Source organism: Lemur catta, chromosome 7, assembly GCF_020740605.2.
Source record: "Lemur catta isolate mLemCat1 chromosome 7, mLemCat1.pri, whole genome shotgun sequence".
Classification (NCBI taxonomy): Eukaryota; Metazoa; Chordata; class Mammalia; order Primates; family Lemuridae; genus Lemur; species Lemur catta.
The window spans coordinates 39,777,355-40,005,104 of NC_059134.1; the positions used below are offsets into that span (position 1 = coordinate 39,777,355).

The 227,750-nt window shown below is 40.2% G+C and overlaps 1 protein-coding gene across 1 annotated transcript; it reads left to right on the plus strand.

Annotated features, from left to right (window-relative positions):
* The first annotated feature begins 76,415 nt into the window (after positions 1-76,415).
* Positions 76,416-210,141, plus strand: MAML2 (mastermind like transcriptional coactivator 2). Its single transcript, XM_045556929.1, has 6 exons — positions 76,416-76,572; positions 99,674-99,855; positions 104,918-106,516; positions 199,352-199,555; positions 205,014-205,125; positions 207,634-210,141. Exons 1-6 carry the CDS (start codon positions 76,416-76,418, stop codon positions 208,647-208,649), a joined length of 3,270 nt encoding a protein of 1,089 aa, XP_045412885.1. The 3' UTR covers positions 208,650-210,141.
* Positions 210,142-227,750: the final 17,609 nt, after the last annotated feature.

Here is a 227,750-nt window from a genome sequence, read left to right on the forward strand (position 1 = left end):
CCATTATCTTTAACATGAGTTTCTCAGCTTAACCTCCAGATCCACATGCCTCTTGGACATACCTGCCAGTGTCCTACAGGCACATCAAACATATCGTATCCACAGATGAGCTTACCTGTGCCCCTTCCTTAAAGCCACACACACACTCACACTGTTTTCCTCCTTCAGGCTAAGTAATCAGGCATTCTCAGCGCCTTGCCCAAGCTCCACGTCCATCCAGTTTTCAAATCATTTTCATTTTACCTTGAAATGTCTCTTGCATCTGGCATCCCTTTCCTACTACTGATGGAGTTGCCTTAATTCAACACTCATCTTGTTTCCTCCTGTATATTGTAACATTCCTAATTTTTCTCTGTGACCTCTCCATTCTTTCTAATCTGCTGTCTGTATTCTGCCACAGATAATTTTCAAACCAGAATTTTATCTTTGTTAATGTTCTGTTAGAAAAATGTTGTTAGATCCTCAACTGGTGCCTGTAGAACACTCCAAACTACTGTTCTTCATTAGCAAAGTGTCCAGGATTAGAGGTCCAAGTTCTTTTCACCTTTTCCACTAGGTACCAGGTAGACCATTGGGTTCCATTTACAATAAACTTGCCACCTTTCCCCAAGTACTTGCCTGACATGAGGTATGTGACTTCCTCTTCTAAGGTCCTGCCCATACCTCTTATTTTCCCTTCTCCTACAACTCTTCTTGGGCCCCTGCAAGTCAGCACTTCATTCTTAATTTTATATTATGGGATCTTTTTACATCTGTCCCTCCCCAACAAGACTTATCAAATTAGATAACAGGATTATTGTTGTTGTTGTTTTTAAATCTCAAAGACCCCATCACAGTGGACAATGCTTTACACAGAGAAGAAATTCAATAAATATTTGTTAAAGGAATGCTCTTATGGGAGTTATTAAGACCAGAGGATTATTGTTTATCATTCTATTTTCATAGTTAAATATTTGATTTTTGATAATAACTTACTAAATAATTCACCCAATGTGCCATAAACTAATTAACAAAATGTGTCTTCATAAATGGCCTTGATATCACACTAGGATGCTACAAGTTTAGAGTTAGGATTTTAAAGAGATTTGTGTACCCTTATGGCTTTTGATGACTTTCAGGTTTCTCTAAAGTTTATTTAACTTTAATTCACTTAAATTGCTTTAGAAAGACAACCATTATACTTAAGCTGCTATGACCCCAAATTTCTGATTATTATATAAGATCCAAAGGTAGGATAAGGATGTAAATCTAAATGTATTCCAATAAACAGAAAGAAGACAGCTTCACATATAGTGTAAGCAAATAGTGCATATGTTAAGCAATAGAAAAGGAAGAGACAAAAGAATTTCAAATTTTGGAATTTATAATTAAACCAATTATATTTACATATGCTGTAATATAAAATAGTGTTAGAAATTGAACAATGTAGCCATACGTTAGTTTTATAAAAGTATGCAGTTGATTGTTTAACACAGTGCCTCGAGATAAGAAAACAACAATAATAATCATAATAACTAACATTTATTGGGCTCTTACTCTATGCTAGGTGCTGTGCTAAGTACTCTATATGCATCATTTAATCCTCCCAAAATCTCTGATACAGTTCCTATTATTGCTCCTGTTTTACAGATGAGTAAATGAGTCTTAGAAGGTTGAATGACTTGTCAGAGGATGCATCTGACAAGTTTCAGAGCTATTTGAACACAGGTCTGACTGGTTGTTCTGTATTAAATGAGCGAATGGCTTTTAATCATCTCAATGCTATACTAATTAGTAAGTAATTGATAAGTCATTTGATAAATTTGTATAAACTGTGTTTTGGGCACATCTAAAATGATAAGGCATACACTGTAGTCATTACTGAGAACAAAAAAAATTCATTGAGAATCATCAAAGTTAGGTATTGTTAATTATTGGTTGTCTTAATCTACCCTTTTAGTTTGTTTTAAAGTCTACTTTCCTATCAAAATCTTAAACAATACCATATCTTAAAGTATACCAGTTTATGTTTTCTGGATCTAGAATTCTTTCTTGGGTAGAAAGGTAAGAAAAACTATTTCTTTAAAAACTGGACAATTACTAGGAATGACCACTAATATATTATTAAACTATTCTTAACTATTCTCTGCAGAGTGGAAGATTTTGGGGTCTGTTGCTTGATATGAGAAATACAGTTTCCTGTTGGAGGGTAATTTTAAAAAAATAATTGATAGTGAGTTTTGTGGCACTGTACAAGAGTAAATGTACTCAAAATAATCACAATTAAAAGAGTCTGCACATTTTATAATGCCTTTTTTCATGTTAATTATCTTCAGGATAATCCGCATGTTACAGTATGTGACAAGATACCAATAAAGAATGCAATATTTTTTTCCCCCGATACTTGATCCCCAGAGTTCAATTCGTAAGGAGCAGATGAAGATGGAACTGCCTTCATTATAAAATTTGAGGGACATGGAAAAAGTCCCTTTGCCCCAAAAGATTTTGCCCCTTAAAAAAAAAAAAGGTTACAAATTTCAAAGGTTTTCAAGTCTTTGGTTGGCCTCTGTTAAGTAAATATCCCTGGAAGCAGGAACTCCTTTTGTCTTTACCATACTCTTAAGTAATCAAACTGGGCAGCTGCCAAAAGTGCAGATTCTCGGGGCTCATGGATTCTGATTTGCTTGGTTCGGGAGGGGACCAAGGACTCTGCATTTTAACAAGCACCTGATGATTCTGACATCAGTGGTCTTCTGGACGGCTTTGAAAACCCTTGACTTAATGGATAGTTGACACACCAAGTTGTTAACAAGTTGGTAAGTTACCAAACTCAAAATGCATCTCATTTAAAATATCCTCTAGGACTAGGTCTATAGCCCTGCCTTGATCCTCAAGTTTATCTGAACTTTATGACTTCAGGTATCTCCAAGTGACATAAATGAAACAAGAGCTGTCGATTGACTGTAAAAACTCAGGAAAAGATTTCTGTTTGTTTCCAAATGGTTCTTTTTAATAGTCCCAGAAATCAGTGCTAAAATGTTAGAGAAGAATGTACAAAACATTCTTGAATAATATTTCATTTTTGGGTGCCAGGCACATTGGGTTTGTACCACAAAACACTGAAATAATAAAAAGCAGGTGCCATGTCAAGTTTCTTTCATAATTGAGAAACTAAGAGTTGATATATTTTGCTAAGACTTTTGACAGAATAACCCTAGGGGATTAGTCCAGTGCCCTTACCATACATTGAATTACATAGAGAATGGGAGGGGGGCATAGGACTTAAGAATATAGTAGATGAAAAATTAGACTAATGATAGTTTTTATGACTTATGGAAAATAAATATTTTTTTTTAATCACCGCAATAAAAAATGTGACCAGTCACTAAGAAGAGCTTGTACCATATGATGGAGACTCTGAGTTTGGGAACTTAGAAAAAACCTTGCAAGAGTGTTAGTATGGAGAAAACAGGAAGACAACTTCCTTTCTGAATATACACCATTTCCTGGGGAGGAAGTGAGGGCTTTTTTTTTTTAATGTTTTTTGTTGGCTCTGTAACAGACCTCTATTTAGTGATGACCATATATGTTTATACAAGCCAGGACATCAACCTTTAAAAACAATAAAAACCCGAAAGTACTTTCTATTCGATAATGGCAAGGTGCAGAGCCTTTGGATTAGTTGGTGTGGTATTTGTTATATTTTGTAATCATCATGGCTTTACTACTCACGGCCATGCATATACTACTGCCTGGACAGTTTTTAAGGGACAGCAGTTAAACCCCGTACTGGAAAGAGGATTTCAGCTCTGCTCTTCTTTGTTTTTTATTTCATTTCAGCATATTATGGGGGTACAAATGTTTAGGTTATGTGTATTGCCCTTTCCCCCACCCCTGGTCAGAGCTTCAAGAGTGTCCATCCCCCAGATGGTGCACATCGCGCTCATTATGTATGTATATACACATTCCCTCCTCCCCCCATCTGCCCCACACCTGATTAATGTTAGTCCTCCGTGTGCCCTCAGGTGATGATCAGTGAAACCAATGTGATGGTGAGTACAGGTGGTGCTTATTTTTCCATTCTTGAGATACTTCACTTAGTAGAATGGGTTCCAGCTCTATCCAGGAAAATACAAGAGGTGCTAGATCACCATTGTTTCTTATATCTGCTCTTCTTTTGAACACATTGGCATGTCCGGAGGCAACCACGCTGCCTACTAGACAGAGCAGCAGAGGGCCCGCATATTGCCCAGCATGTCAGAACACATCCCCACCTAAGGTGTGCTTAGGCAAAAAGAGGGCTGCCCCAGGCAGTGGTGTAGATGGGTGTAATCTGTGATTAGTTTGGCTGCTGGCTGCAACTTGTTTATAACCAACTTCATTTTAGGATGAAGCAATATCATTAAAGTGACCACAATTTACCAACCAATTTGGGGAATTGTGAGCATAAACCAAGAACCACTAGAACCGAAAGAGCCTCTCAGTCTAAGATGGTATCGTACCTAGACTTTTTAAATAGTAACTTTGGCATTATATTGAGTGTTTGGACAGAATTTGCTCTGTAACCTTTAAGGGGTTTAAAAGATGGGCCAGTGGATAATTGAAATGACATCCTTTGCAGAACAGTGTTACACAGCAGAAAGAACACACAACAAAAAGCTATGCTCAGAGTACCCCAAAGCCATAGATTTCCAGATTACAATAGAGAAATCTACTTGGTGCAGTTACAAGAAAACAAGTCATTTTAAAGATGGCAGAGTAAATCTCTCTTATGAAAACAAAAAGGGAAGTGGATTTAACCTCTTTCCTTAAGCTACCTTGAAAGAATGTTATGATCTAAATTTGCTGTGTTTTTTTCGGGAGGTTGGATGACATCTTTGCCTCCCTCTCCCCTTTTTTTAATCCTTGAAGCACTTCATGATCTATATAATTTTTGTCTTTTATTTATCAAACTTAGTATTTTTAAAAATAGGTTCTTCTAAAACCATTTGTTTTCCCAGTGTTCCTTTTTATACTCCTATTTTTTCAGAAATTTCCAAAATTTTTGATAAATAATACTATGGAGCTGCAGAGTTGCCCCCAAATCCACTCCCAAGGCAGCTTTTATTTTCTCACATAGTTGACTTTATTTATGTATCGAATTTGCAGAAAAGAATAAAAGAATAAAGCGCCTGCACGCTTTGCTTTAGATTTAAAAAGTGCAAAATGAAATGGGTTACTTGATGACACTTGGCCTTCTGACAGCAGTCTAGCAATTTCAGTATCTCTGAGATAATAAAAACTTATCAGCAGAACTATTAACTTTCTCTTGTATTACTACTAATCAGTCACCACAATTAACTGTTTTGCCTGAAATAAGCTCATTTTTAATGACATATAAGCTAAATATATTTTCCATATTCACAAACCATTTTGAAAAGATTAAGGAACTATTTCTAGATAATAGATAAAATACCTCTATTTCTTACTCTGCCCAATAAAGAAAATTAATTCCAACACAAATTAGGAAGGCATTTAGAACCAGAAAGCTCATATAAGGTATCATTATTGCCAAAGATAATCAATTTTTCTTTAGGCACAAAAGGAAACCTTGTTTCTTCTTAAATGTGTAAAAATTGACATGGACATCATGAACAAAACACCTGAAAGTTTGAAAACAAAATGCAGTCTGTATTCTTTTAAGGAACAAACTTCAATGCTTACCTGTTTTAGCTGTAAGCCAGAAATTGGGAAATGTTTTAAAGGAGTAACAAAGAAGGTAGGGATGGATGGAGGGAAGGCACATCTTTGACCTTTGGGGGGAAAGGAAAGAAAGGAGTTCAGATAGCAAGGCAACCCCCAGCCATCAGCCCCGTCAGTTAGGAGAAGAGCAGAAGGCAGCCCCTCAGAAGCAGTGACATTTGGGCTGTTGCAAGAGTAATTACCCTGCTTGCCAAGTAAATTCAGCCTGTGAGCCACATAGGCTCTAGTCTAAGCAACATGAATCATACAGCTGCACTCATTATCATGTTTGAAGGAGTCCCTTCACCAGCCTGGTGCTTTGGCACATAGTATTGGTCCCCCAAAATTGATTAAATTGAAATAAACTTAGCCTGAGCCTCTTGAAGGGAGCGACCGTGTCTTATTTATACTTGTATCCCAAATGCAGTGCCTGAAATATATTAGACTCTAGACACTAAATGGATGTTGGATAATTAAACAAGTATGATGGATCTGCAATATACTGGGCATCGTGTTAAGAAAGGCCCAAGGATGGTCCCTGAGGGTTGACTCACAGTCTTATAGAAATGATTAAATGGGATATATTGGTAAGTCTGCTGCATTAAAGTACTCTGAATAATGATTACTAACAAAACAATAAATGACAACAATTAGGTCACTACAGTAATTGCTCAAAGAACAATTCACAGATCGGAGCATTCCATTATGTGGCAACCATATGGTTATACATTTCACCATATTGACATCATACTGTAAAATTCACACATTACATGAAAAGAAATTGTACCAGGCTACCACAAATCCAGGCTACCACAAATAGTATAGTGAAAAATGCACTACTGAAGTTTACTGCTAAGCAAAAGATACAGAGATCCAAGCTTCTGATTCTTAAGAATTTCACTGATGCCAATTTCAAGAGGCCGTCTAATCTGTGTAAGAAGAATGAAGGATAAAGAGAAATGAAATGTAGCAGAGCAATGATGAGAGGAAAAAGGTAACTCATTTAATTTAGATGCAGCTAAAATTACTTCTAAAACTTGTAAAACCACTAAGACCCAGCTTGGCAGGAAGGCAAGAGACCTGAGTCCTTGTTCTTTCTCTCTCTGCTACTAAGTGGTTATATGAACTTAAGCAGATTTTCTCATTATAACTTGAAGGCACTGAACTATTTCTGATATGAATTGCTGTTTAAAACAAACAAACATTTGGGGTCTTTGGTGAGACCTTTTAATGCATATGCTTTTATCTGTATAAACATATCAATAGAATTATAGGCCCATAATTCAGTGAGCTCCTTATTATCTTGAATACAATTAAGTTGATATTTACTGGCAAGACTGTGTCAGCAATTCCTGAATAATGTCTCTTTCTGAAGGATAGCTCCTCCTCAATCTTCTTTGTTTTCATAACACTTTTGCTATTTCTGATATAGAACTTGCCTAGGATAATGCATATTACTTAGTCTGTTTGTATGTCTGTCTTCCACACTAGACTTTGAGTTTCTTGAGGGCAGATACCATGACCTACTCAAAGAATCCTTGCACAGTATAGGGATTGGCACATAATGGGTGCTCAATAATATTGAAAGACTAGGGTATTTAATGCACTTGGTTGGCAGCAGCATATTTGATATATGTGGTCTATCTTCCATTTGCCCCTCCAAGTGCATCTCCACCCTATTTTACACCACTCTGGCCAGGAGGTCCTTGCTCCTTTCAAGGCAGCCTGCTACAGCAGCAGTCGCCAACCTTGTTGGCACCAGGGAGCAGTTTCATGAAAGACGATTTTTCCATGCACAGTGGGTAGGATTAGGGGGTGGGGATAGTTTCAGGATGATTCATGTGCATTACAGTTATTGTGCAGTCAAACCTCTCTGCTAATGATAATCTGTATTTGCAGCTGCTCCCCAGCGCTAGCATCACCACCTCAGCTCCACCTCAGATCACGAAGCATTAGATTCATCAGGAGAGCACAACCTAGATCCCTCACAGGTGCAGTTTACAGTAGGGTTTGAGCTCCTATGAGAATCTAATGCTGCTGCTGATCTGACAGGAGGCAGAGCTGATGCGGTGATGGAGCTATGGGGAACAGCTGTAAATACAGATGAAGCTCTGCTTCCTCGCCAGCTGGTCACCTCCTGCTGTGTGGCCCAGTTCTTAACAGGCCACAGACCAATACCAGCCAAGGCCTGGGGGCTGGGGACCACAGTGCTACAGGACTTTCTCCTTCTCGGTTGCAGAAACCTCTCCCTCCCTCAGTCCTTCAGGGCTGGGAATGATGACAGCATCTCTGTTGTTAGCCTCGGGTTCCTGCTCTATCCCTTGGGATTCTGCTACAACCTACTTACACCTGGTTAGTCCTTAACTCCTCCACAAATTATCCTAATTCGAGTGCACCATCTATTTCCTGTCAGAACATTCACTAATATAGTAGATAAGAAAGGAGAAAGATTTTAGTTTAAAATGTGTTTTTGCATTCATCTTATTGAGAATAACTTCACTGAATTTTTTGTAAACATTTCAACAAATAGATCCTTGTGTAGGCTAAGTATTTTTATGGATGGCTGAACCTCACTGTTTCACTCATTCCAAGGTATGATGTTACAGATTCATTTCAGAGTCTATACCACATATGCATTTTGCATTTGAATTAGTAACTATGTTTGCATTTGGTCATTTGTGTTTAAGGGTATTTCTCTGACTTGTGACCTCTTGCATTGGAATATAAGTGTCTCAAGAGAAAGAATGCCGTATTTTTCTTTCTTTCCTTTTTTTTTTTTTTTTTTTAATGTAATGCCATGCTCTCAGCAGTTTGCTGGCTGACCAATATCTAAAAAAAAACTAGATACTTATGAACTATGAATACAGCCTAATAAATGTAGAGCCAGATCTGACAACAAACATTTTGCACATTTTTTATGCGTAATCTGATAGGACTTGTTACATTCTTTTCCAGAGCCAATTAGTATATTCATGGTGAAATCACTTGAAGAATCATTAAAATGCCCATTTAGAGAGTGTTAAACCTATTAATACAGGTAACTGCCCAGATATGCCATGCCTTTTTCACTGAAGTGTAAGCACCATGAAGTCAGAGACTTTTTCTGTGTTGCATACTGCTGAATCCTCAGTGCCTAAAACACAGCCTGACATCTATTATGTGTTCAGTAAGTATTTGTTGATTAAGTGAATAAATTGGGATTTGGTTATATTATTGTTATGTTTAAATTTGAATTGCTGTGCCATCATTCATAAGTGATTAAAAAGGCAATTTAGGTCCATTTTTTCCAACCGATATTTATTGTATTATTTTTCTGTTCAAAACATTGTATTAGATGTTTCCTTTGGGAGTTTACATTCTACAGGTGAAAATATCCTCTGGAACACAGCGTGGTCTGTCAGTGGATCTCTTCTCAATGACTTTTCTTTCATATCACAACACCTTTGCCCAAAGCAAGCCCTGTCTTCATCCTCCCAATCTCTGATTTTTGCATGCTCTGAAGAAATATACTGAAGCAATTAGCGCTTTCCTAAAGCATGCCCGATCCTATCTGGGATTCCATGCCTGGTGACCGTGCTTTTCATGTAGACTTGATTACTCCAATAAAACTGCTGAAAAGCTATCCCTTCTTGCATGATTTTTTTCTACCTGATCCACAATGGTAGAAAAAAGAAACTTCCTAAATTTTCCTCCTGTGTGTGATTAGCACGAGGCTTTCATGGTGCTGTGCTTCTAGAGACTTTTCCAAGTCCTTTTATTAGGTCTTCATGTGACTCCATTTCATCCAAACAAGCTTTTGAAACTTAGAGCATTTTGATATATTCACAAATACTTTGAGTTGTTTGACTACATCTAGGTCCTTGATATAAGTCATTCTTATAGAGTAGCCTTGGTGGTCTTAGAACTTGAAACGTACTGAAGAAAACTCCAAACTTAAGAGTAATTAATTGTACCTTAATCAAAATAGATTTCTAGAGGATCCAGAACTTATGAGGGAATTATACATTGCAAGATGCTGTTATAATTGAGGAGGGAACATTCCGTTTAGTCAATTAAGCATCCTCCTCCTCCTCTTCCCCACTTCCTCTCTCCTACTCTTTCTCCTTTTTTCCTTGAGTACCCAGAGATCCACTTCCCTTTGTAAAGATTTGAGTTTACATGGTGGAGAGAAATGCCTTATAGATTCATCAAGTAGGTTTAAATAATTATGGTAAGTACTTATGTGCAACTAAGTATCTGTTGCTCTGAAGAATTCATCCATGAAAATCCTTTTCAATGTATTTCAGATTTCATGCCATATATGAATGAGACCTTTATTTTCTTTTTTACTAAAAAATAGAAAAGAAGTTAGGCTCAGTGGCTCATGCCTGTAATCCTGGCACTCTGGGAGGCCAAGGCGGGAGGATCACTTGAGGTCAGGAGTTTGAGACCAGCCTGAGCAAGAGCGAGACCCCATCTTTACAAAAAAATAGAAAATCAGCCAGACGTGTTGGCATGGGCCTGTAGTCCCAACTACTCAGGAGGCTGAGGCAGGAGGATCACTGCAGTATGCTATGATGATGCCACTGCACTGTAGACTGGGTGACAGAGCAAGACTTTGTCTCAAAAAAAAAAAAAAAAAAAAACCAACGAAAGAAAGAAAAGAAAAAGAAGTCTTTTCAAAAGAGTTAAAAGTCATTGCAATGTTATGAAATACTGCTTCCAAATCATAAAACCAAAGAAGCTCAGAAGTAAAGCTTATCCTCTTGGTTGTTTTTGTTACGTGGAATTGTTCTTTCTATTTATTTCGCCTCCCTTGCCTCCTCTATTGCCTCTGATTGCTTTGTAGTCTGGTGCTTTCCCTCCTGAAATGGCCATTTTCAGTCAGCCCCTTAAAGCTATTCAACATTTTCCTGTCCATACTCCCCTCCACCACCAAACACTCGCTCTTTGCTCCACTGCAGAGGTTAACTTGTCAGAGTCCAGAAGTTCCTAAGATGTCAGCAGGAAGAAATGGTGGTGTGAGGCATAGCCGTGACCTGAAGGAAATAATTCAACGGCAGGAGTATTGCTGTGAGGAACATGCTAACTTAGGACATCTTTCCCTGATGAAATCTGTCAGGCTCTTAGTTTTCCAAATGTGGGAACTTTTGTACTTGTTTTGCTCTTAGGCACAGGATAAGTCCCAAGAGAGATTCCATTCATTCCTCATAGAGTAACAGAAGAAAAAGAATGAAGTCGCACTAGTAACTTGTTAGAAGGAGGATTGTATTTACTCTGAGATCTGATTCAAGAAAGGGATGTGGAATCTCAGCAAATCCAAGCTACAGATTATATCTATTTTGCAGTTGAGCCATATAGAACTTAGCCATGGAATCTCCCCGCCAAGGGCATGTTACAGTTATCTAGAACATTCAGTGTGTTAATGAGGATATACAGAGAGACTAATTGTGCGCAAAGTCATTACATAGGGCCATGTTTACATTTTTATTGTGACTCATCTTTCATCTGTTTGAACTAAGGTTCTTAACTATCTTCCAGAAGGCAATAATAATATAACTGAATTCCTCAGATACTGAAGTACTCGCACTTTTATTTCTTAATTTACCCAAGTAGATTCCTGGCCACCCTTCCTCTCCTTATCACTCAAGAGATAATTTTCAGTAATGTTTACTTTATGCCAATAAGTAATTCCCTTCTGGTTGGAATTAGAAGGTGAACCCTGCTTAATGAAATGATTGGTCTTCATTTTGGCATTAGTTCAAATTAATAAAATATAGAGGGACTTTTTGCATTCATTATATTATTCATCTTGTGGAGACTGCTGGGTGGGTTTGGCTTTCTGCCGATTAATGTCACCACTGTTTTCCTCTGATGCATATTTACATGAGTCAACAGAATCCTTTTTGACTAAGCAGAGTTAGATTTAGCAGACCGTGAGCATCAGGGTATTGGATGGGGGCTGGGGACCTCAGACAGAAGCACTGACAAATAGGTTCCCAGAACAATGGAGTCACCACAGCCACGTGCCACCTCAGATCTCTCCAAAACAAATCCTACACAGTGGACAAAGAAGTGCTCAGCTTTGTCACCACTTGCTCATAGCCCCACAGCCACAGAAGAATCTGGCACCCGTATCTTAGAGAAGAGTCAGCCTCTTTGAGAAAGGGGCCCCCAGCTTCAGGTCTCACTGCTTCCACCCTCAACACCAGCCCTTCCCAGGAAGATTTTCACCATATCATTGCAGAGAACAGCTTATCGCTTAATAGCAGCTCAAAAGGAAAAGGCTAATTTTTAGGCTGCATGAATAGAAATAAACTATCTGAAAAAGGAAAAATTGTATCAGTCAGACTTATATTTCGCCATGAGTGACAGAAAACACAAAATAAGAGAGGGTTCAACAACAACGTTTATTTCTCTCTCCTGTAAAAGAAGTCTCAAGGCAGGTGATCCAGGAGAGGGAGACACTTGGCAGCATCCATATTCCTTCTCTCTTGCTGTTCTGCCGGCCTTACTGTGGCTTCCATGGCGCGGACAAGGTGGTGCTAGAGGTCCAGGAAGGAAGGAGCAGGGACTGCCCTCTCTGGAAGGACCCTTCCCAGAGGTCACACATAATACTTCCTTGTAAATCTTAAGTAACATGGTCACCTCTAGCTGCAAGAGTGGCTGGAAAATGTAGCCTTTATTCTGGGTAGTGACGTGACCAGCCAAAAATCAGGGATGGTACGACTCATGAGGAAGGGAAGGATGCTATTTGTCTCTCCGTGGGGAGTGACAGACTTTCTCTCTGCTGTGCACAGCACAGCTAGAGTAGGTTTTCAGTTCCGGGAGCCACACTATGAAAGAGATATATATGAACCGATAAATTCAGGGGTAAATTACCAAGATAGTGTGAGGACAAGGACCCTCCATTTACCCCAGTGTTGGTTAAAGGGATTGAATGGACCATGTCATCCTAGAACAAGTGAGGGGACTGGTGATGTTTAGCTGGGAATTTACTCCTTTTCCAGAAAAGACACAATGTCTGACTTACGTAGAATGTTTGAAGAGCTATTCTGTATGTTCCCAGCTGGTAGAATTATAACACATCCCAAATCAATGAGCCTAACTTGGGACATTACACAAAGGAGCATTTTCTGATTCTCAGAGCAGTCCCAAGGTCCGGTAAGCCATCCCTGGATAGAGTGAACTTGCAGTCATCGGAGGGACTGAAGCAGCTGTAGGGTCAGTTGACAATCTTCTAACATGTTTGCCTGGCTCTTGTCTTACCACCCTCTGGTCCATTCTCGACACCTTTGTTGGTGATCTTTCAAAATGCAAAACAGACCACATAACTTCCCAGATTATTGGCTTCCCATTGCCTGTGTACTCCCCAGTCCCTCCTGGCCTGGTGTTTGCTTACTCACTCCAAGTCTCCAGACAAAATTCCCACTTCCTCAAATGTGTCAAATTTCTCTCCCCTCTGGAACTTTGCCCATGTTGTTCCCTCTTCCAGAATGCTCTCCTCCATCTTCACTCTCACACTTCCCCTGGGTAATTCCTACATATCCCGAGTTGTCACTTCCTCTCTGAAGTCTCTGCATCCCTACAGGAGGGATTGCCATAACTTCTGACACTTCCCTTGGCACAGCACTGAGTACAACTGCTGCAGTTGCTTATTTAATGGCCTACCTGTCCATCTAAACCCTGAGCTCCCTTTGGTCAGGGCCTGGTGTCCTCAGACCTTGCACACTGCCTGGCACATGGTAGGTGACAGATAATAGTGCTGAACATTGTAGAATGTATCCAAGCATTAGCTGAGGGAGATACAGGTTAAGGATGAGGGAGAAACAATAGAAGTAAAAGAAATGGAGAGTGGAACGCAAATGAAAGATTATCTTTTGCCCTAGTTCCCTGTATATTTTTTCCAGAGTGGTGGGACTGAAGCATGCAAAAGAATTGCTTCTCTGATTGCTTGGATAGCCTCCCAGCCCCCAAAGAGTCAGAGCAACTGTTACCGTGGAATTTGAAATACTAGCTATGTCAATGGAGGTCAAGATTACTGAGACTGGATTTACAGCTACAAAAATTGACCCAGATTTATTTTCTGTTGTTCAAAATTAGTTATGTTGAAGGAGGAGCAAGGGGCTTCTTGGTCTATAGACTGGTGCTAATGTGTCCTTGGACTTCAGTTTTGTTTGGGTTTTGTTATGTATTCTGGAGAACGTGATGGTGAATGCCAGTGAGCAGGGCGGCACTTCAGGTCTTGACTACTCCAAGAGCAGCATCTGTGTGTGAGCACCTTTGGGACCTCGGCCGGCCACCCATCTGTGCCTTTCCTTGGAGTGATTTTTCTAGGCACTGAGTAGACCCCTGCCCTCTAATACCTACCGCCATTTGCTTCCTGATGCCTAACTTTCCACATTTATAGAAGAGGCTTCAAACACAAGGACCACGAGAATAGCACATGATTTAAGTTCACACAGAGATATATTGGATCCTATTGAAAAAGAGGGGACCATTGGGTTATAGAAGGTGTGGAGGGGTTGAAGGAAAAGGGGAGGGTTTTGAGACAGGAAAGACTAGGATTTCTAAGTAGGCTGAGCAGGCAGAAAATAGCCTGCATTGAATTTATAATTTCATTTAGCCTTATTTTTACCCCAGACATTGCAGACAGGAGTGATTTCTTATTTGGGGCTTAGGGGACAGCCAAGGGGTAATTTAGACCTAGGAGTGGACTTCCTGTTACACAGGGAGACGGGGCATCCTCTGTTATCCACTAGTGCTACTGTGGGCTTCTCCAACCTGGTATCTCCTATGAGTAGGCAAGACACACAGCCCCTTCCGTATTTGCGTGACCACCGGTCGACTTCCACAGTCAATCCCTGCATGCTAGTTTGTTGCACAAGTGTCCTTTTCTTGGTATCCATGGACCATCAGAGAGTCGGCATCCGGGAAAACAGGACAGCATTTCCCCAAGAGGAGAGGTTATATGTTCATGTATCCTGAACAGTGGTCACTCTGAAAAATATTTTAAAGTAAGTCCTTTTCTGAAGCTGACTGAAAGTGATGAAGCTTTTCTAGAATGAAAATCACCCAAGCAACTGAGATGAACTGTTTATTTCCCTGATTGCTGCAAAAAAACCCCACATGAACAATGATCTCATTGTCTCCTCCATTTTTGTTTTAAAAGGCATGCAGTCACTAATAATGTTGTGTGTACAAAGCATTAATGAACAATGGTCACTTTTAACTTACATTTACTCTCTAAAAATGTAATTGTTAATTGATTTTTTAAAAAACTGCTCAATTTGTTCATCTTGGTTGATGTATTATTCTATGCTGTGAAATTATAAATTTTAAAATGTATAGATGATCAGAGAGGTTTAATTCTCTTGACATATACAATGACAGTGTTTCGATTCTATAAACAAAACCCACTGCTACAATTAATCATTAACCTACTTGCTTTAGGGATTAAAGGAGAGAGAGAGAATATTAACTCTTTTGCAATTTATTGTAAATCAGCAAGAGAGGAAAAATGTTAGAACATGTAGTTTTTGCTACATTGACAGCAGTTTGGTAATCAGAGTATCATTTTCAAATAAGCTCTTACTAGCTCATTTTCAAGTATACAGATCTAGCCCTTGCCTTTTGACTGAGTCACTGGGTTTTTTCGATTATTTGTTTGTTTTTTGAGACAGAGTCTTGCTCTGTTGCCTGGTAGAGTGCCGTGGTGTCATCATGGCTCACTGCAACCTCAAACTCCTAGGCTCAAGCAATCCTCCTGCCTCAGCCTCTGGAGTAACCAGGACTACAGGTGTACGCCAGGCTAATTTTTGTATTTTTAGTAGAGACGGGGTCTTATTCTTGCTCAGGCTGGTCTCAAACTGCTGACCTCAAGCAATCTGCCCACCTTGGCCTCCAGAGTGCTAGGAATACAGATGTGAGCCACCGCGCTTGGCCTGAGTCATTTGCAATTGTACACATTGTTGGTCATCCAAACTGCAAGATGTACACATCCTGGTTGGTTTCTTGGTGCAAGTTTTACCTCCCTTCTTTTGGATCATAGTAAATCACGCCTCACTTTTTTACTACTTTCTGCCTATGTGTTTGGTCGCAGAGATTTAGGCAGTATTTTCTTGGTGAAGCAGACACCCAGAAGGCAAAAAGAATTCATATTTAGTTTTCTGAGTTTGTGGGCTGATGAAAGAATCACATTTATCTTCCTTTGCACTTACTACAGGAGGAGATGGAGAACTCCACCATCCTTGGGTGCTTTCTGTAAGCTCTTCCTCTGAGCTGCCCTCCTTTGGCCACCTACACCCTTTGGGTGCTTTTGCAAAAATATTCTTACCCCTGCACTGTCAAGCAGGGAATTGAGGTGTTTCTGTAAACACAGGGAAAATATAAGGGAGCACTGTGGCATAATGTGTAGATTCACAGGGCTTTGCAGAGAGGGACACTGTTTTTTTTGTTTGTTTGTTTGTTTGTTTTTAATTTGAATTCAGAAGGATCAGTAGCATGACTTGTGCTTCTATCAGAGGTCTGGTCAATAGGGAAAAAAGCCTATAATTGAGGGAAAACATGAGGTGGAAAGATTTGGTTTATATAGCTTGGACAGTGTTCGGAATATTTAGGTCTTCTAATTTCATTTGCCCACATAGAAACAGTCAGAAAAAAAAAAAAAAAAAAAAAAACAGACCGATGCCGGGTCTGAATATTTTTTCCAATCATATATATCACAGAATTATATCTATTGTCATTAGGAATTTTTCAGCCCTTTCATTCCAGTTATATAACCTCACCTATTCGACAGTGTTCCTTTAAATGTCAGAGAAACTGGAGGGGTGGAAGGATAGGGAGGGATCAGGAATTGAACCTCAGAAGGATTTTAATGCTTTCCCTTTGGTGGTGTCTTTTCTTCCTGAGAATAAAGGGAGGGAAAGAAGCCAATGGACTCAGCCCTATAGCAACATTTTTCCCGAAGGAATTGTGTATTTAGTTCTTGTGCCTTTGGCTAATAAAGAAGAGACACATTTAGCTCCTGTGAACAAAAGAAAGCAACATTTTAAAATGTGGTTCTTTTACTTGTAGATTTTCTAGATTTTATCTCCTCCAACTCAGGTTGTAAACTAAAGAGAACAAATTATTTAATCTAACAAATTTATTCTCTCCTTGCAGTAAACTGCTTTGCATTAAGGAGGCTTGTTTGTTGCTCAGACAAAACAGAGGAAATTATCTAGCGGATTCAAAAGGGGGAGAGAGCTTAACTACAGAATTTGAGCCCCCAGCTGCTCCCTTTCCCAAATTATCTAGTGAATTTCTTCAACTCACACCTTTACTTTGACTATTCAGAGGTAGCTTCAACTATGTATACGGAGTATTACCAGTTCAAACACTGGGACTGAATTGACCCATTAATAAAATAGCTCAACTGGTCCACTTAATCGCCACCTCCTACTCCCCAGCCTGCCACCCCAGCCTCTAGTTCAATTGACCATTTGTTTGCATAATTTTATTGAACTGATCATCTGGATGCTATTACAGAACCTTGGCCTTTCCTTTATTTCTGCAACTGTCATTTTTTGCTTTTTATTTTGAGGCCAGTTCTAGATTGTTTACTATTTGATGCATGGACTTATGCTTTGTCTCATGGGGTTCCACTTAGATAAACAGCAGGAAGGAGGTAAAAAGGATGCTTGGGTGGGACTTGGATCCTCTCCCCTCTGGGGACTCTCCCCTCTGCAGACACTGCTACAGTGAGAATTAGAAAGGAACAAAGAAAAGGAGGAAAAGACCACATGGTGGAATTTGTCAGCTGCTTTTGTTATGTTTCTTAAAATGCAGGTCAAAGTAGTATACACAGGCATTTAAAATAAGGAGACTGTCTGGTTAAAGGAAATGGATAAGTGAAATATATGTTTCTTGCATTTCATAAGAAAAAGGAGAAAGACGAAAGGAAAATAAAGCATCTTGCTCCTCAAAGAGAAATTTCCATTTCTTTACAAGAGAGAGGGTTTCATTTGAAATTGGTAAATACATTGCTGTTTTGCATATGTTCCAGAAAATACAATTTGTCTTTTTGAACCTCACAGGATTAGCTGTTTTATTACTGTTTCTTCTTATTTCTGGAGCTAAAGATGTTATACAAATAGGATAGCTCACAAAAATCTATCACCATGTCTTTAACATGGTGTTCTGCCAAGTGAATATTGCAGTCTGATCAAAGTGACAGTGCCTTTCTAGCTGGAAAAACACAATGCCACACAATTTCCATTCCCCCAACATCATCTTTTAATCACTGGAAGACGGCAAGAGCCACAGAATGAATAAAATGGTTCCTGAACCACTTACCTGGGTTTTAATGGTGCACCTAAGAGGTGATTCCTGGAGTTCACAGTCTTATAAATTATTTTAAGGCATATGCTCCACCAGAATTTTGATTTCAAAAATAATTCAATTCTGGTGCACACAATGGCAGAGTGCGCCTGAATGGAGCAAGCCAGGTAAATGTCCATGATTCATGGTCACTAAGCAATGTTTAGTTGCAGTTGATCATTGATGCTGATGTATGTCCCAAGGATAGGTCATCCCAGCTATGGATACCTGCCTGCCCTTAATAAGACTGGAGGGTAGTCATCTGCCTCCAGGTAATTTGAGGGCTGAGAGTAGCTAGAGGGATCATTCCAAGAAATGCAAGCTTAGAGACAAAATTCTTCCTGATCTTTTGAAAGCCAGTTATCTTTAAACGGTTTGGCTGTGCTAGCAAGACTTAGGATGGAAGACAGGGATATGATTATAAAATCACAAAATGCCTCATCATAGATAACTTCCATTTTTCTTAGAATCCTAGATTCTTATGATTAGAAGCATACTTAGAAGTCATTGCACCTTTAAGAAATCTGCGTCCCAGTGACATTAACTCCTGATCTAGGGCTCTTTACTTGATGGTCTCCTTCTTCCTTGGACGCAGTGTAGAAATAGGTCTCTCACAATGAGACTCCTTGTTATGAAGGACCATGGAGGAGGATTCTAAGGACCTGGTCTTAGAGAGCTGGAGAGTATTTAATGTACCTTTTCTCAAAAGTCAGAGCAAATCCCATCCTTCCCAGAAACCACATGGTTCCCTAACTGCCCATTTGATCAGCTCCTGTTTTAGTACCCCAGGTTCCCAGCCCTGTTTTCCAGCCAGCCTTGAAACCCTTGGCTTTGCAGAAGGCTCAGCTTCACTTGAATTTAAAGCCTCTACTTTCCTTCTTTAGACTCTGCTTACTCCAGGCATGGGCAACTGCAGATGTCTACCCTTTAAATGGTTAGTGGAATCTGTGGAAAAATACTTTATATATACCACCCAGTTCGATATCATTCCATGCGGAGATTCCTGCCAGAACAGCCCCATCCCATCCGGTGGCCTTCCAGCTGGACTTTAACACTGTCACTGGCAGAACTCACATGCCCCCAAGGCAGTTCATTTCATGAGTCTATTCTCTTAACAACTTCACGTCTTGTCCCAGGCAAGAACTTGGGTCTACACTCAGTTAGTTGAACCTTTTTGTCAATAGTGGAACCTCGACTAATTTAACTCTTATGCATCCCCTAAGGTGACTCTTCAACTGCCTAAATATCCTCAGTCCTTTTAATTTTTCTTATATAATGGTAGTTTAGGCTCTCTCTTCATCTAGCCCATCCTATCCTCTGAAAAGATATCACTTTGGTTTTCCCCTTCTAACAGGGGGTACACAAAACTGAAGTATGAAAAAAACAGAGTAGAGGAAGACTACCTTATAAATGCAACCTCAGATAACATTAGTTGTTTCGACAGTTACATTGACTGTCAACTAAAATTCCCTGTCCCCCACTGTTTCTTTCAGAATTGCCCCTCAGTAAAATTTTGATGACTTGAATTAAATTAAGTCCTTTTACCCATGAGCCCCTGCTAGATTGCTTCTCTCCAATCCTGTTCATTTTGTACAATTGATATTTTATGTCCAAGTATAGGGGTTTACATTTATCCCTGTTAAATGTCTTTTGAGGGCTGGTTCATGGTTCCAGCTTGTTAAGATCAGTTTGATCCTGATTCTATTACCCCCCATTTTTTTCCTGACCCTAATTCCATGTCATCGATGAATTTCCTCAGCATGCTATTACAAATTTCACCAAGTCACCAATATAGATTATTAAATAAGACAAGCTTAAACATTTTTGTGGGATTGATGAGAAAGAAAAGTAATCTTACCACTATGACTACCACTGGGAAGAGGTCAACTCTGAGGTATACTATAAGAGCCTCATGGGTTGATGGGTTATCATTCTTCCATGATTTGGCTCTAGGTATGGATGTGTAACTCATTACAAATCCATCTAAAATAGGTAGGCTGTAAGATCATAGATTGTGTGGTCCAGTGGGTGGACCTTGATTTCAGGGTCCTCAACCCATCCCCTCACTAATGGTGTGGCCTTGGATAAGTTTATTAAACTGTCTCATGAACAGATCCCTTGTCTGCAACAATGCTTCCTTTCTGCCGGGCGGATTAAATGAGGTAATGCCTATGAAGTGTGGAGGAGTACCTGGCACACGTGTCTGCCATGGATCCCTCCCCAGGCTCCTCCCTCACATAACGTGTCCCCCTTTTGTATACAAGGATGTTGCAGGCAGCAGGTTCATCGCTGAAAGTAAAAATTCAGTACTCTATTAAAATAGCTTCATCCATGCTGGCTTTTTTACTTCCTCTTAACAAATTTTCAGTGTGAAATCATTTCCGTGAAAAACAGAGTGAGAAAAATAGGAATTAAAATTTTTTTTCTTTCTTTATGTCAGTTAGTAACACTGCACCCTTAACTCAGTCATATACAGTCCTAAAGTTCAGCTTTGGCTCTGAACTTTAGAAGAAAAATTCTTTTAGTCATCTTTAATATTTTGTGATAATAAATTAAGCCAACTGAATAAAAATATAAATATCCTAGTTCCAGTTTTTAAAGCTGTTTCCTCCTGTGATGGATTCTTTTCTTAATGGAGAATTCACTTCCCATAGATGTTCCTGAATATTTCAACAAAAACACCTACAGTCAGATCTAAACAACCAAACAAAACAAAATGGCCAAGAAACAAGGTGGCAAGTAGATTTGAAGTTCTAACAGCTTACACTGTGTGTCCACAGAATGGATATGATGAAACATGACATGAATTAGTAAATCTGTCAGAAGAAAAACAGGTTTGCTGTCACAAATTAACCAGTTGTGCTGCAATTTCAAAGCTGTAGATTTTCAATTATCTGAAATTAATCATTGTGGTAGGAGACTACTTTTCTTTCTCGCCTATCCCAAAATAATGTTTAAGCTTCTTTCAGATATTTCAAATGGAGAATTTTAAACATTTTTTAAAATGAGTTACTTTTAAAAGTCTGTGTTCTCCCAGGAGTAACTTTTGGTAATTAAAAACTCCAAGTTAAAATGTAATGATTTCTTAGTTGGTAAATTAGAAGCACAAAACTTGTGCTATACAAAATGGCTACTCATTTAAAAAAAAAAAAACCTAGTTCAATAAGAAGTCTAGATTAGGTCCTATTGGCTTTAATCAGATAATGGAAATCCGTTTTGTATGCATTACCAAACTCTCATCAAATCATACCTCAGGGCAGCAAGAGGTAAATCCCCTCTTGTAATAAACTAGATATGGCAGGAGAATAATGGGTGCAGAGGTGGTCATTTCCGTGAGTGGAACCAGATGTAGAAAAAAATCCAGTCCCTAGCACTGAACTGGAATCTTCTCTTTGCTAATAAGATGTGACTGAATTCCAGGAATGCTTGTTCAGTTAAAAGAGTAGTGGTTTCTCATCAGTGGCTCTTTGGGCCTTTGAAATCTTTTGCTTGTTTGTTTAGTAGGATTTTTTTGTTTTAACGTTGAACAAATGCACAGCAGTTTTGATGCTGTTCTGATCTGCCCTGTAGAATGCTGCCTCATAAGTTTTTCCTGTGACACTTCCTTTTCAGGGATGTTTCACATGTGTTTTTTTCCTTCTGCCCACACTCTGTGTTCACCACCAAGTTTCCATTGTCGGTCCCCTCCCACACACAATTTCACTCGCCCAGATACTCTCCGAATCTCAGAGCAGTTCAAACTACTACTCACATTTTCATTACGTTTTCATTTGTGGAGGAACAAAAAATTGACTTCCTTTAAAAGGGCATAAAGTTCACATAAAGGACTTAATATTTTTTAGAACATTTTCTTCTGTGAGGTCTCTCATTCCTGTCTGTTGTGTTTGCCATAATAAGGATATATGTTCTCTCTTTGCTTGTGAGACCCCCAAGCAATTTTTCTCTGTTGACTGGTTTTCCCATCAGAAGTTCTTAATTATGAGTCAATAAAATAATACTCTACAGTCACACCCTCAGGGAAGGGAAGGATTGCTTAAGTATCTAGATTATTCGGGGAAGGATGGGGGTAGGGAGAGATTTGTTGGCTTTTTAGTTTCTATCCAAACAAAAGCAGGTTTAAAATCCGAATTAGGAAGGTTATAGGAACTGCTTAAATCAGACTTTCGTATCTGTGTTATAAGCTTCCAACTTGGGAAAGCTTAAGAAAAAAAACTAAGGTTTCAAACATGTGCTTGTTTCTAAGCACAAACTTGGCAACTTCTCACATTGCTTTCACTAAACCTAAGAGTTCTCATACAAGTGAGGTCTGTTTTCATCACTTTCCAGCAAAGATTAAATAGCAGGGTGCTGCAGTGATGACTCTGGTTACTAAGATTTTATTGCCAAGTCAGAAACATCAGAGGGACAACTCCATTTAACCAGAGGCTGAGGACACCTCTGCCACATGAAGGCCAGGCCAGATGCCAGCCGAGTGAATCAGTATGCACGGTGCTGGAGTCCGGAGCAGACATCTCTTCTGGAGCACTTAGTCCGTAGACTAGAGTGAAAAATATCAGAGCAGAGGAGGACAGTAATAGGTGGGACATTCCTAGGCACAAACACCACCATTTAAAGATTCTAAGTCACTTTGGATAAATGATGCTGGGAATTCAAGCATTTACTTCCGAGGCAACTTGAGATAGCGTCAGCAGTGATTCCCTAAGTGAAGTTCAGTTTATACTCTCATGTTTTTCTTTATTCGTTCATCCATTTAAAATAAAATATTTCGAGGCCGGGCGCAGTGGCTCACACCTGTAATCCTAGCACTCTGGGAGCCCAAGGCGGGTGGATCGCTCGAGGTCGGGAGTTCGAGACCAGCCTGAGCAAGAATGAGACCCCCGTCTCTACTAAAAATAGAAAGAAATTATCTGGCCAACTAAAATATATATAGAAAAAATTAGCCGGGCATGGTGGTGCATGCCTGTAGTCCCAGCTACTCGGGAGGCTGAGGCAGTAAGATCGCTTAAGCCCAGGAGTTTGAGGTTGCTGTGAGCTAGGCTGACGCCACGGCACTCACTCTAGCCAGGGCAACAAAGTGACACTCTGTCTCAAAAAATAAAATAAAATAAAATATTTCTAGGGCACCTATTATAGTAAATGTCAAGAAAGTACCAATATATCTCTTTTGACATAGGTAATGGGTTAATTTGAAAGTCTGAGAAAAATAGAACCCAGAATCTATCTTTGATTAGTAATAACTAAATAAATAACTAAAACTACCAAATAACAGTGGCTTTTATTAACTATCTATTCTGTGCCACACTTTATATATTATCTCATTTAGCATTCACACTTCTAAGAAAGATGTGGAGAAGGCAATCAAATGAATGCACAGGAACAACTTGGTTCACAGAGGTGAGAATGGCCCCTCGGAGGACCACTGGAGATGCTGGTAGTTTGAAAGAAGGTTAAAGGAATATAATTCTGGGCCCCAGGAATGTCCAAGGAATTGACTGCAGTTCAGTAGCAAGGAAGTGTCTAGGCACTATTCACATTTGTTTGTTTGAACCACAATTTCAAAACCAGTGAAACCTTCTTTGAATCCAGTAGCATGTATCAAATCAGTGTGTGCCTGTGATATTTGTGCTTGTGCTAGCCTCTGTAAAAAGCCTCTCTCTATGAGGGACAGTGACCTATAACTGTTAAGGGGTTGGGCTCTGAAGCCAGGCACTATTGGGTTCAAATTGCCACTCTGACACTCACTGACTGTGTAGCTTTGAGCACATGATTTCAAGTTCTCTGCATCAGTTACTCATCTGTAAAATGAGGATAATGATAGTTCCTACAAAGTGGAGTTGTTGTGAAAATATGATGCATGTGAGTTAATTAACATGGTAGCCAACATTCACAAAATAATTATTCCATCAGTCCCTCTTGCCATCCCCTTTCCACATTTAGAGTACACTTTTGTGCATCTATTCTTTCCAGGGACTCCAAAAAGCAGTCTGATTCTCTTGAAATTTGATAGGCAATTTGTAAAAGCTAATATATAATTCATTTAGGAGCAAAACCTAATTATGCTGTATTGCTGTATATTTTCCTCTAGTGTGCAGGTATCTGATGCAGCTTATTAAAGTAAGAAGGTAAACTATGCCACTATGCCATCTATTAGAAAGGAGAAATTTATGGGTTCTATACATCCGGGTTTCTCTAACTGTAATGTGCATATGAATCATAGGTCTTGTTAAAATGCAGATTCCGATCCAGTAGGTCTGGTGGGGGGGGGCCCCCGAGAGTCTGCATCACTCAGGTGCCTGTCATTTCTAAGATGCCTGGGCTGCAGATCTGTGCCTCATGCTTTCGTGCTGTACATATTACTCTTAAACTCTGCCCTATCTGGATTGTAGCACAAGATAAAACAGATGCAAACTATCACAGCTGAGCAAAACATTAAAAAAAAGTCCAGAGGAGTAGACTGCAAGGCCAGAAAGCAGCGAAGCATACACAAGGTTCTCAAGCCCAAGTGCAGCCCGCAGATGCACGTTCAAGTCTGAGGAACACTGAGCACTGCATGAAAATCACCTGAGAATCTTGTTAGATCAGCTGCTCTTCGGCAGGTCCGGAGCAGAGCCTGAGAGTCTGAATTTCTCACAAGCTCCCAGTGCAACCGGGGCTTGGCTGCTGGTCTGCGGCCCACAGGTTGATCTAGACCCCAAACTCGTAGCAGTGACTATATGGACAAGGCTGGGTAACCACGCAAACATTCCTCTGCACAAACATTCCTCCAGTCGTAAGGAATTTCCTTGACAGCAGTTTTTTCTGTGGAAGACTCGGTGCTCAGCCCCCATCAACAGGGTCGAGGCTCCCTGAAAGACACCACCCTCCTGTGCTAGCACCTGTGAAAACATACTGGAAACCGGCTATAACGAGAGAAAAACCTACAGTGTGACACCTGGCCAGCCCACGGCTGTTGGACTGAGAGAAAGCGGCCTGGTTTAACACTTCGCTGCTGCTTTTCTAGAAGGCCAGTTCCTCCAGTGTCCCATTATTTCTGACAACTGCATGTAACCAGAAGGCCCTGGGGTTGCTGGGCCACAGGATGGAGGATTGCAGGCCTCGCCTGAGCGTTGTCACTACAGCGAGGAGTGGCTTCCCCAAGAGCAGCCCAGTCTGTGGGGATCATTTCTCACTCACACACCTCAGAGATTGCTTTAAATTAGAGCACTGAAAGTCTTTATGTAGTCGATTTTGGGTGCCAGTTGGACCAATAAAACATAAAGAGTATCCAGAATGGACTCTTAAGTCTCTGCAGTTCTTCCTATGACAGTTCCTGTGGGGAGGAAAAAAAAAAAATCACAAACCCTCCCCAAGTGATTTAATGCCCAAGATCCTGGAAAAACTTTTTTTTTTTAATTTAATTTTAAAAAATCCTAGAAATGTTGAACAAATATAGAAGTAATGACTATATTCAGAGTCCCTTACAGTCAACTTGGAATTTTTCTTTTCCTTTTTTTTGTCCAAGACAGAGTCTCACTCTGCTACCCATCCCCTTGGCTAGAGTGCAGTGGCATCACGATAGCTCACTGCAGCCGCAAACTCCTGGGCTCAGGTGATCCTCCTGCCTCAGCCTCCCGAGTAGCTGGGACTACAGGCCCGTGCCACCATGTCTGGCTGATTTTTCTATTTTGTTATAAAGACGGGGTCTCAAACTCCTGACCTCAAGTGATCCTCCGATCTCAGAGTGCTAGGATTATAGGGGTGAGCCACTATGCCCAGCCTCCACTTGGAATTTGAGTTTTAACACAGGCTCTGAATTATAAAATGTTTAAATTGTCTCCTTTACCATGGTTCATGCTTTTTTTTTTTCCCTAATGTTACTTCTTAGGGCCTTAGTTGGCTGGGCCTGATGACAAGAGATGTGGTGCTACCCTGCATCATTGTCCAAGGACAGAACTGGGTGCATGATCTCTCCCTCCACAGCAGAGTGCAAATGCAAACCTTTGCCTCCACATATTCAAGTAGCTTTTCCAGAGTTGATCCAAAAAGCAAACCTACAGATTTATTTCTAAGTCCCACATCCAGTTCTAGGAAGTGTACTGGGTATGCTAATTTTAATTAGATAATATAACAGTAAAAGGTATAATAAGAATTCATGAAAAGTATGCTTATTGGGTTATAGAAATAGAGAAAAATAATTCTATAAAAAATACAAAATTGGAGAGAGGAGTATGTGGAACTCTGTAATTTTTGTGCAATTTTACTGTAAACCTAAAACTGCTCTAAAATATAAAGTCTATTAATAAAACAATGCAAAGTTCATGACTTTGAAAACTACAAACAAATATGCTGAATACAAAATATCTTTAGAAAGGATGTTCGAGAAGAAAGAGCTTCCAAACAGTTTCCTGATGCTACACCATAATTAACTGGTATGATTTAAAAAAAAAACCAAAACACAGAAAACTGTTCCCCTGGAGGAAGGTAAGGAGATCTCCACCTCATTTCTTCTCCAACAAGAGAAAACATCCAAAATGGGAGCATGTTAAAATGAAAAGAACAGCTTGCTTAAAGACCTGGGTTTGAATCCCACGCCTGCCCTCTTACTAGCTGTGTGGCTTTGGACAAGCTACTTTGACCTTAAACTTTGTAAATTATAAAATAGTAATAATGACATGTGCATGAAAGTGTTCTTTTCCAAAAAGTTTTACTGTTTCTTTCAGTTTGGGATTTCATCAATGGCCATCAGCATGCATTGCCCAGTGCATGAGGCCACTGTGAATGGGTTTTCGGTTTTAATGACCATTCTTCCATATAGTGTCAGCTCTGCCTTGACATTTAGCTAAAAGCTGTATTTTTTGCATCTTAGGCTTATTCTCAAATAACATGTTGTAAAGACTTGATGGGGGTGGCAGGGCAAGGAGAGATGAAGGTAAAGGAAGGTTTTCCTTCTGATGGACGCTTTTCTTGGTTATCACCATAGTTGCACAAAGTATACCAGCTGGTGTTTGTATAGGGCCAACAGCAATGTGGAAAGTTTATGTTGTTGTAAAGGAAGAAACATAGTCTTTATCTGGAAGGTGGCTGTCTCCCAATTATCCCCTAATAGAAGGGGCATAGGACAACTAGTAGCTAAGCAGCTTCTGCTTTATTAGGGCCCCAGGATTCAACCACTAGACTTGTAGTTTTTCTGGAGGTACATCTGCCCTCTTCTTAGGCAAAATTTAATGTAGACAGTGGAAGCACCAGTTACTATAACCGCATAACAAATTACCCCAAAACTCAGTGGCTTCAAACAATGACAACATTTTACTTGCCCATAATTTGGGCAAGACTCAGCCCAGGTTAGGTCCACTTGGCTTCTGCTAGAGCGATTTGCAGGCTGAGGGGTGAGAGCCATATAAAGGCTCGCTCACTTAAGTTTGGTGGTTGACACTGGCTGTTGACTGAGACCTTAGCTGGAGCTGTCAGCCAGAATACCTGCGTGTGACCTCTCTCTGTGACCTGGGCTTCTTCACAACATAGTGGCTGGGTGCCAGGCATGAGCATCCCAAAAGGGGGAGTCGAGTGGGGGTAGCTGTATAACCTTTTTATAACTTCGCCTTGGAAGTCCCACAGCCTCATTTCCACTCTATTCTGTTGGTCAGAGAAGTCACACATTCTGGCTCTGATTCGAGGTGAGGGAACATAGACCCACCTCTCAGGGGGAGGAGTGTCAAAATCACCTTGTCAGAAGAGCATATAGAATGGACGTATTGCTACAGTCCTTTAGTCCTTTAGAAAAACACCAGCGGTCCGTATGTGCAGCAGCCTTCCTCTTCCTGCTGGAAAGCAGTGCCAGGCTCTTAGCTGGCCAGCGTGGCCACTGACTGAACCATGGGTTGGCACGTGACCCAGCGTGGCTATTCTCTGAGAAAACAGATGAACTGGAGGTGAGGGGAGAACAAGGCAAACACGGCCTGTGAAGCAAAGGTGTCCTGAGAGAGACCGTGAGGCATGGAAGAGAGGGAGATGGAGAAAAAAAAGCAGCATCTCAGATCCTGGTGGCTTCCTCAGTCTCTCCAAGGCCACATGTACTGCGATGGCCTGGGGTAGGGTCGATGGCTGCTGGCTTATTGGTTTAATTTTGTTTTGTTTTGCAACCAAAAAAGTGTGATATCATCTAAGAGAGCTGGAGCCGGAACATGACTTGTCCAGAGTCACAAACTGGTTACTGAAGGAGCCTGGACTTGAGTCCTGGCCATCTGATCCCATTTTCAGACTCTTTCCTGGATGTAGCCTCGAGTATGGCAAGAAGCAGAAATCTTGAGGTTACTAAGAGTTTGGGGGGAGAGGGTTAAAGAAATAAGGAAGGGGACTGGAAGGGAAAGAGCAAAAAAGAGAAGACTGAGGACACTGAAGTCCCGTTTTTCTCTTTCACGCTGAACCGATCCCGGGTATTTTCTCCATTCTCTAACTGCTGTAACATCTATTCATATCCTTCCTTTTGGACATCTGAACTATTTCCCTCTCTTCAGATTGAAGGCTAACAGTTGGCATATCTGGTTATAATGAGCCCTGGTGAACCAGACATTTTGTTTGAAAGGTGTTTGGAAGGTAAGGTCATTGTCACAACATGTAGCACTATGTTGCCGGGCAGAAATCTAATGTCAGGCAGAATAATTCAGACTTGACAGACACTCGCACCGACTTAAGCACTCAGGAACAAAAGCAGATGAACCTTTTCTCGGGATGCTGTCTAATCAAATTCAGGCATGTGCACAGCCCACAGCGCTGCAAGGATGACCATTTCATTGGGCAATGATTATTAAAATTGGATTCCTTTTTCAGAAGAGGGTCAAAATTAGAATTCTGCAGGGCATTATCTTCTTCGCCCAATAGCCATGTCATTTTGTAAGAGATTGTGTTGCCTAGAAATCCTCCCAATCCTTTTGTTCTTCCTCACATCTAATCCGTGTTCAAGTTAACAGCGAAACCAGGGACCAGACATAGCCACAGAAGCACAAGAGACAATTAACACCTACCTCTTGGAACTGTGGTGACGATTAATAAGATATTGTGCTGCAGCTGCGTATGTTTTTATGTTTTCCACAGTCAGGCTTGATTAAAGCTGGCTTTTGTGACATCCTCTGATTCCTTGCGGTGTTGGGAGTTTTAGGCGATTGGTTGCTTAGCTCCCGATTTCCCCTCACAGGGATTCACTCCTGCAGCCATTTCCTGACATACGCCAGGGATGAACTGATGTTTCTCTGTGGCTGGTGACATGTAGCGTAGTAAGGTCATCCCTAAAAGCTGGCTGAGGGAGAATTTAATTCTTCAGATCAAATATATTTGTCCCACCCCTGGCTCTGCCTCCTGATCAAAGTCAGGGGTGATTTCAGAGAGGTGGCCCATCACTCTGTCACAGGCTGTGCGCCTGCTCTCTCGCCACGGGCATTAAAAACAAGGCACTGACGGGAAACCATGTCCTCATCATGGCAGCCGACCTTGGTTTAGCCCAGAATCGAGGCCCACACCTTTGATCCTCCCTATAAAACTGTCTGAGAGAGTTGCACAGCCCTACGGATGCCTTTTATTGTTTTTCTAATCACTTTTAACATGTTTTCCCACAGTTTTTGTGTTGATGGCTCGGGGTGGCCATGTCAGCAAAAAGAAAAAATAGGAAAGAAAAACTCTCATAAAGCAATGCTAGTTTAGTGGCAAAATTTATTATTTTTCAAATTGAGAGAATACAAAAATTATAGATCTCATCAGCATTTAAATTGTGCCCCAGGTGCAGGATCTTGTTTAAACGTATGCCCACAACCAAGGTCTCAGGATATTCCATTTTTCTCACTTCCCTCAAAAATTCCCTCAAAACACCATTGTCTGCGTATTCCAACATGAAGAAATTAATTATTCCCAAGCTATATTTCTTCTCTTCGGTGTTTATTTCTCTCCCATTCTGTCTTTTATGAAGATCCTCTTGATGAAATATAGGCTTGGCGTTGCTCATAATTTCAGGATAAATGTTTAGATCAGATACAAAGGTATTTGAAAATAATGGAAACAGATTCAGTGTCCTTGCAGCTTCCCTAGGAAGAAGGGTGTATTTCTAGGTGTATTTTATGGCCTAGAAAAACTCAGCCCCAAATAAAAACCCATCCCCCCAACATTGTCAGATTTTTAGTATTAAACATCAACATACCTTGTAATTTTGGCAGTGGCCTGTCACTGGGATAGTTGTCTGCAAATGCTACTAATGCTATTTTGGATAAAAACGGCCTCATTACCATGTAAGTTGTGAAAAGAAATGAACGCACATATCACCTGCACGCCTGCCTCTCTCCCGGTGTCATCCCTGTCCTCTTGTGATGCAGTTGAGTTCCCAGGGGACTGTAATGCCCCTGAAAATTGACAGTCACATTCTATTAGAACATATTTTTCCCATTTAATAACATGGTATAGGTAATGATTCATAATCCTCAAAGGGCCTCCTGCCAGTGACAACTGAACTCAAGTAATTGAGAACACTGTGCAATTTGGCGGTGAGTACACTTTTATGGTTCAATCAAGAGTTAAAGCAATAGTATATCTGGAGAGACTTTCAGTCAAATGACATTCTCCTGATACATTTCCATGTCTGTTGTACATGTGTAACTCTGGCTTCTGCAGGCCGCGGTGGCCTGAAATAGGCCCAGGAGTGGTGTATTTATTCCCCATTAGACTCTAAGGCTACAACAAAAGCAGGGATATTTCCTTCTTTTCACTTCTGTATTTTTAGTGCCTAGAATAGTGCTTGGCACTGAGTGCTCAATGGTGATTTCCCCTGCCTGGTGGCGTGCCAATCAGAGAATCAGTCTTTAATTTTGAGCTCACATCCATCAGCATCACTACATCCAAGCTCCCCCAAACGCCTGTAAACCCTGGAAGGATTAAAGTGACTGACATTATTCATCCAGCCCTCAACTACCACCAGAGCTACTTCCTTCCCACTACCTGGTGGCCTTAATTAGGAGCCCTTGATGCCATTTCCATAACTGCCAACATCCATCTTCTTCATCAGGTACAGTTCAATTATAACTAGATAGGGTTTCCAAAAGGTGGCCTTACTTTTTCCATTTTCTCATAGGACCAGAGCAGGGTCAGAAACTTTCTGGGTGTCAAGAAGTGTTTGCCCTACCCAAAAGGATTCTGCCCTACTAACCATCAACAGCACCCCAGAATAGATCCTGGGCACCTTCCCTCCCGCCTACCTCAACATGGGCCCCCCGCTTTAGTCCTGAAGACACTAATTTTTTTCTCATCATCCTTTTAAGATTAAGTGTAATAATATATGTAAATCACATTGTATAATATCCAGCATATTAGAGTAGGCATACAATAATTGATTATTCATTTTTCAGAGGTAAACATTGAAATATATATTTCCATAAATGTGAATTATAACAAATATTAAGTTCTAATATCATCTATATGGAGACAAAATTATGGGGCTAAATAAGTGTGGGTTTGCCAGAGAATTTAACCTTGCTTCAAGTACTGGCTTTGACATTGACTTCTTCCATGGTTTTGAGCTAATGACTCAACACCTCTGAAACTCATCTTTATCTGTAAAATTTAAATCACTACACTTACCTCAAAAGGTAGGTATAAAGATTAAAGAAGGTAATCCCTGTGATTGCATATCCTAAACAATAAAGCACTATACAAATTGAGACATCTTTTTTCTCCTGTGTTCTTATTCTCCTACATATGTTATGTGAATTGGGAGCAGCCTATACTTTGCATTCACAATAGGTGAGTTATAGAACTGAGATGTCAGAGAGCATTGGCACATGCATAAAGAAACAGACTTTCCATTTCCTTGGTGTGTTAAGGATGTTTAGTAAAGCCCAGGTTTTCTCTTGATTCTTTGGAGTGTATGACACCGTCTGTCATACCTCTCTTGGTTTTTGCAGCCAGGGGCTACTACAGTGGTTTGCTTTGCACATCATAAAAAAACCAATGCAACTACAGCCAGGGAAATTTTTGTTGGCTTGCATTTGAGATATGTTTTCAAAATTGCAGAACAAAGTTTAATTTGGCTTCCATTTCCCCTGATGAGGAATAGCATCGCTACTGCAAGAAAACCTGACACTCCTTTATTCTTGCAAGGATGGTAAAATTTTCTGGGTCACAAAACAAGCAGTAGAGGAAGAAATGAAGGTGCATGCAAGGCTTCTAAAATAAATGTTCCTCTGTGGTAATTATTAGAAGGCTTGGATTAAGAAATTGTCAGTCCTAGGAGTTGGGGCCATCCTTCCCTCTAGTTTTTCCCTTATTGCTCTGTTCAATGTTGCTTGTGTAACATGCTAGGAAGGAGCTGCTTTGCACCATGTTTTCCAAAGTGCTTGGAAATGCTGAATAGCAATTATAAAACAACGCCTTAGGGTTTTTGTGCTCCAAGAATATTACTCTAGCCAAAGGCCAAATCAAGGAGGTGTTCCTTAAAACAAATCCACTGTCAGAGGGAAATAGTAGCAAGAGATTTGGGTGCCAGGAGAGGCATTTAATTCAGGTGAACGACTGAATGTGTTTTAGGCTTTGTGGGTATCCTACAGGCATATGACACAGTCCCTCTTCTCAGGGAGATTGCTGTTTCACTTAGGAGATCAGACGTGTAGGGTGCTTAAATAATGAAGTGAAATAGGTAATGTCTAGATGTTGACTATAAAATTTCAGGTTAGGGAAATTACCATTGAAAGGAGTGTCCCAGGGAAGTCTTCATGTAGGATGGGCAAGTGGTATGAGCCTTCCAGGACAGAAAAGGCAGACATCCCCCTACGAGTGCTGTCCATCCATGTAGACATTTAGATTCTACATGGCCTCTTGACAAGTGGGTGAACTCGGCAGGGTTTCCATTCTAGGGAATGAAGGAATGGAAAAGTGAATGTGACCTGCCCACCGCGCTGTGTAGAAGGACTTGGATGGGAGGGCAGGCCTTCTGCTCCTAAGGTCAATGCCTCTGCCTCGACAATCCTGTAGCTGCCTTTCCCTAAGCCATTGCTGTTGATGTGTTTTTATCACCATTTGACACCACTTACTGCTTAGCACATGGGGAATACACCACAAATGTTTCCTTCTGTCCTCTTGTCCTAAAAAGAAGCAAGTGACAAAATGGCCACATTTCTTAAAAAAAAAAAAAAAAAAAAAGCCAAAACCGATAATACACATCTTCTGCCTCTCTCAGGAAAAGCTCTTCTAATCAGAATGTTACTGGGGCGAGGCAGGAGCTGGAGAAGGCGAGGAGCGCACAGTGATGTTGGGGGAGAGGAGAGAAGGAAAGAAGGCAAGGCAGCCCCCATCCTTACCTTCTGACACCTCCGTGGCCTCTGCCACTGTGGATGGTCTGCTGTCTTGCTTCCTGAAACTCTTTCCTGTGGCTTGTGTGGCAATCATACAGCCTGTGCACTTCCTCTTCGTCTTACAAATCCTTCTGCCTGCTTCCCTGAGCTCTTCTTCCTGTCCCCTCGTAGATGTAGATGGCCCATAAAGTCTAGTCTCAGCTCTTAGCCTCCTACCCTTTCCTCCCCCAGAGCTGCCATCTCTCTGTGGATGGCTCAAAAAATCTTACCCTTTCCAGACCAGACCTGATTTTTGTCCTGAACCCCAGTCTTTTATCTCCAGGGCTTCCCAGTCTCCTCAAACACAACCTGTTAGAGATAAAACTCTATCCCACTGGAAATTAGCTCCGCCTTCCAGTTTCTTACATACAAGACCATTTTCTTTAGAATGCTTTTTCTTCTTTCTTGCATTCTGAGTGTCACAGTGGAAAGAGAAAAGTAATTCTTAACGTTTGAGCCGCTTCCTTGGGTGGTGAAACATTTCCTACCTGTTTCATGTGATACGAAAACACATCAGATGTTTGTGGCTGATAGCTGCAGTCTGAGTCCACGTGCTCTGGGACGCATCTCCCCAACACCCCCTGGGTGCCACAGCCCCTCTGCAAAAGGGTTTGCATAAGAGAGAACCTGGCAAAAGATAGCTTGTAAATGCCAAAAGTTATCATGCTGGGGTGAAAGGAGGGGAAGGATGTTAGGAAGGAAATAGAACCTTACTGTGTCCATGGCAGTTGGCAAAGAGGATGCCCATTAGAAAGGCACTTTGGCTGTGATTCACTGGGTGGTGTTCTACACATCGAGAGGCTGGAAAACATATGAGAGGGCACTACTCTTTTTCCATCTGTAACATATCCTCTGCTGGTGTTAAATTCTTGTTGTAAGAGTCTCTCATTCCATAATGTACACACAGAAAAATATTCCCACCAGTTTTTTAAAAAATATATTATTAAAACCAGCTGAGTAAATTCATAAAGTGTTGTAGCAGGACAAGGGAAATGTAAACCCACATTCTCTGGGATTATAAATGCCTTTAACACATACACTACTTTATGTGAAATTTATTTCACTACCAGTATTATGTTTTTTATGTCATTGTTTTCAAGGGTGACATTTCAGGACAAAAAGTGCATGGCTGGAGAGGGTGAACCTTGCTGTAAATTTTGAAATGTTACAACAGATATGGAGCTCTCCTTCTCATATAAGAGGACATGAAACAGAGACCAGTTTGAGGAAAGAAGCTGTCCTCTGGCTCCTATAACATACACATATCTTGAAAAGGGAGCTGGCTTATATTGCTTCAGAAATAAGCAAAGACGTTCTCCGAGTAACAGGTTTTCTGAACACCACCAATCTGACCTCTGATCAGATTCATCAGGTGATAAAGGTGATAAACCTGGATGAAGGTTTATTATACACTTTTGCTTTTCTGATGAGCCACGAGCTACCTTGGTGAGGGTTAATCAAAAACACCACTCAAAGCACTGCTCAACTCTGGCCACAGAGGGAATGGCCTTCTATGAGGTTCCTAACATTCACTTATTCATTCAGCAAATATTTATTGAGCACCAATTATGTGACAAACACGGGTCTAGACTTTGGAACACATTGGTGTACCAAGAAACCAAAAATCCCAGCCCTGTTTATCAGGATATATTTGTGTTTTAGTCAAATCAGCGCTTATTGCCCAAGTGTGTGTCTGTCCGAGGCACTGTGGGAGTAACGTTAGAACATCAGAGACATGGAAAGCCTGGTCCCTGACGTCAAATCGCAATCTAGCTGGAGTTGTCAGATTAAGGGGTTCACATCCCAGTCCTCTTTAGACCTATTTTCTGTTTTATTAGTGCCCTGCCTTCATGGACAACCAGAAGGGACTCTGTCCTTTATATGACATTTATTTACACAAATGTTCATTCATTCATTTTTAAAAACATTTATTGAACACCACTTACGCGGGCACGTTGCTGAGGCACTGGGGATAGAGATGTCCACGTGGATTATAGAGTGGAAGGGTTGGAAAAATGAGCCAATAATTAAATACAGTGACTTAAACACAGAGGAGGAGCACCTACCCTGGACTGGAATTCGGAAGAAAAATCTTCCGCCACATGATAGGGGCAGAGGAGGGAGAAATAACCAAAGGCTGGGATTCCCTTGTCTGTGAAAAGGCTAGAAAACACCGGCCAAGTAGACACGGCAGTGTGGAACCTGGGTGTGGTGCTGGCCACTTGAAACATGGGGGTGAATTAGGCAGGCAAGGCAGCGCAAGCTGGGTCACAGCGGAGATAGAAACACATGCGTGGCAGGGGACATATCACCATGAGACAGATAATCATAGCAGGCAAGGAAGATTGTGTCATCCTCAGCTCGTGCAGTCTGATAGCCCAGTTCACTCTCCCCTCCGGTGGGCTTTCCCTCCATCCTCTTCTGGTCCCACCATCAATTCCCTTGGGGACAGTGGGGGAGGAGGAAGGAAAGAGGTGGAGGTGAGGAGGAGGATAGACTAAGGGGAGCACAGGGCTAAACTAGTAGTTTTAAAAAGTAGAAACTACAGACAGAAGTCACGCTCCTCCCTCATCCTTTCTCTCCACAGCTTTCAGCCCGATCCTTCAGCCAAGAAATCCTTCTGTTCCTCACCGTCTGGTAACCCAGGCATCAGCCATCGACCTAGTCCTTCTTTGCAAGGACAGGGGACCTGTGCTCACCTTGCTTAGCTCCCTGTCAAAATGTAGAGTTCGAGGCATAACAGAGGTTCTTGAGCTAACTTCAGTTTTCCAAAAAGCTTTATCAGAAAGCAAACTGTCTCTGTGATAAGACTGAATAAACTCACTGAGAGGCCAATTTTCTGGGCTTTTCGCTGGAGTGATAAAGACGATTACACTGGCACTCTGGTGCAGATGGGCAGTGTTGATTAGCCGTTATCTGTGTCTTTGATTCATTTTTAAATGGAGAAACATTATTGTTTAATTAATGCAATTTGGAAGAAAAATTTCTCCCATTACATGATATGGGCAGAGGAGGGAGAAATAATCAAAGGCTGGGATTCCCTTGTCCGTGAGAAAGCTGGGAAACACTGGCTTGTAGACGCTGTAGGGAGAACTTGGGCGCAGCGCTGGACAGTGCACTCTGGGACGCGCTGAGCCCTGGCCCGGTGGAAAGGGACTGTGTGATGCTGAAGTTCCTACGCATTCTCTGAAAACCAGCCATGAACTCACTGTTGCTAGCACCTTTCAATCTGCTCCTAAGGGCGTGACTGGGTGATTTCCTACAGGTGGCCTCAGCAAGACCCTTTTAGGAAGGAGTAGCTCAAGCACCCGCCTCCTGGGCTGCCCATCCCCAGGGCCCGGGAGCGGGAAATTGCAGCCTTTGGGGAAAATGCTGGATGGAGCAGGTTTGCTGCAGGCAGGGCAGGAGGGAGGAGAATGGCTCTTTGTTTCAGGTGTGCTTTTTCGTTCCTATTGCAGCTGAGTGCTGGCTCAGGATGCACAGTGGAGCTGGCACTCTCTCTTCGCCTTTAAAAATCCAGGTGTGCTGCTATTGATTGACATTTGGAAACTGACCCTGAGGTTAATGCAGAGTAAACTGCTCTCTCTTAGGAAGGGCATTAACCCTTGCTTTGTTGCCCATTCTGGCAAAATAACCCAAGTAGATTACTCAGGAGTTTTTCAGATCCCCACACCAGCAAGGAGCAAGTTTTTAATGGAGACGTGGTGTTTGGCACCATGAGCATTAGGATGGGGGTTGAAGCCACGGGAGCAGAGGACATCCCTCAGGAAGAGTGTATAAAGGGAGAGGAAAAGACAACTGAGAAATTTTCATAAAATGTGGCTTTTAGGGGATGAGCAGTCAGTAGGGCAGAACAAGATAATGTAGTTTCTAACCATGCTGATCTATTGGGACAGTCACTTGCTTTGATTCAGAAGAATTTTAGGAACGTAAAACTCTTCTTTAAAATTCTAGACAGTTTTCACTGTCTCTCAGGCTGAAACCTAGAGATTCTGTGGGCACCACCTCTCCTTTACCTGTGAAATAGATACGACATCCCCTGCCCCCCCAAGAGAATGCCAAAGACCCAAGAATACAGAATTCTTCACCAGAGTTTTAGCTGTTGACATCCCCCTGTAAGGCTTCTGTGGTGGCAAGTCAGGAAACTTCCAAGTAGAGCAGTTACAGCTCTCTCCTTGGGTCCTTTTTCTTCCAGCTGCCACTGAGCAAGGGGAACCTCTACCAGACTGACTCTGCATACCCCCAGAGCAGAATAGAAAACAGGATGAAAAACTATTCAAGTAAAATAACCACTTTCTTTTAAAATTAACTAAGCAAACGTGATCCCACTTTAAATTCAATGGGCTGTTAGCAGTAAAACTGACTCACTCAATTCAATTGGGAGTTTTTAAGCTGGTGTCTTTTCACAAGCCTTAGAGGGAGTTTCCCTGGAGTTCCCCATGGCCTGAAAGTCCTTCACCATTGAGTGTGTGTGTGTGAGAGAGAGAGGGAGAGAATGGAGAGAGAGAATGAAGAGAGAAATGCTAGCATTCCATGAGAACTGTAGGGAAATGATATCTTACATAGGCTATTCTCTGTGTCCATTGGTCCACCATGAAGATGACCTGTGTCCTTATGGTCTTGTGCTATGCATGATACCTGCACAAATATCCTGCCTAAGGATAAATCATAAATACTAATGCCAAATAAATATATAGGGGAAATGTTCAACCTCAGCTGATATCAGAGACATATAAATAAAAGCAACAATATACTATTTTTCTCCTTTTAAATTGGTAAAGCTTTTTTTAAAATTACACTCTGGGTTGCCCCAGGAAATCAGAAAATGAGACTCTCATACTCTGCTGTGTGAGTAATTATGTACCACCTCAGAGGATAGTTTGTCAATATGTATCAAAAACCTTAAAAATGTTCATAATCTGTGACCAAGAAATTCTTCTTTTCAGAATTTATCCTAAAGAAACAATCAAAGAATTGCACTTAAAATAGGTGTGTTTTTATGGCATAGGGACAGAGTCTCTCTATGTTGCCCAGGCCAGTCTCGAACTCCTGGCCTCAAGCTATCCTCCTGCCTCAGCCTCCCAAAGTGTTGGGATTACAGGAGTGAGCCACCATGCCCAGCCCATAAAGCTCTTTTTAAAAAAGAAACAGATATATGCAAAAATATAAATATTTATTATGGTATTATTTATAAGAGTGAAAAATGGGAAAAAGCCATAATATCTATTGTATGCCACATCTGCTCAATAGAATATAGCCATTGGAAAAAAAGTTATGGTACAACTGTGGTTCTCAATCTGTGTTCCTCAAACCAGCAGCATCAATAATATCTCCTGGAAACTTGTTAGAAATGTAAATTATGGATCTCTACCCTAGAGCTAGTGCATCAGAAACAACCGAGTTTCAACACTTTGTGTTTTAACAACCCTTCCAGGTGATTCTGATGCTGGCTAAATTTTGAGAACCAGAAAAGAAATATTCTGATAAATTGCAATGTGGCAAGGAAGGGCAGAAGCAGACTACAAAACAATATATAATAATGTGAGGTCAAGTTATTTGGAAAGTATCTGTGTATATGCATGCCTAGAAGAAACACTGGTAAGATACATTTGAGAAAATTAACAGAATTTATCTACAGATGGTAGATATATAGATCTGTTTTGTTTCTTTCTGTATAATGTTCTATATTTTCCAAATTTTTCCATAATGTTTATGTATTATTTTTATAATAAAAACGAGTTATTTTTAAAAAGTCTTGTTCTTGAAACTTCTAGGCACTCAGACATTTAGGAAAATACATTACACAAGTTTTGTGAAGAGGAAAATAGGAAGGATGGGTGGGTTTCTCCCCTAATCAGTTCTGTGGGGAGCCTCATTGCCCTTGAAGTAGAACTTGACATTGTTAGTACTTGCTTTAGTTATGAAAGTGACACACTGTCTTAAGCATCATACATCAAACGGTATATCATGAACGGTGGCCATCAGATTTTTGATCCAACTTCTTTTGAGACCTTGATAAGGGGGTTTTCTTCTTGTTTCTGTGTTGTATCCAGAGATCTTGTTATACATTTGGCTTGTGCCTCCTGTTGTAGAAGAGGTCAGTTTGAGGCTTTGTCACAATCTGTATCACTCTAAAAAGAAATCAAGAGCATCTTCCGCTTTCTTGGGAATTTCTTACAAAGAGTTAAATAGCAAGAGTATTGTTGGCAAAATACTGGGATGGAAAGACCACTGGATACATCAGGTGCCATAGGCACACAGGACAGTGTGACAGGGAAACAGACAGGTCCAGGTTCCTTGTAACTAGTTCTATAGCCTTGGGCAAGTCTCTAGTATTCTCTGAGTCTTGCTTTCTTCACCTTTAAACTGAAGGAGTTGACAAGATGATCTCTGAAGTCCCTTTCAGCTCTGAATTTCTATGCTTTCATGACTAGATTCACAGAGATAGAGTGACCCATAACCAGAAGGCAATATAATGCTCTTTGATCTGTTTCATGCAGCTTGGATTTCTGAAAGCCCAATTTTTTTTCAGAAGCTAGAACAGCCTTTAATGAGTTTCTGTCCTGCCCCAGCAATGAAAATCTATTTTACAGATACTACCTGAGCAATATTATCACTGAGAAATAGTGGTTGGTATTCAGGACACTTTTCATAACAGCACCAAAGGGTTGGACAACCCACAGATACAAAATGGTCATTTTTGAAAATGCAGAGAGCGACTGTGGATATACGACACAGGGCACTGAAATAGGAACTGTTTGATTAAAGAGCACACGGTAGCTCTGTAGATCGGTTCCAATCCTGGCTGCAACCTTGTATAAGCACCTTATCTCTCTCAGCTTCAGTTTCCTCATTTGAAATATTTCTTGTCGAACTCCAGGACTGTTTTGTTTCTGAAAAAAATATGAGTTTATGATCGAAAGAATGACATTGTAGGCATAAGACAGTTGTCATACCTAAGGGAGTCTCCCAGGAAGTAGCCATTCTAGACAAATAGAAAATTGGAAGGGTTTGTAGAGTTGGAAGGAGCCTCATCAATCCTTCTGAGGGCCTGAATCATTTCTGTAATATCCAGCTTTTTCTTGACAGGGAAGGGGAGAAGGACACATACCTTGTCTGGGGCTGGCAATTGCCAGTTTTGGCTTGGAGTGAGGGAAATGTATACTTAAACTGCCAAGACAGCCCCAGGTTTGGGGGAGAGATTTCTGTTCATGCCTTTAAACTGCAGAACGTTTATAGTGTGCACTCTACTGTAAAGGAAGCCCGTGAAGTTTGCTTGGCATAGGAGTAATGTGAGTAATGAAGCCTTGGCTCCAGCCAGCATTCTAAAGCTGGGTTTTGAAAAAGTTGCAAATCCCCAGAGGAAATGCTGGAGCACAGAAGGCCTGCATATCATGGATTACGCTAATCCAGGCAGGAAATGATAATGACATAGCTATACAAGCAGTGTTTTTCATGGCTAATTGGGAAGGATGGTCATTTAATTAAACTATGCCAGACTTTGGGCTTTTCATGTCTAGGGCAGCCTAGGAAAGAGCCCTTCCCAGACCTTCTTGCTCAGGGTAGTTAAGCCCAGCTGTAAGTTCTGTGAGGACAAACTCTATCTTTTTATTAACGTCTAATACCTGAAACCTAGTACAGTTCTTCAAACATAGCAGGTGCTAGAACTGGACTGGAAGATCTCTGAGTGTCTTATTAGCCTTTTCATAAACTGTTTTGTTTTGTACCAAGTGGAGGTGCCAGGACTTTTTTTTATGAGCCTCTTGTGGATGCAAAAGGAAAAGTAAGAGGCACATCTGTAATCCCAGCGCTTGGGGGGAGGCTGAGGTGGGAGGATCACTTGGGGCCATGACTTTGAGATCAGGCTGAGCAACATAGTGAGAACTCTGACTCTATAAGAAAAAAAAAATTAGCTGGGTGTGGTGGTGTGCACCTATAGTCCCAGCTACTTGGGAGGCTGAAACAGGAGGATTGCTGGAGCCCAGGAGTTCGAGGTTGCAGTGAGCTATGATTGAGCCACTGCATTCCAGCCTGGGCAACAGAGTGAGACTTTGTCTCAAAAAAAAAAAAAAAAAAAAAAAAGTCAGACCTGATTCTGCATGTAAAGACTAAATACACTGATTTCAAAAAAAGAAAAAAAAAGTTAGTTTGATAAAAACAGTTAAGAGAGTGCTTGTATGTGTGGGGTTGTAGATATACCATTTGACTTTATTTTTCTTCTCTCTAACCAGACAGAAGCTAGAATCTGGCATGTCTTGTCAGCATTTAAATGCTTCTTTAATTAAAAAAATGTTTTAAGAGCTGAAAATATGATGGCTGCATCGTATAGAAGGGAGTAATGTGGTAGGGGTCAGAAGAGCTAGATATCAGCCCTGTGATACTGACACCTCCCTGTTGTAGGATCCAGCTTTCCTCATCTGCAAAACGAGGGTTATATATTACCTTGATTCTATTTCCCAAACTAAAACTCATCATCCAGTTTCTTACGATTTGGGGGACAGAAGGCAAACTGGGAGATATAATTTAGAAGCTAAAATGTGGGAAGTTCCTGGACATGTTGATGCTATGCGAAGTGGAATAGAATATGAACACCATGCTTTTTGAGCAAAATTCAGGGCATATGAATGCTTAACATGAAACAACACAATCTTAAATAAGATATAGAATAGACCCTGCAATCATATTTTTATTGCCTCAAATTCTTCCTTTGGTCTGGAAGTAAACAATTCCAGTAGCTTAAAGGTACCTGGAGGGTCAGCTTCACATCCCCCGTCCTCAGTCTGAACGGACCCGACTGTCGGGCCCCTAACATGCTCTTTTCTCCATACGCTGGATTCTAAGGTTCCTCTGTCCAGTTTACAGAGTAAAAAATGAACCTATTAAGAGACTGAAAAAGATCCGGGCTATTCTGCTCAGGGAATCATACCAGTAGGGAATGAGATTTATGAGATGAGGTAATAGAAATACAAATAGAAAAATACATTCTGAAGGAACTTTTCCCTCAAATGCTTATTTCCTTTGTGATTGATTTGTGTGGGGAGGCTGACGAAGTTTAATTCCCTTGCCTTCCCCACCACACTCCTACTGTTTCAGGGTCTAAATGTTCCCAGTTGCAGTACACAGGCACCTTCGCAGAGACTGGTCCTCAGGGACGCTCCCCACTCTCCTCAGCTCTGCAGTTTCTAGAGGCTTCCTTCAGTGACATTCCTACTTTCTATCTATTGACTCTTGAGAAATTATATTAAAATAGAAGATTTATCCTCCTGGCAGAAATTGGGGTCACTGGTATTCAGGGGAAGGCGCGGTGCCTCTCAGGTTATCCTGCAGCTGTTTGTCAAACCCTGTAGAGTGACTAATAGGCAGGTGTTCACAAGGGTCACTCCTAGGGGGTGTGGACTCTGGGCCAAACCACACTATGTGTTCTTGCCCAAATTTGCATTTATAATAATACTGTAGGAGACCTATGGTGTGGCAAGCACAGGGCTACACAGATTCTGTCCATTATTTTATTAAATCCTCAAAAAAAAAATCTGTAAATTATGGAGTATTAGTCCTTACCTTAGAAATGGGAAAACTGAGACTTAGTTCAACCTACTTGCTAAAGGCCATGGAATTTGTAAGTGTCACAGTTGGGTTCAAATCCAGGGCTTTCTGACTCGGAAGTCCATACTGTCAACCAGCTTCAAGAGACAATTCAGAAGGCCTGTAACAAGAAGAGAAGACTTAGAAGGCAACCTGAAGGGTGCATTGAAGAATAAAGGAACAGGGGCTCTTCCCCTAAGCCTTGATGTAAATAGCTGTGCTGGATGCTATAAACACAAGCACTCCAGGGCTTTTTGGAGACTTAGAAGACAGTCATCCCTTCTGCCTGGTTTCCTGCTGCTTTAACATAGGAGTGCTTATTGATCTCTTTCTATGGGGGAAAAGCACTATGGCAGGCAAGAGAGATACAAAGTTTATTAAAACATATACTCATTTCCTAATTCAAGGCAATAAACACTACAGGGCATGCAACTAACTATAATAAATTCAGAATATGATTTTATCTTAAATAAAGTGGATCTGGTGTACAGAGTAGAGACAGCGGGACAGGGGTTTTTTAATTGTGGTCTTCAGAAAAGCCAAATCTGTGTCACCTCACCTGGGAACTTATTAGCAATGCAAATTTCCAGGCCCTACTCTGGAGATGGAGCTGGTCCAGTGATGTGTGTTTTAACCAGCCCCTCCAGGTGACTCAGGTGCTCCCTGGAGCTTGAGAAACACTGGTTTAGGGGCATGGCTGATAATTGAACTGTGGCTTCAGAGGAAATGGGGAAAGGGACTGACAACATATTAGCCTGGGAAGGTAATTTAGGGCTGATGATTTAAAGGCATTGAACTTATTGCTATAAAGACTTCACCCAACAGTGGATGGCAAGCCATTTGATAAAGTTTACATTTTAGAAAGACCATTGCCTGGCTGTAAGTTTCAAGGGGCCATGCAATCTAAGTAAAACTGACTATAGATTTCTCATCTTTTTCGTGTTTCTGCTGTTCTTTCCACTCAAGTTTCTATGACAACTGTTCTGATACAATTTGTATTTATGAAAATCATATTAATTTCACTAGAGCCTCAGGGATTCCTTACAAATCAATATTTTCCAAATCTGTGGATCATAAGAAACAGCGGCAGCCCTTTACCTCCTAGTTAATAGGAAACAGAAGGCTGAGCCATATTCCGGTGTTAATTAGAAATGCTCAGAGGCATACCTTTGGGGATTTCACACTTTCTCCTCTACCGTTTACCATTTCTTCCAAAGAAGATTTTATTTTCCTCACACAGCAGATCTTATTTCCTTTCCCAAAAGGTAAGGCTGGGAAAATAAAGCCTTATTCACATCCTCTTACCAAACTTTATCTTTACCTAGGCATTTGGATAATGCTTGTTCTAAATAAGAATTTCAGTAAGACCTAGAGAGTTACCAGGCAGCAATGCCCCAGCTAACTCTCCACGTGGTAGTCTCACTCCTGACTATGCTCTCTAGAACCTGGTGACAGCTTCTCTGTGAAATTAAACACAGACTTCATATATAAATTAGGAGCCTTAGGTCAAGCCAAGAAATCTGCTCTGGTTTCAGAAAGAGCCTTATCTCTCCCTTGTCAGAGCTGTCAGAGGCATTAGGAGTGGAGGTCTATGCCACTTCTGGACTCCCCCTTGCAGCTCTTCATTAGCTGACCTTTGAGAGCCACTCTGGACTTCCCCTGTGCCATGCAGGGAAACCTGGACAGATGGTCAACCTGGCCAGCATCTTGCTCGCAGAGCCTATCTCCGTGTGTGGGCCTGGTCACCCCAGGACCAACAAAACAAAGCTAGAGAAGAAAAACTGGGTGGTCCACTGTGTTAGGGAAACCAACATGTATCAACAGACTATGAGAGTTAGGACCTTCCCTCTGTAAATAAACTGTGATTTTTCACCAAATCTTGGAGTATATGGGACCCTGTAGCACCTACTATCCATGTAATTCATTTTGGCAATAATCGTGTTCTTTCAAACACTTTTTCTGGTTAGCCTTCCCTTCCCCACAGGACTTGGAATACCTTGAAAACAGGAAGCATGATTTATATATTTTTTGAATACTAAAACCAGAGCCCTGGAAACACAATAGATAATTCTCCTTGAACTGAATTAAAATGGAATGGGATACAAGAATTAAGGACCACCCCTTGAAACTCAAAATAGGTAATTTTAGGACAAAAATTAAAAGGAAAAAAATCAAAATGTAAATTATCAGGTAGTGAGTGGGTTTATAGAAGTTACTACCCACAGAGGTGATATAAACAGCAAATACATAGTTTCTAACCTTTTTTTTTTTTTTTGGATTCTTTCTGGCCATGGAAATCTTTTGTGACCTACACACACAGCTTTATCTGTATCTATCTATTTATCTAATCTATGTAGAGATTAGATACATCTAATATTGATGTAGAGATGAATGAGTAGATCATAGATACTTATAGGTAGTAAAATACCCTTTTACCTACAGAAGTCAAATCTTATACAACAGGAAGTACTTCATAGTTATTTCTAATGATTTTCATGCCTGTTATTCTTGCTGGTCAGTGGATAAGAACAGTGGTGGAGAAAGGTAACATTTAGGTTATCAGAAGGCTGATGTTATTTTGCAAAGTCCCATGAAAGTTCATGATGAAAATTATTCTCCTACGGTAGCACTCGCTGTTCCTCTTTGGCCTACCAGTGGTTAGACACAGGATGGTAAGCAATGCCTTGTATACTTTGTGTGACTCCACGGGCAAAGCTCAAAGATGTGGTGTCAGGATGTTTGGAGAAGTCCTCAAGTTCTTTGGCCGTTAGAATATCAAGTAGGACAGCCCCTAACTCCTACCTATTGTCACTTCCTGTTAGCAATGAAGTTAGTGCATCATAGATCTGACCCATTCCTACATGCATCTTTACTTCTGAAGGTTTGAAACTTCACTACATTCTCCAAATGCCAGCATCAAGAGACCTACAAAACACAGAATGTTTACCAATCTCTTCTCATAGTGTTTGCTTTTCTGGCACTTTCTTCCTCTGTTGAATCATGACAACACTGCCAGGGAAACAATTTGAACCCTCTCCCCAGCTGACTGCCGAGTCTGCCTTGACTGCCCAATTGAGACATGGCTGGGGACTTTTACAACCACAGTAATTACAGTCAGTCCACCCACCACTGCAAGCACGACACAGGGCCAGAAGAACATCAAGTTTAGGATTCTGTTGTGTTTTGTTTTTATTGCCTCATAATACTAAAGTTCCAGCTCAGACATGAAACATTCCATAAAGAGACCTAGGTTTGCTTTCACTGGTAATTTGCTTTTCAGCGCCAACAAAATAGGTAGAAGTGTTGTTGTTTTTGTTGTTATTTAATCTGAGTACTTCTGGATGAACGGTGACCATTCATTACCTCCGTTGGTTGAACTCTTAAGGTGGTTCTCAGAAATTGGTTAATATGTCCTCGGATCACCCCTGTGAGGAAGTGAAGTATCCTTGTTTTTCTAGTTGGAAAAAATGAAGCATAAAAAGCTTAGGCAATTGCCTTATCCTGTCAGGGGTTGAAGCATGAGTTGTCACTGGGGAGCTGACTTTCTCCTTGGTGTCTCGCAGGGGCCTCTTGCCTCCTAGTTGGAGGGCAGCGCTCGGGGCTCTCCGGGGGCAGCCGTCCAGGCGGCGAGACCTAGGCTCCCCCTCGAGGAGACCATGGCCCTGAAACTACCCCCGGGGATGCCTCTTCCCTGGCTGACAGTTGAAGCAAGTGACCTTCAGCTAAACCATGGAAAGTCCGAGTGACTAATTTCATGAACCTTTGGTGTGTGAGGGGTGGAGGAGGAGGAGGCTGCCCGGGCAAAGGGCCAGTGTTGAGCCATCTCCAATCCATGCAGGGGGCTGAGGGCGAGATGAGAGCAGAAGGGGCCAGAGGAGAACAGGCTCCTCTGTGTGGCGAGGGGAGAGAGCCTGACCATGTGGACAGATGGAAGCCCTGGGTTACGGAGGCGAAGCATGTCAGCAAACCGGGAGCATTTCCTGCCTGCAGACAGGCAGAGGGCCAATTCTTCGAGGAGCTGGAAATAGGAACCGGAGGGGGGCAGTCAGCACAGCCCTTTTCCTCTGTGGGTTTTACGTCGTGAAGTGAAGGAGCTTGTTCTGTCAGTGATCCTGGGAGCTTGTTTATGTGCTGTGTTTTCTTTTATGTTTCCTCTTGTAATACTTGATGGTTCTCAATCCACACAGGCCACATTGCAGTTACATCCCAGACATTCATCAGACAAGAGCCGTTGTTCAGGCTGCAATCATTTTGCCCAGCAGTGTGGCTAGAAAGGTTTAGGCCGTGAGTTAGTCCGCTGGGCCTCTGCTTCTGGAATGTACGCGTTCAGGGAGAGCGGGAGGGGGCGGGGCAGGGACGCTTCTTTCTCTTCCCTTGCTCTGAAGAAGTGACGACGTTTCCAGTAAGCGTTCATCACTGAGCCGCTTAATGTATACAAAGCACTGTCCTTTGCAACATGGAGGATAGCAATGAAGCGTGGAACCGGGGCTTTCTAGTGAGACAGAGATTTTCCTCACATTAATACATTTTGCTTATTGAATTGTTACAGCCCTGTGATGTGGGTGGTATTGTTTAGAGGAAATGAGGCTCAGAGAAATGCATGAGGCCTCGTAATGGAAAACCTGACCCTGCTTTAAAGGACCACTGCAAGAAGTGTGACCAGCACGAAGGCAGGGTGGCACTAGAGATTGCTCTGGGCCTGGCCAGCATCCCCTGGACTGCTTCCTCAGGAGGAATCTGGTCGCCATCTGACTGCCTTCTCTTCCCCCCGTCTGACTCTGCTTGGATACCAGCGTTTGCTGGAGCTTTGAAGGGAGCCTCATATAGAGTGTCTCTCTTTCCCACTAGGATTCCAAACAAATTAAGAAACATCACTGTTATTAATAAAAAGGGACTAAGGTAGAAGATGTAGCCTGGCAACCGAAGTCCCAAATTAGGCAGACGTTATCTCCCCAATCATAGGTATGCAGGAGAGCCTGCTCCGTGAGACTCGCCTCGTGGAGAGGCAGAGAGCTGCTCCCTGCCAGCAGGCCTCCCAGGGGGACAGGGGGGATCAGCACCCAGCACACCTGGCAGAGTGAATCAAGGGACCAAGAGGCCAGAGTGTTACAGCTCTTGGTGGTTCATAGAGCCCTAGATGTCCCTCAGGAGTGGAGAACAGTTGGTTCACCTAATGCTTCCTCCAGGCACCTGCAGAATAGGTTAACGTGCCCTCTCTGCTCCTCCATGGCACTTTCTGCATGGTACTGTATCGTCAAATGTAGTCCTGAATTAGAACTTCGTGTTCATGTGTCTCTCTTCCCAAAAGGACCGTGCACTCTGAGTGGACATCCTGGGTCCTTCCATCTTTTTATCCACTGTGCCTGGCACCTGGAAGGTATTGGTGAGAGTTTGTTGAACTGAAGTGAACTGAGATGCTAAACCTCTTTACCAATGAATACTGAAAACACTTTGTTGTTGGGTGGTCTCAGAAACTTCTGCAATGTTATTCTGAGTATTCATTTACAGAGTCAGGATAAGCACTGATAAGACAGTGCTACAAGTTCTAAAGGAAAAACTATGATATGCAGATAAAAGCTGCAGAGGCCGTTGGCAGCTGATGCTGTTTCTCAGAGTGAACGTGTGCGGTGGAGTCTGCGAGGAGGGCTGTGTGAGGGGCTGTGTTAGAGTTAAGTGTGTGCGCTGGTGATTAATTACCATGTGGTGCTGGTGATGGATCAATCCAAGATTTGATAGGGAGCCCGCCATTCGTGGTGCAGACAACTCAAAGTTTGGTCCCCAGAGCAGCTGCAGCACTTACCAGCTTGTCAGAAATGAAAATTCTCAGACTCTACCCCAGACCTACAGAATCAGGATTTCTGCGGATGGAGTCCAGGAATCTGTTTTTTAGGAAGCCCTTCAGGTGATTCTTAGTTAAAGTTCGAGAAGCTTTGTTCTGGTTTGCCTTTTTCTCTGGTGCAGGAAAAACAGATTTGTAGAGTCAAAGAAAATAATTCTAAGAACTCACATATTTTGTAAGGTGTTGTTCTAAATACCTGTAAGTGTATTATCTCCTTTATGCCTTGTGACAATCCAATGAAGTGGTTACTATTTTTTTTTTTTTTGTGAAACAGAGTCTCACTCTGTCACCCAGGCTAGAGTGCCACAGCATCAGCCTAGCTCACAACAACCTCAAACTCCTGGGCTCAAGTGATCCTCCTGCCTCAGCCTCCCAAGTAGCTGGGACTACAGGCATGCGCCACCAAGCCTGGCTATTTTTTACTATTTTCAGTAGAGACGGGGTGTTGCTTTTGCTTAGGCTGGTCTCAAACTCCTGATCTCAAGTGATCCTCCTGCCTTGGCCTCCCAGAGTGCTAGGATTACCCATGTGAACCACTGTGCTGGGCCTATTTTTAACTCTCTTTTATAAATGAGGAAACTGAGACACAAAGCCAGTATGGTTTCTCACCTTGGCTCAGGTGAGAAATGTGAGAGGGTGCCAAAAAAACTCAGTAATCAAGATTAATATTTTAATTTAATCCCTGTAAAATTCAAAATTAATGCTAACAAATTCATGATGATCAAAATGTCAAAATATGAAGAAAAGGCAAGATCCAACAGGCAGAACAGCTACAATAACTTGCCAGGATGGTACAGTTAGAAAGAGATGGAGGAAGGACTTGAACCCAGTTAGGTTGACCTCAGGGGCCACATACTCAACGACCATGCTGTGTGTGGACTTCCTAACAACTAATACCACCACAAGTCTTGATGGGACAAGGAAAGGTACAGGTCTAGGAGCAAGCATCATTTGGAACTAAGGGATACCCGTTGTTTTGAACGCATTGGGACCGCATGCAAAAAAAAAAAAAACCAAAAAACATTAAAACAATCTAAAAACAGAAGCAGAAAATCCAAATGGGGCCTAAATTTCACAGCTTGGCCATCCATGAACGTAAGTATGAAAAAGGAAGATTTCCAAAGCTCCCTCCCAATTTTTCTTCTGGCTGGCTCCTGCTGGGAGAATCAGTGGGCAAAACCACCCTGCATTCTGGCTGTAGGAATGTGATAATTAGAATCACTTAATATAACTGCAGTGCCCTCCTTGGTTCCTCTACCTTTGCAAAGATAGATGGAGCATTTCCCTTGCTTGCATTCAATCTGTGAGATTCTGGCAGGCAGGCGGGCAGGCAAGCTGCTTGTCTTGAGGGCTTGTCATTGAGAGCTGGTCACCTAGAATGCCCTGACATGTTTGAGCTGCGTTGTTAAACTCCATTGGTATTTTCCCAGCAAAACTCCTGTCTTTCTTTGACCAAATCAGCATTTTGTGAAGACAATATTTCCTTGCCTGAAAACATTGCAAATGTCTGCAGCACCCACCCTGATTCTTCCTTGCGTTATACAAATTAATGCTAAAGAATATTTCTGGTAAATGTGTTTGTGAGTCAGGAGACTGAAAAAAATTTCACATGATACACTGCAGAAAAGGATCAAAAGGTTTCCCCCACATACCCTCCCTTTAATTGGGAGAGAGGAGAGAATGGGTTTTGTACACCTGGAATTCTTGCCAGCCATGTGCTATATGATACTTAAGGTAAGTGGAAACCACAAAGTTTAACACTTAAGACATTTGGACAGAACTTCAACTGGCTGTTTGGTCTTCTCTGTCCATTATATTTCCTGGTAGCTGTAGTCTTTGGGAGTAAGTTGTTTCTCGATTAGTCGTGTAAATCCAGTGCAGGTCATTTCTTGGATGTTACCAAGTGAGTGCTGAATGAATTCACATTTCTTTTGCTATTGATAGCAATATGTGTTTACTCGTTTTCACTTTTTGAGTACAAACTTTTTTCCAATAATTTATCCTATAAATATGTATTGAGCACCTATGAACTAAAATCATAAGGGACAATCGTATGGGTTAGATATCGTCTTTGCCCTTTGGGAGCTTTCAGATTACTAGCAGTCAGGAAGTGTAACTGATAACTGTACTGCAATATATGACAGACCAAGAAGAAATAGTAGAAGTACTTTAGATGTTCAAAGATGGGAGAGACACACCTTGGAGGAATTAAGAAAGAGGCGCATGTTGGCTCAGCCTAGTGGATCAGAAGGCTAAAGAGAGGTGAAAGACTCTCCCAGGCGAGGGCAAAGGCAGGAGGGTCAAGGAAGAGTGGATGGAACCTGTTCTGAAAAAGGAAAATGTCCTGTTAGGCTGGAAAGAAGTGGAATGTAGATGAAGGAGTGTGGACTACCTTCAGCAGGCACCAGTGAGCCACTGAAGGGTTTATGTTTCAGCACTGACAGGAGGTAGGTAGAGCTGTGCTTTAAAGCAGTGTTTTTCCAATTGTAATGCACATTCAGATCACCAAGGGTGTTTGTTAAAGTGTAGATTCAGATTCAGCAGGTCCAGGTAGGGGCCTGAGGCTCTGCATTTCTGAGAAGCTCCAAGCTAATGCCAATGCTGCTGGACTAAAGAACATGCTTTAAGCAGGGAGGCTTTAGAACTATGTTGTCATGGGAGGCAAAATAAATTAGGGGGAGGGGAGGCCTGGAGACTGTGAGACAGGGGTTAGTGCAGAAGCCCAAAAAGTATGAAGCAGGTCTGAACTAGGTAGTGGCCATAGAGACAGAAGAGGAGCATGTGGTGGCAGTCAGATTTTCAGGGCTTGACAGCTGTCTTTTGTAGGGTGAGGGGGAATAGTGTCCATCCTGAATGACTCTAAGACCCCACAGCTGCGGGTGTGGGTGCTGTGAGCATGCCCCTTCCCTAATACTCTGCTCTCATCATCCTGAACTACTTAGAGTTCCTCCAAGCTGCCAGGCTGTCTACATGGGCTGGCGTCCTGACGCTGATTCTGCAAGAAATGCTAACATCTCTCTCCATCCCCTTGTCTCCTACACAACACTTAGGACTCAAGTCAAGTGTTACCTTTTCCCAAGAAGTCTTTCTTGGTGCCTTCATCCACCCCCCCCCCCCCCCCGCCTCCCACCTCCAGGCTGGGTTAGATTTCCCTTCTGTGTGTCCCCCTGACATCTTGTAAGGTCTCACATCAGAGCACTGTGTAGTCCGATTACATACCCATCATTGATGCTGAACTTCTTGAGAACAGGTATTACCTTTTTCACCTTTGTGACCTCATCATCCCCACGGAGTAGAGAATAAATGTTTGATGAATGAACAGATCAATCAGGAAGAAGAGCAAAGCTTTTCTTGCTATGATGGCGATGCTTTTGTTGTCATTGTTGGTGAGATAGTGAAGTAAGTTACATAGACATTGAACTTAATTTGGCTTGGTATATGCTCATTTTGAGGTGCCAAATATCTGGGTGACTATCCAACAAGCAGTTACAAGTTTTGGACAATTTAGGACTGACTACAATGACTTGGAGGTCATATGCATAGAGGTGACAGTTAAGAACATAGCAAAGGATCAAATAAAGAGAGATACAAGGATAGAAAGACAGGCAGAGCCAGGGAGAGACAAACGGAGAGAGGCAGATCAGCAGGGAAATTGAGATGCAAAGAGAATGAGACAGCGGACAGGAACAAACAGAGGCAGATTGAGGACAACAACTTCATCCTTCAATTTTGGAGACCTTCTGTGATGCCAACTACGAGGCACGTCATTGGGTTGCGTGACACAGCGTAAGGGTAGTGTCAGTGACAGAAGGCTACTGGAGCCTTCGAGAGGGAGATGCGCAAGTGAAGATATGCCCAGCACTACAAGTTAGGCCCACGTTTCCAAGCCTTTTTTTTTTTTTTTTTTTTTTTGAGACAGAGTGTCGCTTTGTTGCCCTGGCTAGAGTGAGTGCCATGGCGTCAGCCTGGCTCACAGCAACCTCAAACTCCTGGGCTTCAACAATCCAACTGCCTCAGCCTCCCGAGTAGCTGGGACTACAGGCATGCGCCACCATGCCCGGCTAATTATTATTATTTTTTCTATATATATTTTAGTTGGCCAGATAATTTCTTTCTATTTTTAGTAGAGACGGGGTCTCGCTGTTGCTCAGGCTAGTCTCGAACTCCTGACCTAGAGCGATCCACCGTCCTCGGCCTCCCAGAGTGCTAGGATTACAGGTGTGAGCCACCGCCCCCGGCCTCCAAGCCTTTTTTAATGCTGTTCTAGCTTCCTACCTGGACAGAATCCCATGCATCAAAATGTAGATGGATTTAAAATTTGGTCCCAACTTTTCTGCCTTTGGTTTTCAAACCACTTGATGAGGTCATTTCATCAACATTCACACACATACACACATGCGCACACATTACCACTTTCTGCCTTCTATTAGGTAGCCTGTGTGTGTTTGTGTATTTCTGAATGTTAAGACTTTTCAGGATAGAAGGACATGTCTCCACTGCAAATCTGACCCCCAACATTTCATAAAGCGCAGTTTATTAAACCGAAAGAGATATCCCACTGCAGGCAGGTAGGCACCCCTCAAATCACAGTATGAATCAGCACCTACCAGGCCGGCAGAAAGAATGACCACATCGAGCCTTCTTTTTTTTTCCTTGTTGCCCAAAGCAGCATTTTAACAGACTTCTATTGTGTTTTCTCCATTCATTTCACTTAGAGAGTGACATTTTGCCCTCAAATTCATATGCATAGTTGCTCTTAGAGACTTTCAGAGCTACATTCCTGACAAAATCAGACCTTCTGTTTTATCTGAAACAACCCCCCAAAGAAAATCATCGGATCTGAATGAACAGAACAATTCTTTATGTCCATGGGAGACAGGCAGACAAAACCCAATAAAACTGAAGAAAGAAAGAGACATGGCAATGATTTGTTTTTCATAATTACTTATTCAGAGTAGAAAGGAACAGGGGAAGAAGGTTCCTTTTAACATGTCTGGACGTGACAGATGAGGTGTGCTCATCATGTATATGCAGAAGAGATGAATGCGCTGCAGTCTTGTTAAAGGAGATGCTTCTATCTGGAACGCTGGAGATAAACACCCTGTATTTTACTCCTTATTTTCATTATGCTTAAAGCCCCTCAGTGTTCTTTCAGAGTGGCAGGTGATGTGACTAGCATGCATCAGACTGTTCTTTTCTATGTCCTGTGGCAAAAACAATCCCCCTTTCAAGACACAAGACAGGAGTACCCCAAATGCATGTTTTCCTTTTGAGAATACCCCCAAAATATGTATGTGACAGATTTGGAAATCATACTGGAATGGAAAAACATCATCTCCAAGTTCCTGCTCCTTTCCTTGTAACCAAACAGTTTACTTTGGTGCAAAACTTACTCAAGGATAGTTTGAGCCAGAAATCAAAGGAGAGAAAGAAAAAACGAAAGTTGTAGCTAAATTGGCTTTGTTTCTTCACTTATGTGGAAAGAACAAACAAACTTTTTCTACCTAAAACACAGAGCGTTTGCTCATGAAGAGTTGAAGCCCAAAGATTGTGACTTGAGCTATAGGAGCAATAAATCAGATCTCCGATTAAGAAAACCATAAACTAACAATATAATTTTTCACATATCTGATGAAGGGAGGGTTTAATACATTCACACATCATTTCCTAAGGCTATTATGAATTCAAGGATAAAGGATGAAAAATGGTAAATGCAGGAAATGTAAAAATAAGAGTTATGCCATAAACTTTTATGCCTTCATGTTACAGGCATGTGAGGACCTAGCTTGTATTCAAAGTCATGTAAATATATAAGTTAAAATTTGGCAATTTGAGGATACCTGGGAGATTATAGTCCACATTACTCATTTTATAGGAAAGGAAGTATTGACAAAAAAAGTTGAGCTATATATCATATGTAGTATTATTTCTTCAGTTGTGCATGCAATTAATTATTACAATTTATTTTTGCATCTACAGTGAGCCAGACGCTACACTACACTGCCATGACTTTGGCACTAACTCATAAGTGGGTATTCTTTAAATGGTTTTTGAATAAATAAAGAATGGATAGGACATGATCTTACCCTGGAGTAACTCAAAGGTCGAACTCAAGTCTCATGGCCCCCACGAGACCACATGGCATTTTGTTTTGAGTAAAGTGTATGCCAAATCCAGTTAATCTGGCATCTTTTTTCTTAGAGCTTCTACATTAAAAAGGGCTACCAACTGCTTCTTGTAACCTTTAAAGAATCTTAAGAAAAATAAGTAACCAACAGCATTTTAAACATGGAACCATTTCTCTCTTACAAACCCAAATGAACAATTGTTGATAAATGAGAACCTTCAAGTTTGGATGACACAATCTTACATCATTGCAGAATTTAAAGAGTCCCTGTGGTATGATGAGGTGTGTGTAAAATCCTGATGCTACCATTTACTGAGTACCTACCTCATGACAAGTATTTGTCCAAGGTACTTTACGCATATATCTCATCTAATTCCAGAATAATACTACAATATGCTGTCTGCTCACACACTTGAAGACACTGAGGGTCAAAAAAGGTTAGGTGACAGAATCACTTAGCTGGCAGTTAATACATCTTAGATTTGGGCTCAGACCTATCAGACTCCCAATCCCACAGGTTGTCCCCTGTCCTGCCTCCCAGACCACTCTCAATAGCAATATTCTGTACAATTCTTCAAAGTCATTTTAACTATGGGAAAGTAGTGAGTACATACAGCCAGACTAGCTTTAAGCAACATTTCCCATTGTCTCTCATCAATAGCTACCAGATCCCATAGCCAGGCCAAGGATCCCAACAGATGGAATTCCATGTAAGAAACTGTCTGGCTACCTTCAAATAGTTAAGCTCCTGCTACCAGTGATTTATAAACAGTATATCCTGATGGTGCTTCTGTGTAAGGCAGCTCCCTAGAACAGTGATTTGAACATGCAAACCTTTTCTCTCACCTTGGGGTTATGAGAGTAGATTGAAAGTCATCCATATTTTATATGATCATACTGCATGTCCCCATGTTTATGTGTGGCAAAGTGTTCCAGTTGCAATCCTTCCCATTTATTTATACGTATACAACTTTTAAAAGCCCTTATACATTGTGATTTTATAGACTAGGAGACTGAGTGTTAGAGGGTTTAAAAAAAACAAATGACAGGTTACACAGCTAATAAATGGAGGAGACAGACCAGAACCCGCATGTCTTAACTCCTAGACAAGTATGCCTTCCACTATGCCAGGCAGTTGAAAGTTCCCAGGCTTATCACGTGGTTCTCATCTTTTTCCCTAAAAAATCACGAGGCAGCATGATGTTATTTGGCCTATCACTGTAAATATTTTAGCATTTACATGAGGAGGAAGAGTAAAGAGAAAAATGTTTCTGGAGAGATTTTTGCAGAGATAGAGAGTTCTTGGTCTCCATCCAAAGATCTTGAGCATTTAATGAGACTATTGTCCACAAGTTAGTGCAGGGTTTAGCAATAACATGGTAGCTGTTTGGCTACTCTCTGTCTTTCTCAAGGTCTCCAGGGGGAAAACAGGAAGCAGGGCTTAGTTCTGACAGAAGCCAGATTCTGGTCTTGGCCCTGAGTAAAGCGTGTCACCTCTCTGCGCCTCAGTTTCACCGTCTTTAACATGAGAGTAATGATTCCTGTTTGCCCAACTCACAGATTTGTTTTTGAGGTAATAGATGTGAAATTTCCTTGAAAACGTTCATATGAAATGCCATACAAATGTAAGTGATTATTATTATTATTAATGGATCACAGAGATTCCATAGCACTGAGACAATGATGGAATGAAAAGAATGCAATGCACTGGAAGTTGACTAGGGCAGCCTTCAGTCTAAATTACATCTGACTTTTCCCCTGGCACTCCCTAGAATCAAATAATTCCTATTCCATAGGGCTTGCTTAAGAGTGAAATGAAATGTCTGTGAAGCACCTAGAGTAGTGCTGGGTATGTAGCTGGCCCTTTTTCCAAAACTTCCAGGGATGAAACCCTACCTCTCAGCAGATAGCCTGTCAGATGGTCCCAAAGAGGATAGGAATTATTCTTGTTATTGGTTACTATTTCCGTAATTATCAGTTTATACCATTTCCTATAATTCCACAATAAAAATAGAGCTATTTATCAGATAATAAGGCCAGTGCTCCCTTTCTTCTAAGGTCAGCTACATGGGGGATGTGGCAGAAATATCTGGGGAATTATGTAGTGATTCAGGGCCTTAAATCTGTGGAATGGAGCTGATTAATTCCTCTGCAGACTGTTGAACTGAACCCACTGCCACCACGTACTCTGTTGCTCCCAGCCTCCCTCCTCACCCCCCTGGTTCTGGGCTTACTAGAAGACTTGTGCATAACTAAGCACACTAGCCAGCACTGGATTATAGACACTGATTCTTTTTTTTCTCAATAAGCATTCTTCTTAACCATAATATGAGACTTCCTCTCTAGATGAATATATTTGTTTAAAATCCTTTGAGGCCCTCATAATGTTACTCAGTATCCACCCAGCAGATGATCCCAGTTGCTCATTACTTACCTGGTTAGTAAAGGCTTATCAGTTACACTGCAGAATTGAGACGAGCACTCCTGTCTCTGAATGGAAAGCTCATTGCTCATTTCTTTACGTCATACTTCCAACCGTGAACTGAGACTCTTATAAACCCATCATTTCACTTGCTGTCCTGTTCCTTCATTCTCCACCAGCCCTCCCCAGCAAGAACTCCAGGATGATACTTACTACAATTGTGCTAACTTCTTCAAACACTGCAGTGAGGTGTTTGAAATCAAATGTGTAATTATGGTAGTGGAAAGCTACATCTGATTCCAAACAAACCTCATGTTCCCCCGGCTATAATTAGAGAGCAAGGTTCGCAGCACAGATTTTCCCATGAAATCCAGTTCAAGTGAGGCTTCTGTTCTTTCAGAGGGTCTCCTAGAGGTGGAGATTGTGATTCAATGATTTGACATTGGTCCCCCTTCCCAATTCTAAAGAGATCATCTGTTATCATTCTTGAAGTCTAAAAGCACAAAATATGTGCAAGGAATTAATGTTTAGAGTTTTGGATAATATTCTTCTAATTTATTTGTCTCTGAACAGGGACAAATTAGAACAGGGAAGGAAAGTTACAGATACCCACAGAAACCCATGGACCACAGCAGGCAGAAGTAAAAACAGCCTCTTAAATGTCTTCAGAGAAATTTATAGAAATGGGAAATCCCTGCAGCTTTAGATAAAACTAGACATTGCTTTGAATAATCTCACAGGTCCCTGCAACTTAAAATCCATAATAATAGGAGTAGGAGCGAGATGATCAAGGGCTCAAAGGTTTTCCTGTTTCCTATTTGAGGACTGTCCATCTGAATCTTCTCAAAACCATAGATTTCTTGACTGCCCTTGGAGGGCTTTCATAATTAGGCATATTTAGCTGTACCATGTTATACTGCTACAGGAAGAATCCCATTTGTCAGCAGTTTTAACTTTGCCAAATAAAGGCTTATTGGCAAACGGCAGTGAACACTCTGATAATGACCCAACTTTAGAAAACACACACCCTGCTGTGTTGTATTCAAGCCACAGTTCTATTGAAATAAAAAAGAGAGACAATGCCTGCTTTCAGACACTAGAGATCCTTTGTATTCCAATAAAAGTCTAAATTAATGTTTTAAAAGGTTATTGCTATTTTTTCCCGTTTAGCTGGCATCATTTATAAGTCTTATTTAGACAGAGTCCTACGTTATTTTACTACTTCTTTTTGCACAAAAGCTAGTATTTGATTGTGTTAGATCATCAGCTTCTGGTTTTCATTAGACAAACCTGAAATACCCTATTATTAAGATTAAACAAAAAAAAATAGTTGTTTTCTTATTCTGAAACCTATTATTTTGAGGCTACTCTTGACCAGAGGAAGAGAAATCAGCTTTGCAAAACCTGACAGAGAGATACTTCAAGAGGAGCAGCATAACCTCGTCAATGCTGCATTTAGGTTGCTTTTGTAGATGAGGTCCCTTCCTGGATCTGACAGTAGGAAAGAAGGATAATTTAATTCTTCGACATTTTCAATCCTTTCTTTAGTATGAAAGGGCTTTCAAAGTGCAAAATATATGGCAAAATACACTGTCCACTATGTGTTGTCAGCAGCCTGGTGAGGTGCTCCAGAGAATCTGCGATACAATAGCGCTGGGACCTAAAGGTTATAAGGTCTCAGCTCCCCGGCATTTACAGTTAGACTTTCGTTTTCTCAATGTAAATCTCGGACTGAGCCATTGGCAAGTGGTGGGTATTTCTCCAGCCACACCAGCCTAACAGGGAGTCAAGGCAACATTCACAAACTAGGACTTCTCTAATTCTCCCACCATTCAAATGGGAACTTTAGCCCCCTCTGATTTCTCCCAAATAGATCCGAAATTCTCTAGGGGCATCTCATGGGGATTCTTCCTCCCTAAGTGGGTCCTTTGGACTCTTACTGGTCCTTTGGACCTCAACTTAAAAGTCATCTCTCCAGGAGACCTACCCCAGCGAACCAAAGCAGAGTTAGGTGTGCCTCTCCCATATGCTTACAAATTATTCTAACACTAATCACACCATTTTGTGATTGTCTGGACTTGTTGGTTTCCCACACTAGACTGTGAGCACATGATGTTAGAGACCATAGGTTTCCACTGTAGTATTAGCTGCACCTAGCACACTGTGTACCACGTAGTAGGTGTTTAATACATGTTAATTAAATGGCTATTCCCTCAGACTAGCTTTCTTGATTGCCCCCATCACCTTGGCCAGTTTCCTGTCATCCTGCTGCAGACTGCTGCAGTGATGGCTCCTGTCAGCACCCACAGAGCCAGCGCTATGGTGATGACGACCATAGTACCAGCACTGCTGCTGGTGCCCACTGATGTCAACATCAAGGCTGCCCCTTCTTCATGTTGATGGTTCTTTCCCACTGATGCAGAAACCCCTGAGTCCAATGCTGCATTATTTTGTTTGTATGTTTTATTCCCTGTGTCTTTATGTCACCACCCCCATTTCTAAGACTTGGCATGGTCCTTAAGCATTGGGAAGGCAGGCAGTCTGAGCACCTGAGGTCTGCTGTGCTCAGGATCACCCCTTTCTCTATAATAGTGGCTCAAACTCATGTACCTTGACTTTCATCCTTGAGAATGAGGTTTTTTTCTGAGGACACTCTTGTCTCCTCATTTAAATGGACCTTGGTGGGATTTCCCTTCCCTATCCGATACACCTAAATATGCCCTATTCTGACAGTGAGCTCAGTTGAGCTAGGTGGAGCCTATTCTATGGTATGAAGGTAAAGAACTATTTGTCCATAGACCATCTTTTGATCCCTTGCATTTCAGGAGAGATCCCAAGGGTCCTGAGAGGGTTGCCAGATAAAATACAAGATACTCAGTTACATCTGAATAGCTGGTAAATAACAAATAATGAGTGTGTTTGTTTTTTAGTACATCCCAAGTATTGCACGGGACATACTTGTAGTAAAATAAGTGCTGCACTTCAACCTAAAACTAAGCACCTTGCCAGAAGAATGTCATGTCATCCTTTATCCCCACATACCTGGGCTTATCTTAAGCCTTTGAGAATTGAATTACTGACAATAAAAATAGAAATTGTCAACAGTATGGTGAAATCAGGCCAAATGTTGCATGAGACATATGCTAAAAAATAACTTGTTTTTCTGAAATTCAAATTTAACTGGGCATCCTATATTTTTATTTGCTACAACAGGCCATCCTAGTCCTGAGTCAAAAACAGCACACAGAGCCATTTGAAAGGCAGGGACAGTGATGTTTCCAGTGTGTCCTTAAAATGACAGCCCCAAGGGTGGCCCCTGATGGAGCAGATGGAACCACGCAAGTATATTTCACCTTCTTAGCCCATAGGCTTACCCCAATCAAGACTTGCTTCTGGGGTCTAGAAGGAGGACAAGCCACCTGAACCCCAAGTTCTGGACTCCAGATATGTCCATCATGTATATCTTGAGTGGTTAAAGGCACTTTGGGGCAGTACCAAACCACAGAGAGAGGGAAGCCCTGGGTCTACCTCTGGCAGCACTACTCTAGGCCATACCAGCTGGAGCTGAGAAGTGCCTCTGCATAAGAGCTCTGGTATAAAGTCAGAAAAATTCAAAGAGTAGCTTCTAATGCATTGCTCAAGGAAAATCCAAGATCTTGTCTTCTGCTAGCCATTCTGTCATCAGAACTGGCTTGGATTCATCTCAGCCTGATCATGTTGGACAGAAGTGCTATGCTTTAGCCCAAAACCAACTCCCTCCCCAGAGGTGTCAACAATGTTTTCATGCTATCTTTTATTCCTCATCTACCTGGGCTGATTTTAAGCTTTTTGAGCAGAAAATAACTAAACAAGAAAAATATAATTTGTCAACAGTATAGTGAAGTCAGGCCAAGGCAAGCAGGTGAAAATGAATTGACATTAACAGGGTAGGCTCTTAATTTTCTTCCTTCAGTCCTGGCTCATGTGCTTGCCACGAGTCTAATGGAGTCCCAGATGAGCCATGCCAATGCCTAGGCACTTGTAACAAAACAAGAGGAATAAAGAGGGATGAAATCATCCACGGAGGCAGGAAGCAATTAACCACATAAAGAAAGTGAGACATCATCAATGATGAGCCTCAGCAGCAATTTACTCAGGTTTGAGAATTTTTTGTTCTGATGGTTTTCAGTAAGTTTTCCTAGTTTTCTACAGCTTCCTTAATTCAATAGATTTTTTTTTTAAAGACAGAATTATGCAGTCATTACTGCCCACATATCCACGTCTATATTGCATCACAGAGAGTAGACATGGGCGGAAAGAGTGGGAATAGGCAACAGAGATGGAAATTTCAAAGGTCTTTAATGTTTGCCTTTGCTTGAGCATTTTGTGTTATTTTGGTCTTTGCTATCATCTGGTATTACCCTGAGAAATTGAGCTTCTGTGCTGTCTTTCTGAAAAACATTGAAAAACAACAGTTGCTGCTCACGGAAATGATTCTGAGCAGGTAAAGGGGAGAGGTAGCCCCGGAGGTCAGATTCTGGGCTGTCAAATCATTTTTCCCTAAGAATCAAAAGATTCTTGTGATTCTTGATAAAGAATTTAGCATGGTTGGAGATTTCTTATTCTCTCTTACATATCAAGAAAAAGAAACTACTCTGTATCCAAACTGCTGTGCTTTAACCCAGGTGGTGAGTGATAGGCCTAATATATCTGACCTCTGTACAGAGTTGTGTTAGGAGGGCTGATTTGGTCCATGTTATAGTACAAATATCTATGGAAAAAACTTTTATTAGCACATAGTTCTGGCATATTTTCCTCATAAGGTACTATAAGCATCAAATGACAATCTAGGCAACAAAAGTTGCAGAATAATTAGGTAACTATTTTTGAGAATTCTGGAAGTTACTACATGGAAAAGTGTAACCAATTACTTTTCACATTTTTCAAAGACTAAAGAAAATGAATTTAAATTTTAGAATGGGTTGTGAAATCTCTTTCTTGGCAACATTTTATGGTAGAGGATAGGAATCTGCCCCAAAGTTTTAGACAACAGGTCTGTGTAAAGATAGGGGACTCGGCCAGATCAATCAAGCACCCTAGGACAATAGTTATCAGGAGGATTCACAAGTTCTGGGAGGTCATAGCAACTCACTGGTCTCTCACTGGCAAGTTTCTTGGGGTCTCCTGGACTATATGGTTTGGAGGTTCTTCCAACTCGGGCATTTCCAAGTAAGGGTGCATTATCAAACCCAGCCCCTGCTGGTTTACACAGCAATCATTATTCACCAACTCCCCCATCTTTCTCACCCTCTCCTGATCGTCGGCTGACCACTCCCGGTAAGGAAAACAGGAAGACTGCAATAAGATCGCCCATTAGCAGCCATTAGGAGCTCAGCGTTCATAGCTCAGCAGCCACTGAAATAGATTTTTCATAAATTTCCTGAGCACCCTTGTGGAACACAAGATTAAAAGCAGTCATTTTGCTCCCTCTTTTACAGATGGCATGAATGATTTTCTTTGGCCACAAAACTTGAGTTAGAACAAAGATCTCCTAGGCCGGGAACAGTAACATGAGCTCGGGTGCCTTCCTGAGAATTAGCACTTGAAGAGGGTGAGAAAGGAATAGGTTTTGGTATTCCATGAACAAATATAGGTATCAGCATGGAATACAAGAAAGTATATTTTTCTTCATCCTTTGACATTCCATTTTGCTTCACTGTTTTTGGGTATTCCATCTTTGATTACAAAAAGAGGATCTTCAGTTATACAAAAAGAAGAATTCTGTGTTTTTATTAGCCTAGGTATATTAAGATTTTTTTGGCCCTAATAACTCCAAATGGGGTAACATTTGCCATAGCAATTGCCTAATCATTCGATTCGAAGTAGGAATGACAGAGGCCAAAAAGCCTACCAGCTATAAAGACACTGCTCTTGATGAATATAGGAATAATGTGGGGGAAAGGGTGGAAAGGAGGAATTATTTCATGGAAAGAGACTTCCTTTTGATATGATTAGCACATAAAAAAGATTGTTAAAAAATAATAGTCAAAAAAATAGCAGTCTTAGAAACCAAGTATTAAAGACTAATATATTTAATAATTTTCAGGTTTAACCCAATTCTAATTTTCTAATTTGCTCAGAATAATATTTATTATCTAGGTGATTAATATTAACCAAAAGCATCCACAGTTTCTTCTTTCTCTCTCTCTCTGTCTCTCTCTCCGTCTTTCAGATACATGCACACAGTGTATATGTAGTATATTAAAATGGTAACTCTATGGTCAAAGAGTTTGTGGACAATACAATACTTGTTATTCTTCTTCCATCTGAGAGGCAAGAAACAAAGGAATTCCAAAGCTTAGATCATGTGAGAAAACTCTTTCTGGCTCCCATTAAATGTGTCGGCCAGTTCTCAAAACTGCACAGGCTAAAGTAAACTTAGACTCTTATTCAAAGTCTTTGCTGAGAAGACAAAGGAATTAAGTTTTCCCTAAAGGTTTTCGTACACCAGTCAGATTTGCTCCTTTTGATCCAGGCGTGTAAAAGACAGTAAGAGAAATTTAGTCTTGGGAATTACTATTTTAAACAAAGGCCAAAAACAGTGGTGTCTATTTTTAAAGCCTCCTCATTTCTCTCCAGTAACCAAGTGCAAGGTAATTTGCATTTTGTTTCCAGTGAATACGGCTAACTTGACTTCATTTTACAATTTAGTAGTCTGTCCTTTATGGATTTCTATGATATTAAGCATATACAACATTTCCTTTCCTTTTAACTGGGTTTTCACTTACAATTTTCTCTGTATATGAGATCTGTACGGTAGCCTGCCTGAACTCATGGAAAACTGACAACACTGAAAGAGAATTGTTGTAGTTTAGCTTCCCTGATGGCATTTTTGAAAAACAGCAGTGGAAAAAAATAACAGGGCACTAGTCAGATGTGATTTTTGGCAGATACTTCACTCAAGCTGCTCCAGGCATCCCCAGAAATTATAAACCCTCAAAGGTGTTCAGGGTACAGTAAATAAAGCAAAACACAATTATTTTAATGTTCATCCTATTGATTCAGTTCTCTTCTCTGTAAGTTTTTAGTAACATGGATTTTGATCTAAGTGAAAGGTCAGCTTTGAAGTAAGTGTAAAGTTATTTACAGGAAATGAGGCAGAAAGTGGGCTTTCATGCATTCTGAAATGCCTCTCTTATTCAGGAGAAAATGAACTGTGTCATCAGTCGAAAGAAAAACAGATGCCCACCTTCATATGTTAAAGTTGAATAAATACCTACCATACCAGAAGTATGCTATTAACTCTGAAATTTGAAATTCACTAAGGTCTATTTTCCCCAACTTTGGATGTGAAAGCAGGAAATAAACAACTGTGAATTAAGGCTCTAAGTAAATATAGAGCAGTTGTAGTTTGGGGGGCGGGGGGAAGACTGCCAAGATGAGATAATCATGGTGGGGTTTTCTTTCCAATATGGGATGCTAACTAGACATTTGTGATAACTACATAATCAACAACATCTTTAAATATTTAATTTCTTGTCAGTTGTTATCTAAATTGACTTCAACTCATGTTTATGTATGTGTGTATGTATTACACACATACATATAACTACATCTGTCAGAGGGAAGTGGAAATTGAAGCAATTATGTGGCTCATTCTGGAATGGAAAAAAAAGGAAGAGGAGAAACCTGATGGTAAGGAAAAAAGAGAATTTAGAAAGTTGTGAATTACCATATAGATTTATATTTAGGAATAGCTTGGATGGACTTCATCAAATAATAGATCTACCATAAGTGTTGGACTCCTTCCTATTCTAGGTCAGAACATTGATTCCTAGATGTGTTTAGATGCACATACGAACAGTGAGTTCACTGGCACCTCAGTGCGGGTCTGCTCAGTGCCATGTTGGTTCTCACCTAATGGGTTTAGTTACCGAAGTTTAGATCAACAGCAATTCAGTTCAAAAAAATCTGTTAAGTACCTACTGTGACTCAGGCTCTTAACTAGGTGCAAGGAGGCCACGGTTCCTTTCAGTATAATCTATAAGGTGTTTTATAGTGGTGATTGTAAAAATGATCCTCTGCTCTAATGCCCAAAGAAGTAACAGAAAGGTAAAATGCCATACAAGGCCTCTGGCTTACAAGTTCCATTGCCTGACACCCCCTGGGGCTTCCTGAGATCACGTGAGCATGGCAGGATTAATTTGGCCAAGAGACCAGAGGCAAGTGGTTCTCCAAGGCCCTGTGGCAGAGAAGTCTAGGAAAATGCCACTCCCATTCAAGCATTGGGATCAGACAGGCCTGGGTTACAAGGCATGCATTCTCATCCCTTCTTCCCCCAACCCCAGCACTGGAAAACAGAGAAAAAGAATCATATTGTTCAAAGGATGGGTGCTATGATTCAGAGATACATGTCACTATCAGATATTAAGAGCACAGTCCTGAGATATCACTCTTCCAAAGGTAGGAAAGAACATGCCAATTTCTAGGAAATAAAGCTACACAAATTATAAGAAAAGCTGACCTTTACTATAAGTAAGTATTCAGTTATCTTTCTCCTTTTCAGTTATCTTTCTTTCCCTAGCACAAAAATACCATAAAATCATTACAGCAGTGTAAAAAACCCCAAAAACTTGTGTTAGAGCCTTACTTCAGGCACCTATTAACATCTGTGAGTATCAGTTTCCCCCTCTGTAAAAGCATCTTAATAAGACCTAACTCACAGGCCTGGCATGAGAATGAAATCAGATAGTGTATTGTCTCGGTCCGTTTTGTGTTGCTATAACAGAATAACTGAGACTGGGAAATTTTTAAAGAACAGAGATTTATTTCTTACATTTCTGGAGGCTACGAAGTCCAAGGAGTTGATGACTTGTGAGGGCCTTCATTCTGTGTCATCCCATAGTGGAAGATGGAAGGGCAAGTAAGAATGAGAGAGAGAAAGAGAGAGAGGGGGAAGGAGAGAGAAAGGGTACTAAAGTCATCCTCTCATCAGGAACCCATTCTCATGATAACCAACTCACCCCCATGATGACTAACCCATTCCCTTGATAACCATATGACCCAATCACCTCTTAAAGGTTCCACTTCTCAACACTGTTGCATTGGGAATTAAGTTTCCAACACATGAACTTTAGCATGTTGTTGGCACAATATTTGGCATTGAGTAAAAGGCTCAATAACTGCCCACTGTTATTATCATCCCTATTTCCTTCTTTCCTTCCTCCCTCCCTCCCTCCCTCCTTTCCTTCCTTCCTTCCTTTCTCTCCTTCTTTCTTTCTACTTTTTGGGGCATAGAGTAAGAGTCTCATTATGTTGCCCAGGCTGGTCTTAAACTCCTGGCCTTAAGCAATCCTCCTGCCTTGACCTCCCAAAGTGCTGGCATTGCAGGCATGAGCCACTGTCCCCAGCCTATCATCCCTACTTCTGCTATAGCTGGGCAACCTAATGCAATACAGAAACTCTGGACCTAATGCCATGCACATGCCTGCAACTCAACCTTTAAAAGGAACTCTTGCTGTTTATTCTCCTAATATACATGAGAGAGAGGCAAAGGAGGAAATAGCAGTCCGTGGTATTTACGACTTTCCATGGTAACCATTTCTATTTACCCCTCTTAGCTGGAGGAAATAAAGGCAATACTGGCTGGATTAGTTGGAACATGCCATTTAATTTTTACCACAATGTGGTTAAGTAGAAATTGGGAATATCATTATCCGATTTCTGTGTTATCAAGTAGTTGGACTTGTCAAATAGAATTTAAGGGAAAGAAGTATAGATTAGTTTACAAACAGCAAAACTTCTTGGGCTCATTTTTTATTTCAGTATAATATTTGGACAAGAGTCTGACTGATTTCAAAAATGGGAGAAGCATGATATGCTAAGCAAATAAATAATTCCAGAATCTTAACATACTCACTGATGTTGTATAAGGAAGAAAGTACTAGAATCAGAGACATTTGGTATCTTGCCTTAATTCCTTCAACAAATATGTGTAAAGAATTTATTATGTGCCAAGGACTCTACCAGACATTGGGGTAGAACCAGGAATAAAACAGATGTGTTTTTTGCTCACTTGGAACCTCTAATAGATAAGAAAGATAATAAACAAACAAATAAACAAAGTAGTTTATAATAAGGGTTTTAAAGGAAAAAAATTGGGTTCTATGTTCTGCTGCTTAACAGCTATATGATCTTGAATAAATCATATCCAGAGAATAATAGAATTTGAAAAAGTTTTAGAGATCCATTACAAAGGCTTTATGAGCTATAAAGCACTAAACAAATAAAAAGTATAATTATCAGCAATATCTAATGATAAACTATTCTTATCTGGTATTAATAATATAAGCAGCCTTTAAAGGTTTCTATTATATACTCATATTCCTCATTTGAAGTACAAATATGTTGCTTAAAAACATAAAATTTATTAAATATTCCATATTTTAATATTTTCAATATTTTTAACTGGCTTTTTGCCAAGCAAACTGAAAGTTCAGATAGATCTTTCATAGGGAAAAGAAGGTGTGTAGGCCGGGCGCGGTGGCTCACGCCTGTAATCCTAGCTCTGGGAGGCCGAGGCGGGTGGATCGCTCGAGGTCAGGAGTTCGAGACCAGCCTGAGCAAGAGTGAGACCCCGTCTCTACTAAAAATAGAAAGAAATTATCTGGCCAACTAAAAATATATATACAAAAAAATTAGCCGGGCATGGTGGCTCATGCCTGTAGTCCCAGCTACTCGGGAGGCTGAGGCAGTAGGATCGCTTAAGCCCAGGAGTCTGAGGTTGCTGTGAGCTAGGCTGATGCCACGGCACTCACTCTAGCCCGGGCAACAAAGTGAGACTCTGTCTCAAAAAAAAAAAAAAAAAAAAAAAAAGAAGGTGTGTAATGACTGCATTTGGGCTCCCACTCATATGCATGGAGACATGCAAATGGCTGAAAAATAGCAGGTCTGGGTGCTTGTGAAACCTGAAAATCAACAAGAAAATAATAATGATGACTAATAAAAGATAATAAGAAAATGTGATATATATTTCACTTTGCAAACTCATTTAACTACATTTTTTCTCCCACATGGCATTCAACAAAAATTGAAATCAGAATATAGACTTCCAGAAAACTGAGACAGGAATATATTTATTTTATGTTAATAGAACCATTTCTTTTAATGGTTCTCTTGTAATTTTTTCATATGCTGAATATTGAAATCAAAAGTATTTCCATTTTATAGGAAACATTTCATTAAACACCAAATAAATTCATATCTTTACTCATTTTCATTTAAAATTTTGAATATAATATAGTCACAGAGTTTAATTAATATCTGTGAAATACTTTAAATACCTTAGATTAAAGTTATCGAGAAATGTCTTTTATCCAAGAGAGCCCACTTGAGGATTATTTCTCTTATGTATCCTGTATCTACATACCTCCCAGCAGAGTATCATGAATATAGAAGGCACTCACTATGTGTTGTTGAATGATATGTAACACTTAAGTAGTCATATTTTAATTTTAACTCTAATATTTTGTCCTTAAGCATCATAAAGAGTAGCAGTATTTGGGGCATGGTCATCATCTTCTAGGATTTAATATATATTTTATCAGTCTTTCGGAAATAGCTTACACTACCAAACTCAGAAGAGACTAATATATAAACTCGAATACCAGTTTGGCCCTTTACAATGAGAACTGTAACATATCAACGATCAGAACATCCAAATATGCTGATGAATTCATCCTCTCCTATATGTAGAGAGGACAAATTACAAGGTAAGTTGCTTATGAGATATGGAATCACAGCCATGGTGTTTGGTAGAAACATTGTCATGGCTGTTGTCAGAAAGCTAAGACCATGCCATATGTCACAGTGCCATCTCCATTATGGGTTTATGTTTCCAGAATGGCTAATATCTCTGTCTGTGAACAATGCAAAGACACATTAACAGATTCCTATTCTCTGAGCTCTACTTTTTTTGTTGCTGCTGTTGTCATGCTGACCAGTATGTTATCATTTACAGATTGTTTCTTTGGGGCAGGAAAAATCAAATGATTATGCTATAGCTTTATAAGTGTAAAAATAACTATACTTTCCAGCTTGTACTGGATATCTAAGACTGAAATGTGGTTGGTCCTGAGGTAATTAGACTTACTAGGGCATATACCCTAGTATACTATTGTCTGTCTTGTTCACTGCTGAATCCTTAGCACCTTGCAGAAAGCCTGGCACACAGTAGGTCCTCAATAAATATTTGTTGAAGATATGAATGAAAGGGTAACTCACTATTACAAATGCCTGACCTCATTCTGTATATTTACTTTTTTCCTAATGTCCTGCTCAGAGGCTAACTTTTTGGAGATCTTTTTCTGTACATGATATGAGTGAGAACAAAATATGTATATGCACACACCTTGGACTATGTATTCTATTCCTTTGCAAGGCAAATGTGATCCTTGCCCACCAGGAAACTTTAACCTTTTAAAGTGTACAATTCATTTCTTTAGTATATTTTAAAAATTGTGCAACCATGACCACTATCTAATTTCAGAATATTTTTATCAGCCTATAAAGAAACTTGATGCCCATTAGCAATCAGTTCCCATAGCCCTCTTTTCCTGGATTCTTGTAACCACTATCTCCTTTCTGTATCTGTGAATTTGCCTATTCTGTAAATTTAATGTTAATAGAATCATAAATATGTAGTTTATCTTGGAGAATGTTCCATGTTCACTTGAGAAGAACACGTATTCTGCAGTTGTTGGTATGTTCTATATATGTCAATTAGGTCTACTTGGTTCATAGTGTTGTTGAGGTCTTCTATTCCCTTTTCATCCCTCTAGTTGTTCTGACCATTATTGAAGGTAGGGTACTGAAGTCTCAAACTATTACTGTTGATTGTTTATTTCTCCTTTCAATTCTGTGAATTTTTCTTCATATGTTTTGAGGCTCTGTTTTTAGGTATATTTATGTTTATAATTGTTATATCTCCTACATGAATTAAGGATTTTATCACTGTTTGCCTTCATTTATGCTGCTTTCTTTCCCAGGAATGTCTGGAATATCTTATCTCTAACCTGCTGAAATTTTACCTATTGTCCAAAATAAATTTTAAGTATTGTTTATTCTGAAGTATTTCTCAGCCTTTCTGCTAGTTCTGATTACTCCTACTTTTGTGTATCTATATTTCTGTTATGGAATTTGTGCTTTTGTCTTTCTATCCCTAATTAAAAGGGCTGTTTCACCTTTGTACCTCATTTTGTGCCTAATGTGGTAGGCATTTAGTTAAATATTTCTAACATCAAAAAAGGGTTAGGCTTGTTTTGAGTGATCCTAGATGACTGGTGTAGGACAATGGGTAGAAGTTAAAAGGAAGTGTATTTTATTTCCATGTTTAAAAAGAAAAAAATTAATAATTAAAAAATCAGAAGAAAGAGTTTGGGCAGGTAGAATATTTCCCTCTAGGTAATTAAGGCAAAGGCTGAAGGACCATTTGTAGGAAATAAAGAATCTTTCTATTTAGAATTTAGGAATCTTGATTTTTTCCCCTTGTAGAGAAATCTCCAAGCTTTGACTGTAGGGATGGCAGATGTTCTAACTATAGCAAATCATTCTTAAATGCGACTAAAATCCAACTTATAGATTTTATTTCATCTTTCATGTCCCTGGATTGGATCCTTTCTCCAAGATTAAAACAGCAAGCCATGGTACATATCATGGCTTGGCAAGCTCAGAGCATTTTGGAATCTTCTAACTTATCCTTCTCTAACTTCTTGCCAACTGGAAGATTGTGATGAGACAGGAGGTAGAGAAAGCTGTTGAGTGAGGAAGGAGAAAGAAGTATCAAATATCCTTCTTGGGTTTCTGAACCATGTTATGATTTTACTAGAAAAATGACATTCTTTTGGAAGTCCATTTCAAAGAACTAGACTTAGTGATGCAGGTGGATCCTCCAGTTTAGCCTTCTGCATAAGAAGCCCTACATGAGGGAATTGGCAATCAACATCTTATTTGGAGTTCAAGTGCCCCACACCCACATGCATAGAAAATGCTGGGAAGATAATCTTCAAATGAGGCGATATAGCTGAAATATTCCACAAGCTTATATCTCCATAACTGTGGGACATTTTATCTGCCCCATTATTTTGTTCAGTCATGCTTTCAGGATCATTATAGTATATCTGGGCTAATATGAGCTTTAAGTAATGGTTTTATGCTCAGCTGCAAGAAAGAAACTTTTCCATTACACCTAATAGTTCTTAGCCTTGGTTGAAAATTAGATCCACCTGGGGAATCTTTAAAAATTACCAATAATTGGGTCCCACCCCCAGAGATCTTGATTTACTTTGTCTGGATGGCAACACAGGTGTTGGGTTTTCAAACGTTCTCCTAGATGATTATAATATGCAACTAAGGATGAGAACTAATGATCTAGAACAGTGGTTCTCAAAGTGTGGTCCCTAGACCAGCAGCATCAGCATCACCTGGAATTTGTTAGAAGTTCAAATGCTTAGGGCACACCCCAGACCTACTGAACTAGAGCCTCTGGGGGTGGAGCCCTGTAATCTGTGTTTTAAAAAATTCTAGGTGTTTTTGATCCACTCTGAAGTCTGAGAATCACTGGTCTAGAAGGAAGAGACCTGTTCTTTACTCATTTTAAGAATGTTCTTTTGAAAAAAAATTGTAAGTGGGAATCTGAACAGTTCAGTTTATGCATGTTCATGGTGGTAGTGGGTTCATTTTACAGGCTGGGACAGATTAATGTAAATCTCTAATTTTAATACAGTGCCTGACCTAACACCCTTTTTCCAGACATGATGATTGATAAGTCTTGAGGTTAGATACTATTCAGTAGATTTGTATCATGCAGATGGCTAATCTGGCTAATTTATAGCACATTACCCCCTCACACAGGCACACAAATGCCCAACAATAGATTATCCTCAAAAATAGACTATAACGTATTAATAAAATTTCAGCCTGTTTCCAACTAGAAGGAGACTCCATGTTTTAAATAAATAACAATTTGGGACTTTACACATCCTATATATTTTTTGTCAATGCCACATGTCAGTGGAATTCTAGTTTGCCTTGAGTTGGCTGATTTGATTTGTGCTTTATCCATTGTTAAAGAGCAAAGATCAGTCAAATGCTATTTTGTCCTGGGATAAAACATTTCAGTATCTCCACATTTGAACTCTTTCCTTATTCACTTTTTCTTGAGTTATTTATATGTTTATTTAGTGTGATCATTGTACATCAAAAGCACAGCCCTACAAAAGGTATTGGAGAGCCCGGGGGGCACCATGGCACATGGGCCTGATGAATGGGAAGCTGTGTGATATCTTTTTTTTTTTTTTTTTTTTGAGATACAGTCTCACTCTGTTTGTTGCCTAGGCTAGAGTGCCATGGTGTCAGCCTAGTTCACAGCAACCTCAAACTCCTGGGCTCAAGCGATCCTTCTGCCTCAGCCTCCCGAGTAGCTAGGACTACAGGCATGTGCCACCATGTCCGGCTAATTTTTTCTATATATATTTTTAGTTGTCCAGATAATTTCTTTCTGTTTTTAGTAGAGACGGGGTCTCGCTCTTGCTCAAGCTGGTCTCAAACTCCTGAGCTCAAACGATCCACCCACCTCGGCCTCCCAGAGTGCTAGGATTACAGGTGTGAGCCACCATGCCAGGCCTGTGTAATATCTTAGTGTCGGCAAACTCTGACCCCTCTGTGCGTGGGACAGATCATATGTGTGTCCAGCAAGTTGATGGTGTGGCAGCACTTTAGGGTTGATATGTATATGATGATTCCAATAACCAAATGATGAAACAGACGAGGGCCTTGCTACTCGGGATACAGTCTGTGGACTATATCACAGCACTGTTATCACCCAGGAGCTTTTTAGACATTCAGGCTCCACCCCATACCTGCTGAATCGTAGTCTGCAGGTTAATAAGATCTCCAGGTGACTTGTATGCATGTTAATGGTTGAGAAGCACTGAGCTAATGATTATTTCATGTAATGATGTCTGTTTTCTTCTTCTTGGACTTCTGGAGTGGAACATGCCACTTTTAAAGCAAGCAGCTGGTGCTCTTCTCCATTCTGACATTTCCAATGGAAACAATAGGGTCACTGGGATGGGAAGTCAGCAGGAACAGCTGACCAAGAAAGGAAGTTTAGGTTGAACAAAGGTTTGCTTCATTTTTATAGCCCCTGGAGGAAGAACAATACTGTACAGAAGCTGTTAATGATGGGCTGGATTCGAAGGCAGTAATCTGTGCCAAAATCCAAATGTGTTTTTACTCTAAACTTCTCTCCAGACGTCTAGTTATACTGCAGAATTTCCAGCTGGTAAGAACCCCACAGAAATGGCTGGACACTAAAACATATTTAAAAATAAAATATGTCCATATTAACTTTATTTTCAATTTCTTCTACTCTTTTAATAATTTCATTAACTTCCATTAGGCAGCAAATTATTTGGTGCTAATTGAAAATGTCTAGTTGACCTTGATGGAGAGATGTTAGCGTAGATTGTGCTCTGTTTAACAGCTCACACAGGTAACTATGGCAACTCTCCATTTCAGTTATGAACATGTCATACAAATCCTAAGTGAAAACAGCTTCAGCCTATCAGTCCTCTTTCATAAGTAATCCAACAATAGTGGACCACTGAATCCAGAGAAAAGACTTTGTTCTAACTGAGCAATAATTGAAATGGCACCATGCAGGGAGAGCTATGTTCTTAACATATTGGCCAACCTGTTAGCATGATTTCCTTGTGTGCTGCTCAACAAATCACCCATACACTTTAAACAGAGAGAGAGACCACATGTAATTGCCCAGGTAATTTTGCCCATCAACACTCTGTACCTTTCAGGCTGAACTTTACTAAAGGTTTCAAGAAGCAGTGAGTGTGATTCCCCTAATTTGCAGATGAAAACCCTGAGTCAGCAAGAGACGAGGAGATTGTGTGTTCTATGGTGGCCTGTAGGAACTGGGCCTGAAATGACTGCACCAGCTGGCCGTGCTGTCCAAGCCTTTTTCTTTTATCCCCCATCTTCTCCCCTGTGCCTGTACCCACATGTGCTCTCATCGAGCTTAGTTGTCCTCTCAGAAACACTCAGCAGCTCCACCCGCCCCCACCTACAGTACAAGGTCCACGTGGCATTCGGTGCCTGCCTGCCTCATCCCATAATATAGGAACCACGCACCCTACAGTCCAGTCCCATTGACCCTCAAATGTGCCTGGCACTTTTATTCCTTTGTGACTTTGCTTGAGCCCATTCTTCACCCTAACCTGCTCTTAACCTTGTTTCCCATATTGGAATCCTTCAGGCTCAGCTCAAATGATACCTCTGCTGGGAAGGTCTTCCTCATCACACTACTCAGAATCCAGTGCCTTCCCTGGACTCCAGGAATATTTGGTTTATGCCTCCACTGTAGCAATGCCCGTGAGCTGATTCATGTTGCAGTGAGACCATAAGCTCCTTAAGGACGGGGGCCCTGTCTGTGCTGTGCTGAGCACCGCTCCATCCTCAGGGCCTAGCACAGGGCCTGGCACATGAGAACTGCTCAGCCATATTTGCAGAATGAACACAGGATTGGGTTTACATTGTATTCCAGCCAATCTGAAATGACTGTCTTCCTCTCCACTTTCAAAGTACTTCCTATCTCCAAGGTCCAACTTAAGCACAATGTACTGCCTGAAGCCTTCTTTAATTTTTAAAGTCTAAAGTAACATCTCCCCCATCTGAATCCTGATACAGTACTTGCTTTCTCTGCTATTCCTTTAACTGCTGTCATTTTCTCTCAGGAAATCTTACATCTCTGTTTCTCTAGTTTATCTTTCAACTAGACTCTGAGTTCCAGGCAGCCAGGGACAGCATCCTGTATCCCTCAGAGCCCCCGGTGTAACAACTTGCACACCACAGGTGCTTACTAGGTAGCTACGGCTCATGACTCAGTGTATCACAAAAGGATTACTGCCATGCCAGAAGGAAAACTTTCTCCAGCGTCCCTTGAAAGGCTACCGAAGTCTGAGTGCCTGCTCAGTGTGTGGAGCCGGAAGTCTCTGTAGGCTGGGGACCATCGTGGGCCTCTTTCCCACTCTTGTCCTGCCCGCCGGTGCAGTTACAGCCAGAACCGAGGCCCTCGGTCCCCCAGCAGGTAAGCATCCCTTAAAGAATGCTTTGATCCCTCATTTTCTTCGTCAGCCTCATGGCCAGACTCAGATTATTGCTGGGTCTAACACGGCACAAAAAAAGAAGCCTTTTTGGATTATGACAAGGAAAGGGAAGAGGAGATGATTAAGGGCCTCATTTTATTCTTCTCTCGCTGGAGGAACTTTACTCATTGCCTTTCAGTTCACCATTAGTAACATGTCAAGGGCTGCTGGGGGCCATAAATAACACGAACTGCTCATGACATGGAGAAGAGAGAACGGGCGGACGGGACTGATGCATTTTGAATTTCACGATATGTATGTCAGCCTGGCACACACACACGGCGGAACCTCCCTGTCCCCTCCGCACCCGCAGCCCAGACCCAGGAGACCCTGGGCACACAGATGTCAGGCCCCCTTTTGTAAAATGGACATTGGCCTAATTGGGATCGGGGCCTTCTTCCGGCAGCAGCAACTGTTGTGTTACAGATGTCACCGTGTTCCTCTCCTGCACCTTCCCCTAATACCTCCCAGGAGGCTGAGACGTGGCAATGGGTAGAAGTATTTTTGCACCATCTCTGCACAGTGTGGCTCAGGACCTCACAGCCTGAAGATCACCCTGTACAAGGTGAAGTGCTTCTGCTCGAGTAACCATAAACAGTCTCTGTCCAGTATCTGTCCCTTTTCCTCTCTGTTTATTTGCCTCCCTGTCTTTACCCCCTAAGAATCTGTATAAATAATGAAATTTTCAGGTCATTCAAGGGCAATTCATTAACCCCCTCTTCGGAAAAGCCAGTAATGTCATTTCTTCCAAAGTGGCGGCTTAATGGCCACAAGCAGATAATGCTTTATCTGGAGGTAATAATAAATAAATAAAATAATAAAATGGGGCTCCGGTGATATGTAATAAAGGGTCCAACTTAGGGCACAGATGCCAATTAATGTGGCCACCACCATTCTTAGCAGTAGAGGAAACAGAAAAGCAAAAGAAGCCCAGGATGGAGAATATTTTGAGAAAGCTGCGTCTGAGCTCGATACACAAATCGTGGAAGGTTTAGCATTTGATTTCCGGTTCCACACTGACCCCTGTAAGTATTTCTGTGATCAGTGATCCTCCTTCCCTTTCTGTCTCATGCCCTTTCGCCAAGTGTGTGCACACGTGTGCATGTGCAGTCTCTCTCTCCCTCTCTCTCTGTCCCATGCACAAACATGTTTGACTTCAAATAGACAAAAACGTGATGATGATGATGGGGAGGAGGAGGAGGAGGAAAAGAGGCCTGGTTTCTATAGAATTTTATCCTTTTGAATGTGCTTTCCCATGCATTATCTCAGTAAATATGTAAAACAACCCAACAGTATTTGTTAGGCACAGTAGGTATTATGATCGACATTTTGCAGATAAGGAACCTGGGGGTGACTTGCTAAACAATAATAATAAAGCCAGGATCAGACTCTTTTTCCACCCTCCTTCTGAGATGGTTCCCCTCCCATACCCCACTGGAGTCAAACCACAGAGCAGCCTGTGTCAGTTGCTGGCTAACGCATCACTCCTCCCAGCCTAGCTGTGAGTGCTCGCGGGCAGAGACGGGTTCTCATTCATGCCTGTCTGCCATTCCTAGCGCAGTGCCTGACGCAGAGAACACTGCGTATGGACAGGAGGGAGAGAAGGGTCTGCCTTCTGCGATGTTGGCAGAAGCGGAACCTTGCAGGAATAGGGAGGGAATCAGTGGCCCACAGAATTGCAAGAGTCATTTCTACATCATGACACCTCCCAGCGTTACCCCTCATCCCTGTCTGTGAAGCCTGTGTCATTCTCCCTTCCATGCTCATCTTTGGGCTGTTCCTCAGCTTAGATAGGCCTCGTGTTCATAAAGGCTGCTGTGGCTGCTACTCCCCTTATTTGCCACCCACCACCTGGGGACTCCAAAGAGTACCCTGAATAACTGTTACAAATCTTGTATAGAGAAGGCTCTAAAAATGTCATCATACCTGAATTCAATATGAATTTAACCATCCCTCTATAGCCGTGGTCCCCAACCCCCGGGCCGCAGACCAGTACTGGTCCGTGGCCTGCTAGGAATCAGGCCGCACAGCAGGAGGTGAGCGGCAGGCTAACAAGTGAAGCTTCATCTGTATCCACAGCCGCTCCCCATTGCTCGCATCATCGCATAAGCTCTGCCTCCCGTCAGATCAGCAGTGGCATTAGATTCTCACAGGAGTAAACTGTAAACTGCACATGCGAGGGATCTAGGTTGTGGCTCCTGATGAGAATCTAATGCCTGGTGATCTGAGGTGGAGCTGAGGCAGTGATGCTAGTGCTGGGGAATGGCTGCAAATACAGATTATCATTAGCAGAGAGGTTCAGCTGCACAATAAATGTAATGCTCTTGAATCATCCTGAAACCAGGCACCCACTCCCCCGCCCCCAGTCTGTGGAAAAATTAATCTTCCATGAAACTAGTCCCTGGTGCCAAAAAGATTGGGGACTACTGCTCTACAGAACAGGAGCTCCCTAGCATAGCTGGGGGCACTGCATGTGACCACAAAACCAGATGCGTGTGGACGATTAAACACGTCAGGGGCAAATGATATATTGCCAGCTTCTTTATTCAACAAGCTTTGTTGAGCTTTTACTAGGTGCCAGACACTGGGCGAGGTGCGGAGGACACTGTGAACAACCAGATAAGCTCCCTGACCTGGAGGAGCTCAGTCAAATGCAGGAGACAGGCAGATACATGTGATTACAAGGTGAAAAAAAAGACTTGAAGTGTCTCTCAAGCACACCTAACCCAGGTAAATTCTGATGGCATCCTTCAGAGATCTAGCAATTCTCGTCTTTAGGGGGCTGCTTAGGAGCTGGCTACAACTGCAGTCAGTGATGTGGAGGGAGTGGGAACTGAGAGAGCAGTGGAGGCAGTGAGAGATCATGAGAGAGACAGAGATGAGCATCTCACCATCTTGGATCTCAAATCTTCCTCGATTGTCCTGTGCACAAAGGTATCCAAGAGTACAAGGCTGGACTCTCAGCATTGAATGGTTTTAAATGGATGGATTCAACCAGCCCATGGGCCTGCTCGGGTCTCTGAAATGGAATGACGTCATTCAGAAATTCTTGTTCATCATGCCCGTCAGGCAAGTGGGTATTAGCCCTGCTGTTCCTGCACCAGCACCATAAAGGACATTCGCTCTGCGTAATGCAGGTTTGCAGCTTATGTTTCCTCTGCCCTGGCCATGGTTGTGGCTCACATTTCACTTACACGGGGCTTTCTGAGTACGAGACTGGGCATGTAAAGAATGGGATAATTGATCTTTTCCCTCTTGGCTGGAATCTGTGGTTGCATTGCCTCTAAACCGCACAGAATTCTGATTTGCTGCCTCGGATTTTACAGGGTCCTCTGTGAAAAATAAAAGCCTACAGGTGTGATGGTTTACTGCAGAAATTCTATTAGAGGTAGAATTTCTTATGACCGAGTAGCTTATATTTTCTCTAGGAAAAAACCCCACAAACTCATACTCACACACAGACACACAGACACACACACACACACACACACACTCCAACCTGAAAGATTTGCATTTGTCCTTCCTCCATTTCTTGTGCAACTCCCTTCTTTGCCCGGTTTTCTTTCTCTCCCTTTGTGACTGCTCCCACAGAACCTTGTAGAGTAGGGCACTTAAGTAGACTTAAAGACTTTCGGCAACTTGAGGGGACAATGGAAGTGTTTGGAACATCACCCTAAGGGGGAAAAAGAAACACAGGTTTTCTTCCCCTTTAGTAGGGAATCATGTCTTAGAAATTCAGAGAGATTATCTGTAAGTCAGGAAGCCAAGGCATGGCTGCATCTACAGGCCTAGAGAAACGGCAGGTTGATCTGTGCTGTCGCCCCAGGGCAGGAGTTTGTACACACAGGCCAGTCTGCAGGCCAGGTAAAATCATAGCAGACAGGAATAGGAAGGGGCACAAAGTTAAGGGTACCTTGGTTTCCCATCTCCTCTTTTGCAGTCTTCTCTCCTTTGTTCTTTATGTTGCCAAAAAGAATGCCTCACTGTGATGATGTGAAGGCCACAGGGGCACTAACCCATTAATCACAACTATTACATGTTAATACTGGATGAGTTCATTATAATTAACAAGGAACACGTTGAGAAGCTGAAATTTAGATTTGAAGGAAGGCCAAAAAAGTAACATGATTCTTCTTTGGAGCATGTTTATGGAAAGTTTATGTACACTGCACCAAAGTCCGTGTCTGTTAAACGCTTTTTGCCGTTGGCTAATAATATACACTGGACAAATCCAAGTCTTTCGTTCCCGTTAATGGGGAAGCATGTCTACATGTGTTAATGGCCTCCCCCATAGCAGGCAGTTCAATTCATAATTGAACAAGTATTGAACACCTATATATCAATGGAAACACGCTGTAATGAATATTCCTCATGTCCCTGGAAGTCTGCTTATTTGTGACCAAGATGAAGGATCCCTGGGGTTCCCTTCTGTTCTCAGTAGAGGTAGGTCTCTCATGATCCGGGAGCCTCCTGGGAAGCCAGGCTGGCTGCCCCAGCGCCAAAGAGAAAATTTGGATTCTCTTCGAGGAGGGGGCAGAGGAATAAGATGTCAATAAGGCCCCGCTTGAAACAGAGAGCTGCAGGAGCTGGTCTTGCTCTCTCTGCTTACAGAAATGAGCCTGTGACCTGGATTAGCATCCAAACTATCCCCCACTCCCTCCTGATTCCAGCTGCCTTCAGATTAGTACCAATTCATTAGCGATGAATCCAGCTACTCCCCAGGGGACTTTTTGTGCCATTTCCCCATCTTGAACATTCAAAGATATAGCACTTGCCCTAGAATTACTGAGGAGAGCAAGATACTATCCCTTGAGCCATTTGGAGGCAAGAACTATGCAAATATGGAGATCTTTGTAATTTGTTTGACTTTGTTCTTCCCTGTCTGCTTTAGTCTCAGAAGATCCTGATCCTCTAGGTCAGTGGTTGCCACACCTCACTGATCATCATCATCACCCAGGGACCCTTTTAAAAATACAATTCCTGGTCCCCATTTGGCTGAAATTCTAATTCGGAAGGTTAGAGAAAGGAGGGGAATGAAGACAAAGACGAGGAAGAGAAAGTAGGTGAAAATTGCTTATCTAGGCATCTTGTTCCACAGCCCACCACAAATGTGATTTATTTTTTATTATTCATTACAAAGAGTTAATGATATAATTATCCCAAAGCAATTAGATGCAGGGTGGAAACAAAGTGCTTAAGGGGCTGGGAGACCAGCTTATTGAAGAGGAGCATGGGAGTGAAGTGCCACCACAGTGTGATCTCTCAGGATCTGGCTTCCTGCTTCACCTGAGCACGAGGAGAGGACCTCTGCTGGGGCCCTCAGGGACAGCAACTGGTCGCCCAGTTTTTATCTCAACTTCCCTAAGAAGCAGGTGCATACAGATTACTCCCGATCCTTTGGGTCTGCCATGGACATTGGCCACTATCTCAGCTTCTGTGGCTTTACTCAGCTGTCACGTCCTCTTACCTTGAGGGTATGACTCTTCCAACAGATATGTATTGAGCACTTACTGTTTTCCAGGCGCTATTGTAGGCATTAGGGACCCAAGGGTGAGCAAATTCAGGGCCTTTGTCCTCTCACGGAACTTGCATTCTGATGGGAGGAGAAAGGCAATTAATGTCCAAGTAAATAAAATCATTACACATGATGATAAGTGATCTGAGAGAAATAAACAAGGCACTGTGATAAACAAGAGCGTGTGTGGGAAGAAAAGAATAATTAGAGGAGACATGGTAGCTCCAAGAAAGACAGAGCCAAGTGGCAGCTAGAGCCTGGCCAACCTGGGTTCTAGACTCAGCACTGATTACTGTGGGCTATATGAGAATTTCAGTAAGATCTTAAACCATGCCTGTATTAGTTTCCTATTGCTGCTGTAACAAATTACCAGAAACTTGGTGGCTTAAAATAACATAAATGTGTTACATTATAACTCTGAAGGTCAGAAGTCTGAAATGGGTCTCCATGGGCTAAAATCAACATGTCAGCATGGTGGCGCTTTCTCTGGAGGCTCTAGGGGAGAATTCATTCCCTAGTTTGTCCAACTTCAGAAGGCTGCTGGCATTTCTTGGCTCATGGCTCCCCTCCATCTTCAAAGCCAGCAGTGAGGCATCTTCACATCTGACTGACTTTCCGCCTCCTGCTCTCACTTGCAAGGACACTTGTGATTGCATTGAGTTCACCCAGATTATCCATGGTAAACACTTCAAGATTCTTAACTACATCATACCTGCACAGTCTTTTTTCTTTTTGCTGTGTAAGAGCACAGTTCCTGGGGATTAGGATAGGAACGTCTTTGGGGCCATTATTCTGTCTACCACAATGTGGCCCCTGCCTTTTTTTCTCTCTATAATGAAGATACTATGACTTTTTTGACCCACCTCAAAAACCTCCTCTAGGTGGTAGTTTCCACACCTCACTGATCATCATTCTGAGAAGCAAATATGATAATGGGCATAGAAGTGTTTTTACAAGTTGTAGGAGTCGATAGAGTTATAAGGAGTTCTATAATTCTTTTAGTATGGAGACATTATAGGAGGTTTCAGAGAAAAAGCAAAAACATGGAATGAAACAATAGAAAAAAGGTACTACAAGGAAAGATTAAAGGAGGAGGTTGTGTTTAGCTTGGAGGAAAAAAATCAAAGAAGTAATTTTTTTGTTGTCTTTGTGTGGAAATATTATAGCAAGGATGTTCATCAGATAGACTCACATCCACTACAGAGCAAGCAAGAGGCAGGAGATTTTCTTGCATCACGTCATGACTCAAGTTTCCTTCCCTACCTTCAAGCCCTAAATCAGACCCAGAAGATTGTTCCTAACTTTAGTTCTTGTGAATCCATCTCTCATATTGTTTTCTTTTAGCCTTTTGCATGTCTTTCCCAGCTCAACAAACATTTATTGGGAAATTACTATATGCCAGGGATTGTGCTAGGCTCTTGGAATTTAAGGATGAAAAAGACAGTTATTGCCCTCAAGAAGCTTGTAGCTTTGCATGCTCTCCCAGAGCCCTTATTACTCACTGCCTCGATTTACAGTTATTTGCATACATGCCTGTCTCCTCTACTAGATGATGAACTTTCTGAACACAGCAATACTGTTAACTCAACTTTGCATCTGCCATGACACAAGCCCAGTGTCTTACAATTGTACGTTTAACAGATGTTGGTTGAATTAAACAGAATGACAGGTTCTTGTCCATCAAAATTATTTCTTGCCAAAATGAGGATGGTTGTGGAAGTCTTTGATCTGTATATCTTAATAATTAGGAAGAGAATATAAGTCTTTCTGGGATGGTGTGGAGTCACCTGGCAAAAACCAGGGTCCTTTCCAGACTTCTGATTGTAACTCCTATTGTTCCTTGATTGCAGAGTGTATTCATTGTTGGTTAAATACAATTCTTAAGAATTGGGGTGTGGTGGGCTTTCAGCAAATTATAGACCATCTTTGTTGTAAGACTCTTCTAGTCTAAGTGGAGGATGACGTATTGTCAAGGTAGCAATGGGGTGCATGTTTATGATCGCTTATTTGCCCATTTCCTTCTTGCTGCAGTACTTCACAACTCTTTCTCAGCACAAAAGCTTATTGAGCATGCGTCTGCAGCATGACAGGTACTGTCCAAGGCCATGTGGCTTTGAGAGGTAATCCAGTTATGGAAATCTGCAAGGCTAGTCTTATGCCCATGCCTGATCCAGTTTCATATTTTTTAATTTCCCTTCTGCCTACATTTGGTCTAGAATCACTTCCCTTGGAATGTCCTCCTCTCACATCTCTGCTTGTCCAAATTTTATCTATATTAAATAGTCCCTGTTTAGTCTCATAAAAAGAGGTTGGGCTTTAACCTTCTGGGGTCAATACAGTTCATTCAAATACCTGAATTAACAGCTGTCAGTTCAACTCGTCATTTATTATAATACTCATTAACTGCTTACTGACATCTTTGCCTTTGTTCTTTTTTTTTTATTTTTAATGCTACTTAGCTCTTGTTTTGTTGTCATTTTTGTGTATTCTGTATTGTATTGCTCTGTATTTCTCTTACTAGCTACCATAACACCTTGTACTTAGTAGGCCCCCAATCTGTCTATTATTGAGTGATTCCCTTGATGAACTGAAAATTGAAATCCTCATTATCCTTCCCATACATATGAATCAGCACCATATTCTACTGGGGGGAGCAGGGGAGCACATTCAAGCTGGAGAAATCATTTGTTTAGTAAAAAGCACTTTGGAAACCTGTTTTGTTTTTCCACCTTCTTCCTCCCAATCCTGCAGAGATTCTGAGAGTTCAGCTCCATATGTCCCAGTGGCTGAACACCAGAAAGCTTAGCAGTTGAGCACAAAACCTGTCTCTAAATTACACACACAAGCCAGGACCTCCTACTTGCCATGTTGTCAGACCAGAGTAGAACACAAAAAAGGTACATTGTGCTACAGGCTGAGTCCCACTGCAATACAGGGGAGGCCAAGTGCACCAGAATTCTCAGTGTCACAATATGGCCCTTCTGCAGTTTGGGTTAGAATATCTGAACAGTGTCTTTTCCATCTCTGGCCTGTCCTCCCTAGAGGGTGAAACATACAGTGCTTTGAGTCCACCTTTATGAACCCACCCAGTGAGAAGGGACATGTGTGAATGTTAGTGTACAGTTTGAGTCTGACCAGGAGCCAAAAGGATGTAGAATTTCAGGCAGAAGTACATTATTCACACTGCAGTATAAAGGGTGACAAAAAAGCATTGCCCTGCCTCCAGCTAAGAATGTAGATGTTATTTACTGGAGCTGGGTGCCTCTCTGCTGTCTGTGTTGCTACATTAGAATCCCAGTGGGTACGTAGCTTTCTGCCCTCAGACTTGTCAGGGTGAGAATGAAAGTTTACCAGCCTTTAGACAACCCTTTTAGCCCCAGGGTCTGATTTTCATGGTTGTGCTCAGATAGCTCTTTGGGTTCATCAAAGCTAGTTTCTACAGGGACCTATGAAAACATTCCGCGAATAGACACTAAGTCTCAGGATCAGAACACTTGGTCCATTCCACCTCTCGGTGCCCCAGGTTGAGATCCTGAGATTTATGCTTGTAGGCACTGCCTTCTCATTTAGGCACTTGCTCCAACATCACAGTCAAGGGCAAATCTTTCCCGAGCATCCTATGTTAAACATAACACCCTCCTTTCCTTTACTCTGCTTTATATTTCTTAGAGCATTTATCACTTCCTGACATTTTATATTTATTCATCCATTGTCAGTCTTTCCTATCAGACCCCAGGGACTCCTTGAAGGTAGAGACTACGTTGTGTGCATTTTCACAAAATCTCACGGGCGTAGGACAGAGCCTGACACATGGGTACTCAATGTTTGTCAGCTGCTTATGCTGACCAGACCTTGCAGGAGGTAACAGGTGAAGCATATATTGGCCAATTGAATTATTTTAATTTCCCAGCCAAGATTACTTGGAGGATGAGTGAGATTAAAAAAAAATCCACCTTACACCATCAAACATTTAATATGCGCCCCCCAACCTTGCCACCCCTTCTCTTTGTTTGAAATTTCCACTTGCGACCTATGCCAGCCTGTGAACCTGCGGGTCCTCTCCTGCCTCTGGTTTCCCTGATTCAGAACTTCAGCAGAAACATACCTCTGACAACCTCAGTTTCTAATGATGGTCCACATTTGCTGTGTCTGCCCCACCAGAGATCCTTGTACCAGTGTGTTTAATTCCAACCAGCTGACCTCTTCGCCTCCGCCCTCCCCACTCCTGTACTTCTTAGCCTATTGGGATCAGAGTTATTGGCCCTAATTCACATTCTAGGTATAGTTAATCCTTGCCTGAGCCCTGTCTGCTGACAAGGACATCTGCGTAGGGCCCTCAAATCTGCCATGTAACCAGCTCTCAGGGGAGTTCAGTAAGGAAAGAGGCAGTCAAAACGTTTCAGTATTCACTATTCCCTTTCACGGTGGGAGCCTCTCTGTTTGGTGAAACTTTAGATGCTACTTCTTTATTTCTAAAAATATTTCGGGCTTTCCCATCAACAGAGCCAACAATAAAAGTCAGTAACAGTCTAGGGAGGGTGTGAGTATATGAGATCACAAGCTATAGAAGCCAGAACAGTGAGAGTGAGACTTACAAAAGCAGAGATACTTGGGGTTGATTTGCATGAATTCATTTGAAACTGGGGTTCTCACTGGGGAGGGAAGCAGGAGGGAGAAGGAAAAGGAAACTGAGCAGATTAGGATCAAATGATGACTCTGGGTGAGAGAAGTTAAGACCTGGTCCCCCTACGCTAATTCCTCACCAAGAATCTTGGTACATATCTCAGTCTGGGATATTTCTTGCACTATGGCAAAGTCTGAGCCATCAAGGAATTGCCTGGATTCTCCTCAGAAGGTGTGATTCCTTTATTATTTTTTCAAATCCTCCAACTCTGGAGATGGTATGTCAATTTCCTAGAGCAAAACTTTATCCAATGTTTTATTTTTAATTTTTCCAGTAGGTATTTCCAACCATACCCTCTATAAGTGACTCCAAATACTCTCTTCCGTGAATAAGTGAAGCATTGTGTACATACGCAATTGCCTTCATATGCTTTCTGTGGTTTCAAGGCCTCAGTAGAGCTTAAAAATGTATAGCACTGCATGCCCCTTCAGGGAGCTATAAAGATGAGGAGAAAGAAGAGTCTATGTTCCCTGGGGACCAAACACACTGGATTTAAGCCTCCACTTCTTCTTTTTTCCATCGTTCGTAACCATTTCGTAAACCCATAGAAGAACACGTTTTCTTTCTTCAAACAACAGGGATGGGGAAACATTAGAGCAGTGTAAAAGCTGTTCCATGTGCCTGGATGACTCAGTCTAAAATAGTATTATAGCTTGGCAGCAAATCCACTTCAGGGAAGCTGGTAGGAGACTAAAATAAAAGTTAAATTGAGGGGGTAAATCATTTTATCAGGCTTAGGATTTTTACTTGATGTAATGAGATTCTCAATGTAAAATGAGTTAATATGTCTGCCTATGGGCATAAATATTCAAAGAAAGAATTTGAAAATACAGATTCAAAGTAACTAGTGGTCTGAAATAACACAATGCAGGGCAGTGAAATTCTCATATAAATTTTGGCACAATGTGCTTCCTTTTGAACAGCGTGATTAAATATGAGTATCCCTTGCTTGTCATTAAGGAAAAAAAGAAACTACAAAGTGTTTTTTTTTCCTTTTGAAGATTTTTCTATTGTGTTCTATTTTCTTCCTCTTCTTCCTCCTTCTCATTTATCTTCTAGAAAAACTGTGCTTGTTTTTGTACTGCAAAATGCAAACTGAATTCAAATTGTTCATAAAAGATGAAGCCAAACATATTTCTGCATTCTTGCCTATTGCTCGCTGATTTTCCATGACTCAAATACAGAGTGAGCCCATGGTGCAGAGGGCAGAACTTCTGCTTAGCCCACAAACCCACAGAGGGAAATCACAGTTCTCTTCTCAGCAGTTGACCCAGTGGCCGTCACACTTTCTCTCTCGCCTCCCCTTTTCTGTTTTTTTCAGAGAACACTTTCCATTAGGCCATATATGTTCCTTATATCACAAAAAGTGATGAGTCAGTCAAGCCTTGGGACTGTATTGCCAGTCATTCTCTCAAACTAATAGGATTATGGAAGGAAGGGACAGCTGACACATGGATATCTGACACCTGATCACAGAGAATAAAGTAGGAGCCAGAGCGGGAGGTCAGAAGCTCCCTTCCTGCCCAGGCAGTAGAATCAGAGGGGAGGGAAGTATGTAAGAACAGCCTCCTTTTGGTTCTGTGATGGCTTCCTGTATCCTGTTAACACTTCGTAGCCTGTAATGATCTCCACACAAACTCAAATGGTGACATTTGAGATAAGCCAAAGAGCATACTCAATGGCTTGGGCTTTTCAGTCCAGCTGCCCCCAGGAGAGGGGAGGGGATGTACCCAGGTTCTTCGGCTGAACCATGCCTTCCCTCAGGGCCATTAAGTGGCAGGCCCAAGGCCACTCTCTTGAGATGGACCCCGCTTCAGGTCATGCTGCACACCACCCAACATGGCTACAGAGTTCTGAACAGAAACCAGGGCTTCAGGCTCCCTTTGAAAATGGCCCAAGCCCCATTTCCTCTTTGTTATCTCCTTCAAGGCCCTGTCCAGTCTGATCACAATGTTTGGTTGGCTTCGTGGTAGAGGTAGAGAAATAGCTGTGTTATGTATAGAGTCACACATCCAATGGAAGCATCCATTGATGCTTCTGTTTCCATTTTTTTAAGTTGTTTATTTTCACCATTTTATTAATCTTTGACAATGTTGACATACTGATGTTTCTCTCTGGTCTTCCATGTGGCACAGGGATCTGCTTCTTTAACAAGCAGCATTTATAAGTACTCAAGTAAGAGCCCTGTGATAGGTGGTTGTTACTATGGCAACTGTTTTTTAACAAAAAAAGAAAACTAACCTTGTGAATGGACACATAAGAAATCATAAGAAATGAATTTTTTTTCCCCTTAGAGCAGAATGTAGCTGGAATGCTGAAGTCTCCCTCAGCCTCATAAAAAGATTTGTGTGAACAATTTCCATGCTTTGGATTGGGCATAGCAAGCTGTGGGCTCTGTATTCCCAGAATAATGTTTTAGTGTGAAAATCAAACACTTCTATTCTTTTTCAAAGCCTCTCTTTAATTATGGAGGAGATGGCCAACATGTGGAACAGTGTCACTGTCAAGCACCTAGAGGTTATGCGTATGCAGCATCTTACTTAAAAACCCCACATTCATGTCTTTTAATGTGTTCTGCCAATAAAGATGTGCTATTTCCTTTTCAGAGCTGTGGCCTTAGCAACTTTATGTCAGCTTTTTCAGCTCTCACAGCAGGGAAATTCAGGTGAATTCCAAACTGTGATTAGAGAGATCTGAGTGGAGTTAAAAGAAGTCAAACAATGGGAGAGAAGAACGCTCACACAGACACGCATGCACACAGACCAGCTGCGTGCAAAGATAAATTGCATCTGCGTATGACCATGTTGGTGCTTGTCATAAAGCAATGAATTTGCTAGGAATAGGTACAGGTCAATGGGAGAGGGAAAAAAATCTCTCTTTCTACTGCCAAAAGTAATAAAGAGGAAGAAAAAGGCACCTGTGACACGAGATATCATAGAGAAAAAAGAGTGTTACTTAATGATATTGAAAGTTTAAAAATACTATCAGAAGCAAAAGCAAGAAATGCAATGATGTGTGCTTGCTAGGTGAACACAGATAATGGGGAACGGTCTGAATTGATGCATAATGGATCAAGGGTTACTGGATTGTTCTCTCTTTCTCGCTCCCCCTCCTCGTCCCCATATTTTCTGGCCTCTGGCTATATTATCTTTGATGGGGAAAATGATAGGCTTGATAATACATGATGATAGTCATCCAAAGATCAAACTTCATTAGATCCTTCTTATTCAGGAGCGTGAAAGTGTCTGGTCAAAAGCAATTCCCATATGTGACCTTAATGTAACAAGCAATTAGACCCAATCCTGATGCTTTGAAATATCTTTGGTTATCAAGATCAAGTAGGATACTATTTTAAAGAGGCTTTTAGTATCCTTAGATGTCCTGAAAATATATGCTACTGGAATTTTCATTGAAGCCACTCAATGCCATCCATCTCTTTTTTAAGTCTCTCCTCCATGGGGTAGATTTTTAGTTCCCTAAACAGGATTTTGCCATATACCCATATTTATTTGGAAATAAAACCCAACCAAATGGATACCTGGGTGCCACACCAAAGCTTTCTCCATGATATCTGTGTTTCTTGTGGCCTGGCTTCCTTTCTGTCTTTTCTGCTTCAAAAGTATACAGAAATTCCTATTATAGACAACCTACTTAACTACTACGAAGAAACAGGCAAACTCTACACCTTCCATCTGGTATTTGAACAAGGAAGTACAGCCTTTCTGCATCCCTTCTTGTAATAGAGAAGAGGAAAAAAATATAGAAGCAAATGAATGAGAAAAAGTGAAAGAATCAGGCAAAAGTTTAACTGTGTACCTACAAAATACAAAGAATTGTTCTAGCTGTTGCGAAGGGTATGGCAATGATAAGGCAGTCTTCCACCCTGTATCTCCCTCTAGCTGCTGGCCTCTCTCTCCTTTCTCCAGTCAGGTTTTCAGGAAGAGTAAGATACTCGCCTTGTTTCCCTTTTGTGGTCTCTCATCCTCTCCTCAACACATTGCATTTTGGCATCTGCCCCCAACCACCATCAAATGTCAGATGTGATAGCTACTGCTCTGCCTTGTCACGGGTGACCTCTGCGGCATTTGATGGGGTTGCTCACTTCCTCCTTGAAACTCCCTTCTTCTAGCCTTCGTAATCTTTCAGCTGCTTGTCTCTTCCACTTTATTCTTCCCCTGCTCGCTCCTTCAATCTTGATGTTCCCCAAAGTTCCATTCTCATCCCTTTTCTCTTTTCACTCCTCGCTCTCTGTTTGGACACTTACAACCACATTCATTCCTTCCACTAATGCTTATGTGCATTTCTACCCAATCTGTATCGACAGCCCTAAGCTCTCTTTTGATCTATAAACCTGAATATCTACCGAGCCAGGGGACATCTCCACACACATGCCCCGGGAACATCTCATATTCAACATGCCCAAACTTGAACTCATCCTTTGTCTTCCTGCCACCCCCCACCCACCACGAAACATGGTCCTCTCCCGACATTCCTTTTCTCAGAAAATGACTCCATCATCTAGCCAGTCACTAATCCGGAACCTCCCATAGGGAATTAATTATAAACTTCGTTCAGTTTCTGGATCCTAAGTTCTTTCCTGTTGTCTCCATTTCTACTGCCTTAGCTCAGGTCTGGCTCTTGTTCACTGTGTGCTGACACCTACCTGATCTTTGAGCTTAAGCTATCTATCTCCAGTCCACTCTCAATTATTTGGTTGTTAGAGTTATTTTTCTAAAATACATTACAGATCATGTCACTTCCCTACTTGAAGTCCACTGATACCTCCCCACGGTCTCATAATTAAGCCCATGTTCCTCGGCATGGTGTCTAAGCCAGAGAGGTCGTCTCCTGCAACTCACTGAGCCTCCCTCGCTTCTTCTCACTCCTCACAACCTGCCTCACGCTCAGCCTTGCCTACTATGTGCAATTCCCTGAGGGCCTCTGTGTGACTATAGTGCTTCCTTAGAGTAACCCCTTAGCATGACATGGAAGATTCCTCCAGTGGCTACACTTCATAAAGAGCATGTACTTTTAGTCAGGAAAATTTGGTTCAATTACTGGCTGGACAACCTTTGTCAAGTTGCTTAAACTTTTGTAGCCTCATGTTTTTCTCATTTATAAAATGAAGTTCCTTATATCTACCTCTCAAGGTTGTTGTAAGGATTTAATAGTAGTGATAGCTGGTGTTATCAGGCAGTTTTTTTGTGTCAGGGATTGTTTGAAGCACTCCACATGTATTCACTTAGTCTTTGCATCAACTTTATAATTAGTATGTATATTTTACAGATGAGAAAATTGAGGTGCAGAAGTTAGGTGATTAGCCCAGGGTCACACTGCTAGCTAAGTAGGGAGCTGGGATTCAGAGAGATGCTATCTGGAAAGTGCCTTCTATTGAATAGTCACTCAATAAATGCTGTTTACTCCCTTCTTTCCTGCTGCAAGCTGAACTCTTCCAAGTCCTATGGAAGACCCAAAAGACTAAATAAAAATAATAGCTTACTATTAAAAATAGGGAAAACCAAAATGTTTTTCTTACTCTCACTCACACAGAATACTTTTGACACCAAGATTTTACCCACACACCAACCATGTAATTTTCCAGAGGACACCAACGGGGTGTCCTGTAATGTACCTCAATTCTGACCCTTGCAACCTGGAGATAGCGTCAGAACCCACAGGCCGAGGGCTCAGTTCCACAAGACTGCCCCTCACTTCAGATGCCAGTCACGAGCCGTAGGTTATGCCCTGTGCGTCTGACCGACTGACTATAAATTAGGGTTCCCGCAACCCCTCCTCAGGTTGGATTGATTTGCTAGAGTAGCTCATAGAACTCAGAGAAACATCTACATTTGCCAGTCTATTATAAAGGACATTGCAAAAGATACAGATGAACAGCCAGATGGAAGAGAAGCACGAGGCGAGGCAGGTGGGAAGAAGTGTGGAGCTTCCATGCCCTCTCCGGACGTGCCACCCTCTAGGTACCTCCATGTGTTCAGCAATCTGGAAGCTCTCCAGACCCTTTTCTTTTAGGTTTTTATGGAGGCTTCATTACATAGATATGATAGATGAAATTGCTGGTCTTTGGTGATCAACTAAACCTTAAGCCCTCTCCCTCTCTACCCAGAGCTTCCTACCTCATAGAGGGCAGGGCAGGAACTTCAATCCAGGTCTCTGACGCCAAAGCTTGGGCTCGTAACCACTATAATATACTGCCTCAAAAGACATTAGAAGACACAAGACCGTGTTTATAATCTTACTAGTGGGACCTGAAAAAAAGGCATAATAACAGTTATAAGCCCACAACATTAAATACACAAGGAAAGCAAACCGCGGAAACAGTGGCTGACGAGGGCATAAAATAATAGAGCAGCGATCACAATTAGGCTCTGAGGAGTGATTTTTGAGCTGCGATTTGAGGCTCATGAAGAAAATACTCTGGTCAAAGAGAAAAACTCTCTTTGAGGTAGTAGAGGCAGGGATAGAGACATGACAAATGCAGAGAAGTGGCCATGGGTAAGGAGGCATTTCTTCCTCTAGAAGTGTAACTAGTGGATATAGGGTATCAATGGTGAAGCAGGTATGGTGAAAAAATGTATGTTTTGGGATGGGAGCTAAAGTCCCCATGGCATCAATCCTGCTGACATCCTGGATTAAAAGCAATTTGCAGGGATGCAGTTGGTGAGCTTTCTCAGTTTAATTCTGTCCTGCCTTGTGTCTAAAAAGCAAATGAAATAAACAGCAGCAATATTTGTGAAGATTAGGAGCTTCCTGAGTTAAGACTGTCCTTTTAATATTTTAAACAGACTCGAGCAATGCCATAAACAATTTTCTTTAAGGGATGGTGCAGAATGAGCTCCTTTGGGTGTGTGATGATCTCATGCCCATTCGTAATGGGGTGGACAGCTCTTTCCCACCCGGAGCAGTCAGTTAGCAGATACCCAAAGCCCAGGTTAGTAGGTTCTGCTCTCTCTTTTTTAAAGGGGATGAATGTTGATTCATCATCACACTGATTCATAGAAAGGAACTGTAACATATTCTTGTTTAAAGATAGGTTTCAAGAAAATGATAAGCATCAACAATCCCCAACCTTTTTGGCACCAGGGACCGGTTTCAGGGAAGACAATTTTTCCACAAACCGGCAGTGGGGGGATGGTTTCAGGATGATTAAAGCACATTACAGTTATTGTGCCGTCAAACCTGTCTGCTAATGATAATCTGTATTTGCGGTTGCTCCCAGCGCTCGCATCACGGCCTCAGCTCCACCTCAGATCATCAGGCATCAGAGTCTCATAAGGAGCACAACCTAGATCCCTCGCATGTGCAGGTTTACAGTAGGGTTCGCGCTCCTATGAGAATCTAACGCAGGGGCTGATCTGACGGAGGAGGAGCCTATGTGGTGATGTGAGCTTCGCTTGCACCGCTCACCACCTGCTGTGCAGCCCGGTTCCTAACAGGCCACGGACCAGTGCCAGTCCACAGCCCAGGAGCTGGGGACCACAGAGCGTGTTCTGAGAAACAGTGGTTCTCACCATATGGAGAAGGGCTGTCTTCCCAGCTTACTGCTTTGACACAGAGAATTACCATTGATGCACACTTTTGACCAGTTAAGTTTTATTTTCTAAAATACGTGGGGATTCTTTTTTTTTTTCCTCTTCAAAGGATATGGCCACACATGAAGAATTAGAATCTGTCAGGTAGAGAATTCACCTCAGTCATATAATTACTGGGCTGAGCAAGTTAGATCAAAGCGAAGGCATCGTATTGCTATAGGACATTGCTTCAAAGAATAGTTGAACTGCAAACAATATAAGGGCTTTATTGTCCCCCATTTAACATCATTTAAATAATCAACACACATTTTCCATAAATGGCAGATAGTGGGATTTTAATGCCTGATTGAAAAAGTCTGCCTGAATTCAGTCCTTTGTGGAACGCAAAGGAACTTTCTATCAGCCATTAAAAATTCTCATTTCTGGGCATGAAAAGTCTTAAATTGCCTGGAGTGTAGGTTTTAGTTTTGTTTTTTTTCAATTATAACCAAATATCTTTGTAAACCTCTTCATGTTTCATAGAGCTAGTTAGGCAATTTCCCCCTTAGATGTGTCTTTGATGTGAAAATAAACATGACTGGAGTGAAAGCGGAGGTAGTCTCTAAGAGAGTATCTGCCTAAATGGTTCATAGCTACTCAGACTAACATTAGACCAGAGAAAACACATCAACACTTTATATTGAACCTAGATACAGTTGCTATAAGAAAAATATTTCTTCAAAAGTTTCAAAAGAATGATGACATCAATGCCAGGAACATCAAAGGAGCTGTTTGGTGCTTTCAGGTACTTTGCCAAACTCCCTTCTAAATGCTGCTTAACATTCCTTTGTAATGGAGTTAGAGAGAAGCCTGAAATTGCAGGGACCTCTTAAAAGGTCTGCTCATCCCACCGCTGTCTCCAGGTGATTGCATCCAAACTGTTAAGGTGTTGCAGCCCTGGGTTGTCTAAACACGATTCAGATGGAAGTTTTATTTTCAGAATGTTCTTGTGCATTAAGGGGAGAATTGGTGGAGATGTAATCTCCAGACCTCCCCTGGGGATGCCGTGTAGAGATGGGTAAAGACAATAGAAACCCTGTTGGAATTCTGCTGTCATGGAACAGCAGCTCTCATTCTTCATTCATAATGCTCTTCTTTCATAAAGGCTGTGGAAGAGCTGGGTTAATGACCCCACATGGAAAGTTGAAAGAGAAACGAAAATAAATGTGTTCATTTAGCTTTTCTACAGCTTTTCAATTTTAATCAATCAAGAAAGATATGCATTTATCTTAGGAAAACTTTATTTTGAATGTAATTATTAGCTTTATTATATCTTTGTTTTAGTTGGAAATTTTATTGCAAGTAACAGAAGCCCTCTTAAAGTATCTCAAGCAAAATAGAAGATTGTGAGAGGGGGAGATTTATTGGAAGGTTACGGGATGTTTCAGTTACAGAAAATATAATCGAGTCTCCCAGGAATTGGAAAGCTGTATGAGTATTTCTCTCTCTCCCTTCCCCTTTCACTCCCCCTCTCCCTCTTCCCTTCTCTATCTTTCAATCTAGTTTCTCACTCTGGCTTCTCCCTGGGCACCAGTTTGATACTCCTATCTCTGTAGACTTGCTTTCTCCAACTGTCACTGCCCATGGCTGAGAATGACTCCAAGACACTCCATGTCTCGTATTTCAGGTGCCCGTAGATACTGCTGAAAAGGTCTTGTTTCAATTCTGGATTGAAGAAATGCTAGAAGAGCATTTAAAACGTTCAGGTTGAGTCAAATATCCACCTGGATCCAGTCTGCTGGGGCTGGGGGAAATGGGATGTTCCAGATCAGGTGCCCTCTGCTAGGAAATGTGGGGTCAGATTCTCAGAGAAGTGGGGTTAGCAAGGGCAGACGTATTGGGTAACATGCTCACTTCAGTATTAATTATGTAGCTAATACATGTTCAACACAGAAAAATTAGAAAGCACAGACATATCAGCAAAGCAGAAAAGCAAAATCCTACATCATCTCACCACCAGAAAGTACTTAAGCATCTCGATGTGTTTTCTTCTAGTCATTTTTATTTGCTTTAAACAATATTTTTGATTCTATATTTCCTTGGATTATATTAAGGATGAGATACTGTGGTCACCAAGACAGATGTGGCTCAAGCCTCCCTCCCTAGAGCTTATTTTATAACATGTGGGGAAGACTTAAAAATTGAAAGTGAATTAATAAAAATACTTGGAAATTGTAGTAAGTACTGTAAAGGAAACCATCAAGAGAGTGAGATGGAAAGCAAAAACGAAAATAGACTTTAGGAAGAGTGGTTATGGAAAATCCCTGCTAGGGTGAGACTTAAGGTGAGACTTAAGGAAAAGAAGGAGCAGGAAGACTGAGAGGAGGCAGAGGATGTTCCAGTTAGAGGGAAGAGTATATGCAAAAGACCTGAAAGTGAAATAGTCTTTTATGTTCTTAGAATTAAAAAAAAAAAAAAAAAGGAGTGCAGCTGGAGCTTGGGTTGAGGAGATCCCACCTGGGCAGAGAGAGGCAAGTGGTAGGGTCAGGGGCCCAGAACGTAGTTAGAGGATCCTTGGTCGCTCACTGTGCGTAAAGCAGAGGGGCTTGAAGAGAAATGAAGAACGTGACCTGAGTGAAAGAGACGGGGAAAGACGGGGCCTTTCCTGTGTAAAGTTGGGTAAGCCACTGAAGGTGAAGCGAGAAATGCTGCCATGAAATTAGGGGTGGCTGTGTTTTATATTATTTTACAGAAATATGGGAGCTCATTGATAGCTGTGTTCAAACCCGGAAATAATTAACGGACATCCCTGGAATGGTGTTGGGGCACTCTCCCTACCATATGAGTTTTGCTGGTGTTCCAATTGGCCAACAGTTTAGAATGAGTCCAATTCCCACCACCACAAGAAAAGAGTGGCAACCTCTTGGACTATCCATGCTTTCTCTACCTCTCCAACACCTCTCAGCTCTGCCCAAGTGCCCAGTGGCTCTACAGCTGGACAAAGAGTTGCTAAGAATCAGCCATATGGCTTATAAAGGGGGCGTGGTTCATGGCCAGTGGCAGAGAGATACAGATGTACCATAAACTGACTCATCTGATATTCCCAGACCACCGAATGCCTCATAAGTCAAATCATCAGGCAGTCATTGAGTTACCTCCCTGGGCCGGCGCTGGGCTGGGCTTGTGCGAGTAGAAGAGAAGCACAAGGTGCTGTCTCTGCCATTGACTTCTGTAATCATACTGAAGTGAAAAACGCACAGACCTGAATCAATTACCAACAACAATATAAGACAGAAAGTGCTAAAATATTAAAGCAGACAGAAAGACTATGATGGAAACTAGAATGGACCTTGAGCTAGGCCCTTTAGAGAAAGCTTTCCAGACAGGGCCCTCTAATCAAAGGGGGAGAGAGAAGCCACTTGATTAATGATACTTAATGCATTGTGCATTCTGCTGAGGAGGACATTTAGAGATTTCATGAGAATTGCTAACATTTTAGACATAGCATTTACTTTGGATTCACTTTGATATATTCTGGGCAAAAAGTGAGTAATGGTTGAAGTATTTCATGCACAAAGCAGCTGGGGTTTTCAGGCTTTTATAGAATACAATGTTCATTTCTCTGTTAAATACAGAAAGTCCATATCTGAATGGCTCCTGCAGGTCCTTGCTTTATAACGATTGCAGCAACTAGTCAGGGTGGCTAAAGATATGGTCAGCGGGGTCAGCACACTGGTTATCACTGAATGGATCTGGAATGACATTCTCCACAATAGTAGACTATATGGGAAAATAACTCTACTTAGAATTTTTCAATTTAATTTAAACATTCTCCTGTTGTTGAACAACAAGTTTTGTTTACACTGCAACTGGCAGAATATCATAATATTATGAAACATCATATTCATTTGAATATTTGAGGGGTACTTCATTGTAAGGGAGTGGGGTTCCTTTCCTAACTTTCCCAGGCAGAGTTCCCTCCCCTCGATAACTGTAATGCCCCGGGCACCTATGCAGGGCAATGATCACACTGTATTATTACTCTTAACTTTGTTTCTGGACAGATTGATAAATTCCTTTTTGTTGGTTTTTGTTAGAGCAATGTTTTAGGCTCTTTTTGAGCTTTAACCACTTGGTCCTTGCAACAACCTGCTGTTAAAGGCACCCTTATGGAATATACATTTGGTGCTAAATAAATATCTGTTAAATGAATGAGTGAACAAATTCAGTTTTACACATGGGGAGGGGAGAAGCTGGTTTTGTTATCTTTGCCTTCTTCTAGCACATGCCTGGTGCAGGGGACAGCCAGGATGACAGTGGGAAGTGTCAGACAAGCTAAGGTTCAAGTTCTGCCTCTCTTGCTAAAAAGGAGCTGCCAGTGATGGAGCTCTGCTCTGAGCTTGGAATACTGTTGGTGCTTTACATGCATGTTGCTAATCCCTACTACAACCCCGAGACAGGGATATTACTGTCCCTATCATACAGCTAAGGGAAGTGACTGGCTTAGGTTTGTACAGTAAATAGGAAGAGAATAGCATTTGGAATCCAGGTTTATTAGCACTGAATCTCATGCTCTTTCTAGATCCCTCAGGCTCTATTCACCTAGATGAAATAGGATGTCTCCCTCTCTAAGGTAGAGTCGCCATGGTGCTCTTCCCCTCTCCTCAGTGAATGTTTTGTGGGTTGATGGTAAACTTCCAACATTCTTCAAGGGGAAGTGGAGGAAGTGTTCAAACTGAGAAAATGCTGTCATGAAATGCCCTTTCTTTGCCCTGTAATGATGAGTGTGTTTCTGAGGCAAATCCCAAGTCTTCTAGTTACTCTGCTACAAGCCAGCCATTAAAACTAAAAAAGGGGGAGGGGGGAAAGACATCAAAGAAATGTTGAATATGGGAGAAGTTGGCATTTAGAATCTTTAGAAAGACAATACCGACTGGTTTCTCTACACAGATTTTCAATTTGCAGAGCTCTTACTTCTATATGAAATTTTATCTTGGACTTCATAAAGAATAGCTTTGTTGTTGACTACAGCAGTCGCATTTCCCAGACTCCAAACCTTATGGAACAAAGTTATGGAACAAATTTTCCAGATCTACCATGCCTTCCCTGACCCTTTCTACCAAAAATACCCCAAAACAACAAACAAACAAACCTCATGTTTTCCATTGTTGAGTACAAGTTACTGAAAATCATACAGGAAACATGTCCTGGCTCCACTTCAGCTCCAGTGCTGTCACCCAGGTAGGACATGAAACCGGGATGGGGCTTAGAATTGCATCCCAGCCTTGGTTTCCATCAGCAGCGACAACCCTGCTTTGAGTCCATCACAAAGCTTCACACACTCCTTCAGTTTGGGTTCACAGAGATGATGACAAACTTTCCTCGTGGTTCCAGTTCTCAGGGCTTCACAAATTCCCTTCACTCTAGGGTTTAGAAGAAAATGATCACTCAAACAATACTCTAGTGGAACCATTAACTTGCTCATGAATTAGGTATGAAAAGGTCCCCTACAAGCCACAGCTGCCTTCTTACCACTGTAAGTACTTCCCAAGTACTGAGGTCAACAAACTATTATTTGAACACCTGTATTATGCCCAGCATGGTCGATAGGTACTGAAAGGAATTCAGAGAAGTACAAGACAGGACCCACCCTCAAGGGACTTAACATCTGGTTGGGCAAACCTAATTACTATGTGGACGTAAAACAATATCTAGCAAAACAGGGGAGCTCAGAACTCTACAGGGCCAGATAAGAAGGAGGGGCTTTTTGCCGTCTTCAGCAAAAGCCTGAAAACCCCATCTAGTTTGTTTAGGGGCCAGAAAGCCAGGGAGGAATTGCTCTCACCTCCAAGTGCTGTGATGAGCTAGAATTTACTATTCCAGGATCCCAAACATTTTTTACTTCAAGAACGAAACTGAGTTATATATTATCTTTGGAGTTAATCTCTTTCTAGTGTTGTCTATCCCCAGCCCTCTCTCTCATCAGCCACGAGTGAAACGGCCTGAGGAAAGTTTACACATGGTGGCACCAAGATACTCCCCTGAGTATCTAGGCAGTGGCAAATTTGGTTCTTGTGTTTGGTTCCTGAGAAAGACAGAAATCGACTTGGGGGGAAAAAAAGTGACCTATGGACTGAATTGTTACCTTTGTGTGGCACATTCCTTGTTTCTAGGGCAGCAGGAGACAAAGAATGCATTTATTTTGTGGAAAGGGATAGGGGGCAGGGGAAGAAACTGAAACCAGAGGATTGTGCAATAATGGCATTTTCAAATCCCTCCAGAAAGTTTATGTTTCAAGTCCTTTGGAAGAGTAAAGCATAGCCGTTTAAAAAGGAGTTCGCTGAGGGACCCCAGCCCAATTCTGCCGTGTGCTGGATTCTTCTCCCTGGCTGTTCTAGGTGCCTCCAGCCCCAGCCGTTGGGGCAGACAGACCATTGTGTCTGGACCGTGCCCTGAGCAAGCCTACGCCTTCCCCCAGCGGACACCGCAGGCCTCAGATAGCATCGAGGTGTTCAAATGGAACAATGAGAACCAGGACAAGAGTGGAAAGAAACAGTTCGCTGGACCTCAGCAAAAGAAAGTACAGCGATTCCTGTGTCCTACGCAAGTCACACTGGACTTGTTGTGTTGGAAATCATTCCCGAGAGAAGCCCCTTCCTCAGATGGCTACTGAAAGGGTGATATTAAATGCACAATCTCACAAATTATTAAACATAATTTTGGGGTGCAGATGTATCATGCAAACCAGAAAATGCTTCTGAGTCCATCTGGGGAACGGGCGAAGTGGAGAGTTGAGATGTAGTGCTGACGGGAAGCCTTTACATCCTGCCGCTCGCTTAATCATATGCCTACTTTCCCTCGTGCCAGGGATGATTTGATGCGGTATGGTTCAGAACTCCCTCTGAGTGCTTAGTAAATCTTTTTGACTGGCCAAATGACCCTTTGTCTCTTCCCTTTCCTATATTGGAGCCTTGGGGATGATGTCCTGGGCTTTCACCATCAACCCCCACCAGTGATGTCACTATTCTCTCCCTGCCACCATCCCTCTGCATCCCAAATGCCCTCACCCCTGCCCTGAACATACAATGGATCTTCCTTGTATTGGCCTTTTGTCTTGGCCATCTGGGTCCACTGTATCCAGCTGACTGTCGCCGTGTGCCAAGGTGAAGGCTGAAAGGAAAGCAAGCAGTATGGTGAGTGATTCTGTATCAGGACTTTGGGACCAGACAGACCTGGGCTGGCCTCCTGCCTCCACATCCTTACTGTGTAATCTTCATGTCCGAAGCCTCAGTTTCCTCACTTACGAAATGGGGATAGGAATACATGCCTCAGAGAGCTGTGAGAGAAAATTAAACGAGGCTCTATACCACAGAGTGCACATCTAAAATGAGCATTCAATACATGGTGGGAGCCTCCCACGGGCCTTAGGCACTCTTGCCTTTGAGGGCCCCTTCTTCTTTGAAAAAATATTAAAAATTATGTTTTATGACTGTGTTGGCATAAAGATAAATAAATTAATGTTATATATTAAAACATTTACTGTAAGAGCCCATTTTTCCCTGTTTTAAAATAATATATTAATAATACATTTTTATGGGCCCCTAAGACTGTCATGGGCCCTGGCACTGTGACTGCTGTGCCTAATGGGTAAGTCAGCCCTGGGTGAGAGATCCGTTTTGGGAAGTCCCCCCTCGACCTTCCCCCCCAACCACCAACAGGTCCACAGTGTGGTGCTGTCATCCAGGCCTGCCCCACCCTTTTCCATTTAAACCCCAGTCGTCATTCCCCGTCATTCACGTGATTGAGTCTTGTTCCCATAGGGCTTTATTCTTGTTCTGATAAGTTGAATTTTCTGATAAACTGTTTCTCACTGAGGTAATAATGACTGTGTTCCTCCTCTCCTGTTTCTAGAGTATTTGCATCTTAAGAAACTCTATACTATAATTCAAAACTATATATCAGATGGAAGAATTTTAGTCCAGCAAAGGAAATATTTCAAAGCAGAGAATGAACTTGGAGAATCATTTAGATTGTATTGGGCCAGTAGCATGGGGCCTACTGCATGTGGACATTCAGTGGGCCTTGGTGATATGACTATGATTAGAAGCTTCTAGAAGGCAAGGCACAGCCTATCCCCAGAATTCTCTTGGCTAAGCATCATGCCCAATGCAGTTCTAATGGGATTTCTTTCATCCTAATGGAATCGCACATCACTTCTTCTGTTCCTCATCTTAAGACATCCCTCCAGCTGTGCTTGGTGGGCACCTTACACCAGCACACATAGTGCTTAAAAAGCAAACCTCACTCCCTCAGTGCTTGGTATTTTCTGGGTTCAGGCAGGAAAGTAATCTAAGAAATAATCTTATTTATAAAGAGGGGAAGTATGGCCCAGGGAAGTGGAATATCTTCTGTAAAGTAGCAAAGCAAGTTAATGGCAGAATAATCAGGACTACATCTCAGGCTTCCTCCAGACAGGGGCCTGGGTACCATTCGCCTCCGTCGGGGCTAGAGTGCCGTCTCCTGCAGAGTCCAGGCTCTGCAGTGGGAACGCCTGCTTTGCTGCCTGGCTTCCTTGCTTACTCTTTGTGTGACCTTGAAAAGTCACTCAGTCTCTAAAGCCCAGTTTTCTCATCTGAAAAATGGGGGAGGGAAGAGAAATAGCATTAGCCTTATAGAGCTGTAAAGATTCTCAAAGTTGCTGTGAGAATCCAATGAGATTATCCATACAAAGTGCTTAGCACAATGCCTAGCACACAAACCCTCAATAAATGACTCTCTTGTTGCTGTTGTTGTTGTTATTGTTATTATCACTCCTACTGTAACTATCGCTAATTCTATTACTGCCTCTACAATTCTGGTGGCCTAAAGACAGTGTTAGTGCTGCTTCCCGGAGTGCTTGCAGCACTGCACAGGGAGTGGCCAGAGCAATGGGAGAATCTGGCAGAACAGGTTTTTTCAAAGCAGTGGAAAATAAATCAAAGGTGATACCCAAACCTGGAAAAAGAATGTGCTCCTTTGTGTGTTTACCAGTTGTAAAAGAATCCTATGCCGAAATAAATCAGAAGCAACATGGCTGAATCGCTCTGGTATGTGCTTTTCCTGATCCAGGAGGATAGACAGTGGCAACTTTGAGTTTTTGCTGAATGTGGTGATGGCTGACATTGTTCTATGATGATGACGTTGTCTACACCAGTGAGTAGACAAGATTAGGAGTCAGCGAATCATGCAGAGACAGTAAAGATGGGAGTTGGGAGAAGCTTCATTCCCAGATACAAAGTATGCCCCACCCCTTGTTACAAATTGCTCATCGCTGAATGCGAAGTCTCAGGGGACTTGGTTAGAACTCTTGGTTGAAAGTAACAGAAGCCCAATTCATATTAGCTTAAGCAAAAGGGGAAATTCATTATAAGATTCCGTAGTGTATTAAAGTAAACAAGGAGAAAGGCAGAGCTGACCTGGGATTTGAAACAGGTCTCAAAATGCTATCAAAACATGTGTGTCTCCTTTGCTTCATTCTTCTTTCTTTATTCAGACTTATTAAATACTTCCTCTATGGCTCTGCTTGAGATAATGAAACAACAGCTCACAAGTTTTGTAAAATCACTATACAGCCGTTCAAAGAGAGACTGGTCTCACTTTTTCCAAATCCAGAATTCTCATGGAAAGGAAGGACTGATTGGCCCAATTTGGGTCAGGTTCCTTTCTCTGATTACCAATCAGCAATGGTGAAATGGTAAACCTGATATACCAACATGGCACATCCACCATAACTATATACTCCCTGTGAGTGGGCAAAACCACAGATAGGGGCGAGTGAAACAGGTATTGATGAGCTAGATGACAAGACGCATATTATTCACATTTGGTCCTATGCTGCATCCTGGCCATTCCCAGATTCCTCATCATTTTACCTGAGATCTAGAATGTCTCTGTGCTCACTGCTCCTGGCCTCTTTGTGCTAAGGAGACCCTACCCTAAACAAGCTAATTCCAGCATCATACGATGGAAACAACACAGGCTTTAGAACCAAACAGACCCTTCATTAAAGCCCAGGTCTGCTACAAACTAGCTATATGACCCTGCGCAAGTTACTTAGCTTCTCTGAGTGTTGATTTCCTTATCTATAAAATAAAGGTAATAATGCCTGTCTAATGGGGTTGTTGTGCAGATTAAGGGAAATAAAGTAACCATATTTAAAGCACTTGGCATATAATATATACTCAATTACGTTAATTTCCTTTTCTTAATTAGGCTACCTAGAAATGTTTAGGAGGGTGAGGGAGTGGCAAAAAGAGGAAAGAGAAGAAAGGAGAATTTTCTATCTGGGAAATATCTTTCTGTCCCAGGTATTTTACAATTATCCTGAGCAAACATTAAATAATTTGAGTGAGTCAGAAGCACGGGGAAAGCCACATTTTAAGAGATACAGTCTCTCACTTTAGAGACAAATCAACAAGGACCTGCAGACCAACAATAAATGTTTTATGTTTCTTATTAATTTATTGGTGTTGCTGTATCGCCCTTAAGCCTTACTCTATAAATTTTAAGGTTTGTAAAGTACAATCTGATTGCTGAATTAGTGAATGAAGTACTTTAACATTCATGAAATATTTAAACATGTTGCTTATTTAGAAACATGCTCCCCTTTCAGAATGTAGCAAGGCATACTTTTTCTACCAACTATTGTTTGAGTTGTGACTACAGCAAGCACTTCCTAAACTTCTACATGCACTATCTCGTGTCTTCCTAGGAGTTAAGTGCTATCGTCCCCATTCTCGGGATTAGGAAATTGAGGCTTAGACAAGTGAATTATCAAGGTCACACAGTGCACAAAATTGGAATTTAAGTTTGGCTTAGTCTTCTCCCAGAGCCTGAGCTCTTAACAACTGCGCAGTACCGCCTCTCAACACCTTGGTTTTGGTTACAAAATTTAGAGACAGACAACAGAAGAAATGAATCCCCAGGAAAATCTGTGCGCAGAGTGTCTCATTTGGTAAAGGATAATCTCATGGTTTCGTGCGTCCACATGATGTTGCTATGTGGGCCTAAATGCAAAGCAGTGGAATTATAGGAAGACAAATAGGTGAACAATAAATAGAATATCTTCTTGGACCTGAGAACTATTCTAATTACTTATGTAGAAAATAATAGTGATGAAGGGGTTGAATCCATGAAAGAAGAAAATGGAAATTTTGACCCAACCTCAGACTTGTCAGTGTTTCCTATTTTGGTCAAAATTGTGCACTGTAATCACTTGTAGCTGCATGGAGTTGTGTGTGCATGTGTGTGGAATACTTTGGCCTAGTTCAGAAAACATCAATGCCTTAGTGATCAATCTAGGTATTGTGAATAACCCCTTATGATATTTGAAGTATTCTTTATCCATTAACCTATGTACCAATCATGGGAACTACTGTGATTTCTAAACTAATCGATCTGCTCCTCCAGAAACATTTTATTTTGTTCGTCTTGTCTTACTGTGAGTTTTGTTATATTTCAAACTGTGCTTCATTTGTGCTTTTTTTTTTAATGCATCTTGTGTGTAAATGGAGGAAACATTTAAGTATTATATCACTTTTGATTAGAAGCACAACCAAATTAATATATCATATTTTTCTTTTTTATTCCCCTCTGTCTTTCAGCTCCAGGGTTCCTTGAAAAGAAAACAGGTAGTTAACCTGTCTCCTGCCAACAGCAAGAGGCCCAATGGCTTTGTCGACAATTCGTTCCTGGATATCAAAAGAATTCGTGTCGGGGAAAATCTATCTGCAGGACAAGGTGGCCTCCAAGTAAATAATGGACAAAGTCAGATTATGTCAGGGACCTTGCCTATGAGCCAAGCACCCCTGAGAAAGACTAACATTCTGCCACCCCACACACATTCTCCTGGCAATGGTATATTTAACATGGGCTTAAAGGAGGTGAAGAAGGAGCCAGGAGAGACTGTGTCTTGCAGTAAGCACGTGGATGGCCAAATGACCCAGGAGAGTATGTTTTCTAATAGGTACGGAGATGACTCTGGAGAGCAACTGATGGATCCGGAGCTGCAGGAACTGTTCAATGAACTGACCAACATATCTGTGCCTCCCATGAGTGACCTTGAACTGGAGAACATGATCAATGCCACCATAAAGCAGGATGACCCATTTAGCATTGACCTGGGTCAGCAAAGCCAGAGGAGCACACCCAGGCCCTCCTTGCCCATGGAGAAAATAGCGATCAAAAGTGAATACTCACCAGGCCTGACTCAGGGCCCCTCAGGCTCTCCTCAGTTGAGGCCCCCATCAGCTGGCCCTGCATTCTCCATGGCCAGCTCTGCCCTTTCCACTTCGTCCCCCATCCCTTCAGTCCCTCAGAGCCAGGCTCAGCCTCAGACAGCCTCAGGAGCAAGCCGGGCCCTGCCGAGCTGGCAGGAGGTGTCCCATGCCCAGCAGCTCAAACAGATAGCTGCCAATCGTCAGCAGCATGCCCGGCTGCAGCAGCACCAGCAGCAGCACCAGCCCACCAACTGGTCAGCCTTGCCCTCTTCTGCCGGCCCATCCCCCGGTCCGTTTGGGCAGGAGAAAATCCCCAGCCCTTCTTTTGGTCAGCAGCCATTCAGCCCACAGAGCTCCCCCATGCCTGGGGTAGCTGGCGGCAGCAGCCAGCCGAAAGTCATGTCTAACTACATGTACAAGGCCAGCCCCTCGGCCCAGGGTGGGCACCTGGATGTGCTCATGCAGCAAAAGCCTCAGGATCTCAGTCGAAGTTTTATTAACAACCCGCACCAGGCCATGGAGCCCCGTCATGGCAACACCAAGCCTTTGTTCCACTTTAACTCAGATCAAGCAAACCAGCAGATGCCTTCAGTTTTACCCTCCCAAAACAAGCCTTCTCTCCTGCACTACACCCAACAGCAGCAGCAACAGCAGCAGCAGCAGCAGCAACAACAGCAGCAGCAACAGCAGCAGAGCTCAATTTCAGCTCAACAACAACAGCAGCAGCAGCAACAGCAACAACAGCAGCAGCAGCAGCAGCAGCAGCAACAACAACAGCAGCAGCAGCAACAACTGCAGCAGCAGCAGCAGCAACAGCAGCAGCAGCAGCAACAGCAACAGCCACCATCCCAGCCCACCCAACCTCTATCAAGCCAGTCTTTGCTGAGGTCCCCCTTGCCGCTTCAGCAAAAGATCCTGCTTCAGCAAATGCAGAATCAGCCCATCACAGGACTGGGGTATCAAGTCTCCCAACAACACAGACAGGTAAGGCTATGCTACTCCAAATAGAGTTCCCAGACACCACTTAGCTTGGTCATTATGCTTTGGTTACCATTAGGTTTGTGTTGGGACAGGAGCAAGACCAAGACAGTAGTGATCTTGATGGATTCATATGAAGACTTCATAAAGCCTGGTTCATTTGTGGCAGCTAGAGGCAAGGGCTAGTGTTTCCTTGTAGTATTATTGTCCTTAGGATCTGTAATGATCAAAGGTCCTTGCTTATTAAGAATATTGCATTATAGCTCATGCCTTTAGTGATATATCCAGTTGTCTGGTCATACTCTGATATGCACCATGTTCATGCATCATGAAGTCAACATGCACTTTCTGAAAACCTACCATGTGCAAGATGTTGTGTTAACGCTGAGTATTGGAATAAGGCCGGCAGTGATATTAAGAGTATTAAATGACCAATCTACACCTGTACCACCAACAGGAATGTCTAAGTGGCCAACATATCATACTGTGGGCTGAGTATCACCTTAAATAAGACATGATCCGTGTCTGCAAACAGTCTGGAAAGGGAGACAGGCTTTAAAAACTATCATTTTAATACCAGGTAGAAAGAGGGGTGAGATGAGAGCACAGAAGTTGAGTATCTTACACAGCAAGGGGAAATCAGGGAAGTAATCTCCTCAGGAAAGTAATGCCTGAGTTCAGAGTTAAAGGATAAAATCGTCATGACTACAGACAAAAAAAATCTGTGGTTACCTTCTGTCCTTTGGTTAACATAAAACAGGTTTCTTCTGCCCCAAATATGAACAGTATGAAGAGACAGCTCTGTACCTCCAGAGCACACACTGGTGAGTAAGCCCTGATCCCCAGGGAACTTGAAAGAAGAAACTCTTCCTGGAAGGAAGGAAGTTTGAGTATTGCTCTGTGCATGTAATTTGACAGGCCTGCATTATCTGTCCAAGCACAAAGACAGCACATTACACGTCAAAACAGTATGTCAGGACAGTATGATGGTGCAGAGTGTGATTCCAAAAACATTCCTAGAGTAGTTTTCATGGCTGCTGCCCAGAAAAGAATGCCACAAACACCACAGGCTATGTCCAGTCTAACCTTTGCCCTAAATGTGGGCCAGGAGAAAACTAAACTCAACAACAGCTTACAAGCTGTGCACCAAGGAAAGCTTTCAGCTCTTATCCATTTAAGAAGTATTTTTTTTTTTAAATTGTGGATTATAGAGTAGAGTCATGTATATATTTTACAAAATTCCTTTTTTAAACACAGGCAATTTTGGGATCATTTAAAAACAAATTGTAGAACTACTTTCTAATTCTATATGTAGGCATTTTGATTTGGATGAATGTAGGTTAAATTCTCACGCTGGCAGTTCTAGCTGTGTGACTGCAAGCAACTCACTGAACTTCTCTAAGCCTGTATCTTCACCTATCAGTGGGAGTAATAATGATATCTCTTGGAGTTACATCAAGAATGAAATGAGATAATTCTCAGCCTAGAGTCTAGAATAAGTTGACTATTATTGTGATTATCATGGGAACAGCCATAAATAACCAAAATGTTATTTTTAAACAAGCACTACTCTTATGCAGGAAAGGCATTAGAGTAAGTCCCACATTCTAACATAAACAGTAATGGGGAAATAAAAGAGAATTATCCCTAATTCTTCCACTGTCCGACAGTATGATAAGTGCATAACAATTTACCCTCCCTGGGCCCAGATGTCTCACCATAAAATGGAAATTATAAACAATGAGATAGTAATGAGTTAGAATTTGTTGAGTACTTACTCTATAACTGGCATGACATACTGTCTCCCTCACTTGCAGTATCTCATTTCGCCTATATGAGGGAAATACCACTATTCCCATGTTACAGGTAAAGAGAATTGAGGCATAGACAGGTTCAATACCATTCCCAGGGTCAGACAGATAATAAATAGCAGAGCCCGGATTCTGATGGCCTACTCTGAAGCCCATGCTTTCAGACACTAGGATATACAGCACACAGGTAGGATTTGTTGGGGAATGAATGACTACTTGCAGATCAATGGGGGATTCTCAAAAGGAATATTTCTTCTACTACTGAGTCCTGTTTACATAATCTACATAGTAGTTTAAGTCCTTTGGGGATAAAGAAAATCTTAAATCTCTAACCTTCAGAGCTAATAAAGAAAGAAATTTTAAAAATATAAATCTGTGCAATTGTTGGCCCTCCTGAGTCAACATTACGGAGTTAACCAAAATAAACACTTTGCAACAGGAAATATGTATCTTTGGTGCCCCATCAGCCCTTTTTTGGGAGCCTCCCTACCACCTCCAACATCCTCTGTGCTGTTTCCGGACATACCACTGATATCAGCAACTGTACACCATACTCCTGCCCTCGTAGTCGCCACCGGGATTCCAGGACCAAAGCTCACCAAGGGGTGCTGACGGCCAAATCAACAAACATCTTCCAAGGCCTTAGATAACTTTTTACATTTCCCATTGCACAGGACACATATGATGCCCAGATAATTTTCATCTCTTCAAGCAGGCCCTTAAAAAGTGGTGGTAACAGTGGCAGCATTTCAAGTTCAAGGTCTCTACTAAACAGGCAGTGACTACCCACTTAAAGCTTTACCCCGACTTTGTAGGTTGAACCACATTGTCCCCCCAGCTCAATGATTCTATGATGTATGACTTTAAAGTCAAGTGTCTGAGTTTTAGGCAAATGTGCTAGAGCTCTGTTGTCAAGTAAGTGTTGCCGTCTTGAAAGTATTCACTTTGTGAAGGGGCTTGTACAAATGCTAATCATGGTGCTATTGTTCAATACAGCTATAGAATTTTCTCTGGGGATTGTCTTTAGCGCTTATAGCACATTGGGTAGATTATTACCACTGCAACAGTATTCATCCTGTCAGGATGATCTTTGAAAACAGTCAAGCTGGGTAATGCCGCTTTGGGTCAAAACCAAGCAATAACTGTGATGTGACAAGGCTGCATTTCAAGTGTGGTGTGTGAACTTTCTCTGAAGGCAATAAAAAAAAATGAGTTCCTGCCCAAGATGACAATTTTGAGAAGCAATTTTTTTTTTTTTTTTTTTTGAGATGGGGTCTTGCTTTGTTGCCTGGGCTAGAGTGCCGTGGTGGGATCATAGCTCACTGCAACATTGAGCTCCTGGGCTCAAGTGACCCTCCCGCCTAGGCCTGCCAAAGTCTTAGGATTGTAGGCATTAGCCATCGCACCTGTCCAACTTCTGGTTGATATACATATTTCTTAGGTTTTTATGATTCTTTTTATATCATCCAGTATATTGCCAAGTATTCTCTATTGAGTGAGGGTAGTTTGAAGTCTACCATCTATAGTAGACAGTACAAATATGTATTCTCATGCCAGAACAGCTAAATCTCTGTTACTTATGACCAAAGTCAATGGTGGGGGGAAGGATTAGGAACTAAGCAACTCTTAAATTTATTAACTGAAGCATCCTAAATGAAAACAGGAGTCATGTATTTTTTTTTTTTATGCTTGTCATACTCACTTTGTGTCAAACATAGGAAGATTTACTATGGGATTTGCTAATTGGAGCCCTTTAGCCTTGGAAATGGTAGAAATCTTGGCTCTCTGCTACAAATTGGTAGCTTGAATTTGTTGAGCAGTTGCTTGCAATTTATGCAGTAAATGTGCAAAGGTGACCTTTTTTTTTTTTTACCTTTCAAAACTCTGAACCCAGACAGGTCCACATGTTCAGGCAAAGACTGAAAACTGAAATTGGAAGGCCCTATGTCCCTCTCCCTTTACTGTGTACCCGTCTCTATTTTCCTAGATGTGCATGATGCCTGAGGGATGGCTGTGGGATGGCTGTGGCATAATCAAATTGTTGGATATATCCTTATTGTTCCATGCCTGGGGTGGTTTTAAGTAATCTCTTCTCCAGAGACTGGGAAAAATAGTATTTGGTGTTTCACAAAATGTCTTCAGTGGACTCTTGTCTTGCTAATATCTGGGGCTTGGCAAATGGAGATACCTCCTGGCTATAATTTTCTTCCCTTCCTGATCTGAGGGTTATGGGAGAGAGCAAGAAAGGGATGCAGTGCATGCATTTCTGATTTATTTTCAAGTCACTGAACACTTGTTTAAGATGTGTAAGAGTTATTGGTTGACCAGGGCTCATGAGGGTTTAATCCAAAAGTGCTTACCTCTTGATCCAACAAGTGATCTTTTTCAGAGCTATAATCAATCACTTAAAAGTGTGAATGTTTTTTCTAACATTGGATCCATGCAACTCAAGTGGATTCTATATTTGGTTTAGAACTCTTCCATCTCTAAAACTTCTTGGAGGGAAGGCAGCCAGTGAATGGATGGTTTGTTATGACTGAAACATAAATTTGTACATTTCCTTCTTAGTTTAAGCCAAGCTCCTCAATCATATATTAAGAACTTCACCCCACTCTCTCTTCCCAGCCAAACTTATCCTTCACTACTCCATATCAACCTTTAGTGTAAATCAGGCAAGTCTCCTGATATTCTCCTCCCTGCTTCTTTAAGGTAATTTTGTATATATCTGATCTTAAACATGAACACACAGAAAATTGTCTCCAAATTGTCCTGGATGGTGGTAGAGGAATCAATGTGGCTCTCATGTACTGATAATCTTCTAAATCCTTATAATTGTCTGATGAATTTGCCAGAGAAGAGATAGAAACCTTGTATCAGCTGGAAATCCCTTTTCTAATGGAAAAATTATCATGAATTTCATGTTTTGCAATAATATAATATCCAAGCCACCCCTTTGCTAGAGCCTAGAGGTTGACTGAAGGACGATCCAATTAGGCTAGTGCCAGGGTTTGGGTTTAAAGGCCAGAACCAGGTTAGAGGAAGTCAAGGGCATGAAAGGTCCAAGACAAAACCACACCAAAGTCCTAAAGAAGCTGGAAACAAAATCTGTCAGTATATTCAGGACCCAAGAACGAGACCAAAAGGTGATGACAAACCTGTGGTCAAGGGTGAATATAAATGACATGGTATCTAGAGTGAAGATGGGATAAAGACCCAGGAGATGCTAGGTGATCACTGCAAATAACCCTTGACCATTTGGTGACTTCATTATAACACCTTGGCTGGGACTTGGCAAAAGGGGAAAAGGTTGATACAGACATACTGTGGGTTGTCAATGGCCAGCCAGGAACATGGTATTTACATTTTCAGTTTAGCTTTGATATTTCATCATTTATCTTTTAAGCTATAAAGGAAAGAAAAATTTGTGGTTTTTTTTTTTTTTTTTGAGACAGAGTCTCACTTTGTTGCCCGGGCTAGAGTGCCGTGGCGTCAGCCTAGCTCACAGCAACCTCAGACTCCTGGGCTTAAGCAATCCTACTGCCTCAGCCTCCCAAGTAGCTGGGACTACAGGCATGTGCCACCATGCCCGGATAATTTTTTCTATATATGTTTTTAGTTGTCCAGATAATTTCTTTCTATTTTTAGTAGAGACGGGGTTTTGCTCTTGCTCAGGCTGGTCTCGAACTCCTGACCTTGAGCTATCCACCCACCTCGGCCTCCCAGAGTGCTAGGATTACAGGCGTGAGCCACCGCGCCCGGGTGAAAAATTTGTTTTTAATACTCTATGAAACTAGTGCTTAGACCAGGATGCAGAGTGAATTTCCAGATACATATGTTAATATAATTGATACTGAAGAATCTCGATTGGAAAACTAGTGGGAGGCACTTTGTGTGGTTTGTTTTTGTTGTTGTTTTATTAGTTTGTTTGAACATTAGCACCAACTCTGCACCATATACAAATAACCCAAATGATAGATACTATCAACCTTTTTTACAGGTGAGAACACTGAAGCTCAGAAAGGTCAAATCACTTGCTCAGAGTTATTGTTAGTAATTGGCCTTATTTTAAATCTTGGGCTTATAAATACTATGCTGCCTAAGTTAAGAAAAGAGGTAGAGGTGGTTTGAGTTGTGCTATCAGAGCCTTTTTTGTGATATATGTTTGAAATGTCACTATTCTCTACATTCCCAGGCAAAATCACCACCTCAGTCAATTTTCTTGCAGGGAGGGATCTTCAGTCAAATTCACTGAACTTGCCTTCTCTGAATCCACAGATCTCTAAGTTTTCTGGTGTGCCCTACCAGGAGCCATGAAACAATTGATTATTTGTTCAAAAACATATTTTTTGAATGCCTGCTATTTGCCACACACAGTTCTGGAGACTGATGCTACAACTGAGTGCAAAGATGAAGTCATGGTGCAACCAGGGAAAGCATAAAATTTGTTTAAAGTTTTTAAAAATAAACAGACATGTTTTCAAATTGAGGCCTATTTTCATCATATTGCATGCTTATTCTTGCTTGTATTGCTAGGCTGATATGCTGCTGGGCTACTTGATGCTTCTGATCCCAAATAAAAATGGGAAAAAAACAAGGAAGTGGGTAGGCAATTTAATTTTTAAGGCAAAATTCTGGAGTTTTGTTAGATATTTTACATGACAAAGAAAATTCGTTTATTCTCTTTTTCTTTAACATCATCCATTAAGATTTAAGAATCCATTTAGGGTCACTGTGAGAGTTTCCCAAGAGGACAAAACCATAATTCTTGCATTCATTCATTCATTCATTCAAACAATGAAAATGTATTGAGCACCTACAGCGTGCCTGGAACTGGGGATTGAGAGATTAAATGATCCCCTTTCTACCCACTTAATCTAAAAGATCAGTAAGGCATGGTTCCTTCCCTCAGTGAGCTTTTGATCTGAAGGAAGTATCTGTCCCTACTACTTCTTGGATTCTCATTCGGTGCACGTATTACATTGTCCTGATCCTTAGCAATCCACTCTATGTAGTAACTGAGCAAAAATTATGTGGGTATTTCCCCTAAGTCAGTAAGTTCAATTTTAAACATGTTACTTTACCCTTTTACAGACTAGAACTCTGTATGCTGGATATTCCACTTTCTTTTCTGTTTTATTTTGTTATCCTCATATGTAATAGCTCAGAGCACAATGAAATGAATTAGTGTAAAGCAACAGTTAACTCCTGTATCCCTCAATAAAGAAATAAACACAATAACAAGAAGAACGTGTTAGCCTTGAGATCATAATACATAGGGTTCAACTCCGCAGTTAGGGGAATGGCTTCTATTATTCTCACTCCAAGCTCTTTGTCTGTGTGTCACATCCATCAATAAGAGCTGTGCATTTAAAGCATTAGTGGGTAAGTTAGCCTGTTGAATACCAAGTTTCCAACTAAGGAAAAAAAGGGTATAGGGTTAAGAAATAGATTTGAACCTGGAGATGGAAATGCAAGAGGGTTAATGGAAAATCTGACAGATATTTTACTGTAATGTGCATTAATGTAGGTGACTCAAACAATCCCCTTTGCACCCATTCTAATTAGTTTTGCCTTTTCTAATCAGATGTCAGTTGTTATCAGTTTGGTAGAAGGAGGTGGTGGTTTCTTTTTGTGAAATCCAAAGGAAGCAAAAATCCATTTAGCCAGTGCACTAATCAGTAAATTTGCACATTAATGGTTAATTAAAGTCAGGCACAAAAACTTGAGATTCAGATGTTTACTGTAAGGAGTTCTGGGTTTGAAACAAAAGACTGTACAAATGTTTAGACTGCTAGGATCAGAGAGATGTGATGTGAGTGAATCATCTTAACTCTTACATTGTGTTTCAAGTAGGGGAGACCAAACTTACAGACACATGCACGTACACACACACACACACACACACACACACACACACACACACACAGCATAGGCAGCTCTTTGGATGCTAATTAGAGAACTCTGGCTGAATGTTTGCATTTGATGCAATGAATTGGAACAATAAAGTAGTGCCTTATTCTCCAAGCAATAAATTAAGTCTAGCATAATAGAGGGAAGCCAATGACTGCTTTCCTGTGCATCCTGCAAAATCAAGTTTTCAAGGCCCTTGAGGATAAAAGAATGGGGGTGGATGACCTGTTTCCCCTTCTTTCTACTGCTGACTCCCTCTACCCCGAATCACTAGCATTTTACACAGTTTGCTTTTCACAGGTACTTAATTTCAGCGCCACCTTTAGGAAACATGGACTTCATGAACAGGGAGTGTTTGGGGCCCTGCTTCTTGGCAGTGTGCAGGTCTGTGTGAGTGAGCACAGAAGTGTGTGCGCCTCACATTCTGGTCGTGGGTTCACGTCTCTACTCTGTGTCTCTAGGTCTTTGTCCAGTTCCCCCTCCCCTTGGCCGTACCCTCTCTTCTTTTGCCGTTTCCCTACAGACCGATTTTGAAATAGCCTCTTTACCCTGACCTTCTCAATACTGGTTCATAGCAGGCCTTGAAAGGGGCAGGCGTGGGACACATAGCCCCAGAGTTATTGTTGGCAACAAGGGTGAAGGGACTTTTCCTGGAAGAGGATCCATGCTGGGGACAGCCCTGAGGCTGATCAGCTGGTAGGCCCGTCCCCATGTCCCCCAGCCTCGGCACAAATGAATGAGTTCTGAATGGACATGCCTGTGGGCAGAACATATCCAGAATGGCTTCTACTGTTGTCCCTTCTGGCTTCGAGTGCTTGCTCACTGGCCTGCTTCCTTCCAGTCTTTTGAACATGCAACTGGAGTGAGCATTCTCAAATAGGAAAGTGATCATGTCAGTCACCTGCTTAAAACCCTTAAATGGTCTTCATTTTCTCAGGATAAGGTAGAACTCCATTTGTAGCTTATAAAGCCCTGTATGATGTTTGGCTCCTGCCAAACTCCAGATTTATTGGTTTTCAGTCCCAACCTTCCTCTTCCCTTGGCTCCCACCCATCCACCCATCCTTCCTCCAAACTCATACATACCCTGCACTCAGATCCCTCTCTAATAAATGTCCTCCAGTTTCTGAAAAGTACCATGCTTTTGAAGGCTCCACCAGGTCTTCAAATATACTGTTCACCCTGTCTGGAATGCTCTTCTGCTGTGCTCCGCCTGATTAACATAACCCTAAGCTTTCTCCGGTCTCAGCTGAGACACCATTTACTCCAGAAGGTTTCCCTGGCCTCCTAGTGCGGATTAGCTCCCATCCCATTTGCTCTGGCAGCTCCCTGTGCTTCCTCTCTTTTAGCATGTATCACCCTCATACACCTTTGTTCTTCTGTGTCTTCCCTAACTAGATGGCCAGCTAGTTGAAGATGGGGATTGTCTTGTTCACCACTGTATGCCAACCCCTACCACATCTACCGTGTAGTAGGGACCTGAAACATCTGTTGAACAAATGGACAAAGAAATCATACCATTAACCCATCATCCTTTCTTCTGTTCTGGGGATGTAAGGACACCACCACATGACCCCTTCCTCCTCAAAATGTAGGGACAGGAGCTAGCACTTCCACCTTCCTCCATACCAGGTCTGCCCTGTGAACACTGTCTGTCCAGGGGCCGGCAGTCCTAGTCCTCTGGCAGAGCTGGAAACCAGAGAATTCCCTCTCAGCTGCCCCATAGGTCAAATCTGTGGGAGGATTATTGTGAAGAGTCACTCTGAGGGAGGCTGGACTGACCTAAATCCCAGGGAGTCACATGGGTAAGAGTCAGCTAAGAGAGTTTTACGAAGGATACTCTGAGTGATTCTTCTGAGAGCAATGGAAAGTCCTGGAAAAGATAATATGGGTTGTTTGTAAATAGAAGAATAACTTGTGCCTAGTGCAAGGTAGTTGCTTAATTCAAATGTGTTGAATGTCACTGCACCAAAATTACTCTTCAGAGAAGTCACTGTAGTTGCTGTGCAGAGAACACACTGCAGGCCGCAGGCCAAGAGCAAGAAGACCTTCCCAGTGCCCGTATACCCAGAACCTTCGGAGATTTTGGTGTGCAGCTGCGGTGGCCCAGGCAGCTCTTGCCAGTCTCCGAACATCTCTGAGGCTCCACCTGTCCTCTTTCCTGGTCTCCCACTTGCCCCACACATAACCACTTCTCGAAGAGACAGCCATGATTGTCTCTTACATCTTTATTCTCTCCTTTCTATTTTCAAATTATGCTCAAGCTCTCGGCATCCTTCAAAAATAACTTTTCATTAAGCCTCATACCCCTTTGAACTTATTTTGAACCATCTCAGAACCTCTGCAGTCATCATCCTACCTCTCTCCCTTCCCAGGTGCTACTGCTGATGCCACTGCATGGCCATCCACGTCTCTGCCTCTTCCCCATTGCCACTGCTGCTGCCCACATGCTCTAATTACTGTAATAGTCCCTCCTACCTCCTCCTCATCCCTCCCAGTGGTAGCTGGACAGTGTATCTAAGCAGCTCTGCCTTGCTCTATGCTCAGAGCTGAGGCCGGTAGCTGGGGTTCCATTTATCCCTTTGCTTTTGCCCGGCCTCCCTCCTAAAATGGCAGCTTTACCCTCATCCAATCATTTCCGAGGCTTCCACTGCACGGCATCAGCTCCCCTCCCTATGAATGCCTTTCCCCAACCACTGCCTGATCACTACCAGCTGCAGCATCCTCCACCTTCTTACTCAGTCCTGCAGGTGTCTTGGAACCCCCAGTCCCTCGCCCCCTCCATTCTTTTCCCTGAGTGCCCATGTTGCTGTAACCATCCCTCCTCAAGACTCTGAAACAGACAAAGTTAGTTTCTTCTTCCTCTAGTGCCCACGGCACAATGCAGTGATTTCAGTGCAGTTCTTATCACACTGTATTCGAATTTTGTTTAGGTCTCTGTTTGGTCCACTGAACTGTAAAATTCTAGAGGGATAGGACCATGGAACTTCTTTTTTTTCCCCTCTCTGAACTCACAAAACATTTTGTATCCTTCGTTGCATTCATTGCTCTCTACGTTGAATTGTAGTTAAGTCTATACCTTAACCCCTTCACTGGACTTCAAGCTCCTTGAGACCAGGGTCTGTATGTAATTCAGCTTTGCACCTCAAAGGGCTAACAGAATCTCTTGGAGACAATGTCAGTATGTGGGCAAAGAAAAAGAAGGAGAAAAGAGAAGAGCAAAGGAAAGAAGGGAAAGAAGTTACGGTGTGTGTGTGTTACAAGCCAGATAGTCTTGAAATGAAGTAGACTGTATGGTCTTGAAATCAAAGGAAATGAAATGGACTTGAATAATTTCTTATGTCTATCTAAATATAAAATGTACATTATTGAGAATGTATACATTACTTCCAAAAATGTTGTAAGCATCTCAATAACCGTGTGACTTTGGCCGAGTTTCTTAGATTCCCTGAAACTAAGCTATGTCATCTGTAAAGTGAGAATGACAACACCTATTTTGCAGGATTGTTGGAAATTTTTCATGAAATAACCCATGAGGCTTACAACAAATACAGGGCCTGCATGCTGCCGGCAATCCACAAATTGTTAACTTGCTTCTCTTTGCAAAATAAGACCCTCCAATAAAATAATACAAATTAAATGTTACTAGACACCATTTCCAAAACTGAGCCCTCGTTTAACTCTGAGTTTCCAGGCAACTAAGACAAAAAGAAACTATGTGGGAATAGAGATATTTTGCTTTGTTTCTTTTAAATATAAAAAAAAAATCATACAAGTTCATCCAATGGAGACAAACTTTTCCCTGGAAATAAATTCAAAGATACATTTATCATTGGGGGAATTAGGTAACATAATGGACATTTTCCACTGGAAATTTTGCAAAGACACCATGGTGCTGTTTACTTTGATGTTTCTGTTTTTAAGCTGCATTATAAAATCTGAGGCCAAAATATTATGCTTTAATTCAGTAAAGACTTTTCCTTGGAAAGCTAAGATAATGTGGTTACAGATATAATATTTTCTGAAGGTCTGTTTCAATAGCTTTCACCCTTTGTTTTAGCAAAAACACTTTTCTTATCCCTTCTCTTCCCTGGCCCCCTACCTTTTCAGGATTTCCCAGAGGCACCTTCCAGAACTTTAGGTTCCTCAGGACAGAGCTTGCAAACCAGGGTTCTAGCTTAACACATAAGTAGGGTTTATTAACCTTATAGGAATGTATAATTTAAATGCCCATTAAATTGCTTCACTTAAATATCAGTTGTCTCAATGAGTCTCCCATGAACTCATGCATTGTATAAAGTGGATTAGACCTGAGGCGTGTCTACCTGAGAATCAGGTTTCAGGGAGAGCTTTCTGAAACCTTTTAATATGCTATAATCTTACCCCTCCATATAGAACAAAACTATAAACTTCAGGTGTGACACCTCTGCTCTCCAGATCAAATTCATTCAAAATCACCATGAGAAAAAATCAGCAATTGGCATAGTTATTTATCATTCTGCAAATATTGAAGCACTGCCAGTATGCAGCAAACCATGCTAGCTGCTGTAAGAAATGCAATAAATGACGTAATCTGTGTGGTGGGAACAGTCTGGGAGTGCAAGACACAACACAGGAAGTCTGGACCCAAACTTGTTGCTGAGTATTTTATTTCACCTTTAGAAATCAGGCCTTGCTTACTGCCTTTGTTATAATTTTATTCTATAATTCTGAATGTTACAATTCCAACATGCAGTGACAGCCTTCATTTCTAAATTTTATTTTGACTTTTATCGAAGTAACACGTACACGTAATTTAAAAAGACAAATCATGCTAAAATGTGAAATCTATTTCCTGGCCCCTCTTTCTTCACTCTTAGTTTCTAGAGGAACTCCTTTTGTCCTTTTTAGCTGCTTCTGGTATTTACCATCATATTCCTAAATGCATCCATACCTGATACCTCTTGATTTGTTAATTTTAGGCAATATCTGTTACATCTTATTATAGCAAATGAAGATTTTAGCTCTATTTTCAACCCTTTTCTCTCTATCCCCTTTGCTACAATATAGATTTAAAAAATTGATTTAACTTCATATCAGTGTTTTCAGAATTTGTGAAAAGATAAATAATATTTACTGTTGAGACAAGCAGTATACGTAATTATAATTCCTGTCTAGGAGTTATGTCCCTAACTTTGTTTTCATTTGTGAAGTTTCTCTGAACCTCTGGCTGAGTCTCCTCATACTGTCCAACAGCTCTGTAAAACATCTCTCTGTACATTTTCCACACTGTAGTTCCTGCCGGATAATCTAGTTGCTCCATTTCCTTTCCTGGATACATCCTCCCATCTGCATAGGAGTTCCCTGTCCCCAGCCACCATCCTAGGCCTGCTGATACAGCTGTTATCTTACAGCTTCCTGCCACCATCCTTTCAATCCCTTCATTCCTTTCGTTTATCAGATTCCCTTTTCCTGGATCCTGTGTGTTTTCCTATTTATTTGCTCTCTCACTTTGGTGCACTGTGTCTGCTGGTAGCTTCCTGATCAAGAGTGTGTGAAAAGGAAGGTGCTCAAGCCCTCCTAGTAGTATGTGTGGTGCCTCAGAGTATGCAAAGAAGGGATGAGGAAGGAACCCTCATTTATTGAGCATATACTGTATGCCAAGTGCTTTCTCCACGACATTCTTAAGAAATAGGAATGATTTTCTTTCTCCTTTTTATAGATGAAGAAGCTGGGAGTAGGGTGGCTTAGTAATTTGCCAAAGGTCACACAGCTAGCAGGTGGCAGAACTGGAATTCAGAGCCATGTTTATCCGACTCTAGCCATTTCACACACACTGCGTCTCTTACCCAAAAAGCATAAATGCACAATCCTTGCCCTCAAGGAGTTTGCCCAATCATGTCATTAATCCAATGTCTGTTAACTGTTGTGTTCTGGCCCAGTTTGCTCCCTTTTCACGTGTGTGTGTAATGTGTATGTGTGTGTGTATAATTTAACTCTGGTTAATGCAACATCTATTTTCATAGTCCCATAGTAAGTACATCAAGTTTTATTATTATATTTTTCCATGAAATTCTGAAACAGTGATTTCCAAAGGAGATTCCAACTCTTTACACACACACACACCCCCCACCTGCCTCCATTTATTAGGCATTAGGCAGTTACAGTCTGATCTGGTTACAACTGAAAATATGTTCGTGGTTTTGCCCTTCTCCCTGGTGGATTTTGGTTTCTATGCCAATCAGTTCATTCTGCTGGCATTTATCACATTTAGCTCCTGCCTAAGGGACATCCAGGATAATCCAGGGGGGAATTAACTGAGTAGAAGGCATGATACATACTTCAGGCTGTATACTGTACCACCAGGTTATTCCAAGTTCACATGCCTTGAAGCCTAAATGAATATCCCTCTTGGAAACAAAGCAGAATGATAAGTACAAGGGGGGAGAAAACAGGAAAGGATTTTAAAACGAATGAAAACAGGTAGAATCATTGTTTTTGTTTCTGTTTTTGTTTTAGCGAATAAATTACTGACAGGTCTCACATGCAAGCAAACAGCACGGATGCATTCCGTTCCTGCCGGCACAGCTGACGCCCGCTCACTGCTCTTCTCACCCAGCGGTCTTGACACTTCAGACGCGGCTCTCATTCAACGAGGGAAGCCGCTTGGACTAGAGCGAGGAGACAATTCTCTCTGTACACTCCTGGCTCTGTCCTCTAGCAGCATCTGATTGCTCTATCAGTCTCATTGCTCTCAGAAGTAAAAATCCTTTCATGTAGTTAGAAATTAGAAGCAGGTCTCCACTTTTGAAAGTGTTGGGTTTCAGAAATTCATTTTTAATTTGGATGTTTGGCACTGCTGGTGCATTTTTTCACATAGGAGTAATTTTTTTCGTATTTTTATTTTTTTAGAGACAGGGTCTCACTCTATTGCCCAGGCTGGAGTGGTGTGATCATAGCTCACTGCAGCCTTGAGCTCTCGGGCTCAAGGAATCCTCCCACCTCAGCCTCCCGAGTAGCTGGGACTATAAGAAGCACACCACCACACTCCGCTAATTTAAAAAAAAAAATTTGTAGAGATAAGCTCTCCCTATATTGCCCAGGCTAGTCTTGAACTCCTGGCCTCCAGTAATTCTCCCGCCTTGGCCTCCCAAAGTGCTGGGATTACAAGTGGGAGCTATTGTACCCAGACCGGGAATGATTTAAAAAAGGTTTATTAAGTCCTGCTGCTGGCTATACAAAGTCTATTTGACTCATATGGACACTGAGCCATTAGAGTGCTACCCATGATTTCTAAAGTATTACATTATTTGTTTTTTTTTTTTAAAGTTCAGTGTATATTTATTAAGCTAAGCACAGTGGTGGAATCAGGAATACAATCTATTTAGTGAAACAGAGAACCACAGAACAAGAGAGAAATGTGAGTCCCGGATGTACACAGAGCATTTTGCTATGGAAACCACAGAGAGGGGGCGTCCACCTCAGCCTGGCCCCAGGTTCTCAATGGGGAGACCAGGAGCATTTTCATCTGCACTGTCGTGGAGGAAGCAGGCCTTCAGACCAAGAGAAGAGAGAAAAGATTAGCCAGAACACCAGTAAAGGCACGCGGAGCTCTTCCTTTCTTGTGGTCCTTTATAGCATGGACATTTATAGCTTGGATATTACCTGAATGCCTATCACTTCCTGTCCATACCAGTGTTGGGGACTGAACTTTGTTTATTTCATTTATCAAGATAAAACAGTTTTGAGCCATCAGTTCTATTTCCATAGTCTATAAAGAGAGCTCCAAGCAGTCACAGGCCCAACAGCGAGGCAGCCAGGCCCGGTGTCCTCACCAGACTGTACTGTGGACTCCACGCCAGCCCTGGGGGCAGACTCGGTAGATGAGGCTGTGTTTTGCATATGCGAAATGCAGTCCACGAGACTATTTGCTTCTGAAAAAGCAGCAGTAGTCTCAGAGCCAAGATGATTCCTAAAATAAGGTTTTGACCCACATATATAATAAAATTGAAGTTGCCTACATAGTCAAAGCCAGAGAGAAAGACAGAGGGTTAGAAAGATGGGGTAGGAAAGAGAGATCCCAAGGGAAAAATGAAATTTGGGCCAAAAAATGCATTTTTGAGCATCTCTTCCGCTGTGTAAAGAGACTTTATAAGGCAATTTTAATTCTGATAACTTGCCCATTTCTGTTCGGAAGTACAGATGAAGTCAACCATTCTCACAAAGTTCTCCATTTTTTTTACCTCCTCATATTTCATTCAATTTTTTTGTGTGTCGGAGGGGAGGATAGGAGGGACTGTTTTGCTATTATAAAATTCTTTCTCATTTTTCTGAACACTTGAAATCTAAATGGATATGAATTCAACATGGATCCCAAGGCCCAAAGGTCAGCTCCAATTGGACGGTTTTGATATGTAAAGTGCTGCCAACATTCAGTTCTGCAGAGCGGCTAGAGGGGTGAACCCGGGCCGGTGAAGATTCACGTAGATCTCACTGTCCTCACATTCAGAGGCAGGAGGTTTCCAGCTGCCTGTAGGTCTGCGAGAGTTGGGGAATGGAGACCCCCCTCTCGGTCCACCTGGAGTGCACACGTTCTCCAGGGAAGCCGGAGGGAAGTGTGTGAGAACCTCACCAGGCTGTTCCTTGGGAGTGTGAGGGCAGCCCTGACTTCCATGGGAATGGGATTCCCTGCCAAATTCAGATGCCGAGGCTTCCCTCAGGGACCACAGCCCATCCGAGTGGAGGAAGTTGCTGTGAGAAGTTAAGCAGGCAGCTCTGAAGGGCTGTGCGTGTGTGTGTGTGTGTGTGTGTGTGTGTACGTGCGCACGAGTGTGAGACAGAGAGAGAGAAAAGAGAGCAGCCCTCCACCGTTGCTCACATTATAGTACACATGGAATCAATTTAAAATTTCACAGAGATAAAAAAGTAAACAGAGGAGAGGGGAGCTGGTGTCTCTCTCCAAGGCTGGCAATTGCACTCACGCATACATTGCAAGACACACCATTCAACACCTCCAGGTTTTACACAGATTTCTTTCACCCCTGAACGTCTCTGAGACTCAGCCCAATGGTATTCCAAACGACTGTGAGGATCACACCTCTTAGCAATAGAGTTGGAATAACTTTCTGTTGTCATTTTTTTTTTTAATTAAGAGTTTCTTCCATCTAGACATTGCAAGAGAGAGGAGAATTTATTAACGAATTGATTCTAAAGTAGAGACACGGGACCCACAAAGCAGGGCCAACCAAGATTCACTTCAGTGTTCACATTAAGGGAAGCAGGAGAGTATTACCTCGCAAGGTCACCAGCTCGGATGTATTAGCATACGATCGACATGAAAGGTGCTATCTGAATACTAATTAGTAAGAGTAGAAAGTTTTTACATTGACCATTGTGGCAGACGACACATTAAACAATATGTTCCCAGCCACAGACCCCACCAGCTTTTCCAGTAACCTGAAAAGACAAAGAAAAAGAGAACTTGGGGAAACTCCTATTCATCAGTCAGGTTTCCCCTTAAACATCACTTCCTTTAGGAAGCCGGTCAGACAGATCCACCCCCACCCGACTTCCCCAGCTGGGCTCTTCTCGCTCTTTACATTATACTTTCCAGAATTCTCTATCTTCCTCACCAGGCAGTCTTCCCCCTTCAATGCCTAATGCTCAGCACACTCTCTAGCACTTTGCAGGCACTTAAATACGTGCTTAATGATTGATGGGGGATCGAGGACTTGTGTTAGGTCTTGGAAGATATGAAAATGGAGAAGTTAGAATCCCTGCACTGTCTGGGAGGGAGGCAGACAGATAATAATAGACACCGTACAATTTGCCAGACGTTGTAGTGCCTGTAAGTACCGCTTCTCTAAAGGAGAACAAAAAGAAGGTTGAACTTTTGAGCACCTCAGTGATAAAACAGACTACATCAGCTCCTTCTTGGATTCATTAATTTTAAGAAATAGTCAATAGAATCCTATTTCCTTACATTTCAAGTTTGCTACCAGGATAGCACAACATCAACAATACTAGGTAATGGATTTCACTTGGGAGAATATTATATCAGGAGGAAAACGTGAAATACTATCAATATCTTCTCTGGGAAATCTATGTATTAGCTTTGTGGTATCTACTACTGAATTTCTAAACTTCAGAACTGAAAGCAAATACATCACTGGCTGTGCAGTAAAGCTTTAAAGAGTGAAATTAAGAGTCATGCTCAACTTTCGGTTATTTTTCTTTGTTGCCTACTCTTTTTGCCACTCTGTCATTTCATTCTTCTTCTTTTTTTTAATCGGAGGAAAAAACAAAAGCAAAATATGCTATGCCCACTCCTTGGCCTCCTGTGCTCCTATAGCATTATTTATCGAGCACTCTCGGTGTGCCTGGCATAACAGACAACAGAGGAAGTGAAGGCTCGTGCCTGAGGGTTTGCCGATTCGATTAGAGAGAGCCATTTAGAAAGATAACTCGAAATCTCAGACACAGGAATCTAACTTTTATTCCAGTGTCAAAAATGATTTGGAATCTTTTTTGTACGAGGATGTTTGTGAGTACTCCTGTCTTCCTCTCACAGCATCCAGTGGGCCTCTCCGAGATTGGTGCAGACAAAATTACAGAACCCAAATGCAGTTGCAAAAGTGAATGACTTCAGGTTGTCTTGAAGCACAAAAAGTGGCCTGACCATGAATCTTTCCTCCACATTAACCTCTCCAAGGATAGAGTCTATTGAAGAGGTGAATCTTGATACCATTTTCCTTGGTTTTTTTTTTTTTTTCCTCGAGAGAGAGAAATTGCAATTTGCAAATGTCTGATGGAACGCTCATGAGACCAAAAAGATTGTAAATAAAAGTTTTATAAACAAAAAAGAGTATAACAATAGTTTCTGGGTCACTCTTAGAAGGTGGTAGGTACAGCATATACTGTCCTTTGCCCACTGCTGTGTTTTGAGAATCTAAGCTCATCCAAGGCCATATGGCTTCAGTGCCCATTGACTAGCTGAGTGACCATGTGCAAGCAGTTAACCACTCTGCTTCAGTTTCTGTAAATATACAATGAAAGAGATCATTGAACCAGATGAGTAGTTACAAGACTTTTGTATTTATATCTTATAATAGGGGAGCTGAGATGGATTTGCTATATTTCATTTTTCTGTGTAAAGACATTAACAATCAAAACTACGGCCTACTCTTACCATCATTTCATGAAAGAAAATACATTTTAGCATAAAAAAAAATTGAGAAGAATATAACAGCAGAGTAAATGATGGTCCTTGAAAGTAAATAAATGTAACTGTTTAGTAAACTCACCCCATGAATCTTATTTTTCTCAGTCCCATTAGCAAACAAAAGCTTACTCAGAAACGGATACGTGTCCACAGGACACCATTAGACTCCACCATCTTCAGGGCTTCTCCTATCTGTACCACTCTAAGCACAATACTTGAACTTACCAGATAAGTAAATAAATAGGAAATCAGAAATGTATCACCTTCTTGTTTGTTATAGTTCAGGTGTTAACATTTTACAGCACCCGGCTAACTAGGATGGAGAAGGCCCTGCCAACCACATCATATTCTGTCCGCCCAAGATAGAAGATCTACTTCATGACTTTACATTGTCATTGTTTTCAGCTGTTGTGACTCCTTTAATTAGAAGTGAATATAGCAACAAGGAAATCAAATTTTTAAAAACTGGAGGAGATATCAAAGGGACAAGAGACTATAAAAGCAAAACAAAAGCTTTTTTTTTTTTTCAAGGCTCAACTGATGATTTCGCCCAAAACACAAAAGGAAAAGATTTACAGCACAAAGCATGTAATACAATTCAGTGAAAATTATTCAGTATTGTTACCGTATTAATGCTGCAGCCCAAGTTTCATTGTGTAAATTAAATACGCAGTCTGTTCCCTAAGATTGTACTTGGTTTCCATAATAGTTTTTTTTAAGTCCTCACAGATTGGAAATATAAATATGGAAATTTATGATTATCAATAGTTTGAGCCAAATCCTAAGAGAAGGGGTTTGGACTGAGGTCTAAAAGTACTTCACTGAAATGGAGCCACCAAGAGACAAGTTTAGTCTGGGAGGCACATGTGAGAGGGTGACAAATGGAGTTTATCATGGTGGGAGACTTGTGGATTTGCCTTCTTGTTTCCCTTGGCAGTGCAGGATGAGGCCGGCGTTGGCGTCATTGCTTTAAACACACAGTCACTTTGGCGTGAGGTTGGATCTCTGATGCCGTTCAAGGCTCATTGTGTAGTCAGTCTGTTTTTAGAAGGACATAGGTCTTTCAGGAAATGGCCTTCTCCTTGAGGGTGACCTCTTTCAAGTTGAGGAGACTCATCCTCCTTCCTTTTCTTCCTTGCTGCATACCACCTTGGTTGTTGAGGTAAAAACAGCTTAATTTATTGAAACGATGTAAATGCTCAAAATCAGGTTTGGAACTTCAGAGGTGGTATAAATCTTAGATATGTTTCTAATAAAATCATTATTCCCTTTATACACATGTAAGAGAAATTCAGTAGCTTCTCTAGGTTCATTCACTAGTCAGCATCGGGATTAGAACTGTGATCTCCTGATTTCCAGATCAATACTGGACCTATTTGCATCCCCCAGTGAATCTCTACAATTTGAGTGTTAGCAAGTACACAGCTAATACCATATAAGTAACATGTAACACTCCATTGACCTATATGCAGTCAAGACATAACGTGAAGGAAGTTTTAACTACCCAGAAATGTGGCTCTCGCTTTATTATAAAAAGAGTCTTCTTTGGCAAGAAGGCTATGTAAGAGCACTGCAGGTTAGAAAGGGTGAAACCCAGTGAGCAGTCAGGAATTCTATAGCTTCTTGAAATTTTTGGTTTAAAAAAAATATTTCAAGGTTGAACTGATCAAATATATTTCTGTGTCCTGCAAAATCTTATACCCCACCTAACTTGGTTTTCTTTATTTTTTTGATGCAATATACATTTGGAGGATTGGGGTATGTTTGGTTCAACAGACAAGATAAATGAAGGAAGGGCTCCTCCCTAGCAGTCTGCTGATGCAATTAGAGAAAGTTGCCTTGAGGGATGATTTTTCCATGGCTGTGACTAGTCTGATCGACTGCCCATGAAGACAGCCAATCTTCAAAATGGCCGGTGGCAATATGTCATGTTGACCTCTTTTAATATATCTCTGTATATTAGGCATATGCAAGATGGACTGGGGTGGAAAGAGAAAACAGGGCCTTTGGAGTAATATAGATGGAGGAGATGAGATTTGGTGACTGTGGAATTAAAAGGATGGGATAAAATCCAGTGCACCTAAATATTCATAAGTCTTTTCAGCTCATCAGTACAAATGAGGTCATATAACATCAAAACAAGATTTCCACAGGACACAACCTTCCTACCCAACCTTATTCACTCGAGAATGCCAGTCTTGTGCAAAGTTAGTCCTAGCCTTCATCAATATCCCAAGTATATGGGAGTCTAAAATAAGAGTTTGACATACTCTCCTGAATCAAGGGGAGCAAACTGCTCAATACTAGCTGCATCACTCCAGGCTACACTGCGGGCCAACTGGCCAACACGACCTGGAGTTACATATCTCCATGGGCCGTGGATTCCAGAGTAATTCCAAGTTATGTGCAACATGTCTTTCCCTCTCCACATGGAGCTCTTAGTCCTTCCCTAGGTCACACACAGCCAGGAGAGCAGTTTCAGGATACTTCCAGGTGCCAGTGCCATGCTGGCGAAACCACTCCTTTCTGAAGGTCTGGTCTTATTGCTGAAACACCCTGTTGATACTGGACTCTAAAATTTTTCATAAAGAGTTTTTTTTTCCTCAGGAAGCTCCGGTCCCTCTAACAACTTGGTTTCCATCTGACTCTTCTCCCATTCTGAATTTGTGTCTGAATAACTGAACATAAATTAGGGATACATTTCAAGTCTCTACCCACCTTCTTCACCCTGGGGGCCCCTTAGCCTTCATGTAAATACCTAGAGGGAGGGCTCACCTATTTGCACCTGGCTTGTGTAGCCAAGTCTCAGCTACACAAGAGGTGCTGAAGTATTTAACAACAACAAATTAATCAGGGAAAACAGAGGGAAACAATAGGGAAAAGTCAAAGACCATCGTAGTCAGTACCCCTGAGGTTAAAATGAGATTTATCTGTTGTCTATTATAGTTGTGTCTGTCCTATGGTTGCAAAATGAATTTGAAAATCTAAATTAATCAAGGACTATTGAGCTAAGCAATATGATTTTTCTCTAATTTATAGTGTATTTATATCTTCTAAAGTTACAATATTATTTATCTGGAATTTGGTTTTTTAATTAAAAAATAGAAACATATCAAATAGTCACTTTAGGTTAAAAAAAGGAGAAGAAAGAAAGAAAAAGAAACAAAGAAAAAGAAAGAGAAAATAAGGAAAAAGAAAGAAAGAGAGAGAAAGAATTAACCCTCCTTTTTGATCTATAGTTCTCAAGCTAAAATGCATGTTTTGTAAAATGCCTAGGCACACACAGGACGGATTAAGTCAGAATCTCTTCAGTTTGAGCCTGGGCATCCTCCAAGTCTCTCTCTCTCTCTCTCTCTCTCTCTCTCTTTCTCTCTCATATAAAAATATATATATAATTTTTTTAAAGCTCCCCTAGGAAACTCTACTATGCATCAGAGCTAAGAACTACTGTTCTAGGGGAAGTAGCAGGAGAGGTGAAGTTCACAGACTTGCTTTACCTCTATGTTTGAAAAGTCAGACCTCCTTATATAACACCAAAGAGAACCAACCCAAGATAATTATTGCAGTAGAGAAAGTCATCAGGGGAAAGTTATCTTCTTTCCAGTGGCTGAGCAAGGATTCTTGTAAAAACAGCTCATTTAATTGAGAACAAAACATTTCCTAAGAGAAGTGATATATGCATTATTATTATTATGACTCAGGATACTCAGATAATTAAGTAGTAACACTTCTGTTGACATTTAACTACATTAAGAAGAAAACTTGTTGAACCAGAAATGTCAGTGGGCGAGAGGTTTAAAAAAAACCAAAAAACTAACTTTGGCAGGCATTTTCTTCACAAAATTGCCTCTTACCTAGGAGAGAATTTTCAATTTATTTGGCCCTATTTATAAGCATGTTTGAGTCCATCGTCACCCTCAGGCCAACAAAGCAGGAAAAAATGTTAAACTTCTGTACAGAGGTCAAGAAGACCTTTAAATCAGCAACTTGAAACCACAAGCTTGCAAAATATGGCATTGGAAGTTGTTCTTTGGGAATGTATAAGTAATACGAGTTTGAAATGAAAACTAACACAAGAGAGGCAGTCGTGGATATGCATTTTCATGTCTGCTCCAACATCCATATTAACGTGAAATATCATATTCAAAGAACTCAGTAGACCCCAATAAATAACCGTTTCCTCTCTTTCCTTGGATTCTCATAACAAATCTTTGAAGCAATTCTGATATTCTATATCTGGCTTACCAATGACAGACTTAAAAGATGATTTTTAAAAAAACCCAAATGTGATTAATTTCTAAGAGAAGTGTTTCATTTGTTAGATCCTTACTTATCCTGCATAGAGTAAGGGGATCATGTGATAACTTTGTGTTTTAAAGGGTCGTTGCTGACATAATAGACTTACTTTCTGAAATAGAAACATTACTGTTACAAGGCTATGCTGTTGGCTGTAAGAAACACATTTGTTTCAATAGAAATGGCCTCTTGTTACTTCTCTAAATGCCTACTCTGTTGTGTGGAAGAAGGCATTTTAAAAGGCAGTCCATATCTTAAAGAGTTGATTTTAAAATAGTGTCAGGCTATACTGGACAGACGAGCATTGATTCTGGAGATGCTATGGCTTGAGAAATATGTATGCAAATGGAAGCTTAGCAGCAGAAGAAAGAGTTCCAAAGGGCAAGGCTACTGTGCCAGTTGAGGAAGACAAGTTATGTTTGTGAGAAGGCAAGGGACTCTGGTTCTAGCATGTCGCTTTCCTGGTCAGAACCCTCCGCTGGCTTCACATCTCACTGGGTGTGAATAGCAAAGTCCTCGCAGGTCTCTACATGAGCTGGTGCCCGACCCGCCGCACACCTGCACACCGGTGCCCCGTGCCACTCCCTCCCGGTTTCTCCCAGACACGCCCTCCTTCCCGGAATACACCAGCACAAGCCCTTCTGAGAGTCTTTGCTTTTTTTGTTGTTTGTTTGTTTGACATAGAGTCTCACCCTGTCACTCGGGCTATAGTGCAGTGGTGTCGTCATAGCTCACTGCAACCTCCAACTCCTGGGCCCAAGCAATCCACCTGCCTCAGCCTCCCGAGTAGCTGGAAGTAGTTGGGACTACAGGCTTGCGGCCAGCACACCTGGCTAATTTTTTCTATTTTTAGTAGAGACGGGGATCTCGCTCTTGCTCAGGCTGGTCTCAAACTCCTAACCTCAAGCAATCCTCCAACCTTGGCCTCCCAGTGTGCTAGGATTACAGGCGTGAGCCACATCGCACAGCCCAGAATCTTTGCTCTTTATATTCGCTCTGCAACTTTCTCTTTACCTGGGTTTATTTTTCTCTATAACTCTTACCACCTTTGGACACACTGTTCCATTTCCTTGTGTTTTCATTTATGTCTGTCTGCCGTCACTAGAATCTAAGCACCATGAAAGCAGCCTTTTTAGTTTTGTTCACTGTCATATTCCTAGCACCTCAGTGTCTGGCACATAGTCAATGCTAAATCAATATTTGTTGAGCAAATAAAAGATTTTTCACCCTACTCTTATCTAATATAATTCATTACTGGAGGTCTGGTCCCAATGATTCAATGGACTCTGGTCTCACTTTAAGTCCACTCTTATCCAAAGAAACATCGTGAGATCCGTCATCAATACAGAGCATGCACTAAGTGTCTAAAGATAGGTAGCTGAAGGCTAAGTATAATATGTCTTGTCCAGTCCACCTATAAAATTGTTTCTTCTCCTGTTTCCCTTCTCCCACACACACATTGAGCCACAGTGTAGCAGAGGTTACTCAGAAACTGCAAGGTAGTGGGCAGAGGATGCTTTGGGGATGAAGACCTTGATCCTGTCCTCCTCAGGAGTTGTTGTCCTTCTCTGGACAGAGATGGGGCTCCGCCTTGTGCCCTCAGAATGGCAGTGTGCACCAGCCCCAGTGAATCATTCACTGCACGATGACACTACTACACGCTCATTATCACTTTTAGTGAGAGGGTCCTGCAGGACCCATGTCCAATCAGCAAGGTCTAGGTGGTGTTAGGAAGAGCCAGTGTGGGGCAAACATGGAGCAAGTTACCCCTTCCTGCTTCCTGTGGACTAGATTTCTGAAGAACCACTGGTGGTGTTGCGTGCTGAGCCGCAGCTCCCTGAGAGGAGTAATTAGGTGATTACTAGTCATTGGCACTTTCTTCGAGTTTTCAATCGTCCTTTGGAAGAGGTTGAGGAGGAAGAGGAGAGCAGGCATAGGAGAATGGGGGGGGGGTCAAAGGCCAACCTAACCAATTTCCCATTGTGCCAGGGCCAAGCACAAAAGCAGGTACAGTGCTAGGGGGCTGCTTCATGCCAGCAGCGCCAGCTCTGCCCTCCATGTCTCCCAATACGGGGCAGCACAGAGCAGTGATTAACAACATCCGCTTTGTAGTCAGACTTTGGTTCAAATTCTGGCTTTGTCATTTCCTAGCAGTGTGACTGTTACCAAAGTACCTAAATTCTCTGGGTTTTATCATCTGTAAAATGAGAATAATACCTACCACATGTGATCATTATGAGGATTAAGTGATATCATTTATGTTAAGCAGTTACCATAGCCCCTGGGACATGAAAAGTTCACAATAAATGGCAACTCCACAGAATCAGACAGGACCTGGATTATCCTTTATGGATATTGGAGAGATTTATGGAATGAAGCATGATTTTTCTTGCTAGGGTCTCTATGCAGTTACCCAAAAGACTTTGGGAAGCTAACAGCTAAACCAAGCTTCTTTGCTTTATCTTCTTTTCTGTGTGTGTGCACATGGTCATGAGAGAGAGAGAGAGAGAGAACAAGCACAAGCTGTATACCAGGTCTGACATAGGAGATTAAAGGAAAAAAAAAATCACATGCTTTGCCCTGCTGTGCCATAAAAATATAAAAACTCATATCAATTGCTATCCTGGGTACATTACAAGAACCTCCCTTTATTTCTTTATCTTGGCTTTGCAATAAATATTTAATAAAACTGGGGCAATTATATTAGTAACTTTTCTTTTAGATTTTTTTAATGTGATTAAGCATTTTAAAATCTATCAGACATGTATTCAGAACATTTTCCAAATCATTTTTTAAAGAGACCAATTTTGTTCAGATACCTTAGGTTCTGGAAATGAGCTATTTCTTGTCTACCTTGACACAAAAATATTCCTTCTAGTTTTTTAAGAACACGGCCCATTTTTGAGATGTTGGCTTCTTGGTTTAAGGCATGAATTCTAACCATTTCTAAACTTTCAACTTTTATTCTACCCTTAGAATTCAAACAAAGTGACAGTGATTTAATTTATAAAATATAAAACTCTTCATGAAAAGTGAAAAACATCAGTTGTTTCCAAGATTATAATAACAATAATAATTAAAACCAATTGAAGATTTACTCTGTGTTGGGCACTGTTCCAAGCACTTTACATTGCTAATTCATTTAATCCTTGCAATGATTTTTTGAAGAAGATACTATTATCCTCCACATTTTATGACACACAGAGGTGCATGGGGGTTAATTAACTTGCACGAAATCATGCAGTTAGTAAGTATATTCCACAGCCTGAATATATTGCTTTCTAAAAATGTAACAGTGAATTTTATTATTTATAGAAAAGGAAACTGAGGTTGAGAGAGGCCCAGAGATTTGCCCAAGGAACATAACTATAAGGGTGGAGGAAGGACTTGGACTTTGAAATATCTGAATCCAAAGTTTGGGCTCTTCATATAAGCACTGCACAACTATTTTTCCACATTCAGACAAGCCATCAGAATAGCTTGCATAAACATTTCATCAAATGTTCCTTCTCAGAGAATTTGAGGAGACATTAGAAGTTCTCCTGTCTAACCAATGTTTTCTAGAGTAGACCTGACCAGTGGTCAGCCAGCTTCTGCTTCCATCCATTTGTCCGGAAACACAGATGATCCATCCAGGAACACAGATGGTTCATTACTGAGTCACCCTACTGGTAGGGAGTTTTCTTATGTTGAGTTGCTGTGCTATGACCTAATTTTATATTTTTCATAATTTGTGGATTAAATGTTGCCATTCTTAGGAGCCTTGGTACTAACCTGGCACTATACTGAATCATGTATCTTTAGGAAAATATAGTTAGAAGATGTGCTGTATAACAGCATCCCACAGCTAGCCAGTCATGAGCCTTGGAACCTTTAGGTAAAAGATGTCCTGGCTACCCTTGGCTCATCGTACTGACATGAACTCATCTCACTTCTAAGCAGACAGGCAGCGTTGGAACAGAACTGAGGCCTTTGGTTGAACTCTAGATATTGTATTAGCAGGCAAAAAAAGAAAATTGGGACTGAATTTGCAAATCAAGTACAATTGTAGAGACATTCTCAAACTGGAAGGAACTAATATATTTACAGGTTTTTACATTGTTTTGTTTTGTTTTTAATGAGCATTTTTTGCAGAGATATTTGAGAGTTTTTAATGAGCATTTATTGGGTAACTATTTGAGAAAGAGTGTAGCTCTTTCTCAAAACTATATTTTCCTAAACATACATGATTCAATAGCCATAAGCTTTGGAGTGAGCAGTCTTAGACTAAAATCCCAGCATTTCAAGCTAGGTAACCTGGGCAATTAACAACCTCTCTAAGATTTAGTTTTTTCATCTATAAATAGGAATAATAATACTTATTATAGGTAATAATGGGACCACTGTGATGATTTAGTGGCATAATATGTATAAAGTATTTAACATACTCATTGGCACATAGTTAGCACTCAGTCCATGGGGGTTATTCATTCACTTACTAAAAAAGTAAAATTTATTGAGTTCTCATAGAGTAGAACCATACATATGAGCTCCATGCCCTAGACCTTGTAGGTACAGTGCTAAAAAGACAGGTACAGCCCCTGGATTCCGAGAACTTGCAATCTAGCTGGGAAAACAGATACTAAAGGAGTCATAAAAATGAAGAATGAGTTAGGAGAGGGGAAGCATAGGAAAGCATGGGGACGCATAACTTTGTCTGGGGCTCAGGGAAGGGGTCCCTGAAGAAGATTATGAACCCTAAGGCTAAGGGAAGAGTCAGCAACAGACAGATGGGAGACAGCACATCCTAGGCAAGGGAACAGCATGCACAAGGCTAAGAAGTGAGAGAGCAGGAATGTTCTGGAAAGTGAAAGATCAGGGACGTGCCAGGGAGATTGACAGAGGGGTGGGTTCAGCCTGGGACCTAAGTGTAAAGGACTTTGCACGAGTACAAGCCATGCTAAAGAGTTTGTTTGGGTTTTATCCTAAAGGCAACGGGAAGCCACTGAAAAGCTTTTATTAGGATGGGGAGTTTGGAAACGTAATCCTATTTGGCTTCAGTGTAATAGATAGAAGACATGGTTCTTGTCATGAAAACAGTTACAATCTCATGGTGGGGGAAGTTGAAGGGGTCAGTAAGATAAGCACACAGTTAAAGAACGCCTAGGGTGGAAAAACGCTCTTAGGTACAAAGTTTTAGGTGAAATTTTCTAAAAGGGAGCAACCCCATCTAGTTGATGTGGCATTTGAGACAGAGCCTAAAAATGGGCATCCTTTGGATGAGGAGAGCTGGCTGGTGGTGAGGGGCACTTGCCCCCTGGGCACCCTGGCTGAGAAGTAAAATGAGCAGGCCCGCTCCTAAAGTGCTTCCGGCTTGTGTCAGCTGAATTCTACATTTCCCTTCCTTCTACCACTCCATATTTCAGAATGCCTTTGTGAGAAAACTCTGCCACCCTTATTGTAGCCCCTAAAATCCATGTTCTGTAAATTTCAAATTATTACCATGTGTTACACCCTCCTCCCCTCTTCAAGGTTATTTGCAGCTGGCCGCCTCTGTAAGCTTATAGCTCTGCAGAGCACTTCCTATCCGCCCCGCCAGCTGTGAACTTTTTACCTGTGTTTCACTGCAGCGTCTACATGCTTATTGAGAAGTTAAAACGGTACAGGAAATACTACATCATCCCCCTGGCATTACCAGTTAAATCATCCAGTGTCTGGGCAATATGAAGTGGAGCCATTTATTAGAAATGCCACATCACAGTTGTAGTAACTTTGTTTCTTTTGAGTCACGCTAAGGAACCCAAACCAAGGCAAAAAAGTACCCTGCTCCAACCTTCGCTAGCATTTTGCTTACTTTATCTTAGTTGATTAAATTTATGAAAAGAAAAACATTAGAGCGATACAATTTTTTTTAAATATGATTATTAAGTAAGTCATTTTTTTCCTTTCAAATAAACTTTTTCCTTTAAATGATGCTGAAAGTGGAACTTGTCTCTCAGAGCGTGATGGTTTCCTACTCAGTCATGAGGCTCATATTCAGTGAAGCGCCTGTGTTGAACAGAGCTTTCACGTTAACCATCTGATTCACCGTACTTGGAACATAGTAGTTTTCAGTAAATGAGTCTCACGCTGCTTTGAAGAGTCCTCTGTTCCTTGAGATTAAATAAGAGTCCTGCCACACTTTGGGTTTGTTGTTTTCAGTTAGCATTGTTGTGCCTATGGGCAATCAGTTAGTCAGAAGGTGTTCCCTGTGTGCAGGTATGAGGCGCCTACTGCTCTAAGCAACAGCAGCAGCAGATAAACTAAAAGCAAAGACCTTTGCTCATTGAGAATTACCAGAAAAATGGGTTTTTCTTCATTTTATTGCACTTATACCTCTGAGGTATACTTACAGTAAGTAGGATTAATTTGAGACACCTCCCCCTGACACAAGGAAAAACTAAGAAAGGAAAAAAAAAAAGGAAGAGGAGGGGAAAGGGGGAAACAAAGAAAGAAAAAAAGAAAGAAGAGAAGTTTTGTTTGAAATGGAAATTTCTTACCTGAAAAAATTTCTTTTGAAATTCTGAATTACAGGTTTTAATGCCTTTCATCTAGGAAGAAAGTGGCTTGTCTTGTAGGATTTGTAGATTCTCCACTCTGTATTCATGCCATGATGTTCTGATGTCAAAACTGGGCTCGTAGCAGACAACTGTATCCCAAGAAAACAAATCTGGTTTCAGCTTTTTCCCTCTATTTGAACAACTGATGCACTTAGCAGGGAACTGTATTTATCTTTTCAAACTTGTTTTCGCCTTTATATTTTTCTCTCCTGAGGCATTGTTCAGAAATAGGAGCCTGCATTGCATGGCTTTCCTGCCTCCAGCTCATTTAAAACAGCATTCAGTCACCTTCAGATGCACACTCTGTCCTGTGAACGTGTGTCCTTCACCCAACTCTCTCTTCATCTGGAAAAACCAGAGGAAAGAACAATCCAAGCGGACCACTTCTTTTTTTTTCAACTTTAATATTATAATTTATTTACCCCAATATATCAAAAATATTATCATTTCAACATGTAATCAATATAAACAATTATTAATGACATTTTACATTCTTTTAGAATCCTAAGCCATTGAAATATGCTGTGTATTTTACAGTAACATCATACCTTTTTTTAAAATTTATTTCAGTGTATTATGGAGGTACAAAAGTTTACATGAGTGGATTAATAAAATGTGGTATATGTATACCATAGAGTACTACTCAGCTATAAGAAACAATGGTGATATAGCACCTCTTGTATTTTCCTGGATAGAGCTGGAACCCATTCTACTAAGTGAAGTATCCCAAGAATGGAAAAATAAGCACCACATGTACTCACCATCAAATTGGTTTCACTGATCATCACCTAAGAGCACATTTAGAATAACATTAATTGAGTGTCGGGCAGATGTGAGGTGGGGGATGGGTATATACATACATAATGAGTGTGATGCGCACTGTCTAGGGGATGGACATGCTTGAAGCTCTGACTGGGGGGGGGCAGGGCGCAGGGGCAATATACGGACCACTTCTTATAATCAAAAGAATAGCTATCACTCTGCTTAGAACAAAGAGGATTTCTAAATGAATCCCTTATGTGAGCATTTTCTTGGGAATTCAACAACTTGCAGAGAAGTTCCTTAAGGAGAAATTATAGAACTAATAATTACCGTTCAAAAATCATCAGAGACAGAGGGCAAAGTTGCCTCTTCATTTCGGTTTCCGTCATCTGTGTACCTATATGTATTTCAGAGCAAAATAAGTTGGGCATCCAAAGAGCTGATTCTAGACCCAATGTCTCCCCAGACCCAGAAATCACTAAATCTCTTGAGTTCTCAGTCTCTCCTTCCATGGCACTGAAGAATGCTTCTTTAGACTGGTCTCACAAAAAAAAAAAAAAAAATTATGCTATTCAATAAGCAGAATTATATTATCCACTGAGCTGCTGCTTTGTCCTAGTTTTGAAAGGAATAACTCTTGGATCCCAGCAACATGACTACCATCTAGTAAGCTAAAACATAGTAGTGATTTTAAAGAGATGATTTTATTGCCAAAGAGCCCTAATTTTCTCCTAAGGAGTAGCAACATTGAATATGGCACTTTGGTCTTCAAAAAGAGAGCCTCAGCTTTAACGAATTACAGCACACTTATACTCACTGAAGAGGTGCAGTATGGTGTGATTTTCACTTAAATTCCCATTTTCTTCTCATAAGATCTTTTCATTTAGATCTTGTTCTCTATGCATGCATTAATGTGTCTAGTTGAAATGTCATAAAATGGTTATGTGAATGATTTTGTGCTGGGCAATAATGTAAATAGTAATATTTTTTTAAAAAAATTAGGACATATAGCCTAAAAAGTACAGATCCACTTTCAGAGACAAAAATTTGTCATGATAAAGAACCTAAGAACAGGTTCCAAATCAATTGAATTCTATTTGGTATATGGGAGGCATCACTTGTTCATTGTAGTATAAAGTTTACAAGCTTTTCCCAAAAACTACAACTGCAGGTTTTGTCTACTTATAATTGTACCAGAAAATTTAGTCATACATTTCTTTATTTACTGCATTTATAAAGATGGTCATTATTATGGTGGAAAAATTTTACAAAGCTATTTGAAACTTCAGCATATAAAGTCCTTCATGCCTTTGTTTGTACTGTTCCCTCTGCCTGAAGCCCTCTCCCCCTTCCCTCCTGGCATTACTCAGCCCACTCACTGATCATCTTCTTCAACAGATTTAAATGTTAGGCTCCCCTAGCACCTTTTAGCATATTTCTATTTTAGTACTTAACACGTGGGATGCAGTGCTTTGCATATAATCATGGGACTGTCAGATCCTCAAGGTCAAGGACCACTTTCTATCCATCTTTAAGTTCTTGGTGAGTAGGAGAATGTCTACCCCATAGCCAGCTTCCAATAAACCTTTTTGGAATGCACGTTGAATATCCCTAATCTGAAAATCCAAAATCTGAGATGCTCTAAAATACGAAAATTTTTGAGCACCATTATCATGTGCAAAGGAAATGCTCATTGGAGCATTTCAGATTTAATATTTTTGGATTAGGATGCTGAATAAATAAGTATGATGCAAATATTCTGAAATCTGAAAAAATCTGAAATTTGAAACCCTTCTGATCCCAAGCATTTCAGATAGTGCATACTCAACTTGTACATGAAATAGGGCAGTCTTATCTACTTCTATGCTTATCACATAACATGGGCTTCTTTTTGTTTTCCTTGACCTTACAATTCATCATAAACCATGCACCGGGAACGTGGAAGTAGAGGATTAAAAACGCTGAATCAAAGTCTGAAAATGGACAAGGAATGAGCTAAAATCCAGATTGATTTTTTTTCTTACTGATGCTTCTTATTCATGCCTATATGACCATGCATCTCTCATCTTATTACTTAGTGCTATTATCAAATATAAATTTAAAGTGATTAAGAAATTCCATGACCTGTTTTAGTCATAGCTTTGCAGAGTTACCACCCTGGGCATGTGAATGTCTGTGACAAAGACAGTCAAGCTAAGAGTCCAAGTTCCCTACCCTAGGTAAATTGCCTAAACTCTCTGTCTCAGCTTCCTCCTTTAAAATGTGATAGTAGTATCTACTTCTCAGAGTTGTTGTAGGGAATACATGAAGTCCTGTTATATGAAGGGCTTGGCGTAGGACTTGGCAGTAGATTTCACTGTAAGTTGAAGCTGGATTTGTTGGACTGTAACTCCATGACACAGGAGGTATTCTGGCAGGTAGATGGCAGAGTTCTGATAGCTCCTGTGATAGGAATAGAGAGAACTGAGTTCCGCTTAAACAAGGTATCTCAAAGAAGCAATCTCACTCTTATTGAAAACTGCTTGGACTTAGATGGCCTCATCATCGCTTTCTGCTCTGGGAATAAGATAAGGCTCCAGTCAGGCTGACTGCAGCACCGACCAGCTTGCCAGAAAGCATAGAATGCCCAGCCCTCCCTACATCATCCTAGGTTTGGAAGTAATCAGGAGAAAATAGTATGGAATTTTGGTTCACCTATTAAAACCATAGATACTCTACTTCAGACCCTTTTACTTACTGACTCTGACATAGATTTAGGACATGATTTTAATGAATTTCCTGATATGATTACTGGCCCTACAAATTAGAAGAGAGATCATGAAAGGACTGCTGGAAGGAAGCGTCTTGCAGTGAAAAGTGATAATTGCCCAATATTAAAAGGGAGATTTGGAAAGTTAGACACAGAACAGTATCATTGTACAGGACAATAATGGATGCTCCTAAAAGATCACTCTGGGACATGTGGGAAAAAAAAAAAACGGATTAAATTATGTTCAGTATATTTTGTTTCCAAAAGCAGACAAGTGTGAAATACACTTTAAGGAAGATTGCTGTTCAAAAGTTTTGGTTTCACTGGTCTGCAGAGTTTGCTTACGTGGAACACCTTGTTCTCTGCCAAAGCCAAATAGATGAAGTGTTGCTGTATTTAGAAAATAAGAAAGTGGAACATTTGTTGTAATAATACGAATCTTTTTAAAAATAATTGTTAAGAACAACTGTAAAACTGGTATATTTTTTTCAAAAAAGATTATTCAGGAGCAAACTCAGTTTAAGCGTGAGCTTCTTCAGGAACAACAACATTTTATTTTGTTTACAAAGTCTCGACCAGGACTTGACAGTTGGAGATTATTTGTTTTCGGATAGAGAGATGGATAGATTCTTGGACGTATGAATGAATGGATGGATAGATGGATGGACAGATGTTGACAAGATGGATGGGTGGGTGGGTATGTGAGGTTATTTTGGCTTAAATTACATTTAGGAGGAATTTAAAGGATGGGAGAGAGGCCTGCAAGGGATATCAATTCCAAATCAGAAATAAAATAGCTCCTGGAGAGCTGACTTCAAAGAGAAAGAATAAATTTGAGAGACAGAGAAACAGAAAGGGTGCACAGGAATAGGGAGATGCCAGGGTCCATAGTAATCATGAATGTATACCTGATTCTATTGTGTAAGTTAAAAAAAAAAAAACAAGTTCTAGTCCTACTTTTTCTACTGTCCATCTGGGTGACTTAGGGGCAAACCCTTTACATCTCTGGGCTTCTTTTTCCTCATCTGTGAACTGAGAAGGTGGGACTAGATCATTCTACAAAGTTCTTCCCAAATCCAACAGCCTATGATTTTATAGGAAAAAAAAGACAGTGTCTTTTATGCATCTGGCATGAAATTGAGAGTCTAAAGTGATCCTGTAGATCGATACACCAAATTTCATTTCAAGGACATTGATATTCTTGGAATATCATTAGCATCCTTTTGGCTTTGTCTGAAGCATATACTATGCAGTCAAAATGGCTTGTCCACATTTTTTTTTTTTTGAATGAAAAGATTTGTGTCTCCCACATGTAGGGCTTGGCATATTGTGAATGGTAGCCTACACATACGCAAATGAGAACTGGGAAGATAATTAAATCTGAGGTGGAAATAGAGTAGACTTGTGAATGAACAAAGGAAGTGTGTTTCTCTGGAAGCCAAGATGTCAAAGATACATTTTATTGGTACTGTACACTTTCAGCTTTCATGTAAATCAGTATTCAGCTACTTCAGATATTCTAACTCCGCATTTCTGAACAATCCATTGTGTATATTAACTGTGGCTGAGGCAGAAGATGTTAGGCATTTTTAAATTCCAAACTTTAAGAGATTCACGGATGTGCATGATGCTATACATAACAAATTTGAACGGTCAAATTGCACTTTATTTTTGAGCTAAAAGTTAGAACAGATTTATTTCTAAGACTGGGCTTCTATTTCTTTTTTCTCAGAAAATAGCCGTGGAACTAAAAGGAGAAACATGCAACTAACTCTAAGGATAGTGCAATTCGTCTGCATATCATACCTTTCCAATGGCTCAGTATAGGCAAACTAGCTCCAGACTCTACCACTATTCAAGCTCCCATGTCTTTCCTCATGACTCACACTGACACGAGTGCCAAGAGGCTGCCCTGTGGCTGCAGCGATGCCCTGTCAGAACAAACATAAGCTGAAGGTGAACCTAAAAGTCATTTGGTTCAATCCCCTTATATTACATAGATGGAAACTGCAATCCAAGGAGGTGAACTGATTCACAAAGTAACGCAGCAAGTCACACAAGTCTCTTGATTTCTAACCCATCATTCTTTTCACAGCCACATTGATCCCTGACAAATCATATAAAACAAGGGAACCAGACCCTTTTTTTAAAAAAAAGGTTATAATGCTATTAATTTTTTTTCAAATGAGCCATTTTTTACCTTTTCACTTTGTTGCTTTTGTCTTGTCAGCTTCTTGTAGAAAGATGACTTACTGCATGAAAATTCAACTTGGCATTTTCTTTAGACAAAGTGATCTTTTGAATGTAGCCAACATTTCTTTTGGAGTATGACTCCATTTCACATAACACATCCTAAGATTGATGTTTACTAAGTTGGTTGTTTAAATCATGTTCCGCGCTTGGTTACATGGGCTGTTCCTTTGTCTCTGTCTCTCCTCTCTCTCTCTCTCTCTCTCTCTCTCTCTCTCTCTCCTTTTCCTTTGTGCTTGACACAAAAGGCTAGGGGCCCCAGGATCATCTGGAAATGGATCAGTGTATTCATGTGTGAGCTTTACAAAGCACTGGAGCAAAGGTGTCATTAAACGTTAGAAGGCATTCAATCACACCCATCTCTTCATACAAAGTACAGAGGAAAAAGGCTCTGTATGGTAACTATCCACAAAGCTTTGTGTATTCATTTACTCCTTACTTCCTGGAAGAGCTGGCTCCTTTTTTTTTGCCTCTCTCTCCCTTAGAAGAGGTTTGAGATTAGCGTTGTTTCCCTGAATCTGCTATTAATACTCAGCCCTTCTTTAATGCTGAAAGTAACTAAAATAATAGATTTTGAAGAGAGCTTCTGGGCTTAATTCTGATTATCTTTCTTTTCAAATTATTGAAGTTTTCCTAGGTATCCATGATCGTGTCCTGGGCTTGGCAAGAGAAAAGAATGATTCTTACCCAAAAAGGGGGATTAATTGTCTACCCTTAATTATGTTTTCAGCAGTCATTTCTAGGCGTTAAATGTAGAAGTCAATTAAGGGAGGTTTCAATGTATCAGTAGCCTGTTTGTCCTGAAATGTAAATGGAATTTATGAGAATTTTGAAGCAGATGCCATCTGCTGGATAGTTAAGATACTGTCACCAAAAATGTAAGCAGAAAACATATGGAACGGTATACCTCAATGAATGGACTGATTGTTAATTTAAGTGAATACTACCTCCCAAGCCCCAGGTAGAGTACAATCTCCCTAACTTACTGTCTATAGTATAAATATTTAAAATTATTTTTTTTCTAATCTGAATAAAGATATCCCTCCCTATTTATGTGCAGGGCTTGATCCTCAACCTCTTCATTTAGTTTGCAATCATAAGAACAAAAATAAAATATGTGCTCATCTTCTGAAAGGATAACTGAAAAAATGCATTTGGGAGCCCCAAAAATTAAAACCTGAGGTAATATTAGAGAAAATGAAAAGAAAAAGAGATGAAATAGGGTTATGTAGGAATAAAGGGTAAGTATATCAAATTAAAACCACATGTAAGACATAAATACAGGCTAAATAGCTAATTCTTTCTCTGAGGGACCCTTTTAACAAAATTGATCTCTACTTAACACCACCACACTCCCCACACTGCTCCCTCAGTAGAAGAGCCCATGGATAAAGTAGCCCCTCCTTAAATTACCCAACCTCCCTTAGAAATTATACATTAGTCATGTTCTATAGAACTCCTGTTGACGCTGGATCCCTGGTAACTATCTCAACAGGTTGTTTCACATTTTTGAAATTTGGTTTCCTTATTTGTTAGATATTACTTGACAAATATTACGGCCCTAGTGAGCTATTAAAAAGTGTAAGACACAAATTAATAGTATATCCATAAACAGCAGCCCCCCAAAATATCCCCGTCTAGAGTTACTACTTGGAATTAAGATACTGACAAGTGGGAGTCTGCAAAATGGATGATATTTCCCCGCGTGTAGAAAAGTATCCTAAGAAATGAGAAATTTCAGAACTCCAATCTGCATCTGCCTAGGACGTCCTCTGGGGATTTTGCAAAGAGGAAGGGGTGAGAGACCCATGCATTACTGTAAGATTGTTCATTTCTTTTTCTCCCAGTAGAATATAAAACAGTAAACCAAACTCCATAAATTTCTTACATGAAGAGCTCTCTAAATGAGGGCACCCAAGTTGTCAGCTCCATTTCCATTTCTGAGTCACTAATAAACATACATAGCTCAAAGGAGGGAGGCAGCAGACAAAATACCAAACAGATGAAGAGAGAAAGGAAAGATGTTCCCAAACACATTAACTGTTCGCCCACATGACTTACTGGTATGTTAATGTCTCGCATAAGCCACTGCTAATGAGAACGTTGCCCCTTATTTCCCTTTTAGTTTATAAATGGAGTAGCATTATGTAATCACCCTAATGAGGTAATAGAAACTTAAGTACACAGGAAAATTTGATAGGGTTTTCTCCTAATTCATCCTCTGTTATGTGGGGCACCCCCCATCCCATTAACCCTCCCACCCCCCCTTCAGACATCCCCCTCCCCATATTGGCTGAATCTCCAGTCCCAAAGGACATATTGTTGGCCATTGTTTATAATAAGGCTCTCTCCTCTTGGCAGGATATAGAACAGCTGCTGGTCTATTCTCTGCCACAAAGACCAACTTCCTTCTTTTGCCCTGGATGATTGGAAGATAGTCAGAGAGAAGAGCAATTTATAGTTGTGTTACAGCACCTCTATTTTCTTTTATGTTTATTTATATTGTTTCCATTTCTGTCAGAGATTTCTGAGATAATCAAGATCACTCTGCTACAGAATTTTCATTTGGGGAGGTTCTGATGGCAGTTGGCATTTTTCTTCATTGAGTCAGACATTTTAGGACTTCAGGCTAGAGGAAGTGGTGAACATTTCTTCTATGAGAGTTTAAGCATCAATGTTCCTTTTTTTAATGAACTTACGAATGTGTTCTATGTTACGTGAACAATAAATGACTTTGAATTTCTCAAAGGAAGACACCTTGTCTTTGCCAACTTTCTATTCCCAAAACTTAGCACAGAACCTGCTCAGTAAATGTTTGGCGAATGGACTGAGTATAGTGCCAAGTGGGTTCTGATTTGTTCTGTTAAGTGTAAACTATGCTGACAGACTAGCACTTAAGTCTCACACCAGACTTCCAGGCCAGGCAAGCCTTACCATCTGAGGTGGGACCTTCTTCTGAATTCTTTTGCCTTAGATTATTTTTGGCTTCAGACCTCATTCTTCCTAGGCAAAGAAGTGAGGGAACCCAATGCTTCACATTCTAAACCCCAGCAAAGGAAATCTAGAATAGGTACTGAATCTTCAGGGAGCGACTCTGGAAGTAGAATGTTGAGAGCATTTCTCTGTTCTTTTAGGGGTTAAAGAAAACTCACAAAGTGGGAAATAGGTCTAAGACCCCAGACCCAGAGAAGAGCCAAATGGGTTTGACACTAGATATCAATATGACATCAGACAAAGCACTCTCTGGTGGATAGGAAGGGATCACACTTTAGCATTAAGGTTTCTTCTTCTGACAAGTGTTTGGAACTAAGGTTGGTTCCTGGCCAAGGCCATGTTTAGTGAAGACTGGGCAGGAGTAGAGTGGAGTAGTTAGTTAAGTCTGAGGCTTTGGAGGGTGGCAAAGAGGAGACTGACTCCTGACTCCCTCCCTTACTTCTGTACGAACTTAGCTTGGTAAGTATTAGTAATAGCTAATTTCTTCCATAGTGAAAACAGGCTTCTTCCTGGAGGAATAAGAAGTGAAGAGCTGGTGATTTCCCTGCAGTAGGTGCTTCTTTGTAAGGGTTCTTAAGGCATTTCCAAATTTCCTAGTATACATTCCTAAGTATTTCATGAGTGTATTGATGGATCTGGCTCCATATATTGTCTCTGATCCCTCCATAGCCCACCCAGTGAGCACTTAACAGATGTTCTTGACAGACACCCCAAGAATGTATGTGATTGGAAAGAATGCTGGGTACTAAAGCCACTGAGATGTCTGCCTTTCCAATAGTTTTGAGCATTTTGCGAGCAATATGGGAAGAAAGAATAATAATATCTACGATTTATAGAGCTTATGGCATGACAGGTACAATTCAGGTCATTTTACTGCATTGTTTTATTTCATCTCATAGTCTAGTTTCTAAAAGGAATCACTGGAGACATAAAATGCCACAATGCTCACTTCTGCCCATTGGTGAGCCAGGGCCTTCAGAACTAGACAAGGAAGATGATCAAGGTGGCTCATAGAGTGAGTGGTTCAAGCCTTCTCTGAAAAAGGAGAGACACAGAACTGAAACACAGTTAGATCCAGGTCAGCTTTGCCCCTTTTCTGCCCATGGTTCTCCTGATGCCTCCTGGGTAGTTGCTTGTTAACTCAAATTGTAACTGATGAGCTTTCAGGCATTTTAGGTTGTGGGGAAGTGGAAACAGGAGAGCCTTTACAGAAAATTGTTGAGTGAAGTTCTTGCTGTGAACCTCTGATAAGGTACACATCACATTAAATAACATGCTAATTAAGGGTGTGAGAGCTGTAGTCAGACCGCCTGAGTTCAGATGCCACGCTAGAGTGTAACTTTGAGGCAACCTCTCTGCACCTTGATTGTCGCTAAAAGGTGGAGAATCCTTCTTGTTAAGGATTAAGTGAGATAATGCATGTGTGCCTAACACAGTATCTGGTATTGAATAAATATTGGTGACTAACATTACTATTATTACTAATAATCAATGTATACCTCTTTTACTTCCATGAAATATGAGGGCTAACTGAGAGAAGAAAGGACCTTGAATATTGTTTTATCGACCACAATTCTTGCCACATTGTAGATTCTAAATAAATATTGGATGGATGAATGGAAGGATGGATAGATGGATAGACAGATGAATGAATTTGAGTTTATGTAGATAAAGGCACTACAAAAGACCTCATTATTTTCAGATCCCTTCCTAGAAAGTCACATGCCTCACATGTTATCCAAAGGAAATCACCATGACACTAAACCAACCTGCAACATCCAGCAAGAGGGTTTCTTAGGATCCACCAGACATTTAAACTGACAAGACTATCACACATCACATTTGACATCAGTCTACCTAGAAGGATAGAGGACTGGAGCTATAGCTTGCCAGCAGGGCAGCACCAGGCATTCTTCTGCAGTTAGAGCCATAGGTGCCAGAGGATGAAATCCACACTGCACAAGTGAAGGAACTGCCTTTGCTTAAGAGCCTTATGTCCCACAGGAGTCAGTAACTCTTTTAAGTACTCCAAAGACATAGCTTACAGGGTCCTCTCCTGGGACACGCTAGTTACAAGAATGGCTGCACTCAGGGAAGTCCAAAGCATGGCCAGCAGGTATTTACAGTTCATTTGCAGTTCCCCCCAATTCAGATGCACTCTACCAAGGAGGGGTCATTTTTACCATATGCAATGTTGCCTAGTAACATCGTTGACACATACCATCTTTATCTGTTTCCAAGGAAACCAAGCTAAGAAGTTAACCAAAGGTCAGATTCTCATGCAGAAAGAGAAAAAGTTTTTGTTAACTCTTTGCCCACACCATCTAAATAGTTACTTCCCACATAGCCTGAAAAACCCATCCGGTGTCCCCGTGAAGCCCTCACATGTCACACCTGCCACCAATATGTCCCAAAGTGGAATAATACAGGCATGGCCATATATACCACTCTGTACCCTCCCCAAACAACCAAGAGCCAAACTCAGTGGTCCTTGACACCATGCCTGCCCTTCACATCAGCCCCATCAACAGTCCCATTCTTCAAAACCAAGATGAAGCGGGTTCTCTAACACTCACTTTTATAAATATACAGGGATTTCAGTTTCCTTGGACCTGTGTGATCTTAACACATTAGTTCAGCCCAGGAGCCACACCACTAAGGATCTTTTGAGTTTTGCCGTTCCTTGTAGAGTTTTTGTGAGGATAAAATGAGATCAAAGGGGTAAAGAGTTGAAAGGACCATAGTAAAAACCTAAGGTAGTTTTACTGTTCAGAAAGAATGTGAGTGAATTCCAAATATGGTTGAATGGGGTCTGATCTACTTAAGTGAGAAGCTCAGAGAAAGTCCTGACTTCCCCAATATGTATTATTAATGACAATAACCATCTTTATCATAAGTAGTCAGGGAAATTTTTGACCAGAGAAAACCACTAAACTCTCAGATCATTTCACCTTCTGAATAACCATGAGTTGGTCAAGATTTTGGTTAATATCAATTTGCCTTGGTTAAAGGATTAAATACCCCATTTATTTCTCTGCTGGGATATCAATAATAGTTTGTATTTATTACATTCTTATTGTGTGCCAGGGATTGTGCAAAGTGCTTTACTTACAATCTCTTGATTAATCATCAAATATTATTCACTCTACTTCTGAGCGGAAACCAAAGCTCAGAGAGATTACAAGACTTGCCCAAGGGCATTCAGCTTGAAGGTGGCAAAGCCAGGGGTTAGGTCCAAACCCCATGTTCTGTGTTCTGTGATATTTTCATGGAGATAGCTTGTAAACTATGCGTTATTTCTATTAAGCCAATCTGTAAATGCAGTGGGAAAGGATTTCAAGTTGCTTTTAAAAATTAATTTTACCTCCTTTTGTCAAAAAAAGAAAAGGAACTTTATTCAAATTGGGAAGAGTTAAATTTAGATGAGAATATATGTGAGACAAAGGGAAATCTTCATTTTATTTGAATTTCTTCTTTCTCCTCTATATTATTACTGATTCTAAAATGGATTTTACGATACAGATGATCAAAAAAGGGCATAAAGTACAAAGAGGAGTACAGAAAAATTGAGCATTGCAGGCAGGTTCTAAAGTCACCCTTCTGCATTCATCCTGTCAAAGTCCTTTTAAAGGAAATAGTAATTACAACTCATTATCTGCCTTGAAGACCTGCTAAATAACAGAAGAATAGGTTCCAAATCAATAGAATCCTATCTGAGATATTAGAGGCATCGCTGGTTCATTATAGTGGAACGTTTAATAGCTTTTCCAAAAAATTTCAGCTACATGTTTTGTCTACTTATAATGTACTTGAACATGTATTTCTGCCAAGAAGAAAAATTAAACTAAATTCTTCCACTATGGCTAGCACATTCCTACTTTGTTCTGATTAATTCATAGATCTGTGCGATGAAAGAATTTGCAATTGGCAAGCAAAATTCTAAAATAGGCAGTTTAATTGTCAAATTTTAAAACTTGCATGAGGGGTGGGAAGAAATATAGAAATGTAGACATGTTGACATTTGGAACCCATAAATGGGTATTTTCTCGTAGGTCATGCCAATCTAAGAGAAGGAAAAAAGAAAAAGAAAGATTTTGGTTCTGTCAGATAAAATAACTGTTTCTTTAGGAAACTTAAAAAAAATCTATTTCATGTTATAATTTTTCAATTGAAGTAAATGTAATAAAATTTTATGATTCACTTAGTTTTCTTTAACCCCTCTTAAGCCATTTTCTTAGAAAAATAGCCACATAAATATGTGTAAAAAATATATTTTAACTTAAAATCGTTTTCTTCCTGCCTAAATTAGAGTGCAAGAGATTACTTTTATGATAAATACAAGATGGATTTCATTAGAATAGTTTCATCCTCCTAAACTTTGTTTGGGGACAACAAAGGAAAATAAGGAATGAGCATCTATCTATTTACTTTGTTTTCTTTGATCATGTAATTTTATAATGCATTTTGATTCTTACACATTCTTATTTCTTAATCCAGATTTCATTGTGTTCTGTTACCTTGCTCACCCATTACAGTAAGTTAAAACAACAGTAATCGCAGTGTATGTGGGAGTTAGCAACCTTTCAGAAGTGGTGGTCCTCTTTTTGACACCTGATCTGAAAAGCTGGAGTGACTAGAGTGGGTACTGACCATCCAAACAGAACATGGAGGATGAAGGTGGCACTGAGTGGGGAAAGGAGCCCTGAAAAGGCTCGGCTTCTCACACTATCCCACCCACCACTCTCCATATTTTCTACTGCAGGCTGGAAGAGCTGAGGTTTAAACCCATTCCTCATTCACACCTTCACCTGACTTCTCTTAACTGCGCTGTTTCCCTGATATTTCATGGAGATCATCAGAAGGGGTGAAAGGAAGAAGAGGGCATCTGTATCTATCGAATGCTTGCTATATGCTAAGAGGTGGACTAGGTGTTTCATTTACGTATTCTGTGTATAGATTATCTAGAGAATCCTCAAAGCATACCTGTAAAGTAAATTTTATTAATCCTGGAAGCTGAGGAAACAGACTCAGAGAATAAGGTGATTTGCCCAAAGTTTCTTATTACAAAGTGGCGGAACCAGGATTTGAGATAAAACTGCTTGGAGTTTGGGTTGAGAAATGAGGTGGTTGAGCAGCAAGAAAGTGAAAGGAAATTCAGGAGAGGGGCATTTGGAGGAAAAGCACTCATTGATTTTCATTCAGCCACTATTTGAGTAGCTATTAAGCGCCAGCCCCATGCCAGGCACCAGGGGAAATAGGAGTGAACAACAAACACGTGTGTGCTATACACCTGTCAATCAGGAGCTGAGCAGCCAGGAACAGCCCAAACAAACTTGCAGAGAGAGAGATAAAAGGAGGTAGAAGATACCAAAGGCAAAATTTGGTCTCCGTCTGTTTATTGAGAGCCTCAACTTACACAGTCACTCTTCCCTTGGTAAGATCCTGACCTGGTCTTGTGCTAAGTTCTTTCTCAAGAGTAAAACCTAACAAACTTACTGTTGGGAAGTAGAGGTTATGATGCTGGGGAGTAAATATTTAAAGAGAGCTTTAGTGTAGGCCTCTGAAGGAGAGCCTCTGTCTACTTCCTGGGCGATCTGAAAGGCACAGGTGTTGGAGGTATATCTAGGTTACATTTCTCCGCCATATCTCCTCCTAAACAGACTTTGATGCTTAGAAGATCCTACACAAATAATTTTGGAAGGAAGGAAGGGAGGGAAAGTGGAGGGAGGAAAAGGAGAGGAAGGAGCAAGCCTTCTTGGACCTGTGCTCAGATTCTCCCTGTCCTCCCCAGGGACTTCCGATGTAAATGGAGTTTGCCTATGCAAATCCAGGGGCTGAAATTGTGCATTAAACATGTTCCAAGCTGCTATCGTCTAAGACCACTTTGTAAAGGCATTAGTTCCTTAATTTGAAGGTAAGTTGGATCTTACAGAATTTAAGGTGAAAAGGAAAGTATTAGTCTGACAGAGGTAGTCTAGCATTCATAGTTTTGAAACTAGAACATTTTGCTGACAAAGAGAAATGTATTTTTAAGCCTGAGTTCTTAAAAAAAAAAAAAAAGCCTTCCATCCTAGTCCTCTAGTTAGGCTATTTCTGCCAGTTCCCCGGCTATGAACACAACACATTCTTGCAATTCATCGCTTCCCTTGGCTCAAGCCTTTAAAATGGTTGGCGGCATATGCTTCTCATTAGCTCTGCCTCTACCTCACCTGGGCTGATCAGAGCCTCTCTCCTGCCCGCTGCCTGCCCCCCTCTCTCCTCCTGCTCCTCCCCCAACCCCAGACCCTCACTCCTGCCCACTTCGCTTACCAAGCAGCGCTGCCTGCTGGCGTGGCAGGAGGTAAGGGAAGGAGACGGAGAAGGAAATAGTTTAGTTCTTTCTAAAGTAAATTCTGTGGTTTAACAGCTTTTCGTTCAGAAATAAGACCTAGGAAAACAGAAAGCCAAGGGCAAAACCAAAAACAATAACAGAAATGGAAATAAAAAAACAGAAGTTTGCTGACTGGGAGAAAAGTAGAAGGAGGGCAGCAAAAGGTTAAGAGGGAAAAATTCCCATCATTACATCACTTTGGCAGCCAAATGTTTCCTTAGGTCACCAGTTTCTATCTTGATTTATCCTCTAGGCTCTACAAGGAAATTTTACCCATTTGGAGGGTCTTTTCTGTTTAGTTCCATTATCTGAGCGACAACATATATTCCTTCCATTTGGCGAATTCTGTTTCCTCTGTGACCAAGTAGGTAAATTAAGAATTAGATTGAACCAAAGAATTTTGATTGAGCCCCAAAGATACTTTCTGTACACACCAATTTTTTTCCCTCATTTTCTCATTTGTATGGTAGCTTCTGATTAGCAATTTCAATCCTTGGATTACTTTCCAGAGTAATCAAGAAAGTAAACCTCTCAATGTATCTTCACAGTATAATTGGACAACTCTGACACTAATTTATTTATACCGTATTACTTAAGAGTGCGGAGTACGTTGTAGTCTTTTTGAAACTGGTTTTTAATGGCAAGAAAGGAACATTGAAGGGGTGAGGACCTTAATCTTTGATGGCATTAGAGGAGAATCATAGAAATCTGAGGTTTAGAGAGACCTCAGAGATTCCCAAATCCATAAGCTTCACTTCAAGGAAGCCAGGGCTGAGAGGTGACCTACCACTGTCACACAGGGAGGAAGTGGCAGGACTAGGATTCACCAAGGGCTTCTTAGCCCCCATCCTGTTCTCTTTTCACAGCATGCAAACACTGTACCTTCCCACAAGCAGGTTGTTCTAGATCCCACAAAGAACCTGATGAACAAAAATGACTTTGCTCAGTACTGGTGACCCACGAAATCCATATGACCTAAGAAATCTCCAGATACGGAAAAACCTCTGAGCAAATTAGAAAGTGTCTCCTCTTCCTCAGGGCATATCTACCACTCCCTCCCCCCAGTCCCTACCCACCCACTCTGGGTGCAAGGCTTGGGGACGTGTAGGCTAGGTATAGTCCTGCCCCCATTTGCTTCTTTAACCAGGAGCTCTTGTGTATGTAAAACCTCCATGACTGTGTACACGGGGGGTGTTCATTGATCAAGACAATCACACCAAATGCAGGCACACCCCTGATTCACAGAAAGTCATGCTGATGCTTTCGTCTGGAACAAAAGCCCTTTCACTGTGGTGGAGAAAGACCAAAAAAAAAAAAAAAGAAACCACTCATCTTCAAGGACTTGAATGATTTTTTTTTTTTCCCCTCAACACCTCTCATTTCCCAAGAGCTGAGCCAAATTCAGTTCTGAACAAAATTGTACGGTCAGAAAAACTTGCCAGGGGACTTCGTTTCCTCGTGATTCACCTCTTTTCAGCAGCTAGATGCTTGTACATCCTACCAGCTGTCTGTGCTGCTGCTCTCTCCTGGTTCACAGGCACAATCCTTTCTAAGATGTTAGCTGATAATGGCCTCATACAGGCATTCAAAGTATGTTTATTAAGAGCTCACTATGTGCCAAAGGTAAGGTTTCTCCTAGGGTATTTATGTTTTACCAGGAATTCCCAAGTCTAGCGCAAGGCCGGATGATATATACTCAATAACCATGTGAAAGGGGAGGAAGGGAGAGAATGAGAGGCGTTTTATACCCAAAAAAGCATGGAATTCAGGCAGGGAAGGGGAAAACTAGAGGCAAGGAGCCTTTATAACCATCCTACATGTTGTGGCAAATAGGCTGTGCGTGTTCTGTCCCATATTCTCCAAAATTCTTAGTATATCCACGCAACCAGGTGCAAAGCTGCCACAGGCACCTATAGTCCACCTCTGAAATTCTTCCAGACTTGCCTCCCTCTTGCCCCAGCATTTCTGAGACCCAAGATTTTTTGGACCTTGTTCTGGTCGCACAGATTGGTGTCTGTTATTAATCCAGCCCCTTGGTTAGCAACACAGTCTTGGGTTTCTACCGCAGTTTGTGGCCTTCATGCTACTCCTCCAAGGCATGATTTCCCTGTGGCTCCATGTACCCCACACCAGCCTTTCCCCCAAGGCTCCCAGGCCCTTGCCCCTCACTACCTGACTGACACAGATGATTACCTCTGTCTACTTATTGTAAGTCCATAACAGGAGGATTCCATAGTTACTAAAAGCATTTAGAGAACCCTTTCTTTGAATGCCTCTGTTGGGAGTCATCTCTCAGTTTTCATTCTATCAGGGTGGTTACTATGTGTCTTTCTACCCCTTTCAACTGAGAGTTCCTAGAAAGAAAACATTCTGCCTTAGTCGCCTCTGTAACAGTGTTATTGCCTAGAACAGTGCTTTGTACACAATAATTGCCCCTAAAATATTTTTTCATAATTGAAGTATTCAACCAGACATTCTATTGTCCTTTTAGTTTCTGTTGTTGTTTTAACCAGAGGAAATGAACAGGGATGTCTCATCGATTCTGGTCTTCTTCTGATGGGAAAATTTTTATATTAAATGCAAATTGCTTTACCATCTGTGTGCAGCCTGAGTTCCGGAATCCTTTCCCTTTATATGGGGAGACCAGGTTTCCCACCAGTGACCATTAAAGTACACTTGGCAGCCCTTGCAGTGCTTTTTCCATCGCCCAGATGGCAAAGGTTTTTTTCTCATTTCCACTTGAGGACTTTTATAAGGCTTCTTTATGTTGCTCCTTCTTTTGAAGTACTTCTCTGTCCCTGGACGAGGGGTTGAACCTTCTGCTCGGACCTCCCCATCTGTGCTCTCTAGTCGTTGTGCTGATTCTGTGAGAGGAAGTCAGTTTTGCTCATTAGAACTCAAATCCATTTGCTAATGTGACTGATCTTTTGGGTTGCTGCTTATAAAATGATACCCGTATCAGCTGTTGGTCCTTCACTCCCTAGGTTGATGTGAAAGTAAAGTAATAAGTTAGCCGATCTAAGAAAAAGGTCGTATTCTTTTTGTGTTGCCCAGAGGATCCAGTCCTAAATCAAAGGCTGTGCCCAGATTACAGGATGTTCAGAACTGACTGGTAATGAGCAACGTATTAGTCAGGGCTTAATTGGGCTTTGTGACATTGGGGAGAGGAGGAAGATGGAGAAAAGGCCTCACAGAGAAGCAAGTCTAGCTTAGAGGCAAAAAGGTAGGATGGGAGCCGATGGTGAAGGACTTTGGTTTTTAGGCTAAAGGTTTCGGACTTTGTACAGTAGGAAACTACATGGGGTCTTTAAACAGGGAGCAATATGATTAAACATGGGTTTGAGAAAGGTGATTTTGACCTCAGTGTGGAGGACCAGTGGGGATCCACAGTCAATTTAGGAAGCTAATGTAGTAGTCCATGAGAGAAGAGAGGAAGGCCCAGATCAAGGCAGGCCATGGAAACTGGAAGGAGAAAAGATAGATTTCATGGAAATTTCAGGAAAAACCACTCACTCCAGCTACTTTGGCTTCCTCACTGTCCCCCACATGTTGAGCACACTCATGAGTGTTCCTGCTGACTAGAATGCTCTTCCTCCAGATTACCACGGCTCACGTCCTTAGATCCTTCAAGTCTCTGCTGAAACATCTCCCTCTTAATGAGCCCTGCCCTGACCAACCTATTTAAAATCCCACACCTTCACCAAAAGTCGTGAATCAGAATATTCACAGCAGCATTTATAGTAGCCAATGACTAAATACCCAAGTGCCCACCAACAATTGAAAGGGTAAATAAATTCTGGTAGTGGTCACACACTGGAATATACTACACAGCGATCAGAATGATTGATCCATCTACCACTACATGCAAAAACATGGATGAATCTCACCATGTTGCAGAAAAAGGAGCCTGATGTAAAAAATACATAATGTAAATTCCATTACTATAAAAATACAAAAACAGTCAGCATTGAGCTCTGCTGTTTGAAAACAGAATAATGGTTACCCTTGGCAGGGTGGTTAGTTACTGAAAGAGCACAAGGGAGTCTTTTAGACTGCTGATAATGTTCTGTTCTTTGTTCTGTAAGCTGGTTACATGAGGTGCATTCATTGTGTGAAAATTCAGAGAGTGGTACATTAATGATACATGTACATTTTTGTGTGTGATACTTCAATAGAAAGTTTAGAAAATGCAATCTTTCCCCCAACACTACTTATTTCGCTTATTCTATTTTCCCACAATTCTTACCACCTTCTAATATATACTATAATTATGATGTTCATCATATTCTTTCTTCATTAGATATAAATTCCATGAATGCAGGGATTTTTGTGTTTTGCTCACTGCAGTAGCTATGTTGCCTTGAAGTATAGCTGGCACACAATAGATAATAGAATGAATAAACAAACTGTTGAATCAAAAAAACATGAAAAGAACAGGCCCAGCTTAGAGATCCAAGTAGAACCCTGGTATGAGAACCTGTGTTGCTCTGGCAGTTTCTCATTCCCAAGCATAGTGGATCGGCTGCCAGCCCCAGGTTGTGACGCTCTCTTTCCCCTGCCTGTTTCAAGGCTACTTCTCAAGGCTGCTTCTGGGCCTTTAAGCATTTTTCTTCTCCTAGACTGTTTATCCCAATTGCCGTATGTCAGAAACCTTCCCATCTTCAATGCCAAGTTCAAGTACCCTCTTTTCCATAAAGCCTTCTTAGCAGCCTCAACCTAAATTCCTCTAGCTCCTCCTGTGGTACTTTTATGGAATTCTTTTTATTCATTCATTTATTCATTCATTCAACAAACATTTACTGAGCACCTACTAAATGCCAGGTACTATATTAAGTGTGAAGATATAAGGTGGAACAAAATAGACATGTCTTTTAAGGGGCTGTGTCCTAGTAGGGTAGACAGACAATAAACATACATAAATATTTACATAAAATCATTTTGGGTGCTTTGAAAAAATTAAGCAAGGTACAGAGTTAGAGAGTGATGGGAGTGCTATTTTAGACAAGTTATGAGGAAAGACTTCTCTTGATTGGCAACACTGAAGGGGAGAGCCAGACGAAGTAAGGATGAAGAAGAGTGTTCCCGGTAGGGGAAACAGTAAGTGCAAATGCCCTACAGGAAGAGCAAACTTTGTATGAGTCTTGTATGTGAATTCCTTGGGATAGGGCTTACATGCCTGGAACATTGTTTTGGATGGCGAAAGTTCTAAGTGATTGAATAATTGAACCAATTTAAAACATTGAATGTATTCAAGATTTAGTAATTTTTATCTATTTTGCATTTTTCCTTCAATCAGCGTTTCCTTAGATGTGTTCATTAGAATACATTCCAAACTGAATTATACAAAATCTAGTTATACCACACACATACAATGGTTCTGTGGTTAAGTATAAAAAACAACGAAGATCTATATACCAATAAAATGTATGTGTTGCTAAGTCCTGCAGTAAAAACAGAAAAAAAAAAACCAAGCAAAAATAATCTAATTCATTATTTTCTAACAAAAGTTCCCCTTTTCCCATGGAACACACATTAGCAATGCACAAGACAGTAACATTCCATATAATTTGATTTGGAATATGTTCTTCAGAGTGCTTCATTTTTTATGTTAAGTACATACTTATTAAATTCTTCATATTTACCTGTTTCATAATTTTATAAATAAAATACAGATACCAGAATATTATAGTGTTATTCTAATTATGATACAAGAACATGGATTTCCAACATTCTCTTTACTGAGTTAATATAATACATATTTCACAGTCCCACCCTGCCTAATTTTAATCTATATCTAATGATCTTCTTCACACTGTTAACCAAGCTGTCTCTTGGGAGATTTTGTCACTGTCAGGATTGGGAGTTAAAATATTAAGGGACAAGTTTGTAGTAAGCCTTGTACTAAACAAATAGCAGTCAAGGAAACAAGAAACAAGGCTCAAAATGCCCGGTGAGAACTCCTGGATGGTAACATGTCTCCGGGCTTTGTGGATGAACTGCCTTTGAACGCAGCTCCATCTGGGACAAAAGATCGAGAGAATTGCTCGTTCTGACCTTCTGTGTATTTTTGGTCTCTTCCCCTTTGCACATCCTTTGTGAATTGGCCTGCACTCTATTGCTGGTGACAGCCTCAAAACTCAGAAGTCGTAGTATCAATCTATGCTTCTTTGCTCGCTGATTGGCGACCTCTTTAAGTATTTATTGGTTTTCCATAGTCACCAGCCAGCTGAGGATACATACCTGAGTAACAGCTAAATTTGCAAGCAGCTATCAAATATAGTTGAAGCTGTCTTACAACTGTGTATAAACTTGTTTGTCTCAAAGTGCATGTGTATATACGAGAGAGAGAGAGAGAGAGAGAGAGAGAGAGAACGAACACACCTGGACTTTTGGACCAGTTTGCCAAAGATCTTATAGACACTGGTGATTTTTAAAAGGAGAAAAGAGCATTTATTCTTATTTTACTGTGGGTGTGTCATTTATCTTTACAGGTTTAAAGGCAGCAGAGAAAATGCAAAGCCAGAGTGTTTTCTGAGGCATTATTTGCTGTGAAGGAAAACAAGCCAAAGTTTTGCTTGTGGGCAGAAACCTCCCAGAATGCATCGGGAGATTGGGCAGAAAGCAAGTACTGGCAAGAGCCCAGGTGCATTGGCTCCCAGTCACAGAGCAGGAACAACCTAGGTGGTGTTCTCAGACTCCGATCGAGTTTCCCAAATGGATCAGGTTCAAAATTATCTGCTCAGCTTTCACTTATCTAAGATGGTGCTCCAAGTCTAGGATTGCAGTCCTCTGCGCTGGAAATGGAATCTCTAGGGAGAACACCCTCTGGTGTTTGTAAATGCCACAAAAGTTGTTTTATCTTGTTTAAATTGGCAACAGCACACCTGGATGTTTGAAACGTACTGTCATTCCTGGAGAATTCAGGGCAGTAAAAATTATTTGGGGTTAAGAGTTTTCAGGAATTTGTATCATAGATCTTGGGCCCAGAGTTATTTTAACAATGGAACTTCTTGGTTAAATCTCTCATTTTAAATAGTTATGTGATTCAACATATTCTTTGTTTTTATTTATTTTTTGAGACAGAGTCTCGCTCTGTTGCCCGGGCTAGAGTAAGTGCCGTGGCGTCAGCCTAGCTCACAGCAACCTCACTCCTGGGCTCAAGTGATCCTCCTGCCTCAGCCTCCCGAGTAGCTGGGACTACAGACATGCGCCACCATGCCCAGCTAATTTTTTCTATATATATTTTTAGTTGTCCATATAATTTCTTTCTATTTTTAGTAGAGACGGGGTCTCGCTCTTGCTCAGGCTGGTCTCGAACTCCAGACCTCAAGCGATCCACCCGCCTCGGCCTCCTAGAGTGCTAGGATTACAGCTGTGAGCCACCGCACCCAGCCTGATTCAACATATTCTTGAGTCTTGAGATCTAATTTCCCAAATCATTAGCCAGATAAGAAAGTGGTAATGCCAACCCCCCAAAATCACAATTTAGCCTATTTACCATGCTGTTGTGGGCACCTAAAATCTTATCTTCCACACCTGCTACTGTCTCACCACCCACTGCAGCTGTGACTATGGTGATGATCAGACCTGTCCCAGGGGCATGAGTCAGGGATGTTTATTCTGCCCTACCACTGTATGCCTGCACAGAGTAGTGTGAAAAGAGTTTATGATGAATGATTAATCCCTCCTAGTTGTGAGAGGAAACAAAGCCCTCCAGAATGAGTTTAAAGTGCTGTTCTACCCTGGTTAAAAACCTAAGGAGAACAATTTTTTTTTCCTATGGCCCTATACTGTAGACAGGATTATCTTGACCCCAGCTTTTTGTGTTTGTCTAATTGTATATGTCATTCTGGTGGACTTAAGCCACTCATTAGATGAGGGATTTTCTGTTTGTCACCTGCCTACTTATTGTAGCACTGCATGTGCAGCATCTCAAAGAATAGCTATGTTTTCCACAAAATTCTATTTAGTTAAACATAATATTGTGGTAAAGTAAAAGAAAATTGCTATATTCATTCATTATTTTATTCAGCTATTCCATTTTTTGAGGGTTTCATGGTATGCCAGGCACACTTTCAGACCTTTTTCATATTTAATTCCTACAGCCACACTGAGGAGTATATATTATAATCCTTAGTTCACAGATGCCAAACATGCAGACCAGAGAGGTTATGTAACTTGCCCAAGGTCACATGGAGTCAGGACAGGAACCCAGGTCTTCTGATTCCAAGTTTATCTGTCTCCCTGTCATCTCTGTCTGTGTGAGGCAGTGTTGGATTTCAGGAACAGAAATCTCCCCAGTCTCTCTCATAAAAAGGAAGATGTCCTGGAAGGACGCAATGTTGACAGGATACTGAGATGTATACAGCAGCAGTCATCTTCTCTGTCACTGTGTTTCTCTCTCCCTGAGATCTCATGGTCTCTTGCTTTATTCTTCTCTGAATTTTCTTCTACAGGGATCTTACTTCCTTTTGCCCAATGACTTTAGCCTGCATGGGGTTTGGGTTACCATAATGCTAATTATTACTCCACATGACTTCACAGCACCAGGGGCTAACACCCGACAAACTCAGCCTTCCTGTCTTCCCTGGAATCCACACCGTCAAAAAACAAAAATTTGATTGACCAAGGCAGAGCAGATTATTCCAAAAGAAAGTATTGTGAGAAAATAATGGACATGCCTAAAATACATACTACTTTTTTATTTTAACATCTGAATTACTCATAATTGGCTTCAAATAGCTTTCTGCCAGTCGAGTTCTATTTGTTTTCTGCATCCCTCCCACTGATAATGGCAGGTCTACCCTTTTTGACCTGTCTCATGCTTTCCTTGATTGCCTTCTTATAGTCCAGCACACAATTCCAAAATTCTAATCTTTTCTCTTTGTGGTAGTTGTGCAAACTCTTTTCATTCTTTGGGAGTTAAATTCCAGTGCCACTTCCTCAACATTGCTTTTTGTATTACCCAGTGATGATATGAGTCTTAATTCCAGCCCCTTTGCCTATGAGGATGGTTCAAATAATTCAAAAATGCAGAGGATTCTTTTAGTCTTTTATACTAAACCTCTAAGATACTCCTATATGATCCCCCTTATGGCCCCGAGCATATATTGAAAGCCATGTGGTTAGAATGATTGGGGTCCTGGACAAAACTAACTGTCCCTATATGGTCAAACCAATAACTCTGATCCCTGAAATGCCAACTAGACAAAATATGACCTCAGATTCACAGTCTGTGTTCAGTGCTGAGAAATAGCAACTATTTTCCCCTTAGAATATGCCTTTAAGATTTCTCATCGTGCTAAACTATTTTGAGTGCTCAATAAAGTATCAAAAAAGTAAAAGTGTCAAAAATAATCTTGGCATTTTGGGCAGAACTTGGAAAGTTTCAGGACTTTTCTTATTACTTTTCTCCTTCCATGAAGTTTGTTTATTTTTTGTATTAAAGAGGTTTATAGTAAGCTGATAGAATCATTTTTAATTAAATGTTTTAGTAAATAACAAATGCTTTTAAACAGAAGAAATTACACACACATGTGCATGCACATACACACATCAAAATATTAAATATTTGACCAACTGCCCTAGCTGGCTGGCTGTGCTGTTTTAGTAGCAATGAAAGGACAAGGAGGTGGAGATCAGATTCTGTGCTTCTTGGACCCAGTGTGTTAGTCATCAGATACAAAGAGTATAAAACCCTGGCTGTTCAAGTGATCATTATGTTATTATATATCCTTCTGAGATCCATTCCCCCAGGCCACCTAAAGTACTAGGATGTTTGGGATGTTGAACTATTTAACTGTAATTATTACAATTAAAACCTTATTAAATGCATCCAATAAAATAGATTCAATGTTTCCACTTAGTCTGGTTTAGGAAAAATAGCTATAAAAAAGCATTGCTCTTTTCCAAAAGAGTTTAAAATTCAAGGATTGACCAACAGTAGGGGATGGGGGATAAGAATAATAGGGAAGAAAAGATTTGCCTTAAACCCCTTTGTAAAGTGTTGTTTTTTTTTTTTAATTTTCATGCCTGACAAATGAAGCGTTCATCGTCTTTGCTTCTGGGAACAGTTTCAAGCCTAAGAAACACAATTGGAAACCTGCCGTGTTGCAGCCCATCCCGCGTTAGTAATTCCAACTGGATCCAAATTGAGAATATCTCTTCCAAGAGCTCTCTGAAAAAAAAGCTCATGATAAGAGATGAAACCTAGCCAATGCAACCTGGAGGGCTGCACATTTACCCTCTGTCACCAGGTTTTCCAAGAAGTGGCCCAGGGTACACTCTTCTTCTTTTCAATGAACTCTCTCACAAGACCACAGCTTTGCCCCCAACAGTCAGTTTCTGCACCATGCACCATCCAAAACAAAACTAATCATAACCATAATTTCCTGGAATCCATTTACTCAATATTTGTTTGAAAAATTTCGTAAGCATTTACAGTGTCTGTCAAGTGCAGTCCAAGATTTTGTAGGCACAATCCCGGTCTTCAAGGAGCTCACCATCGTTGGAGGACTCATAGATTTGAAGCTATTACCTAAGCATAGATTAATTTATTTGTTCAACATCATTTATAGCACTCCTACCAGGCATTTTAATGGGCAATGTAGCATATACAAATAAGGTGTGATTCTTTATTGTCTGGATTTTATAATCTAGAGAAGATAAGATATAAAGAAAGAACTGCTATATAAGGTAGTATGTGGTAAGTTTTGTAGAAGTGGTAGTAGATGTAATTGTCTCCAGGGCAAGTAATGGTTTGGAAACCACTTGAATACAAGGTAAAGCTGAGAAGTGCCAGGGAAAGGAATTTGAAAGAAATATGAGAAACAGCCATCTTAGGAGGTTACAATGGTATATTCCTTGCCATTTTAGAGAAAGTGTTTAAATGGCATGTATTAATTTTTTTGTCTTTAGAAGTAAAATGAGTTTATAGACAATTTTCAGGGCAAGTTTCCCCATTTAAAAAATTAGGTTATAATTTACATACCATAAATTTCATCTTTTGAGTGTATAAGTGCCCCAAGTTTTGAAAAATGCATAGTCGTGTAACTACAACTATAATCTATTAACACATTGACTGCCACACTAGAAAAAAAATTTTTTTCCTTGGGGCGATGGTGTTTTTTTGCAAAAATAGAATAAAAACTTAGAAAACAAAATGATTATTTCTAATTTAATGAAAAATTTGTAATTTTTTATTGTTTTCTGTGCATGAGTTATATGCAATTAAATTGTCAATATTAATTGTAACAATAAGAACATCAACAAGTAAGATTTTCACCAACCAACTGCAGGGTTTTGCCCAGGGAGCCATCCTTCAAGTAAGATGTATGCTACAGCATGGCAGCCTGAGTTGCCTGTTCAACACGTGGCTCCCAAGATAAAGAGATATGTGAGTTACATATGCTTCACAAAGTCCTGGGCTCAAAACTAGCATGAGTTGCATACAACTCACGTGGCAATTAATGTGTTAGTAGAACATTTTCATCACCTTAGTAAATTCCTGTGTCACTTTGTAATCAACCTCTTCCCTCACCTTGAGTCCCAGCAACCACTGGTTTATCCCAATAGAGTTGTTGAGCAGAATTTTGTGTAAATGGAATGAGACAGTATGTAGCCTTTTGCATCTGGCTTATTTCATTTAGCATAGTGCATGTGAGACTCCTCCCTGTAGTTTTATGCATCAGTAGTTCAGTTCTTTCTGGTGTTGAGAAGTATTACATTGTATGAATGTATCATAGTTTGTTTATCCATTCACCAGGTGAGGGACATTTGGGTTGTTTCCAGTTTGATTTTTATTTCACTTGGGTAAATACCTAGGATGGAATTGTTAGGTCATATGGTAAGTGTATATTTAGCTTTAAAAGAATCTGCCAAACTGTTTTCCGAAGTGGCTATACCATTTTACTTTCCTGCCTCCAGTGTTCAAGTGCTTCAGTTGATCCACATTCTCAGCCGGATTTGATCCCAGACATCTTTAATTTGAGGGCATTTAAGACTGTAGGCTCACTGTCAGGTGAAAAGATAGCATCTATCCATCTTAGCCCACTGGTGTGCAAAGATCTAAGTAATTTAATGCATAAATCAAGCAACTGGAATTTATTAAACACTCTGCCTGTACCCAAAGCATGCCATGCACTGTAGGCATGCAAAAAGCATAAAACTGGATACTTTTATTCAGTGCATCTTTATTGAACATTTTCCCAAGCTATATTCTGAGAAAAACTCTAAGAACTAACTATTTTAGTTATCAAATATGTTAAGTAATACTCCTTTCTGGAAATTAGCAATAGACTTTATCATATCAACAACTCTGAGAAGTGCTACAGTACAGAAACTGATTTAGTTTGCCTTTCTCGTTAGCATAGTTTGGAAAACACTAATTTATAGTTTCATTGAAGAGAAAACACACACATATGTATAAAGGTTAAATGGGAATAATACCACTTATCTCATAGGTTCTTGTAAGGATTCAATGAAATGAAATGTGTAAAAGTACCTCAGACAAGGTCTGGTATGCAGTAGATGTTCTCATAAATATAATTAAATTTGAAGAATGAGAGAGAAAAGAAATATTAAAATGTATAATATAGGGGAAAAGGTCAATAATAATTTCACCAATTTGTAGAGCGCTTATTCATGCGAGACACTGTGCTGTGCTTTTTATGTATTTTACCTTGCTTAATTCTTATCGTAACCCTGGAAAATCTAGGTGCTACTATTGGTCCCCAGGTCATATGAAAAGTAAGGGTCAGATCCAGAATTCAAACCTAGATTTGGATGATTCCTAAACAAACTCATAATCCCTATTTACTTCCTGTCCCAAGACTAGGAGTGCTCAAGGGGTTTGGAATAAGAAAGGAGAGGACGCTATGAATCCTCCTCTGTTCACCCTAATGATGACAAGGATGGGGAGTCAGTATCAATGAAACTGAGATCTATAGCATTATTGGGGTCTCAATGTAGCCTTAGGTTCTCAGCCTTGTCTTAGCATTCTAGAAGCAGTACCATTGCCCCTGGAAGTTTTTCTGCCTGCTTGGCTGACTTTTAAGTGGAGTCCTGGCAGTTCTCTGTCAGGTCAGCCATCCTCACCTTTCTCTGGAACTGGGCCACTGCAGAACAGTAAATAAAACCTGAATGATCTGCACCATCTATAGAGCTAGAGTTTTGTGCTGTTTTTCCAGGGGTATTGATGGAAATTCAACTGTAACTCTGTGTGGGTATGCCATGATGTACAGATGGAATTGTTTTTCCCATTTAGATGGACACATGCATGTTGTCACACATGAGTTTATTAAATATTTCATTCTTTCCTCATGGATTTGTAATGTCCTTACTCTCATATAACAATTTTTCTTATATATTTGTGAGCCTATTTCTGGACTCTCCTTTCTATTCTATTCTGTTGATCTTTTCTTCCAATGCCAATTCACGTTGTTTAAATTACAACGGCTAATACATCATCGCATACCTGGGAGAGTTATTTCCTCTATCTTATCTTAACTTTTTTTCAGAAATATATTAGCTATTTTTGAACTTGTATCCTTCCACATGAATTTTAAAGTGAATCTTTTTCAAAAATTAGCAGCAGAACACTTTTTCCAAAAATATTCTGTGATCTGGCAACATACCAAAAAGAAAAAAAAAAAAAAAAGCGGAAAAAAAAAATCTCTACTTGACATGAGATGGGGTCTCTGGATGTGACCTTTAAGCCCATCTTTCAGCCCCTGAAATCTTTCGTTTCCCAAAGTCCCACCACTAGACTTCTAAAGCTCCCCTGAACATAGAAAGTTAGAGCATTAAGCCAGTGAATGACTAATGGTGGGAGTTTCCAGCCCACAGAGAGACCAGGATCAGGAAAGATGGAGGACAGATATGGGTAATACATGGGAAGCCAGCCCATTTTTGCAAGTTTTTCCTAGTACCCTCTTTGACCTATGTCAACTGTTGGACCTATATCCAACAATTAAAAAGCTTTCTAAGTAACCCGCTATACAGTTTGTTCACAGGAAAGCATAGTTTTGCCTTAATTATGACTCAATTTAGAAACCAAAAAAAATCTGGTCTCCCCCATAGGTAAAGAAAGAATCTCTGAGATGGCAAACAACTAGAAACCTGGATTTTGTCCTTGGAAGACAGACTAGCAGAATTTTTACATTGTAGAAATCTCTTAGATCACAGTCCATCCCTATCAGGGGAATATTACTGCACAAACAAGATGAGCACCAGTTAAAAGGTAATTTCCTGAAATAGTCTCATGTGGAACAAATTGAAAATCCACAGTCCTTCAACAAAGATTTTTTTTTTTTCATTACTTGATCTTTAAAAAATTGTTTCACTTTTCACTTCCCTAGCAGATGTCCAAATTTCAGAAACAGACAGGGACCTTTGGACTGAAATGAAAAATTGATCCACTTCAAAATGTAAAATTCAGTTAAAAATGTTTAGAATATAGTAAGTGGGGCCTGGAAAGAGTATACCGCTGACTTTGAGGATTTCCTTTCTATGTTATTCAGATGCCATAAATCTGGCAAACAGCACCACTGTCCTGAATGTGATGAATGACATTTTTATAACCTTTTCTTTTTTGTTTAACAAAATGAGCCATGTGTTGGGAATATATGAAAATAGGATGCTACTATTGGTAAGATCTGGCAAATTATTACATATTTAAGGAAGTACTGGAATATAATAAAGGATGCAGCAATGTGTCACATTTTACTCTGCTTTTTTCTCAGAACACATAATTCTTTCCTTATTTCTCCCTTCTTCATTTTAACTTTATTGCCTAAATATCAGATTTTGCTAAGCATTTAATTTTTCTTGCCCTGGAAAAAAAAACTTATCAAGTACATGCTCATTCATTTATTCTTTCACAGATATTTATTGAGTGCTTAGTATGTGCCGCTTTGCTGACCACTGAGGATGTTGGAGTTGAAAGATAGTCATAGGCTTTCATGCAGTTTAATGTTTAAAGGGGATGATAGACAATTAAGTAAATGGAAGAAAAAGCCTGATGAGTGTCATGATCAGCTGTATTTAGGGGAAAATACTAGGGGACTTAACCTAATTTTGGTGTCAGTAAGGACTCCTAGAGGAAGTGGTATTTAAACTAAACCTCAAAGGCTGAGTAGGAATTAGCCAGGTGCAGAAAAGAGGAAAATATGGTAAAATGTTTCTAATAGAGAAAGAAGAGTCTTCCAGGCAGAGAGAATAGCGTACACAGAGGTGCTGTGGCATATGGCAGCATATATGTTCAAGGTCCAGAGCAAAGTGTCTAATACTTACCTTAACTTTAGTACTTATTCTGTGGGATAGTTTTCCTTAATTTGGTCAAATAATAAATAGAAAGAGACACAGACAACTAGACATTATTGAGACCTTGTTTATATATGAGTCCATTCTTACAAAATGAAGAACAACAAATAAGAGTTCACTATGCTCCGCTCACCTTTGTGTCTCTGCCCCTCACTCCCAGCCCTCCCAAGACTCAGGACATCATCTTAGAAGTGTTCCTTCCTGGGTCCTTCCTCCCCAGATCCGAGTTAGACGCCTTCCTCTGGGGTCCCACTGCACCCAGTTCTTACCTTTGTCAAAACGCTTTGTACCCTGTGTTTATTTTTCAGATCATTCCTGTGCTCAATTCTAAATTCCTGAAGGTAAATTCCTTAAGGTCAGAGACAAGTATAAGGGAGAGAGTGAGAGGGCTTTGGAGCCCGAGAGTCCTAGCTCAGCCACACACTGGGTAGCCTTGAGAATATGCTTACTACTCTGAGACTCAGCTTTCTCATCTGTAAAGCTGGGACGTATAATCGTCTATACTTCTTAGAGTTGTTTTGAGTGTTAGAGAATAATGTATGTGAAGTGCTTGTCACAGTGCCTAGCTTTCATATCACTCTATAAAAATTTGCTGAATGAGTGAGTAAATGAATGAATGAATAAATGAATGGATGGATGTAAAGATGTAAGGTTTGTTCACAGGATTGCTTGTTCAGAGCTGTCTTTAGACTGCAGCCAATTCAATGATCAAAGTCTCCATCAGCTGAATCCTGGGCATTGGCACCTTAGCTAGAAACTCCAGAGGAACAAATTACCTTTTAAACAGGTACTGATAAAAACAGCCTTGGCTGCTGCCTAAAGAATCTAGCTCCTCACTTTACTCTCCATGAGTTTAGCTTCCAGAACTTCCTGTAGGTAAAAGAGTAAACTTCCTACAATGTTATCCGTTCATTTGTTCATTTATTCACCCATTCATGAAACATTTATTACGTACCTATTATGTGCCAGGAACTCCTATAGTTTTTAATGATATAGTGGAGATTTGATGACAGGTTTTATTTATTTGTTCACCAGGATGTTAAACAAATAGATTGTCTATATCTTTTTTTCCCCATGGCCATCTTGGGACTATCTCAGCCATTCCTCATGTTGTATCTGTTATGCTCCTACATCACCCTCCTCTCCCTGTCCATCTACTAGATATAAATATAAAGGTATTCTTATATAGCCTGTTCAATTTTAGTCATGTGTGCTGAGCACACAGATGCCAAAAGGAATACTTTTGAGCACCATCAAAATGAAACTCTGTAGACAAGGTTACATAAAGAATAGGGGAAGACTTACAGCCCCCTGCCTTGCTTGTGTGCTACTGACTGTGTAAATCGCCCCTGAAGAAAGGGAGGTTGGGTCCGTCTATCACACATGCATCATCTCACCACATTGGACATTGATGCTCTTCGTGGTGTCGCTAAAAGGATGAGAGACTTAAAATCATGGCCAAGGATCCAAGTCAAACCTGACTATTCTTTCTCTTGGGTGGTTCCTATGACTTCAGCGTACAAAGGATACTGATATTTTAGAGTTGTTTCATGAGCGTACTTTAGGCTTCTGCTCAGAATGAGAGCCCACTTACCTTCCCATTCAGCAAACATTTCCAGGGGGGGCTGCATACACACTGCTGACTACAGTGGGATTCCTCTTCTTTGAACACTCTTAGTCTAACAGAAGAGGGGACTGATAAATGAGCAAATCATTAACAGTGCAGTCCAGATGGTGATTAAAACCTGTTAATTACTTGTTTGCAGTCTCGCTAGTGCTAGTTGACCTCTCAGACCCTCAGTTTCCTCATCTATAAAGTGGGCGTAACAGCAGCATTACCTTAGAAAAACTCTTGCTGAAGATTCAGCAAGGTCTTCTTATGATATCTGGAACACGATGAGCCCCAAGTCAGTGTTAGCTGGGGTTTGTTTGTTCCTTGCTTTTATGATGTTTATCATCAGAGGCTATAACAGAGCCCTGAGCAGAGCTCTGTGGGAACACTGAGAGATGTGACCGATGGACGCAGGCATCAGAGCTGAGTGTGGAGGGCTGAGGGAGAGGCTAGCAGGAGCAGCAGAGGCAGGCCATCCCGGGCCTCCAGAAGGAGATGTCCACAGGCACGGGCTCAGGAAAATACTGGAATGATTCAGGGAAGTTCTGTAAGGTAAATGGGAGACAACAAAAAATTATCCTGAAACACAGGGCTGGGGAGACATGGCTGCCAGAGGAGGTGGTTGGAAATTTACTCTGCAGATAATAGGAAGCCAGAGGGAGTCTTCTATTAATAATTACTCCTTTTAGCTCTACCTATCGCCAACCTACTCAACACACAAACATGGTTTTTAGCAACATGGGTGCATGTCTGCACACCTAAAGGGTGTGAAAAACAGTGGAGGAGAATAGAGACATGCTGTGACAATAATAGCTGACATTTGTTCGGAACTTTACAGATTACAAACAGCCTTCACATGCAAGATCTGTTTTAAACTTTATGACATCCCTGTAATTTGGCATTACTCGGATATATAGTCCATATACAGGGAAACTGAGGCACTAAAAGGTCAAGCAACTTTTTATAAGACTGCATAATTAGGAAGCAGTGGAGTTGGGGCTATAAAACCACCTTCTTCCTCCAAGGCCCAGGCACTTTGCAGAAATAATCTTTTCCTCTATTGCAACTCTTTCATTGTCTACCTAAACTATTTTTGCCTGAGAGAAAATTCTTAATTGTCTATTAAAAATATATCTTCCCCTGACCATTTTGCTTCTGTAAAATACTGCTGAAATCTCCTTTAACCAGCGTTTTCCAAGTCTTTGCCTCAGCTATTTTGTGCCTTTGATATCTGGACTTTCCATTTTTATGATCATCCTATATCTTAACTTTCTCTAGCCCCAGACAACCCAGAGAGTTTGCAGTTTAATTAATCTGTCACTTTACTGCAGGAGACTTATCCATTTTAAAGGTGATTCTGGCCTTATTCAGCAAAACTGCCCTCGTGTTCACTACCTCTTGATAGAGGCACCTCATCTTAATAACTTGACTTCCCCCCCCACCCCATCTTCCCTACATTCTCCCTGTGCTTTCCTGCCTTTTGCCTTGCACAGAGTTTCTCAGCCATGTTCTCTTTGCTCTAAGCCTGAAAATGTTGGCGATGTGAACAACTCATTCAGGAAAGAAACCACCAGGTGGAAAGGCTTTGCAATGAGCGGCCACCCCTCATGTTTCCAGGGCCTCTTGTGAGAACTCCTGAGGTCTGTCTGCACTTCCCTGATGGCCCCATAGATCCTGCGGCCACAGATGGGACATCCCATGTGGCAGTGTGGTCCTGCTGCACTCATAACATGATCCCACATTCCACATCAGTCCTCTCACTAGCTGGGTGGTCCGGGCTCCATTCTGGGGAGCCTGGCCAACTGCTCCTGCCTGGCTCCTGGGCAGCCTGTAAAGCTTTTACATGCGTGGGAACAGTGCTGGAAAGGCGAGGAGGTAAGGCTGGGCTCGGCAAGTGGGTGCACTGGGAACGAACATGAGAGAAAGGAGGTCCTCCCGAGGCCTCAAGACTACCTAGCAACAAAATATGCAAACAGTGACTCCATCCTATAGCAACGGTGCCATCTGTAGCTTATCCCCTTGTACATCTGCCCATCTCGACCGCAGATCAGAAAGGGAGGCAGTGTGGTTGAACCTCCCTGATTGACAAGGGTCAGAGTTTGCAGTCAGTAGCATAATTAGCTGAGTGTCCTGCCAGGGATAGTCCACTGTGGCACATGCTCTGCAGAGGTGTTCCCTCCTGTTCTGGCTGGTTCTCCGGGACTTCATGTTCCTGAAATCGCTTCCTCACTGAATCTTGCTCAGCTCTACCGATTCCCCAGTCTCAGGGAGCCCCCGCATTCCTTGTCTCCTTCACACACAGTATTTTTAGCAAGCCTTTTCTATAATGTGACAATTGCCTGGTTCTATTTAAACACAAAGATGCCATCATCACTCATTTTTAAGGGTAAGCCTGGTGCCTACCAGCATAGTCCATCTGCCCCTCCATTCCAAACATCCCCGTTGCCATAACACTGCCTTCCGTTAATAAAGCCCTTTAGAAAGACTGAGCGCTTCCGCAAACATCCTTTCATCTGACCCTTGTGAGACCCCAGTCGGCCTCACTGTGGGCCACATTAGACACATATTATTAGCCTCATTTTACACCTGAGCAAATAGGCTCAGAGAAGTTAATTGATCTTTCCAAGGTCACACAGCAAGTAAGTGGTGGAGCCAGCATTCAAATCCATGTTACTTGACTCTTAGTCTAGTGCTGTTTCCTCTACACATATTCGGGAAAACAGACAGGGACAGTGAAGGCAGACTAAATCCAACAACTGTCACATATGCTCACCGGACCCAGTGACCCTTTTCAAATCAGCTCCCCAGCGTCCTTCTCTACCCTCCCCACTAGGCGAAAGACTAATCCTTCTAAAAGCCCCGTGCTCTCTGTTTGCTACCTTAATCCCCAAGATCCCATCTGTTGTGTCTCTGGACACAGATACACATGGCCCATTTATCTGCAGTGATTCAGGGCAAAATGAGAAAGGCAGGAAACTGGGACAAAATTCCCTGATTATAACAGGGCAGGCATTGGAGTTTCAGGACAGATCCAGGACAGAGGCTGGCAATGGAGATCATTGTGCCAGACAGAATACAACTGCAGATAACCAGTGGGAATGCAATTGTGTGATCAGCAAAATGAAATCCAGCACAGTTTCTTCAGGGTGTCCTGACGTGGGGATGGATCACATGGATGTGGATCACATGAAGAAACAGGAGCCGTGGTAGAGATGTAGGCACGCAGACAGAGTGCCAGCCCCCGGCAAGGCTGTTCCTCCCATGCTGGAGGGCCTGGCCTACAGAGACTAGAACTTAGTCACAGACACAGGACAGAGATCCTCCAACCTGAGTAAACCAGGTTCAAGGTGTGAACTTGGTTTCAGAACCACAGGCTTAGTTCAGAGCCACAGGTGAAACCCAGTTTCACAGGGAAGAGTAATGCTGGGCCCGGGAACGGGCAGGACCTGGCAGGTGGCTCACACCTGTAATCCCAGCACTTTGGGTGTCTGAAGTGGGAGGATTGCTTGAGCTCAGGAGTTCAAGACCAGCCTGAGCAAGAGGGAGACCCAGTCTCTACTAAACATAGAAAAATTAGCCGGGTGTTGTGGCACATACCTGTAGTCCTAGCTCCTCGAGAGGCTGAGGCAGGAGGATCACTTGAGCCCAGGAATTTGAGGTTGCTGTGAGCTATAATGGTGTCACTGCACTCTAGCCCAGGCAACAGAACAAGACCCTGTCTCTAATAAAGGAAAAAAAAATACGACTCTAGTTCTAGACTTCTGTTAACTTGAAGGTAATTCAGTCTGAAAGGGAGAAACACCTTCTCTCTCATTCTGACAAAAATTTTCTCCCTTAAACTCTGCCACTGAGACTGAAAATTCCTGTTTTATTCACTTTCCTGGTTAATGTGTAAATTACACCTGTGAAACCGCAAACATTATCTGAAAGCAGAAATACAGTAAATATGTATGTCTGCCACCTTATTTCTCAGTAGTTCGCCCATTTAGCTCAAGTCACCTGGCATCTCCTCACTCCAAGTAAGGTCTGTGGCCTCAAAGCATGAGAATCAACGGCTTTTGTTATATAATAGATTCAGAAACTCGGAGTCCCAGCCACCCCTCCCCCAACACCTGCTGAATAAGGCTCTGCCTTTTAACAAGATCCCAAAGTGATTCATATGCACATTAAAGTTTGAAAAGTACTGACCTAGCTGAGAACAAGAGAAATTGGCTGTAAGTTAGACAATTTTCGATATCAAGAAGGAGACCTTTATAAATCTGAGTCATGCAGTCCTAATGGGGAAGGCAAGTGTGGGTTAGGCTTCAGAAGCAGGCAGAAGAAGCAGACTGCAGATTCTTGTACAGAGTAGAGTTGCTTAAGAAAAATGAAAATCTGATGTAAAATGAGAATCTGGGGAAAGAGATAGCAAGAGGAGGGAGTTTTAAAGGTGTATTTTGCCTTTTATGTACTTTTTGCCTGGGGATGGTCTTGGGAATCTATGTTGGCCTTTGTTGGGGTTTAGAAGTGAAGGGAGGATCTAAGAGAACGTTTCCCCACTGCTAAATCTGTGTGTGCAAAGTTGTTCCACCTCCGCGCACTGCCCTTCACTGACTTGTCCCTCCTACGCTGGCCATGCCAACGGGGTGGATTGATTCAGTAGAAGGCTCTCTCCAGCCACATTAAATGGCACTTAACAACTGAATAGCATAAACTCCAGACCTAGGAGATTCAGTGGGACACAAAGTCTGCACTTTGAGTCATGAAAATGGAGGGAAATTTCTAAACCAGCAGCTGGATTTTGTTTTTTTGAACAAAAGTGTTACTTAAAATGAACTGTGATATATAATCATATTCTTCCAATATTAAAGTCTTCTAAATCTGACCTGTCTCCCCAACTAGACTATTTCCAGTAGTTTGTCAATCCACGATTCACTGCCAGGTGTCTGGTTCTACATGTATTTATTATTATTATTATTATTATTATTATTATTAACTTTCAGCTGCTGAAATAGCTGTAATGGGCAATTTAAATTTATTTTTATGGGACTCGAAGTTGCATTACCTTAGCCCAAATAAAATCTGATGTGCCAGGAGGTGTATCCGAAGTGACTAAATGGCTAATTCTTTCCATAACATTTTTCCATTATGTGGCTTTAACTGTAATTTATTCAAAAACTTGTCTGTGATTTTTGGAGCACATTCAGCCTGCATTTCTACCCTGAAGACCCCAAGTTGAAGCTAATAGCTTCCTGTTGCAAAGTATTAGAGACCAAACCCTATAGAGAGTATATTCAAAATTATTGCTATGATTAGAATGATAGCCACAGGCTATCGCTGGCACTATTAGAACTTCACTAGTCATACTTATTAGTAATATTATTTCTAAAAGCAAAATATGTAAGCAAAATGCATTTACCAAATTGTACATATTATGAAGCAGAAAAAATAACAGTAGGGATTCACATGAAGGCATTTGCCAATTTTCCTTTAAATTATTCTTATAAGCTTACAAACCTATCCCCTACCTTAAGAAACAAAGAAAGAACCTCCGTATTCCTTCTGCTGTCTCTCCATTTTTCTGCTTTTTTCCCAGCAGTACTGCTTGAAACAAGTTCTCCAGAAACCCTAAACCCCCCACTTCCCTGCTCCTCATTCTGTCTCAAATCTATTCCAATCGTGTTTTTCTCTCTGGATTTGCAATGAAACAAGTCTTGTCAAAGCCATCAGTGATATCCACATTGCCAATTCCAATGGTCAATTCTCAGCTCTCCTCTTACCTGACCTACCAGCAGCAGGGAATCCATTACTCACTCTCTTCTCCTTGGCATGCTTTCTTCACTCAGCTTTTAGGACACCACTCACTCATGGTTGGCACTTTGCCTTGCTGGTTTCTTCTTCAGCTACCAGACCTCTAATCGATGGGGTGCCCAAAGGTCAGTCCTTGGACTCCTTCTTTTCATCATCTGTACTCACTGCCTAGGTGATATCATCCAAATTCATGGCTTTAAATACTTTCTCTACCATGACAACTGCCAAATTTATATTTTTAGCCTATATCACTCTCCTGAACTCCAGACTCATAGATCAAGTTGCCTACCTGACATCTCCACTTGGATGTTTAATAAGAATCTCAACCTTGACATCCCAAATTAAATTTCTTACTTCTAACCCCAATCCTCTGCCCCTCCCCCTAAAAAAAATCACAACAGTTTGTCTCATAGTCTTCCCCATCTCTGAAAATGATGACTCTATACTTCCCTATGCTCAGGCCAAAGATCTTATAGTCACTTATTAGTGGCTCTGCCTTCTGAGTCTACATGGAACCCGGCCACTTCCCACTGCTACCACTCTGGTCTAAACCACTGCCATCTCTGCCCTGAATTATTCCTGTAACCTTCCTTACTAGCCTTCCTTCCCCGTACAAACTATTCACCGTGTAGCTGACAGAGTGATCTTTAAAACATAAATCAGATCATGTCACTCCTCTGCTCAACATCCTCTAGTGGCTTTTCTTATTCTTCCAGTAAAAGCTACAGTTCTGCCAGTCACCTCAAGGCCCCGCAGGGTCATGTCTCCCCTGCTCCTCCACCCCTCTGCCCCCACCACCAGTCTCCCCCCTTTTACTACAGCGGCACATTGGCCTGCTTGCCAGGCATCGGGTACACAAACAGGCTCCCACCTCAAGACCTCAGGCCTTGAAATCCCTCCAGCTATGCACGGGGCTCTCCTTTCACTTCCTTCAGGTCCAATGTCATCGTATCCCAGAGGTCGTCTCTGACCACCCTACCCCCTCCGACCCATACCACCACCATACCTTTTTTTTTAATAGCATTTATCATCATGTGACATATTATTGGTTAATATGTCTATTATCTGTCTTCTGACACTGAAATATTGGCATCATGAGGGCCAGAGCAGTGGTTTGTTTACTGCTGTAACCCCAGTTACTAGTATAGAAACTCAAAATATATTTGTTTTAAGGAAGGGAGGAAGGGAGGGGAAGGAAAAGAGGGAGAGGGGAGGAACAGTAGGAGCTGATCTAATCTCCTGATCTTAGAGTGTGCTTTGATTTTTAATATTTCAATTACATGCACCTTTTCAGAAATCAGGGTATGTATAACCAAAGCATACCTGGCCTTTCAAACTGGATTTCAATTCACTATTTACTAACTAAGGAACATTGTGCAATTTAGTTAACTTCTTTAAGCCTCATTTTCCTCATCTATGAAATGGGGGGAATAGTAAAATCTACCCCAAAAGAATGTCGTGAAGATTAAACAGGGTAATTAAATTGTTTCGTCATATGCCTCACACATAGTGAGCCCTTAATACATGTTGACTACTGTTATTACTATCACTGGTTACGCCTCATATCTTTAATTTTACTACATTACTTTTAAAATTACTACAGTTTAGTATTATTCTCAGAAATTGTAAATTTCATATAGTTCCCATATATGGTAAAAAAAGGTTACTAGAAACATTTGGCTGGTTCTTTCTCTCCTTGTTTTTAACCATTTAAGCATATCTTTTTGGTAGAATTTTTGGTTCTGTTCTTCCTAAATTCAAAAAAGTCTCTGTGTTCTAATATGAAAGCACTCTAAACCAAAAGCTTAGTCTTTAGGGTACTGACAATCTATAGCATATGGACCCTTTTCTTTATGTTCCTAAAGCCCACAATTCTATGCAAATGCAATCTAGAAGGGCATTCTGTATATTTGTATCTAAATGAACATTAGGAGCTTTCTGTTTATTTCCAAAAGTCCTTGTAAAATGTTACTATGGTTAATTTCCCTCCCCGCAGTAAATGTTCTCCCTAGAATCTGATTATCTCTACTAAATGGGATGGTGTGTGCTCCCTTCAAACTTGGAAGGGGTGGGTGGCTCCAAAACATCAACAGAAGCGAGGTGTAAGAGGTATGCTGGGGGTCAGTGTCTTTGGCAAGGGTCCTGAATCTGGTGCAAGTGGTAATCTGGTAATCTGATCACCAGAGAGCTTCCTGCAGCTGCTAGGAGCAGAATGGTCAGAATGACTCTTTGATTTCCAGCTTTCACCTTCCTGTCTTTGTCTCCCCTCCCCTTCACTTTTCTGCTGTCTGCTCTTTCCCAATATGAACTACCCACCTGCCCTCCCCGCCACATACACGTAGGCAGTGTCTGTTCTCATGATCAGTCAGAAAGCAGTTCCAGATTCATGTAATAAATGGAACTACCTTTCATTGAATCAGTCTATCTACGTAGACACAGAGACTCAGTCTGAAGTACTGATATGAGCCAATCATGGAGATCAATCAGTTTAAATAAAGATTACATTTTGAGCAAAAAGACTTTAGAATCAGCCTTACAATGTACTTAAAGACGTCCCCAAATACGTTTTTTATGTGCATTCCTCAGGGACCAGCAAAGGGTTAAGACTCTGGAAGCCACAAATGTGTGATCTCTGATACATACCTCTCCCAACATTATGTTCTTTTCTTTAAACTGCAATGAACTGAGAAGCTAAATAATAACAATAATAATAATTATATTCACCATATTAACTGAGCCTTGTCACTATGAAGCACTTCATATACATTATCTCCTTTAATCCCAACATTCATGATCTCCATTTCATTAATGAGAAAACGAGAGACCTTAAAACTTGAGTAACTTGCCCAGGGTTTAAACCTAAGTTTGAATAAGCACAAAATTCACATTCTTAACAACTGTGCCATAATGCCTACAGAAAATTCACTTATTTTTTAGGTCACTTTGGCTCATATCTTCCCTTCTACACATTTTGGCATACATGGGTCATCACTAATTTGTCTCCATAAATTGCCTTTTTTTTTTTCTTTTGCCTTCTTAGCACTTTCATTTTATTGTTTTTTGCTCTTCCACATGTATTGGATTAGCCCAGTAGAAAACATGTCAGCAGCTTCATGCTTTTACTTTTCACATTAAACCATAATGAACAACCAACCGGAGTACAGTGTTTACAAAATGCTTTTTACAGATATTATCTCAATTAAAATTCACTACTACCCTGTGAATTAAGCATCTTACCACTTTTACAAATGAGGAAACTGGTGTTCAGGAAAATGAAACTTACTCAATGTCATTTTACTGCTATATCAAATGCCGACCCTATGTAACCAAATCATATTCTGGTGTGGTAGATTATATTGCCTCATATTTCCATATTATGTGCCAATAGTATAGATTTACCATTGCTTTATAACAAGTACTCTGGTTGGATTAGCTTTGTATTATTTCTTTTCTGACATTATTATGGCAGGGCTCTGGCGTCAGGCTGCCTGAGTTTTGACTTCATTGCTTACTAACTAGATGAATTATTTAGCTTCTCTAAGTGTCAGTTCTCTAGTCTGTAAAATGGATACACTAATAGGGCAGTTAGTACACAGATGCTTATTACAGTTATGAAATGTAATAGTGCATAAAGTGCCCAGTATAGTGACTTATATGTTCTAAATTCCCAACACATGATAGCTATTATTGTTACTTTTGGATTAATGACTCACATAAACCTGTTTTGGAATTTTGTTGAGATTTGCATACTCCTTGAGTTGGAAATTGCTCTAAAGTTCCATGCCATCTACACATAGTTTTAGAGTTCCTTAACTTGCAATTGATTTAGGTCTTTGTTCTAAGACTTTAACATGAGGCCCCAAATGTTAACAAATGTAGCTTCTGATTCTAACAAGAGGATAAGCAGACCAGTTCAAGCTAAATATTGCTTTTAAGGTATATTTGTGTGAGGTGAAGTCAGTTTACCCTAATTACAGGAATACATAGACAAGTTAGAGTATACTTCTACAAGTTGATTTGAATCAAAATAATCAGATTGGTTGGTTTGTAAGAATATTGTCTGAGGCCACCTCAAAATCTAAAATTTTTCTTCCTACAGTTCATCACTATTTTCTTTCTCAGTTCAGAGTTCACTGATGTTAGTGTTAAATGTTGATCCCTGGAGGCTCTGATTAAAGATGTTCATTTTCTGAATGGAGTTTCCTATCAGGCAGCTTTGATCTTAAAGTGAGTCAAAGACCATTATGTCATCCTTGTCACATACATTTGTGTGAAGAGATTAGTTACCAATAATAAGGTAGTCTTTTTGTTTGTAGAATGGCGTCGTTTCCCTTTCCTCGGTGACTATAACTCAGTTTAAAGAAATTACAGCTCTATACTAAAATGCTGAGTACACTGGGAGAATTGCATATTTTAAACTTCGTGATTGGAGTTTTATGCTTTAGCTTTTATATTGTGGACATACTGGATAAAATCTGCTGCTTGAACTACTACTGAAGCACTGACATTATTTAATCCTGATTAATTTGAAGAACGAATTTAATAGATACAAAAAGTCCTTAGGGTTATCTCATTTTGTTGTTGCTAGATATGATATTTGTTTTTGGAAAAACAATATGTTTGTTGTTACATAACCGGCTTCCCCTGGTCATTTTTTAAAATTTCCATTAACCCATGCCCCTCACTACTTAGAAATTTGTGTTTTAAAACTCTTCCCTTTTGACCAGACCTCCTATTTCACAGGCAGCATGACCATCAGTGATATTTACATGCTGAAAGAGAGAATAAAAAGACCCTCCAAGTTAGTCTATTAAGATGAACACATATTCCATTGCATGATCAACTAAGATAGATAAATAGGACCTAGACATTTACCTGGAAACAATTACCTAGAAAGGGGAGCATTGACTAAAATGATGACAACAGAATTATTGGAAAGAGGTTTCTGAAAATGTTTTTTATTGTTTTTCAAAGCATGGTGCTTTGTCAACACAGAAGTTATTTTTATGTAGAAACAGTACAGAAGGTATCTTATGTTTGCTGTACAATTAAATTATAGCAACTTATCATTGTGTTCCTTGAGAAAACAAATAGCTTTCAAAGGTTTATTCTAGAAAACAGTGTTTAATCAATTTCTTATACTGTCTTTTGAACATAATCTAGTAAGCAGATGTGGAGTTAACGGCTTATTATGTTCACACTCCCTATATCCATTCAGAGTCTGCCAGGCCCAGAATAAAAGTCAAGACGTGCACATAGAGACTCTGTAGATGTTTGTAGCATTTGAAATTAAAATGGTGAGAAGGCCGCCTGGGCGTCCCTTCAGACATGGCACAGTGGAGCACAGAGACAGGAAATATGCCAGACTGCCTCTGTAGGAGGCTGCTGAGAACACGTGCAGCCAGGAACAGGGAACCGCTTAATGATTAATCACTGTCAACCTTTGTTCTCGTTAAAGACTTGATTGTTGGACAAGGCTTGTAATGAGGGACTGTTTTGGTGTCTGTTGCTATGAGATTGTGTTCACTGATCCTCAGTTGATGTGAGCCGCTGTTCTCTTTTTGCCCAAGTCGAATGAACTTGAATGAAAATGCTCTCACAGTGCCTGCTAGTGGTGTTTGAGAAGAGGCTCAGGGCATTCTGTTTACCAAATGTTACTGCAGCCCCAAAATAGAGAACAGATAACCAAGAGTTTAGCTCAGCTGAATTTTGGCATATAAGATTTTAGCAAATTTTTTTTAAAGTTTGAAAAGTAGATAGAAGTAGATTTTATGGTAGTAGGAATTAAGATCCTCCCCTAACACACACACACATACACACACACACACACACACACACACACACACACACACACACACACACACACACAAACACCCCACACAGCTTTTCTTTTAGCAAGTACAGATATTCAGAAATCAAAATTTAAAGCAATGTTACCATTTCTCTTGCCTTCTATAAATAAATAAAATATTGAATTGTATTTTACAAACCAAATTCTTAACCACCAATGCATGTGAGAGGTGGGAGTGTGTCTTGGCATTTTTCTAAAGGCTAAGAAAAAAAAAATCCCCACTTATTTTCCCCTTGATGATTACGGCTTCAAGACTTTTGCATAACCATTTTTGAATCTTTATTTTACTGCAATTAAGGATTAATAGAACATTTTAAAGGAGAAAAACAGTATTTTATAATTAGAAAATTTATTTTGGATTGAGGTAGCCTTACTGAATTCTGAGATTCTTATAAACATCATTATATCATTATCATGAAATTACTTTTAAAATATATACTATGTGAAAGTACTAGTACAGAATAAGTGAAACTTTTGGTGATATTCTCAGATGATACCTACTATTCCTAGCCAAAAATATTTTTCTTTCTCTCTCTCTCTGTAACAAATAATGTATGCTCTAGATTTTTGATATGTTTGTATGAAGCAACTTTGTGTTTTATATCCGTATATAACTATTTGCTTCAAAATATTATGTGTCCCTACTCTTCTCTCCTTTTTATTCCATATTCCTTTTAACTCATCTACACTGTAATCAAGGAAGTTGACTAGGGACTGTTTAGACCTCAAATAGTCTAAAGTGTGGCCTCTGTCAGCATCCTATGTCCCTACCTGGTCTACAGAGGTGATCCGGTCTAACCCAGGGATGTAACTCTTTCAGAGTGTCCCGTACCTATAAAAAGAGGAAGGGACTTGGGAATGGCCAGATGATCCGCTCCTGTATCTCCTAGTAGATTTGCTCTAAATCTTCCTAAACAAGAAAAGCAATTTTTTATTTATATCTCTAAATAGAAATCAGGTTTTCTTGGAAAAATATTCACCATGTATAACTCGTAAATACTTCAATTTTCGTACTCTCACCTGTGTTTAAATATGCACCCACATATAATTAAAGATATAAAATGCAAGTTTTCTCTGACCACAGTATCTATCTGTTAAAGTTATAATAGGGTAATATTAATAAGAGAGAAATCAGGAGGTTTATGATGATAATGATAACTATAATTGCTTTGGTCATTTAAGACATATTATAGTTTGCAGTAAGTAGATCATCCCCAAAGCTACAAATTGTTCCTGATTCAGTTCATGGAACTGCAGCCCTCTAAGGAATATCTTTTGATAACCCATGCTTTATAAATCTTGGTAGGTCTGATTGTTTTGTTATCCTTGACCATAGATATTTACGTTAAGGAATACTTGACCATTTTGTAAGGTTGGTCCTTGAGGAGGTGCCCTTGGACAAGATTTCTGGTAGGCAGCCTAAAATCCTGGGAGGAAAAACATATTAAAATAAATCACTCTCCACACAACATTGTGAGTTATTATTTGCATTTAAATAGAAACACTACAGCCTTCCTTGACTGTAATAAATGCTTACAGGTATATTACCATACTTTTCCTGGCTTCCCTAAGAAGTGAAGGTATATATCATTGCCCATGTTGTTTTCTTCTACCCTCTAAGACCAGTGTAGTAGTAAGCACACCAACTGGTTCTGCTGATGTTGGATTTGACTAAAAGTTATTCACCACATAGCCTCTCTTTGATTTTTTAATAAATAATAAATATAGTTAAATTACTGAAATAAATTATCCAGATGTGTCATGCTTTCCCCATAAAATCAGTGACCATCCCACTTTCTCTTATGAGCAGGATCAGATGAATTCAAAGATTAACATCTCCCTGCTATCGAAAGCTATAGCTGGGTGTTTGGATGAATGGAATATTACCTGGATGAAAACCATGAACTCAGTTGCCAGAAAAATGATCCAGAGAGAGAAAATAAAATGTGTGAGAACATATTTAGATTAGTGGACAGGTAAAGGAAAAGCACTGCTGCACAGAAGGACTGCTGTCCACGGGATTGGCCATCTCTAGCATTGAGTGATTAAAGAAACTGAACTGTCCTTCCTTCCATACGATCTATGTGACTAGCCAATTGCACTTCAGTATATATCTATCAATGTTATTTTATCTCCAAATAGCTCAATATGCTTTAGTTTAATTAACTCTCAAAATATTTAACATACCACTTTTCTAAAATGAAATACTAATGTTTGCCTAATACTTTGAAAAAAGCAACTTTTAAAAAAATGATGCCATACTCTCAGTAGTGTCAATACAGCTGTGTCTACAGGAAGAAAACGGAAGTGAGTACCTGGCAAGAATTAGATAAATATGAACTTCAACTAAAAACCTATCAAGTAAATCATGTCCTAGGATGAGATAATCAGGCTGTTCTTGCTAACACCAAAACAGCTAGTTGATTCAGTTAATTTAGTTAAATAATTTTTTTTTTCAAACCAATGACTTGGCATATGTACACAAAGCAAATAGTTGACTGATTTTAAATTTCCATGATATTCAGTGGTGTGGCATTTCACATGTTTGGCCCAAGTTCTGTTAAGCTTATGGAGAGGCTAGCAATTTTTTAAATGGTGTTTTGGTTTTTGTTTTTATTTGTCTTCTGATGATAGCTGGATAACAATATTTTCCAATTCTAAAGGGAATCTGATTGGCTCAAATTTAGTCCCAGTTTTGATTTAAATATTCAGCAATGCTGAGACATACACTAGATGAACTGTTATTTGCATCCAGCCAGCAGCTGAAGAGTTGTTGCAGTCCCAGATGTATATCCTTTTACAGAGTACCACATGGATCTGGAAAGTACAAAACAATGTAAACATTGGTAACTGCACGACATTTCAGTCCCTCTTTATGCATTTTCTCCTGATCAGCAGTTAGGAACAAAAGCCACAAATGTTTACCAAATTGAAAAATCACTGGACAGTCATGTTCAAATCAAGGGTCTGTTTCCAGTTACAAGTAACAGAATCCAGTACAACCAAACTACCCAAATTGCTGAGAAAAAAAGGCTAAAAGTTCACATAAATCTGCACATCCTGAACTTAAGTTCAAGATTTTAATCATAAGTGAAAAGATTTGTATAGTATCTTGAATTGATAAATATTCCTCGATAAGGCATTTTATATATTTAATATTGATATTTGTCATTTCACTGATAATTTTTTATATACATGTTGCATTCTTGGTAACACCTAAATAATTGTAAATCATGTTATAAATGAAGTTTATACTGATCTTCTGATTTTCAAGTAACTACCTATTCATGATTTATTTACAACAAATATATACTGAGTACCTACTATGTCAGGCTCATGTGTGCTAATGGGAATGCATAAATGAATAAAACAATCCATGTTCCTAAAATAACCAAAATGTAGTAAGAGAAATATATGTGTAAATAAATAATTGATATATTTTATAACAGAGATAAATATAAGATATGATTAGGAACCAAGTGATACCAGTCACCTATGTTGAAAGGTGCTGAGATAGATCTACCTTATTCTGATTCTCTATTTGGATGAATTAATGTAAAGAGTCAGCTTGTGAACCCATGATATACTAGAAATCTTTACAGATGAAAAATATCTTTAAAATGGTTGATATTTAAAAGTATTTAATAATTTAGGCTCCCTAGTTCACCTCATAATTCCAAATGAAAAGAAACAAAAAGAAACTAAAATACTGTGTGTGTGTGTAAGATATCTGTAATCCTTACTCAACAGAATTAATGAAAATGTTTGCTACTCTTCTAGATTCATAGCCATAGAGTAGCAGCAGATCTGGCAGTAATTGTACAGCTAATTTGATCAATGTAGACAGACAAAATAATCAAACCAAAAAAAAAGGTTGACCTTCCTCATTCTTCTCCACAGTAGACTTTTCATTTAAGGTTATCATTTTTCTAAAACATTATTTTGGTACCCTGCAGATCAAAATGTGTTTATATAGTTTGCATAAATAAGATTTGGTAAATAACCTGATTTTCTGGGAATTGATCCAAGTGAAACCTCTCATCTTTTGAAGTTTATCCCTTAGTGATTCTTAGGGAGAACTTAGCTTGTTTGAAGTCCCACTGAAGTATTTAGTGGCTTGCTTCACTAATCCAAGGGAGACTTCACGGTTACATTGAACAGAGAACAGATGACTCCTTTTCTGATGTCCTTTGTGGCCATTGTAATAATATGTTCAAAAACAGCTAATCACGTCACGTTAGAGTAACTGAACACATTTGAAGATGTTGACCACACTTGCTAGACTTTATTAGTGCTCCTAGACTTCCATGTCTCATAGACAACCTACAATAACCAAGACATTCTTTTGTTTCTCCTAAGAGGAGATATGCCACAATTTGTAGGTTACTTTGTAGGTTAATACATTTTGTATATTTTAGTGCAGAATGGAGATTCAAGGCATAAAAATTATTTCTAGCACAGTATTTTATAGAATTTTTACAGAATCAGGGGAAAATACAGACCTTTTTACAGAATCAGTTGATAAAAGTCTGAAGAACCAAAGCTATATGGTATTACATTATGCCTTCTACACTTATATATACAAACAAGTTCAGAATTCAGTCTAATACATTTCCTCAACATTTCCATTCCCAAGCCTCAGTTCATTTTATCTCAATTACTTCAAAAGAAGAAAACCAGTTTTACGCCCCCACCACTGTCTACCCACAACTGGATCAATCTATTATGTCCTCATTATAGAGACAAAAATCTTTGCATGTTATGTCGTTAGCTTGTATTTTAGACTCAACAGGGAAAAAAGAAATCTGATTATTTCATCACAGTGGTATTTATTGTTAGTTTGATGAAATAAAAATGGAATTTCAACTATTCTATCACTGGAATAGAATTTTGAGATTATAGTCTAACTTCTATATCTTGGAGAAAGGAAAGCCTAGAGAGGATATAAGAGAAGACTGCAAAATCAAAAAGGTTCACAGGTCACGTGAAACAAATTCATAGACGAATCAATTAAATGTCATAGTGTGTAAGATAAGAATAAGTAAAAATTGTCAGAGTAAATAAGAATTAAAATTAAATGCTAGCTTTTCTTGAATACTGTCAAGTCCATTTGTGCTGCTATAATAACAAAATACCCCAGACTGGGTAATTTATAAAGAACGGAAATGTATTTCTCACAATTATGGAGCTGGGACGTCCAGGATCAAGGCACCAGCATTGGTATCTGGTAAGGGCCTGTTCTATCAGTGGCTTCTCATGGTGGTAGGTGGAAGGACAAAAAGGAGCTAAACTCACTCCCTCAAGCTCTTTTATAAGGATACCTAATCCCATTCATGAGGGCTCTGCCTTCAGGACTTGATTACCTCCCCAAAGGCCCCACCTCTTAATACCCCCATCATGAGGATTAAGTTTCAACATGAGTTTTGGAGGGGATACCATCACTGAAACCATAGCAAACACCTCCCATGAGCCAGAGACCATGTCACATATTTTACCTACATGATCTTATTTAAACCATACAGCAATTGTATGAAGAAGGCAGTATTACTTACCCCTGAATAGATAAGAAACTGAGGCATGGAGAATTTTATAATTTGCCCAAGAGCAAACAATTAGTAAGTTATGGAAGAAATGTTTACACCTAGGCATTCTAAATACAGAGGCTACCTTTTTTCATTATTACAATATATTGTCATGAGATATCACGTGAGACATGTAAGAATTTTCTTAGATTTTGTTTCTTGCTATCTTGAAGAGTATAAGAAGAAGCTAAAAGTATTCTATACAATTTTCATTAAGGTGAAATTCCAGAGTCAAAAATTATATATTGTTTTCCTTATTCCCCCCCCAAAAGATCTTATATTGTTTCTAAGGTATAAGAAGCTACCTCTGGAAATCAGTTTTTTAAAATTCCAGATTAGTGTAATATATAATTGAGCTATCATTTTAATTTAAGAACCTTTGAAAAGGATTGTGTTCCTTTTGAACTGTTGTGTCATTTATCTCTTCTTTGTTCTCCATCACTACTTGTCTACTGAGTTGCCTTTACTTTTTTTTTTTTTTTTTTTGAGACAGAGTCTCACTCTGTTGCCCAGGGTAGAGTGCCATGGCATCAGCCTTGCTCACAGCAACCTCAAACTCCTGGGCTCAGGCAATCCTGCTGATTCAGCCTCCCGAGTAGCTGGAACTACAGGCATGCACCACCGTGCCCAGCTAATTTTTTCTATATATATTTTTAGCTGTCCATATAATTTCTTTCTATTTTTTAGTAGAGATGGGGTCTCGCTCTTGCTCAGGCTGGTCTCGAACTCCTGAGCTCAAACAATCCACCCGCCTCGGCCTCCCAGAGTGCTAGGATTACAGGCGTGAGCCACGGCACCGGCCTTGCCTTCACTTTTAATGAGAACAGAGAATGTTGACAACTTATTGCATCCAAAAACGTAATGCCTTCCAAACATTTCTAGAGGAACAGATAAGTTTAGAGTATAAAACTAGTTCCTAATGCATATGCCTTTGAAGCGAATGCTTATGTAAAGAGGAGTTATAAGCCTGATATTTACCATATCAAAGAGAAAATAAAAAGGGATTAATATTAATACAATTTATAGAATAAACTCAACAAAAGATAAAACTGCCCTTAAACACAATTTCCTAATTTTGTTTTAGTTGGTAGAGGCAGTGGTAACAATGCTCAGTTATTGCTAAGTTTGAGTCACTGAGAACATCTCTGAATAATTATTATTTGTTGGGTTTTGTGTAGTATAAACATCATGCTACCCTATCTGATGATCAGAAATTGTATATTATTTAGTGATACCTTGATATATACATACACATACATACGTATGTATGATATTCAGAAAATATATATGATATTCAATAAATATCAAATTTACTTAAGTGGGGATACTAATATTTATTTTGAGTCTGTTGCATACCAGCTACTACTATACCAAGCACTTCACTTACTTTATGCCATTTGTTCTTAACTGCCACCCTTGGAGGTAAATTTATTAAATATTATCCCTACATAACTTAGAGTTGGGATTTTATCCTCAGTCTGTCTGATCCCAGAACCCACTTTTCACTACAGCTACCTACTCCCTGAAATTACTTGTAGAACAGAGGGATATTTTAAAAATATTTTGCCCATCATCTTGTTTTATTAAGCTCAGTAGCCTTTAAGGTACTTTTGATTTTAAAGACAAAGGCATACATATGGGGGAAAAAAAGACAAGTTTCTTAACTTTATCTGCTCATCTTTAAAATGTGAATAATAATTAAAATAGAATTAATGTGGGAATTAATTAAGATAATAAATGCCAGACCCTCAACACATGGCCTGGTATGTATTAAAAAATGGTATCTGCTAGAAGAAATTGTGCTACATCAGCGTGCCTTCTTCCTGCCTTCCAGCACATATACATCATCATCATTATCATCATCACTGCCGTCATGATCTCCATCATCATTTACCACTAACTTCTCCTTCCCAAAACGTCTTTTTTGCTGAGGGCCCTTCTAAGGTGGCACACCCATAAAAACAACATTGGATCCAACAACATTGCTCAACCTTTGCCTTTCTCTCCTACTCTGGCTTTCCAGTTGACTTTGAAAAGAGCCAGCATTTTCAACCCATGCACCTCACAGCAGGAATTCTGTCCTCATTTTCTACCTCTCACTGCTTCTTCAGTCATTCTTGTATGTTTTTAATTTTTTTTATTTCAGCATATTACATGGGGTACAAATGTTAAGGTTACATATATTGCCCTTGCCCTGCCCAAATCAGAGCTTCAAGAGCATCCGTCCCCCCAACAGTGCACACCACACCCATTAGGTGTGAGTATACCCATCCCATCCTCCCCCCTCCCATCTGCCCGACATCCAGTGAATGTTGCCACTATATGTGCACATCAGTGTTGATCAGTTAATACTAATTTGATGGTGAGTACATGTGGTGCTTGCTTTTCCATTCTTGTGATACTTTACTTAGTAGAATGGGCTTCAGCTCTAGCACCTCTTATATTATCCTGGATAGAGCATTCATGTATTTTTTATGCAAAAAACATTTACAGAGAGCTCTGTACCCTAGAAATACCACAATGCACATGCTCCAGCCTTCCAAGCACTTTTCATGGGAGATGGACATGAGCAAACAAACAATCATGATACACTGTGATAAAAGCTACCTACTGGGCCAGTACCAGGTGTTATGGAAGCACAGGAGAGGGGCATCTAACACAGCCTTGGGAGGTCAGAGAAGACTTCATGAAAAAATGACATCTGAGCTGATCCCAGAAAGGACGGGTGTTCACATGATAGGAAGGGGCAGAGAAAGAGTGTTCCAGGCAGAGATGATATGTGTGACCATGTATAAAACTCTGGAGAAGAGAAAGAGCTGTATAAGTTTGGAGAATTGCAGGTAATTTAATATCAGTAGAGTACAGGGAAAGGAAAGGATGTGTTGAGAGATAATAGTGAAGAAAGATGCAGAGACCAGATCATGGAGGGCCTTATGTACCATTTTCAGGGGTTAGGACTTGGAACCAAAGGCAGTAAGGAGCCATGCATGGTTCTAAGCTGGGAGTATAGTGTAGAGGATATATCCATGGGGAAAAATCAGTTTATTACTTTCATAAATACTAACCTTTGAGGGGTTGGGGGTAGAGTTCTCAACCTGAGGTCTATGGATGGTCTGTGGATGTTTAGAGAATTTGTAAACTCCCTGACATTGTAGACAAAATTGTTAGTTGTATGTATGTGGGGGATGGGAGGAGCGGCAGAATCCATAGCTATGTGAAATCCTCAAAAAGAAAAAAAAAAAAAAAAACTGTGATCCAAAGAAAAGTTTGAAACCACTGCTCTAGAGGCAGAAAACTAAAAGCCAACTTATAGAGCAGAAATTTCAAGTCTGCCACAAAGAGCCCTTCTAAAGTCGAAGAATTTCTCTTTTAAGACAAATTTCTCATTCCTTCCCCTGAGTTACCAAACTCTTCCCACTCCACCCTGACCCACTGACGTTTTGTTCCTGGCCACTCTCCCACCCAAATTCTGCTTTCTCACTCATGGAACTGGTCTCTGTGCCAACCCATAATAAGTGTCCACCCCAGAGGCTAAGAATAGACACAGTGTCCTGGTGACTTAAAAATCAGGTAACATCTGAAAGATGAACTCTATAGTGACCACAAAACTCATTCTAATCATTTGAACCAAACAAATTATAAACATATGATCGGGGTTTCCCTGCAGGGTGGAGGAGAAGGTACTGAGCAGGGGAAGAAAAAAGCCTTATTAAGTAGAAGGGAAAGCAGTTACTATTCACAATGACAAAGGACAAAGAAAAGTACTCAGCCAAATACATTCTTCTGTGTTTTCAAGCTCTGCCTTTCCCCATCTCCACCACCTCACCTCTTACCCCCAATAAGCCAGTTCTGTCAGACAAGCTACAATTCTTTCAAGAGAATAGATTTTGTTCCACTTATTTCTCCTTAATATATCATCCTGGATTTGGATATGGATTCTTCATCTTTCAGTTAGGTGTGTGACCTTGTGCAAGTCAATTACTTAACCTTTCTGGGCAGTGTCTTCATCTGTAAAATGAAGTTGGCTGAAACCCTATAAGTTGCTTTTTTTAGTTCCTGCTGTCTGTAATGGTTGCTAAAGTGAGGGCTATTGTAAACAGATCTTGTGATAAATATTTTTTATTCCCAATTTGGCAGTTACTTCCTAGAATTGCTGGATACTTTCTCTAAGGCATTTTTAAAATTTAATGTAAAAGGCCAAAGTACCTAGCATTCCTTGGCCAATAGCCAAATAGAGCAAGGGTCAGGAAAGTTTTTCTGTTAAAGGGCCAGAGAGTAAATATTTCAGGCTTTGTGGGCCATAGGTCTCTGTCACAACTATTGACCTCTATTGTTATAGTGGGGAAGCAGCCACAGACAATATGTGAATGAATGTATATGGCTGTATTCCAATAAAATTTTATTTACCAAAAAGGGTTGCAGGCTGTATTTGGCCTATGGTGTCATAGTTTGCTGACCCTTGAAATACAAGACTGGAAGACCTGGAAAGCTGAAGATAGCAGGGTTCCATCCTGTCAGTCTTTCTGTTTGCAAGCTAGTTCCTGGATGATATCCTGATAATTGTTTTGTTGTCACTATTGGTGTTGTCGTTGTTGTGTCAAACAAGAACTGCTCAATTCTTTTAGCCACCCACAGCCACCTCAACATCCATGCCCCAGATAAATAACTTGAAGTAAGTGGGCCTGCCAGCTTGTAGGGAATCTGAAACAGTTAAGGCAACTTGTTTCTCAGGCAGAGAGATAAATAAATGGTTTCGTGGCAGACAGTTCAGAAGATGAATAGCCTGGAGAAACAGTCGGGCAGTTAGTTCTGGGAGACAGGGAAAGAGAGGAAAAGAAGGAAAAGAGAGAAGGGGGCGGAGGAAGAAAGATTGATTGAATGGCAAACCAGTTTGTGAGATCTACTGTACAGACTTGCCCAGCTGGGCACTTTATCTTGAATTTGTTTTGCAAATTGCAGATGCCTAGCTCTAGAAGCCAAGAAAAAGAAAAGGCAGTCATCCCACGCCAAAATACTCTCGTGGATCTCAAATCATTTACATTACTTCATTTTTGTGGGGGGCGGGGGGAGCACAAAAATCCCCCTTCCAAAGTAAGTTAAGAACAGAGAGCCATTTTACCTCGAGGCCTAGAACAAGACAAATATTCTTTCTTTAGAGACTTTTCTTAATATTGAGAGAACAATACCTGCCCAATAACTTTGCCTGTTTTGTCAAAGTTTCTTTGTCACTGTTCAGCCCACAAAACTGCTTTAACAGTAAAACTGACTGAATTCAACGTGTCTTAATATTTCAACATATTTCACTGAAGCCAGGGATATTTTGTGTGCTGCTTTAGGACATGTCTAATTGTACCCCATTCTACCTTTTGCTGAAATCAGTCCTGCCTGACAGAGCTCTTGCAATTACATTCAAATGAAAGAAAGAGGTAACCTCAGCACTTTTATTAGTCAATATCTTTTTTAACGATCTCTCACATATTGACTGCTATTTATAGAAGCACTTTGTCAAAGTTAAGACCCAGTGACTAGGCCTATCCTCTGCTGTTTGTTATTGAGATTCATAAGATTTTCTTCGAACATACTGTTTCCTTAAATGTTTATCCCAGAAATTTTAAAGAAGAGAGTATTGGTGAATTCACTGATTTCATGGCATACATATGAATTTATTATGAAATCTTCACTACTGATTTGAAATAATTTTGAAATATTTTCAGAGTGAAAGAGCAGAAATGGGGTGACTAAATACCAGCCATGGTTAGGGGCAGAGCAGTGGAAGGCTGATGAGAGGGTCAAAGCCCTCGACGAAGAGGATGCTCAAAAGTGGGCCTTAGGGTAAGCGCAGGACCACTTGCGTACAGCCTGAGAAATGTTGAAACTAAGATCTCAAATCCTTTTTGATTGGGATGGCCTTTTGAGAGAAGGAATTATCCCACTAAGAGATTCTGATTTTAAAACTCATAAAAATTATATTTGTTTTAGGTTTAGGAGAAGTCCTTCTGTTTTTACTGCTTTATAAGGCCTAGAAGAATGCATGCTGTGTAGTAGATGCTCAGCAAATATTTGTTGACTTAATGAATAAGAGTAGAATGAAGATAATAATTCTAAAGACACAGGTTGATTATTGATAGAACTTTGTTAAAAGAATACAGACCTGCTTTCATTGGTCTAGCAGTCCTGTGCTGGATTAAAACAAGGATCAAGAAACTTTAATCATGTTTAAGCACTGGCTTTCTCCTCTATCTCCGTGATTTAATGCTGTAAAAAGACTTTAAAATCGCAAATACGCATACTCACAAACATGTGGACAACTATCTATGAATACATATTAAATGTAAATTGATATTAAATCCCAGGAGGATAAGAGCAGAAACCTATTTTGTAGGTTAACATCAAATGCTGTCATTTTATAGGTAAAAATGGGGAGAAAAACCCACATAAAATGAAAGATCATTCAAATTCATAATTTGAACCAGTCATTGACTATTGCTTGCTGTCACATCAATCTTTAACTCCAGTTTCTCCACAAACCTGGGTTTTCTATCATATAAAAGACTACATCAATGGAAATAGCCTAATTCAATCTCACACACACACACACACACACACACACACACACACACACACACACAGACATCTACTGGCTGAGGATGGCCATTTTTACCTTGACCTTCACATGTTCTTGAGGATGTAATGAGTTTTAGGGGAGAAACAGATGATTTCTATTAAGTCAGATTCTACATAGGCTAAGTTTAAGGCAAAGAGTAAGGCTGAATATGAAAATCAAAACCAGTGCATCAGAGCATATTTTTCTTTCAAAATATTTTATGTACTAAAAAGTTTGCACAACATCTTGGCAACAACAGAAATCCTGTGTAAGGAGGTGTTTTGTGTTTCACAGCAAACATAAGGGCAAAAAGAAAAAGGCAGCAGCAGCCAAATATTACTTCAATCATGAATTAAAAGAATGTGTATCGTAGAGTACCTGGTAAGGTCCATGGGCTAGAAGCTACAAAGTTTTAAAATTTTTTGCAAAATTCCAAAAGAGAACTTATCTCTTATTATTTCCTCCATACAGGGCACCTCCCTTCACCCCAGCACTAGTTTCAACTTTGGACAACCCTTAAGACTCTAGGGAAAAGAGTCCTAGAATATTTTTGATATTGTGAAGGAATGAAACTAAATTTAGCACAGTCCTTCTGTTTGATTAGAGACAGAAAGAGACATAGTTACATTTCCTTGGCACACAGATCTTTTATAAATCTTAGAGAAGGGTGGTTTTCCAGATTTCTCTGGAAATTAGAAGTTCACCAATTCTGCCAACATTGAGTACTCTGTCTACCACCTTTCTTTTTATTTTTCCCATTTCTAAATACCTTTTATAGTCTCCAGAAAATAGAAAACTGCCTAGCACATAGTGGACATTCAGTAAAATTTGTCAAATGCATTAATGGGTTGATGGATGCATGTGTGACCAGACTAGGCATTAGGTGTTCTGGATTTTAATCCTAAGGCACTGGTAGGTATCATACCACCTAATGGAAATTATTATGCATTGCTTTTTGCTGTCATAACTTTGGGTGAGTGTGTTTGTGGCGTGTGTGGTATGTGTATCTTTATCTTCCCAGACAAACTGTATGCCAGAGATCTTCAACTCAAATGGCCTACATGGGCCAAGCAAGTCACAGAAATAAGGAAACTGGGTGGGTATAATAATAAAATAAGTGATGGAGCCTCTGGCCAACTGGAGTGCACAAGGACCAATCTGTATTTAAAATATTATGGGGTCCAAACATACTACATCTGCAATCCAAGTATACTTAACAGTTCCAGCTCCTTCACAAGGATAATTGTACCTAAAACATCTCTCTGATATTTAAAAACACAAAAATAAGAAAAGAAATAATAGTTAAAACTTATCAAACACCTACTAAGTCCCTGGCACTGTTGTAAATTTCATCTGGTCTAATTTTATGCCATTAATATTATTACCTTCATTTTACAAATGAGGAAACTAAGGCATAGTACTTAGTAAATGTATATTGGTTGTGCTAGGAATAAATAATTAGATGTTAAAAAAATAAAAACCAGCACAGCAAAGAACAAAGTATCAGAGCCCTGAACTGAGCCCAGATGAAAGAAACATATCCCCAAAGACAGCCCATCAGAGAATGACACCACATGCATCTTCTGGCATCTCTAAGTAGAAGGATGAAGGTGATTCCCCGAGTCCCTAGGTGGCTCATAATCTACAACATGACTGAGACCTCTACATTTCTTAGAGTTGCCACAGAAAAGCTTTCTGCAATCTGCAAGTTCTATCTCTTTTGCTTCATGATGAAAAATACCAACCAAACATAAACAGACTCTTGCACCCATGTGTTGAAATCACTTTAACAATTATGAGCAGCTGACATTTAGTAAGTGCATTATCTCCTTTAATTCTTGCAGTACACACACTACTGTTATTGTTCCCATTTTACAGATAAGGAAATTGAGGCTTATAGAGGTGAATTAACTTCTGCCAGATCATATACCTAATAAGTGCCAGAACTTGAATATGAACCAAGGTGGGCCTGTTTCCACAGCTCATGCTCTTGTCCACTGCATGGAAATACAAAGAAGACTGAAAAGGAAAGTGCATTGAATTTTTCTAACTATGTTTGTCAACCACTTTTTAAAAAAAAATACTAAATCCTCTTTTCAAAGTGTTGCCTAAAACTCCAAATTGTATCCTAGAAAAGAGCAGAATGTTTCTATTCTGGTTGAAGTGGAGAATGGAGGGCCAACCACTGCCCCCAGTGTATTCCCTCCCACCTTAATTCCACTTTCAGCTGTCCATACACTCCTCTGACCCTGCCTGTTTCTCCCTGTCACAGGCTCTGCTTTCCTGTCCTTAGTCCAAGTGGACCCAAAGGCTCAACCGTCAGTCCTCCATGCATTTCCTCTTTCACTCGCCCTCCATGACACTCAACTCACTGATCTACATCTACTACCATCCCGTTCATGATTCTCAAGTGTTTGTCTCCAAGTCCACATTCCTAGTGGCTTATAGGACATATGGGGTGAAATCTTTTCCAAGAGTCCTGATAGATTTAAGGTTGAAAGAACTGACCAGTCATAGGGGTATAAATGTACTAGAGCTGCGATCCCCAACCCCTGGGCCACAGACCGGTACCCGTCCATGGCCTGTTAGGAACCAGGCCGTACAGCAGGAGGTGAGCAGCAGGCAAGCAAAGGAGCAAAGCTTCATCTGTATTTACAGCTGCTTCCGTCACTCACATGGCCGCCTGAGCTCCACCTCCTGTCAGATCAGCAGTGGCATTAGATACTCATAGGAGCACGAACCCTACTGTCAACTGCGCATGCGAGGGATCTAGGTTGTGGCTCCTTATGAGACTCTAATGCCTGATGATCTGAGGTGGAGCTGAGGCAGTGATGCTAGTGCTGGGGAGCAGCTGCAAATACAGATTATCATTAGCAGAGATGTTGGACTGCACAGAGACCATAATAAATCAATTGCTTGCAGACTTGTATCAAAACCCTATCAGTGAGCGGCAAGTGACAATCAAGCTGCATCTGGTGGCAGGCTTTATAGTGGCAAGTGAGTTAATGTACTTAAGTTTTACAGCTGCATCTGGTGGCAGACTTTAAGTCAGAATCCCACACTTATTTTAATCCATGCATGGCTGCTCATTATTTTATTTACCACTTCCATTCGCGCCTCTTTCCCACACTGCATACTTGTCTCAGTCACTGTTTTGGTAGGTTAGCCCAAAAGCTAACCTAACAAAAATGAATAAAAAACAAATGTTGCTGGAGAGCTTCTTTGAAAAGGGGGGAAAACCCAGTGATGAGACAGCAGAAGACTCTAAGACTGCCAACAAAATGAAAGCTGTATTTAAAAGAAAATACCTAACTCCTACTCAAATTACGGGTGCATTGCAACAGGTGATTCACATTCTCCAAGCCTGCTTTGTATATGTGGCAACTGACTATCCAATGAAGCTATGAAACCTTCAAAACTTCTTCACCACATGGAGACCAAGCACCCTGCATTAAAAGACAAGCCTTTGGAGTTTTTCAAAAGAAAAGTATGTGAACATGAAGAACAGAAGCGATTATTGAAGGCCACCACTTTATCAAATGTGTCTGCACTGAGAGCACCATTCTTAGTGGCTAACCACATTGCTAAAGCTAAGAAGCCCTTTACTACTGGTGAAGAGTTGATCCTGCCTGCTGCTAAGGATATTTTCTGTGAACTTTCAGGAAAGGCTGCAGTTCAAGAGGTGGCACATTTTCCTCTTTCAGCTAGCACCATAACCAGACAAATTGATGAAATAGCAGAGGATATTGAAGCACAATTGTTAGAGAAGATTAATGAGTCACTGTGGTATGCAAGCCAGGTTGATGAGTCTACCGATGTTGACAAGGCAACAATACTTGTTTTTGTGCAATATTTTTTTCAGGAGGATGTGCATGAGGATATATTATATGTACTTTTATTGCCAACCAACACCGCAGCTGCGGAACCATTCAAGTCTTTGAATGATTACATATCAGGAAAAATGAATTGGTCATTTTGTGTTGGTATATGCATGGATGGAGCCTCTGCCATGACTGGACGGCTTTCTGGTTTTCACTACTTGGGTCAAGGAGGTTGCTTCTGAGTGTGAGTCTATGCACTGTGTAATCTGTGGAGAAATGCTGGCTAGCCGAACAGTGTCACCTGAACTAAACAATATTTTGCAGCATGTGATTCAAATTATCAACCACATTAAAGTGCGTGACCTTTACTCATGTCTGTTTGTGCAGCTCTGTGAGGAGGTAGACGCAGAGCACATATATCTTCTCCTATACACAGAAGTGAGCTGGCTTTCTAAAGGTAGGTCACTGGCCAGAGTTTTTGAGTTACAAGAGCCGCTCTAGTGATTTCTTTTAGAAAAACGGTCACCACTGGCAGCACGTTTCAGTGACACACAATGGGTTGCAAAACTTGCCTACTTGTTGAGACATATTCAACCTGCTAAATGAACTCAACCTGTCACTTCAGGGGAGAACAACAACTGTGGTCAAGTTGGCGGATAAAGTGGCTGCATTCAAAGCCAAGCTGGAATTATGGGGGCAATGGGTGAACATTGGAATTTTTGACATGTTTCAAACATTAGCAGAGATTTTGAAAGAGGCTGAGCCAGGGCCTTCTTTCTCCCAGCTGGTGCATGATGACCTATCTCAGCTTTCAAAAGAGTTTGAGCATTACTTCCCAACCACAAAAGACCCCCAAACTTGGAAGGAATGGATCCATGACCAATTTGTGAATAAGCCAGGTGTATCGACTTTGTCTATACTAAAAGAGGAGCAATTGCTTGAGATCACAAATAACTGTGGCCTTAAACGTATGTTTGAGACAACTTAAATCTCCATAGGTTCTGGATTAAAGTCAAGGTGGAATATCCTGATACGGCCACAAAAGCACTGAAAAGCCTGCTTCCACTTCCAACATTCTTACTTTGAAAAGCAGGGTTTTCTTCAGTGACAGCAACCAAAACAAGACTACAGAGTAGACGGGACATAAGCAACACACTTTGGGTGTCACTGTGTCTTTCCCATCACTCCCAGATGGGACCATCCAGGTGCAGGAAAACAAGCTCAGGGCTCCTGCTGATTCTGCATTGTGGCGAGTTGTATGATTGTTTCATTATATGTTACAATGTAATAGTGATAGAAAGAAAGTGCACAATAAATGTAATGTGCTTGAATCATCCTGAAACCATGCCTCCCACCCCCAAATCTGTGGAAAAATTGTCTTCCATGAAACCTGTCCCTGGTGCCAAAAAGATTGGGGACCGCTAGAGGATGATTCCTTTAAGCTGCTCAGGGATGGCTCTAATTATCTTTAACCCACTGCTGAGGAGGATCTCCCCGCCCTCTCCTCACTCCCCTGCCCGTCTCCGCAACACACTCCCTTCCACCTGCCTGACCTGCGGGCGCTCACCCCTGAGAAGAGTGCTGCACGAACACATGGGTTGGCACGGGTTTAAAGTAGAAAAATCTTTCTTCTCAATGCTTCCTGTCACAGCCAAAAGGCAGTAGAGCACAGTGATTGAGAACTAGGGTTGTGAAGTCAGACAGACCTGGCTTCAAAACCTCCTTGACTACTTACAGCTGTGTGATCTCTCTACGCCAAGGTTTCTCATCTGCAAAACTAGGATAATAACACAAGTTCTTGCTCATTGTTTTGTTGGGAGGAGAGCAGGAGATAAATCATGTAAGCACTGAGCACAGTGACTGGCCTGGAATAAGTTTCAGTGGACGGTCATCCTTAGGATTGTTTTGTAGTCCTTTGCTTTTGAGACAGCTGGTGAGCTCTGTAGCCCCAGGCATTACTAAAGCAAGGCCAAGGCTTTGGAGTGGTGGCTTATTTTTAATTAATTAATTAATTACTTATGTTTACAGCTCAGCAGATAACTAAAGAAAGAAAAAGAGATAAAGGGGAAGAAAATTTTCTCAAATGGGGTACTGACTACTACTCCTCATCAGGCATCATGGGAGTTGTTTTGTCTTTCTCTTGTAACCTTCCACCATCCAGGTGGGAAATAAGAGTTAGATTTTGCTGCTTCCATGTATGCAGTGTTTCTCAAAGTGTATTCCGTGGGTCAGTGAGTATCAGAAGCACCTGAGGAGGTACCCTGCTCTAGCGCCTCAGAATCTCTGGGGCAAGGCCAGGGCACCCATGTTATAACCTGAATCCCAGATGATGGTCATCAAGTGTGAGGATCTTTGACTTAGTGCTTATATCACATAATCTAAAATTTGATTCTATATTTTCTTGTATTTATACATGTAAACATTTTCTCCCTTACTTAGGTAGTAAATTCTTCAAGATAGGATCTTGTTTTCTAGTCTTATTTGAACCCCACTAGTTCACTAGTGTACAGCTCCATCCTAAGTACATCATTGGGAATTAATGAGAATACTTGTCTGGGTTTAGTTTTCTGCCCTGCAGGGTCCTGATCTGTCAATACCTAAAGATTAGTAGAGACCTCAAATTAGAATGGCAATTCACCAATACCTAATATTATTTGATATGCAAGGTGAGTTTTTTAATCAGTATTTTCTCATTGTCAGTGGTGTATGTGTGGGGTAGGTTCTTTTACTGGTTAATGTACTGTGATTCCTGAATTACTGACTAGGGAACAAAATTAACAAGTCCCTTAAAAGTAAAGCCCATTCCAAGTTTCAAAGTGTTTGTAAAACAGAAACTCACAGGCCTTGCTGCCTTCCCTTCACAGAAAGCTGGGCAAGGCAAAATGCCTTCTGTCCAAAATGGTTTCAACTTTTAAATACATGAATTGAAACATAATTTTCATTACAGAATCAGCAATGATATGTGCTCATTTTAGGGGAAAGGAAGGATTTGTTATTCTATGATGTATTTGTTCCTGAGAAATTGAGAGGTTTGCTGTATGTTTTGATGTTAGTTTTCTTTGAGGTTCTATAAACACCTTCTGGAATGTGGAGGTTCTACCATCAGAGTCATATGGGAGCTTTTCCAGTGCCCTAATGTCATTAACCCCACTGCTTTGGTTGCTGTGATGTGTAATTATTTCTTGTACATTCAAAAAGCAATTCTCTGATCTCCGACCCATTAACCATGTTTGATCTTTAACAAGATGAAAAATGTTTGGAATCTAAGCTTCTGATCTTTGTGCTGCATTTTTCTTCTCTTAATTCACAGTAGCTTTTCCTTCCCTCTTCCTCTTCTTTAGGATCAACACTCTGTGGTAGGCCAGAACGCAGGCCCCAATCCAAGTCCCAACCCCTGCTCAAATCCAAACACTGGAAGTGGTTACATGAACTCCCAGCAATCACTGTTGAATCAGCAATTGATGGGAAAGAAACAGGCTCTCCAGAGGCAGATCATGGAGCAGAAACAGCAACTTCTTCTGCAGCAGCAGATGCTGGTTGACACGGTAAAACTTTCTTTTAATCTCTACTGCACCTACCTGTTGGCCCAACAGAGGGGAGTTCATTCTTTCCCATGTGTGTTTACTGCCCTTTTCTCTGTGCCTACTTATGTGACAGTAACAAGGGTGTCCTGGCTGTAAGGAAGGATAATTCCATACATTTGAAGTGCTGCAGAAAAAAAGAAAAATATGTTTGATTTACCAGCTGCTGGGCACTTGGAATGCATGGCACCTCTGCTAAGTAGCCCTGCCCAGCACAGGAATGTCTCTAGAACTCTCCAGCCACCAATATGGGCATTTGAATCAGGCAAAAGAAACCAGTGTTATTCCCCAGCCCTGAGGGGCAGAAATCGTGAACAAAACTTTAATCAACTCAAATCCAAATTGATTTTAGAGATAAAAGAGTTTAAAAAGCAGTTTTAAAAGTCAACATGGAGTTTCAAAACTAAGATTTGGCTTCAAAAATAAAACATCTCACAATAGTGGATGTTCTTTCAGAAAATTGAAAATGTATTTCTCATTTTCACTGTATTTATCTGGCCTTTTAAGAAAGGCAAGGTCATGTTTCTCACACACAACCCACACATTAACCCTGCTTCAATATTTATCTGCTCCCTTCTGTATTCTCAGACATGTTCACATACTCAACAGCAGATCCAAAGCCTTCCTGCCTCCCAAGACCACAGCCCCTAGATTCAGTCTCTCCCTTCAAACTATTTGGCCACATGACATAAGAAATATCCATTTCCAGGTCAATAGAGCTAAGGTACACAGAAAAGAGAAAAACAAAATCAAGCAATTTTATACTCAAAGAGCTTTATAGTAAGAGTCAGAAATGTAGGGTGTGGTAAGTGCTATAATTATTCAGTAAATATTAATTTACAATGAAGATACAGCCATAAATAAGACAGACCCTCTCTTTGCCCTAAAGAAGCCTAGAGCCCTCTGTGTCAAATAAATAGGCAGTTGTAATGCATGTGGTTAAATGCTATGCCGTGGGAACTGCTAGAAATGGTTTCAGGGAGAAATTCTATCTACCAAAGATCTGAAAGTGAAGTAGAACATGGGAGGAAGAGTAGGGGGCTTGTTTCAATCAGAAGAACCAGTATATTCAAAGACCCAGAGACAATAAAAGATGCTATATATTATGTTTGCCAAGGTATAGAATGTGCACAAGGATGGGGAAGTGACAGGCAAAGAGGCCAGAGATGAGAGGCTAAGGCTTGATAAACCAGAATTTATATTGTCTGGAAAGCAATGGAGAAGATCTGAAAAATCTGACACCAGGAAGTCCTAGATTCAGATTTGCAGTAATAGTAAGTGTATCAACATAGTAAGAGAAAATGCAATGGAGAGAACAATTAAATCCAGCCTGGAAAGATTGAGGACAGTCTCCCAGAAGAAATAAAATTTGGCTTTGACTTTGAAGGATTGTAGGATTCTTTCTGATAGATAGAGTAGGTGGGGTCCACCATTCTCGATGGAGGGTGGGCCAGAGACCAAAAGGTGTAGTCTGGGTATGTATTTGTTGGTTAGTTTGAGATTGTACTATGAAATATTTAATACATAATGAAAAGTATAAATACTGATATAAGAATCACATATGTTTTTCAAGAAATGACAAATGAAATAAGTTTGGAGTCCATAGCATGTGAAAAGAAATAGTGAGAAATAAATTTATTTGACCTTGAATAAGGAATAGTGAGAAATAAGTTTACAGATGACCTTGAGCAGTGGTCCCCAACCTTTTTGGCACCAGGGACTGGTTTCATGGAAGACAATTTTTCCATGGACAGTGTGGGGGAAGGGGGGGCTTTGTTCAAGCACATTACCTTTATTGTGCAGTCAAACGTGTCTGCTAATGATAATCTGTATTCCAGCTACTCCCCAGCACTAGCGTCACCACCTCAGTTCCACTGCAGATCATCAAGCATTAGATTCTCATAAGGAGCCTGCAACCTAGATCGTTTGCGCACGCACAGTTGACAGTAGGGTTCATGCTCCTATGAGGATCTCATGCCACCGTTGCTGATCTGACAGGAGACAGAGCTTATGCGGTGATGTGAGTGATGGTGCAGCTTATGCGGCTGTAAATACAGACGAAGCTTTGCTGGCTGGCCCGCCGCTCACCTCCTCCTGTGCGACCCGGTTCCTAACAGGCCACAGACCAATACCGGTCCAGAGCCCAGGGGTTTGGGACCACAGACCTTGAGTATTGCCTTAAGGTGTAAGGGAGCCACTGACTGGATCACAAAGTAACATAATTGATTTCTTCTTGAAATCATAGTTTTTAAAACTCCAGTCTTCCCACCCGTTCCCCACCACCACCTTTTTTTTCAATTCTTATAAACTAAAGAGCTTAGAAACAAGGGCAGCAGAAGAGGAAAGCATACAATCTAAGATTGATTCACTGGGTGCACTTTCATCACTACCATCAGTACTACTAACTTGATGAATTATAACAATCAGAGGGAGTGTTTCTGGATTTTTGGCTCTGGTTAAAAGACAAGGAAGTGGTAGTGTACACATCCCATGAGGGTCCTGGTCTGGCACTGGCCTGACTCCCACCAGCCCCAGTTGAGTCACCACTGGGCCAGGTGCAAAGGGCAGTGGCATAAGCTGTGCAAAATGAATGAGAATGAGGCTGCCGTCTTTGTGATTTTTATAAACCATTCACATTTCCTTTTGTTTGGACACCATTGAGGGTGCCTGTGCTTTTTAGCATATTCAGGAAGAAGCAGTCTTTGATACCACTTTGCATTAGCATATGCTTTGTGGTCGGTTGCAGTCAGTTGGCAAGGCCAGATAGGCGCCTAAATTGAGACATTTTCTCATGAAAGTTTGTTATCCTTATTCTCTATTATTCTCCCACCGATGAAGCACAAAGAGGAGAGATGAGTCATACTTATTACAATGGGCATCATAATTACCAACACGTACTGTACACCTACTGTGTGCCAGGCACCACACTGAGTTTTTACAGAATTAAAGGATTGATCTTTACAGTGGGAGTATGAGGGAGGTCCTCATACTTACTTACATACATAATTATCTGTATCTTGTATTTTTGGAGATGGGAAAACTGAATCAGGACAGATATACGATAGCAGATGATTTCTACAATAGGTTTTGAGGTCCAAGAGATTGGGTTATCAGTAGACATTAGTTGATAAATTTTATGTGGCATAAAAGTCATCTCAGGGATGGCCTGTGTGTTTACACTCAGATACAATAGGAATGTCATTCTCTTCCAAAATGTGGCCATCTCCATTAAGTATTGGAGTCTGGTCTTTGCTCCTCTTCAGCGTAAAGTGACAACATGACAGTTCTGTGTTATGTCCATAAGCAAGGTTATTAATTCTGACTCATTTGGGAACAGGTAGTTTTAGAAACTTAGATTGCCAGAGATACATGTGATAAGCCTTTTAACAACAACAATTTAGCCCCTAGGGTAATAAGAAGTCAACAATTAGATTGAAGATACATAAAAATAAATCCACATTTGAAATCTAGTCTATGATGGGGTGTCAAAGGCCTGATCGTCTCTTTCACACACACACGCACACACATACACATCCTGTCTTCTTCAGTATTTTCAGCAGAAATATACCTAATTATGTAAGAAAGAATGACAGATGCTTTTGGAAAAGAGAAGATTTCAGAAAGTTTTTATGTTGGCATAAAAATCGAAACTATCATCTTACACAATAGTTTACAACAGGGCTGGTTGAACATCACCACATTTGGGTTCATGGAACATCTCAGGCTATTTCTTAAACATTCAGGGTTTGGGCAAAACCGAAAAGAGTTTCACCAACCACTTTTCCCCTTAATTTGTAAATCTATGCTTAAAAGAAATATAATCCATATGTTTCTGATTCATTTACACTTAGCTCATCAAAATTGTGTTTTAGATGAATTACTTATGTCCCAAAAAACTGTGAGTCTTTCAAGTTTTTCTCTTAGCAACAAGAATTTGGTTTGTTGTTGTTTTAAGGCTTTTTTTCTCTCCTTTATAGTAGACTTACTCTGCTAAAAAGAAGGTTTGGAATTTGATGGGAAACTGAGAAACACATGGTTTAAGTGAGTTCTAAGTTAGTACACATTTGGCTCCCAGCTAATTTACGCATGTATCTATTACAAAGTTTTCTTTTCTATTTATTGACTTTTCCATAATTATAGGGTTCTCTCTCTACCTATGCCAATTATTTTTATCTTTGAAAATGGAGGTTGCTATGGGATGTATACAAAATTGCAGTGAAGCAATTCTAAAAACTCCCTGATCCATACTGAGCAAGAAGAAAAGCAGCCCTTGATGTCCAGAACTGATATGATGTAGCCAAGCCATTTTGTTCTCTGTTGGACATAAACAGTCTTATAGGATATCAACCTCAGACAAGGTTACTCTCAGACTGTGGTGAAATGAGACAAAATAGGGCCACTTTATAATTTTGTCTAAAGGTCACACTGTGCAACTCCCAAAATACCAAATATCCCCCTTCTCTTGAGCTAAGTGAGTGATAGCTACTTTACTCAATCATAGAATCAACCTCACTTTCTGACCACTTCCAATCTAGAACAAATCTCTATTTCCTTAGACCCTCCCTAAATCACCCAAAGTCCAAATCCTATCATAGGTTCTTTCTAACGTGCTTCTACTGGGACACCCCGTGCCCACCCATGATTGAGTTTTCCTTTGATGCGATGAGTAAAACATCCAACAGGTATGTTCCTGGTGGTTTTGGCTGAGGACATTGACAATATTAAAAGAATGTCTCTCTATTCTTTGTTATCTCCCACACTCACCTATTCTAAAGATCTAAAGGTGGCTGATTCCAGAAGGAAGAAGTGAAGGGAGCCTAAGGAATTTCTGTGCTTTTAGAATGGGACCCTGAGAAACAGAGGAGCAAGAGGCCCTTGTATTGTGTGGCAGGAAAGAGCCTGAGTTTTGGTTCAGGATTCTGTCTCTGTTCTACCACTGTGTGACCTTGAGCAAGCTATTTAACCTCCATTTCCTCATCTTGTAAGTGGGAATAATCACACCTACCTTTGAGGATTATGTGTGAGGGGGGAAAATAGAAATGGTGTGCATATGGTACCTATAGCAGTACCTGATAGGTTATCTCCTAACATCTCACCGTATCTAGGGTTGCCCCATTTAGCAAATAAAAACACAGAATGCCCAGTTGTTCTGTAAACAGAACTTTTGTTCTTGCAAAATAAAGGATATGAGAGTAGCTACTAGATCCAGTGTTATGGAGAAGTAGAAATTATACTTCCATGTAGGAAGTTTATTGAAATTGCAAAGATTTATCTCTAAATTAAGACTAATAAGTAAGGTTATGATTTGTAACCCATGACTGCAAAATTGTTCTTATATTCTTATTTTTTGAATAATATCACATAAATTTTTACAAGTGAAAAAGTATCTACAATTTAATATGTTTTCATTTGTATTTTCAAGGAGAAAATGGCTCCACAAGATCAGATAAATCGACATCTGACAAGGCCACCCCCAGATTATAAAGACCAAAGAAGAAATGTGGGCAATATGCAACCAACTGCTCAGTATTCTGGTAAGTGTTCTTAAAAACTAATAAAAATGATAACTAGGAAAAACTCTTCAATTTTCAACATTTTCTCCTTTTCCCATCTCATATTTGGTTGTAATGTCTTTCTTAGGATCTTTCAGTCACTCCCATTTGGGTTTCATATCAAGACCACACTTAAATATTTTTCAGTCCTTTCATCAGTTCTTGATTGTTCTTGCCCTATATTCACATATTTCACTGCTTTCCAGATTACTGAGAATTCAGAAAAGCTCAATATTTTCTAACTGCTAGATTCAATCATACTCCTCCCATGGTATATCTTGCACCAGGTAGTGGAGAGTAAGCAGATATCTCTCCCTCTGAGACAGGTACTTGTATAACTTGCATACAGCCTTATCCTCTTGTCTCCACCTTCGAGCTCACCTCTCCAAGGTTTCTCCTTCAAAGACAAATAGTCCTGCCACCAAGGAATAAATTGAAAAACAAATTAAGTTTTTAGGAAGGCTCTCAAAAACACCAAAAGTGGATTCCATTTAAATCATAAAGTAAAATTTCTTAATAGCTCTCTCAATATAAAATATGTGGTAAGCACTACCCCCAAAATCTCTCTCCACCCACTCTCTGAACTCCAAAAGAAAACCCAGCCTGTCCTGCTCCTGCCTTCCCCTGTTCAGCATCACGTCTCTTCTGCCCAAAACTCTGCACTTTACTGTGTAAGTTAAGCTTATCCTCTCGGGTTTCCAAAGTTCTCTCTGCTCTACACATTACCTTCATCTGTCCGGGAAGCCATCAAGAAGATACTCTAAAGAAGGAGAAGCTGTGAACACTCCTATCTATTAATATTTCCTGGTACTATTAAGTGTAGTTTTAAATATGTTGTTCCTACTTTATTTAAACTCCCTCAAATATACCAGGTTGCCTCTTTTGACTAAAATTAGGAATGGAGCCAGCATGTGCCTGTAGTCCCAGCTACTCGGGAGGCTGAGGTGAGAGGATTGCTTGAGACCAGGAGTTCAAGGCCAGCCTGGACAACATACAGAGACCCTGTCTCTGAAAAAATAAATATGTAAATAAATAAAATTAGGAATGGGATATATTGTCCCACTCTCTAAGATAACTTTGCTTCAAGGCAAAAACAGGATTCTCTATTTGTGCTCAAGGAAGTTGAAAGACAAGGTGGGATTTACAGTCACATGTTGATTAGCGATGGGGATATGTTCTGTTCTGAGAAATGTATTGTTAGGTAATTTCATCATGGGGACATCATGGGGTGTACTTACAGAAACCTAGACGATACAGCCTACTATACACCTAGGTTGTATGGTATACCTACTGATCCGATTCTACAAACCTGTCCAGCATGTTACTGTAGTGAATTCTGTAGTCAACTGTAACAGAATGCTAATTATTTGTGTATCTAAACACTTTGTGTCATCCATTAGTCTTGGGGAATATGACAGTGAACAAAATGGGCAAAAATTCCTTTCCTCATGGAACTTACCATCTAATAGGCACATTTTTTCCTCTTTCTGGCAGTCCATTTTTGTCTCTCCAGATGTTTTCCCATGATAACTTTAACCTCCCCAAGTCAGGAAGACTTCACTGTGTTGCTTGATCACGATCTGTTGTGTGGAGCTTCCCTATTCAGCAGCCTGTGGCTCGGGCACTTGTTCCACATCCAATCAGTTATTGACAGGCATCAGTTTAACTGGCAGGCACTTTGTGCCTCCATGGATTGCCCAGTACAAAAGCTAAGTGGTAAAGGAAATATTCAAAGAGCAAATGATGCTGGAGACTGGAGTCTGGAGTGTAAGGGAAAGCTTAATGGAGGAGCTTGGGTCTTGGCCTGAGCCCTGAAGAAAAGGTAAGGAGGGAGGGAAATAGCATGAACAAAGGTGGCTCATAGTGTAACTATACCTCTCGGAACAGAAGGCTTTCCTTATGGAAATAATTACCAGAGCATGGATCACATTGAATTCTAGATATATAAAGAGTTGGGAATTTACCCTTTGGACACTGGGGAGCCACTTATGGGATGATACAGATGCAGAGCAGGACATGATTTTCAAAGCCATAGGTGAGGAATATTAATCTAGGAGCCATGTATAGAATTCATCCACACTTTCTTATTTGGACCCTGGGGAAATAGTAGCATGGATTTCATGGCAGATGGCTAATCAAAATTGTATTCTTTGGACTTAGGACATCATAAAGCTAATTCAAAATGGAAGATTGACTATCACCTCCCCTTAATGACTCCAGAAGAGGAATAAATTAAAACCTCTAAAATAGAACCATTCCAGTTCAGTCTTGTTTCTGTAACATGTAAACTCTTGAACTAAGGAGTGACCTAGGGTGATACTTCCTCCCAAAAGCTGTCGTGTTCCTTTTATATAATATATGCGATGACTATTTCTCTTAAATCGATCTCACATCTGAAAGAAGTTTCAGAGTTGATAGTTATTGCAAAGTGGTATAAAAGAGGAGATGACATAATGTGATGAACTAATATAATTCTCTTCTTTTTCTTAGGTGGCTCATCGACAGTGAGTCTAAACTCTAACCAGGCTTTGGCAAACCCAGTTTCAACACACACCATTTTAACTCCCAATTCTAGCCTTCTATCTACTTCCCATGGGACAAGAATGCCATCGTTATCTACAGCAGTTCAGAACATAGGAATGTATGGAAATCTTCCTTGTAATCAACCTGGCACATACAGCGTCACTTCAGGAATGAATCAATTGACCCAACAGAGAAACCCAAACCAATTGATAGCAAATCAAAACAACCCTCTGATGCCACGGCCACCTACCTTAGGCCCAAGTAATAATAACAATGTGGCCACTTTTGGAGCTGGAACTGTTGGCAATTCACAACAATTGAGACCAAGTTTAACCCATAGTATGGCAAGCATGCCAGCACAGAGAACATCGAACGTAATGATCACATCCAACACAACAGCACCAAACTGGGCCTCTCAAGAGGCAACAACCAAACAGCAGGAAGCCCTGAAGTCCACAGGAGTCCGCTTCCCCACAGGGACACCTGCAGCCTATACCCCAAACCAGTCATTACAACAAGCAGTAAGTAGCCAGCAATTTTCCCAGAGGGCAGTGGCTCCTCCTAACCAGTTAACACCAGCAGTGCAAATGAGACCCATGAACCAAATGAGCCAAACACTAAATGGACAAACCATGGGTCCACTCAGGGGCCTGAATCTCAGACCCAATCAGCTAAGCACACAGATTTTGCCTAATTTGAATCAGTCAGGAACAGGGTTGAATCAGTCGAGGACAAGCATAAACCAGCCACCATCCCTGACACCCAGCAATTTTCCTTCATCCAACCAAAGTTCCAGGGCTTTTCAAGGAACTGACCATGGCAGTGACTTAGCTTTTGACTTCCTCAGCCAACAGACTGATAACATGGGCCCTGCCCTAAACAGCGATGCTGATTTCATTGATTCTTTGTTGAAGACAGAGCCTGGTAATGATGACTGGATGAAAGACATCAATCTTGATGAAATCTTGGGGAACAACTCCTGAAGAAGAAAGAGGAGACAATTTATAAACTCCAAGCACTAAAAGGCAGTATTTTACAAGGACTCTGTAAAGGCCAAACTGTTGACTTTTAAGTGGACTACATGAAGATACCATGGCTTAAAATTGGGAAGCAGAAAGTAACTGCGATGGTGAACATTTTGGTCCAAATTCTTGTCCTAAATCTCAAACCTGAAAGTAAAACATTGGGATCACTTTTCCCTGTCTAAACTCCAGGACACAGTATCCAATTTATCCAAACAGAACTGTGATGTTGATGTGTAATTAATTGTGTAAAATAGGCTTCTCAAGCTCCTTTTCTCCCTGAAAGAAAGGTAATAGAACTTGTAGCTTATTTAAACCCCATGTCATGAGGAGGTACTATTAATAGTTCCAAGCAACAAATTCCTTAATTTGCTCTAATAGATATGTGTGGTTTGATTTTTCCACACTGTCCTTTCATTTAATTTTTCTAAATCTTGCAGGATGGATTGAAATGTTATAGGTTTGTTTGGAGAAACCAAACAGTACCCTAAGTAAGGGAAAGCCAGAGAACCTAGAAAACATCCAGTGGAATACAGAATTTCTTCCCTAGATTCATTGCTTACTTTTGCAGTTTTGCCACAAGTACTGTACTTTGGGATGCATGTATAGTGATGAAACAAGAATGTAGAGCTGTAAAATGTGATTTTGGCTTCCACAGTCAATTTCTAAATCCACTCCCAACCAAGTTTTAGATACAACCAAGACCTGTCCTAATCATACTGAAATACTGATGCACACCTGTCTATATTAGATTTCACTTTTTAAAAAATCCATTGGACATCACTATAAGGAAGATTTATTTGGACATAAATAATCTGGGGTATTGCTTATTGTGGTTGATGCCCACTGGTTTATACCCAAGCTGAATGAAATCAAGCCTTGTCCCTTCCTACTTATTTTGATGACCAGAGACTGGTTTGTAAGAAAAGGAAGTTTGGAGACCAAAACTGAGATGAGAAGGTATCATGTTTTGGTTGGAGATAAGAACCAGGAGTGGTGGGTTCAAGTGGTTACAGATCTATTTCTTAGGGTTTGAAGGGAAGCATAATTAAGAGGGAAAACAGTCTGCCCTTCTTCAGACGTATTATTTGGATTTGGGTGAACAGCTAAATATTAATGGAATGTGGTCTGTTAGTAGCGGTTCTATTCATTCTTCTCTCCCTGACGTGATGAATCATTGCCACATGCTAGATGGACCCTTCATGTCCAGGTTTTCTCCCTCAAGGCTGAGCACTATTTTGTTGAGTCATTTAACCTCAGTGCCCATATACAGACCAGCTGTAAGATGGGGAAGATGTGTGCTGATTTGGAATGGATGAAAAATATCACCATCATTTTCCTAATTACAGAGGGACAAAGGTTATCTTCAGTGCTTTCAGTTATACACTCACATATTCAAATATCAAATGTAATTTAACTGAAGTCATTTAATAATCAAGTCTTTAAATATCTGCTAAAAACACATACACACACACACACACACACACACACACACACACACACACTTTGAAAGTTCTATAAAGCTCTCTCCCAATCTTTAAAATGTCTAGAAGCATTCTCCTTCTGTTACACAACACCAACATCAGTGGCCCAGAATCCTTTCTGTGCTAGGTTGTAAATACAAATAAATTACTTGTTTTGTAAACTTTTGTAAAGAATATTTTGGTAGAAATACTTAAAACATATTCTTTGGGTTATATTTATACATATGTGAAATAAATATACTATCAAAAGGTTATATTTTATACAAAAAGTAAATTGCTACGTTTTGTATGCTAATATACAAAGTTTTGTATAATATGATGGTTTATTTTTAGCTCTACACTTAAACCGTAGGTGGTCGAGTGGGGACTTTTAAAAACTATCAAGAGGCTTGTTAGACACATTTATATTCTGAAACCTCAATAAGAAAGCATTCCAGGTTTCAATCCTTTTCTTTTTTTATTTTTTCCTGCTCCCACATTCTTTTTTAAACCCTTAGTTCTTATGTCTTATTTGATTATTCTGCTGTGCACATTGTATTGGTCCTTGTTGCATGTGGTCTACTGTGTGTTTTCCCATTTGATAAAACAGCGTTTTTCCATGCAAAAAAGAAAAGAAAATATGATGTACATATAAACACTTATTATTTTATGCCTCCTCCATGTTACTGTATATATCTGCCAGCACTTCCCAGTTACACTCCTGTGATTCAGCTTATTTTTCCCCCTCACATAAATAGTATGTTTTGTAGTAGTTATCAAATTTAAGAGATAAAGCAATCAGAATGTTTGGATTTTCTTCTATCTAATGTGAATTTCATAATTAATGTCTATTTATTCAGCTATTCATTAAAATACAGGATTCTTTGGAAAAAAATGGTGTAGTCTATAGTTTCTGTTTGTTGGCAGCCTGTTACCAAAGATGAGGTCATTTTCCTGAAACCTGAGATAATGACAATTTGATAGACGTATTTAGCCAAAACCTTAGGATTTACAACTTAAGAGCTATTGGAATACAATCTCCCATGTACTGAAATATCAGACTACTTAATTGTTGGCATTGTTGATCATCCTGACATAGACAGGAGGTAGAAGTAATTTTTCTTTTCTTTTTTTTTAATTCAAAGACTAGAAAGCAACTTAAGCAAATAATTCATTCTTGGCTTTATGTTAAGCCTAATGAAGACAAATAACTGCTCTAAGTGAATGCACTAATATTACCTGCATTACTGTAACTGTACCCATAACTGTAAAGATCTCAACTTGTAAAACAAGTATTTTGTATTGTGTATCATTTCATGTGTAAAAAAATAGTTTTAAAAAATTCAGAAGTGGTTCTCGTGTCTCAAATCGTACTCTCAGTCACCAGTGATATTGTTGCTACATCATAGAAAGTTCTGAGAACTATTAATAGTAATGAGTACTTAAAGGCAAATTTAGTCTCTAGGAAGCTTCCAATACTAGTGAAATGTTGACTTGTCTCGATTTGTTGATGTAAAAAGTTTGTGTTAAAATTCTATATGCATGGTATCTACTAAATACTGAGAAAACTGCCTGATTCACAGGCACTGTGGGTATTTGCCTGTCCTGCTGTTGGCATTTGGTCAGACCAGGCTGAGTGAACACGGTGCCAGAAAAACACAGCCCGACTGAGCATATTTACACAGCCCTCCCTGAGAATCAAGGAGGTTAAGGGAAAGATGGGCCTTTGTAGGAGGCAAGAGGAACCATTCCAAATTCTCCTGCCCCACTGATTACATATGTTGCTAGGGTTCCTTTGTCCCTTTCCCCTCTGTCAAAAAAAAGTACATGACATTATCTTTTTTATTAGCATTAATGGAGCAATAATAAAAGTGACATTTTATATAGTCCCTGCCCCAGTGAGCCTGGAAGATTGGATAAATAAAACCAACATTAATAAAAATAAGTAATATACACACAAAGTAAGAGAGAGAAATGTGTAATTCCGAAATTATCTATCCATCCCAGTAAATAGCCATGGAAGAAGACCGAGAAAGGAAAAGAGAGGGTAAAAGTGAGCTGAGAGAATAGCTCAGCCTCTTCCTACTCTGTGGCTGCCAAAAGCAGTTCAAATTGTTAATCATTTTATCCACCACTTCCATTTAATATTTCTGTAACTATGTCTCCTCACCCAAAAAAGAGGATTTGGGGCTGAAATACCTCTATATTCCTTTTCAACTCAAACTCTATGATTGATTTTTTTTTTCTAAAACTAAGTAGAAAATTAATCAAAATGACTCACTAGCCTCCTTTTTAAAATAAAAAAATCACTGGTTCACTCAACAGTTTGAAAATTTCCAGACTGTCAGTCAACTTTATTTTACAAAGCAAACATTTCCTTTAAAATTGAATCATTTGAAAGTTAGGTTTCATCATCAGTAGGCCGGAACCAGACTAGACAAGTAGTAGGACAGTGTAGACGTAGATGCCCACTGACTACACATCAAGCCCTGAAGATCAATCGACAGGTTGGGAATGTGATATTAAATGCTCATTTTCCTGTGAGATCATAGAATTTCATAAAGAAAATATTTGCCTACTAGGGAGGAGAAAACCAATACTTTGGGTATATATATATTCAATTGAGTATATATTAATGAACTTTTGTGATGTGTAAATGGCAGTGCAATATCTTTTAATATCTTTCGTAAGTTCCTGTAATAGACAAAGTGCAGGTAGTGCCCTTCGTTCAACTTCATTGGCAGCAATAACATAACTAAGACCCTGTACCATGAAAATTAAGAAAACATATCGACCTTAGATTTTTAGAACCAAATGCTGTTGTACCTGACCTGCATGCAGTAATATTAACAGAGCTTTTGTTTGTTTACATGCATAGCATCTTAAGTTCCCTTTTACTAAATTTAAGTCGTCTTTAGCTCCAAGATGAGCATGAATACAGATGTTTTTTATAGTATTTAGGATTCTTTCAGCAAAAGGGAAAGAGGAGAGAGAGAGAGACAATAATATATAAAATGCTGCATAAATATATAGAAGCTTCTTATAGGCTTCTTTCAGCAAAAGAAGGGAATAAGGAAGGAAGAAAGAAGGAAGGAAAGAAAACATCTGAAATAGGTTCAGAGAAAGGAATTTACTGGTTAACATAACTAAAACTTCTAGGAACTCGTCTGGGTTTAGGCACAGCTGAATCCAGCAGCTCAACAGTGTCATCAAGAATAGGTTCTTTTATGAATTCTCTAACCTTTGCTTCCCTTTGTCTTGGCTCCATCCTCAGGCATGTCCCTCTCTTACGCTGGCACATTCATTGCTACATGCTCCAGACTTACCTCCTCACAACTCCAAGTCCTATATAAACATGAGTGGATGCTTCCCTTTCGAAGGATCTGACTTTGTATCTCACAGACTTTGATTAGGGCATCTGCCCATCCCTAAATGACCACTTTGGCCAGGCAGATATAGTTTTGATTGGCCAGGGCTGAGTCAAATGCCCATCCCTGTAGGTAGAGATAGTGTTAATACCACCCAAACCAAATGGACTGAGGTCGAAAAAGATGTGATTTCCCAAAGGAAAATTAGTTATTGTCAGAAAAAAGTAAAAGAAATAGATGTAAAATCAAACCACAAATATCTGCTACCCTTTTCTGACTGCTCTATTTCCATACATACTGTTTTTCCCATATCTTCAATTTCAAAATCTCACTAATAATCCAAACACACTCACCTCCTTCTCATAGGGAGGCAATCCAAATCTCATATATTTACTGCATCCACCTCCTAGTCCAGCACACCTAGGTGAGATAAACTCTTCTACCAGGTTACGATGGACAAGCAACCTAAGCCCAAAAGATGTTTATTCACCCTCAATGCATTTAATAAACCTATATTTGTGGAGAGAGAACAGGATATGGTAATAATGAGTCGTATTTGGAAGAGAAACTAAAATGTGAGATCATATCCTCCTGAGCAAGAAAAGTAAAGACCGTTCTAACTCTGAGCATTCCAATCAATGGCTTGGGGAGGAGAGGCATTAAAAACTCTCCTGGGAGGGAGGGACAAGCTGGTGGACGAGAAAAACCACCAGCCAGAGTATCTCTGCAAGAAAGACAGATTTTAGAAGAAAGCAAAAAAAATAAACAGGCAGACAAACATAGATGGGACGAGGGTGAGAAGGAAGGGTGCCTGAAACTACAGGAGACTCCATGGGAAGAAGTTGCAGAGGAGAACTGGAAGGAGAAAGACCCCCGAGAGGCTTGGAGACCAGCGACAAGGGTAGGTGGAGTGGTTACATTTCCCCTCCCTTGCATGTCGGACTGCTGAGCTGTTGGAGAGACCTGCTGACACCAGCCCAGAGACGGCCACCGCCAGTGAATGGTGAGTCACTTGCAGACAGGGCACCAGGCTCCCAGCTCCCTTGGGGCACAATTCACAATTGCAAAGATATGGAAACAACCCAAGTGCCCATCAATACATGAGTGGATTAATAAAATGTGGTATATGTATATCATGGAGTTCTACTCAGCCACAAAAAACAATGGTGATCTAGCACCTCTTGTATTATCCTGGATAGAGCTGAAACCCATTCTACTAAGTGAAGTATCACAAGAATGGAAAAACAAGCACCACATGTAGTCACCATCAAATTGGTTTTAACTGATCAACACTTAAATGCATGTAACATTCATCAGGTGTTGGGCAGATGGGAGGGGGAAGAGGGTATGGGTATATACACACACATAATGGGTGGGGTGCGCACCGTCTGGGGGATTGGCATGCTTGAAGCTCTGACTCAGGTGGGGCAAAGGCAATATACATAACCTAAACATTTGTACCCCCAGAATATGCTGAAAACAAAGGTAAACAAAACAAATCTCTCCTCTCAATTCAGGATATATGCCAGCTGCGTTTTACAATGGTAATAAGTTTTCCCTTCCACAGAGGGTATATTATATTAGGTACTTGGGAGGGGCCCAGGGAATCAGACTTCTCTCAGGTCCCATCATACCTCAGGCTACAAGTCCCATCTCTCTGACTTAGTGTGCAATACCTTTAGCATAGGACTGAGAGTTCAATGCTTCAAAAAGTCTCAACTGATTTCTAATTAGGGAAACCAAAACCACTTCATATATTCCCAGTGTCAGAGAGACTTTAATGCAAAGAATTGGTTACACAGATGATGGACAAATTGAGAAGCCAAATAGGGAACGGTGAGGGCCACCTAGAGAAGAGCAAAAGCAGGAAGACACTATCCCTTCTAGGATGAAGGGACAAAAGACAAGGAGCCAGAATCACTAAGTAGATGCTGCAACGTTGGCTGGCCTGTCTGGTAAGAGCTGGATCCAGTGATGAGTTTCAGCTGCTAATGGAGCTACCATTAATGACAGGGAGGGAGAAGAAGGAATTCGATCCCCCCCAAACACACACACACACACACACACACACACACACACACACACACACACACCATCTTCCTCTGTTCTCCAGGAAATGTATCTCACTTGCTGAACTCAGCTGGAACATAGTATGGAGGAGTGCATTACAGACTAGAGCAGGAAAAGGGCAAGGCATAAACCTGCCAATAAACAGACCCAGGTCTGACATAACAAGCCTGCAGATTACTGGACTCTCAAACCATCTTGGATTACTGACCTCGAGGAAAAAGCAGCTTTCTTAGCAAAGCCTGATTTTCCTCCTTCTTTGCTTTCAGATACATTAACTTAATCTAACTTTGTCTGTTTACTATAAAATGGTATCAATTAGGAAACTGTTCAGCTACAAGTATTTGAAGCCCCAACTAAGGGTAATTTAAGCAGAGAAGAGTTTTTAAAATATTTCATCAACTCTAAGAAACACATGTTTTTCATATTTTTTCATCTGTAAATTAGGTTATTTATAATTGATGTGAAGAAAAAGTATTATTGTATAGTGGTCAGCAATTTTTTTTTTCTTTCTTAGTGGTATATAGAATAATGGTGTGTCTTACAATCAATGACATCTTAGATTTGATGAAATACAGTATTTGTCTCATGGAACAAGGGGTCTGGGTGGGCAGTCCTGATCTGGAACAGTGGTCTAACAATACTATTAGGAACCCAGGCTATTTTTACCTTTCATGTCTGCCATGAGGATGTGTAGAAGAAGCCTTCTTCATTCTTGCCATCTTATGGTAACAACATGATTACTTCAGCCTCATGTCTATGTTTCAAGTTGGAAAAATAGAAAGGGAGAAAATATGAAGGGCGAAAAATGTTGTCTATAACAAGTCTTTACTTTTTCATTTTGGAAAGGTCACCCACCACAGGGACTTATAACTATACCTTAGTAGCCATGACTTTATGGCCTTTCAGATCTTCAAGAGAGGCTGAGTGTGAAGTATTTAGAGTTATAGCCTCTATAGTGGAGGATATCAAGGAGGCAGGTGGTTGGAAATAACAAGTAAAAGTATAAAGACATGCATGGAAATGATAAACATAAATTTAAGATTTGATTATCTTTGAGAGAATACAGAGAAATGTGATTGGAAAAGCGTACATAGAGGGCTTCATTATAATTATAACATGTTATTTTCTAAGCCAGATGGAGACTACATGGTTGTTATATTATTTTTTCTCTTTCTTATATCTGAAATATTGTTAAAAATGAAAAGAAAGCTAGGTTAAATTATTTGGAATTCTCGCTAATATCATTCTACTATAAATAAATGAATAAATAAATAGTTATTGATTTAGATTTATGGCAGTATGCAGATGAGATACACTGAAAGGCCCTCCCAATGAAAATAATTAAAGCGATAGATTTTAAAATAAAAAGGAGATTTCAAAACTTACTAAAAAGCTGAAGGAATAAAGACCTTGTGGTACTGGCATAAGTATAGACATATAGAACCGTAGAGTAGAATTAAGAATCCAAAAATAAACCCTCAAATTTATGGTCAATCACTTTTTGACACAGTGCTATAACAATTCAAGGGAAGGGAGGGGAACAATCTTTTCAAAAATAGCTCTGGGGCAACTGAATATCCACATGCAAAAGAATGAAGTTAGACCTCTACCTCACACCATGTACAAAAAGTTAAATCAAAATGGTTCACAGAACTAAATTAAGAACTAAAACTATAAAGTTCTTGGAAGAAAACAGATGTAAATTTTCATGATCTTGGATTAAGCAATGGTTCTTTAGACATGATAGCAAAACAGAAGCAACAAAAGAAAAAATAGATATATTGGGCTTCATCAAAATTTAAAACTTTAGTGCTTCAGAGCCACTATCAAGAAAATGAAAAGATAGCCCAGAGAATGGGAGAAACTATTTACAGATCATATAGCTGATAAGGGACTGGTATATAAAATATATACAAAATTCTCACAATTTAAAAAAATGACAATTCAATTTAAAAATAAGCCAAGTATTGAATAGACTTTTCACCAAAGGAGACATACAAATAGTCAATAAGCATATGAAAAGATACTCACTATCATTAGTCATTAGGGAAATGCAAATCAAAACCACAATGAGGTACCACTTCATACCCAGTTGGATGGCTATAATCAAAAAGACAGACAATAGCAAGTGTTTGCAAAGATGCTCAGAAATTGGGACTCTCATACACTGCTGATGGGAATTTGAAATGAGCCAGCCACTTGGAAAAGGGTCTGAAAGTTCCTCAAAACGTTAAACAGAGTTATCATATAACCCAGCAATGCTGTTCTGAAGTATATAACCAAGAGAAATGAAAACATGTGCCCACTTGAAAAGTTGTACATAAATGTTCATAGCAGCTTATCCATAACAGCCAAAAGTGGAGACAATCCAATGTCCATCAACTGATGAATAGATAAATAAAGTGTGGTTTATTCTTACAGAGGAGTGTTATCTGGCAATAAAAAGGAATGAAGCACTGATACATGCTATAACATGGAAGAACCCTGAAAACATCATACTCAGAAAGCAGACGATTACAAAACACTGTATATTTTGTGATTGCATTTATAGGAAATGTCACAGAGATAGAAGTCCACAGAAATAGAAAGTAAATTAGTGATTGCCTAGAGCTGGGGTGTGGGGTGGAGAATTAGCATGACTGCTAATAGGTATGGTCTCTTTCTGGGGTGAAGAAAATGTCCTAAAAACCAGGTAGTGACAATGGTTGCACAACTCTGAAAATACTAAAAGCCACTGAACTGTACACTTTAAAGGGGTAAATATTATAGTCTGTGATTTATATAAAAAAGCTATTTTAAAAAGCAAAACAGATAAAGGGGCATTTAAAAAATAGATCTGTGGCTTACCACCAAAGCAACAAATAGGCCAAGCCTAGAAATGAAGTAAAATCAGGAATCTCTGGGCATAAACAAGCGTCAATGACAGCTTTTGCCTTAACAGTGTTTTGTTCGTTTGTTTGGTTTGTTTTGTTTTGTGTTGTTGAACTCTTGAGACTCTGAACCTGCATTTTGGCAACTGCACAGAGTATGGAGGGACAGAATATACAGGATAGAGCATGCCCAAATGAGGATTATGATAAAAAAGATCCCCTACAAAAGGCTGATATTCCATAAGATTACAACCACAGACTAAGAGTGAAAATGAAATAAACCCTGCTGTGTCACAAAAGGAAAGACTCTTCCCTGAAAGCACATAACCACAAGACAGCATTCATATGAGTCTGGGTTTACATTCATGATATTTGTGTCCAAAAAAAACATGAGTGCAGAATTTTATTTGAAGTGTCCCCAGTTGGATGCACCCTCAGGAAATAGAAACAAATGCAAATCCTCTCAGGAGGCTTCAAAAAATTCGTACAAAGTTTCAAAGAAAACCAGCATCAGATCCATTATCAAAAATCACAAAACACATCTGTAAACAAAGCATCATGAGTAAGCACGGGCAGAAACAACAGACAGCAGCAGAACACCTACAAACGCTTCTGCTATTAGAAGTAACAGACACATAAAATCTGTTTAATATATTTAAAGAAATACAGTAGAGGCTTGGAGATACCAGCATGAATTGCCTCTAGTGAACAGAGAATAAACATTCTTTTTAAGCATGGACTATTCATGAAAATTGATAACATTATAGACCACAAAGGAGGCTCATTAAATTTCAAATGATTGTTATTATACTAACCACAGTCTTCAGACACAATTCACTTGTTAGAAATGACTTTTAAAAAGATAACTTGGAAACCTCATTCATTTGAAAATTTAAGAAAACTCATCTAAACAATACATGAGTCAATGGCAAAACTAAAAATATAAGAAATACTTGTAATTAAATAATAATAGACTATATAGGCTGCTTATGGAGCTGTTGGAGAGAAATCTATTTTTTTAATTGCTTTCATTAGAAAAAAAATTTTTAATGAATTTTAAAAACATCCAACTTGAGGAGTAAGAATAAGAATGCAGGAAAAATCTAAAGAAGGTAGGGAAAATCAGAGAAAAAAGTTAATTAATAAAAATAAGGGCAAAAACAAAAAACAAGGACAAAATAAGAGTTAATCCTCCATACAATAGGGAGAATTAACAATGCCAAAAGTTGATTCTTTAAGACATTAATAAAATTGACAAACTACTGGAGAAACTGAGAAGACTGAAGAAAGAAAAGAAAACATTGTTAGAAATTAAAAAGGAGCATAACTATTAAAACTACAGGGATTAAACAGATAATAATAGGGCATTGTCTACAAATTTATGGCAATAAACTTTAATATTTAGAGATAATGGATGAATTATCACAAAATATAACTCACCAAAATTGATTTAAGAAAAAGTAGAGAACCTGGATAGCCTGATATAATAACTACTAAAGGAATTGAAATAGTTGTTTAAAATCTTGCCACAAGGAAAACAGCAGGACGAAGTGGTTTAGCAGAAGGAGTTTACTAAATAGCCAAGAAATAGTTAGAGCCAATGTTAAATGAATTTTTCCAGAGAATTGAAAAAGAAGGAATACTCTCCAACTCACTTTTTCAAGCTGGCATAATATTGACCCCAAAATAAGACATGGCTGGCACATGATAGGAAAATTAAAGACTAGCTGCACTCATGAACATAGTTTCAAAAATCCTAAACCAAATTTTAGCCAACACAATCCAGTAATATATCAAATATATAATGCATTATCGCTAAGTTGGGTTTCTCCCAGGAATACAAAGTTGGTTTAAAAAATTGATAGGACCAAGACAAGGATGCCCACTATCATCATTCCTAGTCAATCTTCTATTGGAATTCCTACTTAGTACAACAAGAAAGAGAAATAAAATACATTAAAAATTGCACAGGAAGAAACAAAACAATCATGGGGAACAAAGAGGGCTTTTAAGGTACTGGTAATGTTCTATTTCTTAACCTGGTTGTTGTGTACACCAATGTTTGTCATATTATTATTTCTTAAATTATACATATATTTTTGTTTATATTTTCTGTATTTAACATATTCCACAATAAACAATTTTTAAATGCTGTCAAATTAGGTATGTGAAAAAACGGAAGGGAGATTGTAATCAACCAACCAATTGATCATTAAGTACAAGGATTTTGCACTCAGATTGCTTTGCAAGTTTTCCATTCTACTTTAATGAAACCAGAAATTGAAATCATAGAAAATGCATTATGTATGTGATTCACGCAAGAAAGACTTCAAAGAGGCTTGGCCGTAACATCAAAAGATTTGTGAATGATGGTACTTTTATAAGCTTTAAATTCAAAAGAAAATTTTACATTTTATGTTTTAAGTTAAAACATTTATGTATATGTATATGTAATATAAGTATATACATATATATAATTCTGATTAATCTGATTTTATTTTTCTTTCTTAAATTGATCAACTACCAGTTCTATTCACATCATATAAAGAGGACATCTATTCTATTAAACATTAAGGAAATGAACGAAAGATTGCATAGGGCTTTGTTTGAGAACTAATGGGAGGTGAGGATAAATGGCACAGAGGTTATATATGTTTAAAAAATAAGCTTGAGTTTTAACATTTATTCCTGAAAAATATGACACTTAAATATTAAGAAATATTATCTCCAATATGAATGAATATAACATTAAATAATCTTCAAAGTAGTTTTTACTCATTACTCATTCATATACTAACCTGAAAGCAACAAGTTGCTTTCTAAAGCGCTGAAGAAAAAGTTAAGTATATATGAATGGTGAGAGAGACAGAGAGACACACAGAGAGAAAGAGATCACCCCCATTTATATATAATGTGTGTCTTTATTTGTATAATTCTGCCTTTCAACACTTACTGGAAAAATAGAAGATTATTCTACATCTGGTCTTTTGGTTAAAGTTAGCAGGGCATTTTTTTGTCAATCTTTGGAGTGATCAGAAGGTTTGAAGGATGTCTTAATCCTACTCTGAGTGTCAAAGTAGATGTCTTTGTTCATTTCACAAGATGAAATGAGAGTGATGTTGTGAGGATTAGATTTTGACAATTCGATCCAGATGACCACTTTATTATGGAAAAATATTCTGTGTCCTTTATCTAATCCAGAAAGTATATTCATAGAGAAGGCACTATAGCTACACTATAATACAGTTGCAAATATTAAAAATAAAGGTTATAAGAAGAAACACAGCTGTTAAAGGGCAGTGACTGAGTAAATTCATTTGAGTGTTACATGTCTAAGATGATGTGGATTATTCAAGATTTTTTGCAAAACTCATTTCAAAGATTCTCACTTTAGCATTTCAAAGGTAGTGGATAATATTTGAAAAAGAGTTTCACTTCTATTAAATATGATAATAATAGGGTTTGAGAGCTAAATATGCAAAGGCTTATAAAATAATGTATACCAGAGAGTTCTGAATGTCAATTGTGTGCACAGATGTCTCAGTTGGGGCATAAAATATTGGCATGTTTCATAGTTTTTCTTTCCTGAAGAAGTTATTTACACTTCTGTAGTGACATGAGCTCCTTATGTGACATAGAGAAAAACTGATAATCTCAAAAAAAAAAAATAGATAAAGATTTGGATCTCCAAATCTAACTGACCCTGGAAGTGAGTTATTAAGCAAATATGACATTGCACATGTGTGCAATAAACATGTGTGTTTATTTCCTTTTATTTCGAAAATTCAGAACATGTTAAGGCATATTTCACCTCAAAGAAGTATGTTCAATCTATTTTAAGTTTTGAAGTTAAAACATGTGGAGCTTCATTCAGACAGTCCAGATTTTTGAAAGAAAGTTCATTTAACAGTACCATTTTTCCAAAGATATGATGCTTCTCTTCCCTTTGCAATATAAAGTCAGAGACCAGTTTATGAATTTTTATTAGTACTTAAATAACACAAGTGGATTCAGACATTGTGGAGACTTGATTAGAGAGTTAGACTTTTTACCTCTCTGTATAGTTCTTTCTCTTGAAACTGTGCTTCCCAAAGTATATTTCATGAAATACTAATTCAGGGCTTTGCAACACACACTCAAAGGGATTCCAGTGTCAAATTGTTATAGAAAGTATGAGAGCCCATTTAGAGATGTGTAAAAGACTTGGTGTTTTGGAAATTCACTGCAGCAAACAAAACTGCTTAACTTGGCCGGATGCAGTGGCTCACGCCTGTAATCCTAACACTCTGGGAGGCCGAGGCGGGTGGATCGCTCAAGGTCAGGAGTTCGAGACCAGCCTGAGCAAGAGTGAGACCCCGTCTCTACTAAAAATAGAAAGAAATTATCTGGCCAACTAAAATACATATAGAAAAAATTAGCCGGGCATGGTGGCACATGCCTGTAGTCCCAGCTACTTGGGAGGCTGAGGCAGGAGGATCGCTTAAGCCCAGGAGTTTGAGGTTGCTGTGAGCTGGGCTGACGCCACGGCACTCACTCTAGCCTGGGCAACAAAGTGAGACTCTGTTTCAAAAACAAAACAAACAAAAAAAAACCTGCTTAACTTATTTTAAAACTGGAATTTTCTAAATTTATTTGACCTTTTTCACATAATCCTAATTGATATCCTATGGTAGAGTAGGCAAATGCTGTTCTGTGTAATTTAACCTAAGAGTGTATTCTGGCTGACCTTCAAATAATATTAATTTCTATAAAATGCAAATATTGATATATTTGGATCTGCAATGAAAAGATACTTTATACATAATAGTTAAAAAAAACCCTAACATTTTACTGATTTGTCTTCAAGATCAACACTAATCTTTCTGGAGATTACTTTCATTTGTTTACTTTGCCTGACTACAATAGCACAGAAACTGAAGAACTTTCAGGAACACGGCTTCGCACAACATAGGATACTTTTTAGGTAATAATGATATCAAGAAACTAAAGTTTTAAAATGAGAGGGCCAGAGTGGAGGACACCACCTCACATTTTGCTGTGTTAGAGGAACGAATTTGGAGCATTGCCAGCTGTATTTAAAAGACTGCATTTGAGAGTTAAGGCATAAAACAGGATAAGGAAATATTGCTCTGTGTTCTAAAAATATGAACTAAGTCATCTTTGAGGAAACTTTAAGAGGACAAAAGTAGGTGAGATTTTTGTGGACATAGTATCTACTTTGAAACTTCTGATTGTCTTTTTAACTGTTAGTACTGATTTATTTCTCCCTTTTTGTCTTAGATTTTTTTTTCTTTACTAGCTCTTCCTAACATCATGCATTGATAGTACATTCATAACATTTTGTTATTTTATTATTTTAGCTATTTAATTTTTTAGTCCTCTAGTTGTAATTATTTTGTTATACAGTAGTCCCCTCTTATCCACAGGGGATATGTTCCAAGACCCCCAGTGGATGTCTGAAACCGTGGATAGTAAGAAACTCTCTCTATATGTTGCAAGAATTTCTTTTTCATTTTTCACAATTTCATGAACAGATTTGTTCTTACCATAGATCTTAGCAATCTCAGAATACGATATTTTTTCTTTCCCTATCAAGTTGAAAACTTTCACCTTTTCACTTAAAGGAAGCATGGCTTTTCTTTGGCATATCTGAATTGCCAGCATCACTACTCTTGCTTTTTGGGGCCACTATTAAGTAAAACAGGGGTTATTGAACACAAGCACTGTGATACCATGACAGTCCATCTGATAACCAAAACAGCCACTAAGTGACTAAGGGCTGGTGGCATAGACAGCATAAAAACGATGGGAAAAAGGATGATTCATGTCCTGGGTGCACTCAGAACAGCACATACTTTAAAACTTATGAGTTGTTTATTTCTGGAATTTTTCATTTACTATTTTTGGATCACAGTATTGACAGTGGGTAATTAAAACTGGAAAGTGAAACTATGGGTAAGGGGGGACATATATATATATATATATATATATATATATATATATATATACACACACATATATATATCAATAATTCTTAATTGCTCTCTGTTCTTTCCATTTTATTTTCTATCTCATTTTATCATCTATTTTATTTTTCTTAGTCTCATACTTTTCCTTTATATTGTTTAATCAATGTTTTTAAAAATTATTTTAGCTTGTATCATATTTTTATTGATGAATGTAGTCTATTTCTTACTTCTTTGTGTTCTAGAAACTTATTAAATGCCAAGCAACTGATAATAAGGGAGGAAGCTGTGAGGATAGTCCACACTTATCCTCAGTAATGAAAGCTGGATGGATTTTGTCTCTATTCAGCTCTGTATTGCCCTTCCATCTTCTCTTAGAAGACTCCAATTTCCACCCTATTACCTATAGTGATGAATTTCTTGAATCTACAAACTGGATAGTAATATTTACCTGTAGAAAATGTATTTGAGCAGTGAAAAGGTACTGTTTTGTATGATAAGGTGCTATATAACTAAACATTAATTCATCCATTCAATAGATATTTAGTCTTATAAAGGAGTGAAATGAGAAGATCTATGTTCAAAGGGTTTCTCCACATAATTAACAACCACAACTTCAACAACAATTAACACTTACTGAGTTCTTTTTATATGATTGACACTATTAGAAGCATTGAACATGTCCCAATTAATTCAATGTTTCAAAAGAACTGTGAGATAGATATTATTATCACTTTTGCACAGAAGTAGAAATTGAAGCAAAGAGAGATTAAACAATTTTCTCAGGATCATATAGCTAGTTAACAACTCAGGGTTAATTTCAGCAAGTAGCTAGATGGTTTTAAACCTTCCTGTTTAAATGAAGAAGGCATAATATGTCCAAAATTAGACTTTTAAAAGCCTTTTATCAATCTGCTTCCAAGTATCTATTTAATTCCCTTTGGTTCAAGGCAGTGTTAAAAGAGAATTATCTAAGTACATAATTATTAGTCCATATGTGTTCATAAGCCCAAATTTCTAAGTTCCATCCTACCCTCCACAGGCATTGTACTAGTTTATCAAAGCATCTGGAACACAGATGACAACCTAGGAAATTAGATATTCTTTATTTATAATTGGAGTATTAGTCTCAAATCCCCATCTCATCATCTACCCTGTTGAGTCAGACTTGAAAATATGTCATCTTTATCTATATCTTTTGCTCTTCTTCATAGGTTCGAAATGGAGCCAGCCTGAACATCCCATTCATGCTTTCTTTATTCTGGAGATCATCTTGGTAACAGTTCACTACCAAAAATAAGGATAATTGACCTTGAAGATTTCCCTAAATCCAGTTATTCCTCTAGAGTCATAGAATAGAAGATTAAAAGAGTATGGTGGTTTCAATCTGTCCTATTTGCAAGCCTCATATTCCTTTCATCTGATGCTCTAACCCTTAATGAAGGACACAATTTGTGTTCTTTTGAGGACTCCATGCTTTCCTAAACCCATCTTTAGCCTTTTTGTATTCTAGGAATGTTGCGAGGGTTTGAGAGGTAGCTGTGAGCACATTATATATATGGGTTAAATTGTGTGACCTACAAGTAGTTTTCCCCAATTTCCAACTTGTCTTGTGGTAACCAAGCCAAACGTAGGTTGAGATGGGATTACTCAATTGAGGTTTTTATAATGGTAGTGGCTGCATCTTTTACTGAATTGCTCATATAAACAAGAAACCAAATTCTCATTAGCTAGGTCATAACTGGCCAGTTTGAACATTGGTGTACTGTGAGAGCTAAGCATTGATGTGATGTTTACTCTGATTGCAATGCTGTCCCTGTCTTTTTTCACCTGGCCAACTTGCACATCTCATTCATGTATCATCTCCTCCATTAAGCCTGCCCTAAATCCTTAAGTTGAGCTGACTATCCCTATCCAATGCTCCTAAAGGACTCTGATTGTGTCCTCTGTTTTTACTTTTAAAATTATTACAGGAAACAGTCATGTAAAATAAGCTACTGACCTTGCTATAAAATGCTGTTGAGAATCTTATTTTATACAAAAATCTGTATCTTTTACATAAAATTTCAGCAAGAAATTTCTTGTGTAATTCAATGCTATTGAAAGCTCTTGTTTCTTCTGAAAAATTCATGTGATTCCTCCTACCTAATAATGAGAACGATATAACTGATTATGTGTTTAATTTTAGATATGGCTGCCAAGAAGCTAGTGCCATATCTAAGATTCTTTTAATGTTGGCATATTGGTATGATCTTTTTTCTTGGTCCTTTTTTTTTTTTTTTTGAAGTTTCACATATCTTTTCTTATAAGCCACCTCAAAACCTTTGTAGAAAAGATAGTTTCAATAAATATTTACAAAAATACAATGTAGAAGAAGTAGGAAACTATACAGTACATTCCTTTATTCTAGAGCAAATATGGGTTTTTAAGTCAAAATCCCTGATTTGTTTCTCTTGTTTAGTTTGGGTGCTTTGCTTTTGAAGTCAATTACATTAGTTTAGACCTGTTTTGATACACCTAATGAATCTGCATTCAGGAAAGAATCAATTTATTAAACCTTCAGTTATATTCGAAGGGCTTAATTAAACAAATTTGGCCTTGTACACCTCCTGAGACCAACACTTCACAATCAGCCTCCTTCCATCTCTTTTTTCCCCCTAAATTTTCCCATGTAAGTTTCCTTTATGTAAGCCTTGTTGGCCCAGGAACACACATATGAATTCTACATATTTTGAAAGTGTAGCCCTAAAATGTGTAGGAGAAAAAAGAAGCATTTTTGGCTGATGTTTCTTCTCTGCTATTAAATTACTGCTAAGCATGTCACTTTTTTTTGAGATTTCCTCTTCACCTCTAATTTAAGAAATCAGTATTTAATTAGCCTTAAGACCTTCAGAGTATATTAAAATCATTTAACAACTTAGTATTGTTATTCTAGAGTTCAAGCTTTGAAATTTAAATACAGAGATCCAAAGATCTCTATTCAGGTAATGCAAAGAATGTTGCTAGTTTTTGTCTTTGTCCTACCACACAGATGTTATATTTTGAACTATTAGGGTATTATAAATCACAAATAATGTGAAATCATTCCAGAGAAATGAACATGCATTTTAGAACTAAACATCATCTTGGACAGATTGCCTGGAAGAGGAAAGAATATATGAACATATTCTACCAAGAGAACATATTCTTCAGAAAGTCATCACTCAGCCAAAATATAGTCTTCATGAATACCATTTTCCATTCTTATGAGAATTATCAAATCATATCAAAAATTTTCTTGAAGGCACCTATGAGACATATTCATTCATTCATTCAATTGTGTATT

Coding starts and splice junctions, on each gene's coding strand:
- MAML2 (XM_045556929.1), top strand. CDS start 76,416: ATGCCAATTAATGTGGCCACCACCATTCTTAGCAGTAGAGGAAACAGA. Junction 76,573..99,673: donor CCGGTTCCACACTGACCCCT/GTAAGTATTTCT, acceptor TGGCTGTTCTAG/GTGCCTCCAGCCCCAGCCGT. Junction 199,556..205,013: donor AGCAGATGCTGGTTGACACG/GTAAAACTTTCT, acceptor TGTATTTTCAAG/GAGAAAATGGCTCCACAAGA.